This window comes from Schistocerca cancellata, chromosome 9, assembly GCF_023864275.1.
Source record: "Schistocerca cancellata isolate TAMUIC-IGC-003103 chromosome 9, iqSchCanc2.1, whole genome shotgun sequence".
NCBI classification, from domain to species: Eukaryota; Metazoa; Arthropoda; class Insecta; order Orthoptera; family Acrididae; genus Schistocerca; species Schistocerca cancellata.
Genome location: NC_064634.1, coordinates 241,619,813 through 241,908,170, shown reverse-complemented (window position 1 = coordinate 241,908,170; position 288,358 = coordinate 241,619,813). Strand labels below are relative to the sequence as shown.

The 288,358-nt window shown below is 42.1% G+C and overlaps 1 protein-coding gene across 1 annotated transcript; it reads right to left on the bottom strand.

Annotated features, from left to right (window-relative positions):
* Nucleotides 1-88,194: 88,194 nt before the first annotated feature.
* Nucleotides 88,195-281,371, bottom strand: LOC126100980 (sodium channel protein Nach-like). Its single transcript, XM_049911644.1, has 10 exons — nt 281,240-281,371; nt 261,980-262,118; nt 261,758-261,888; nt 261,413-261,497; nt 261,173-261,271; nt 143,398-143,581; nt 143,266-143,319; nt 129,940-130,060; nt 98,558-98,670; nt 88,195-88,458 (listed from the first exon to the last, which is right to left on the bottom strand). Exons 1-10 carry the CDS (start codon nt 281,359-281,361, stop codon nt 88,223-88,225), a joined length of 1,284 nt encoding a protein of 427 aa, XP_049767601.1. The 5' UTR covers nt 281,362-281,371; the 3' UTR covers nt 88,195-88,222.
* Between the last annotated feature and the right edge of the window lie 6,987 nt (nt 281,372-288,358).

Genomic DNA, 288,358 nt, shown 5'->3' with positions numbered 1-288,358 from the left:
AGTTCTGTTAAATGTGGTTGCAATTGCGTCCACTGTTTGACGTGAATTCCTTCTTGCTCGTTGCTTGTTGCAGCGGTCATCTGCTGCTATAGCTGACAGCGCCTCCTTCGGGCAGCAGTGCCTGTGATACGGAACGCTCCCTATGCACGTGAAACAATGCTGCCTTTTCCCGTTTCTTCACTATCTTGTGTTGCTGACTACACGCCATGTGACGTCAGCTTTCTGTGTTCGATTGGGATACCTATGGCAACATGCCCCCGCACATTCATTCATTTCCACCAAGTTGTTAATACGTTGTGTTTATCTATCTCGTTCTTATATCTTGCAGAACACTGTATTTATATGAGTTTCCGTTAATGATAATTTAGTAAATTTTTTATTGTGCAGTGCAAATGTTCTACCCTCTTTTGTACTATCCCTTTCGAATACTGTTTAATTCCGCACAACAAGCGTGAACTAGGGGCAAAAGATAAAGTTTGTATGCACCGACTGCGATAACGAGTGAGCTAGCCGCTCTCTGGATTACGATGGCGCATTATTCTATGAACTTTTACGAAAAAGAAAGGAAATACAAGAACTTTTGTTCTAGACTTGTACGAGAACGGTTGAAGGTACTCTGTATGTGTAACAACTAGCATTGTTTTAGCCGCCACTAAAGGAATTAATCTGAATGTAAAAGCTACATTTGTTGTTGGCAAGATTTCAGTTTCGATTGACATAAAAGATAGGGAAAGCCTACCATCCGAGCTGCAACACCTGAGGAGAGTCCTCCAAAAATAGTTCAAATGGCTCTGAACACTATGGGACTTAACATCTGAGGTCATCAGTCCCCTAGACTTAGAACTACTTAAACCGAACTAACCTCAGAACATCACATACATCCATGCCCGAGGCAGGATTCGAACCTGCAACCGTAGCCGTCGCGCGGTTCCAGACTGAAGCGCCTAGAACCGCTCAACCACACCGACTGGCTCGAAGTCTTCCACCAAAATGGCTACAGTGAAACGCAGATCAACAAGGTGCCTAAAAGGAAGAAGGAAGCAGTGACAACCCCAGAAGAAGAAGAAGAAGAAGAAGACAAACGACTCGCGTTCCTTCCGTACGTGGGTCCGCTCTCGGCCAAAATTGCCCGACTTCTGGGCAAATACAATATCAAAACCGTTCTCCGCCCACCACCGAAGACATCTACATCTACATTTATACTCCGCAAGCCACCCAACGGTGTGTGGCGGAGGGCACTTTACGTGCCACTGTCATTATCTCCCTTTCCTGTTCCAGTCGCGTATGGTTCGCGGGAAGAACGACTGTCTGAAAGCCTCTGTGCGCGCTCTAATCTCTCTAATTTTACATTCGTGATCTCCTCGGGAGGTATAAGTAGGGGGAAGCAATATATTCGATACCTCATCCAGAAACGCACCCTCTCGAAACCTGGCGAGCAAGCTACACCGCGATGCAGAGCGCCTCTCTTGCAGAGTCTGCCACTTGAGTTTGTTAAACATCTCCGTAACGCTATCACGGTTACCAAATAACCCTGTGACGAAACGCGCCGCTCTTCTTTGGATCTTCTCTATCTCCTCCGTCAACCCGATCTGGTACGGATCCCACACTGATGAGCAATACTCAAGTATAGGTCGAACGAGTGTTTTGTAAGCCACCTCCTTTGTTGATGGACTACATTTTCTAAGGACTCTCCCAATGAATCTCAACCTGGTACCCGCCTTACCAACAATTAATTTTATATGATCATTCCACTTCAAATCGTTCCGCACGCATACTCCCAGATATTTTACAGAAGTAACTGCTACCAGTGTTTGTTCCGCTATCATATAATCATACAATAAAGGATCCTTCTTTCTATGTATTCGCAATACATTACATTTGTCTATGTTAAGGGTCAGTTGCCACTCCCTGCACCAAGTGCCTATCCGCTGCAGATCTTCCTGCATTTCGCTACAATTTTCTAATGCTGCAACTTCTCTGTATACTACAGCATCATCCGCGAAAAGCCGCATGGAACTTCCGACACTATCTACTAGGTCATTTATATATATTGTGAAAAGCAATGGTCCCATAACACTCCCCTGTGGCACGCCAGAGGTTACTTTAACGTCTGTAGATGTCTCTCCATTGAGAACAACATGCTGTGTTCTGTTTGCTAAAAACTCTTCAATCCAGCCACACAGCTGGTCTGATATTCCGTAGGCTCTTACTTTGTTTATCAGACGACAGTGCGGAACTGTATCGAACGCCTTCCGGAAGTCAAGGAAAATGGCATCTACCTGGGAGCCTGTATCTAATATTTTCTGGGTTTCATGAACAAATAATGCGAGTTGGGTTTCACACGATCGCTGTTTCCGGAATCCATGTTGATTCCTACATAGTAGATTCTGAGTTTCCAAAAACGACATGATACTCGAGCAAAAGACATGTTCTAAAATTCTACAACAGATCGACGTCAGAGAGATAGGTCTATAGTTTTGCGCATCTGCTCGACGACCCTTCTTGAAGACTGGGACTACCTGTGCTCTTTTCCAATCATTTGGAACCTTCTGTTCCTCTAGAGACTTGCGGTACACGGCTGTTAGAAGGGGGGCAAGTTCTTTCGCGTACTCTGTGTAGAATCGAATTGGTATCCCGTCAGGTCCAGTGGACTTTCCTCTGTTGAGTGATTCCAGTTGCTTTTCTATTCCTTGGACACTTATTTCAATGTCAGCCATTTTTTCGTTGGTGCGAGGATTTAGAGAAGGAACTGCAGCGCGGTCTTCCTCTGTGAAACAGCTTTGGAAAAAGGTGTTTAGTATTTCAGCTTTACGCTTGTCATCCTCTGTTTCAATGCCATCATCATCCCAGAGTGTCTGGACATGATGTTTCGAGCCACTTACTGATTTAACGTAAGACCAGAACTTCCTAGGATTTTCTGTCAAGTCGGTACCTAGTATTTTACTTTCGAATTCACTGAACGCTTCACGCATAGCCCTCCTTACGCTAACTTTGACATCGTTTAGCTTCTGTTTGTCTGAGAGGTTTTGGCTGCGTTTAAACTTGGAGTGAAGCTCTCTTTGCTTTCGCAGTAGTTTCCTAACTTTGTTGTTGTACCACGGTGGGTTTTTCCCGTCCCTCACAGTTTTGCTCGGCACGTACCTGTCTAAAACGCATTTAACGGTTGCCTTGAACTTTTTCCATAAACACTCAACATTGTCAGTGTCGGAACAGAAATTTTCGTTTTGATCTGTTAGGTAGTCTGAAATCTGCCTTCTATTACTCTTGCTAAACAGATAAACCTTCCTCCCTTTTTTTATATTCCTATTAACTTCCATATTCAGGGATGCTGCAACGGCCTTATGATCACTGATTCCCTGTTCTGCACTTACAGAGTCGAGCTCCTAGGTTCTACCAAAGACCTGCTGAAGCTTAACACACCAGGAATACACAGTGTACCACGCGAATGTGGTAAACAATACATCGAACAAACACAGCGCAGTATATCTAAGCGCTGCGAAGACATATCAGATGTGTGCGACTAGGTCGCACAGAAAAATCATCCATAGCAAAACACAGCATAATGAAGAACATATCTTCAACTTCGAAAACACGAAATTGCTGTGCCGAGTATCTGGCGTCTGGGAAAGTATTAGAAATAAGGATTCACCACAACCTGGTCAACAGGGATGAGGGATACCAACTCAGCGCAACATGGAACCCGGCGATAGCGGCAATCCGTCGGTAGCACGCCGCTCAACGTCCTCCACCGCGGACGCAGACAGAATGCTTACACCGAAAACCGAACGCGGCCACTGGGGGCGAGCGCTACCTTCACCAACGCGGGCACACTGCCAGTCCACCGCAGCCTCCCGAGGTCTATTGGACGGGGGTGACCGCGCATATAAACACCCCGCTCTCCGCGAATCTCGACAATTCGCCAGAAGATAGGTAGCATGACACTTCCCGAAACGTCACGCTATATCAACGCTACCACCCGGCTGGAAACCCGAGAAACCTTCATCACCAAGTCAGCCCTTTGTTGTCAGCATTTTGTGCGCAAATAGCTTTCTTTCATAACGTGTGTCACTTCACCAGCAGACTATGGAATTTTCTCCCTCGGTTCTGATGCGACATCAGAATAATAGGTTCTTTCTTCAAAGAATTCTCCTTACCGATGAGGCTACATTCACAAATCGTGGAAAACTGAATGTAAGAAGTACATATTATAGGGCCGCTGAGAAGCCGCACTGCCTGACGCAGGTTGAACATCAGAGGCCGTGGAGTGAGAACGTTTGGTGTGGTATTATCAGAGATTACGTGATTGCACCTTATTTCATTGAAGAAACCTTAAGGGCTAAAAGATGCACACAGTTTTTTTACCAAAGTCTTACCGGCTGTCTAAGAGGTACGACCACTTGAAATACATAGACATGTTAAGTCCCTGTTGTGACTGACTCACACTACTGCTAAATAGATGTGCCCAAGTAGCCAAAAACAATGGAAGTTCATTAATACACCACCTTAAGCAAGTACAATAGAAAGCAGATTCAGTATTAATATAACTAAAAGATCCTCATAATCTGATAAGAGTTTCACACCAAACACAATAACATTTTCTTGAATGTACGAGCACCACTGTTATGCTAACATGGTCACTGAGTTACGTACACTGTCCATCCTAATAGGGTACTACTGACGTAGCTGAAGTCCGTGTTGATGCATTTGCGATGACTTGGAGTTTGGACGCGATGAGTGGTCGTAGGCTTCGACCATTATATGCTGCCGACTCGGCGCTGAGCCCAGAAAACTGTAACTATGAACTCATGCTGTCGAGAGACTGTCGAGCAGCTGGGGGGCGTCCTATAAATCCGACAAACGGAAAAACACCGAGAAATTGTGACAGTGTCACATGGCCAAGCCAGTGCCGGCGATAGTCACCTGATAACCGCAACAGCTGCTGTAGGCATGATGTGTTGCGGCTGAGTTGCCGGCACCTCCGAATGGCGGCAACCCGCAATACACTATTGTGTGGTTGGCAACCGGACCGTAGGCGCCAGCCTTGGCTACAGCAGGATGGCTATGGTACCACCATGTTAGGAGCCCGATTACTACTCGCTTGCGGCTAGGAAAGTGCTCATCCTGCTTTTTTGGGACGCAAGGTATGAGGTGAAGCGTTATCAGTTAGTTGGGATTTTCACCTGTTTTGCCACCACTGGACTTTTTCTTTGATATCAACTAAAATTCTATGCTCAAGTACCGATAATCCAAGAGGATTTAAAACATCATATTGTTGCACCACCTTGATAACCTCGCCGTTGAGCGCCCATACAGTCAGTCAGAATTGCTGCAGCATGTCCAATGATATCGAAGGTACTCGAAGGTATCTGTTCAGTCTGTCCAGAAGTCTTTGTACCAGTGACCACAAAAGTATATTACAGTGGACGGTGGGTGCTTCAAACACTTGATGACATGAATGAAGTTTCAGTTACAGCCACATTCTTTTCTGATGCACTTTCATTGCTGATGTTGATGTAATTTTGCAACATAAGTGAGGTAAAGCTGTAATTTATTAGTTTTTGCACTTACACTTCTTGTCTTACAACTCCATTCAGTTTTTGAGATGCATCTTTCTTGGAAGCGTCTGACAGAAACAAGAGCAGAACTGTTACGGTAGTTAACTGGTGAATCATTCTTAGGTGCGATATAGTTTGCCTTCCGGTTTGTGTGTCAGTCCAGCCTCATGTAGCCAAGTGTGATTTGTAATGGTACAGGCCCAGACATGACCCTAGTGCCATATCCAGGAACAGATTGCAGCCAGTCGTTGCAGCATTTCACCATGCCAACAGATTCCACAACAGTGACCAAATTTTCTGAGCAATGACGAGCTCTCAGGAAGTTTTGACTGCACTGAAGTATGTGACAGTACTTGTCGTCCTCATTAACATGCCCCCCTTCACCATACGTATGTGTCCACACAAACCGAGAGGTCTCTCCGTGGCTGGGCTATGCATCAGCAATTGTCATGTGTTGGTCTCAGACATGGGGTTACTGACACACTTCTGATGTAGCTATTATTATCACAACCAGATGGCGAATCAACGACAGGTGCCTGATGGCCTAGACGTCAGGTCGCTTTCACTCTGTCACTATCTCCATGAAACTACTTCCATCGCCTACTGGTGTGAGGTATAAACTGAGGTCCTCTCAGCTCTATGACATTTGGGTCAGAAGCCGCTAGATGCCCCAGACATCATTCCAGGATTCATCATCTGATGTCACCACCTTCTCCTGCCAGGCCGGCCACTGGTCTGCATCATTCTAGCTTCCACAGATGTTAAATGTCATGCCATCCTGACTCAGTATCAGCCTACTGCTTCAAATGTCCCGGTAGCCAAGGCCATTCGCTACTACTCTGCCTCTTCAGGAAGTGCTAATAGTGGTACGTCCAAATTGGCGTGCCTGGGTGCTGGTTTCTATGGCCATCACCTGTCGCCTGCTTACTGGAGGCACGCTGCACTACATGCGGTTACGGTTGACGATACAGAACATTGCAACTTCTTGGCTGATTAAAATCGTGTGGCGGACCAGGATTCAAACACAGGACCATAGCTTTTCATGGGTACGTGCACTACTGACCGAGCACCCACGCATGACACAAATCCGTCCTCTCAGCTTTACCTCCGCCAGTATCTCACCTCCGACTTCCTAAACTTCACAGTTCACCTGCGAAACTTGCAAGACTAGCACTCCTGGGAGAAAGATCTGGCACACAGATTTAACTTGCCAGGAAGATTTATACCAGCGCACATTCCACTGCAGAGTGAAAATTTCATTCTGGAGACATCCAACAGGCTGTGGATAAGCCATGTCTCTGCAATATTGTTTCTTCCAGGAGTGCTAGACTTACAGGTTTAGCACGAGAACATCTTTGAAGTTTGGCAGGTAGGAGATGAGGCACTAGCGGAAGTAAAGCTGTGAGGAGGGGTTTTGTGTTGTGCTTGGGTAGCCCAGTGGGTAAAGCACTTACCCGTGAAAGGTAAGTCCAAAGTTCGAGTCTCATTCCGGCACATAGTTTTAATCTGCCAGAAAGTTTCATATCAGCTCACATTCCACTGCAAAGCGAGAATATCATTCTGAACAAAGAATATTTACAGCATTTGGCTGCCTCTATCGTCTTCGTCTCCAGTAGGGAAGCATTTGCACGTTCAAATCTCCTCATCAGCATTACAGATTAGCCTCAGTTTTAAATTAAACTCTTCTCCACTGTTGCTCTGTCGTAAGTAGATTATATTAGCAGCGTCAATCTGGGGCACTCCATCAGCCAGAGGCGAGAGTTCCATATAACAACACAAACTTACTCATAAGACAGCGGTCGGTTTTATATTCAAAACAGATGAATCATAAGTCTCAATATTGTGATTTCTCCAATACTAGTAATTTTATTTTGAAGAGTGAAACACCGTTAAATTTGTCTCTCTGATAAATATGATACCAGCAACAAAAATTACTACAATTGATACCGATAACTTTGTAGTTAATCTTTTTTTTATTTTTCCTGGTATTTATCCCATCTGACGAAGGCTCAGATTTTTCAGAATTTGCTAAAATTTATTTGATTATTTAATGTTTCACTTCCAGACACCACAGGCGTCAAGATATTGGAGGAAGTTGTGTGCGACATTTGTCTGTGAATCCTGTAAACTTCGTCCTGTGTGTTATCATACTTCAATCGTTTATGTAGTGTACTGCATGCTCGGAGGCGGAATCTGGGACCAGCCCAGCATATGCCTATCCGAGTATGAGAAACTGCCAAAAAACCACATTGCAGGTGGTCATTGTACTGGCTCACAGTTGTCAATCCACCACGTGGATTCATTGTGGATTCGTCTCACATCCCTGTCTCGCAACCTAGCACGCTGCGCGTTATGCTATAGAAGGAAGCACGATGACTCCGTAATTATTTACCTATGAAAAGAGACTATAAGTCATTTAGTGAGGACGTTCTCACAAATCATTTCAGCAAGAACAGAATACCGATATCTTAAACGGTTCAAAAAGAGATCAGCTTAGTTGTATCACCATATGTATCTGCATTAGAAACTCAATAGTATTGTCAGAGATAATTATATTCTTCGTCACATACAAAGTACCGCAGTATACAGTGTGAAAGGCTGTTCCTCTTTTCAATCAAAAGAGAGCGACCATGTTTGGTCAAATATTTGAGGAAAGTGACACAAAACTCCCTAGAAACTACAGAACGGTTATTTGTCAAATTTTCATAACCCAACCAACAGTGGGAAATGAAAAAAATGTGGTATTTAAAAAACGGTCAAATGTTTTGTGAAAAGATTTGACCAAAAGTAAGAAATAAAATAGCTTAGAGAACATTTGGTGTGCTTCTGAATGGTACTGAAAATCATGCCCAGCAAATCCTCTAGCTCTCTTTAAGATTTAAGACTGAGTTAATCACCGAATTCTAAATTCTCAATCGGCATCTCAATCGCTATACATAATTTTGAGCACCATTCAAAGGTATGGAAAAATTTTCCGTAAACTATTTTAAAAATGTTTGTGAATTCCTAAGGGACCAAACTGCTCAGGTCATCGGTCTCTAGACTGACACACTACTTAAACTAACTTGCACTAAGAACAACACACACACCCATGCCCGAGAGAGGACTCGAACCTCCGACGGGAGGGGCCGCGCAATCCGTGACATGGAGCCTCAAACCGCGTGGCCACTCCGCGTGGTAACTATTTTATTTCTCACTTTTAGACAAATTATTTTACAAAAGATTTGATCATTTTTTCCATTTTTCCTTTTTTTAATTTTATTCCTTCTACCTGTGCACTAGCCAGTAACTCCTGATCTATGCAAGCGATTTGTTTGTGAGGCATACTTACGCTATGAACGGTAGAGCAAACATTAACTGGCAGACACAGATCAACCGGCAGAACTCCTAAAGCCTCACCAGCCACGCTCTGACCCACCAGAGAACACTAATTAATCGTAACTCTCACATTATTTATTTCAGCACTATACAAGGAGTAACCATAATGTTTTAATTGTCAGTAATATAAGGAAAATAGCGATTGCTATTTACTGTAGCTGACACATCAAGTTGCAGACAGGTACAATGAAGAGACACTTACGTATTAGCTTTCGGCCAAAGCCTCCGTCAGAAAGGGAAATACACTCGCTCGCACGCACACACACACACACACACACACACACACACACACACACACACACGCACGCACACACACACACACAGCCTCCGTCAGCAAGGGAAATACACTCGCTCACACGCACACACACACACACACACACACACACACGCACGCACGCACGCACGCACACACACACACACACACACACACAAGCGCGCGCGCGCGCGCGCTCGCGCACACACACACATTCATTCACATAAGGAGGCACACTTCACACACATGACCTCTATCAAAGAAAATGGCTCTGAGCAGTATGGGACTTAACATCTATGGTCATCAGTCCCCTAGAACTTAGAACTACTTAAACCTAACTAACCTAAGGACATCACACAACACCCAGTCATCACGAGGCAGAGAAAATCCCTGACCCCGCCGGGAATATCATGACCTCTATCTCTGGAAACTCAGAACGGGATGCAAATGTCACATAGAATGGAAGCAGCAAACTCGAGGTGGAGGGCAATGAGAAGTGATAGCGAGGTATGGCTGAGGGGATAGAAGAGCGCTGTCTGGCGGAGCATACAGCCCTAGATTGCTAACTGGCACAGCATTGGGAGACTGTAGTGTAGGGCAGGGAGGTGGGAAAGGGGTGGGGGATGGCGAGTGAAAAAGGAGAGCAATGAGGAAGGGAAGAGATGGGAAGGTGCATTGACAGAAGGCGGCAACAAAGAGGGTGAGAGAGAAAACTGGGAGGAGGCAATACAACAGAGGGGGTGGAAACGGCCAGGAGGAAGTGTGGGGACTGTAAGTTGAGACTGGGATGATTTCAAGAGCAGAGAATGTGTTATAAGGATAGCTCCCATCTGCGCAGTTCAGAAACGCTGGTGGTGGAACTGAAGATCCAGATGGCTCAGTTAGTGAAGCAACCATTGAAATCGAGCATGTTATGTTCAGCTGGATGTTGTACCACAGGGTGGTCTGCTTTGCTCTGGGCCACAATTTGACGATTGCTGTTCATCCTAATGGATAGCTGGTGGTAGTCATAGCAGTAAAAAAAAGCCATGCATTCATTTGAGCAGAGCTGGTATGATATGGCTCCTTTCACAGGTGGTCCAGTCACTGAGGAGGTAGTATAAGCCTATGACAGGTCTGGAAAAGGAAATGCTGGGTGCATGAATTGGACAGGGCTTGCACCTGGTCTTCCACAGAGCTATGATCCCTGTGGCAAGGGGTTGGCATACAGATGGATTGGGATGTGGAGATTGGATGGGTGGTGGAACATAACTTCAGCACCGTTAGGAAGGGTCTTGTGTAGGATGTCCCTTATTTCTGGTCAACTGACAATCTACATTTTCCTTATAGTGCCGATATTCCAATCTGGGGTTTCCACTGCTTGTTTTAATTGTCAGCTTGATACAATGAATTTTGTTTGCACGTATAAGTCAACAGCCCTACTATTCACTGGAATTTCCGTGCCAGACTACACTAGCACACTGCAATGTTGCGGCTGTGTCAGTCCAGACTATATAGCTTCTTCAATCCGTCTCGTTTGGCTTGACAGAAGTGCAACTTTATCAGTTTATCAGTCATCTAGTGGCGTGCTATCGTATTGTCGCACGGCGACTGCATAGATAAAGCTGCAAATTAACTAAAATAATTTAACTGTGTGAATGTAGACTCTCCTGGCGTACACTGTGGATGAAAAGATCTCAGGTTTCCAGCCAGTGTCAGTGACAAAATGGCACGATGTTTTGAAGAATGTCATACTCATCATCTTCTGGCGAAGTGTCGAGATATTGCAGATATACTGGCGATGTGCCCTCCTCTCCTAACTTTGGGCGGTAGCGTACTTCCCGTCGGGCGGGCAGAGAGGAGAGTGAGGTTGCTGCGATGGGCGTAGCGGGTGCGCGTTAGCGTCTCTGTCAACAAAATGCAGTCACAATGCGCAAACAGGAAAGCCGAAGGCTTTTCATCAAAAATTTAATTACGTAACTTTCTTGTTTCAATGTGATAATTAAAATCAAACACAACAGTATTTATTTGAGCTGATAATTACATGTTTATGACTACCCCACGTAGCTATCTGAGTATATTCAGGCTTCAAGATCCGGAACCTGGACCAGGAATCAAACATCGCGAACATTTCACTCTGAATCACCTCTTGGTTCCTTGAACTGTCCTCGTTAACTCACAAACGAACACATTCATGATACGAAAGGATTTAACTTTCTCTCAATGATCAGTTTATTAGAGTTGTTCCACAGCCTCGATTTGGACAACCATGGGAAAGGTGACTGGAAATCGGTAGTAGTTTTTTTCAAAGGAACTATCTCTGCACTAATTTCAAGTAATTCAGAGAAACCACAAGAAACCTCTGTCGTATTGAGCGGACAGGAATTTAAACCCCGCTCCTCTCTAACGTCAAGGAAGAAAGGAAGATTACTTTTTACTTCCAGTCAACGATGAGTGGTTAGCGCCTGAACAGAAGCTCGGAATGGGGAAGTTTGAGGTAGGAAACGGACCGTCTTCTTTCAAATGAACCATTCCATCACCTATCGGGCGGTGAGTTTAAATGTCTTCTCCCGGATGCGGATCCAGTTTTTCAACACTGCACCATCACACCCGATTCTCGAATTCGAACTCAGTGTCTTAGCTTCAGGATATTGTTAGTACAAATACGCAAGACTCAAAACAGTCGCCCAAAATTAAATGACTCCGTTTCTACGGAAACAATAAGGTTTATGTAACTTTAACAGACTTCTCCAAGCGTATTCATTCGAGCAGCACCCCATGCAGCTAAGCTATGTCATTAGCATGCTATGCCATTAGAGTTCTGTCATTAGTATGTAACAGATAATGCCTTATTGTTTCATAGTATACCTGCATGCAATCCTTATTATATTACAGAATTGCAATTGGGGGGGGGGGGGGGGGGGATCCCACAAGCAAATCATGAACACAGTCTCTAATCAGTAGAAAAAGATCCCTGGAATACATCTACAGGGTTACTGTGATATTCTCAATTAAGTGCCTGGCAGAGGGTTCATCGAACCTTCAGGCTTTTTCTGTAACGCATCACTCACGAACGGCGCGCGGGAAATGAGCAGTTAAATCTTTCTGTCCGAGCTCTGATTTCTCTTATTTTAGATTGATGATCGTTTCTTCCTATATGGTGGGTGCCAATAGAATATTTACGCGACCGGGGGAGAAAGTTGGTGATTGAAATTTCATGAAAAGGTCCTGCCGCAACGGAAAACGCCTTTGTTTTACCGACTGCCCTCCCCCTCCCCCTTTCGTGTATCATGTCCGTGGTACACTCTTATCTGTTTCACGATAATACATTACGGACTGCACTTCTTTGAGCTGTTTCGATGTCCTCCGTCAATCCCATCTGATGTGGATCCCTCAACGCACAGCAGTACAGAAGAGGACGGACAAGCGTAGTGTAGGCAGTCTCTTTAGTAGAACTGTTGCATCTTCTAAGTGTTCTGCAAATAAGTTGCAGTCTTTGCATTGCATTCCCTGCAACGTTATCTATGTGATAGTTCCATTTTAAGTTATTCTTAATTGTAATTCAAGTATTTAGTTAAATTGCAGCCTTTTGATATGTGCGATTTATTGTGAAACCGAAATTTAGAGGATTTCTTTTAGTACTCATGTGAATGGCTTCAAACTTTTCATTACTTAAGAATAAATTGCTGCTTTCCACCCCATGCAGACATATTGTCTAAATCATTTTGCAATTTTTTTGATCATCTGATGATTTACAAGACGGTAAATGACTGCATCATCTGCAAACAATCTAAGAGAGCTGCTCAGATTGTCTCCTAAATCGTTTATGTAGATCAGAAACAACAGAGGGCCTATAACGCGTTCTTCGGGAACACCAGATATTACTTCTGTTTTACTAGGTTACTTTCCGTCAATTACTATGAATTGTGATCCTTCTGACATGAACTCACTAATCCAATCGCACAACTGAGGCGATACTTCGTAGGCACTGAGTTTGGTTAGAAGCAGCTTATGAGGAACTAGGTCCAAAGCTTTCAGGACATATGAAAATATGGAACCAGTTTGACACCACATGTCGATAGCGCTCATTACTTGGTGAGAATAAAGAATTAGTTCTTATTCACAAGAACGATATTTTCTGATTCGGTGCTATTTGTCAATTGGTCGTTTTCTTAGAGGTAATTCATAATGTTGGAACACACTATACGTTCCAAACTCCTACTGGAACCGACGAAAGTGATATGGGTGTCTAATTCAGTGGATTACTCCTGTTTACCTACTTGTGTATTGGTGAGACTTGTGCAACTATTCTGTCTTTTGGTACAGATCTTTCTACTAGCTAACGGTTGTATATGACTGCTAAGTACGGAGCTATTGTATCAGCATACTCTGAAAGGAACCTGACTGGTGTACAGTCTGGACCGCAGGCCTTGTCTTTATTTCGTGATTTAAGCTGCTTCGCTACACCGAGGGTACTTACATCTAAGTTACTCATATTACCAATTGTTCGAGATTCGAATTTTGGAATATTTACTTCGTCTTATTTGGAGAAGGAGTATCGGAAAATTGTGTTTAGTAACTCTGCTTAGTGGCACTGTCATCGGTAACATCACCATTGCTATCACACAGCGAAGGTATTGATGTCGTCTTTCCGCTGGTGTACTTTACATATGATCAGAATCTCTTTGGGTTTTCTGCTACATTTCGAGACAGAATTTCGTTGTGAAAACTACTAAAAGTATTTCGCATTTAAGTTCTAAATAACTGAAAATAGTAATCGAAGTCACTGTAAAAACCCATTTAAACAGCTGGGGATTCTAGCCGGACCATGCATCTACATATCTTTTATGCACAGCAAGAATAATACCAGCAATTGTCGCACAAACAACAGCATTCACGAACATGAAAGAAGAGCCAGACTAAATGTTGTTCAGCAAGAGTACACAAAAAAAAAAAAAAAATTCAGAGAAATTTTTCCAGTAGTGGCCGCATTAGGGCATTGAAATTAATCAATAATGTGAGCTGAAAATTTGTGGCAGACCTGCACTCGAACTTGGATGCCCCGCCGCTCTACAACGCTGGCCTTGACCGCCTCAGCCATCCGGACGAGCTCTGTGACGGACGTAAATTTCCAACTCATCATACGCCAGTGCAGCGTCCCTGTCCACGTGTCCCTCGATCACTGTACGACTCTGTATTCCCGCGAGAGGAAGCAAAACTAGGCGTATCTGCATTGATGAAATCATGTCTGGTTGCCAAGCCAATAGAGGGTCTAACATTCTGCGTGGTGTCTGCTGTTCTATGTCGTGTCTCCCCACCATTTTCGTGCAACGACGCTCTGAGCTTGTTTTTTAGGGAATTGACTAGTTTGAACCTGGGACCTTTTGCTGGAAAGGAGACGCCAGACCACACATGACATGTAGTGTTCAGAAGAGTTCAGTGAGACTAGCGATGATATAACCAAATACTTAATGATTTCAGCGTCAGCTCCACTGCACTCCCTGTAAAAGAATCTTAATACTAACTAAATTTAGTGGAAGGGGTTCAAGGCTTTCCTATTTTTAGTTAATTGGTAAAATAACGTCGAAAAAGCAGTTAAGTTTACCATTGGAAATTTTATTCTACTCACAAAACATTGTTTATAAATTGCACTATTGATAAAAGGAAATGTTTTAATACAGGATGATAAAAACCAACTGCGTTCAACAAAAATGTGAACGAATATTCCCTGAATGGGTTTCCAAGTTCTACAATGGATCGAAGGATGACCTATGCCATATCACATCTATAATCTAGGTTTAAATTAAGTTTCACAAAAGAGAAAACTATCAAAATGGTCTACAGTGACCCTCAATTATCTTTAATTACTTATCTAACTTGTCGTAAATTACAGTGGCTGACGTGGCTTCTCAATAATTATATAACAGAAAAATCATCGCGTTTCAGATTTTAACTTACGTAGCAAATGTGAATACCATGAGCTTTAATTGACGATCGACACTAGTATTACGCAAAACGGGGGTGTAACAGATGAGACTTCTGCAGTTCTGAGTGAAGCTTTATGCGCTGTTATGCAGCATCGCGTGCGTTCATTACCTTGTTGTTGGTTAGGCAGTGTCAGGGGGCGTCGGTCGGCACAGCTCCACGCACCTCACCGACTCGGAAGCAACTCTCTCCTAACTTCTCCTTACTACAATTTACCGAAGTTGGTTTTAAAAAAACTATCTGGCTGTGTTTTCACCTGACCAATCAGGGTCTCAATGTTAACCTTAAGCTCCGCGTACAAAAATTCTGTCTATTGAATGAGAAACGTTATACTTTTCATGGTGGGGCAATGTTTTTAAAGTTTGCAACGTAACAGAGACGCGAAAAAGTCTCACGCTAAAACTTGCAGCTGGTGTGGCCCTTTTAGTGTTATCGTAAGATCTATACTGTTCTTATGGAGGGCTCTAGCTTTTAACATTGGCTGGGTGGGGGGTCGTCCTGGAGGTTAGCTGGCGACGTGGGTGTCTGTCCTTTATCGTAGGGCCTTCTAGTTTAACACGGTTCTGCTCTCGGCTTCTGTTCTCGTTTCTGCGTCTGTCTCACGGTGGGAAGGTATGACATGCATTTAGGCATTCTTGTGTTAGTCTGTGGCATCCCATTTGCTCACTCGTTACTCGTATTACTTTGGTAAATTTAATGTCACGATTTATTCGGAGCTATGTGACATACTACTGGATTTGCTTATCATGTCAGGGTTTTCATGGAACGTGTTGGATTTGCCTGACACCTTACAAGAGGGTTGGGTAGTTTGGGGGAAGAGACCAAACAGCGAGGTCATCGGTTTAGGGAAGGAAGGGGAAGGAAGTCGGCAGTGCCCTTTCGAAGGAACCATCCCGGCATTTGCCTGGAGCGATTTAGGGAAATCACAGAAAACCTAAATCAGGATGGCCGGACGCGGGATTGAACCGTCGTTCTCCCGAATGCGAGTCCAATATGCTAACCACCGCGCCACCTCGCTCGGTCCCAAACCAGTAGAAATGATATATACAGGATAAAGAAAAATTCGCGCACTCAGACTTCACAGTGCGACTCCTTATATACTAGCAATACGAAAATGACTGTCACAAAATTTCGTCCTGCGCATATTTCCGGCAGTAAATGGACGTTGTTGTTGTTGTTGTTGTGGTCTTCAGTCCTGAGACTGGTTTGATGCAGCTCTCCATGCTACTCTATCCTGTGCCAGCTTCTTCATCTCCCAGTACCTACTGCAACCTACATCCTTCTGAATCTGCTTAGTATATTCATCTCTTGGTCTCCCCCTACGATTTTTACCCTCCACGCTGCCCTCCAATACTAAATTGGTGATCCCTTGATGCCTCAGAACATGTCCTACCAACCGATCCCTTCTTCTGGTCAAGTTGTGCCACAAACTTCTCTTCTCCCCAATCCTATTCAATACCTCCTCATTAGTTATGTGATCCACCCATCTAATTTTCAGCATTCTTCTGTAGCACCACATTTCGAAAGCTTCTATTCTCTTCTTGTCCAAACTATTTACCGTCCATGTTTCACTTCCATACATGGCTACACTCCATACAAATACTTTCAGAAATAACTTCCTGACACTTAAATTTATACTCGATGTTAACAAATTTCTCTTCTTCACAAACGCTTTCCTTGCCATTGCCAGTCTACATTTTATATCCTCTCTACTTCGACCATCATCAGTTATTTTGCTCCCCAAATAGCAAAACTCCTTTACTACTTTAAGTGTCTCATTTCCTAATCTAATACCCTCAACATCACCCGACTTAATTCGACTACATTACATTATCCTCGTTTTGCTTTTGTTGATGTTCATCTTATATCCTCCCTTCAAGACACCATCCATTCCGTTCAACTGCTCTTCCAAGTCCTTTGCTGTCTCTGACAGAATTACAATGTCATCGGCGAACCTCAAAGTTTTTATTTCTTCTCCATGGATTTTAATACCTACTCCGAATTTTTCTTTTGTTTCCTTTACTGCTTGCTCAATATACAGATTGAATAACATCGGGGAGAGGCTACAACCCTGTCTCACTCCCTTCCCAACCACTGCTTCCCTTTCATGTCCCTCGACTCTTATAACTGCCATCTGGTTTCTGTACAAATTGTGAATAGCCTTACGCTCCCTATATTTTACCCCTGCCACCTTTAGAATTTGAAAGAGAGTATTCCAGTCAACATTGTCAAAAGCTTTCTCTAAGTCTACAAATGCTAGAAACGTAGGTTTGCCTTTCCTTAATCTTCCTTCTAAGATAAGTCGTAAGGTCAGTATTGCCTCACGTGTTCCAGTATTTCTACGGAATCCAAACTGATCTTCCCCGAGGTCGGCTTCTACTAGTTTTTCCATTCGTCTGTAAAGAATTCGTGTTAGTATTTTACAGCTGTGGCTTATTAAACTGATTGTTCGGTAATTTTCACATCTGTCAACACCTGCTTTCTTTGGGATTGGAATTATTATATTCTTCTTGAAGTCTGAGGGTATTTCGCCTGTTTCATACATCTTGCTCACCAGATGGTAGAGTTTTGTCAGGACTGGCTCTCCCAAGGCCGTCAGTAGTTCCAATGGAATGTTGTCTACTCCGGGGGCCTTGTTTCGACTCAGGTCTTTCAGTGCTCTGTCAAACTCTTCACGCAGTATCGTATCTCCTATTTCATCTTCATCTACATCCTTTTCCATTTCCATAATATTGTCCTCAAGTACATCGCCCTTATATAGACCCTCTATATACTCCTTCCACCTTTCTGCTTTCCCTTCTTTGCTTAGAACTGGGTTTCCATCTGAGCTCTTGATGTTCATACAAGTGGTTCTCTTATCTCCAAAGGTCTCTTTAATTTTCCTGTATGCAGTATCTATCTTACCCCTAGTGAGATAAGCCTCTACATCCTTACATTTGTCCTCTAGCCATCCCTGCTTAGCCATTTTGCACTTCCTGTCGATCTCATTTTTGAGACGTTTGTATTCATTTTTGCCTGCTTCATTTACTGCATTTTTATATTTTCTCCTTTCATCAATTAAATTCAATATTTCTTCTGTTACCCAAGGATTTCTACTAGCCCTCATCTTTTTACCTACTTGATCCTCTGCTGCCTTCACTACTTCATCCCTCAAAGCTACCCATTCTTCTTCTACTGTATTTCTTTCCCCCATTCCTGTCAATTGTTCCCTTATGCTCTCCCTGAAACTCTGTACAACCTCTGGTTCTTTCAGTTTATCCAGGTCCCATCTCCTTAAATTCCCGCCTTTTTGCAGTTTCTTCAGTTTTAATCTACAGGTCATAACCAATAGATTGTGGTCAGAGTCCACATCTGCCCCTGGAAATGTCTTACAATTTAAAACCTGGTTCCTAAATCTCTGTCTTACCATTATATAATCTATCTGATACCTTTTAATATCTCCAGGGTTCTTCCATGTATACAACCTTCTATCATGATTCTTAAACCAAGTGTCAGCTATGATTAAGTTGTGCTCTGTGCAAAATTCTACCAGGCGGCTTCCTCTTTCATTTCTTAGCCCCAATCCATATTCACCTACTACGTTTCCTTCTCTCCCTTTTCCTACACTCGAATTCCAGTCACCCATGACTATTAAATTTTCGTCTCCCTTCACTATCTGAATAATTTCTTTTATTTCATCATACATTTCTTCAATTTCTTCGTCGTCTGCAGAGCTGGTTGGCATATAAACTTGTACTACTGTAGTAGGTGTGGGCTTCGTATCTATCTTGGCCACAATAATGCGTTCACTATGCTGTTTGTAGTAGCTTACCCGCATTCCTATTTTCCTATTCATTATTAAAGCTACTCCTGCATTACCCCTATTTGACTTTGTGTTTATAACCCTGTAGTCACCTGACCAGAAGTCTTGTTCCTCCTGCCACCGAACTTCACTAATTCCCACTATATCTAACTTTAACCTATCCATTTCCCTTTTTAAATTTTCTAACCTACCTGCCCGATTAAGGGATCTGACATTCCACGCTCCGATCCGCAGAACACCAGTTTTCTTTCTCCTGATAACGACATCCTCTTGAGTAGTCCCCGCCCGGAGATCCGAATGGGGGACTATTTTACCTCCGGAATATTTTACCCAAGAGGACGCCATCATCATTTAATCATACAGTAAAGCTGCATGCCCTCGGGAAAAATTACGGCCGTAGTTTCCCCTTGCTTTCAGCCGTTCGCAGTACCAGCACAGCAAGGCCGTTTTGGTTATTGTTACAAGGCCAGATCAGTCAATCATCCAGACTGTTGCCCTTGCAACTACTGAAAAGGCTGCTGCCCCTCTTCAGGAACCACACGTTTGTCTGGCCTCTCAACAGATACCCCTCCGTTGTGGTTGTACCTACGGTACGGCTATCTGTATCGCTGAGGCACGCAAGCCTCCCCACCAACGGCAAGGTCCATGGTTCATGGAGGGAAATGGACGTTAAAGGGTGGCTATCTGGCAACACTGTAATCACGTGAACGGTAACTACCTCTGTCAGGAGGCAGCAGTAGGGCAGTGCAGTTGAACACTGAGTAGCGTTTTGGGTTATCATGCAGGTGATCGAGGATTCGATTCTGGCTCAAAGCGTATTGTTTTTATTTGCCAGTTTCATTTTGCTATCTAGTACAGTAGTATACCGATCAGCCAGAACATTATGACTACCGACCTACTATCGATATAAACCCGTCCAGGCGATAGTAACGCCACCTGACGAGGAATGACTGCTAGTCACACACACGCATGGTGCATGTAGTATCAGTGAGCGTGCTGTCTGTGTGTGGAATGGGGAAGGGGAGCACTCTACCTGAGTTTGACCGAAGGTAGACTATTGTGGCCCAGAGGCTCGTCACGAGCATTTCAGAAACTGCACGACTTGTCGGGTGTTCAAGGAGTGCTGTGGTGAGTGTCTTCAATACGTGGCGAAGCCAAGGTGAAACAACATCCAGACGTCGTGGGGTTCGGTGGCCAACCCTCATCACAGATGTCAGACGAAGTAGGTTGATCAGACTGCTAAAACAGAACAGGCGGCGAACAGTGGCGGAAATAACATCAGACTTTAATACTGGGCAGAGTACAAGTGTGTCTGAACACATATACATCGAACACTCCTAACAATGGGCCTCCACAGCCGACGATCCATGTATGTGCCAATGTTAACACCACGACATTGGCAACTACAACTGAATTTGGTACATGACCATCGGTACTGGATGTTGTCACGGCGGCAGAGCATTACATGGTCTTATCACCCCGATACCCTCTTCAACATGCCGATGGGATGGCGCGAATCCATCGTCTTTCAAAGGAGCAGTACCTTGACACCTGCTTGTACCACGGGACGGAGACAAGCTCACGGTGGCTCCATTATGCTCTGGAAAACATTCACTTGGGAATCCTTGGGCCCAGTGGAGCTCATGCAAGGCACCGTGACAGTCAAGGAGTATCACAAACTAGTTGCAGACCAAGACCACGTACACCCCTTCATGATGATCATGTCTCCCAACGGCAGTGGAACTTTTCAACAAGCTAATACGTCATACCAAAAGGCCAGGGGTGTGATGGAGTGGCGAGTTTCAATTGATGTGCTGGCACCCCAACTCTACATATCTGGTCCTGATCGAACATATCTGGGATATGACTGAAGATGGCATCAGAGCTGACCACCCCTTCCCCGGAGTTTAGGGAATTTAGTGACTTGTTTGTGCAAATTCAGATGGTTCAAATGACTCTAAGCCCTATGGGAGTTAACATCTGAGGTCATCAGTCCCCTAGACGTAGAACTATTTAAACCTAACTAACCTAAGGACATAACACACATCCATGCCCGCAGCAGGATTCGAACCTGTGACCGTAGCAGCAGCGCGGTTCCGGACTGAAGCGCCTAGAAGCGCTCGGCCACAGCGGCCGGCCTTGTGTGTGCAGACGTGGCCAGAAATCTACCAAGGTTTCATTGCTTTCATGCCACGACGCGTTGCAGCAGTTATCCATGCCAAAGGTGGACATACCGGCCATTAGGTACGTGCCCATAATGTTCTAGCTGATCAGTGTATACATAATTTCTTAAGCCGCACATATACAACATTTACATAATACAGTGTTTTCTAACGATGACCATAGCAAAAACGTGATCAGACAAGTCAGAAAAAACAGTTGAAACAACAGGATGGAAAAACTACATAAACAATATCAATTTCGAGATGCTAAAGATGCCTGTACAGTTAAATACCTCAACATCTGCTAGTCATTTATACTACATGCAGTACAGCTGCTCAGATGTAACACATTAGCAACCAGTGACAATAATAATTTCCATATTAATGACCGCATGATGTTTAGGAAAGCATACATCGTCCTCGGAGCAGATGCTGTATGACCCACAGCAAAAAATCCAAGGGAATTAGGTCAGGTGAATGTGGGGGCTATACAACTGGACCTCCTCATCTGAGCCATTTCCCTGGAAATGTTTTCTCTAAAACCCATCGCACATTAATTCTAAAGTCTGCAAGTGCACAATCATGTTAGAACCATAGTCTTCCAGTGATTCAGGCAAATAGTTTTAGAGGAATGCATGATACCTTCGTGCAGTCACCTGGTCAGGCAACAGGTAAAGACCCAAACACCTGCCTCCTAACGTTTTGTCTCAGACGCTGATGCCAAAGAGAACTTAATATCCACACCCATGGGTGATGTGCAAGTTAACGCCACACCAATGGTGGGCACTGTGAATATTGAAGACACGTTTGCGAGTGAACGCTGCTACAGCAGATTATATTACAGTGTTTATGAAATTGTCGTTGGCTTTCTGTTTTGGAACCATTCACAGAATTTCACTGTAGGTGGCGGGTCTGCGGGATGCAGGTGATGAATTAAAGAATAATGCTAGTGGGCAGACCATGTTCATATAGCACGTCAATGACCGTGCACTGCAAAGACGAGCAGCTGTCTTGCAATGCTGTGCGTACTTTGCTGGGGTTCTTGGTGTATGACCTCCAGAATAGCTTCGTCAGCAGCCAGAGTATGATGAGACTGTGGACGACCTTTGTCATGCGATAGTGGAAGGAGAGAACCTATCTCTCGAAGGTGAAGCTCCAGACGATGAAACACATTTTTATCTGGATGACAAAAAAAAATGGCTCTGAGCATTATGGGACTTAACATCTGAGGTCATCAGTCCCCTAGAACTACTTAAACTTAACTAACCTGAGGACATCACACACACCCATGCCCAAGGCAGGATTCGAACCTGCGACCACAGCGGTCGCGCGGTTCCAGAGTGAAGCGCCTAGAACCGCTGGGTCACAAAGGCCGGCAACTGGATGACGTCGACGAGAATATCTGCAGCATATTCACGAGCAGCAACACCAGCCCGGTTATCAGATGCACCAAGAACCATAAGCATATTCACATATTCATTATTTGTATATGTCATATGTCTGCCACTCTGTTTTATAAAAACACAAGAAGAAAATACGATTTGTTTACGAATGTACATGGGCGCATTGCTCCACTAACAGCTAGTCCCTGTCTGGTAGACAGTGCATACAGTATAAACACATTATTAGTTGCAGTGGGCTGCTCCACGTAATGCGCATCACCTCTCTTACTGCTTTTGTTCTCGTGGTTCATCTCGACGCTGCTGATTGTGAAATGTTTGTAATCTAGTTGATCAATTAGTGCAAAACAATTCGCACCCACAACATTCAAAAGCTTCTTTAAAAGTTGACCAATGAAAACGATTGGGCTTCCATTCCTGTGTTTGTTGTACGTAAGTGAAAATGTTTTGTATAAGACCACCGTAACAGCTGCATGACGATGAAGACAGCAGATATGGTACTACTCAGAATATATCTAATAAATAAAAACAAATAACCCTTAACGTCCTGCTTGCTAACCCGAAATGCTAGCCACTGCAGCAACTTTTTGGCTGGTCAGCGATAACAGAATCAAGGCGCGCACCCTGGAATATTTATCAAAGGATTTTAAGGTAACAATTAGGCAAAAGAATCATGTTTGCATTACTTATTGTATTACATGTGAAGTTCATGATGGTGTGCCCATCATTTCGTTAATGCTCACAGTTATTGTGATATTTACGTAAAAGTAAGACACTGCGCGCAATTCGGAAAAGTGTGCAATGAAAAGTAGAGGTTGCTATGGTTTTGCGTTTGGTGCATATTACAGGATCTGTTATTGTGTATGAACTTTAGCTGACATATTTAAGTTTTCTTTGAAGTTGGGTAGAAGTATCTATCTTTGACCAATCTCAGGAAAAAAGATCTAATGTAGCACACTCATTTGGGTTTGTGCTACGCCAGCGATAAAACCAGAGTGAAATACCGACATTTCCCATATTTCATAAACTTTTTCAGCTATCGAAATGAGATTTTGGCAAATGATAGCACACAAAGAGGAGAGTATTTTACCATATCGTTATTGTGTGAAATTTCATTATCTACCGCTTTATTGCAATAACTACAGACTTTTTCAGTGAAAGAATGTAATTTTTAAGGGCCATCGATAGCTGGTGAAACGAGGAGTGCTACGGGCCTTGGAACACCATATGTGAAGATATTACACGTTTTTTCACCGAGAATGTTCTTTATCATAAGCTACTGACTTTACTTTTCCTCAGTTCTTCACTTAATAAACCATTGTTTCAGAATTCACTCGCAATTGTGTCTGCACAACATGATAGTGAGGTGAGACTGTGTAAACTCCTCTGTGTTTTGGCGAAAGAAGCTAATTTTGACACAGAAACCAGAGAAATATGTAGGTTTTACTCATAATTAGGCATTTATGACACTTCTCTCAAAGTTACAAACAATTAACAAGTCAGGCAAAAATAAATCGTTGCATTTTCGGCGGAATTCTTTTTAGATACTAACGAAAGCAGATGTGACAGTAGTTTTTTTTTTTTTTTTTTTTGAGTGGTCGCCATGCATGTGTGGGTGTGCAGGGGCCCCACTTAATATTTACAAAAAATGAGAGAGTGGGCTTCAGTTTAGAACGGCACCTCCCCTCTAGCACTTGGCATTTCCCCTACAGCGCACTGGGCGATCGCCCACCACTAGTGGTCTCCACGCTTCCCCAGCGGACTGCATATCTAGCGGCCACAGCATTTTGCGCACACTATACACGCTGACAGGGGGAGTTACTGTACATGTGATTGCAGTGTTGCCATATTGTTAATCTTTAATGTCCAATTACTACTGGAAATATGTGCAAGACGAAATTTTGTAAGAGACATTTTTGTATTGCTAGCATGTGATGATTCATGCTGCGAAGTCCAAGCGTGTGAATTTTTCTTCACTCTGTATACAGTACATGTGTGTGGTGTCTGCTCCATCAGACATAGAGTAGACACCACACCAATGCATATGCAACATTTCTGTATGCTTGTCAGCCAAACAAGGGTTTCATTAGTGCAGATGCACACCAGGTTTTGTTTCCTCTTGTGGGACAGGTCGTGCTGCGATCGAGGGGTAAATGGACAGCGACGCTGCACTGGTATATGACGAGTTGAGGCAATTACAGAGCTTGTCCAGATGGCTGAGGTGGTTAAGGCGACCATTCTAGAGAAGTGGAGCATCCAGGTTCGACTCCCAATCTGCCACAATTTTTCAAATCTCATCACTGATTAATTTAAATGGCCTAATGCGACCGTGTTGTTTTATCTTTACGTACTGCGGAAACAGGCCTAATTCATGTGCTGTGTTATATACAGTGGAATAAAACTGTATAGTAAAGAACTGCCCAATTTCAACTATTTTTATAAAATCCTGTAAAGAATTCAGTAGAATGGCGGAGGTATTGTTAAGATGATGATGCCAGTCCTAAGAATGTGCGAGACTCTGTGTGTGTGTGTGTGTGTGTGTGTGTGTGTGTGTGTGTGTGTGTGTGTGCAGTGATTGGTGATGTTATCCAAATGAACAGTGTAAAAAAATATGTGCATTTACTAGTTAATTAAAAAAAAATACTTTCTTTATCAAATAAGATGAAAATCTGATTTCATTCTCTAGATGATCTGTAGATGAATAAGCAACTAACAAGCTCCACCACGTAGCACAAAGCTGCCGCCTAAGCTAAATAGGCCGGTCGGGATGGCCGAGTGGTTCTAGGCGCTACAGTGTGGAACCGCGCGACCGCTACGTTCGCAGGTTCGAATCCCACCTCGGGCATGGATGTGCGTAATGTCCTTAGGTTAGTTAGGTTTAAGTAGTTCTAAGTTCTAGAGGTCTCATGACCTCAGATGTTAAGTCCCATAGTGCTCAGAGAAATTTGAACCATTTTTTAAGCTAAATAATGACCCTCGCCCCAAAAAATCAAAACTAGTCCAAAGCTATGCATCCACGAAAGAAGACACGTCATTGCAATTCCACGCGAAACTTATGTGTTTGAAACGCAGACTTTATCGATCCCTCTGACTACAACTTTCCTATTAAGAAAATGAAAAATTCCGGAAAAGATCGTCTCTACTTTGACACAATCTTTGACCTGTCATGAAGTTTTCCAACATATTTTTCGATTTCATGATTTTAGAACATTGTTTATGACGTTTGGGCCATTTAGACGATCAACAATGTGGTTACAAGTTAATTATCCTTTCTGCCCTCCGCCAGTGGCGATGCTATTGGTTCTGCCGAGGTGAGGATCCAGGGATCGGTATATTGGGAGTCAGTTCGTTTGCGATTTACGACGATTTTCATAACATTTTATCTTTTGCGTTACTATTGCGGGAAAGGGGGATGAGCATGGCCCCCCAATACCCTCCAGTGTTTTCTGCTGTTGTTCAGAACGCACATTACTATCGCTGTAGATTATCTACATCCATCATTTGTGCTCTCTCCATCCGCCCAACCCACTCTTCTCACAGATATAAGTTGGCATAAGCCTAAATTCTAGGTGCTTAGAATGTTAATTATGATACCAATAAAAGTAAAATACACTCCTGGAAATGAAAAGAAGAACACATTGACACCGGTGTGTCAGACCCACCATACTTGCTCCGGACACTGCGAGAGGGCTGTACAAGCAATGATCACACGCACGGCACAGCGGACACACCAGGAACCGCGGTGTTCGCCGTCGAATGGCGCTAGCTGCGCAGCATTTGTGCACCGCCGCCGTCAGTGTCAGCCAGTTTGCCGTGGCATACGGAGCTCCATCGCAGTCTTTAACACTGGTAGCATGCCGTGACAGCGTGGACGTGAACCGTATGTGCAGTTGACGGACTTTGAGCGAGGGCGTATAGTGGGCATGAGGGAGGCCGTGTGGACGTACCGCCGAATTGCTCAACACGTGGGGCGTGAGGTCTCCACAGTACATCGATGTTGTCGCCAGTGGTCGGCGGAAGGTGCACGTGCCCGTCGACCTGGGACCGGACCGCAGCGACGCACGGATGCACGCCAAGACCGTAGGATCCTACGCAGTGCCGTAGGGGACCGCACCGCCACTTCCCAGCAAATTAGGGACACTGTTGCTCCTGGGGTATCGGCGAGGACCATTCGCAACCGTCTCCATGAAGCTGGGCTACGGTCCCGCACACCGTTAGGCCGTCTTCCGCTCACGCCCCAACATCGTGCAGCTCGCCTCCAGTGGTGTCGCGACAGGCGTGAATGGAGGGACGAATGGAGACGTGTCGTCTTCAGCGATGAGAGTCGCTTCTGCCTTGGTGCCAATGATGGTCGTATGCGTGTTTGGCGCCGTGCAGGTGAGCGCCACAATCAGGACTGCATACGACCGAGGCACACAGGGCCAACACCCGGATTCATGGTGTGGGGAGCGATCTCCTACACTGGCCTTACACCACTGGTGATCGTCGAGGGGACACTGAATAGTGCACGGTACATCCAAACCGTCATCGAACCCATCGTTCTACCATTCCTAGACCGGCAAGGGAACTTGCTGTTCCAACAGGACAATGCACGTCCGCATGTATCCCGTGCCACCCAACGTGCTCTATAAGGTGTAAGTCAACTACCCTGGCCAGCAAGATCTCCGGATCTGTCCCCCATTGAGCATGTTTGGGACTGGATGAAGCGTCGTCTCACGCGGTCTGCACGTCCAGCACGAACGCTGGTCCAACTGAGGCGCCAGGTGGAAATGGCATGGCAAGCCGTCCCACAGGACTACATCCAGCATCTCTACGATCGTCTCCATGGGAGAATAGCAGCCTGCATTGCTGCGAAAGGTGGATATACACTGTACTAGTGCCGACATTGTGCATGCTCTGTTGCCTGTGTCTATGTGCCTGTGGTTCTGTCAGTGTGATCATGTGATGTATCTGACCCCAGGAATGTGTCAATAAAGTTTCCCCTTCCTGGGACAATGAATTCACGGTGTTCTTATTTCAATTTCCAGGAGTGTATGTAAAATGTTTTATATAATAATGCATTTCCGTCAGCTTTTAGTAAATCTCTATATCATAGTTTGCAAGAAATTCAAGTCCAGCGAAATACATTATATGAAAAACGTTCCTCACAAAATTTGACGCATTCATACCTCCTGCAACTAATTTAGGGAGTATACTAGCAACAAACTTACATAACTGTGGGTAACTACACGAGTTAATAGCGAAGTGTGCACTCATCATTATCAGTATTTCAATTAGCACTACGATTTTGAATACAGATCTGTAAACAGTGTTTATGCAGACGTGCAGACGTGCAGACGTCCATTTAGGACATGCCAGTCTTTCTGCTGTTAATTTCTCAGTGGAAAGTCTTTCCCTTTCTGTCTTTGTTTACTCATCTTCCTTGGTCCCAGGAACGTGCCGGTCGTTGTGGCCGAGCGGTTCTAGGCGCTTCAGGTCGCAGGTTCGAATCCTGCCTCGGGCATGGATGTGTGTGATGTCCTTAGGTTAGTTAGGTTCGAGTAGTTCTAAGTTCTAGGGGATTGATGTCCTCAGATGTTAAGTCCCATAGTGCTCAGAGCCATTTGAACCATTTGAACCCAGGAAAGTATCAGATATGTTGTCGCAAATGTAGATGTGGCTGATATGTACACGGTCGACTGGCTGGAACGTGTCCTATAGCTAATGGGCCCAGACCGATAGTTGTGGACTAGCCCTCAGGCAAGCAATTAAAGAGCGGAATGCCTTGCCAACATGAAAACACTCAGTTTTCATTCAACATTATTATCCATAAGTTGGCTAAAAAAGTTGGAAAATGGAAAAATAACTAGTCACTTCTTCTTTGGCGGTGACAGGGAGCGCATTCGTACATCATCTATCGCTAACATTACCAAAACCAAAAATTAACATGCCGACCCTGTAAAAATACAGGTAAAGGCTAAGAAAAAAAGAAAAGTTATGGTCCTTTGGAAAGGGTCATGATGCTCTTGAATCTCCCCTTGAATACGCACTTGCTTCTACCTGTTCTCTATTGCTGAGCTTCTCTATTGACTGGTTAAGAGATCTAGTCAGTATTATACGGATAAGAACAATCAAAAAAATTGGCCTGATATCGTGGGAAACATTTTGAAACACACAACCTCAAGCACTCAGCGAACACTGAGAAATTTGCTGAAAACCAACTTCCCTCGGATTAGGCAGACATGCCATGGAGAAGTAGTCGTCAAACTGAGGCCCGAATCTAGTGTTCGTGCAGTCCACGGTTGTAGTGGTTCTAGCAACCAAGAACTGTATCCAAAAAGTCTACTAACATTAAGAGCTTCTTAAAGAGTTTCTTTTTCTTACTCTGTAAGAAACAAAAATACTTACATTGACCGTAAATTTTTAAGATTTGCTTAATTTTAATTGACGTTGGTGAGTTCGACGGTGCGCTAAGTAAAGTTTTCCGATTACCTCTGGGACAGAGTAGTGTGTAGCGCAGCCACTGCCGATTAAGAGTAATGAGAGGCAGAATATTTTATTGTTTGCCGTCTAATGCTGACAACTCAAGAGCGTGCGCAGCTCTCACCGACCAACTGCTATGATGTAAATTTCAAACGGAAGTAACATGGATTCGTGAATGCGCATTATTTTTGCGTAGTTTCTGTCCTGAACGGAATTTGAGGTCACGCTACACTCTAAAGAGCACCCATCACGTCCAGTGGTATTTTAGGCCCAAGATCCACATCTACATCTACATGGATACTCTGCAGATCACATTTAAGTACCTGGCAGAGGGTTCATTGAACCACCTTCACATTTCTCTATTATTCCAATAGCGTATAGCGCGCGGTAAGAACGAACACCTATATCTTTCCGTACGAGCTTTAATTTCGATTATTTTATCGTAATGATCGTTTCTCTCTATGTAGGTCAGTGTCAACAAAATATTTTCGCATTTGGAGGAGAAAGTTGGTGATTGGAATTTCGTGAGAAGATTCCGTCGCAACTAAAAACGCCTTTCTTTTAATGATGTCCAGCCCAAATCCTGTTTCATTTCTGTGACACTCTCTCCCATATTTCGCGATAATATAAAACGTGCTGCCCTTCTTTGAATTTTTTCGATGTACTCCGTCAGCCCCGTCTGGTAAGAATCCCACACCGCGTAGTAGTTTTCTGAAAGAGGGCGGACAAGCGTAGTTTAGGCAGTCTCCTTAGTAGATCTGTTACATTTTCTAAGTGCTCTGCCAATAAAGCGCAGTCTCTGGTTAGCCTTCCCCATAACAATTTCTGTGTGTTCCTTCCAATTTAAGCTGTTCGTAATTTTAATACCTAGGTATTTAATTGAAGTTACGGCTTTTAGATTAGATTCATTTATCGTGTAACCGAAGTTTAACGAATTACTTGTAGCACTCATGTGGATGACCTCACACTTTTCGTTATTTAGGGTCAAATGCCAATTTTCGCACCATTCAGATATGTTTTCTAAATCGTTTTGCAATTTGTTTTGATCTTCTGATGACTTTAATAGTCGATAAACGACAGCGAAAGCAAACGTAATAACATTGTACCTAAAAACTACGCAGTTTGAATGGCACAAACAAGAGTTGATGAGGAAACTTTTCAAAATACGATATCTAGTAAACGACTCGCACTAGAATCGTGCAACAAACATCACTGACACTCCAATCCACTCTCATTGAGTCCGTTAGCGTCAACAGACGTTGTTCCACCTAAAAAAGTATATGTTTGCACAAAAAATTTCGCTCTTTAAGATGTCCTTAGAGAACGGGCTAATCGCTTGGAGGGGGGAGGGGGTCAAAAATGTCGAAGTTTGAGAAGAACGTCGTCCTGTTACTCATCACACTGTGAATCATCATTTTCGTGTGGGAATTGGCGCCTGAAAGAAAGGGGTGATTTCACTGACGCCCTCTACGCCACATCCTGAGGCAAAACTGTTCTTTTCAGAGATTGGATCAGAACTGTTCACTCCCTGAAATGAATTAGCTCTTTTTCATGACTCACCACTCATTTACAATAGAAAATAAATGGAAGGCACATTGCCCTTTAAACTTGGTTTATTCCAGTACTATACCTGTATTTTGATCTTATTTGATCCTATTTTGAAGTAACACAGATAATGAGTAAGAATTTTGTATTGTTTATTGAAATTTCCACGATATGACAAAGTTTTTGATTATTGATTTATTTTGCACTATCGTGGATTTTTGGGTGATCGGAAAATGTTGTAACTTGAGATTTACATTAACAATATATTTGGCTATAATGTATTAAAATTTCATTAACCTCATACAAATACATCGTAAGCCATATATTTTTAAAGTGAACGTTTCCTTCCGAAGACGCCTAAAATCGCAAAATCCGTACCAGAATAAGAAAAAAAAATATAAATTTGACTGTAAAACGAAAGTGCTGCATATAGCCTTACGCAGAATAAAACAAGGAAAATATTGGTGTATCACATTTTGCGATACGTGTATCGGTTCGCTCGTAATTAAAGCGTAAATTCGAGTGTCCATAATAAAAATCCTATAGTAAGAGGAGTCATCAGGAACCTAATCTAATCAGTTTAAACAAATAAAAATAAAATAAAAACAATTGATGTATAGATAACATAATAATGTAATATACATAGCAGTATTACTACGAAGAACAATATCCAGTAGAGACGAACTCCGATGCAGAGGCGCTGAGTCGAGCAGGTCGAGCCACGAGCTGTATTACTGCGTGAGCTGAGACCGCAGAGACCAGAGTGACACCTGAGTCGCTTTGTTCGACGCTCTGGCTAGAGTCGAGAACGGTGGGGCGAGCGTTGAGCGGGCGAGTTCCGAGGGTGGGGGGAGCGGTGAACTCACCCGCTCCGAGACAAATCGTCCGTTCCCTTGCGAGCAGGTTGTTGCAAGTAGTTCCTATGTTATCCGCTAGATGGCTCTCTGTCCTGTTGCTCGCATCAACTGCCCAGAGGGCAGGACGTGCGACTGAAACGATCGCCGACAGAGTGCGATGCGAAGTTAAGCTGCGCCAGACACAGCAGGCGGTAGACGACCCACAGAGACGGCACGGCATATGTGAAACACAAAATCCAATGGGGCACTGCACAATGCAGGCAGCCAAGGTAGAAGCAGGGCAGAGGCCGGCGCTGGCTGTGTTGTGTGGCGTGCACTGTGCTCTGACCAGCAGAGGTGCCGCTGATATGCTCCGTCTCTCTCTCTCTCTCTCTCTCTGCCATGTGGGAAACGTTTGGAGCTACCGTTCTTTTTTTCTGAATCACTGATTGTTCACTCCTTTGAAAGATTGAACTCTATGAATTAGTTCAAGAGCGGATCCCCCATCTCTAGTTCTAACCTCCATCGCAGAGGCGTCAAGAGAAGGTTTGAGAGATGGGTAAGAGGAGGTCTGGCGACCTCCCACCGTGTGACATGTCCACAATGGCGTTGGACAGATGAAATTTGGTGCCAATGTATGACATTAACCCACATTACCTCTCACATGAATTTCTGAGCTCTGCGCTTTTTTTCGCATTTATCGACACCTTGCTCCGCTACTGCTTCTGAAGCCATGCCTCTGTCATGGACATGACCAATCAGAGAGCTGCTAGGCCACCACACATACATACACACATTTTGCTCTGCCAGTACAGCCCTGTATTTTACTGGCATAAAAAACGAAACAGCCAATCAGAGAGCTCCCTACGATGAAGACAGGCAAGTGGCATGATATCACTCTCATCCAGTGGTGATAGTAATTCTCTAACTGCCCACCTTTCAGGTTTAAAAAGGCTCGTAATGAGGCACATAGACAGTCGCTTTTCCCTCGCTCTATTTGCTTGTGGAACGGGAAGGGAAATGACTAATGTTGGTACAAGATATCCTCCGCCATGCGCCATACGATGGCTTGCAGTGTACGTAGGTAAGTACCTTTGAGCGGAATTTCAAATTCTGCGTCGCAATGGGATACAATTACGGGGTTCGAAAAAGGGACGCTTTGATTGTGTTGCGCCATGTGTGTGTGTGTGTGTGTGTGTGTGTGTGTGTGTGCGTTGATGACGCTATAGGTGCTGTCAATACTGACAAAGCACCCTCACACGCTCTCGTCGTCGGGGCTTCTGCCACTACATGTAGATAAGCGTGACATGTGACGTCACACGAAAGGTACTGTAGTAAGGATGAAACAGTGAGCCATAAACCCCAAGGATAAATGCTAACATTATCTTTGGTTGTCTTAATAATGAGAGAAAACAGCAATTACAATTTACAGGAACTTGGATTTATTTAGTAATTATTTACGAACGCAGTTTTCTTTCGAATAAAAAATTCTTGTCTAGAGTTCTATTTGCTTTGAGAGATCGAGGCTCAGTTTGTATATTACAGAGACATTAACCTGTTAGTCTTTTGTTTTATCACACCACGTTACGATGATTGCCACGATTTTTAGTTTCGTGTGTTGGTATCACTTTTTGGCTTTTTGTATTGCTGTCAGTTTTCGGATTTTTCTACTGGCATCGCTGTTTTAATTTGAACTGTGTAATTCTTGCAATTTTTGTCTCTGTGTATCGGTATCACTTTTAGCATTGCTATCGTTTTAAATTTAACTAAAGTGATGTATTCGATAGCGCGTTTGTGAGTTCTTCCGATTTCTCGCCATTTGTATAGGTGTCTCCTTTTGCGTCGGTATCCGTTTTCAGCTTTCTCTATTGCTATGAGCTTTTAATTTAATTACTGTGATGCCTGGCTATCTGTATCGCTTTTAGCTTTCGGTAATGCTATCAGTCTTTTATGTTGAGCTATATCGGTAAAGTTGTGATCGATATCTGTTAAAGTTGGTTAGCGTTAATTTTGCGTGTGGTTTTTTTGTGTCTTTGAAACCAACTATTGTGTCATGTTTGTCTGGTTGGTGCTTTTGCCTGTCTTGCCATTTTCGACTCCCAACACCCCCTCCCCCCCCACCCCCCTCACCATTTCTCGCGGTTGTCCCGTTAGTTTCAATATCTGCTATTAAGAAGCTGTACGATTCTATTTGTTGTTTATATTTCGGTGCCATAGATGCATACAGACCGCACACACATCTCTATACAACGGTAAGGTTTGAAACCAATATCTAAGTCACGTGACGGAGAGCAAAATGTCAAATTTCTGTTACTATGTAACATGTGTAGTCGAGTCGACAGTTACAGCCTTTCTCATTTATCGCTGAAATTAAGCGTTTATTATAGCAACTGAACAACTTGTATTAGTATTTCATGTGTAGCAGTACAGTTAACCTAATTTCGCCGATATTTCCAGTACTGATGCGATGGTTATCATTTTTACTTTGCGCAAGTAAAAGGGTAACTAACAGTTTAAATCACTGTACTGACAGTTCTGTCTTTTTACAAACGACAGAATGACAGCTCATCAGTGCATTCCTGTTTTTATTGCGTGCGGATAATTTAGTGCACTGCTTCCACGGAAGTGGAAGACTAAATAACAGTTCGGCATGTATCATTCAGTGTTCTGACGATTTCTCAAAATACATGTGAACGTTTTATTATGCTTTTTCAAGAAATTAGATTCGATTCTATTCTTAATTTGCAGTTTTTACTCTACATAAGCGTTTATGTTACATGACATTTTCTTAATGCAATAGCCTTAGAGGTACCACAACAACATATTAAAAAGCGCTGATTACACAGAAAAATCTTGTCATGAGATAGATGATAACATTTCACTCATCTCGCTGTGATTTTAACATGGCCAGCGCTGCATCCTACTCCGTGGTGAGTTGGCATCCTGTGTCCCTGTTAAGCATATTAGTCGGGCTGCGTATTTCCACTGCTTCTTTAATAACGCTGTCCCAGCACGAAGACGTCAACGACAGAATTTCGGTGAATCGTCACTCTCGGTGGAAACAGGACTCCTTATCTAGAGATCTACTGGCCGTACATCTGAAGTTTTCATCACGACTCTCAGAAGATTCTTGGGCTGGGCTTGATAGTGCCACGTTGGCGTTCTCGGGTTGGAAGCGACAACACAACACAGCACGCCAGACTGAAAAATTTCATCGCTTTAGCGACCGTTGTACGCGAGAAGAAAAGTTAGGCGACAAATTTCGTAGACGGACCGTGTACAATATTACGGACCCATTTCTGCTTGACGCTGCGGCTTCAACCTCGAGAAGGGGCTGAAGTGCCCCCCCCCCCCCCCCCCGCCCCCCAAGGACACTACCCGTTCTGGATATTATGAGCTCTGTTGAATAGGGAATCCTTAAATTGCTCAGGAATGCTGCCGAGGAAGTCAGACTGGAGATTTGGCGTGCTCTGGCAGGGGCGCCAGCACCCAAGAATAATATCTCGGCTGAAGAGAGAGCAGCGCTTCTATCCCTGTGTGAGGAGCCTAATATTGTAATCTTACCAGTGGATAAAGGTAACGCAACTATTATCCTCTGAAAGAAGCTGTGCTTGCAAGATGAACCAGTTATTGGACAACTCTGCATATCGCCTTTTAAACAAGGACCTGTCGATCAAAATGGAATGGAGACTCTTAGAACTTCTCAAGAAGAGCGCGATCTCTGAGGTTGTTGCCAAGAAACTCCGTACACAGGCTATTGCTCCCCACAGACTATACAGACTGCCTAAGATTCATAAGAATACTGTGCCTCTTCGACTAATAGTTAGCAATAGTGGAGCGCCAATATGCAACATGGCTATACATCTAGCAGAGCAGTAGAGCCCTTTAGTGAGAAAATGTGAGCACCACTATGCAACTCAGAAGATTTTGTCCATCGGCTTAAAAACTTTCGACTTGACCTTCAGATCTTCTCGTTAGTTTCGATGTGGTCTCACTTTTCACTCGAGTGTCATTGCAAGAATCGATGTTGCCCACTGGCGGGAAGAGGAATTTGTTGATTTAAGCACGTGCTCACCTAGACTTATATTTTATTCAGTGACCAATACTTTTAACCGACTGACCGTTTCACCACGGGTAGTTCCTTGTAATCCATTGTGACCAATCTTTTTATGGAAGATTTCGAGGAGAGAGCACTCCACTCAGCACAGTTGGCACCTACATGCTTCTGGCGATCTGTGGATGACACCTTTGTCATCTGGCCCCACAGCATTGCATCGCTTGATTCATTTTTGCAACAAATAAATACTCTTCTTTCTAACCTAAAGTTTACGATGGAGATGGAGAAAAACGTTCCTGGACGCATTGGTGGGGAGAAAGAGGATGGCAACCTAGATCACACTGTGTACTGTAAAACTGCACACATGGGCTTGTACTTACAGGCCTCCAGCTGTCACCATCCTCCACAACGAAGTGGCGTGCTTAGGACTTTGGTCCACAGAGCACAAGCCGTATTGGATTCTGACAGCTTATCTGATGAACAACTTCATGTATGTGCCGTATTTTTAGAGAACGGATATAGTGAACGGGAGATTCGCCATGCCTTACGTCCTGTGCGTGCTGGAGGAAGTTAGGAGCAGGAAAAAAGTGATGAACAAAGAGGAATGGTTGTTTTGCCATACGTCGTTGGTATTTCTTCGACAAAAGGAAGATTATTAGAGAAACATAAAGTTATATGCGTCTTTCGTCCACTAACGAAACTCGGAGCTCTATTAGACTCAGTGAAAGATGATACTGGTTTAAGTAGGTTTAGTGTATATAAGATTCCCTGCAGCTGCGGGATGTCATACACTGGACAAACTTGTCACACAGTGGAGGACAGATGTCTCGAACATCGACGATAGACGTCTGACCAACCAGAGAAATCTATAGTGGCCGATCACTGCCTCACTACAGGACATTGTATGGAATACAACAATGCCGGAATTCTGTCGTCGACGTCTTCGTACTGGGAAAGCGTAGCCGGCCAGTGTGCCCGAGCAGTTCTAGGTGCTTCAGTCTGGAACCGCGCAACTGCTACAGTCGCAGGTTCGAATCCTGCCTCGGGCATGGATGTGTGTGATGTCCTTAGGTTAGTTAGGTTTAAGTAGTTCTAAGTTCTAGAGGACTGATGAACTCAGATGTTAAGTCCCATAGTGCTCAGAGCCATTTGAACCACATTCACGTCCTGAACACTGTCTGCAGACTCAATCGCCCTGACCCCCTGATGTAACCTATCCTCTCTACTCCAGCCCATTGCCATGCCATTACCATTGTATCCCACTCTCTCTCCATCTCTGCACACTCCACCTCCTTTACCAATGCTACTTCCAGCACCTACTCCTCCCGGATGATGATCTTCGCCCTGATATCTACCCTTCCTACCAACTCTAAGCCCACCTTCCCCATCCCCCGCCTCAGGGCTCCCTATCCCCTCCTCTTCCCTTCCCCTCAATGGTTTTTTCCTCCCTCTTTCGCCCCCTCCCTTTCCAGTGCACCCTTTCCACATCTCTGCACTCCCTCCTAACTTGCCTTCCCTCTCCCGCCTCTCTCGTCTCCTGCCCCTTGGTGTGCCCCCTGGCCTCCTTTCTTTTCATCCCATACTCTCCAGGTCTCCCGTCCTTTGGCCTCTGTTCCCTCCTCTAAGGCTTCCCATACCATGGCAAGCCCCTTCTGGCAGTTTTTATTTATCATGTGTGCTCCATCTTGTGCAGTAGTTTTTAAGTGTCGACGTTCTGGTGGGTTTTAATACTGTGGTCAACTTTTAACTTGTGTGTGTGACTTTGGTGTATTTTATGTGCTACGCACATCGCCAACTATGTTTTTTTATCTTTCTGTGGACATTTTTAACTGTTCCACAATGAATGTCTCCATGTAAATGTGTATTTTAACCCCTTGTCTCCCCTTATTATGTTCTTATGTCCCCCTTTATATCACCCTTTATATATATCGTTTCAGCTTTTTATTTTTAATGTCATTCAGCTGATTAGTGGTGGATTGTGCCGCTGCCAGCCCTTCCCTGCCCATATGGAGCAGCCAAATGAAACCACAATAAAGAAAAGAAAAAAAGCACAGCCTGAGTAGTGTGTTCACTGTACCTGGAAGGTGTCAGTCAGTTGCGCCGGCGAAATATTGTGAAATTTTCACAACAGCATCTGACGTCTCGCCCAAGAACCATATTTACAACTAGTCCATCAGAAAGCTTCAAGCAACACATAGAAATATTACTTCTTTCCACATATCTCTCTGTGAAACCAACTACTACACAAGGTTTCACCATTGTAATAAAGAAGTCTAAAAATACTGTTATTAAGATAAAGTGAAATCGCCTGCAAATAGACACTACAATCAGTCAGCTGATCGCGCTGGTTTCAATATAATGATGCCCTTGGTCTATTTCATCTACTGTATGATACGCATGGGTGTAGAAAAAGAAATGACATATCATTATAGACTTACCTCGTACATTGTTTTGAAGCGAGAGTGGGCAAGGCCCGCCACCATGTTGAATAGGCCAAAACATTAGCAGCCTACTCTTTACGATTGTTTATTGTTCATTATTTCTGTCGTGTACACTGTTTTAAATACTAAGCACTACAGTGCTTACATGAGTAACATAGTGTCAGAAAGGCAATTTCCAACGTTTTTTCTGTTCTTGAATGCGTATTTACTCTAGCAGTATGACAAATGTGACCTCATTAACGTAACTTATTTTTTGTTGATATATTTCGAAAAACCAAGAAGAGAAGGAAGTGATGTGAAAAGCATGGTTTCTTAATCCATTTAATTTCACCTCTGTTGATTTTGTGTAGATAGCAAACGAAGCTTGAACTCCGAAACCAATGCTTGTTTGCTCACTGGTACTGATCTTGTTCGTTACCAGCTTTCAACTTGTATGCCCAACATTTTTAATGTTCACATTTGCAAAAAGACATAGTTACATATTCTTTTCAAGCCCATAAATTGCGTGTGCAACGAGGAAATAAGCAACGCATGCTATCGTATCTTGTGCATGTCAACGAAGTGAACGACTGGTGAAATGTCGAAGAAACAGAACTGTATGGAGGTACTCCATGCAGAAGAGAGTTCTTGTTTTATTAGACTGTCATTAGTTTCACTGTAGGTCACGCATCTTCTCACTATGAGATCTTACCTATTCAGTATGTGACCAATAATAGCAATTTATGGAGTAAATAAAGATATAATTTTTTTAATATGTTCAACCAACTCGCTAGTAACTGTCAGTTTTTCAGGAATAGCCAAACATATCACAGCAGGAATGTACACCTACTTTGGTCATCTGCTTCATTTTTAGAGTTTCAAAGTATAAAGTCTGTACCATGCTTTGCCATTTACCAATAGTTATTTAGTTAGTTAGTCAGATTCATGTTCCATGTCTCATTTGCACAATAATTCGTGATGGTGTGGAACGAGTCATTTTAAATTAGCATCAATATCTTTTAAATATACCTCCATGCTGATCATTTACTACTTTTCTTGTTTTTTAATTAAACAGAAACCGACGTTAGTCAGTAATTCCTATCCATCACCATCTGCACACTACAATAATAGACAGTTTTCTGTGGAATAGGAGGAATGGTCAAACAGAAACATTTTCAGTTTCAAATTTTACTTTGCTGTCTTCTAGGCATTTTACATCACTGGGTAAGTGATCAAAACTTTTGGTTGCAGCATTGTGAATCCCTCTTTGTGCTACAGACAATCTTAATATGGCGTAACGAATATCATTTTTTTTCTTGTGGTACTGTAATTCTCTACATCATTGTTCCTGTTGGATTGCAGTGGATTATTTACAATAAACTTCATGAGGGAATAACTATACTGTAAAGCGGATTGATTGCTACTCACACACCGAGCAGCAGGTAGGCATGACTAAAAGTGTGTTCACATACGTTTTCGCCTGAAATCTTCTTCACAAAGGACACAAAGAATATACACACATTGATACAATTGCATACAGAAAACTCACTCACACCAGACCACTGTCTCCTGTTATTTTAGTCAGAATGTTAAAAATACACTCCTGGAAATGGAAAAAAGAACACATTGACACCGGTGTGTCAGACCCACCATACTTGCTCCGGACACTGCGAGAGGGCTGTACAAGCAATGATCACACGCACGGCACAGGGGACACACCAGGAACCGCGGTGTTGGCCGTCGAATGGCGCTAGCTGCGCAGCATTTGTGCACCGCCGCCGTCAGTGTCAGCCAGTTTGCCGTGGCATACGGAGCTCCATCGCAGTCTTTAACACTGGTAGCATGCCGCGACAGCGTGGACGTGAACCGTATGTGCAGTTGACGGACTTTGAGCGAGGGCGTATAGTGGGCATGCGGGAGGCCGGGTGGACGTACCGCCGAATTGCTCAACACGTGGGGCGTGAGGTCTCCACAGTACATCGATGTTGTCGCCAGTGGTCGGCGGAAGGTGCACGTGCCCGTCGATCTGGGACCGGACCGCAGCGACGCACGGATGCACGCCAAGACCGTAGGATCCTACGCAGTGCCGTAGGGGACCGCACCGCCACTTCCCAGCAAATTAGGGACACTGTTGCTCCTGGGGTATCGGCGAGGACCATTCGCAACCGTCTCCATGAAGCTGGGCTACGGTCCCGCACACCGTTAGGCCGTCTTCCGCTCACGCCCCAACATCGTGCAGCCCGCCTCCAGTGGTGTCGCGACAGGCGTGAATGGAGGGACGAATGGAGACGTGTCGTCTTCAGCGATGAGAGTCGCTTCTGCCTTGGTGCCAATGATGGTCGTATGCGTGTTTGGCGCCGTGCAGGTGAGCGCCACAATCAGGACTGCATACGACCGAGGCACACAGGGCCAACACCCGGCATCATGGTGTGGGGAGCGATCTCCTACACTGGCCGTACACCACTGGTGATCGTCGAGGGGACACTGAATAGTGCACGGTACATCCAAACCGTCATCGAACCCATCGTTCTACCATTCCTAGACCGGCAAGGGAACTTGCTGTTCCAACAGGACAATGCACGTCCGCATGTATCCCGTGCCACCCAACGTGCTCTAGAAGGTGTAAGTCAACTACCCTGGCCAGCAAGATCTCCGGATCTGTCCCCCATTGAGCATGTTTGGGACTGGATGAAGCGTCGTCTCACGCGGTCTGCACGTCCAGTACGAACGCTGGTCCAACTGAGGCGCCAGGTGGAAATGGCATGGCAAGCCGTTCCACAGGACTACATCCAGCATCTCTACGATCGTCTCCATGGGAGAATAGCAGCCTGCATTGCTGCGAAAGGTGGATATACACTGTACTAGTGCCGACATTGTGCATGCTCTGTTGCCTGTGTCTATGTGCCTGTGGTTCTGTCAGTGTGATCATGTGATGTATCTGACCCCAGGAATGTGTCAATAAAGTTTCCCCTTCCTGGGACAATGAATTCACGGTGTTCTTATTTCAATTTCCAGGAGTGTAGAAAGAGGAAGGAAATGTGAATAATGAATATTTATCGGCGGGAGGAATTTAAAGTATGATATGCGGCACCAACAATCAGCGCGATCACGTAGCTGTGCATTGTGCGCGGACGAGCTGTGCATTGTGCGCGGAGACCGTTGATACACGACTCGGATGTCGGAGCGTTTGTGGTTTGGGAGGCAATGAAAAACACAGGTAAGAATAAAAGTGAACAGCGCAACCACTAGTCACGTATACAAAAGAAAATATTGCTTGAATGGCTCCACTTACAAGGGAACCTCCCCATCGCACCCCCCTCAGATTTAGTTATAAGTTGGCACAGTGGATAGGCCTTGAAAAACTGAACGCAGACCAATAGAGAAAACAGGAAGAAGTTGTGTGGAACTTTGAAAAAAATAAGCAAAATATACAAACTGAGTAGTCCATGCGCAAGATAGGCAACATCAAGGACAATCTGAGCTAAGGAGCGCCGCGGTCCCGTGGTTAACAAGAGCAGTTGCGGAATGAGAGGTCCTTGGTTCAAGTCTTCCCTCGAGTAAAAAGTTTAATTTTTTATTTTCAGACAATTATCAAAGTTCAGGCACTCACACATAATCAACTTCGCTCTCCAGAATTCCAGGACACGTTCAGATTTGCTTGGACACATGCAGGATTTGACGGTCTACACACAGAAAAATTTGAAAACGTTAAAAACATATTTTTTGACAGAGCGCAGGGAAAACTGTGCGACTGTGAAACTGTTGCATTCATTTGTTGCTGTTTATGTGACAAACTCTTATGTTTTCATCACTTTTTTGTGAGTGATTATCACATCCACAAGAAAACCTAAATCGGGCAAGGTTGAAGAATCTTTTTACCCATTCGCCAAGTGTACAAGTTAGGTGGGTCGACAATATACTCCTGTCATGTGACACACATGCCGTCACCAGTGTCGTATATAATATATCAGACGTGTTGTCCTGTGGAGGGATCGGTTGACCTATGACCTTGCGATCACATGTTTTCGGTTCCCGTTGGAGGGGCACGTCCTTTCATCTACTACTCGCACGGTTTTGCAGTGCGGTCGCAAAACAGACACTAAACTTATTACAGTGAACAGAGACGTCAATGAACGAACGGATGGATCATAACTTTGCGAAAATAAAGAAGGTAAACTTTTCACTCGAGGGGAGACTTGAACCAAGGACCTCTCGTTGCGCAGCTGCTCACGGTACCTACGGGACCACGGCGCTCCTGAGTTCAGATTCTCCTTGATGTTGCCTGTCTTGCGCATGGACTACTCAGTTTGTATATTTTGTTTATTTTTTTTTTCAAAGTCCCACACAACTTCTTCCTGTTTTCTCGATTGATCTGCGTTCAGTTTTTCAAGGCCTACCCACTGTGCCAACTTATAACTAAATCTGAGGGGGATGCGATGGGCAGGTTCCCTTGTTAGGAATGAAATGTGATTCTTTGAAAGTTCAGATTAAGACCTGACGATTAATACACCCATAAACGACACATTCTCACATTTTTGATAAAACAGTTACGTCTCCAATCAATAGAAGCACCAGACGCAGTTTAGGGAACGTCCACAAAAGCTGATAGATATCCCCACGGTCGAAACTGAGCATGGATACGTCAGAGCGACATCGCAGGGAAGTATCACCGTGGTGAACCATGCAAGTATAAATGCGGTGAACCTAATGTTTTGGGCTACATATGATACCGGACGTCGGCTTCAAGTTTGTGATGTATTGACAACTCCCTTCTTTTTTTACCTCCATGCTAATATGTCTATAGTCACCGTTTTGAAATCTTGTCTGGATCGCATTTTGAGGCTTTTTCTGACGTCATTAATCAAAGGCAAAGAATAGTGACCAAGGCTCTGGTTTATCTTCCTATGGACTGAGGTCTCCACTACAGCTGTAGAGATATTTTTGCGATAGTCGATTTATTTTCTTTCCAATAAATAGTTAAAAGTTCTTCTCGCGATAATCTTCTCGATTTACTTCTGGCAAGTACTGCGAATCGCAGCTATGTAATTAAAGTGTATTTTTCGGTACTAGCTTAGATTTATTTACGACAAATACTGTTTTTAGTTTGTAGTGTGTATCGCGGTGGCCACTACTGCTGGTATCGCAACTTGTTCTGTATCGCAAGATACCGAGCTTTCGGCTTTGACCAGTGGCATAGTCATAGACCATAGTTAACATGGACTAATCATGACGTCAGTAAACTAACACCAACAAATCATGTGACTCGGAGCAGAAAGCTGCAGGAAGCAGAGTTTGTGGTTGCATATGAGGTCTACCTGGAATACAGCTCAGTTTATCTTAATTCTAGTATTTTCAGTTACAGTTTCCTAACTACAGTGGTGATATCTCTCGCAACGTGCGGTTCCACCGAAAAATACACGAAAAGAAAGCAATATTTCGTTCTTTTAATAATACAAATTAATTGTAAATACATTTTTTGAGAGTCATTAACAGGCGTAGCTCAGGAATGATGTGGTCACCAAGCAGATGTCCGCCCCTGGTAGCTGAGTGGTCAGCGCGACGTAATGTCATACCTAATGGCCCGGGTTCGATTTCCGACTGGGTCGGAGATTTTCTCCGCTCAGGGACTGAGTGTTGTATTGTTCTAATCATCATCATTTCATCCCCATCGACACGCAAGTCGCCGAAGTGGTGTCAACTCGGAAGACTTGCACCAGGCGAACGGTTTACCCGACGGGAGGCCCTAGCCACACGGCATTTATTTGTTTACCAAGCAGACGCGAATTGTCTTCTGCTTGACAGTATTTATTTGTGTCTAAATATTAAAAAATAAATAATAACGAACATTATCCTGTAGGACTACATCTGTTTTCTAAAATATATGTACAGAAATTTATCAAATATTAATTGCAGTGTCTTCCCTTTTCTTTTCGGTTTCATAACTTGTTTTTACATCATCTCAAATTCGTTTAGGGTTTTCCCAAAGGTGAAGAAAGAAGGAATGTTTGGAGCCCAGCTTTGAAAAGCGAGAATTTCAAACCAAACTACCACACAAAACCATGCAGGAAAAATTTTCGCCTGAATGTTTTGTTACTGAGGCGCTTGGTATCGTCAGGAAACTGAAGCCAGGTGCTCTTCATTCCATCTGTACTAAGGAGAAGTTCTAAAATATAAAAGATTATTTGTGTAAAAGCGAACATTATGGATAGTAACGGATTTCCTTATTATAAAAACGTAATATCATAAACACTTCAACATATTGTTAAGGAATCGTCAGAAAACTAATGCTCCTTGTCAAATTGTTATTTTGTCCTCCACGCCTGTGGAAGGGGTGAATCAGAAGACTGGCAGTGCAACGAAAGCAGGTATTCACTGAAGAACTGTAATTCAGTCGCTTGTAAGTAGAACTGACTATATTTCAAACACTGATCAGCCAAAACATTCTGACCACTGCCCACAGCGATGTTGAATGCCACCTGGTGACATTGCGTGCACATGACGTGGAACCAAAAGTATGTAAGCAGAGCAGACAAGGACGGAGAACCACCCAAGCGAAGATATGGGCTGCAGATGGGGAAGTCCATTGCGATAAGCGATTTTGACAAGGGCAGATTATTATTACGCAGAGACTGTGAACGATTATCTCGAAAACGGAGAAGCTAGTCGAATGTTCAGGTGCTACACTCGTGAGCATCTACAGAAAGAGGTAGGACACTGAAACTACCACTTGGCGCTAAATGGTTGGATTCCGCGACTTTTCGCAGAACTTGGCGTTCAGAGGCTTGTCTGCTCTGTAAATCAGTCAAAGATGGTGATCTCAAGAGCACAATGCTGGTGCATGCACAAGTGTTTCGGAACACACCCTTCATTGTATATTATTGAACATGGAGCTCTGCAGCATACCACACCTACGTGTTCACACGTTGACCCACTGACATGGTCAATTACACTGAAGAACCAAAGAAACTGGTGCACCTGCCTAATATCGTGTGGGGGCCCCGTGAAAACGCATAAGTGCCGCAACACGACGTGACATGGACTCGACTAATGTCTGACATCTGGAGGGAACTGACACCATGAATCCTGCTGGACTGTCCATAAATCCGTAAGAGTACGAGGGGGTGGAGATCTCTTCTGAACAGCACGTTGCAAGGCATCCCAGATATGCTCAATAATCTTCATGTCCGGGGAATTTGGTGGCCAGCGAAAGCGTTTAATCTCAGAAGAGTGTTTCTGGAGCCACTCTGTAGCCATTCTGGGCGTGTGGGGTGTCACATTGTCCTGCTGGAACTGCCCAAATTCAACGGAATGCACAATGGACATGAATGGATACAGGTGGTCAGACAGCAAGCTTACGTGCATATCACCTGTCAGAGTCGCATCTAGACGTATCAGGGATCCCATATCACTCCAACTGCACACGCCCAACACCATTACAGAGCCTCCACCTGCTTGAACGATCATTCCCCTGTTGACATGCAGGGTCCATAGATTCATGAGGTCGTCTCCATACCCATACAAGTCCATCCACTCTGACAATTTGAAATGAGACTCGTCCGAACAGGCAACAATCCAGTCATCAACAGTCCAATGTCGGTACTGACGGGCCCAGGCAAAGCATAAAACTTTGTGACGTGCAGTCATCAAGGGTACACAAAGAGACCTTCGGCTCCGAAAGTCCATGTCGATGATGTTTTATTAAATGGTTCACACGCTGACACTTGTTGATGGTTCAGCATTGAAATCTGCAGCAATTTGCTAGAGGGTGTAGAAAAATATCCGCTCCAGTCACAATAAAAGGTTATTTATTTGTCACACGACCGGTTTCGGGCTTGCGCCCATCCTAAGGTGTTTATACGAGGGCAGTTCAATAAGTAATGCAACACATTTTTTTTTTCTCGGCCAATTTTGGTTGAAAAAACCGGAAATTTCTTGTGGAATATTTTCAAACATTCCCGCTTCGTTTCGTATAGTTTCATTGACTTCCGAAAGGTGGCAGCGCTGTACGGAGCTGTTAAAATGGCGTCTGTAAAGGATGTGCGTTGCAAACAACGGGCAGTGATCGAGTTTCTTTTCGCGGAAAACCAGGGCATCTCAGATATTCATAGGCGCTTGCAGAATGTCTACGGTGATCTGGCAGTGGACAAAAGCACGGTGAGTCGTTGGGCAAAGCGTGTGTCATCATCGCAGCAAGATCAAGCAAGACTGTCTGATCTCCCGCGTGCGGGCCGGCCGTGCACAGCTGTGACTCCTGCAATGGCGGAGCGTGCGAACACACTCGTTCGAGATGATCGACGGATCACCATCAAACAACTCAGTGCTCAACTTGACAACTCTGTTGGTAGTGCTGTCACAATTGTTCACAAAAATCTGAACGAACTTCTCCTTCTTCATGACAACGCAAGACCTCGCACAAGTCTTCGCACCCGAGAGGAGCTCACAAAACTTCAGTGGACTGTTCTTCCTCATGCACCCTACAGCCCCGATCTCGCACCGTCGGATTTCCATATGTTTGGCCCAATGAAGGACGCAATCCGTGGGAGGCACTACGCGGATGATGAAGAAGTTCTTGATGCAGTACGACGTTGGCTCCGACATCGACCAGTGGAATGGTACCGTGCAGGCATACAGGCCCTCATTTCAAGGTGGCGTAAGGCCGTAGCATTGAATGGAGATTACGTTGAAAAATAGTGTTGTGTAGCTAAAAGTTTGGGGAATAACCTGGTGTATTTCAATGCTGAATAAAACAACCCCTGTTTCAGAAAAAAATGTGTTGCATTACTTATTAAACTGCCCTCGTACATTCGTGTACATGTTTAAACTGATGGAGATGTTATTACATGTACATGAATGTATAAACACCTCAGGATGGGCGCAAGCCCGAAACCGCCGTGCGACAAATAAATAACCTTTTATTGTGACTGGTAGCGCATATTTTTCTACACCCTATAAAGGAACAGTCACGGGGTTCGACAGCATCCACTATGGATAAAATTCATTCATTTTGGTAGAGGGTTGCACTTCTGCCACGCTGAACGATTCTCTTCAGTCATCGTTGGTATCATTCTTGCAGGATCTTTTTCTGGGCGCAGCGATGTCGGAGATTTGATGTTTTACCGGATTCCTGTTATTCATGGTACGCTCATGAAATGGTCGACGGGAAAATCTCCACTTCATCACTACCTCGAAGATGCTGTGTCCCATCGCTCGTGCGCCAACTACAACACCATGTTCAAACTCACTTAAATATTGATAACCTGCCATTGTAACAGCAGTAACCGATCTAACAACTACGCCAGACACTTGTTGTCTTATACAGGCGTTGACGACCGCAGCACCGTATTCTGCCTGTTTACATATCTCTGTATTTGAATACGCATGCCTACACCAGTTTCTTTGACGCTTCAGTGTGCAACTGCAGTGAGCACGGGACCATCGCGATTCGACCGTCGATCAATGGAAACGCGGCGGCTCTTCTGGAAAGCCGTCATCGAAGTGAATGGTAGCTCGGAACGTGCAGTGTGCCCACGGACGCAGGCTGGTGAGAGTAGTGTTAGCCTTGGGAGACATTCTACTGTGGTTGCATGGCACCTGTGGTAGCAGTCGGAGATTAGAGGACAGCTGCAAACCACCTGCATCCCTTCATGCTTATGTCTTCCACTACGGCGATGTCTTCTTTCAGCAGTATAATTGGTCTGGTCTTGGAGCCAGAACCGTGCTGTAGTGGTTTGAGGAGCATTACAGTGAACTCGTGTTGATGTCACGGCGACCAAAGTCGCATGATGTAAATCCTAAGGGACGCATCTGGGTGCATATCGAGAGCCATCACCACTTACGCAAACCAGCGGCCCGTTATTTACGCAAATTACATGACCTTTGCGTAGACATCTAACGCCACATACCTCTGCAAATCTACCAACAATCTGTCACATGCCCGATACACAGAATCAATTACCTATTTTGTTGCAAAGACGGGTAGAAAAACTAATAAGCAGATGGTCATAATGTTTTGGCTTGTCAGCGTAATATTACCATCGCAGGTATTAAGCAGATGGTCATACTGTTTTGGCTTGTCAGCGTAATATAACCATCGCAAGAAATGTAAAATACACTCCTGGAAATGGAAAACAGAACACATTGACACCGGTGTGTCAGACCCACCATACTTGCTCCGGAGACTGCGAGAGGGCTGTACAAGCAATGATCACACGCACGGCACAGCGGACACACCAGGAACCGCGGTGTTGGCCGTCGAATGGCGCTAGCTACGCAGCATTTGTGCACCGCCGCCGTCAGTGTCAGCCAGTTTGCCGTGGCATACGGAGCTCCATCGCAGTCTTTAACACTGGTAGCATGCAGCGACAGCGTGGACGTGAACCGTATGTGCAGTTGACGGACTTTGAGCGAGGGCGTATAGTGGGCATGCGGGAGGCCGGGTGGACGTACCGCCGAATTGCTCAACACGTGGGGCGTGAGGTCTCCACAGTACATCGATGTTGTCGCCAGTGGTCGGCGGAAGGTGCACGTGCCCGTCGACCTGGGACCGGACCGCAGCGACGCACGGATGCACGCCAACACCGTAGGATCCTACGCAGTGCCGTAGGGGACCGCACCGCCACTTCCCAGCAAATTAGGGACACTGTTGCTCCTGGGGTATCGGCGAGGACCATTCGCAACCGTCTCCATGAAGCTGGGCTACGGTCCCGCACACCGTTAGGCCGTCTTCCGCTCACGCCCCAACATCGTGCAGCCCGCCTCCAGTGGTGTCGCGACAGGCGTGAATGGAAGGACGAATGGAGACGTGTCGTCTTCAGCGATGAGAGTCGCTTCTGCCTTGGTGCCAATGATGGTCGTATGCGTGTTTGGCGCCGTGCAGGTGAGCGCCACAATCAGGACTGCATACGACCGAGGCACACAGGGCCAACACCCGGCATCATGGTGTGGGGAGCGACCTCCTACACTGGCCGTACACCACTGGTGATCGTCGAGGGGACACTGAATAGTGCACGGTACATCCAAACCGTCATCGAACCCATCGTTCTACCATTCCTAGACCGGCAAGGGAACTTGCTGTTCCAACAGGACAATGCACGTCCGCATGTATCCCGTGCCACCCAACGTGCTCTAGAAGGTGTAAGTCAACTACCCTGGCCAGCAAGATCTCCGGATCTGTCCCCCATTGAGCATGTTTGGGACTGGATGAAGCGTCGTCTCACACGGTCTGCACGTCCAGCACGAACGCTGGTCCAACTGAGGCGCCAGGTGGAAATGGCATGGCAAGCCGTTCCACAGGACTACATCCAGCATCTCTACGATCGTCTCCATGGGAGAATAGCAGCCTGCATTGCTGCGAAAGGTGGATATACACTGTACTAGTGCCGACATTGTGCATGCTCTGTTGCCTGTGTCTATGTGCCTGTGGTTCTGTCAGTGTGATCATGTGATCTATCTGACCCCAGGAATGTGTCAATAAAGTTTCCCCTTCCTGGGACAATGAATTCACGGTGTTCTTATTTCAATTTCCAGGAGTGTAGTAATACTAGAATACGTTCAGTTGTTAAAATAAATGCTTGATTTCATATGTAAATGAGAAAAACTGTAGCTATCACCTGGCTTTCTGCCCCGAGTCACGTGACTCAGATATAGGTTTCAAACTTCAACACAGCAGAGGTAGGAGTGTGCGCCAGTCGGCGGCTTTCCTGTTCATTCTTGCTGTACTCAGCGTCAGCAGCGCTCCAAATAGCCAGCAAGCAACACAGCTGCATACTACACTCCTGGAAATTGAAATAAGATCACCGTGAATTCATTGTCCCAGGAAGGGGAAACTTTATTGACACATTCCTGGGGTCAGATACATCACATGATCACACTGACAGAACCACAGGCACATAGACACAGGCAACAGAGCATGCACAATGTCGGCACTAGTACAGTGTATATCCACCTTTCGCAGCAATGCAGGCTGCTATTCTCCCATGGAGACGATCGTAGAGATGCTGGATGTAGTCCTGTGGAACGGCTTGCCATGTCATTTCCACCTGGCGCCTCAGTTGGACCAGCGTTCGTGCTGGACGTGCAGACCGCGTGAGACGACGCTTCATCCAGTCCCAAACATGCTCAATGGGGGACGGATCCGGAGATCTTGCTGGCCAGGGTAGTTGACTTACACCTTCTAGAGCACGTTGGGTGGCACGGGATACATGCGGACGTGCATTGTCCTGTTGGAACAGCAAGTTCCCTTGCCGGTCTAGGAATGGTAGAACGATGGGTTCGATGACGGTTTGGATGTACCGTGCACTATTCAGTGTCCCCTCGACGATCACCAGTTGTGTACGGCCAGTGTAGGAGATCGCTCCCCACACCATGATGCCGGGTGTTGGCCCTGTGTGCCTCGGTCGTATGCAGTCCTGATTGTGGCGCTCACCTGCACGGCGCCAAACACGCATACGACCATCATTGGCACCAAGGCAGAAGCGACTCTCATCGCTGAAGACGACACGTCTCCATTCGTCCCTCCATTCACGCCTGTCGCGACACCACTGGAGGTGGGCTGCACGATGTTGGGGCGTGAGCGGAAGACGGCCTAACGGTGTGCGGGACCGTAGCCCAGCTTCATGGAGACGGTTGCGAATGGTCCTCGCCGATACCCCAGGAGCAACAGTGTCCCTAATTTGCTGGGAAGTGGCGGTGCGGTCCCCTACGGCACTGCGTAGGATCCTACGGTCTTGGCGTGCATCCGTGCGTCGCTGCGGTCCAGTCCCAGGTCGACGGGCACGTGCACCTTCCGCCGACCACTGGCGACAACATCGATGTACTGTGGAGACCTCACGCCCCACGTGTTGAGCAATTCGGCGGTACGTCCACCCGGCCTCCCGCATGCCCACTATACGCCCTCGCTCAAAGTCCGTCAACTGCACATACGGTTCACGTCCACACTGTCGCGGCATGCTACCAGTGTTAAAGACTGCGATGGAGCTCCGTATGCCACGGCAAACTGGCTGACACTGACGGCGGCGGTGCACAAATGCTGCGCAGCTAGCGCCATTCGACGGCCAACACCGCGGTTCCTGGTGTGTCCGCTGTGCCGTGCGTGTGATCATTGCTTGTACAGCCCTCTCGCAGTGTCCGGAGCAAGTATGGTGGGTCTGACACACCGGTGTCAATGTGTTCTTTTTTCCATTTCCAGGAGTGTAGTTACACTATTTATCTTAGCAAGTAAGCCACCACACCTGTAGCACAAGGGAAACTACAAAACATCAAAAGTAATAAAACTGTTCCCCAACAATGAAAATAATTCTACTATTGTTGCTATATGAACCACAAACGCCAAGAATCTTCAACACTTTCGTTTTTAAATTATAAATAGTCATATTTAGAAAAATATTCTTGGATTTTAAAGTCGGGCGAAGTGTAATAATGTGCGCATCATTAGATTCCACACAAAAGTGTTAGGTATCAAGGAAAGTTATGACGAAGCATGCTAGTATAATTTTTTATAAACAATTGGGAGATGAAACAATAGCATCTTTAATTATTTATTTGGCTGTATTCGAAAATATGTTAGCAAAGCCAGTCCTTAATTAATTCCAAAGTAATTAACAGTTTTGTCAAAAGTACTGTTTGCGTAATGATATTTCCTAATTTCATCATTTAAACAAATAATTCGGCCTAACCATTGTAGTAGAAGAAACTGATAAAGAACGAATTTTTCGATGTATTCAATTAATTAAATGAGTTAAATTTTAATTGTAATTTCTGTAAATTAAACTTCGAACAATAAGTAGTTTCAGCACCTGTTATTGTGAGGATATATAAGGGCCCAATTTTTGGCACCGAGACAGTAAGTCCACAGCCAAGTTTCAGACGGGAAAACTGTGTTGATAGAACAACAACAATGCATCCCTGAAATAAGTGTTACACAATTAGGCCGTGTGTTAAAACAATGTCAGTGTCTGCTCCACATGTAGCTTTCTATTCTTCAAGGACTGTAAACTTTGCGGCTAGGTTTTTACTGCTCGTAGATGGCTCTGAGCACTATGGGACTCAACATCTTAGGTCATAAGTCCCCTAGAACTTAGAACTACTTAAACCTAACTAACCTAAGGACATCACACACATCCATGCCCGAAGCAGGATTCGAACCTGCGACCGTAGCAGTCCCGCGGTTCCGGACTGCAGCGCCAGAACCGCTAGACCACCGCGGCCGGCACTGCTCGTAGATGTTCAATAGTAAACGATTGTAGCAGTATGTGGAGGTTTGCCTGTAAACTGTTAATGAGGCTTATGGAAAGTTAAAACAATAGTGCACTAGCGATATATAACTGTGTATTATTGGGGGGTTGTAAACAGTGAAAGTAAACCACTGTGAAACGCCACTGTACACCTGTCGGCTACATTATTTAAAGCAGTCAGTGTTGTACTTCCACACTAGGGTGACCAAATTATTTTCGGTGAAAACCGGGACACATTCATCCGGGTGCAAAGGGACACCTAATTCCACATGCTCCCAGGTTTCTTAATTTTAAATATTAATGTTTTGTTGATACATTTTGTTAACCCGATTATTATAACTAATAAGAGGGTACAAAAGATTGATATAATCTAGATTATCTGCATAATTACTGGCATTTAATAAACGTATACAGTAATAAAGAAATGTATTACGATTTTACAAAATTTTACAGCCATTCAACTTTTAATCAATTAATATTAACATGAGCTTTAATATTACTGAGCACTTGTACATGGAATTGACTGTCCTTGGAGAAAATGGTATTTTTCACTGCCTCCAGCCTTCTTGATCATGTCTTTGTTCTTTGAGACACAGTGATAAAACTCGGCACAATCCGTTTTGTAGTTGTACAGGATCTGCAGGATTGGCTCAAGAGAGTCCACCTCCATTCTGTTTCTTTCATCAGTCCATTGGATATTCATGAACGAAAATATTCTTTCCACATTGGCATTATGGGCTGGGATTGCAAATAAATACCTTGCAATTATTACCAACTCAGAGTAATGCTGAAGACAGTCACAGCTTTTAAAAAAACTCACCCACTTCTCATGACATACAAATGGTGTTTTTTTTTTTCATCATTCCACTTGCGAAGACTTTCTTCAACAAAATTTGTCAGTATTCCGAACTGATCAAAGAGAATGGAATCATCGATTTCAATCTCTTTACTCTTCAAATAAGAAACTGTCTCTTCAACACTTTCCCATTTTGGCACTCTCTTCAGTAACATCCAATTAAACACCGGCGATGAGGGTAAATACGAGGCACTCCACTTGCTGAGATATTCTATACAAATGTCATAAGACTTGTTAACTTCTTCTCTAAAACTCCTTTCCGCTGCTTCTGATACTTCTGCTCTTTTAAGGGCAGATTTAACATTGAAAGAAATGAACTGCTGTTCTCGCCTCTTAGTAACAATTTCCAGAGCATTTTTCAAAACATCATTTATATCTATTACACTTTTCGTGCTTCTCTCAATTTCCTTTATCCCATACTGCAAAGCGCTAAGCTGACTGTGAATGAACCATAAGTAGGCTTCACTTAAAGGGATACTGAAAAACTGAACCAATATTTTGGGGGCTTTGCCTTCATTTAGGAAAAAATCTTTTAACGGTTCAAACAGGCGGATTACTCTTTCAACTGCTGGAAACAGTGATAACCAACGAGTTTTCGAGTGACACATTACATTCATATATTCAGTTCCCACATAATCACAGAACTCCTTAAGTCTCTGTTCTAACAGTGTATATGTAAAAGTGTGAGTATACCTTCATGACGATAGTTTCAACAACACAGCTTAAACTGTCAGCAGATGTCTGTACGCTATTGTGTAAAACATGTGCAGGGCACCCTATGCCTACAATTTTTTCATGCAATGTTGCATGCAATGTTGGTAAATGCGTTGCATTTGCCTTGTCTTTTTAAACCACCAAAGTTTGTGTTGGTGTTGCGTCCACAAAATGCCACACATTTATTTTTCTCAAGATCAAACATTTCGATAGTATTCATACAAAATCTTGAAATTTCGTCAGATGTTTCATTAGGTAGGGAATTCACCTTCAAAAGTTTGGTCTGAATTCCCTGATTAATATCGAAAAACTGAACAACAAATGGAAATATTTTAGTTGCCTTATGACTGCTGGCATCAGTGGGTATCCCCTAGAAAGAAGACTTTTTGATGTATTCAAGGCTTTCCTTTACACTCTGGGGAGCAATAACTCCTTTCACTAAGGCTGACGCTTTAGTTCTTGCTAAACTAAACTTTTTTGCAATGGAAGAATCATCAAACATAATGCTGTTAAGCTTATTAGTACAATCACTAGATCTATAAGTTTGGTGATGTTTTACCGTGTGGCAGGCTAGTGTAAGCTCGGCTGCTCGAACTTTCGTCTCTTCACTTGACTGATGTTTCACAAAATAATTTTGTAGAGTTTTACTGCAGCTCGGTGCACTGTATCTGTTAATGTGTTTCTTTGTCCTGATGTGATCAACTATGTCGGAACGTCCACCATGACTTATACTAATAAAACAGTTACATACGGAACACTCTGCTTCGTAATCAAAACGACCTTTCTTAACGAAATTCCATTCCATGGAATAACAGTCACTGAACTTGTAGGCACCTTTCGGCAATGCGTTTCACAGTACTGGAGCAATAATACCACTAATATGAGAAAAAACTTGCAGTTTGTCTGACAAAACATCAACTACTACACTGTTCTGGCAATGAGTAAGTGGCGCGACAATCGGCCGGTTTCATAACTCTGTTACAATAATACAACTTACTACTTGTTGGCCAAAGTACCGCTCAAAGTAAATTATTGCCTGAGTGTATCAATACTGATACTGTGGTTACTAGTATGGGACAATGGAGGTTTTAGACAAATAAGCTAAAATATATTTATTTTTGTGTTGTATTTTCTTTAATATAGCGAAATCCCAAACATTTGAAAAAGTTTCACGAAATGTATTTAAAAACTGAATTCCGGGACTTTTGAGCGTCCCGAAATAAATTTTCGGGCCACCGGAACACAGGGATGAAAATCGGGACAATCCCGGTTTTCCGGGACGTTTGGTCACCCTATTCCACACCTCATTTTTCAGCCAGTATCACAACGCAGTACGTCGACACCGACGACAACAAGCGAAGGAATAAAGAAGCAAAACCGTCACAAAGTTCCTATCATAATAACAACAAAAATGTAATAGTATGTTTTTCATGCGTGAAATGTGTGTTTATGTTGTTGATTTCAGCGGTATAAGCTGCAGTTATACACATATTCAAAATTATTTCTTCGTGAATAAGTTGTAAGCTTACGGCACTGAATCACCCAGATTCAGCTGTTTTTACATTTATTTTACAATGATTCACGTCTCTCGATAATTTACTAATGCTTCAAACGCAAAATATAATAAGCTTCAACGCAAAAATATAATACTACGCAAAAATATAATACCTATTTCGATAATTACGTAGGAAAATAATTAAAAATATGTCTGATTTCTCGTCGCTAGGGGTGCTAGTCTCGTTTCACCTATCAGACAGTAACAAGTTTTACAGCAATGAGTGCCGTGACAGTATATGTCAGAGCGTGGAGTGCACGATCTATGGGCGTAGTGAATCAGGCGACAGAACGTAAACATCATAGCAACTACAGCGTTATGTGATTGGTGGCATTCCAAAACATAAATAACATACAGTTAATTACGGGAATACATTACATCGAGAAATAGATAGTTCGCATTGCAACTAATACGATCGATCTCATTAATAAAAGACATATCATATCTTTGAAAGCAAATGTACCGTAAAAAGTGCTCTACAATTGTAGTGAGACCACGATACATAGCACTAACGAAAATAAAATATTTATAGTAAATAAACTGGAACTAGTATCGGAAAATACTCTTCAGATATACAGGATGCATCGAAAACAATCATCCGATTTAAAAAAAGTCTTAAGTATTATGTTATTTGAGATACCATATTTGATATATGTGCTTGAACAACATACTGTTGAAAAGAGCAAACTCTCGAGCTTTACGTGGTTCCCGCTAGGTAGAAGCACTGGTATCAGGAAGTGTAGGAATATTTAAATCAAAGGATTAGTGAACGATGGATCGGTCTCACTGGACCAAATGATTCAGCCTTACATTACTGGCCTCAAAGGTCACCGGAGCTGACTGTATGTGATTATTTCTTGCGGGGGTTTATAAGAGACTCTACTTATGTGCTTCCGTTACCAGCTACAATGAAAGAACTGAGACACAGTATAACAGCAGCTGTGGAAGCTGTAACTCATGAGCTGTAACTCATGACAAGCTTGCTGCAGTGTGGGAGCCATTTGAATACCGCAGTGACATACGCCGTGCATCTCAAAAGGGGACGAATTGAACACCTATGAAAAGGTACGAAAAAAATCTTTTTGAGTTTCCCGTTAATCAAAAAACAAAATTCATTGTATATGTTTATTAGTTTCAGAAATACAGGTGTGCCAAATCTGATGATTATTTTTGTATAATTCAAGCGGAAATCGTAATAAGCAATTAGGAATCTACGTAAGTATCAGAAGTACATCGGAACGGTTATGAAAAGATTGTCGGAAAGAAAACGAATCGCCTGTCGCAAAAAGAGGTCTACAGCTGTAGTGGAGATCACGTTGCACAGTGCGAATAAAAGATTTTTATCGTAAGTAAATGAAAGCTAGTATCGGAAAATATATTCCTGCTTGAACTACATCGCTCAAAGAGTGACTCCGATACGAAGTTGCCTACGGACAGTCTTCCTAACATCTGTTTTAAAAGGAGTAACTGTAGAAGACGAAAACGTTAACCAAAATATATAAATTTCAATACAGGTATCCCAACGACGTCGCTCGAAATACCCACTTTATTTTGTTTAGTGTGAACTGGCAGCGAATACAGTGCCCAATGTGAGGCTCCGAGCCCAAGGAATAACAGAACTGCACACCGCAGGCTTCTCCAGAACAAGCCCAAATTTTCAAAAACTCTACACTTCCATCGAAACAAGACACACCATCACTGAACTTTTCGGCTGTTGTGGTACAACTCAAGCGACACTCTGAAGTGACGGAGCATTTGCTGCGGCAGCGTTAATGTGTTAACGCATTCCTAACGTGTACGGTACTCACATCGTTAGACCCACAGTGCCGACGGCGAGCGCAGCAGGCACCATCCAGCCAAGGCACATCTTCCGAGTGGTGAGTAGTCAAGCAACGACAGGTCCCAGGTGAACGGCAAAACAGCCACACCACGTCACCTGCCTCTTCTTGTCTGGATCTCCAAAGCGCTGTCGCTTACTTAGTCTTGAAAAACGGCAAGTCTCGCAGTGTGTCATATAAGAACAATCAGTCTCATTGATACAGTCCCATGGAACACACTGGACTTGAAGCACAGCACGCAAATCAAACTCCGAACAAACATAAGAATAAAGAATAGCAAACGTCATTAATAAACTTCTTTGCAAAGTTCTTGAAAGCGATGCATTAACTAACGATTGTAACGATAAATGCTAACTATCTGAAATAATAAATGTACGAGTTGTTGTTGTTGTCGTCTTCAGTCCTGAGACTGGTTTGATGCAGCTCTCCATGCTACTCTATCCTGTGCAAGCCTCTTCATCTCCCAGTACCTACCGCAACCTACATCCTTCTGAATCTGCTTAGTGTATTCATCTCTTGGTCTCCCTCTACGATTTTTACCCTCCACGCTGAAGTCCAATACTAAATTGGTGATCGCTTGATGCCTCAGAACATGTCCTACCAACTGATCCCTTCTTCTAGCCAAGTTGTACCACAAACTTCTCTTCTCCCCAATCCCATTCAACACTTCCTAATTAGTTATGTGATCTACTCATCTAATCTTCAGCATTCTTCTGTAGCACCACATTTCAAAAGCTTCTATTCTCTTCTTGTCCAAACTATTTATCGTCCATGTGTCACTTCCATACATGGCTACACTCCACACAAAGACTTTCAGAAATGACTTCCTGACACTTGAATCTATACACGATGTTAACAAATTCTTCTTCTTCAGAAACGCTTTTCTTGCCATTGCCAGTCTTCATTTTATATCCTCTCTACTTCGACCATCATCAGTTATTTTGCTCCCCAAATATCAAAACTCCTTTAATACTTTAAGTGTCTCTTTTCCTAATCTAATTCCCTCAGCATCACCCGACTTAATTCGACTACATTCCATTATCCTCGTTTTGCTTTTGTTGATGTCCATCTTATATCCTCCTTTCAAGACACTATCCATTCCGTTAAACTGCTCTTCCAAGTCCTTTGCTGTCTCTGACAGAATTACAATGTCATCGACGAGCCTCAAAGTTTTTATTTCTTCTCCATGGATTTTAATACCTACTCCGAATTTTTGTTTTGTTTCCTTCACTGCTTGCTCAATATACAGATTGAATAACATCGGGGAGAGGCTACAAACCTCTCTCACTCCCTTCCCAACCACTGCTTCCCTTTCATGCCCCTCGATTCTTATGTACGAGTATCATTCACTTAAACAGACGAATAGCTATAGGGCAAAAACAATATAATTTTTGGTTTAATTTTCCGTATAATCCCCACAAGCTTCTACCCTCCTGTCCTACCTTTTTAGGAGTCTCCTTTTCGTCTCAACGAAAAACTGCGCTACCTAGATTTCGATATTGCATCTTCGTTCTCTTTGAACTTGACGGCACGCAAAGCTTCTTTAACCCTTTTGAGCCTCAACAATGTGAATAAATACATTTTAAAAATTTTCACGAAATTAACCTTTCTCATCGTAAATAACGGATACAACAAGAAATTGTCAAAAAGTACACAATCGATTGAATTATGAAGGTGATTGCACTTTGGAGCCACTGGTACATACAATTATCAACCACCATTATTTCCTGTGGAAACAAGCTCAGAAAACATTTCCACTGGAGAGTCTCAGGTTACATTAACATTTGGTCCGATCTCTTCAGTGGAGTCCTGCACAGCTTCTAATTTGTACGATGTAAACCATCTTAACTGTGAGTTTATCATGGAAGGCTCATCTTTACTGTCATCAACATCACACCATGAACTGCATTTTCAAGAAGTAGGTCAGAACCTGAAAAAGTAGTTGAAGTTCCTGATGTACTCGCGTGGTGGAGAACATTAGCATAAGCATCCTTGTGCTCACTTTCTGCCACAGATATCTCTGCATCTAAATCACTCTGAATTTCTTCTTTTAAAATACGGCCTTTTAGATCACGGGTGACTGCTCGAAACTTCATGAATACATAATGCCTAATACATATTATAGTCTTAAATAACAAGCAAAAAAGGGCCTAAAATGTAATAAATTTATATTCAATTACAAAAAATAAAAATACACGCAGCCCCAGCCGTTTCCTGTAGAAACAACGCAAAAAAGATGTAGAACAAACTCAAACTGGCTTTACGGTGACTTTAAATTTACGAGGGCAAATCAGAAAGTCTTTGCCTCCATTTTTTATTAGCCGAAGTAAAGTACATTCAGTAATGACAAATATTCATCCTATTCTACGTACCTCACACTATTTTTGCACATAATCCCCACACTGGTTCACAGATTTGCCCCATCGCAGCAGTAAATTTGAGATGTTCCTGTGGTAGAACTCGTCCGGCTGACTATGGAACCACCGTCGGACTGCTGTCTTGGTTTCATTGTTACTTGTGAATCTTTGTACTGCCAGAAACTTCTTCAGAAGTCCAGCAACGTGGAAATCAGTAGAGGCGAGATCTTGACTGTATGGTGGATGGTCCAGAATCTCCCAGTGAAATGCCCAGAGCTTTTCGGCAGTTCTGATTGCCACGTGAGGTCTCATATTGTCGTGGAGCAGAATCACGTTGTCTACACTGAGAATCCCTCAGCACCTTCTCCTCATGGCAGCTTTCAGAGGTGCCAGTGTGAAAGAATAACTGTCGGCATTGACGGCTGCACCTTGTGGCATGAAATCCAGCAGGAGCAGTCCACAGCTATCCCAGAAGGCCGTTTAACATCACTTTCCCAACAAATGGCGCTGAGCAGAATTTTTTTGTCACAGGTGAATCCAGATGTTTCCACTCCATACTCTGCTGCTTGGTTTCCGGCATGAAATGCAGTATCCATGTTTCATCGCCAGCGACAGTGTAGTCCAGGAAACCTTCACCCTCCTTGGAGTACCATTCCAGATGATTCAGTGAAGACACTACTCACTTGCCTTTCACCATGTTATCCAACATGCTTAGGCACCCGCCGACGTGAAACCTATTTCCCTAAGGACCCATGATCGATGTCGTAAGCACTACCAAACGATGTGACAAGCTCCCGGGAAATGGCCGTGATGTGCACACACCTATCTGCTATCACCATTCCAGCCACGCGGAAAATTATGTTGCCAGTCAACGACGAAAGCGGCATCCCCGACCGCTCACTGTCATGTAGGACTCACGGCCTTTGTCAAACTCACAACACCACCACCACCACCACCAGTTCTCAAAGCCATAGGTGGGCTGCATTTCCCTGTAGATCTCGATGAGCGCTTGTCCCTTACTCTATAGAGAACGAATCACACTTCGTCGCTCTAACGCCGTGGACGTGTGAAGAACAACCGCCATCTTTAACAACTGAAAGCCACGTCGTGCGGCGGAGCTACCGCCAGATAAGGCTGACACGAACCAAGAAAGATCCAACATTGGGAATACATATGTTGACTTGTCATTTGCAGTCGTAATTTGGCTAAAAGAAAAGGGGCAAAGACTTTTTGATTTGCCTACTTTAACTTTCACTGTCAGTGCTCTTCTCAGTAAGATCACCATGTGAAAACCACACGTCAAGTAAATTATGTAACAAAAATTTGCAAACACAAATCTCCTACAATCACACAGCAAAAACTCCTCGCAACAAAAGACAATTAATAAAATGGTAGTCTGAGGCAGACACAATTAGGGCCCAAAGAGTTAGCCAACCTAAACAGAAAAAATTCAAGAAGGGGAAAAGTCTGGGTTGTAATGAGGATGAGGTAGGAGCTTCAAACCCGCTTCGCCAACAGTTTCCAGTGTCGTTTGTGCCATACGAGGTAGAGTGTTGTCTTGAAGAAGAAAAATGCCTTTCCTCTTATCACACCAGACGTTTCCTCTTCAGTGTGGGCTTGACTTCGTTCTCAATGTAAATGTCGCGTGACTAGCGCCTCCCGTCGGGTAGACCGTTTGCCGGGTGCAAGTCTTTCGATTTGACGCCACTTCGGCGACTTGCGCCTCGATGGGGATGAAATGATGATGATTAGGACAACACAACACCCAGTCCCTGAGCGGAGAAAATCTCCAACCCAGCCGGGAATCGAACCCGGGCCCTTACGATTGACATTCTGTCGCGCTGACCACTCTGATAAAGTCTGAGTAGTTTAGGCTGTTGACAGTGAGTTGCTCCTCCAAAAATCACAGAAAATAGGTCCATGTGCACTCCGAAAGATGGTTAACATAACCTAACCAGCCGATGGTCGCGTTTTGAATTTCTTACAAACAGGTGAGTTAGAGTGTCTCCAGTACATGCTTTGATACTTGGACTTTGGCGCAAAATGATGTATCCAAGTTTCATCACACGTTAAAATGTCCAAAAATGTGTCACCTTCGCTACTGAAATGATGTTTTAGCTCAGTTCAAGTGCGAAATTTCTGTCATCTGTGATTAACAGTAAGCTCTCTGTGAACTCACCTTGCTCAAGTCTTACAGTTGTTTAGTTTGTTTTGAAAGGTGGATGAGTTTTGCCAACGGTTACTGACTTTTTTCGGCAATTTTTTTAACTGTAAGTCGTCGCAATACGAGTTTGTAACACGGGGGTCTGTATTACAGTAGGACACCTGGGGCGTTGCTTGTCGGTTATGGATTTATCGTCACTCTTATGCCTATAAACTCACAAGTTTCATGTAACTACTGTTGTATTATTTGTTCAAATGAGAGAATATTTCTGATGTTTGTAAACTTTCCAACAGAAAAATCGCAGTGCAGTACACTGCTCTTCAAATGTACTTTCTACGAGCAGGTACAATCTTAGACGTTATGTTTGTATTGTATTGTATTGTATGGAACTGAGGACCTAGAAACGATGGAGAGACTTCGTTCTCGCCGTAGCCCTCAGTGGTTTACAACCACACAACAGGCTACAGCAGTCCACTCACCCCACCGCCGCCCACACCGAACCCAGGGTTATTGTGTGGTTCGGCCCCCAGTGCCCCCCCCCCCCCATCCCGGGAACGTCTCACATCAGACAAGTGTAACCCCATTGTTTGCGTGGTAGAGTAATTATGGTGTATGCGGCGTATGTGGAGAAAGCGTTTGCACAGCAATCGCAGACACAGTGTAACTGAGATGGAACATGGGGAACCAACCCGCATTCGCCGAGGCAGCTGAAAAACCGCCTTATCAACCATCCACAGACTGGCTGGCATGCCTGACCTCGACACTAATCCGCCAGGCGGATTTTTGCCGGGCACCGGCATGCTTTCTCGCCCGGAAAACACTGCATTAGACCGCACGGCTAACCGGGCGGCCAACGTTATGTTTACGTAAATATTAGTCGAATCAATGACTAAGGGTCTTCGTGAGGTTGACAACTAAATTTCGTCTCTTTAATTATTGAACAAGGTTACTGATAAAGCCTATTATTAAAACCAAACGTCAAAACTTTACACCTCGAACCGCAACCATTCAGTATAAAACGAATTAAAAAAAAGTGAAATGCGACTTCTGAAGTTTTCCCGGCGTATTTCTTCTTCTAATAATTTCCGGGTATGCAGCCGGATCCCGTCGACATTCTGCCACGATATTTCGGCCCAGAGACGTCCGGCCATCATCAGGTGAGTACACAACTACTGAAGAGCCCAGGTGCAGTCGCGGGATCCGGCTGCATACCCGGAAATTATTAGAAAAAGTGAAATGCAATGAAATTAATAGCTGAATGGCAAGAAATCGGTGAAGATGCAATAATTTATGATAATAGGTATAATGTAAAGTGTTATGGTACACTGAACTTTCAATTCAATGAATACGTCGTGGCAGCTAAGAATTTACGCCAGACCCTGGGCCAGTTCCAGAAAAATTTTTCCCCACATGCGACATATAATTTGGTGCCACTCCCTCTTCCGCAGACGTTACTTGCGTTTTCTTGGGCTCTAGATCTAGTGATCATGATTTTTTTCTTATAAAACATGTACTTCCTCCATAACAGAAACAAATTTTTGAATCTTATTTCAATACAAAATATTAAAAGGAGAAAAAAATCATATATTGAAGGTATTTCCTGAGATCTTTAGAAGCTATTAGTGAAAGCAGAAAAAATGTTATCTATCGTATTGCTCCAGCGCAAATAAGAAAAGTAGCTGTTAAACTGAGTGGAAAGAATGAAAATATAAGATTTCTGTTGTTTTTGTGCTTAATAATGGATCTTTCCAGTTCTGTAACTTACAAATTATTTGCCTTTCCATCGGAAAAACAGGTAAATAAACACATAAAAATCATCCAATTTGATATTGACGCTGTAAACCTCTGACACTGCGCAAGTTCTACTGGGTGAAAAGTATTTAAACCGACAAACTCTGGGAGGTTCTAGGGGACACCAAAACAAATATTTTTCCCCAATGTCATTTTTTCCTATGAGGATTATTTAAACCGGTGGAGGCCCTATTACGCTCTTCAGTTTTTAGAGGTGGTATTACGATCTTCAGTTGTTAAGAGGGCGTATTACGCTCTTCAGTTGTAGGCAACTGCTGTCCACCAGTGTAGTAGTGCATTGTTTCTGTTTACTAGTGGAGCGATACACTTGGAGTGAGTACAATGATATGGTTGGTGCGTACTACGTAGCGCACCACAACGGACGAGCTGCACAGCGGCTTTATCAACAACAATATCCTAATCGCCGTATCCCGCATCATACGACCTTTGCTGCTGTGTACCAACGTCTGTGTGAGACCGGGTCATTTAGCAGATTACCTGGACAGAGACGCCGTCGCACGGTAAGAACGCTGCAATTTGAGGAAGCTGCCTTGCAACATGTGGAGCGGGAGCCTTCAATCAGCATTCGTAAAATTGCACGTAACATGGGGACGAATCAGAGGAATGTAAGAACAGTCCTTCGAGAGCAATTGTTACGTCCATTTCACTTACAGCGTGCCTACAACCTGGAACCAGTTGATTATCCACCCAGAGCACAGTTTTCGCAGTGGTACCTGGGACAGTGTGAAATGCATCCTACATTTCCATCCTCTGTGTTGTTTACCGATGAAGCAACGTTCGGGCGTGATGGAGTCTTCAACATTCACAATTCGCATGTTTGGAGTGGGGATAACCCTCATGCCACTGTTACTAGCGCTCATCAAGTGCGGTTCTTCGTTAATGTGTGGGTTGGTGTTGCTGGGGACTGTTTAATTGGGCCGTATCTGCTACCTAGGCCATTAAATGGCAGGCACTATTACAATTTTCTCGCCAAAGCATTGCCAGAATGTCTGGAAGACGTCCCGGTCCCTTCAAGACAACGCATGTGGTTCCAACATGACGGGGTGCCGGCACATTTCAGCCGTCGCGTGCGTCGATTGCTGGACCGATGGTTCCCAGACACGTGGGTTGGCAGAGGTGGTCCTGTACCACGGCCTGCTCGATCCCCAGATATGTCCCCTCTGGACTTTTTTGTGTGGGAGAGATGCTCAACCTTGTTTGTGCAACTCATGTTGCATCAGAAGAGGATATGGTTGCCCGGATAGTAGCAGCAGCAGGAACAATTCAGGATACCCCTGGGGTTTTTGCCCGTGTCAGACAGAACATGATCCGACGGTGTAACCTTTGTTTACGTGTTAGTGGAGACATTTTTGAAAATCTACTGTAATTGAAACTGGGTTGTGTTAATCTGTTGCCTCTTGGTCATAAAAAAATGGAAAAGTGTTTGTTGGTTTAATTGATTTGCCGCCAGAGAAATCTTCCTCTACTGGTTTAAATACTCGTCATAGGAAAAAATGACATTAGGGAAAAATATTTGTTTTGATGTCCTCTACAACCTCCCAGAGTTTGTCAGTTTAAATACTTTTCACCCTGTATGTTACATGTGACAAAAACTCAACAGAACTGTATTTCATAATGTGCTGAAGCAAAATTGTATTTCTTGTTTAGCTACATAAAATTAGAGTCCAATTAGAAGTGGATTTAATCGCAAAGCTTACATTTGTCACATTTACACTAATTAGGATTATACACTGCTCAGCCGACTACCGACCCACTATCGATATAAACCCATCCAGACGGGAACAGCGTCACCTGGCGAGGAATAACTGCTAGTTGGACATATGTATGGAGCATGTAGTATCAGTGGACGTGATGTCCATGTGTAGAAGGAAGCGCACGCCGGCCGGAGTGGCCAGGCGGTTCTAGGTGCTACAGTCTGGAACCGCGCGACCGCTACGGTCTCAGGTTCGAATCCTCGGGCATGGATGTGTGTGATGTCCTTAAGTTAGTTAGGTTTAAGTAGTTCTAAGTTCTAGGGAACTAATGACCTCAGAAGTTGAGTCCTATAGTGCTCAGAGCCATTTTGGAAGCGCACGATGTATCTGTCTTTGACCGAGCGCAGATTTTGTGACACAGAGTCCTGGCACTAGCATTTCAGAAACTACATGACTTGTTGGGTGCTTGAGAAGAGTTGTAGTGAAAATCTTCAACACGTAGCGAAAATAGCATGAAACCACGTCCAGACGTCTTGGCTGGCCGTCTCTGTTTACAGATGTGCGTCGTAGGCTGGGCCGACTGGTAAAACAGGACAGGCGGCTAACTGTGGCAGAACTAACATCAGACTTCAATTCTGGGGAGAGTACAAGTGCATCTAAACACATTGTGCACCGAACACTCCTAATAATGGGCCACCACAGCCGATGACCCATGCGAGGTGTCAATGTTAACATGACGACATCGGCAGCTACAACTTAAATGGGCATGTGACCATCGCCACTGAACGTTGGCGCATTGGCAGAGCGTTGCATGGTCTGATGAATCCCAGGACTCTCGTCATCATGCCGAAAGGAGGGCACGTATCCATCGTTTTCCACGGGAACAGCTGTTTGACACCTGTACTGTGGGCGGAGACAGGTTGGCGAGGCTACATTATGCTTTGGGGAACATTCGCGTGAGCATCCATGGGTCCAGTGTAGCTCGTGCAAGGCACCATGGTGGTCAAGGAGTATCGTACACTGGTTGCAGATCACGTATACCCCTTCATGATGATCATGTTTCCCAACAGCAGCGGCATTTTTCAACAACATTATGCACCGTGTCACAAGGTCAGAAGTGTGATGGCGTGGTTCATGGAACACAGGAACAGTGGCGAGTTCCAATTGATGTGTTGCCCCCCCCCCCCCTTACCCATCGCCCCATCTCGCCAAATCTGAACCTGATGGAACATACCTGGAAGGTGACTGAACGTGGTGCAGAGCTCATTACCCCCCTGCTCGGAATTTACGGGAATTAGGTGACTCGCGTGTGCAGGTGTGGTGCTGACTCCCTACCAAGGCCTCATTGCTTCCACGCCATGCATGACACATCGCCGCTGTCATGCATGGCAAAAGGGGGGGGGGCATTGGTTATTAGGTAGGTGGTCATAATGTTCTGGCTGATCAGTGTGTACTGAAGTCTGTTGTGTCCCATAATCACAGATTCACAATTATCTCGCAAACAGCTTATTTGTCTACCCATGTTTACAAAAAAAAAATTATGATTCTATTATCGTGTACCACCACACATGTCAATTTCCGCTACCAATTAAGATAAATGTTGCATATAGACTTTTCATTTAGGTGGCCCTGGCGTCTGTCTAAGTCTGGCGCTCCAAGCAGATGCTTATGTCGCTTTCCTTGGTTCTTAAATCAGCCCTGATCATTTCATTAATATTTACTCTTGTTCCTGTAGTTCAATACGAACCGTTACCGTCTATTTGTGACATATGCCTATGGTTATATAGGTCAAGCCATTCATTGAACTTATTCAAATACTCTGCTGTAGATTTCTAGCTGCTAGTTACGAATTCTTCTTTGCCATAGTACACGGTCCAATCACATTAACGTGTCCACCATCTATGTTGGACGTCAACGTGCAGTAACAACCCACAGACGGCAGGAGCCAGCACTAGCAGTGAAGTGTATAAAATTTGGAAATTTGTGGTAATTTCTTATGGGACCAAACGGCTGAGGCCATCAGTCCCTAAGCTTACACACTACTTAATCTAGGTGCTGCAGTCTGGAACCGCGCGACCGCTACGGTCGCAGGTTCGAATCCTGCCTTGGACATGGATGTGTGTGAAGTCCTTAGGTTAGTTAGGTTTAACTAGTTCTAAGTTCTAGGCGACTGATGACCTCAGAAGTTAAGTCCCATAGTGCTCAGAGCCATTTGAGCCACTTAATTTAACTTACTTACGCCAAGAACGACACACACACACATCCATGCCTGAGGGAGGACTCGATCCTCCAACGGGAGGAGCCACGTGTACCGTGACAAGACACCCGAGGCCACGCTGCTATCCCGCTTAGCGGAGGTTGTATAAATCATGTCGGGAAAGGCATAAAACAGTTTAGTCACTGTCGCAAGGTGGAAAAGAAGTGATTTATCTGATGGACAAAAGGGCATGGTCAGTGGCTTTCGGACCAGAGGTGGAAGCATTTCCGAATCAGCTAAGTTTGCAAATCATGGTTAAAGATACTGCCCATGGCAATATGGCACTATCTAAAACCGATGCTGAGCAACTGTGGTACACCGTGGGCCACAGGAGTGAATGACAGCTGCAGAGATGTGTACGGCCAAATAGAGGTGCAGCTGTTAACTGACAGCTCAGATGAACCAAGGAGCTACCAACAATTCAGAGACTGTTGCTGCACATGGGCCTGCACAGCAGGTGGCTGGTTCATTCATATATGCTGATTGGTGTTCATCAGCGACAAAGGCTGGAATTTACACGCCAATACCGCAACTGCACGTCTGCTGAGTGCAACAGGTGGCTTTTCCAGACATTTTAGGCTCCATCTGACGAATCGCCGTTGGCGTGTACCATGTGAAACAACTGAAACACCCTGCAAAAACTGTCGGAAGTATGCATCTATCAATGGGGATCACGTCCATCCCTACAAGCGGTTTGTTTTTCCTCGGCACAATAATATCTAATAGCAGGACAATGTAATATGTCACACAGCTCACACTGTACTTGTGTGGCTGGAAGAGTATCAGGATGAGTTTACCATACTCCCTGGCTACCAAACTCAAGGGGTTTAAATTCAGTTGTGAATCTGTAGGACCACATCGATCGGACTGTGCGTATCATTGATCCTCAATCAAGAAACCTTGAGCAGCTGGGCCAAGACCCTGGGGTCCCCATGACTCAATATCATTGTCAGCACCTTCCAGAATCTCACTGACTCTCTTCCTGCATATCTCGCAGCAGTTCACAGTTCAAAAGCTGCAGTTGCTGGTTATATATGTAAGTAATCATTATTCACCCAAACTCTTTACTTCATCCAAGCAAAACCAAAGAAATTTGTGTTAAAGAAATGTGTTTGTCAAGGACATTAACCCTAAAAAGCAAAATTCGTTATCTCTGACTTACATTGACAACATACTTTTTACAGAGGAACTGCTACTGATGTGTAAGTGGGGTCCAGATCGTGATATATTTTTAGCATACTCTTAGCAATGTCAACACACTTTCAATAACCTGTACTATTAATGAAGTTGTACTTTATTACAATCACAAAAATATTAAAAATACAAGTTTTGTAAGGTGTTCTTGACTACCACTCAGAACATGCTTTTTAAAGAGATGATGACATGTAAATATGGTCCATTACTGAAAATATTGAACTGACACATTTTGACTAGTTACTTCTACTACTGAGACTTAAAAGTTGGTAACTGAAAAATTTAAAATACTTATGGAATCCAGTAGAAGACCTCATTAAAAACAATATTTTTTTCAAAATTTTAAAATATAAATTATCTGACTAATTATCTGACTGTTATGACGTGATACCCCCCCTCCCCCATGAACCATAGACCTTGGCATTGGTGGGGAGGCTTGCGTGCCTCAGCGATACAGATAGCTGTACCGTAGGTGCATCCACAATGGATGGGTATCTGTTGAGAGGCCAGAAAAACGTGTGGTTCCTGAAGAGGGGCAGCAGCATTTTAGTAGCTGCAGGGGCAACAGTCTGGATGATTGACTGGTCTGGCCTTGTAACATTAACTAAAATGGCCTTACTGTGCTGGTTACTGCGAATGGTTGAAAGCAAGGGGAAACTACAGCCGTAATTTTTCCTGAGGGCATGCAGCTTTATTGTAGCCATGTATTGAAGTGAAACATGGACGATAAATAGTTTGGACAAGAAGAGAATAGAAGCTTTTGAAATGTGGTGCTACAGAAGAATGCTAAAGATTAGATGGGTAGATCACATAACCAATGAGGAGGTATTGAATAGAATTGGGGAGAAGAGGAGTTTGTGGCACAACTTAACTAGAAGAAGGGATCGGTTGGTAGGACATGTTCTGAGGCATCAAGGGATCACCAATTTAGTATTGGAGGGCAGTGTATAGGGTAAAAATCGTAGAGGGAGACCAAGAGTTGAATACACTAAGCAGATTCGGAAGGATGTAGGCTGCATTATGTACTGGGAGACGAAGCAGCTTGCACAGGATAGAGCAGCATGGAGAGCTGCATCAAACTAGTCTCAGGACTGAAGACCACAACAGCAACAACATGATGTGATAGCCAGTTGACAGTTTTGTCTGCCGACTCACAATCAAGACGGTGACAAAATTTACTGTGCCACTAGGTTTTGATAACTGCATGCACAGGGGTCAGAATTGTCATTCTTGTGCATTTTCTGCTCCTCTTTTGCTTACCAACTATCAACCCAGTCATTATGTTTACATGCGACACATCTTCCAAAAGCCAAAATCCGAATTTGGAAATCGTTTTTCACTGTCATATTTACATTTTAAGGTCTGAAGTGGATTTGCTTGCCCACTTAAATATGAGGCCTGTAAAACAGCTGATACAGTTAATGAGTTAGTCAGCACAATCTCTATTTCTCTTCAGTTAGACCAGGTGTAAACAGCTCCAGTCTAATATTTTTACTTATCCTTCAATGTTTGACAAACCACTCTGTCCATATTAGCCGAAAATTTGTAAAAACAAGACAAAACCTGACAGCCCAAGCACGTTTCAAAATCGGGTGCATTTAAATGGGAGCAAAAGTCGATTGTGGTATTGGAAAACCGGCAACCAATACCGAATTACCAGCATTGAAAATTTTTACCCTCCCTAATTTATTCATCTATGAATCAGTATGCTTTCTCAAGTTAAATCAAGAATTCTCTTCTCTAACCAGTGAAATACTCAACTATCAAACCAGAAACAGGCATGATTTCCATAGAAATATACGTTCAAAAGCCTGTACCACAATGTGTGATGTATCTACCCAAAATAATGTTCAATGTCTTACCAAAAGAACTAAGAAACTTACAAAACTTATATATATTTCAAAAAGAATTAAAGAGACTACTATTAGGTCAAAGTTTCTATAATGATCATGAATTTCTTTGCTATCTAAACAGATTGTGCTCATCTTTTGATTTTTTTGTATAAATCTTTGTTTTTTTTTTCAACTTGCATGTAAAAAGAGAACAAAATATTTAAAACATAATTAAGGAAATGTTAAAGTGTAATTAAGAAAATGTTATTTCCCTTAATTTTCAAAAAGATCTCTCTCTCTCTCTCTCTCTCTCTCTCTCTCTCTCTCTCTCTCTCTCTCTCTCTCTTTCCGTATGACCTTTCCTATATCATGTATATGACAAAATGGATGATAGTAAATGGAACTGAATTAGAAGTGGAAGAAAGACCAACATTTTCGACATAAATTTGTAGAATTTTATTGTTCAGACATAAATAAGAAAATTAAAGGAGAAAGCAGTCGAATAGTGTTTTCAAGTGCTTGGGACGTCATGTGTTCATCTGGAACAATCTCAAGTTTCTATTTTTGAAAGTAAAACTCTTCAAAGCTGTTAACATTTGTTCAAAAATACTGAAAAAAAATTATTTTGATGTTATCAAAGTTAGGAACTATTGTGTAAACCATTCTCCATTATTAGCCTGTCACTCGAAAGAGTGTGTACACATTATTCTTATTTATGATATTTTATTTTACTAGGTCTCATAAGTTCGCAAAAAATCACTATTTCTTCGAAATCCATATCAAGAACTGATGCTTAGATTCCAAAAACGTTTAGTGATTACCATTAATCGTGAGCACAGTCCTCTTTGATGAGGTGACATGGCAATGTCAGAAACGTTTTTGACACATTAACAACAATCACCCATGCACGCTAGTCCTTACTGTGCACATATCGCAAAAAATACTCACATGAGAGACAGTGCGTAGTTGGCTTGTGCATAATGTCATGTACAGTGAGAGGTAAATTCATTTCTTTCCCCCCATGGTATTGTCTATAGTAGTATATACCACTGTGTAATACATACCGTTATAAATTCTACCTCAATTCAATGTAATGGAACATGAGGTTGACAGCGACCGCTGCAATGCTTAACGCTGCAGTATAGTTTGGACCCGAGGGCCAGCAAACTCACAAAAATGAACTCAGTCAGCCCAAGTATACCAATAGTTTGCATATAGAATGAAGGAGCAGAAGAGAAATGGTTCAAATGGCTCTGAGCACTATGGGACTTAACATCTATGGTCATCAGTCCCCTAGAACTTAGAACTACTCAAACCTAACTAATCTAAGGACATCACACAACACTCAGTCATCACGAGGCAGAGAAAATCCCTGACCCCACCGCGAATCGAACCCGGGAACCCGGTGAGCAGAAGAGCAAAGATAAAATCCATGCAAGGCAATGGGTTATGGCACTAGGTGATGCCATGAGCTTCAGCATAGTAGGCCTATTGGTAGTGGAATAATGTGCATTTAACTATACAAGCTCCAGTCCAGATTGTCAGTCAGTAAAGAGAGCATTCAAATAAGTAAAATGTACTACCCAATGGGAAACAAGCATATTTAATGTGGCTTGAAAGCTGCAAGAAATGTCTTAATAATACCTGCTGATATATGTGTGACTAGCATCTAAAACATATGTCTGGTAAAAGTGGTATAGTTAAAGCACAATAGTTGAAAGAAGCATCTACTCCCGACAAGCTGACACTCAGCATGGTAGTTGATAAGAGGTAATGCAAGAGGTAATGTCCTTCTGTTGTTCCCTTGAGTCACTGTGCCGTATGTCTGCTTGGTGTGCACAATAAATGGGTTGACCAGCAAAGGCTATTCACAGTTACTGACATGCACCAGCTGGTTGGAACTAAAGCTTACAGCACACAGTTAAGGCCCTTGAAACTCACCTTGTCAGTTTGAGTACAAAGCATGATTTACCTTTTGGGCAACTGAAAATTTACTGAAATTCATCCAGGTAGTATGTCCTGTTACACATATTCGTTGCAGCAGGATGATACTGTGCTGTAACTTTCCCTTAATGTTCATTATTAGTTATTGGTATATGGAGACAGCAATGTCATTCTTTTATTACATCGATACAGAATTTTGCCCTATATTGTGTGAAATCATTTAGCTCAGTATTCCAGACAACAAATTTTGTACCTAGGAACAGTGTTTATGCAGTGTGGTAGCCACAACATTAGTATACTGTAGACTGAATGTTCCCACATATTGATACACTGCCTCTGCCATCAGCATCACATTCAACAGCTCCACAGCCTTTATCCTATTTTTAATTGCTGTAGTTTCATCCATCAGAAAGTTGGGATTTGTGCATTCATTAATTGCAGCAAAGTTGTAACCTGTTACTAGTATGTAGCTAGCTCACATATGAACCTCTCTACCTACACCTATACTCTACAGACCACCGTGAGGTGCATGGCACAGGGTATGTTCCTTTGTACCATTATTAGGGTTTCTTCTTGTTCCATTCACATATGGAGCACAGGAAGAATGATTGTTTGAACACCTCTGTGCATGCAGTAATTATTCTAATCTTATCCTCTTGATCCCTGTGTGGGCATTACTTAGGGGTTGTAGTATATCCCTAGAGTAATCATTCAAAGCTGGTTCTTGAAATTTTGTTAATGGACTTTCTTGGGATAGTTTACATATGTCGTCAGGAGTCTGCCAGTTCAGTTCCTTAAGTATCTCTGTAACACTCACCTATGAATTAAACATATCTGTGACCATTTGTGCTGCCCTTCTATGTATACATTCAATATTCCCTGTTAGGCCTATTTGGTATGGGTTGCACACCCTTGCGTAATATTCTAGTAATGGTCACATTAGTGATTTGTAAGCAATCTCTTTTGTAGAGTGATTGCATTTCCCCTGTATTCTACCAATAATCTGAAGTCTATCTCCTGCTTTACCCACAACTGAACCTTTGTGGCCATTCCGCTTCATACCCCACAAAGTTTTATACCTGGGTATATGTATGAGTTGGCCAATTCTAACAGTGACTCACTGGTAGTTTCATTGTAGGATACTATACTTTTTCATTTTGTGAGGTGCAAAATTTTACACTTTTGAACGTTTAGAGCAAGTTGACAATCTCTTTCAGATTCAGATATTACCAAGGTCTGACAATATTTATGCAGTTCCTCTCACATAGTACTTCATTATAGATAATGGCATCATCTTCAAAAAGCCTGATGTTACTGTTAATATTGTCTGCAAGGTCATTAATGTACAACATGAACAACAAGGGTCCCAATACACTTCCCTGGAGCACATCTGATGTTACTTATACATCTGACAATAATTCTTCACCCAAGATAACATGCTGTGTCCTCACTACCAAAAAGTCCTCAATCCAGTCACAAATTTCACTTGATACCACATATAATCACACTTTTGACAATAAGTGTAGATGTGGTACTGAGTCAAATGCACTTTGTAAACCAAGAAATAGTGCACCTACCTAGTTGCCTTAGTCCACAGCTTTCAGTAAGTCATGTGAGAAAAGTACGAGTTGGGTTTCAAATGATCGATGCTTTTGAAATCTATGCTGCTTGTCATTGAGATGATCATTCTGTTAAAGATACCACATTATGTTTGAGCTCAGAATACATTTTAAGATTCTACAACAAATCGATATCAAGGATATTTCACAGTAGTTTTGTGGATCACTTCTACTATCACTCCTGAAGAAAGGTGTAACCTGTGCCTTTTTCCAAGAACTGGGCATGGTTTTTTGTTTGAGGGATCTATGATAGATTATGGTTAGAAGATGGACTAAATCAGCTGCAAATTCAGTTTAGAATCTGACAGGTATTCCATCAAGACCTGGAGCTTTATTCCATTTTTAATGATTTCAGCTGCTTCTCAACACCACTGACACAAACACTTATTTCATTCATCTTTTAAGTGGTATGAGGATTAAATTGGGGAAATTCTCTTGGGTTTCCCTTTGTAAATGAATTGCTGAAAATGAAGTTAAGCATTTCAACTTTTCCTTTGCTGTCCTCAATTTCAGGTTCTGTCTCATTTGCTAGGGGCATCAGAATTTCTTTGGATTTTGTGACATGTCATTTGACAATATTATGCTACAGTAGTCATTGAAGGTATCACATATTGCTCCCTTGACAGCCAAATGCATTTCATTCAGCATCTCTATATATATATATATATCCCTAAGCATTGTTTTACACCTACTATGCAGTTCTTTAGAAGTTTCTTTACAGTAACTGAATGCCATGGAGGTTCGCTCCCATTACAAACTGTTCTACTGGGTACATATCTATCCAGTGTTTGGTCTTTTAAACATGAGCCACAGTTCCTCTACATGTTCATGACCTGTACTGAATGTTTTAACTTCTTTACTGAGATATGACACTACTGATTTTTATCTAGTTTACTGGACATATGTATCTTTCTGCTTGCTTTAATTGCCCTTTGTACTTTAGTAAAGTTGTCACAACTGTGTCATGGTCACTGATACCTTGGTCAAACACAGATATTTATCATTCGCTACACAAATTTTCTTCTTTGGTAGACCCCTTTTTGGTATAAGTGTGACATTTTAGCACATATTGTCACAGCCAAGCTTAATGTCACTTCTAACTGAATTTTTTTCTGTTGCAGTGTACTCAGTCGTATTGTTTGCAGGTCACAGATCTTTCCAGATAAACACAACTGTAATTTCATATGACATGCATACAACTAATGTTACATGTTAGTACTTATATATAGGGCCACATTTAAAATATAGGGCCACATTTAAGCGTAGTCTATATAGGATGCAGCCTATGGGCTTTTTCAACAAAGGGATGCACACCATAAAAATTTAAAATAAAAAAGTATTTGTTTTAAGACTATGATGGGGGCCCTCATGAAATCATAAAACATGTAGATGTAATTATTTTGCATAGCCTTATTCAGCTGTATTTTTCTATGGACAGCCAACATGAATAAAGTCAACGTTCGTTTCTCAAACTCTGCACTCCCTCGCATCAAATTTCTAGTGGCACCCAGTCAAACAGTGGTACTAGGCAAAACCAGTAAGCCTTTGAAACAGAATAGTTTGTGGAAAATTGATTTCTTCTATACTTCATTTCATGTAAAATGTCAAAGGTTGTTTTCCTAATATTGAGGCTGCTCTAAGAATATACTTGTCACTTGCGATCACAAATAACAGGGGTAAAAGGTCATTTTCAAAATTTAAATTCATCAAAAACAGGCTTCAGAACGTCTCTTTAGGAGACAGACTCAACATTTTCATTTCATTCAACATCGAAAGTGATATTTTAAGACAACTCAGTTATGAGTATATTGTAAATAGCTTCATTAGTGTGTAGAGTAGGTGCAAACCAATATTCAATAATATTATTTAAAACTCTCATTATGAGGCTGATCATTTGAGAAGATACTGTATTTTAATATTGGTAAAATCTGTTTTATTCATACATTCCTTTTGTTATCTTGCATACACTTAATAAACATATGTGCTTATAGTTGTAACATATTATTTTTCAAGCTGAAATAATGATATTCACATGTACAAGAATCTGAGTTTTTTTTATATTTCAGGAAGTATAATTGTTCATAGTGATGTTAATGAATCATGTTGGATACCTTAATGATTTCAGTTCTTTTTATTCTTTAGGCTCATCAGTTCAATAAACAGTAAGTGGTAAAGTAAAATTTTGTGTAACCAAACAACACTTCACCAGAAGATGATGGGTACGAAACTCATTGAAACGTTGCGACAAGATGACGCCACCACTCGGCTGATAACCCTAGAAGAATTCATCAGTGGAATACACCAAGAAAGACTGCAATTGCATACAAACAACAAACTTTAAATGCTGTGTATAGGCTTTAATTCAAAAGTTGCTCTAAAATGTTGTTTGTGTTGGCAAATCGTGACAAAGTTTATAATGGTGCAGATAACATTACAGGTTCAGCGTAGTGGTCTAAATATGGCACTGATTATAGGTCACATGTGTACATCTTAATCCACAACATTGTTGAACAGTGTACTTTAAATCAGGAAACATGGCAGGAACAGTACTTGTGGAGTATCAAGTGCCAATATTAAGTGAAGAATCTAGAAATATATTTCAGTCCCCAATACACTGCTCTTGAGAGGCCACAAATACAATTTGAAGAATTGCATGTTTGTCATCAACTGCTCAAATTTATTATTTATTTTCTCCTAGTTTCAGTCACAGCAACTATCTTCACAGGAAGAAAAACAAGCTGTAGGACTGAAACTGCTCGCAAATAAATAATAAATTTGTACATATGATAGCAAACATGCACTTCTTCAAATTTCTGACAGATGTATTGAGTCAGCTCATTAAAATGTTAAATGTTACACTAATTACAATTCGCACAGAGGGATGCATTTAAGCATTCTTCTTTCTGCTCTCTATACGTGACTGGAAGAAGGCAAAGCTCTAATGTGTGGCAGAATGCTAAGTACCATCTACCATTCAGTTCATAGTGGTTTGTAGAGTGTAAATATAGATGTAGAATTAGAGGTGCTAAAGGTATCAGACCTATCTAGAGATGAAGTATTTTAGATTGATCAAGTACTTGCTAAGGCACAATATTCCACAGCATCACCCAGCAAGTTCTTCATGAGACATTTTGAAACAAGACAGCATTGTGTACTGTGACATGAGACCCATACAGTAAGCAGATAACTCAGTGTCTACCTATCTCAGAGTATCAACCTAAATACTAGTCTAATTGAAGTTTTAGTTTCCTCCATGCGATAACTTCAATAGACCACAGTGTCCAACACACTTGGTTCTCACCTTGGGCTTAATATTTTCAGGAACATACCAAGAATGTGAGCTTAGTTTCACAGCGAGTGGCAAAATAGTTGCCAGATATTGTGACAGATGGTTCCCAATACACTAATATTGATTACATGTTCTGGTCTTCTTCAAAGCAATTCTGAATCAATAAATTTGTCTGTTGGGGCAGGATGTGAATTCAGTTTTTTGTGATTTTCTGAGTTGCATTTGTGTGTGTGTGTGTGTGTGTGTGTGTGTGTGTGTGTGTGTGTGTGTATGATGTCTTGTTTTTGAGAAAGGCCTTGTTGGTTGAAAGCTCTTGTTCTGACAATCTTTTTGTTGTGCCTATCTAAGACTCAGCATCTCTGCTATATGGTGAGTAGCAGCTACAGGGTGTTTAAAAAATGACCGGTATATTTGAAACGGCAATAAAAACTAAACGAGCAGCGATAGAAATACACCGTTTGTTGCACTATGCTTGGGACAACAGTACATTTTCAGGCGGACAAACTTTTGAAATTACAGTAGTTACAATTTTCAACAACAGATGGCGCTGCAAGTGATGTGAAAGATGTAGAAGACAAAGCAATCTGTGGGTGCACCATTCTGTACGTCGTCTTTCTGCTGTAAGCGTGTGCTGTTCACAACGTGCAAGTGTGCTACAGACAACATGGTTTATTCCTTAGAACAGAGGATTTTTCTGGTGTTGGAATTCCACCGCCTAGAACACAGTGTTGTTGCAACAAGACGAAGTTTTCAATGGAGGTTTAATGTATCCAAAGGACCGAAAAGCGATACAATAAAGGATCTGTTTGAAAAATTTCAACGGACTGGGAACATGACGGATGAACGTGCTGGAAAGGTAGGGCGACTGCGTACGGCAACCACAGAGGGCAACGCGCAGCTAGTGCAGCAGGTGATCCAACAGCGGCCTCAGGTTTCCGTTCGCCGTGTTGCAGCTGTGGTCCAAATGACGCCAACGTCCACATATCGTCTCATGCGCCAGAGTTTACACCTCTATCCATACAAAATTCAAACGCGGCAACCCCTCAGCGCTGCTACCATTGCTGCATGAGAAACATTCGCTAACGATATAGTGCACAGGATTGATGACGGCGATATGCATGTGGGCAGCATTTGGTTTACTGACGAAGCTTATTTTTACCTGGATGGCTTTGTCAATAAACAGAACTGGCGCATATGGGGAACCGAAAAGCCCCATGTTGCAGTCCCATCGTCCCTGCATCCTCAAAAAATACTGGTCTGGACCGCCATTTCTTCCAAAGGAATCATTGGCCCATTTTTCAGATCCGAAACGATTACTGCATCACGCTATCTGGACATTCTTCGTGAATTTGTGGTGGTACAAACTGCCTTAGACGACACTGCGAACACCTCGTGGTTTATGCAAGATGGTGCCCAGCCACATCGCACGACCAACGTCTTTAATTTCCTGAATGAATATTTCGATGATAGTGTGATTGCTTTGGGCTATCCGAAACATACAGGAGGCGGCGTGGATTGGCCTCCCTATTCGCCAGACATGAACCCCTGTGACTTCTTTCTGTGGGGACACTTGAAAGACCAGGTGTACCGCCAGAATCCAGAAACAATTGAACAGCTGAAGCAGTACATCTCATCTGCATGTGAAGCCATTCCGCCAGACACGTTGTCAAAGGTTTCGGGTAATTTCATTCAGAGACTACGCCATATTATTGCTACGCATGGTGGATATGTAGAAAATATCGTACTATTGAGTTTCCCAGACCGCAGCACCATCTGTTGTTGAAAATTGTAACTACTGTAATTTCGAAAGTTTGTCTGCCTGAAAATGTACTGTTGTCCCAAGCATATTGCAACAAACGGTGTATTTCTATCGCTGCTCGTTTAGTTTTTATTGCCGTTTCAAATATACCAGTCATTTTTGAAACACCCTGTACCTCTTTCATATTATTGAAACATAATACAAGAATGACTAAATAAATGAGCTGCTCAAAAAAGATTTTTTTCCTACTGGACTTGCAAGACCAGTTGGATGATAGTACTGAAATAATGAGAAATGAGGCTTTGTACAAAAAATGATAATAGAAAACAGAAAGAAACAGATGTTTATTTGAACTTCAAGCATATTCTTACACCTTCATCTAAAATAGACAACGTACCCACACAGAAAAACACATTCAAATGCAACTTACACACACATGATCACAGTCTCTGTGGTCATTTATGTGTGAATTGTGTTTGCGTGCATGTGTGTGTGTGTGTGTGTGTGTGTGTGTGTGTATGTGTGTGTGTGTGTGTGTGTGTGTGTTGTCTATTTTCGACAAAGTCCTTATTGGCCAAAAGCTCACACTTCCCGACAGTCCTTTTGTTGTGCTTATCTGTGAGTTAGCATCTCTGCTATATAGTGGGTAGCAACTATCCTTTTGATAAGATTGTTACATTCCATTGTATTATGTTTTATATGCCAAAATAAAGAAGAACATTCAAGGATGTGACATAAAAGGTGTAAATTAATAGAGACACACAGCTGCCAGAATATATTTATGTTGGCTTCATCTCAGTTAATTACATAAATTCACTATACACTCCAGGTCTTCATATTAACGGGAGTGCAATAACTGTCACAGAATAACAATTATTAACTATTGTCCAAATGGAGGTAGTTTTAGATCAAGTGTTTTAGAAGTTTTCAGTCCTCAATTCATAATAACCACATAGTTATTAAAAGAAGTGTTTAATAAAAATACAGTTATTGATGCAAAAAGTGAAGTAGAAAGACAATAAAAAATAAAATGGCTGAAAGCTCACTTTCTGACAATCATTTTGTTGTGCCTATCTGTGACTCAGTTGATTATAGTATCGAGTTAAATTTACAAAGAAATTGGCAGTAATAACCCAATTATTAGTAGGACATTGCATCCACTCTGGCCAGGATGCATGCTTGGATTCAGTTAGGAGAGTCATAAAACTGTTGAAACCTGTGCCACAACTATTGTAACTGGTCCTCAAAAATCCTGGAAACTGGGATTAGGATGGAGTTGACAACCAAGTTTGTCCCACACATGTTGTGTTCCACCAGGGATAGATCTGGGAATCTTGCTGGCATCAGGAATATCTCAAAATCAACAGTTTATAGAGATACATGTCATGTGTGAGCAAGCATTATAATGTTGGAAAATGACACCACAATACTGTCAAATGAGAGGTAAGACATGAGGGTGCCAGATGTCACTTACAACTGTTGTGCCATCTGAGTTCCCTCAATCACTACCAGTTGTGATCTTAAGTCATACCTGATAGCTCCCCACACCACGGTGCCAGCAATAACATTACTGTGCTTCTCCATAACATTTGAAGAATGGGACCTCTCTCCAGGTCGCCAACCTACTTGCTGATGATTGTCAACCAGGGTAGCACAGAACTCTGAGTCATCACTGAACACAATGTGATGCCATTCATCAGCAGTACATGCTTCCTGGTCACAGCACTACTCCAAAAGCAGCTGTTTGTGTTGTGGTATTAATGACAGCCTACACATGGGATAGTAAATCTCCACTCCAGCTGCTGCTAGTGTCTGACCAATGGTGTGGGATGACAAACAGTGTTGTAGGAAGTCTATTACTTGTTCCTGGATGGCAGACAAACATGTGAAGTGATTATCATGTGCTTAGTGCATAATATGCATGTCTTCCTTGTGGCAGTGAGATGTTGTCAACTAGAACCTTGACAACAAGTATACCACCCTTCACATTCCCATGAAGTCCAACAATGGGACGCAGTCAGTCCCAATTGCCCCACACATCTATAATGGATGATTAGACCAGCTGGCCAAATGGAGATTCATAATAAGGCCTCTTTCAAACTCCCTCACGTGCTGGTAACACCGTATGACATGAGTACACAGCACTTCCATATTTTCACAGTGATCGCTCAACATGTTGTGCTCTTCATGTTCCTTATATACCCTGCCTGCCTTGTATACCCTTTAAATTATGGGCTGGTCGTTTGTAGGTGTGGAGCTGGCACCCAATAGTGTTTTACAAATGTTCCATCAGCTTCAAATCAGGTGAATTTGGTGGGTAAGACATCAAAATGAGTTCACTATCATTCCCATCAAATCACTGTAGCATGTTTCTGCATTTGTTATGTGGACAACAGACAGTTATCCTGCTAGAAGATCCCATCACCATCAAGAAGGCATCAAGCATGAAAGGATACACAATGATATACAATAACATTCTTACATTTCATAGCTGCGAAGCTGTCTTCAAATACTACCACAGGTGAATGTCCCCCATAACATAATACTACTCTCAGTGGGATGGGTCAATGGCACAGTGTACATTTCAAGCAATAATTTGACTGGATGATGCCATACCCAGACACAACTATTGACCTGGTTTAACAGGAAATGTGATTCATGGTCCAGTCTTGGTGATCCTGTGCCCAGTGCAATTGTAATTGATGATATCATTGGATCAACAATGGGAACATGGAAAGGTTGTATGCTGTGGACCTCATTTTCATCAGCGTTGTTGAATAGTAAGCTCTGAAACAATTGTATCTGCACAGCATTGTACTCTGTTGTGGGATCTGCTACGTGTCAGTGCCTGTCTTGCTTTACAGAGCAGGCAAGTGTCTGACCACATTCTGCAATGAGTTGTCGACATCCCACCCCTTGTCGCCTACTCATTGTTTCACCACCCTTCAACCAATTTCCATAGATATTCACAACATTAGTACACAAACAGCCAGCTGGACTGCCAGTTCAAATATGCTCATTACAAGGTGCCAGGTCATAACAATCTGCCCTTTGTCAAAGTCGCTTATGTAAGTGGATTTCCTTATTTGCAGCCCGTATCATCATTGGAATGATTCCTTATTCATCTCTGCTCAATTTATATACTTTCCTTACCATGTCACAACACCGCCAAGCAGCATCCAAACTCATGGGGTGTAATGGTCATAATGTTTTGGCTGATCAGTGTGACTCCACAATTTCGACCCCAAAAAGGATGCAAAGCATACATGAAAAATAATTACTGTTTTACATTGCAGTTGTGTAGATTTCAGTCATCAGTGACCTTTAAGTTAAGACATAAATAACTTTATGGAGTTCATGTAATCAGAAACAGTGTATAATTTCCAAGCATGAATTAATAATTTGCCATTGTTAGACATATGTAGATATATCATGACAGTAGACTGACACATCATCAGAATAATCAAGTATGTGATGGCGATTAACAACCCTTCTAGAAATGTTATCATGCAATTTTGTACTACATATAAGTTGCAAAAACATTAAGGTGTTTGTTATCCAGTGGTAGATCAAGGAATCTGATTGGCTGATGTTTCATCAGTCATAATGTGGTTCACCAAATGGATTTGAATGTAAATAGTGGATTTAGTGTCAGGAGGACACTGAGAAACATTGTGGTCCATAGCTGCATGACCATGAAGATGAAGAATGTTGGTGTACAGGGACTTAGAAACCATGGTGACAGGCAAGGTGTCTGGGAGTAATGTACATCATTGACTTGCTCCGCATCCCTGAAGATACTCCTTGACAATGAAATACCAAACTCTTTATTCTGCTCATTGTAAAGATTCTTGATTTAATTCATTATATAAGTCTCCTAAATGGTAACAAGATAAGGCCATGGGGATGGTATATGTTGGTATACAGGGATATAGCAACCACCATGTATATATTGACATGCATCAGCTCCCTGAAGATTCTGCTTGATGATGCATTCTACAGGACAGGATGAATCAGAGAGGACTGTAGGGACAGCATGCCACAGCCAAGCTTAGCACAAGGAATAAGCTGCAATGTTATATAAGTGATATCAGCCACTGCTTGTAATTAAATTGAAGGTTGTGCTATTTCATTGTGGAAGAAAATGTGAAAATCAAGAACAGATATACCTAGTTAATTACACAATCACTCTTATTTATTGTCATTCTGTAGGAAAATATGTTAATTAGGCATAATACAAGACTTTTCAACTAGATGAACTTAATATACCAGATTTTTTAGAAATCATGAACAATAAATTCCTATTATCCATTTTTAAGAGACAGGGTATATCTGTTTATTATGTTGTCACAGAAGATCCATTATCCTCTTTATAAGAAAGACAAATATTTAGAAAATTTAATGTCAGTTGATCCTCACAGTAAATAGAGTGCGACAACATTTCCTCCATGAAATGGGAATGGATTTATTGATAACCACAGATATCCATAACATTTTATTCTTCAGGTAACTTTTCTACTAATACACAAACTTACTCCCCATAATTTAAATATTTTCTGTATAACAGTGAGTCTTAATTTCATGTAACAGTGCAAGTTTTCATTCATGTGTCCCTTATGACATCACTTTGGAATCATAACAATGTTCCATCAATATTCCCTTACAACTATTGTTATGTGCAATCAATGCAATCAATGCATGATCAAACAATGGCGGTGAAAAAAGGTACGCGAAATTCGAGTTCCGTGAAAATCATGAAACAAAATGAGTTTATATGCAACCAGTGCAGAAAAACTAGTTTAATCCAACTAGGGAAATGTTATTGCTGTAAGTTAAAAGTAAAAAACGTACATGAAACCATCACAAGATCGAAAGCAAGTGAAAAGACGGAAGCAAGTTCAGTGCACAACAAGTGTAAACATTGTGACGACTTTCGTATTGTGATATCCGCAAGAAATAGTGAAATAGAAGAACTAAAAAGGACTGTAATCCAACTAGAGAAACAGTTGGAAAATCGGGACTGTAGTAATCAAGAAGAACATTATCAACACAAGCTCCAAACAACATCGGACACCAGTGAAGTAAACGAAAAACGTTCACCAGCCACAAGCCAAAACTTGGACATATCAAAGTAACTGCTTCAAACAAAACTCCAAACAAGTCTGGAAACAGCGTAGCTGAAAAACAAGTGACTCCAGAAACTATTAAAAAACGGCAGGAGTCACGTTCCATGAAATCTACTAGTGTTTCAAAACATGACCAATGCAAAAAAGACAAAAAAGTACTAATTTTTGCCAATAGTCACGGTTGTCAACTGGTGGAAAAAGTGACAGACAAACAGTCAAACCTAAGCGTAAAAGCCTTTATAAAGCCAGGGGCAGGAATGGAAGAAGTTACGAAGTCTCATGCAAAATCATGTGAAAACCTTGACTTCAATGACTGTGTCGTGATATGTGCAGGCGCATACGACGTTGGCAGAGATAAAGGTAAAATACTCATCACAGTTCTCGACAGTGTACTGCCCAAATTAAACAAAACAAATGTAACTGTGGTAAATCAACCCCATAGGTATGACTTACTGCCCTGGTCATGTGTAAACAAACTGATAGAAAGAGTGAACATTGAGATAAATGAACTGTGCAAAAAATATCCTTATGTGAATCTAATAGATGTCAGTACATTAAACAGAGACATGCATACCAGTCACGGCCTACATTTGAATTACTATGGTAAACAGTTCTTGGGTGAAGAAATCTGCCGTCTTGTAAACAAGAGTGACAAGAAGCACAAGAAGATTGCAGGTCAGAGTACCTTGGAGAAATGGGTCACTAGGGAAGCCTCATCTCGCCCAACTAGAAGAAACATCAGGCAGCCTCCTCATCTGAATGATTTTTTACTGCCAAAAGCAGTAGCTACAAATTGCACAAACAAGAAACATTTAAACTAAAGGTAGGTGGTACTGTAGATTTTCCCACAAATTCTGTAATAAAGATCTTTCACCAAAATGTTCAGTCCCTAAGCAATAAAGTAGAAGAACTAAATATTTTATTAATGCATGAAATAGAGGATATTTCTGTAATGTGTCTTTCAGAACACTGGCTTGACGAGAACTTAATTAAATCTGTCTGCCTACACAATTTCACTCTGACTGAGTACTATTGTAGACCTAGTGGTCACTATGGAGGTGTAGCCATATATGTAAAAGATAATATAGAGTTTACTAAAATAGATAATGTCACCTCCCTAAGTTGTGAAAAAGACTTTGAGATGACAGTGATAAAAATTCCGAAATTAGGTTTGATAATAGCTACAGCGTACCGCTCTCCAACGGGAAAGTTTGAGGTATTTTTAGAAAAAATGGAATTTTTTAAAAATAAGCTGCATAAAACAAGGTGTTATGTTGTAGTATGTGGTGACTTTAACATAGATTTTCTTAGTAAATGTAAACAGAAAACCGCCCTTGGAAATCTCATTAAAACACATAACCTTACGGCCACAGTTAAAGTTGCAACGAGAATAACACCAACCAGGTTTAGATCAAATCCTGATTGATAAAGAGAAATTGGAGTGGTCAGTGAAAGTGTTTAACACAGGATACAGTGACCACAAAGATCAAATACTTACCACCACAAAGGAAGGAAGATCTGTTAAGAATAACTTACTAAAGTTCAAGAGAAGGATCTACAGGCAGAAAAGCATTGACCACTTTAACTCACTATTGCATACTGAAGACTGGTCTGATGTCTATGAAAAGCAAAATCTGAATTCAAAATTCAATATTTTTTTAGAAAAAATGGTAAAGCATTTTGATACAGCCTTCCCTCAAAAAATGGTAAATATAAGAGAGAAGACAAGAGGAAAGGGTTGGATTACTAAGGGAATCAGAACTTCTTGCCAGAAAAAAAGGGAGCCCCACAAAATGTGAAAAGAAAATAATGCCACTGAGGAAATGCATACTCACTACAAAACATACACTAAAATCTTACAAAAGGTCATTAAACAGGCAAAAAGAATGTACAATGATTACTACATAAATAATTCTACAAATAAAGTGAAAGCTATGTGGGACATCATTAAAAAAGAAACTGGCAAAAATAAGAGAATTGAGGAGAACATTGTCTTGATACACAAAAATAAAAAGATTTTACAGCCTACAGAAACAGCAAACATATTCAACAAATACTTCACTGGGATAGCTCAAAATTTAATAAAAACTAATTTTAGTTCAACTCAAAATCAAGTGGTAAATAAGTGCAACAGTAATAAATTTTCAATGTTTGTGGACCAAGTAAGCAGGGAGGAGACATTGAAGGCTGTCAGAGAACTAAAGACAACATACTCAGCAGGAATTGATGGTATACCGAAAAGAATCTTAAAACTCTGTATACAAAATATAATTGGCCCCCTTACTCACTTATGCAACTGTTCTCTAGAGTCAGGCATCTTTCCAGATCAACTAAAAACATCAAAAGTCATCCCTATTTTCAAAGCTAGTGACAAAGATGAAGTAATAAACTATCGTCCCATTACATTAACATCCTGTTTCTCAAAAGTAATAGAAAAAATTATGTGTAGTAAGTTGTTAAAATTTATAAACAAAAATAGTGTGCTATCTAATACTCAACTCGGCTTTAGAAGCAAGAAATCAACAGAGACAGCAATCTATGAATGCATATCTACTGTATTAAAAACAATAGATGAAAAACAACAAACAACAGGTATATTTTTGGACCTAACCAAAGCCTTTGATATGGTAAACCACAAAACCCTATTGAAGAAGCTAGAGCACTATGGAATTAGGGGGTTGGCAAATGATTGGATTCGTTCATTTCTCAGTGACCGTAAACAAAAAGCATCCATCAGACATATAGATGATAAAGCACGAATAATCACAGAATATGTATCATCAGAAAGCCCAGTCACTTACGGGGTACCACAAGGGTCGGTAATGGGACCCCTACTTTTCTTGTTATATATCAATGATTTGGATATACATATTGATTCCCACAAAGTAATACTGTTTGCTGACGACACAACAATACTGATAAAAGCAGCAAGAAATGAAGATATACAAGTAGAAGTAAACACAGTTACAAAACATCTAAGTAACTGGACAGCAGAAAATCAGTTGATAATAAACTACAACAAAACAGTAGCCTTAAATTTCCATAACCACCAAAACACCACATTGATATATCCAGAAATAAAAATCAATCAACACCCTATTGCAAATGATGAAGCTACAAAGAGACTTCAATGCCCATCTCAAGTATGGACTCGTATTCTGGGGAAATTCCCCAGCAGCTCCAGGGACTTTCAGAATACAAAAAAGAGCCATTAGGATTATGACAGGGAGTGGTGCTCGACAGTCCTGCAAACCAATATTTAAAGCACTGAATATACTACCTCTACCGTGTATGTTTATTGTTGACACACTAATGTATGTAAAAAAGTATATGATTGGAAATGATGATAATACTTTAAAAAACAAAGATATACATGATTATAATACTCGAATAAAATATAACTTGCATGTACCCCCAGCCAATACCAGTTTGTATCAAAAAAGTTACATGATATCTGGGTATTAAACTCTATAATAGACTATCAAGTAGTATAAAATGCATACAAAATATTAATGCTTTTGAAAGATCTGTCAGAGAATATCTACAGTACCACTGTTTCTACTCAGTAAAAGAATACTTGGACCAGAATAACAGTTAAGAATTAAAGCTACTGTAATTTTTAACATTGTATCATTGTAAGAACTACAACTATTGAAATTGGTAGCATGTTGAAAAATGATTATTTAAATATGTATCATTTTGCACTTAGTAATAAGTCCAATGTCATCCTGTACACTGTACTACATATGATCAAATGACTCAATAAATAAATAAAATAAATAAACTACAGATCCTCAATACAGATTTGTGCAACATCTAATAGAATAATGTAAATAAGCAGCAAGATTTATGTTTCAATTTAAGTACAGTACTAAATCATATGGCACCTGCTTAGAAAATATCTTGCACATTATATTATGAAAATTAACACTAATCAAGCAAATATGGGATTAATTGTACAAGTAACAAGATATCAATGATATTGTTATCTCTACTGCCAATGTGACATTATATAACATATAGCATGTATAGCATTGTAATAACATGGAGTTGCTTATTACATATTAATAAAAGTTGATAAAGTATATTATTTCATGAGCAACATAGATTCTAGTTGATAATATTGCTAAACCACATGAAATGAGAATTACTTCTGAAAATCCCATGGAGAAGGGTATCTGATTTGCTGCTTAAAATTATTGCTGAAAGGCTTGGCAAACTCTGTTTCATGTGAGATTACCTTCATTCTATGATTTTTGTTTGCATTAGAGTCATTTATATTTACACAATGGTAAATACTTCTCACAAAAAAATACATTACAAATTCAACAACACTGAGCAAACTTGCTCCAAGGAAAAATCCAGCAGTCCCTCCTATTGATACTGAAAAGAAAATCAGAAGTTTTATTCATTCATTAAGTTGTATATTTAAAGGTATTCTTAAGGTATAGGCAAACAAGAACGTAAATTCACAAGACTGAAGTCCATAAAGAAAAATTGACTTCTGTGACTAAGCTAATTAGAGCACTTCTTTATTATGATATTAGTCATAATGTAATTTCATGAAACAATCAAGTGAAACTTACAAGGGATTGTCATTATACTTATCAGTAAGATGTTGCACCCCCTCTAGTCTGGAAGCATACACTGACTTGTTTGAGAAGGGTGTCATAAAGCCATTGTATCCTCTCATGAGATGAGCTTTTCTGCAGCTGTTGTAAGTCTCCTCAATACACCAGATACTGACACTGGGATGGAGTTGACATCCATGCTGGTCTCACACATGTTCTACCAGTTGCTGCAAATCTTGCTGGCCATGGAGTATGTGAACATCAAGCAGAGTGTTCATAGAGACAAATATCTCATGTAGATGAGTGCTATCCTGTAAAAACAGTGCCCTGATACTGTCACATGGGACTTAACTTGTGAGGGCACAGGATGTATGTGGTGTACTGTTGTGCGGTCAGAATTCCCTCAGTCGCTACCAGCCATCGCCTGAATGAGGTCACATACAATGGCTCTCCACACCACAATACCATGCGTAACATCACTATGCCTCTCCAAAATATTGGAAGAATAGGATCTCTCTCCATGTTGCCAGCATAATCACCAATGGTGGCCATCCAGGTTAGTGCCATCCATCTGCAGTCCATGAGTCCATGCTTGCCAGTCATGGCACAACTCCAAAAGCAGTGATTTGTGTTAAAGTGTTAAAGACATCCTACGCAAGTGAAAGTAGTTCCCTAACTGGGCTGCAGCTAGTCTCCACCAATCGTGCGGGAAGACACAGAATGTTGCAGGGAAATCATTACTTGTTCTCAGGTGACGGGTACAGATGTGCAGGGGTTACAGTGTGTGAACATTTCTTGTGGTGAACTGGTGATCAGACATGCTTGACTAGAACCTTGACGATTTGTATGCCTGCCCAAATATTCCCATGCAGCCCAATATCAGGCCACTGTCACATCTGAATGCCCCACAAAACTGGATATTGCACAGTTAGAAAAGCTGGCCAAATGGAGACCCATCTTGAGGCCCCTTTCAAACTCTGTTGGGTGCTAATAATGTTGTCACATTGTCCTTCAAGATGATCACTCAGCATTTAATGGTGTTCATGTCCCTTATATACTCTACCAGGCCTAGTAACAACACTCAACATGAACAACTCCAGTGCACTCTAGTGACCATTCTAACTGTCACAGAGAATTGCAACTATCATCTTTTACATGCAGAATCATGGTGGGTATATGCATGAAGTTCCATTAACATCTGTCCATGTTTTCTGGGTACTTCACTTTTTCATCAGGCAATCAGTGTTCTTATGTTATGACTGTTTCCCCTACATTTAAATGTACACACATAACTGTTAAGTAAAATTCAATGTTTAATGTTTATTTATATGTTTTACAGGTCATAGCACAATTATGTATAGCATCTTCCAACCATTAAGGAAAAATTCTTAATATTGTGAGGGATAATTAAATAAAGAAAGAAAACTGTACTCCAAACAAAATTCCTTTATGATTGACAGACTGCAGTTGTGTGGGACAGTGTGGCCAGCATAAAGCCAGCCACGCTAGCCTAGGTTCTGCATGTACCAACAAAATTGGCAACACAGTAAGCATGTGATGCTTGAGAAAGAACTGAGATTGGGTGGCAGCTGGCCCCTACCACTCAACTTGCTGAAATGTCATTACTGATCAATATTTATCTTCAGGTGGCTAAATGTGTAGCACCATTGATAGGCACATACAAAAGTAAAAGGGACGCACCAGCTAGCTCTTGAAATGAAGAGTTCTCCCCTCAGCTCCTCTGGAAGGAGAGAGGGATAGGTTAAGGGAGATTAAAAAGTAAGAGCAGGTGACTCAGACTCCAGTATGAGAGTGACCCAACTGTAATAAGGACATGGTTGGACAAAGGTGGAAGGGGAGGAGCAGAGAGGGCAGGTTGTGGTGATACATGGGTAAGCATTATGCCAGATTCAATCCAGAGGTGATAAGAGACAGAAAAAGGTAAAGATGCAATAGGGGAACAAGAGATGAGAAGTCATAAGTATAGGAGTGTGTTGGAATGAAAAAATGTGCTGAAGAGAAGTTCTGATTTCCAGAGTTGTAGGAAAATAGCAACATTTGGGAGAATCTGAATAGCTCTTGTCATGTAGAAGCACTCAGGCTACTGAAGTCATGCTGTAGAGCATGTCTTGCAACTAGCTACTGGGTCCCCAGAACAGTTTTTCTATGCCTATTCATGTGCTTAGCCAGTTTAGATGTGGCATGCTCACATGAAACACTGTGCAGAGAACATAAGTTAAATGACAAACAATGTATGTGTTTACACCAGTTGCTCTGCCTTCCACACTGTAGGATTTATCAGTCTGTGGATGGAATAGGTGGTAGTGGGTAGGTGCACAGTACAGGTTTTTACTGTGTGGATGACTGCATGGGTAGGAACCTTGGGGTAGGGATAATGGTTTGGGAAACTTTATCCCTTCCCTGTGGGACCATCCCCACAGTAAAAACTTACACCATACATCCACCGACTACTATCTACTCCAGTTCCTAATCCAGGTGATGGTAAAGGACTGATGAGGTTTAGGAAATTGGTAGAGTTTGGAAAAGTCACCCAAAACCCAGGGTCAGAGGAGACTTACTGATTTTTGAGGACTGCATCAGATAAGATTTGAAAACCTGAGAGCTTAAAGATGGAAGATTACTGCTAAAACATCATGCATGAGTTAGTAAGAATGAAAAGCTAAGTGCATCGTATGCGATAGAGGCAGGAGGGGGATGGCGAAAAACGAACAAATCAGAAAATGAAAGATATAGAAAACTAAAAGGGAATGAAGAAAGGAATAGTTTCTGTGAAGAAATGCTGAAGCCAAAGAAATTAACATAAATTAAGGCTAGGTGGGTGGTGAGAACCAAGGACATGTTGTAGTACCAGTTCCCACCTGTGGAATTCTGAGAAACAGGTATCTGGAGGAATAATCCAGACAGCATGTGCGGTGAAATAGGCACCAAGGTCATATTGTAGAACACGCTCTGCAACAGGATATTTTGTGTTGCTAGCATACACCCTCTGCTTATATCCATTCATCCTAACTGATAACTTGGTAGTTGTCGAGTTAAGTAAAATGCTGAATAGTGTTCGCATAACAGCTGATATATGACATGTGCTTTTCACAGTTGATGCTCCCTTCAACAGTATATGTTTTATCCATTACAGGGCTGATATAGGTGGTGGTGGAAAGGTGCATAGCACAAGTCTTGCAGCAGGAGCAGTCACAGGCTTAGGAGCTATAGGGCAGAGAAATGGTTGCAGAAGGAGCATAGGGGCTGATGAGGATATTGCAGAGATTAGAAGGATGAAGAAAAGCTATTACAGTTGTGGTGGGCGAAATGTCACACAGAATGGACCTCATTTCAGGGAATAATTTTAGGAAGTCATAGTCTTGTCATAGTAGCTGATTAATACATTCAAGACCAGGATAATACTGAGTGGCAAGTGGTGTATTCCTAATTTTTTTTTATTTTTTTTGGTTCAGCAGTGCCAGGATTGGATGTGATGGCCTGGGAAATCTGCTGCTGAACAATGATGGTGAGGTAATTACACCCACTGAAGGCTGAGTTGAGGATAGTGCTGTACTGCTGTAAAGAGTCTGTGTCTGAACAAATATGATTGTCTCAAATGATAAGACTGCATGGGAGGGAATGTTTGACATGGAAAGAATGGCAACTATCAAAATGTAAGAACTGTTGTTTGTTAGTAGGTTCAATGTGAACAGAACTGCTTAGCTGACCTTTGTGCAAGATGAGATCAACACCAAGGAAATTGCTAGGGATTCAGAATAGGACCATGTGAAATTTAATTGGGAGAATGTACTTAGAGATCCAGGAATTTTGACAGGTCACCATGAGTCCATATGGTAAAGATGTCTTCAATGTATCTAACCAAACCAGGGGCTGAATGCTTATGGATCCCAGGAAAACCCTCTCCAAGCTACCTATGAACAGACTGGCATAGGAAGGAGCCATCCTGGTTCCCATGGCTGTACCACTGACATGTTTATACATCTGTTCCTCAAATGTGAAGTAGTTGTTGGTAAGTATAAAGTTGAGTAAGACGAGCAGGAAATGTGTCATAGGTTAGGAATCATGTGGGCACTGACTGAGGAAATGTTCAGAGGTAGACAGACCTTGTTCATGGGGGATTTTGGTGTAGAGGGAGGTGTCATCAATGGTGACTAACAGGGTGTGTGGTGGGAGTAAGATGGGCACAGATTTAGGGTGTGCTCCTCCTGTCTACGGACGCAGAAGGAGCTGGCCACTGTTCGCCAACAGCTGAGCGTGTTGATGGCTGCGGTCAGCCGTCTTCAGGCCGCTGCCTCGGAGTGTAGCAGCAGTGGGGAGTCTGGTGCATCGCATGGTACACCTCAGGTGTTACATGCTTCACCCACTGTCCCTGCTGTCGAGACATCTTCGTGGGTACCGGGCGCGGTTGGGCCACCTTCTCCCCAAGGGAAGTGGCAGGTTCAGCGGCATTCGCGGCGCACAAGGCGGAGGGTAAATGTGGAGGCTGGCCGTGTGGCATCGCCCGCTCTGCCTGTGGGTGGACAAGTGGCTGCTCCTTCAGCAAGGTCCGACCAGGCAAAAGGGGGGTGGGGGGGGGGGGGTTATTAGTTATCGGGAGCTCCAATGTTAGGCGGGTGATGGAGCCCCTTAGGGAAATAGCAGAAAGGTCGGGGAAGAAGGCCAGTGTTTACTCTGTCTGCTTGCCGGGGGGTCTCATCCAAGATGTGGAGGAGGCCCTGCCGGCAGTGATAGAGAGCACTGGGTGCACCCGACTGCAAATTGTTGCTCATGTCGGCATCAATGACTCCTGCCGTTTGGGTTCAGAGGTCATCTTCAGTTCGTACAGGCGGTTGGTGGAATTGGTGAAGGCGGAAAGCCTAGCTTGCAGGGTGGAATCAGAGCTAACTATTTGTAGTATCGTTCCCAGAGCCAATCGCGGTCCTCTGGTTTGGAGGCGAGTGGAAGGGTTAAACCAGAGGCTCAGACGATTCTGCGGAGATCTGGGGTGCAAATTTCTTGACCTCCGCTATCGGGTGGAGAAATGTAGGGTCCCTCTGAATAGGTCAGGCGTGCACTACATGCCGGAAGCTGCTACAAGGGTAGCGGAGTACGTGTGGAGTGCACATGGAAGTTTTTTAGGTTAGAGAATTCCCTCCCTAGGCCCTACAAAATGCCTCTTGAGGCGCAGCAAGGTAGGAGTAGGCAAAATGCAACAGGGAATAACAATATTAATGTGCTAATAGTAAACTGCAGGAGCATCTATAGAAAGGTCCCAGAACTACTCTCATTAATAAACGGTCACAATGCCCATATAGTACTAGGGACAGAAAGTTGGCTGAAACCAGACGTAAACAGTAATGAAATCCTAAACTCAGATTGGAATGTACACCGCAGAGACAGGCTGCACAGTGAAGGGGGAGGCATGTTTATAGCGATAAGAAGTGCAATAGTATCGAAGGAAATTGACGGAGATCCGAAATGTGAAATAATTTGGGTGAAGGTCACTGTTAAAGCAGGCTCAGACATGGTAATTGGATGTCTCTATAGGCCCCCTGGCTCAGCAGCTGTTATGGCTGAACACCTGAAGGATAATTTGGAAAATATTTCGAGTAGATTTCCCCACCATGTTATAGTTCTGGGTGGAGATTTTAATTTGCCAGATATAGACTGGGAGACTCAAACGTTCATAACGGGTGGCAGGGACAAAGAATCCAGTGAAATTTTTTTAAGTGCTTTATCTGAAAACTACCTTGAGCAGTTAAACAGAGAACCGACTCGTGGCAATAACATATTAGACCTTCTGGTGACAAACAGCCCCGAACTATTTGAAACAGTTAATGCAGAACAGGGAATCAGCGATCATAAAGCGGTTACTGCATTGATGATTTCAGCCGTAAATAGAAATATTAAAAAAGGTAGGAAGATTTTTCTGTTTAGCAAAAGTGACAAAAAGCAGATTACAGAGTACCTGATGGCTCAACACAAAAGTTTTGTCTCAAGTACAGATAGTGTTGAGGATCAGTGGACAAAGTTCAAAACCATCGTACAATATGCGTTAGATGAGTATGTGCCAAGCAAGATCGTAAGAGATGGAAAAGAGCCGCTGTGGTACAACAACCAAGTTAGAAAACTGCTGCGGAAGCAAAGGGAACTTTACAGCAAACATAAACATAGCCAAAGCCTTGCAGACAAACAAAAATTACGCGAAGCGAAATGTAGTGTGAGGAGGGCTATGCGAGAGGCATTCAATGAATTCGAAAGTAAAGTTCTATGTACCAACTTGGCAGAAAATCCTAAGAAATTTTCATCTTATGTCAAAGCGGTAGGTGGATCAAAACAAAATGTCCAGACACTCTGTGACCAAAATGGTACTGAAACAGAGGATGACAGACTAAAGGCCGAAATACTAAATTTCTTTTTCCAAAGCTGTTTCACAGAGGAAGACTGCACTGTAGTTCCTTCTCTAGATTGTTGCACAGATGACAAAATGGTAGATATCAAAATAGACAACAGAGGGATAGAGAAACAATTAAAATCGCTCAAAACAGGAAAGGCTGCTGGACCTGATGGGATACCAGTTCAATTTTACACAAAGTACGCGAAGGAACTTGCCCCCCTTCTTGCAGCGGTGTACCGTAGGTCTCTAGAAGAGTGTAGCATTCCAAAGGATTGGAAAAGGGCACAGGTCATCCCTGATTTCAAGAAGGGACGTCGGACAGATGTGCAGAACTATAGACCTATATCTCTAACGTCGATCAGTTGTAGAATTTTGGAATGCATATTATGTTCAAGTATAATGACTTTTCTGGAGACTAGAAATCTACTCTGTAGGAATCAGCATGGGTTTCGAAAAAGACGGTCGTGTGAAACCCATCTTGCACTATTTGTCCACGAGACTCAGAGGGCCATAGAGATGGGTTCACAGGTAGATGCCGTGTTTCTTGACTTCTGCAAGGTGTTCGATACAGTTCCCCACAGTCGTTTAATGAACAAAGTAAGAGCATATGGACTATCAGACCAATTGTGTGATTGGATTGAAGAGTTCCTAGATAACAGAATGCAGCATGTCATTCTCAATGGAGAGAAGTCTTCTGAAGTAAGAGTGATTTCAGGTGTGCCGCAGGGGAGTGTCATAGGACCGTTGCTATTCACAATATACATAAATGACCTTGTGGATGACATCAGAAGTTCACTGAGGCTTTTTGCAGATGATGCTGTGGTGTATCGAGAGGTTGTAACAATGAAAAATTATACTGAAATGCAGGAGGATCTGCAGCAAATTGACGCATGGTGCAGGGAATGGCAATTCAATCTCAATGTAGAAAAGTGTAATGTGTTGTGAATACATAGAAAAATAGATCCCTTATCATTTAGCTACAAAATAGCAGGTCAGCAACTGGAAGCAGTTAATTCCATAAATTATCTGGGAGTACGCATTAGGAGTGATTTAAAATGGAATGATCATATAAAGTTGATCATCGGTAAAGCAGATGCCAGACTGAGATTCATTGGAAGAATCCTAAGGAAATGCAATCTGAAAACAAAGGAAGTAGGTTACAGTACGCTTGTTTGCCCACTGCTTGAATACTGCTCACCAGTGTGGGATCCGTACCAGATAGGGTACCAGAGAGGATCCAACGGAGAGCAGCATGCTTCTTTACAGGATCATTTAGTAATCACGAAAGCGTTACGGAGATGATAGATAAACTCCAGTGGAAGACTCTGCAGGAGAGATGCTCAGTAGCTCGGTACAGGCTTTTGTTAAAGTTTTGAGAACATACCTTCACTGAAGAATCAAGCAGTATATTGCTCCCTCCTACGTATATCTCACGAAGAGACCATGAGGATAAAATCAGAGAGATTAGAGCCCACACAGAAGCGTACCGACAATCCTTCTTTCCATGAACAATATGAGACTGGAATAGAAGGGAGAACCGATAGAGGTACTCAGGGTACCCTCCGCCACACACCATCTGATGGCTTGGGGAGTATGGATGTGGATGTAGATGTAGATGTAGGGTGAAGATCCAGTATTCAAAATTTCAAACTTCATTACCATCACTGTTGTCGAAATCCACACTATGCCCTTAATTAATATGATAAATCATACAGCTTCTCCTGCAATAAATGCAAAGTAAACATCTCATATCAGAATAATTTTTTCCTTCCATATTATCAAGAATCCCTCTGTACGCAGCACATTTATTTAAAAATGATCTGAAATGTTCAGCATGTACATCTCAGTGACATATTTACATCTTTTGTCTTGTGTATATTATCTAAGTATGATCTTCCCCTCCAATAAGTCATTGCTTCGTCTCAAGATAAGTCTCCTTCCAGATAATACATTTCATTTGTCTGGTTCCAGGTGCCCTAGCTGAGGATTTTTAGCAAAGTGTAATGAATATATCAAACAATGGAAAATCCAGGATGTAATGTAACAATACAAGAGAAGGAAAGTTGCTACTCACCATATAGCGGAGATGCTAAGTTGTGATAGGCACAATAAAATGATTCACACAATTAAAGCTTTTGGCCATTAAGGCCTTTGTCAGCAGTAGACACACACACACACACACACACACAACTTGCACACACATCTGCAGTCTCAGGGAGCTGAGATCACACAGCTCTCTGAGACTGCAGATGTGTGTGCAAGTTGCTTTTATGTAATTATGTAATGAATATATGATATTTGTAAATCTGTCTGCACACGCTCATTGCTGATCCTCTATTTTCAAGCAGCAGATCTTCTTTTCAGTAGGCTTGTAATCAGATGAATTTTATGTTACTCATGTATAATAAAAATTCAAAGAAGACACATAATTCTTCTATACTTTATTATGTTTAAGGAGTGCAACTGGTCCTCATTTTCTGCCACATACGATATTTCATAAGGGCACCTGCCAGACATATTGAGGTGAGCATTCAAAGGCTGACACTGGCTCCCTGTGTTGCACAATTTGTTAATCTGATATATGTGTTTTGCATATGTACCATTTTTGTAACTGCAACACAAATCACACCACCAACAGGCAGCATGCTCGATGGCAGAAATGCAAACTTCAAGAGTATTCAGTATACTGGGAAAATTTCTGTTCTTCTATACTTGCAGGTTCCCAGTTACAGATCCTAGATCCATCCCTCATATTGCTCAGAAATGCAGTCAATGCATTGTCATTTGTATCATCAATTATAATCTGTAAGCAGTAGACTAAAGAAGTACATTGGTGTATTGTTTGTAGGATGAATAAACAGTCTTTTCTCATAAATGCATGACATTGCATGCCATGTGGATTTCTAAGTTACTTTACTGTGACCATTGCAGGTTCTTGATCATTATAAGTTCCATCACAATTGTTACATTACATATATCTTCAAATTCTGCAGTGTCTCAAAACATATTTGAAAGTTCCACTCCCATACTATCATCACTATGCTAGGCTTCTGCATTCTTGAGATTCCAGCCATTCTCCTCTGAGTTGTTGTCTTTGAACTCATAATCACTATTTTCTAATAGATTCAAAAACTGATTTTCCCCCACCTACTCTACTTCATGGCAGAAGGTCAGTTTGCCATTTGGTTAGCTACCATTTCAAACTATGCATACCACAGACAACTAAAGGCAAGAAAACAGTATAGTAGGTAGGGAAATATTTCCAGACACTTCATCTGGTTCTTGTACCAATATGTCTGAACAGATGCTAAACCAGACTAAATAAGATCCATGTGGATGCACCCACTTGTATGTGTAATCTGTGCTGGCTTAAACGTCAGCTAAACTGCATTCATGCCCCATTCTGAATCCTATAAACAGCAGCTGCAATAAACATGGTAAATGATTATTCCACTATTTTAATGGTCATATAAGATTAACATTTATAATAAATTGACTAATCCATAGCACTCACCAACCAAATCCAGTTTGGTCCTTACAACATTTCGTTTGAACCTTTCCACAGGCAGAGAGTGCATTTTAAGTGAAATTTCTGACACAAAGCTCTCATAATTAGTGCTCCCACCACTGAAAAGGAGATAATCACATCATAGAAAGCTTATAGAGCAGTGGTAGTCAACCTTATTCCTTCTGCCCACTAGTTGGTGTTCAAGCTTTCATGCTGGGTGATAGGCAGTTGGGAGTTAAGGATATTTTCGTAAGGTTTTCATAAAATTTTGACATAAACTGTTCTGTAAGTAATTATTATCATATGCTTTAACTTTCGGCTTTATAAATTTTAGAAGATAATATTACTTTCTTACTTTGTACATCACCATTACTGTAGAACTTGTGGAAGTTAAAAAAATCTTACTATGTGAACAGAGATGCAAAAGTAGGTGGTAGGTAAAAAAGGTTGACTACCCCTATTTTAGAGGAACAAGTAGCATTGTTTAAGATAGTGAGATGTACACTGTATTAATTCAGTCTGTAAGCTTGATGTGACCTACCTGACAAATGTCTTTTGTATATACAGGTCCGCATCCACTGTGAATTTCTTGAGGGAAATCATTTTCCTGCATAGACTCTTCTGTTTTGAAATAATCACTTCATTTAGTGATTAGCTAATTTTGTCCCTTTGGGCATTATCAAGCTAAATCAAAGCAAAAAAGTTTGATGTATATAGCATAATAAAGTCCATACATATGTATGGAAGAAGCCACATGTGATGGTGTCCCTAATAATGGTTTTGGACAACCATAGTAGTTCATCTATCCCAGATATGAAATACATACTCATTTTTTATCCTTTTTACAACTGTATTTCATGTCTGAGATAGCTGTTCCTGTAACTACTATGGTTGTATGAAGCCCTTATTTCGGACATCATAATAGGTCTCTTTCAACATGTCGACTATCTGATGCTAGATGCATTGCAGTTTTTGACAGCAATGATGTAGCTCGATAGTGCCAAAGGGCCCAAAATTACCTAATTGTTGAATTATGAAAAAGATGTTATTTGAAAACAAAACAGCCAATACAGGAAAATGTCTTCCCTCAATAAATACATGACAAAACAGTACAGTGACACAGTTCACAGTGATAAAGTTAACAAGAGAGTTGATATTGGAACTGCAGGATAATATCTAAATCAATGGAGTTAAGGGTGTTTTATAAACTGCAAACTAGTGAAGTCTACAGAACTACTGCCAAGAGTCAGAGCAGATAATGTGAGTTATTTATTTATTTATTTAAGTCTGTGAACCATTCTGTATAATTGTATTGGACACATCATGTTTACATGAAGTTTGAAATATGTATCTACATGCATATATCACTAAAAGGACTGATTTCATCAAAACAAGCCTCCAAAATAAAAATACAAAGGACACTGACACACATACATAATTAGCTTTCTGGAAGTTTTACGTATTTGCACAGTTACACATGGTACGTTACATTAATTTTTTGCTATATGGACAAATTTTAATCAAGTGAGATTTTAATATCTTTTTGAAAACAGACACAATTTCTATCATATTTATATAGTTCGGCAAATTGTTGTATAGAAGGCATCCTGCTTTGACAGGCTCTTTGTCAGTTAATTTGAGCCAATTTCCTTCAACATGATAATCATTATTATTTCTTGTGTTATAGCTATGACTGTTTAAAAATGCAATTGGTTACTTTTTACATAAATAATTTTTTTCATATGTGTGTCGTGATACTACTGCTAGTATATTTAGTTCCCTGAGCTTATCTCTGCACGAATCTCTAGGACATAATTTTGCTATGCATCTTACAGACTTCTTTTGTAGTTTTAGTACACTTTGTATATGCACATTTGCAGAATCTCCCCATACCAGGATACCATGTGAAATTTTTCAGCAAACTGGCCCATAGTACATTGTTAGCAGTGTTTGTGCACTTATAGTCCTTGACATTTTTCTCATTAGAGATATGCTTGAACTCACTTTATGACAAATATTATTTATTTATCTCTCCCATATCAAGTATCTATCCCCTGTCGTACCCAGGAATTTATAAGTTTCTGTTTCTTTTAGATTCAAAAATCCAAACTTGACAGTAATATTGCTGACGTCACCAGTAGATGTTTTCAGAAGGTAGGAGATGAGATACTGGCAGAAGTAAAGCTGTGAGGATGGGGCATGAGTCGTGCTTGGGTAGCTCAGTTGGTAGAGCACTTGCCCGTGAAAGGCGAAGGTCCCGAGTTCGAGTCTCGGTCCGGCACACAGTTTTAATCTGCCAGGAAGTTTCAGTAGATGTTTTGTTTGCATCTATTTGCAAATATGTGGTTTTATCTACATTTATAAAAATATTATTTGCTCCAAAATAATTACTCCCATAGTCCATGTTTGGAGAAGATTGCTTTTTTAAGTTATCTATGGAAACATTCCCCCCATGAACCATGGACCTTGCCGTTGGTGGGGAGGCTTGCGTGCCTCAGCGATACAGATGGCCGTACCACAGGTGCAACCACAATGGAGGGGTATCTGTTGAGAGGATAGACAAATGTGTGGTTCCTGAAGAGGGGCAGCAGCCTTTTCAGTAGTTGCAGGAGCAACAGTCTGGATGATTGACTGATCTGGCCTTGTAACACTAACCAAAATGACCTTGCTGTGCTGGTACTGCAAACGGCTGAAAGCAAGGGGAAACTACAGCCGTAATTTCTCACGAGGGCATGGAACTTTACTTTCCAGTGAAATGATGATGGCGTCCTCTTGGGTAAAATATTCCGGAGGTAAAATAGTCCCCCATTTGGTTCTCAAGGGCGGGGACTACTCAGAAGCACGTCGTTATCAGGAAAAAGAAAACTGGTGTTCTACAGGTCGGAGCGTGGAATGTCAGATCCCTTAACCGGGCAGGTAGATTAGAAAATTTGAAAAGGGAAATGGATAGGTTAAAGTTAGATATAGTGGGAATTAGTGAAGTTTGGTGGCAGGAGAAACAAGACTTTTGGTCAGGTGAATACAGGGTTATAAACACAAAATCAAATAGGGGTAATGCAGGAGTAGGTTTAATAATGAATAAAAAAAATAGGAGTGTGGGTAAGCTACCACAAACAGCATAGTGAATGCATTATTGCGGCCAAGGTACAGATGAAGCCCACGCCTACTACAGTAGTCAAGTTTATATGCCAACTAGCTCTGCAAATGATGAAGAAATTGATGAAATGTATGATGAGATAAAAGAAATTATTCAGGTACTGAAGGGAGGTGAAAATTTAATAGTCATGGGTGACTGGAATTCAAGAGTAGGAAAAGGGAGAGAAGAAAACATAGTAGATGAATATGGATTGGGGGTAAGAAATGAAAGAGGAAGCCATCTGATAGAATTTTGCACAGAGCATAACTTAATCATAGCTAACACTTGGTTCAAGAATCATAAAAGAACGTTGTATACATGGAAGAAGCCTGCAGATACTAGAAGTTTTCAGATAGATTATATAATGGTAAGACAGAGATTTAGAAACCAGGTTTTAAATTGTAAGACATTTCCAGGGGCAGATGTGGACTCTGACCACAATCTGTTGGTTATGAACTGTAGATTAAAACTGAAGAAACTGCAAAAAAGTGGGAATTTAAGGAGATGGGACCTGGATAAACTGACTAAACCAGATGAAGTAGAGAGTTTCAGGGAGAGCATAAGGGAACAATTGACAAGAATGGGGGAAAGAAATACAGTATAAGAAGAATGGGCAGCTTTGAGGGATGAAGTAGTGAAGGCAGCAGATGAACAAGTAGGTAAAAAGACGAGGGCTAGTAGAAATCCTTGGGTAACAGAAGAAATATTGAATTAAACTGATGAAAGAAGAAAATATAAAAATGCAGTAAATGAAGCAGGCGAAAAGGAATACAAACGTCTCAAAAATGAGATCGACAGTAAGTTCAAAATGGCTAAGCAGGGATGGCTAGAGGACAAATGTAAGGATGTAGAGGCTTATCTCATGAGGGGTAAGATAGATACTGCCTACAGGAAAATTAAAGAGACCTTTGGAGAAAAGAGAACCACTTGTATGAATATCAAGAGCTCAGATGGAAACCCAGTTTTAAGCAAATAAGGGAAAGCAGAAAGGTGGAAGGAGTATATAGAGGGTCTATACAAGGGCGATGTACTTGAGGACAATATTATGGAAATGGAAGAGGATGTAGATGAAGATGAAATGGGAGATACGATACTGCGTGAAGAGTTTGACAGAGCACTGAAAGACCTGGATCGAAACAAGGCCATGGGAGTAGACAACATTCGTTTAGAACTACTGACAGCCTTGGGAGAGCCAGTCCTGACAAAACTCTACCATCTGGTGAGCAAAATGTATTAGACAGGCGAAATATCCTCAGACTTCAAGATGAATATAATAATTCCAATCTCAAAGAAAGCAGGTCTTGACAGATGTGAAAATTACCGAACTATCAGTTTAATAAGTCACAGCTGCAAAATACTAACACGAATTCTTTACAGATGAATGGAAAAACTGGTAGAAGCTGACCTCAGAGAAGATCAGTTTGGATTCTGTAGAAATATTGGAACACCTGAGGCAATACTGACCTTATGACGTATCTTAGAAGAAAGATTAAAGAAAGGCAAACCTACATTTCTAGCATTTGTAGACTTAGAGAAAGCTTTTGACAATGTTGACTGGAATACTCTCTTTCAAATTCTAAAGGTGGCAGGGGTAAAATACAGGGAGTGAAAGGCTATTTACAATTTGTACATAAATCAGATGGCAGTTATAAGAGTCGAGGGGCATGAAAGGGAAGCAGTGGTTGGAAAGGGAGCAAGACAGGTTTGTAGCCTCTCCCCGATGTTATTCAATCTGTATATTGAGAAAGCAGGAAAGGAAACAAGAGAAAAATTTGGAGTAGGTATTAAAATCCATGGAGAAGAAATAAAAATTTTGAGGTTTGCCAATGACATTGTAATTCTGTCAGAGACATCAAAGGACTTGGAAGAGCAGTTGAACAGAATGGACAGTGTCTTGAAAGGAGGATGTAAGATGAACATCAACAAAAGCAAAACGAGGATAATGGAATGTAGTCAAATTAAGTCAGGTGATGCTGAGGGAATTAGATTACGAAATGAGTCACTTAAAGTAGTAAAGGAGTTTTGATATTTGGGGAGCAAAATAACTGACGATGGCCAAAGTAGAGGGGATATAAAATGTAGACTGGCAATGGCAAGGAAAGCGTTTCTGAAGAAGAGAAATTTGTTAACATTGAGTATAGATTTAAGTGTCAGGAAGTCATTTCTGAAAGTCTTTGTATGGAGTGTAGCCAGGTATAGAAGTGAAACATGGACGATAAATAGTTTGGACAAGAAGAGAATAGCAGCTTTCAAAATGTGGTGCTACAGAAGAATGCTGAAGATTAGATTGGTAGATCACATAGCTAATGAGGATGTATTGAATAGAATTGGGGAGAAGAGGAGTTTGTGGCACAACTTGACAGAAGAAGGGACTGGTTGGTAGGCCATGTTCTGAAGTATCAAGGGATCACAAATTTAGCATTGGAGTGCAGCGTGGAGGGTAAAAATCGTAGAGGGAGACCAAGAGATGAATACACTAAGCAGATTCAGAAGGATGTAGGTTGCAGTAAGTACTGGGAGATGAAGAATTTTGCACAGGATAGGGTAGCATGGAGAGCTGCATCAAACCAGTCTCAGGACTGAAGACCACAACAACAACAACATGGAAACATTGCTTAGAACAAATGAAATGTCATCTGCATACATGACAGCATTTCCCCCTACTATTTTGAGCATATTATTTAGTTATAAAACAAAAAGTTGTGTGCCAACACTGATCCTTGAAGCACTCTGTATTTAATATATCCAGGATTAACATTTTATTTCTACACACTGTTATCTATTTTCGATTGATGATTATAATTGGCTGCTTTCCCTTCTATACCATAACACTTAAGCTTTTTTAATAATACGTTGTGGCATACACAATCGAAAAACTTTTGAAAAGTCAAGAAATATGCCATAAACTTTCTATTGTTGGTCTAATGTCTTAGTTACACTTGCTATAAATTCAGCTGATGCTGTATTGGTGGATCTACCTTCCTAAACTCACACTGGACATCATTCAAGGTATTGCATTTTTCTATAAAATTTACTGTTCTATCTTTAATTCCAAATTCTATTATTTTATAAAAGACAGGTGTAATAGTTACTGGTCAGTAATTTCCTGGATCTTCCTTGTTGCCTCCTTTGGAAATAGGGCTCACTTTACCCTTTCTTAAACATATCAGGAATATTCCTTTTCCAATGGTTGAGTTTATGAGAAAAGTCAGAGGCCTCACCACCCACTGCAGGCAGCAGCTAATTAGTCTAGTATGTATACCAGCTAGTCCCTCAGTAATGGTTCAAATGGCTCTGAGCACAATGGGACTTAACATCTGAGGTCATCAGTTCCCTAGAACTACTTAAACCTAACTAAACTAAGGACATCACACACATCCATGCCTGAGGCAGGATTCGAACTTGCAATCGTAGTGGTTTTGTTTTTCCGGAGGGAAGTGCCTAGAACTGCTTGGCCACTGCAGACCCTCAGTATATCTTGTTTTTAACTGGTGTATTATTTTTATTAATTCAGGTTCATTTGTTGGGAGGAGGAACAAACTTTTTGTCTTGTGAGGAGTACTTTGTATGTATTTTGTGTTAGGAGAGTTTTGCTCCATTAATTTGTCCATTACTTCAATGTAGTGTTGATTTAAAATATTACTGACTTCTTTAGGGTCCCTAATTTCCTTCCTATTTTTCTTTATAGTTATGTCTTCAATTTTTTTATGTCTATATGTTCTCTCTCTTCCTTTGTGTGTGACCATATGGTCTTTGTGATATTATTAGAAGCTGTAATTTTGTTTATATAGTAACTTGATTTGGTTTCTTTTATCAATTTCTTACATGATCTCTTATTTCCCCTATAGGCATCAACAGTTCACTCATGTTGGGCTTATCTGAGATTGTTCATACATAGTTTTAGCTCTTCCCTCTTTCATTTTACATCTGCTGTGGCCCAATTTTTGTTGCCCTTAACATTTGTATTCCTACATTCTAATGGATATGCAAGATCCATGTAATAGGATAATATTTTGGAGAATGACTGCCATCCCTCATTTACATTTGCTGTTTGGTATATATCACTCCAGTATTCAGATTGCATTAATATTTGTAGCCTTCGCAGGTTTGCTTCCTTTGTTTGTCAGAACTCTCTAAAGATTTTTCTGACATTGCTATGTTATCTGATATGTCTATTAATATCCCATGGTGGTCATGAAAGGCTGTGTTTATGACCTGTACTTTTTGTCAGTATATGGTAATTATTTGATCTACTAATGTCTCTATGTCTTTACTGCATCTTGTGGAACTATTTACTACTAGGGTTAGATTATAAGTGTTGATTAGACCACTGAAACTTCCAGTATGACAGCTTTCCTTCAGTGTGTTAATACTTAGATCACTTGCTACTGTTATGTGTGTGAATCACCTAACAGCATTGTCTAACAGAACTTCTAGCTCCTTTAGAAAGCCTTTTACATGATTGTTTGGTGGTTTGTATGTCCCTAATATCAAATACTTTTCCCCTTTGAGCATTGCCTGTATTGCTGCTGATTCAAAAAGTTCCTGTACAGTTGTCCACTGTCCATGGTATGTAATCCCTCATTTCATTTTGTACATATACTGCAACTCTTCCAGATTTATGTTGACATCTGCAGAAATAACCCACTTTTTCACAGTCCTGTATGTTGTAAACCTTAATTTCATTTTCTTTTAATCCATGCTCTGTCATAATAAATTTAGGTGGTATTTCTGCTGCTACAATTACTTCTATCTGTTATAATTTGTCACATACTTAACATTTTGGTGTAGAATTCTTATAGTAGGTGGGTTTGCAGGTTTTGCTTAATAGGTCAGGAGTCCACTACACACATGAGGCGGCTACACAGGTAGCAGGGGCTGTGTGGAAGGGACTGGGTGGTTTTTTAGGTTAGAGGGTCTCAGGGGCATCAGTCTAAAAGTGGGCAGGTAAAACACAGTAAGATAGTTGTAGAAACGATTGGTATTGTAGTTGTAAATTGTTGTAGCTGTGTTGGGAAAGAACCAGAGCTCCAAGCCCTAATAGAAAGCACTGAAACTCAAACAGTTGTAGGTACAGAGAGCTGGCTAAAGCCAGAAATAAGGTCAGCTGAAATTTTTTCAAACAATCTAACAGTGATCAGAAAGGATAGATTAAATACAGTTGGTGGTGGAGTATTTATTGCTGTCAGAGGTAGTTTGCCTTGTAGTGAAATTGAAGTAGATAGTTCATGTGAAATAGTGTAGGTAGAGGTTATACCTGACAATCGGACTAAACTATTAATTGGGTCGTTTTAGTGACCCCCTGACTCAGAAGAGATAGTTGCTGAACAGTTCAAAGAAAACTTGAGTCTCATTTCAAATAAGTAACCCGCTCATACAATTATAGTCGGTGGTGACTTCAATCTACCCTTGATATGCCGCAAAAATTATATGTTTAAAGCCGACAGCAGGCATAAAACATCATCCAAAATTATACTGAATGCTTTCTCAGAAAATTATTTTGAACAATTAGTTCATGGTCCCACTTGAAGCGTAAATGGTTGTGAAAGCATACTTGACCTTTTAGCAACAAATAATTCTGGACAAATAGTGAGTGCTGTGATGAATACATGGATTAGCGACCACAAAGCAGTTGCTGCTAGGCTGAATACTGTAACACCTACAACCATCAAAAAGAAACGGAAAGTATATCTATTTTAAAGAAGCTGATAAAAATGCTCTTAATGCTTTTTTTAAGAGACAGTCTTCACTCCTTCTGATCTGATCATGTAAGTGTAGAAAAGTTGTGGAATGTTTTCAAAGAGATAGTATCAACAGCAATTGAGAGATATATACCACATAACTTAATAAGTGATGGTACTGATCCCCCATGGTACACAAAACGGGTCAGGTCATTCTTGCAGAAACAATGAAAAAAGCATGCCAAATTTAAAAGAACGCAAAATCCCCAAGATTGGTAAAGTTTTACAGAAGTTCAAAATATAGTGCGGACTTCAATGCGAGATGCTTTTAATAATTTCCACAATCAAACTCTGTCTCAAAATCTGGCATAAAACCCAAAGAGATTCTGGTCATACATAAAGCACACCAGTGGCAAGACGCAGTCAATACCTTCATTGCGTGATAACAATGGTGAAGTCACTGATGACAGTGCCACTAGAGCAGAGCTATTAAACACAGTTTTCCGAAACTCCTTCACCAAAGAATACAGAGTAAATATTCCTGAAATCCAATCAAGAACAACTGTCAAGATGAAAAACGTAGAAGTAGATATCCTTGGTATAACAAAACAGCTTAAATCACTTAATAAAGGCAAGGTCTCCAGTCCAGATTGTACACCTGACAGGTTCCTGCCAGTGTATGCTGATAAAATAGCTCCATATTTAGCAATTATATACAACCACTCGCTCACAGAAAGATCCATACCTGTTGTTGTTGTGGTCTTCAGTCCTGAGACTGGTTTGGTGCAGCTATCCAGGCTACTCTATCCTGTGCAAGCTGCTTCATTTCCCAGTATGTACTGCAGCCTACATCCTTCTGAATCTGCTTAGTGTATCCATACCTAAAGACTGGAAAATTGCTCAAGTCACACCAATTCCCAAAAAGGGAAGTAGGAGTAATGCGCTGAATTACAGGCCCATATCACTAATGTCGATTTGCAGTAGGGTTTTAGAACATATACTGTATTCGAACATTATGAAGTACCTTGAAGAAAACGATTTATTGACATATAGTCAGCACGGATTCAAAAAATATCGTTCTTGTGAAACAGAACTAGCTCTTTATACTCATGAAGTAATAAGTGCTATCAACAGGGGCTGTCAAATTGATTCCATATTTTTAGATTTCCAGAAGGCTTTCAACACTGTTCCTCACAAGTGTCTTCTAACCAAACTCCATGTCTATGGAGTATCGCCTCAGTTGTGTGACTGGATTTGTGATTTCCTGTCAGAAAGGTCACAGTTCGTAGTAATAGATGGAAAGTCATTGAGTAAAATGGAAGTAATATCCGGCATTCCCCAAGGAAGTGTTATAGGCCCTCTATTGTTTCTGATCTATATTAATGACATAGGAGACAATCTGAGTAGCCATCTTAGATTGTTTGCAGATGATGCTGCCATTTACCATCTTGTAAAGTCATCAGATGATCAAAATTACTTGCAAAATGATTTAGATAAGATATCTGTGCGGTGCAAAAAGTGGTAATTGACCCCGAATAAAGAAAAGTGTGAAGTTATTCACATGATTACTAAAAGAAATCAGCTAAATTTTGATCACGCGATATGTCACACAAATCTGAGGGCTGTAAATTCAACTAAAATCTTAGGGATTACAATTACAAATAACCTAAATTGGAATGATCACATAGATAATATTGTGGGTAGAGCAACCAAAGACTGTCATTCATTGGCAGAACACTTAGAAGGTGTAACAGGTCTACCAAAGAGACTGCTTACACTACACTTGTCCACCCTATTCTGGAGTATTGCTGTGCAGTGTGGGATCCACATCAGGTGAGACTGACGGATAACATCAAAATGCCTGCTTTACAATCTTTTGAAGAATGATAATTTCTAACATTTCGCCAATTTTCATGTCTTTGTCCATTATTAGTATTGTGCTCAACTTCTTTGTTATTGATCACAATTTATGTTCCCACACTACTACAGTTTTCTTGACACTTTTGGTCTCCTATTTCTTTCTTCAGTAAACATATCTCACTTTTCAGAATATCTGTAAATGGATAGATAAAGAATCTACTCACCGAGTGGGGAAGTTAGACAAGGTGTCAGAACCAGTGGCGCCTTCTTCAGACATAAGAGTTGAAGGGGGAGGAAGAAGGGTGAATGAAAAGGACTGGAGAGGGCTAGAAAAAGGAGTAGATTTTGGAAAAGTTACCCTGATTGCTGGAGGCTGCATCAGATGAGATTTCAAAACCTGAAAGCTTAAAGATAGAATGCACCACAGAGGTTGCTGCTAAAACATCGTGTACAACTTAATGAGAGTGAAAAGCTGAGTGCATTGTACTTAACAGAGGAGGGAGGGGGACCGCGAAGAAAGACAGGCAAGAAAATGATAGACGTAAAAAACTAAAATGGAGTGGTTACTGTGAAGAAATGATGAGACAGAAGAAATTAACATAAATTAAGACCAGGAGGATGGTGAGAACCAAGGGCATGTTGTAATGTTAGTTCTCACCTGTGGAGCTCTGAGAAACTGGTGTTTGAGGGAAGAATCGACATGGCACATGTGGTCAAGCAGACACTGAGGTCACAACTGTCATGTCGTATAACATGCTCTGCAACAGGATATTGTGTGTTGCCAATATACACCCTCTGCCTATGCCCATTCGTCCTAACTGTCAAAAATTAATGGTTTTCATTGTTATTTTCAGAATGTCTGTATTGCTTAACAACACTTTTATAATTTCATCTTTTGAATGCACTCCTGATGCTAAATATACGTTTCCTTTTTCTAAGCAGGTGGAACATCACCACTGTAAATTGCACAACATGTACCTTGGCGCACTTTTCACGCAACAAAAAGTTGCATTTAACACAGTGAATTCCTTTGACTACTCATTTTTGACATTTCTTACATGATGCACTGTTTAATTTATTCTTTTTGTGGAGTTATGCGAATTAATACTCTGCACCTGGTGTGATCTTGAATCTTGGATGCAGCCAGGCAGTGGGTGGGGCCTGCTGTTAATGCAAGGCATTGTTTGGCTGTAGCAGCAGACAGTGTGTTCATCTCCACATCCAGAAGATATGGCAGCTGGAGCCAGGAAGTGTTTGCAGGAGAAAATTTTCCATTACAATAATTTGAAGACTGTGCATAAGAATGACTTGTGCCAGTTTGTTCTGCTTTGAGGCTATAGTCTCATTCATTTATTTCCAAGTTTTGAACCAATGAAACACAATGGGGTCACTGTTGGGCCTGTAATTTGGGGAGGAGTGCCTCGCATAAGTGGAGTGTATTTGGATGAAACACAGAAACACAGTGATGTCATGTAGCACATGAATATTGTAAAGCAGTGTGTTACCTGAGGAATTGTATTTTAATGACAAGGTTTTAATGATTCGAGTTGGATACCTGTGTTCCTTGATGACTGATTTATGTTTGCTTATTATGTCACTGCATATTTTGTATTTTGTCCATCTTGTTGTCTTACCAAAGTTGCTGGTGATGACAAGGTAGCATATGCTGTTGAAGATTTCATTAAGTGGCTGTTTTGTTGACTTAAAATTATTGAATGGTATATGTATGCTAGATAAGGTTTCATGACTGTATATTCATTAGTGCCTCCTCAAGGCTTTTATGCACTACTGGCCATTAAAATTGCTACACCAAGAAGAAATGCAGATGATAAACGGGTATTCATTGGACAAATATATTATACTAGAACTTACATGTGATTACATTTTCACACAATTTGGGTGCATAGATCCTGAGAAATCAGTACCCAGAACAACCACCTCTGGCCGAAATAACGGCCTTGATATGCCTGGGCATTCAGTAAAGCAGAGCTTGGATGGTGTGTACAGGTACAGCTGCCCATGCAGCTTCAACACAATACCACAGTTCATCAAGAGTAGTGACTGGCGTATTGTAGCGAGCCAGTTGCTCGGCCACCATTGACCAGACATTTTTAATTGGTGAGAGATCTGGAGAATGTGCTGGCCAGGGCAGCAGTCGAACATTTTCAATATCCAGAAAGGCCTGTACAGGACCTGCAACATGCGGTCCTTGCATTATCCTGCTGAAATGTAGGGTTTCGCAGAGATCGAATAAAGGGTAGAGCCACAGGTCGTAACACATCTGAAATGTAATGTCCACTATTCAAAGTGCCGTCAATGTGAATGAGAGGTGACTGAGATGTGTAACCAGTGGCACCCCATACCATCACGTCAGGTGATATGTCGGTATGGCGATCGCAAATACACGCTTCCGATGTGCGTTCACCGTGATGTCACCAAACATGGATGGGCACATCATGATGCTGTAAACAGAAGCTGGATTCATCTGAAAAAATGACGTTTTGCCATTCGTGCAACCAGATTCGTCGTTGAGTACACCATCACAGGCACTCCTATCTGTGATGCAGCGTCGAGGGTAACCACAGCCATGGTCTCTGAGCTGATAGTCCATGCTGCTGCAAATGTCATTGAACTGTTCATGCAGATGGTTTTTGTCTTGCAAACGTCCCCATCTGTTGACTCAGGGATCAAGACATGGCTGCACGATCCATTACAGCCATGCGGATAAGATGCCTGTCATCTCGACTGCTAGTAATACGAGGCCATTGGAATCCAGCAAGGCATTCTGTATTACCCTCCTGAACCCACCAATTTCATATTCTGCTAACAGTCATTGGATCTCGACCAACGCGAGCAGCAATGTCGCGATACGATAAACTACAATCACGATAGGCTACAATCCAACGTTTATCAAAGTTAGAAATGTGATGGTACGCATTTCTCCTCCTTACATGAGGCATCACAACAACATTTCACCAGGCAACACTGGTCAACTGCTGTTTGAGTATGAGAAATCGGTTGGAAACTTTCCTCATGTCAGCATGTTGTAGGTGTCGCCATCGGCGCCAACATTGTGTGAATGCTCTGAATAGCTAATCATTTGCATATCAAAGCATCTTCTTCCCGTCATTTAAATTTCACATCTGTAGCATGTCACCTTCATGGTGTAGCAATTTTGATGGCCAGTAGTGTATTATAGTTGGGTGACATTTTATTTTCCTGAATTTCTATATTATTAAATAAAAACAAACAATGGAAAATCCAGGATGGAATTAGGACAATTCGCAGGAGAGCTTCTGTAAAGTTTGGAAAGTAGGAGACAAGATACTGGCAGAAGTAAAGCTGTGAGGACCAGGCGTGAGTCGTGCTTCGGTAGCTCAGATGGTAGAGCACTTGCCCGCGACAGGCAAAGGTCCCGAGTTCGAGTCTCGGTCAGGCACACAGTTTTAATCTGCTAGGAAGTTTCATATCAGCGCACACTCCACTGCAGAGTGAAAACCTCATTCTGGAAACATCCCCCAGGCTATGGCTAAGCCATGTCTCTGCAGTATCCTTTCTTTCAGGAGTGCTAGTTCTGCAAGGTTCGCAGGAAAGCTTCTGTAAAGTTTGGAAGGTAGGAGATGAGATACTGGCAGAAGTAAAGCTGTGAGGACCAGGCATGAGTCGTGCTTCAGTAGCTCAGATGGTAGAGCACTTGCCCGCAAAAGGCAAAGGTCCCGAGTTCGAGTCTCAGTCAGGCACACAGTTTTAATCTGCCAGGAAGTTTCGTATCAGCGCACACTCCATTGCAGAGTGAAAATCTCATTCTGTATGACAGATAATCATGAGGAAGTGGAGAGGATGCTGCAAGACATCATTGAACATACAGAGTTTAGTTGGTCCCCTCCTGCAGTCCTTTTGAAGAAGGGCAACACCTAGTGGTGTTTCTGCATCAGCAACCAAAGACTGAACAAATCATGAAAAAAATTTCTGTCCATTGCTGCACACTTGTGACAACCTAGACTGCTTGAAAGGAGCAAAGTGTCTCTCAACTGTGGGAATGCAGATGGGCTACTGGCGGATCAAGGTTGATGAGATGATTCAGAAAAAGAGTGCATTCATAAATCCTGATTGGTTCTATGAGTTCAAAGTTATGCAGTTTGGATTGTGGAACATCTCAGCCACCTTGGACATATAACAGACAACCTACTTCAGCACCTTAAATGAATAAAGTGTCTTTGCTATCTGGATGACAGTGTCACATTTTGAAGACATTTGAAGAACATCTAAACTGACTGAGAACTGCACTCAAGAGTGTTCAGCTAGCAGGACCCCGCATGAAAAAATGCTACTTTACTACCCGAGAAAAAAATTGGGGAGTGTCTAGTAAATGGAAATTGTAATGGAACTGACAAATAGACCTCATTTTGTTATATTATATACTAATTAAAGTTGTGTTAAAAAGCATTTGCTTAATATGATATTAGGATAAGTTATGATCAATAATCAGTATTGAAATTGTATGTTCTTTGCCACTGTGACTATGATATTTGGCGAGCAACATGGTTTTTGGCCACGTGAGTTCTGGCTGCAGTCGAGTGTAGTCTTATTCAAGTTCTGGCAATAAATATATGTTTCTTTTAAACAAACTGTAGAAGCCTGTGTCATGATTTGGTTTGTCCAGTGATGATCAAAAACTCACACCTTTTCTTGCACCCAGAGCTGCAAAGGAATCATCGCCTGGACAACAAGAAGCCACAGGGACAATGCAGACTCAGCAGCATCAACAAGGAGACATCATGGCCAGCTCTACAGAGTACTAGACAGCCATTAGCCGTACTGTAACAGTGTCATGGAGATAACTTTTGCAGTGTAGTAGAGAGGGTTTATGATAACTGGGGGCTCTGTGCCCAAATTAAGACATTTATATGTACATGGATTGACAAAATCTGTTTTGCAGGAGTCTAAGGAAAAAAAATTTTTTTTTGTGTCTAATAACCACGTGGTACAAAGAAGTGCAATACATGGAAGTCAAGGGAGACAAAACGAAACAGTAAAGTTGACTGACCACATGAGTGAAGACTCCGACTGAAAAGATAAGTACATTTGTCTGGTGCTTTTTATTCCTTTTATTATTTTGTTTATGAAATTTTGTGAAAATGACCATTGTAAAAGAGAAAAGTGGTGCTGAATCTGAGCAGGATTGTGAAAATTTGTTACTGTCTGGGGACTTAGATATGTCAAAAATAAAAACAGATGAGTCATTCAAAGAAGCAGATGAAAGTCTTAATTCATCAGAATGGGAGATGTCACACATACAATCAATGTTACAAAGCATGGAACAATCGTTAGCTTTAAATCAAGCAGTTGCAGCATGCTTACAGGCTAATGAGGAACAGTTACAAAACATGAATCAGATGGTCGCAGACAGTTTTCAGGTCATAAATCAGAAAGTATCACAACTCAAGGGAGCGATGAACAAAAAAATTAACAATGTCTTACTTTGGGGGAAGGGGGGGGGGGGGGAGTAATAAACTTTGCAATGACATATCCAAGATAGACAAGAAACTTAGCAGGGCAGAAACAAAGATTTTGGTTGTAGAATCTTAAGTGGGAGAAGTAAAATCTAGTTTGAGTAACAAAATTCAGTCTGTAAAAAATGAACTGGTCACAGACAAGGAGAAAAATACAAAGTGTTTTGTTAATGTTAATGGACAAACAGATACACTTTGTGTAAATGTAAAAGCTATGGCTGTAGCTTTTAAAAACAGAGTAGATTCAGAACTAACTGTTGTGAATGATCAAGTGTTAACAGTCAATAACACTGTAAAACTCCATGAGGTTGAAACTAAGACAAACATTCGTGAACTAAAAAGTGCAATATCAGAGTTAAACCATAAGTTTCAAATACTTAGCAATGATGTAGCTAGGAAAAAGTTTTTTTTATAAACACATGTATCTAATTAACCAATATTCCAGTTAAAAGCTTTTCTAATGAGTGTAGTTAGCATCCTGTTTACTTTCTGCAGAGTTGTAGGGACCACTTTTTGCCTAATATGAGTGAAAGTTTGAAAATTACATTTGTGAAAAAATTTTTGGAGGGGGAATATTTGTCATGGGCCAATCAAAATTTTTCTATGGACAATTCTTATGCAGAATTTGAAATAGGGTTCTTAAAACGGTTCTGGTCTGAAACTGAACAACCCAGGATAAAGAGCGAGTTCCTGAATGGACCAAATTATAGGGAAACACAGGGGACTATGAAACAGTTTTGTAAAAATCAATTGAAGAAACTTGTCATTTGAGTAAACTCTTTGATGAGCTCACACAGATTGATGCTTTGAAGAGAACATTGCCAGCTGATGTGCAATGGGACCTAGTTTATGGAGCAGATGACAACACTGAACAATTTCTAAACTATGTGGACAAACTAGACAGAATTGTAGACAAAGTGGGGAAACTAACAAACTATTTCAGTCACACACAGAGAGGTGGGGATCATAGTTGAGGAAATACTGATTTTTACAGAAGGAAAACACTAGCTCTAACAACCATAGTTTTCAGCATAGGGAACAAAACAGTCACAATAATAATAATTTACATTCAAGGGAAAACTATAATTTCCATTCAAGAAGACAATCTGGGAACAATTGGAACAGAAGTAGTAACAGGGAGTTTGAAAATAGGAATTGGTGTGAACATAGTGACACCAGGAGTCAAAATGCTATGGGAAGTCATGAAGTAAAAAACTAGCATGTGCTCCATTGTCGGTCCACAAGGTAGGGGCGAAAAGCACAGATAATAGATGGACTGATAACAGTGACTATGCTGTACCAAAAGATACATCTGAAGTAATGTGTAGTTATCTTATGAATGTCTAAACACAGTATCTGTTAATAATGAACATAATGGTTGTAATAAAGAGCCAGAGGAAGTAACTGACTTGGTTGAATTTTATGAGTGGGCAGAAACTTGTTGTTTGTCAGAGGACCAGCAGGTTAGCGATTTACATGATTTAGGAATTGAAGCACTGATGAGGGAACCAGGTAAGCAAATTGTTGACACTGATTTAATAAGCAAAGAATTAAATACACTTGGTGTGAAAGCAATGTTGTAAGTTTTCAGGAGAGAGAGATTGAGGATTGTAGTATTTGAGAAAATGAAGATTTAATGGTATATGATGATGGTGAGAAATATTTTGTTTGTTTGAAAGAGGAAATGGAAGCATTAGGTGTTGTGGGAGAAACTGATATGCATGTTTTAGATATACCCAAGGACATTGTTAACAATTTAAGTGGTGTTAATGTCAGTGTCACAACCAATAGGTACTGTAATCCAACATCTTATGAAGGAACACATGAAGATCATAAAGATTCTCTGAACAATAAAACTGACTGTGCAAGTAGGCTACCATTTCCAATTAACAAAGGTGAATTATTTCTTTATAATATGTGGCTAAATAGTGATGCAATTAGAAATGATAGTAATTTTAGAAAAATAATTCTTAATATATCTCAGATTTTATATCCTGATTGATGGCAAAATACTAAACATACTGTTGTTGAGTGACTGGATGATAAATACCTCAGTGACAAACAATGTTATATTGATGAAAATGTTTGGATTAATGAAATTACCAGTGCAAGTGACAGCATTCATGATGTGTATGTTAATGTAATGACAGTAAGTAATGAAGGTGACAGTAATACAGGTAATTGTAATTCAGGAAGTCATTGTTTTAGTGAAATTGAAAGTGATTTGTTGTATGAATATGTTCAGTCTGAAAAAGGTGATGACATATGTAGTCCATTCATTAGAGTAAAAGTTGGTACCTGGGAAGGCGAGTGCCTTTATAGACACAGGGAGTCAAGTGTCAGAAATATCTGAAATACTAAGCAAAAAAGCTGAAATGTGAGAAAGACTACATTGAAATGCCAGTCGTTGGGGTAAAAATAAATTTAACACTATAAATCTTGTAAAGGAGGAAAGATATGTTGACAAAGACATAACAGAGCTAGACTTAAGTGAAGTAGATTTCAAAACACATGTAAACACTAAGGTTTCAGAAGCTAGTGGTCTAAACAATGGACAAAAACAAGAACTAGAGTCTTTTTATGGGAATACAGTGATGTCTTTAGCAACATTCCAGGTAAAGTTAGGGGTTACCAATGTACTTTGCTTGTGAGATGCCATTATCCATTTTTCATAAAACCGTATGGTGTCCCCATTGCAAAACATACATGTCACCCACTATTTGAAAAACAACAGTAATTAACATTCCCCTCCTTATACATCTATGATATTATCATCATTTTACACAGCAATTTAGAGTTATTTGAGAAAAACTGTTTCAATCACACATCAACACAAGAAACAAAGACAATTTTATGCTTTTTTGCTTAAACCTATATGCACAGTCTCCTCAGTATATGGCAATGAAAATTCATAACAAGCTAAAAGGAAAGCATGTTCTGAGTATGAACCTAGACACCAAAAACAAAGCTATATGATATACTTGCCAAATGCTGCTACTACACTGTTGAGGAGTTCATGAAGGATGAATTGAACATTTGAGCAGGATAAATTGTGTAAATGTTGTGTGTAAATGTAGCTATCCTTCACAAAAGGGAGGAAAGGAAAATAAAAGTTTATATTAATGTTAAAATTCTTTGTACCAATTAGGCCTAAGCTGTGTTATCATTTTTTTTTGACATGTCTCCTGTACACTAATCATATGATTAGAAATTGTATGTTATGAGACGAATAAAACACTATTCACTATTCACTATACAGCGGTTGAGAAATAATTACATAAGATGGAAGTGTGTGGCATTATTGAAAGGAGTATCAGTGCTTATAATAACCCACTGGTAGTTGTGTCAAAGAGAGATGGGGGAGTAAGAACAGTTCTAGACTCCAGGCCTTCAAACATGATCTTATACAGGGAAACAGACCAACCTGAAAACATTGATGAGCTGTTGCACAAGTTCAAGGATATAAAATTAATGTCAAGTCTAGACTTAACCTCAGGCTTTCACCAAGTATGTCTGGCACCAAACTCTAGGAAATATACCACTTTTCTATACAATGGTCATTGCTATCAGTATTGTGTAGTCCCTTTTGGCTTGAACTCGTCAGTAGCGGACTTCATTAGAGCTTTAGACTATGTGCTTGGGCAGGAACTTGTATCCAAATTAGTGATTTATGTAGATGACATTTTAGTACCTGGACAAGACTGGAATAAGCATGTTGGGCTTTTAAGACAGGCAATTGAGAAACTTAGAAGAGGGGGAATGACACTAAAACTACATAAGTGCAAATTTGCAGTACCTGAGTTAAAATTTTTGGGACATGTCATAACAGAAAAAGGAATTTTGGTGGATCCAGGCAAAACTAAAGCTATTTCAGAGTTTCCTATACCCCTGTAAAAGAAAACAACTGAAATGATTTTATGGGCTATGTGTGTTCTACAGAAAATTTGTAAGTAAACAAAGCTTAAATGCACCCTGTCTAGTAACTTATTAAAGAAGGACACTGTTTGGATATGGAGTAAAGATTGTCAAGAGGCTTTCAACAATAAAAAAGAACTGAATAACCAGAACCTGCTACACAGACCAGATTTCAGTTTACCTTTCTGTTTAGATAATGACAGTAGTGATTATGGGTTAGGTGCTGAATTATTTCAAGAAAAATAAGTCAATAGGAAGACAGTTTATTCTACATTTGCATTTCCAAGCAGAATGTTATTGAAACATGAAAAAAACTATACAGTCACAGAAAAAGAAATATTAGCCATACAGCGGTAATTTAAAAATTTAGTATCTATTTACTTGGACATAAAGTAATAGTGTACTCTGATCATAAAGCCTTAAACTATTTACACGAATGTAAGCTCTATCATGATAGGCTTACAAGGTGCACATTGTCTTTGCAAGAATTCAACTTTGAAATTAAGTATATTAAGGGCTCTGACAACATAGTTACAGATGCTCTATCAAGGCTATCAGTAGGAGGGGAAACAGAATTTTTTTATCAGAAGGAAGAAAAACATTTAAAATGAGGTATGTTAAAGGGGTCACAGATGAAAAAGTTGTTAGATCATTGTGTGATAAAATCAGGAGGAGCCAGCACTGTGATACAAATTGGACATTAATAAAGAGCTGTTTATGGAAGAAGAACTATGAAAAATTAGACAAGTACTACAAGGTGTTTAAGGGTACTCTATTTAGGAGAACTGATGAAGAGTCAGACAATTGGAAACTATGCTGGCCTGAAGATGAAGCTGAGAGGTTAACTAGGTATACACATCAGAGCTATGGTCATTGTGGCATTCAGAAATGTATGCAGAAATTACAAGAAAATATATACTTCTGCAATATGGTCAAGAGAGTTAGAAAATAATTGTCAACTTGTGATAAGTCCCAATGAGTCAAAGTAAGTAACAGAAAACGTCAAGATAAAATGAAAACATTACTCCTGCACAACCTCTAGACTTAGTCACTGTTGATTTCTATGGGCCTCTTGCAAGGAGTAGGTGTCGCCACTGCTGCATTTTTGTCATGGTGGGTGTATTTTCTAAACTAATCAAGTTGTGTCCTGTCAGAAAAGCCACAGGTAAAGAGATAGTTACAAAAGTTGAAAAAGTCTATTTCCTAAATGTAAGGAAACAAAAAGTGATCTTGTCGGATGGGGGTTCAAAATTTTTGTCAAAAGCTTGAAAAGCCTGTGTTGATAAATTGGTACTCAAACATTTTCAAATATATGTATATAATCCCTCGTCAAACCCAGCTGTGAGGTATATGCACGAGATTGGTCGTTTATGCCGTACATATTGCAGTCATAAACATCCTACATGGTATGACCATGTACAACACTTTGAAGATGTCGTGAACAGCTTGCAACATACTTCCACAGGATTTTCACCTTATGAAATTATGTTTCATCTAAAACTAGACAACATTATCACTGAACTCGTAGAATTTCCATCAAGCACAATAACAACTAGGTATGCGTGAACGTGAAGCCATAGTCAAAGAAACCATGATAAAACAGGGGGGAATTAGAAAAAGATGACATGATAGCAAGATCAAAGCAACCAGGTTTAAAGTTGGAGATTATGTTTTAGTAAAATCATCTGAAAAATCAAAAATGTTAACTTCTGAAATAAAGAAATTCTTTGATATCTACATAGGTCCATTCGAGATTGTGGAGAATCCACACCCTAATGCATATAGGTTGGTGTATCCTAAATCCAAGAAAGTTCTTGGCTAAGGAATATTGTTTCATTGAAATTGTATAAACAAAAGGGGTAAGACTATGCTGAGAATGTTAAAAGGTGACTCGACAAAAGTTTTTCACTGGAAATTATGAAATATTATGTATAAAAATTGACTAATTCTGATACTATTGTGTGTCCTAGAAAGTGTTTATTATTTGTTTAAAATGTATTTGCTGAATCAAGTGTTTGCAATGAATTTTCTTTGTGTAATATGTTTATCATGTTAGTTCTTGATTTTTCTATATGTTTATGCTATTTGAATGATATTTGATAATGTGTGTAATTTTAGCTTGTGTAACCTTCTCACAACACAATCGGTGAGACATCATTTAAAATTCAAACCACTAATCAGTGCTAAATCTGTTTTGCAACAATTAACAGTTTTTAAAAAATTTTTTAGTCTTAAAGGCAGAATCCTAATTACTACACACCTAAGTTGTTGAAATGTCCAACTAAACAAGGGGGAGAATCGTTTTAAGCAAACAACATGAATTACTGTATATTTGTTTCTCAACCACTGCAAAGCATAGGAAGTAATATTTTTCTAATTTTGATACATACATATCATCCTAAAACTTTCAAACAACCATAGCACCTTTACTGTGAATATGAACTCTTGTAACAGACTGACTGTAGCTTTATTTTTGAAAACAATTTAATTTTTTGTTTATCCTTGGTGTAAGTGTATAGTTTGCGATAAGACATTTTACACCCAATATGTTAATGCATTTGTATTACAAATGTATTGAATTTATTGTTAGTTAAAGGATCCTTTTTGGACCAGTCCATGTCTGTGTAGTATCACTCAGACAGGTCCTGTAAACTTCTCCCACTAGATAAACATTACCAGAAGGATAAATATGTATCATAACCATGTACTTACATATAAACATTATGTAACCAAAGGTGATTTCTGTATTTGATTTTTAGATAACATGGTATTATAATCAATGAAGTGATACAAACAGCTAAGCTGAGGAAATGGACTTGCTTCAGTACAAGCAGAAATCATACCTATTAAGGGAGGTCAGCTAAGCGCAGATGGACAATGTGAGATATTACTTTGAGTAGCAAGTAAAGTGGTGAACAAAAGAAGGTAGAACAAATAAGAAATCATACCTATTAAGGGAGGTCAGCTAAGTGCAGATGGACAATGTGGGACATTACTATGCGTAGGGAGTAAAGTGGTAAACAAAAGAAGGCAAAAGAAACCTGTAGTCAAAAGTTACAACCTTTTAATGGTTTAATATGAAGTGCTATGACATTATACACTCATCTAAGTGAAAATTATAAATCTTCTTTTGTATTTCATTTACCTTAAAATTAACAATTGTATGTTTTCCTTTACTTTGTGTAACACAATTTCAGTGTTAAACCTACTGCCATGCCCATTGCTATGGATGGAAAGTTAGCAAAATTCAAACAAAGCAATCCTACTAAAAATTTTAATTTATTTAAAATCATATTCTTGGCAGTTCCATTATTCTGGTGTCAGAATTTTGTTTGCATGTTTGTACTTATAAAATTCTTGGGGGGAAATTGTAATGGAACTGACAAATAGACCTCATTTTGTTATATTATACACTAATTAAAGTTGTGTTAAAAAAGCATTTGCTTAATGTGATATTGGGATAGGTGTTACGATCAATAATCAATATTGAAATTTTATGTTCTTTGTCACTACAACTGTGATCTTTCGTGAGCAATGGGTTTTTGGTCACTTGAGTTCTGGCCATGTTCGAGTGTAGTTGTATTCAAGTTCTGGCAATAAATATTTGTTTCTTTTAAACAAACTGTGGAATCTTGCATCATGATTTGGTTATTCCAGTGATAATCAAAAACCTGCAACTTTTCTTGCACCCAGAACAGCAAAGGAATCATCGCCTAGACAACGAGAAGCCACAGGGACAATGCAGACTCAGCAGCATCAACAAAGGAGACATCATGGCCAGCTCTACAAAGTACTATAGAGCCATTAGCCACACTGTAATGGTGTCCTTATGGAGATAACTTTTGCAGTGTAGTAGATTTTTCCACTCATTAACACATTTTTAAAGTGAGAAGCTTTCATGGAATGTGCTCATACAACCAATGATTTGTAAAGAACTTTTGTAGCAAGGCATGTCCCTTGTAAGATCTACTACAGGAAGACACAAAATTTTCCTGGAAGGAGGTGCAAGGCAGATTTTTCCTCTTCCTTAAGGAGCACTGATAACTTAGCCAGTCCTAGAATTTAATGACAAGACAGAACTTCACACTGAAGCTAGCAGGTATGGGATAGTCACAGTTCTAGTGCAAATTCAGTGATAACTTATGTTTTCAGAATACTCCCCAAGCCCAAGATCAAGTACTCTACAACAGACAAGGAGTGCCTTGCAGTTGGTTGAATCATCAACAGGCCCCAGCCATATTTATTTGGCAAACCATTCACTGTTGTGATGGACTATCAATTGCTATGCTGGCTGACTGACCTGCAGAAATGAATGGGTCAACTACTGAGATGGACACTGAGGCTTCAAGCGTAAGATGTCACTGTAGTACACTAAAGCAGACACAAGCATAAGGACACCAACTTTTACTCAAGGAATCCCTTGGCAGCACACAGCAATGTGGTTGAAGTCTCGTCATTGCTGTGTTAAATGACATTGCTGCTGAACAGAAGGAACATCTGACACGGCTGAAAACCACAGAAGTCTTTTAGAAGGAGGATCTGACTAAAGTGTACTTCCACTTAATAAACAGGGCTTGTATAAGAGGAACTACAGTCCACTGGGTTGGAAATGTTTTCTTGTCATACCAGCTGATTAACAGCCAATCGTCCTCAAGTATTTCCGTGATGCTGTAACATCAGGTCACCTAGAATTTGTGATGACTATAGACAGAATCTCACACATGTATAACTGCCCAGTCTGTTAGGCACTATGTGAGCCACTGCAAGGAATGCCAGCAGTAGAAACACATGCCACAGTTACCTCTAGGCCATCACGTAACAGTTCCACCTGCAGCCATGCCATTCACCTGAATTGGAATCAACCTCCTGGGGAGGTTCCCAAAGTCAATAAATGGGAATTAATTGATGATAGCCTACACTTTCTACTTCACCCTCTATGCTGTCACCAAATATGTATCAGCTACCAAAGCTCAAGAAATTGCAAAATTCCTTGTAGAAGACATAATTTTGTAGCATGGAACACTCTTATGATGGTCTCTGATCATGGAATTTTTTTCTAGTCATGCTTAGTATCAGAGGTAATTCCACATTATGACATGCACAGGATGAAAACTGCCTATGACACACAGATAAAGGAGATCACAGAGTGCTGTAATAAAATATTGGCAGATATGCACATGTACATTTATGTCAGACAGGGAGAATTGGATATGATACTGCCTATTGTGGCATTTGCTTACAACACAGTGAAACAAGACACTACAAGACTACACCATTCTTCATGCTCCTTGTCAAGAGGTCAAGCTGAAAATGAATATACTGTTCCTGTTTCAACTGCATAATACTTAGAATGACTGCATGGAACACCTCACCACCAGTATCAAAGAAGCAAGACATTTGGCTCTTATACAGATCCTGGATGTCCAGTAGAAACACCAAGAGTCTTATAACACAAAGCAGGGTCAGTGAAATACAGCCCAAGAAACATGGTATGTAGTTTTAGACCCGTGTGAAAAGTGGGGCTATCGGGAAAGTTTATAAAGTGCTATTTTGGGCCTTACTTTATCCTTCATTGCTTACTTGACATCAGAAATGAATTCAAAGATTATGACCCTTCATTAAGAAGACAAAAATGCAGAGATTTCATCCATGTCCTCCATATGAATCCCTACTGCACTCCTGAGGTGCAGATTGACTTGAGGGTTTCTCATTGAAAGAATCTGAAAACCTGCTCAGTGATTACGAAGCTTTGGTAGGAGTCGTTACATATGCTGTTTATGACAGTGAAGAGGCTGTGGTAACATGACCAGGATGTGAGGATCTATCAGTGATGCCACGTAGAGGACCACTGACAAGAACTAGATCCAGCATGCTGTTGTTGGTTCCAGTGAGAGCTTCTGAAACAGTGCATCACTGTTTCTCCAGGAGAGGGATCAGCACCACAAACTGTGCTGCAAGAATGTGATGTAGCACTTAGTGTTACTGGATGGCTTTTTGTGGATTGCCAGTTGAAATCCAATCACCAGCTATTATTTTTTATTTAATATTTATCATTTCTGGAAATTTCTCAAAATATCTTTTGTTTGTAATGCTTGTATATTTTGGGACATTTGATGTTTGTATAAACAGCAGCATGGAGTATCCAGGAGTTCAGTTCCATTCTGGCTGTAGGTTGGTTTTCATAATAAATGTGCTTTCATTGTTAAGTATTATATTCAATCCATGACCCTGCCTTTAGATTTGAATTTTAATGTGGTTATGATGAGGTAATATGGAAGCTCTAGAAATGCTATAGGAGCAATAGACAAAAATATTTCAAAAATTAAATACAGACCAGTCTTTTTTGTAATTGAGATTAATGTTAGAGTCATGTATTCAGCCTAAAGTGGTGTTGTGAGGCTAGATAATTACCTTTATTGCAATGTAAAAACTAAACTGTAACTCATATGACTCTGTTAAATAGCACATTCAACAACAGAGTAAAACATATACTAAAGAAAAGAAAAACATAAGTCAGTGACTACACCAAAAATAATAGTTAAAAATAGTTATCACTTGTGTGCAGCATTACATAGCACAAAACACTGTGCTTCACCATGCCCCTCTTAGTGTCAGTGATATTTTCTGTCAAATAGGATATGTTATCCAGACTGCATTGTGCACTGGTTGCTGATGGCACATTAGAGGTTGCCTTTGAAGTCTGTTGCAGCTGATAAGTAATGGGTGGAGGAGAGGCTGGAGCATTGTCGAGTCCATGGTGTGTGTAGATGAGTCCATACCCATGTAGGATGCATGGTGTAACGTGCACTAAGCCCTCTGGACCATGTATATTTGCAAATTTACTATATTATCTTTTTTCAAACTTATTTGTAATATTTTAAAACTCCAACTGTATATTAGTATATGTAGTGCTAGCACAATTAACCCCTGTGATTAAAAAACAAATTTCATAAAATTACTGTACAACAAAAAGATAAATTTTTGTTTATGTGAATATAAATTTTTTCATAATTGTTCTATTGTGCTGTTGAGTGAATTTCATTTTCTGTAAATTATTTTCAGTTTAATGTTCTATGTTTTGAGCTTAGTATGATTGTCTCTTTACTGATGTACTTTGGAATAATGTTAACTGTGCCAGGTGGTTGTCGTATGTTGTCTGGCAGGAAGGAAGGAAGACCTACAAGAGAAGCTGGCTTCCAGATAGAAGAAATTCAAGCAAGGATTTGAAGGAGATCCTTAAAAAACAAGATAAGTATTTATTCTTTAAAACTACCACTAGACCCAGCCTACAATATTTTAACTCCATGAACATTTATTACAATTAATGGTCTTCCAATTCTGCGTAACAAAGAACATTGTTAAAATGGAACCATTGTGACCAGGATACTTGTACTTTCAGATTTTTTACAGTGTTTATGTTTCAGTTGGCCAAAAAGCATACAATTGTGTGGAATGATTTTAAACCAAATATAGTTTGACATAGTAAATGTGGAGAAGTTTTGGAATGATGCAACACTATGGACATACATGATTGTAAAAGGTTGAAGTATTATTATCAAAGTTGACACCACCTACGTAATCCAGGACAATAATAAGCTAAGTACCAATTAAAACATTTATTTTTGTATTTCCTCAGTGCAGTGTTTTGTGAACAGTTTGATTGGTTTTTTCTTGCATTGATAATTTACAAACAAATTTACAAAAAATGGATCATGATCAGAACAATGATATAAATATGCTGAACCTACCAGCTTCAACTAGTGTCTTTAACAGGACATAGGTGATAAAGGCATGTTTCAGGATGTATTACACAATAGTCAACCAGAACAGTTAAACAAAATCAGTGCAGACTTGGGATTTTTGGACAGTAGTATGTTAGATTCGAATCCAGACCATGAGAAACAAGTACAGTTGTACATAACTGAAACAATGTTGAGTGAAAAGCACAAACAGTTAAATTTACAAGACATGTTTACTGCATTAATGTCATCAATGAAAAAAATAGTGAAAAACTTGAGAAAAATAGTGAAACATTTAAAAAAAACTGTCATCAATGGAAAAAATTTGTGAAAAACTATTAAAAGGCAATAGTCTCAGAATGTAATCTAATTAGAACAGAGCTTAATGTGCAAATTTCAAATGTTACAAAAGACTTAGTTGGTGTGTGTTCTCAAGTGAAAACTATAGATGAAAGTGTGAAAAAAGTAGAGGGGAGGGTAGAGTCCAAAATACGATCTTTAGAGACAAAAACAGGGGAAGTGGACAAAGATCTCAAGTCCGAGATAGGTGCTGTTGAAGTTAGATGTAAAGATGCTGTTGGAGATACTAGTAAACAAGCTGTAATCTTTACAAATAAGTTAAATGAAAAAATAGACAGTGTTGCCTTAGATGTAAATGAAAAGTTCAGAAGATAGCTGAGATAACAGAGTCAAATGTGTCAGACTTACCTACAGATTTCACTATTATTAAAAAAACAAGTACAATAATTAAAAGAAGGGACTTACCTAAAAAGTCCTGTAATGTAGGACATCCAAGCTTCCCTACTATGCCACTAAAGTGTTTCCCCGGTGACAAGCATTTTCACCCAGTTGATTTATACAACATTGTCATGATAGTTTTCTGCCTGGTTTGAATGATGAATTAAAAATTAAGTTTATTAAAAGATTATTAGAAAGGGAAGCCTTGTCATGGCCCAACCAACTTGACTGTAGCAATTTATCCATAGATGAATTTGAAAAGTGTTTCTTCAAAACGTTTTGGTCTGACACTGAACAGGCAAGGATAAAGAGTGAGTTTTTTACTGGTCTGCTGTACAGGGAGCAGTGAGGGGGTTTGAAAGAGTTTTGTAAAGACCAGATCATGAAACTTGCACACTCAGACCAACCTCTTGATGAATTAATGCAAATAGATGCACTTAAAAAAAGGCTACCAGAAAGAATTCAAATGAGGTTAGTTTATGGGCCAGATGATTCTGCAGACCAGTTCGTAAAATATGTAGAAAAGTTGGACAGGGCACATAACGGGTTTGGTCGATACAGTACTGATTTCAGGAGGCCAAACTGGAGTAATCACAATCATAATAGAAACACTAATAATAATGACAATTTTAACCAAGGACATAACAACACTCTAGGGAGGAAAGACAGGAATCCAAATAATTTTAGAAATTATTAGGATGTAGGACCACCAACAGTTTTATGAGAATAGAAATTCCGGGAACAGAAATGGTGATAGGAATTTTGAAAATAGAGGTGGACAGTGGATAAATAATAACCAGTCCCCCCACATGTGACAGATAATGATAGTAGAGGTGACAGGTTAAATTGAAACCTTCTCAGTTGGCAGAAACACGGCCCTGATTTTCTGCTTCTCAGAGTATCAACTTTTACTAAAAGAATTTGTTAGTGTGCTAATTATTCGATTTGGAAAATTTAATTTTTTACTTACTTTTGATGGTCTCTGGAAATCCCCATGGAAGTAGAAATTATTTATATGGAATAGTACCTATCATTTTTCCCCTGCTAATAGAGACCATGTTTGAAGCAAATTGCTATTTTGTTTATTAAACTTTTGTGTTATCTTGTTGTGCTCGTCTTGATATTATTAATTAATATGTAAAATCAGATTATTGTTTTCATTCTTATGCTTGTCTGTAACTAAATGTGCAGAACAGTGCTTCAGATGGTCCACATGTCACATTCATTTCATCAACTTCATGTAACTGGCAATAAAATCAGTCCTTGGTTGGCCATCAGTCTGTGGTTAACTGTTGAAATGTACATTTCTTTGTGAATCAGTCAAAAGTTCACAAGAACTTGTACTTAGTCAGTGGGCATCACACATTATGTTAACAGAATGTATTTATGAAACAGTGTGTGGGAGAAATACATTTGTGTCAGATTCAAGTATCACTGACCCAGTCTGTCACCAATGAAATGTGAGATTTTGTTAATGAGTGTAGATTACCTCCTGACTATTAAAAAGCTGATCATTATAAAAGTAAATCTGAGGTTCAATAAATATGAAGGAATTGAATCCTGATCACATATATCTTAAAAGAGCAACAGTTTAGACAAAGGTTCTGACATTAATGATTACATAAAACCCCTAATATACAGATTTAATTCATTAGGTTATCTTTACCAGTGTAATATTTCTTTTCCATCAGAGAGTTTTTGATCTTTGCAAAGTTACTGTGATGTGTGCATCATTCAATAGCTTTAGGTTCAGACTTTTTATGAATGTGATGCATGAGAACTGAGATCATATTTTAAGGATTCTATGTTTGTGGGGTATGCTTCTGAACTGATTCCTCCTTTGTGTGTTGTGGGTGTGAACACTTATGCTTTCTGTCCTTTCCAACCTGTTTTCTGTGATGAATATTATTACAATGAAATGAAAAACCTTAGCTGCTTACAGGCATTGACATATGTCAACAGGGACAGACGAAAATGTGTGTCCCAACCGGGACTCGAACCCGGGATCTCCTGCTTACATGGCAGACGCTCTATCCATCTTTTTTTTTTTTTTTTTTAAAATCTCATTTTGTTCGCTTTTGTTCATTGAATCTGCTCGGGGCGGACGTCGTAAGACATCCGTTTAAGTTCGTTGTTGATCGATTAACTCAGTTTTTTGTTACAGAGGGCTGCTAACCCTCTGACCGAACAAGCTGAGCTACCGTGCCGGCAAATGGTTCAAATGGCTCTGAGCACCATGGGACTTAACATCTGTGGCCATCAGTCCCCTAGAACTTAGAACTACTTAACTAAGGACATCACACACATCCATGCCCGAGGCAGGATTCAAACCTGCGACCATAGCAGCCGCGCGGTTCCGGACTGAGTGCCTAGAACCGCTAGACCACCGAGGCCGGCATCCATCTGAGCCACTGAGGACACAGAGGATAGTGCGACTGCAGGGATTTATCTCAACGTATTGTCCTATTGTTTTCCAGATGTGAAGTGATATTAAGGTTAAAATGACTGGACCATTGAAGCAATATCTGTATGCTTTATGTGGCCTTTTCCTTAAAATGATTATAATTGATTTTCTTTGATGTGTGAACACTCTCTTTGATCACTGAATATTTGAGTATACCCATACTGAAGATGTGGTTTAAAAAGAGTCTATGACATACTATACACAGAAGTTGCTTGTCTGCTCGCCATATAACTAGACTACAGTCCAGTTTCAGGAAAAATATCTAAACAATTATAGAAAAGAATATTAGTTGCCATTTTTTAGCATGTTTCCAAATGAATTGCAGAGAATAATATTACTTACCGTTTTGTTGTAGCATGTTTCCATACCACATTGTATTCTTGGTCCTCACATGATGTTCTGCAGTCACAGACTATACCAAGCTTCTTGGTTTCCCAAGCAGCTTTCAATATTCCTAGACGTTCTGTAATAAATAAGTAAATATACCCATTGGACCTATCATATTGAATAAAATTCATTAAGAATACTGATTTTTTGAATTATTATTACAGGTAATTTTAATTATGCTACAAGAATTTAAAATCAAGTTATGAATATTAATAAATGAAAAACAAAATTGAGCATCTAAAGGAAGAGGTATCAGTTCTAAAGAAGAAAACAAGTCATGGGAAGGAACTATGCATATGAAGAAAATTAAAAGGAAATGACAAAGACATACTCTCCTTCTCCCAATCCCTGAAATGGAAACACTTCTTCATCACCAATCCCTCCAAACCAAGGCCAACCTAATTCCAACACTGAAACCTGCCTCTCCCAGTTTATATCACCATCAAACCATGAGGATCCCCCCTCCCCACCTAATTACATGCTCGTCACCTTCCACAGATTCCCTACCTCGACAGTTTGGCCTCACCATACTCTCCCAGGCCCCTTCCTCAAAATGCCAACCTTCCAGCAGAAGGAAGAATAGCCACACAAAACCTCAGAACTAATAATGACCTAATCCTCCTATCTGCAGACAAAATCTGCACCACAGTTGTTATGAATTTCAGTGACTTCTTAGTGGAAGACCTCTGCCAATTATCTGATTCCTCCACCTATAAACTCTGCCAGAATTATCCCATCCAGAAGTCCGACACAGTCAGCAATCCCTGCTTAAAGCCTTAGGTCCTTCTCAAACCTCTCCCCTAAATCTGTTTCTCTCTTCGCCCCTATGACACCCACTCACACACATCTTGTACACACTCTTCAAAATCCACAAACTCAACAATCCTGGATACCCTATTGTGGCTGGTTATTGTGCACCCACTGAAAGAAATTGGGCCCTCACTGTCAAGCACCTCCAACTAGTTGCCCATAATCTAGCCTCCCATGTCAAAGATACCAACCACATCCTTCACTGACTCTCCACCATCTCCATCCCCTTACCTTCTGGATCCCTACCCTAACTGTTGATGCCACTTCCCCACACACTGACATCCCTCACGCCCATGGTCTTATCACAAGTGAGCACTACCTTCCCCAATGTTATTCAAACTCCAAATCCACTACGTCATTGCTCACACAACTTACTAACTATACCCTAACTCACAGTTACTACTTTGGAGGGAAGGTGTACAAGAAAATCTATGGCACAGCCCTGGGCATTAGCACGGCTGCCTGCTATGACAACCTGTTTGTGAGCCATCTATAGGAGATCTTCCTAGCCTCCCAAAATGCCAAACCCCCAGCCTGGTTCAGGTTTATTGAAGATGATATGGACTCAGGGCAAAGATACCCTATCCTCATTCCCTCAACACCTGCTCTCCCATCTGCTTCACCTGGTACTTCTCAATACAGTGTGCCACCTTCCTAGATGTTGACCTCCTCCTCTCTGGTGCCTCCATCCACACTTCTGCCCACATTAAATCCACAATCCATCAACAGTACCTGCATTTCAACAGCTGTCACCTCTTTCACACCAAAAAATCACTCCCATACAGTCTGATCACCCACTGATGGTGTATTTGCAGTGACAAGAACTCCCTTTGCCCAGTACAATGAGGGTTTCATTAAGGCCTTCACTGAGAGGCACTGTTCCCCAGACCTAGTCCACAAACAAATCTCTCATGTCATTTTTTTCTCAGATCCCCATTCATCCTACCAACCCCAAGAACCAGCAACAAAGAAGTGCTCCCTTTGTCACCCAATACCAACCCAGACTGGAACAACTGAACAATATCCCTCACCAGGGCTTTGATTGTCCATTATCATGCCCTGAAATTAGGAACATCCTACCCGAGATCCTCCCCACCCTCCTAAAGTAGTGTTCTGTCACGCACCCAACCTCCACAACGTCCTAGTCCACCCCCATGCCACTCCCAGTCTCAACCCATTGCCACAAAGGCCATATCCCTATGGAATACACAGGTACAAGACCCGCCCAATACATCTATCCACCACTTCCTACTCCAGTCCTGTCACTGGCTTATCCTACCCCATCAGAGGCCACGCCACCTGTGAAAGCAGCCATGTTATACACCACCTCTGCTGCATACATTGCACAGATTTTTATATTGGTATGACTACCAACCAGCTGACCACCAGGATAAATAGCCACCACCAAATTATGGCCAAGAGCAAAACAGACCATCCTGCAGTCCAACTGAGCAGATTCTTCACTCCCATAATTATCCTGGCCTCAATCTATGGTAACATGTCACCACATCCTCTACCTAACAGTTCCCACCCTCTCTGTCCTATCACCTTCTCCCCATTCTTGTCTCCAATCCCCTTTGTGTGCTGCCCTCTGCCAATGCAACCCTCCATCTTTCCCCCCCCCCCCCGCCTTTTTTTCCCCTCTATCTCTCTCTCTCTCTCTCTCTCTCTCTCTCTCTCTCTCTCTCTCTCTCTCCCTTTCTCTCTCCCTGTGTCTCTGTTTTCATCATCTTCCTGCCCCACAACCTCCTGACACTGAGCCTGCTGGCAGACAGCACTCCTCTCTCCACCAATCCATACATTGCTATCCCTTCCCCTTCCCCACCCCCTCCAGACTGCTGCTTCCATACTACATGACATTTGCATTCCGCTATGAGCCGCCATAGTTGGTGGTGATGTGTGCGTGACATGTGCTTGGTTGTGTGAATGAGAAAAGTGTGTGCTTCTCTTTCTTTTTCTGATAAAGGCTGTGGCTGAACGCTTATGTGTAACTGTCTTTTAATTGTGCCTGTCTGCAACTTCATCTGTTGTCTTTGCAGTAAGTAGCAATCTATCTTTACATACATTTTATTTTACTATTAATATTTTAGTCTGTCCTAATTCTTGTTTGCACTATTCATTTCTCTTCTGTCTAATCTATCTTTATTTCTTACTCTGTCCTTATCATCTCTGGGCTGTAGTTAGTACAGTACTAACCAATGTAGCATCTCCGACATAATCTCTCTCTCATTTTCCCCTTCATTCCTACCTATCCTTTTCCTCTCTGCTGGTAGGTCCCTGTCATCCTTGTGTCTGAGTGATATGCCTTTCCCTTTAATTTTCCCTAACCTATCACTTTCTCCTCCTTGAGCAATGAACTATTTGTTGCAAAAGTTAGGAACTCTATCACTTTTATATGAAAATCCTGGCAGATTAAAACTGTGCACCAGACCGAAACTTGAACTCAAAATCTTTGCCTCTTGCTGGGAGGTGCTCTGCTGACAGCTATCCAGGCATGACTCACAACCTCTCCTAACAACTTTACTTCTGCTAGTACCTTATCTGCCTTCCAATTCTAGACATTTTTATATGCTTGTATTGGCAATACTATACATTTTGCCTCCTATAGGTAACTTCTACCCAGCAGTTCTGTCATCTAATTTATTAATTTTTTACGCTCATTCCCAACATCATGTATTAAGGTTAATACAAAACATTTCAGTAGTGAAGTAGTCACATGGTGCTTCTTAGAGGAAATTTTTGTAGAAGTTTTTTTGACAAGCTTTCTGTAAGTTCTTGAGGCTGAATTCTGCAAAGTCCCACCAAAATTTCGGCCCATAAATAGTTTAAAAAAATGAAAAAAGCTACAAAAATATTGCACTTTTTTGGTTTTTTGCTTATAAATTGAAAAGTACAATATTGTCAACAGAGTTGAATATTTATGAAAAGAAAGAGGATAAAATTTCCCACAAAATAGGTCTGAATGTCATTTTTCATCAGATCAAACATATGGCATGTAGCAGGTGTTGAACTTAGCATAATTTTGAGGGTATCATCAAAAACCCTGTCCCTTATCCCTCATTATGCTATGACATTCAGTCAGATGGTAAAACAATAGCTTTAATCACTTCTACAGTTAAAAACTGTTTAAATAACTTATACAAATGACATAATAATTATACTTTATTTGACATTTGATAATAATGAGTATCATAATATTATATTATTAACATAACAATTTTCATGAAATTTCAAAGAAGTTTCAACCACTTCATGCTTCATGAACCACTGCCCTTGTCTTTACTTGATTCATCTGGAAAATGAGCACATATGTGGGTATGCTACAGCTAAATAAGATAATAGATGACTAATTTCGGCCCATACCAAATAATAACTACATAATCATTTACCTATTATAATTATAATAAATTAGAGTAGAAACCAATATACAATGTTTGTTACAATAATGAGGTCATGAGATTTCACAATGGCAAATTATAATAACAGCAATTTGAAATGTGGCTTTTCTTCTGTAGCAGTCCTTGCTTCACTCTCCTGTTCCTCCTCTACTTCCAACACACCTCCTTCTAAGTCTTGCAAACCAGGGTGACTGATATTCTTGCAAACTGTATCACAGTTGATGCAGAGCTTCAAGTTGTGAAGGCCTCTATTTTCACAGCTACAAGAGTTTTGACAACACACAAATTTGCGTTTGCATCCAATGTAGGTCAGAATAACATTGGGTGCTGTTTGCTGAAGCATAGTGGTTGCAACTAGGTGTTCCTTGGACCTCTATCAAACCTATTCTTTGGGATTTTTATTTTTTCCCAGCCACTGTTGCACCAGTAGGCACACATGGAGAATATGCTGGCAAGCAGCATCCTCAGTTGGTGGAAAAGTTGACAGTTGTTCTGAAGTTGGTTTGACTAAGCTTCCATATGGGATGTGACTCAGGGACTCCCTGCTTATACCACCATACAACTTGGTGATGGATTGTTTACCACACTCCACTAAAGCCTCCTTATCTGCATTTCAATCTTCAAATACTTGTATGTCCTGTTTCGATTCACGGTTTTTCTTCAGTGCAGTTATGCATTTCACTTTGCCCTGATTGTAGAGCAGAAACAGTGTCACAACCACTGCCTGGATGCAAAAACTGGATATTCTCTGTAGCAGGGTAGCCAGTTCCCTGAGGAGAGTAAAACTGCTGTGGGACTTTTCCTTTCCCTAGTTTTATCTATAATACATTGTTTTGTTGATAGAGGCCTGTTAGAATGACAAGAAGCTCCAAGTCTTCCACAACAACACGGTTGAATGTGTGAGGTTCAAAGATAGTACATTGTTGATAATCAAGGTATCAGCATCTTCAACAGCTTTCTTGGAAACTAAGCCTGATTTGGTCAGCTTGTCCATTAAAATGTTAAGCAGTCCTTGTTCTTTGGATTAGAGAGAAATTTTTCCTGAGTGACACCATCATTTAGCTGAAGATTATTTCTACAGATGTGTTGTTTGTGGGACCTTCTCACTTACTTGTTCTCCTCAATGTTCTGTTAGTGTACTTTTTTCAACACAGTTCATGAACCTTAACCACAGTTTTGCTCTTCAAAAAGGCATCCATCCCATACATCCTCTACTTACTTGCTTCAAGAACATCCTTCAAGCCCACTTAGGGGCAAAGTGATGACACGTTTCTCCAGTCATTCAGTATATTATCACATATCATTATGTACGACTACTTAATCTTAATTTACCAATCACAAATAGTTTCTAAGCAACCATCAGAGGATGAACTCATATGCAACTGCCACTGTAGGAGACCAACACACAGGATCAGTCTTCCCAGTGCCAGGAGAGGAAAGTCATCTCACAAACATCTTACACCTGCACCACAGCAAGTATCAGTTAGCAACCACTGCAATAAAATTGTGAGTGAAGGTTGTAGATCAAAAATGGATGTGCAACAAAGTACAGTAGAAGCACAGGAAAGGGGGGAGGTTGGGGGAGTGTAGGTTATGAGATGACATGTCTCCTCAGCTTCAAAATCACACTAACTTCAAGACATGCCATCTGCCATATAGTAGGTCTGGCAAAACAAGTCAGTGAGGTCTATTTTGTAATTTTATTCTCTTTACTTTCATAAACAGTCAGCTTTGCCAAAAATTGTGCTTTCTCTGAGTTATAAGTGAAAGACCCAAATAAATCCCATTTTTTGCATTTTTACCCACTTTTCATGCCAAAATTTTGGTAGGATTTAAAAAATTTGTATTCTGTGCCCTTGAAAACATATAGAAAGCCTGTCAAAAAAAATTCTCCAAAACTTTCTGCTATTTGGCCTTTCTAAGCACCAGTTGGCTTGACTAGCTGCAGTTGTATCACAAATTCTGAGACAAAAATTTACAATTTTTCAAGTAATTTTTGTGGAAGTTTGATGCAACATTTGAAGATGAGACAATATAAGATTACCTTAAATGGAGAATATAGATTCATTCCATAATTTGAATAACAATCTGGGCCTCCTGCCAACCTAGGACAACATGCCACTTTCAGCAGCTAAGTACTTTCATAAGTTCCATATATTCCTCCTGTTCTAACATTATATGGTAATGTAATTATCTTAAATTAATAGCACTATTGCAACAGCATATTTTAACTGTAGATAGTATGGTGTACCATTGTATGGGTTCTCTTGCTGGGACTTTTACATACTAGATTTGAAATACTAATCTACTAAAACTACAATTGATCGACTGGGCTTGAAGAATGCAAATGTTCGATCATATTGTAGAAGTGATTGACACTGGAGTCATGAAGCAATGAAATTTAGTTTAAATAATGTACTCAGTACAAATACCAGGAAAAGTGAGAAATACAATGCAGATATGAAGTCTGAGTCTTTTTCAGCTTGTTACAAACATAACTATGAACCTGCATTTCCTCTATAGAAAATTAAAGTAAAAACCAGACTAACACTTGGATAATACAGGGTATAAGAAAATCTTCAGAGAAACTTAGAAAGTTAATTAAATCATCTAGGCAAAATCCGACTCTGAAACATACGTAAACCACTACAGAAAAATGTAAAAGAAAGCCATTATAGCAGCAAAAAAATTAAACAATGATTCATACATCAACAGAAAAAGGGTAGCAAAAAATTAAATCAGTTTGGAATGTAATGAATACAGACTTAGGCAGAATCAAAAAAATTGTTCTTAAAAGTGAAGGTAAAACTATAAATGACCCTTTACAAATTGCCACCATATTCAATAGCCACTAAACAAGTTAAGTACAAAATCTTATAAAAATGAAAGTCACATAAAGACCAATCATAACAGCTCTGTAAATCCTATAACTGTATTTTTGTATCCTGTAACAGTACAAGAGACAGAGAATGCAATCAGCAAACTAAAAAATAAATTTTCATTTATTTTATTGTGAGTACCATTGATCCTGATAGCAATGGAGTTGCAAGGATATGGAATGAGTCAGTTTTTTTACAATGTTAACAGTACAGCAGCATACAATATGGTTAATTCATGACAAGACTCATAGTAACAACATGGAACACTAGAAGAAATAAAAACATATTACATACATCAGAATTAAAACTTACATGTACACATTCAAATTAACAATATCAAAGTATTTGAGCAACAATATAACACTACAGCAACAAATAATTTACATTTATACTTACATTGAATGGCTAACTCAGTTGTATAATAAAAATTTGCTCCTATGCACTAAAAAAATTCACTAATTGAATAGAATGACTTTTGTATTAGGTATTCCTGCAGTTTTCTCTTGAACTTTGGTGTTTCAGGAGCAAGACTTTTGATGACACTGGGTAAAGCATTGTAAATTTTGATGCCTGTATAATTTACTCCTTTCTGTACAGTTTGACTGGTTACTGTGAAAGTCCTCATTTGACCTTTTGTCATGACCATGATATTCACTATTGGTTTTGGTTTTTATTAATGAAACATACAAGGGAGTATATGTATTGAGATATCATTGTAAATACCTGCAGTTTCCTAAACTGCATGAGTGCCTTAGTTGCACACCACTCATGATGAATATAGCTCTTTTCTGAGCAAAAAAAACTTGTTTTGCCAAGGGCTGGTTGCCCCAAAAGATAATTCCGTAAGACAAAAGTGCATGGAAATATCTAAAGTAAGCAGCTCTTATGGCATCCTTATGTGTGGTTGATGTAATTATGTGTAAGTAAAACGCTGCATGTAACCTTCTTTTTAGATCTAGGCTATGGTTGGACCAATGTAGTTTGCAATCTATGTTCACACCCAGGAATTTAGCTGAGTCGACTTGTTCTATTTGTTGTCCATTACATTATATAGTTATATCCCCCAGTTCTTTATGTGCCATATGAAACTGTACATAATGAGATTTTTTTATATTCAGAGAGAGTCCATTACAGTTAAACCATTTCAGAATATCATTAAATGCTTTGTTCACAGATGTTTCCCAGTTGTTCCCTGTTGCTTTATCAACTAGAAGAGAAGTATCGCCAGTGAATAGGGTGAACTTGCTCACTGATGTAGTGCAGTAGGGGAGGTCATTATACATATAAGAAACAGTAAGGATTCCAACACCGAGCCTCAAGGCACTCCAGTGTTGACTGTGCCCCACTTGGATAAAGCTGGAATTCCTTTACGGTCAGTAATTATTACCCTTGTTTCCTATCTGTAGGGTAGGTTTTAATCCATGTCCCTATTATTCCACTTGACCCATAGTAGTTTGCTTAATTTAGCAGAATTTCATGGTTGACACAGTCGAAAGCTTTGGATAGGTCACATAGGATTCCAATTCATGCCAATTTTTTGTTAAGAGATTCAAGAATTTGAATGGTGAAAGAGAAAATAGCATCATCAATTGATAGGCCTTGCCGGAAACCAAACTGACATTGATAACATTGACTGAGAATGTTGTGGCTGTTCAGGTGATTAACAGTGATCTTGTATACCACTTTCTCAAGGACCTTTGAAAAACATGTTAGCAGGGATATTGGGCAGCAGTTTGTTACATCAGTTTTTTCACCTTTCTTGAAAAGTGTTTTCACACAGGCATAGTTTAATCTAAATGGAACAATACCTTGTTTTAGAGATTCATTAAAAATGTGACACAAAACTGCATTTATATAGCAATGACAGTGCTTAAGTATCTTAGTTGAAATATTATCAACCCCACAAGTGTTTTCTGGCTTCATCTCTCTGATTGTCTTAGTGATCTCACTAATTGTTATGGGGGTTATCTGCATCTGGCAAGCTCTGGCATTGTTAGCTTTATGCAACTGTTAAAAAATGTTTATTGAAGATATTAGCAACTTCCTCAGTATTTTTTACAATGTTTCCATCCTGAATTAATTCTATGTCATTCGTGTACACTACTTTTTTACCATTCTCCATTTTTATAACTTGCCAGATGGTTTTTGATTTGTTGTTTGACTTATCAATTTCATATTGTTATGTACATAGTTTTCGATTTTTTTATTACCCTTTATAAATATTAAAATACAATCTATAGTCCTCCTTTTCGATGGGATCATTAGATATCCGTAGGGATTCATAAAAATTTCTTTTTGTTCAACAGGAAATTCTGATTCCTTTAGTAATGCAGGGTTTCCATTTTGCGGCCTGAGGATTGTTTCTCAAGATTATTTTTGGGAATACAGCTTCAAATCATGACACAAATTCATTAGAGAACAGATTAAATTTTTCATTAATATTCCTCTCCATAAATACAGGGGTCCAGTCAATCTGCTGTAAGAAAAGACTGAAGATTTCTAAGGTACCATTATTGACTGGCCTCAGAGTTTTAAAGGAGTGTTTCAGTATATCACACAGCTTGATATCTTTTTACTGTAAGCAGCTGACCATCATGACCTGACAGACCATTGAGAATTTGACTTACAATAATACTGCTGCTTCTGTATCTGTCCAGGAATTAGGCTCTTACAAGTACTAGTTACTCTAGTGGGAAAGTTAACTATTGCAATTAGATTAAATGCTTCCATCAGGCGCCCTAGATCTCTTCTGCTGCTATTTGCAGTTAAAAAGTTAATATTAAAATCACCCATGATAATTAAATCCTTATGTTTTGAGTGTTGGTTCAAAAGTTGTTCAATGTGGTTTAGAAAGATACATATTTTCCCTATAGGGGCCTCATAAACTGCCAAAATTATAACTGATTTATTACTTGTAGTAATTTCTGTTTCACTGGCTTCAAAATGAGAATCTGCACCAAAAGTACTTATGTCTAGGGATTTATATTTTACATTAGTTTTAACATAGATTGTAATCCCTCCTTTCACGTTTTTATGAGGGTGGTTTGAAAAGTTCTGCGAATCACCATGAGAGGTCAGTGCTAGCAAAAAAAAAAAATGGTTCAAATGGCTCTCAGCACTATGGGACTTAACATCTGTGGTCATCAGTCCCCTAGAACTTAGAACTACTTAAACCTAACTAACCTAAGGACATCACACACATCCATGCCCGAGGCAGGATTCGAACCTGCGACCGTAGAAGTCGCGTGGTTCTGGACTGAGCGCCTAGAACCGCTAGACCACCGCGGCCGGCATGCGCTAGCACAACGAGTTGTTCATATGATATGTATTGGACTGTTGCCTGTAAACATGTGCCACATCAATGCTCTTGGAAGACAGCTGTGGCAGTCACATGGCTCTGTTGTTGTTCCTGCATAGTTATTTGCGAAGATGGAAAAAATCGAGATTCGAGCAGTGATTAAGTACTTCATAAAGAAAGGTATGAAAGCAAAGGACATTCATGCTGATTTCCAGAATACGCTGTGGGACTCTGCTCCTTCATATTCAATGGTTTCCAAGTGAACAAAAGAATTTAAATTTGGTTGGGAGAGCTTAGACAATGATCCATGCAGTGGTTGGCCAAGATGTGTCACTACTCCAGAAATCATTGCAAAAGTGCACAAAATGGTCATGGAGGATCAGCAGTTGAAAGTGCGTGAAACTTCTCATGCTTGCCAGATGTCATCTAAAAGGGTATATCACATTTTAACCGAAAAATTAGAAATGATAAAAATTATCTGCAAGATAGTTGCTGCAACTATTGACGCTGGATCAAAAATGCATGAGAATGGGCATATCAGAACAATGTTTGGGGCATTTTAGGAGAAACAAACAAGATTTTTTGCACAGGTTTGTGACCACACATGAAACTTGGGTGCACTACTATACCACAGAGACAAGACAACCATCAAAGCAGTGGAAACATGATGGTTTCCCAATACCAAAGAAAGCCAAGACAATTCCTTCGGCAGGAAAGGTCATGGCATCAGTGTTCTGGGATGCAAAGGGGATTCTGTTGATAGATTATCTCCCCACTGGGCAAACAATTACTGAAGAATACTATGCTAACATTTTGGACAAATTGCAACAAAGGATACATGAAAAAAGGCCAGGTTTAGCAAGGAAGAAATTTACACAAATTAAGGTTTGAATTGTTGCAACACGCACCTTATTCATCTGATATGGCTTCCTCAGACTTCCATCTCTTCCCAAAACTAAAAATTTTTCTTGGTAGACGAAAATTCACTTCAAACAAAGAATTGATAGCCATAGTTGACAATTATTTTGCAGGTGTGGAGGAAACTCATTTTCGAGATGGGATCAAGTCACTGGAACATCGTTGGACCAAGTGCATTAATCTACAAGGAGACTTCATTGAAAAATAAAAAAAGCTTCAGTGATGTATGTACTTTTTTTCCATTCCATTCTGAGAACTTTTTAAACCAACCTCATATTAATGATATCAGTTTGTTTAAAGTGTTTGATTTGTTGAAAAAAATTCTCAGTTTGCATCTCTCAAGCAATGGAAATTCCAGATAGGAATAAAAGCATTGTAGGAAAAGGCAGAATGCTACTCAGCATAAGAGGACACGTTAAGTTGCAGACAGGCACAATTAAAAGACACTCAACAATAGCTTTTGGCCACAGCCTCCATCAGTAAAGGAGGAGAGACACATAAAATGTTCACACACACACACAATAACTACGCGATATTTTATGAATAAAACTTGGTGGTACAAAAATTTTACTTTCTTTAAATCTTTATTTTGCCAGTGTATAAGCAAATGACAGCCTTCCATGTAATGTTACATAAATGCTAGTTTTAAGTATTAGATACAAGCAGCAGCTGAGCAGTTTAAAAGAGGAAAAGTGGATTTCTTCATAGTAGTTGATTATATATTTATAAAATATTGTACCAATCCCCCTAACCAACAAGTCTGAGGTGCTGTCTTTCACTGAAACTGAAACTGAGCCAGTGGGACTCACTTCAGCTGTTTTGGCAAAACCTGTTTTGCCTTGTTTCAGGAGGAGGCAAATGCAAAAGCGTAGAGGTCCATTAATCATTGTCAGTTCAAATGTGCATTGAATGATGGTACCCCTTAGGGAAATGGCACCAGGTGCACTAAGTGTGTATACGTGGGGGCCTCATTCAACATATGCACATAAAATAATATAGACATAGTTACCATCAGAGTTAGTAAATTATCAGTGATCACAAAGCACTGTCAGTACAATTTACTGAAGCAGTTTACATTGACTACTTCTATGTGTTAATATATAACTTGACTCTATTCACACTCCTGAAAGCTTTCCTGTATGGTAGCACTAGTAGAACACTATGTGTGAATTAGTTAATCAAATAATTAATTAATTGACACACTGCTAAAAATTTTCCTATCTCTATGTATGCCATTACATCTCTGTTGAACCAGAAGGTCATGCACTAGTGGAAGGAAGAGTGCTGAAAATAATGGACAATAATCTGGGGTTGACAAAATTGTCTATTCAGTTGTGGTTTTCCTTTCTCCAGTCCAGAGACATTGATCTATCTCCTTATAGGACTTTGTTCTCTAGGGCATTGTTATCTACTCTGGTGGGAGAACCTACTTGTTTATGGCACAGATAGCATACACACTTCAGTTTGTCACATTTTAACATGTTCTGATATGAGTATATGTGTACATATAAATTTAGATCTATGTATTTCAAAATGAGTTGAGTGTAATATATGCTCTACAATGTTTGTGAATTGTCTGCACTTCTTAATCACCTTAACTTTAGTCTAAACTCTTAAGCTCAACTTTTTAATGTGACTACAGAGTGTCCAGTACATCAACTTTCAATTTACGTATCAGTTTTTACCCATTGCTTTGCGCCATCTGCTGTGGTACTTTAGTATAATCTTTATCAACAATTCTCTTCATTTTCCACCAAAGTTTTAAGACTGGATCCAGTTCCAGTTTTCTTGTTTGCTTTTTGGTTGATATTGATTCATAAAATTAATGTGTAGAACATTTGAAGCATAGTCATGTGAAATAACATTTCTGTCCAATAAAGCTAACACAAAGTCTCAAAAAGTCAAGATTATTCACATTAAACTTACAAACATGCCCATTCTCCCCAAAATTAAATTTCAAAATAAATGTGTAACATACCGTTATAACCATTAAGGCAGGTTAGTCCCTCAATGCCACAGACCTCATCAGCAGCTGAAAAATCCAAGATCCAAATGAAATTACAGTCTGCCTTAAAATATGACCCTCCTTATGAAGGAAAAAAATACTTACAATTTGGCATCATATGATGGGTACAATTGCAGAACTTCAAATGGTGTTGTTTGTGGCACTGAACCAGACATGTTGTGAAGCTATAATATGGGTACACACCTGTGGGAACTTCATTACGAAACAGACAATCTCTTCCACTGGGTTCTACCTCATACAGCATTGGATCATTGACTACTTCCTTCACCTGTTAGGAAATCCATGTGATGATAAAAGTAGTTTCAAACAAAATCATAAATGATTCTAGAAATTGTCTGGTGATATATATAAACTTTTAATTATAATAGGAGAAATTCTATGGCTACTGTGAGCAATCTGTATATTCGCATTCCTCATATGATTAAATAGGAAAGTTTGCAAAGAAACTGGATGTTTGTATCTGTAACCACACTAATATTATAAATTCAAAAGTAACTCTGTGTGTTATGTTTTATGATTAAACCGTTGAACCAAGTTTGATAAAATTTGGTCTGTAGAGTACTTAAAAACTGAGGAAGAACATAGGCTACTTTAGAAAGTGTGTAGTAAGACATATTTGTTGACTGAAGAAGATAATACTTACTCTTTGAAAAAACTATTTACTCTTTCACTTTCCAACTTGATCATCTTTGGAAAAATACTTTTATTGGTTTATACATTCTATGTGATATGATTCATTGTAATCAATAAAATGCATATTTAATTCTCAATATGTTTAGTCCATACTTACATACTAATACAAGTATTATTATTGGTTTATACGTTCTATGTGATATGATTCATTGTAATCAATAAAATGCATATTTAATTCTCAATATGTTTAGTCCATACTTCTTTACTAATACAAGTATTATTAATTGTGGAAGTAACTCACTCTGTCACATTTTCATTACAATATTGCTGAACTGACTCTTATGGTATTTGGTATGAAGGTAGCTTGAACCCTGAGGAAGACCATAGGCTGCCTTAGAAATCTGTAGCTTTTTGAGTGTTAATAAAATTTTAAAATATAGTATACTTGAGTGGCATGCAGATGACAGTGGTATAATGATCGACAACTTTTAGTGTCTATAGACTATTCTGTGGAGGTGCAAATACAATGTTATTGTGTACATGATTTATTATTTTGAGTTGTTACACCACCTAGCATAGCTGGAGAGTTTTGGTGGGGATACAACAATAAACTCAGACAGTAAGAGCAAGAACCAAATTTAAAACTACAACTATAAGCATCACAAATGTAAGTCTCATTTAGCACACAGTTCTAAGAAAGCTCAAGATATGAAAGTTACTGAAATCCAACAAATCTCAGAGCAATCTCACGTCCATTGGAACTTGAATGCAGAATGTCAGGTGGCCTTAAGAACTACAGAGACATTAGAACAGCCACAAGCTCATCACATTTTAGGTGCTGAGCTTCATTTATCTCATATAGCTTCCAAGACACTTGAGGACTCACAGCGACGGTGACATTTAAAGGCCGTATGACAAACAGAGAGTCATATCTTCACATGTGGAATGTTGGGAGCTTTTGCTAAGGCTACATTTGATTATGATGTATTAACTGACTATCTTAATCATACATCAGTCATCTTAGGGAGACAGATGCAAAGTGTAGGCACCATATGCTATTGAATAGGAGGGAGAAAAGTTGCTCTGGTGATAAAATATCACATACAGTACTAGATGAACCAGAGAAATGCCTAAAAACTCTACTTCTGCATAGATGTAAGGAATTGAGGCATTTTTAAGCATAATTAGAAAATATAATTTCCGATATGAGATGCAGAAAAATAATAGAAACACATTCATCATGTACCTACATGCTCCCACTGCTTACATTTTTATACAAACGTCTCTCCATCACTATATCCACAGACATCTCATAATATTACTAGCTTACTTACTCACCATCACACATCATAACAAAACTACCAATATGTGAGCAAAGCAGTGTGTAATAGAGAGTTACTATAAAAAAAAGAAATGATGTTTAACATTGTTCCCAAGAATCTCCAAAAATTTTTGACTGATTTACTTCAAATTTTTACACAACTAATATACAGGATGGTCCATTGATAGTGACTGGGCCAAATATCTCACAAAATAAGCATCAAATGAAAAAACTACAAAGAACAAAACTCGTTTAGCGTGAAGGGGGAAACCAGATGGCGCTATGGTTGGCCCACTAGATGGGGCTGCCATAGGTCAAACGGATATCAACTGCATTTTTTAAAATAGGAACCCCCATTTTTATTACATATTCATGTAGTACATAAATATATATGAATGTTTTAGTTGGATCACCTTTTTCGCTTTGTGATAGATGGTGCTGTAATAGTCACAAACGTATAAGTTTGTGGTATCACGTAACATTCCACCATTGCGGACGCTATTTGCTTCGTGATACATTGTCCACGTTAAAATTGACCATTTGCCAATTGTGGAAAAGGTCGATATCATGTTGTATGGCTATTGCGATCAAAATGTCCAACCGACGTGTGCTATGTATGCTGCTCGGTATCCTGGACAACATCATCCAACTGTTCAGACAGTTCACCAGATAGTTACGTTATTTGAGGAAACAAGAAGTGCTCAGCCACATGTGAAATGTCAACCACAATCTGCAACAAATGATGATGCTCAAGTAGGTCTTTCAGTTGCTGTCGCGGCTAATCCGCACATCAGTAGCAGACAAATTGCATGAGAATCGGGAATCTCAAAAACATCGGTGTTGAGAATGCTACATCAACATCGATTGCACCCATACCATACATTTCTATGCACCAGGAATTGAATGGTGACGATTTTGAACATTGTGCACAATTTTGCCACTGGGCACAAGAGAAATTACAGGACGACAACAGATTTTTTGCATGCGTTCTATTTAGTGATGAAGCATCATTCCCCAACAGCAGTAATGTAAACTGGCATAATATGCACTAATGGGCAACAGAAAATCTACCACCATATTGACCATCTAGGCAGACAACACGAGCCGTTTACCTCCTTCCTGGTGGAATGACTGGAATTGATCGGCTGTCAGACCCCCTCCGTCTAATAGGTGCTGCTCATGCATGGTTGTTTACATCGTTTGGGCGGGTTTGACTTCTCTGAACAGTCAAAGGGACTGTGTCTGTGATACAACATCCACAGTCAATATCTAGCTTCAGAAATTCTGGGAACGGGGGTGATATTACACACGTTACAGGCCTTTTATCAGATCGCGCGAAACATTCATGACTACTTGTTCTTCTTGTACTCCTTCATTCATTCACTAAAGGCTCTGTTCCTTTCTTCCATCCACTTTGGCTATTGGACTTTTGATACTGTTTTCTCTGACATCACTTCCCACTTGTACACCTTGTGTCTTTAGACGCCTTTGTCCATGACATCTGCTGAATCTATCTGAGCTCTTTCCCGATGAATTTTGACTTGTGTCATCCAGGGTGTAGTGGTCTTGAGTCTCTGGATGTACCTGAGGATTCTGTTAGTGAGTCTGATCTGTGGGAGTCTGCATATGCATCCATAAAATTTTAGTCGCCTCGTTCTAATGTCCACTGCATTGTTGGATAACTTCTCTGTAGTGTCCCTGGAGTGAGCCCACATCCATCGTCTGTGAGTTTTGGCCCAATAATTTTCCTAATGATTTTTCTTTCCTGTGTGAGAATGTTCTCAAGATCAGCCTTTGTGTGTAACATCAGTGTCTCACTGGCATATAGCACCTCAGGTATGATTACAGTGTTGTAGTGACGAATTTTGGTGCAGGTGGACAGATGTTTCTTGTTGTATATAGCCTGTGATTTGTATAGGGCTCTCTTCATTTTCAATAATCTAGTGATCTGGGCAATTTTCTCCTTTCCTGTTGGTTTGAGCACTTCACTGAGCTACTTAAAGTGTGTGACCCTGTTGATCTTGCCATACTTTTTGTTCAAATTTGGAATGTTTAATTTCATGCAGAATCCAGTTTCCTGAAAGGAAATCTGTAGCCCTACTTTTTCTGTGCACTCTTTGAGTACTTCTATCTGTCTGATTGCTGTAGTTTCATTATCTGTGAGTAGTGCCAGATCATCTGCGAAGGCTAGACAGCTGACCTCCAGGTTGTCCTTGGGGTCGTCCAAGTCACACTGGCTTCCAATGGCCTTGTATTTTCAGCTCTTTCTCCCATTCCTTGATGACCTTACCCAGCACTAGGTTGAAGAGGAGTGGTGAGAGTCTGTCACCTTGGCAAACACCTGTCTTGATCTCAAAGGGTTTGGAGATTTCCCCCTTGAACTTCACTTTAGATGTCGTGTCTGTGAGTGTCTGTTTGATCAATCGCAGTGTCTTGCCATCCAAATCTTGTTCACATATAATGTTGAACAATGACTGGCAGTTGGTGGAGTCATATGCCTTCTTGAAGTCAATGAAGGTGCATATGACTGGACTGTTCCTGAGGGCTTTGATTTTCAGGGTAGTCTTGAGATTGAAGATTTTTTCTGCACAGGAGCGACCAGGGCAGAAGCCCACCTGGTACTTGCCGATCTTATGTTCCAGTTGGTTCTGTGTTATTTGGAGTAGGCACACTGAGAGTACCTTGTATGAGAATTGTATTAGTGAGATGCCCCTGTAATTGATCACATCTGTGGGGTCACCCTTTTTGTGCAGAGGGCAGATCAGTGCACATTTCCAGTCTCTGGCAACTTTTCTGACGTCCATATGTCTATAATGATCTGCATGAGTTCTCTGACAGAGTTTGGTCCAAGGTTTTTTAGTAGTTTGGCCACTGTGCCATCCGCACCAGATGTCCTGTTGTTTTGAGGCTGAAGATGTGCCTGTGGACTTCCTCTTGTGTTGGGGGTAGTGAGTCTGTATGACTGTCTGTAGGTTCTTCGTCTGGGGATTTCTCTGTGGGTTCTGGGCAATTGGGAAGTTCTGAGGAGTACTGTGCCAGCACCTTACAATTCTCCTTATATGTCAGTGCCAATTTTCTGTCACTATTTCTAAAGCAGAGTGTTGGTGGTGTGTATTCTCGGATGTGCCCTGCAAACGTCCTGTAGAAGTCACTTGACAGACAAGGATAGATAGATATTTTTTAAACAAAAATATACAGTTTTTCTGTTAAAACCGACCATGAGAAAGAAAATGCTGTGCTGTGCTCTGCTGATAAAATCTGCAGTTTTGTTTTCTTTCTCGAAATCCTTTCTAACTATGGTAGCAGGGCATTTGAGCTAAACTGTTTCTCCATACATATATTTTCTAACTGTATATGTTTTTAAAGAAAAATTGTATACATGACAATGTGCTGTTTTGTTTACTTCCTTGCAATCTGTTTTCACCGAAAACGGGAAAGTTGTATTGATGACTTGTTGCCTTATAATTAAAATGGAATCTGAATTTGCAATAACAAGAAACAAGGCTCAAGGTTATGGAGAGGGAGAAAGAGGTACTGGAAAAGAGGGTGGTGGGGGTGGTGGGGAGGGTATCGGACAAAGAGGGGGTGGAGAGGAAATGGACATAGAGGGGGCAAGGAGGAAATGGATAGAGAGAGTGGGGGAGGAGAGGGACTGAGAGAGTGGGTAGAAAGAGATAATATACAAAGAGGAAATATTGTATCCTAAATCCTAAAATTCTTGACTGATTTACCTGAGATTTTCACACATTACTCTAATTAACATTCTGAAGAATGTAGGCTACATAATTTGTTTTTATATCTGAACTACCATTCAACATTGTTGCCAAAAATATCAAAAAGTTCTTGACTGATTTCCTTGAAATTTTTATACAATATTCTGAGAAACATTTATCAGGACATGGGCTACACTTATTTCAATGTATATCATTTATAAATATATGTATGTATTGTATAATGGGGAGACATTATTAGCAAAAATCTCAAAAAGTTCTTAACTGATCTAGTTCAAATTTTTACACAAGACTCCAGTGAACATTTAGACAGGCTTACGCTGTATATTTTTTTAGTAACAATGTACAGGTTTTCTGTTAAAACCAACTGCAAAAAAGAATATGCTGTTTTAACTATGGTAGCAGTGCATTTAAACTGTTAGACAAATTGTTTCTCCCATATAAGTTCAACAGATGAAATATTAGTCACCTCCCTTAAAAGAACACACTGGCCACTTAGGAGTGCTGTAGGTGGTATAGAGCCAGTATCAGGAGGTCATATGACTGTCCACTACTGATGTAAGTCATGGCAATGATGTAGTAGAAGACAGCATGAAAAAATGGCCATAAAAAGATCCTAACTGACAGTGACCAGAGAGGAGTGTCACACCTAGTCAAATTGCCATACATATTTACAAATTGCAATTTAATGCCAGGTTCAGTAGTAATATCCAAATACAAAAAGTTATGCAAAAGTGCAACTAATTGGATAAATTTTAGATGTGTAGAGTATGTTTTCAGTAAAGCACATTTGTCTGGTTTGATGACTTGAATTATAATCTAGGAAAAAATGTGTAAAATATATTTTCCTCTGGCTCCTTTAGTGCAGTTTTTTTTCCATAAGCAATTTTTTTTCACAAATAAATTTAAAATATGATATGCTTTTCCAGCAATTTAAACTTTCTTATTTTTGAGTGTCCCCCTGGTCACATTGTAAATTCTCCACAATATTTCAACAAACAGTTTCATTGCCATCTTCAGGTGGTTTCTGATGACTGTTGATCTGCTTGTGTTGGTGTCCTATATATGTTGGCTGTTAACCCCGCCCCCACATCACTTTGCTCCTGTCACAGTTCAGCCACCGAGGCTTCGTGGTGGGAATAGTGACACCTGGCTGCAAACATTGTCTCCAGTGTTCAAGCAAATAGGCAGAACAGCTTAAGTAAGTACTCTATCACCTAAACTCGATTCATCCCAACATCCTCACTGTGGAGGGACAAGATACTATCTGCCTGTTTCTTGAAGTATTGGTGAAACAGAAACCAGATGGTAAGCTGGGACACAGCACATACAGAGAGTCTACACACACTGATCTGTATCTACATTTCTACAGTGGTCACCACAACTCTCAGCATGAAGGTATTTTACACATATTTGTTCTTGGTATGTGATTTATCTGTGACCAAGAAAATCTTCCACCTGAATTCTAGCACTCGGAGACAACATGCCAAAGGAAAGGGTACAGCAGCAAACACACAAGGTACACATTTAGGGAAGTTGCATCTAGACAACAGCTGGAAGAAAATGAGGAGCACAAATCGCTACCATGCATCCTTTTTATTAGCAACACCTCCAGAAAAGTTAGCAGTATCTCAGAGCAACACAATGACAGTTGCATATTTTGCCCACCTCCTAAGACCTTGACACTACTATGTTCAATAAAGAATTATCTAGGCCATCGCAAACCAGGGGTCTATCAAATCCCCCGCTAATGCAGCAAGGCACACAATAGGGACACTGAAGCAATAGTAGAAGAGAGGTGCCATTAACATGGACACCATACTGAATTACACTAGACCATCAAGTCAGTTGTGGACAACCACAGTATAAAAATTGGCCACACTATAGATTATGACAAAATAAGTACTTAGGAAATCTTCCTCCTTCTGGGACTTTGTGAATACAAGCCAATGGATGGGCTATTTAACAGAGAGAGCAGGTGGTGACTGAGTCAGGCATGGAACCATAGGCTGAGCTGAGAAAAAGCAAGGTGTTTCTGTACATTGAGATCTGCATCCAACAGCAACAGTGTGGACACTGGAGACCACAGTTCACAGCCAGGTGTCACTACACTTAAGAATGGCAACGAGTTGTGTTAGCCAGATGTCATGGAGAAATTACAACGTGAGCTGGGCAGACACCTAAGAATTCTATGAATAAGGACATTGATAATAAAACTTCCAATAGAGGATGGAATCCAATAAATTAACTGACAAATTTGTTTAAAATATAATGAATAGTACATACATAGTACAGTGACTGGTTTGTGGATGATGCTCTCCTGTCAGAAATAGTGTTCCTTATGAGCAGATTAGCACATTTTCATAGTCAGTAAAAGTGGACATATCTGACCAGACATGGGCAAAATAACAGCTAATAATTAATGTAAAAATGATCTTCATTGAGCTTGTAAGGCAAGGGAGTTGACCCACCAAAGGCTTTAAGTTTGCCTCTCTTTAAACTTTATCTTGCTTATTTCTTACAGCATCAACTGCCAACTTGCAGCTGACCCCTCTTTCATTGCAACTGGTGGTGAACTTTGTTTCACAAATTGTAACGTGCAGATCTGATGATGATGTTGCCTGAAACATATCACTAATTTAATGAATTAAAAATATTCCATGCATGATCTCTATGATGTTGTTGTTGTTGTGGTCTTCAGTCCTGAGACTGGTTTGATGCAGCTCTCCATGCTATTCTATCCTGTGCAAGCTGCTTCATCTCCCAGTACCTACTGCAGCCTACATCCTTCTGAATCTGCTTAGTGTATTCATCTCTTGGTCTCCCTCTACAATTTTTACCCTCCACGCTGCCCTCCAATGCTAAATTTGTGATCCCATGATGCCTCAGAACATGCCCTACCAACTGGTCCCTTCTTCTTGTCAAGTTGTGCCACAAACTCCTCTTCTCACCAATTCTATTCAATACCTCCTCATTAGTTATGTGATCTACCCATTGAATCGTCAGCATTCTTCTGTAGCACCACATTTTGAAAGCTTCTATTCTCTTCTTGTCCAAACTATTTATTGTCCATTTTTCACTTCCATACATGGCTACATTCCATACAAATACTTTCAGAAACGACTTCCTGACACTTAAATCTATACTCGATGTTAACAAATTTCTCTTCTTCAGAAACGCTATCCTTGCCATTGCCAGTCTACATTTTATATCCTCTCTACTTTGACCATCATCAGTTATTTTGCTCCCCAAATAGCAAAACGCCTTTGCTACTTTAAGTGTCTCATTTCCTAATCTAATTCCCTCAACATCACCCGACTTAATTTGACTACATTTCATTATCCTCATTTTGCTTTTGTTGATGTTTATCTTATACCCTCCTTTCAAGACACTGTCCATTCCGTTCAACTGCTCTTCCAAGTCCTTTGCTGTCTCTGACAGAATTACAATGTCATCGACAAACCTTAAAGTTTTTATTTCTTCTCCATGGATTTTAATACCTACTTCAAACTTTTCTTTTGTTTCCTTTACTGCTTGCTCAATATACAGATTGAATAGCATCAGGGAGAGGCTACAATCCTGTCTCACTCCCTTCCCAACCACTGCTTCCCTTTCATGTCCCTCGACTCTTATAACTGCCATCTGGTTTCAGTACAGATTGTAAATAGCCTTTCGCTCCCTGTATTTTACCCCTGCCACCTTCAGAATTTGAAAGAGAGTATTCCAGTCAACATTGCCAAAAGCTTTCTCTAAGTCTACAAATGCTAGAAACATAGGTTTGCCTTTCCTTAATCTCTCTTCTAAGATAAGTCATAGGGTCAGTATTGCCTCACGTGTTCCAACATTTCTACGGAATCCAAACTGATCTTCCCCAAGGTCGGCTTCTACCAGTTTTTCCATTCGTGCGTAAAGAATTCACGTTAGTATTTGGCAGCTGTGACTTATTAAACTGATAGTTCGGTAATTTTCACATCTATCAACACCTGCTTTCTTTGGGATTGGAATTATTATATTCTTCTTGAAGTCTGCGGGAATTTCGCCTGTCTCATACATCTTGCTCACCAGATGGTAGAGTTTTGTCAGGCTCTCCAAAGGCTGTCAGTAGTTCTAATGGAATGTTGTCTACTCCCAGGGCCTTGTTTCGACTTAGGTCTTTCAGTGCTCTGTCAAACTCTTCTGCAGTATCATATCTCCCATTTCATCTTCATCTATCTACTCTTCCACTTCCATAGTATTGTCCTCAAGAACATCGCCCCTGTATAGACCCTCTATACACTCCTTCCACCTTTCTCCTTTCCCTTCTTTGCTTCAAACTGGGTTTCCATCTGAGCTCTTGATATTTATGCAAGTGGTTCTCTTTTCTCCAAAGGTCTCTTTAATTTTCCTGTAGGCAGTATCTATCTTACCCCTCATGAGATATGCCTCTACATCCTTACATTTGTCCTCTAGCCATCCCTGCTTAGCCATTTTGCACTTCCTGTTGATCTCATTTTTGAGACGTTTGTATTCCTTTTTGCCTGCTTCACTTACTGCATTTTTGTATTTTCTCCTTTCATCAATTAAATTCAGTATCTCTTCTGTTACCCAAGGATTTCTACTAGCCCTCATCTTTTTACCTACTTGATCGTCTGCTGCCTTCACTATTTCATTCCTCAAAGCTACCCATCCTTCTTCTACTGTATTTCTTTCCCCCATTCCTGTCAATTGTTCCCATATGCTCTCCCTGAAACTCTGTACAACCTCTGGTTTAGTCAGTTTATCCAGGTCCCATCTCCTTAAATTCCCACCTTTTTGCAGTTTCTTCAGTTTTAATCTACAGTTCATAACCAATAGATTGTGGTCAGAGTTCACATCTGCCCCACCTACTACGTTTCCACCGCTTCCGTTTCCTACTGTCGAATTCCAGTCACCCATGACTATTAAATTTTTGTCTCCCTTCACTACCTGAATAATTTCTTTTATCTCATCATACATTTCATCAATTTCTTCATCATCTGCAGAGCTAGTTGGCATATAAACTTGTACTACTGTAGTAGGCGTTGGCTTCATGTCTATCTTGGCCACAATAATGCGTTCACTATGCTGTTTGTAGTAGCTTACCTGCACTCCTATTTTTTTTATTCATTATTAAACCTACTCCTGCATTACCCCTATTTGATTTTGTATTTATAACCCTGTATTCACCTGACCAAAAGTCTTCTTCCTCCTGCCACTGAACTTCACTAATTCCCACTGTATCTAACTTTAACCTATTCATTTCCCTTTTTTAAATTTTCTAACCTACCTACCCGGTTAAGGGATCTGACATTCCACGCACCGACCTGTAGAACACCAGTTTTCTTTCTCCTGATAACAACATCCTCTTGAGTAGTCCCCGCCCAGAGATCTGAATGGGGGACTATTTTACCTCCGAAGCTGCATGCCCTCAGGAAAAATTACGGCTGTAGTTTCCCCTTGCTTTCAGCCGTTCACAGTACCACAACAACAAGGCTGTTTTGGTTAGTGCTACAGGGCCAGATCAGTCAATCATCCAGACTGTTGCCCCTGCAACTACTGAAAAGGCTGCTGCCCCTCTTCAGGAACCACACATTTGTCTGGCCTCTCAACAGATACCCCTCCATTGTGGTTGCACCTACAGTATGACTATCTGTATCGCTGAGGCACGCAAGCCTCCCCACCAACAGCAAGGTCCATGGTTCATGGGGAGGGATCTGTATGATATTATTTATAAACATTGTAGGATTATATTATTTATAAACATTGTAGGAAATGTCTGGTAGACTGTAAATACTTTTGGATTAGAGGGGACCACTCATCAAAAAACAGAAGTGTTGAGTTGTTGGTAGTCACACAAAAGAAACAAACTTGATAGCTTTCAGAGTAATCCTTTTTTTACCTAGAGTAAAATTTGCACACATGCATATGCCTGTATGCCCCCACAAAGTGATGGATGGATGAACAGTGCCCCCTGTTGGCGCTGGAGTGTGGGGGCAGTGAGTTACTGGCACTTTAAGCCAGGACAATCACTGAAGTGAAGAAAGTGTTGCAAAGGATGACTTCCATCTGCATAGTTCAGAGAAGATGGTGCTGGAGCAAAGGATCCAAATGGCCCAGGTTGTGAAGCAAGTATTGAAACTGAGCATATTGTGCTCAGCTGCGTGTTTGCCACCAAGTGGTCAACTTTGTTCTTGCTGACATTTTGGTGGTAGCCATTCATCCTGGTTGACAGCTGCTTGGTTGTCATATCAACATAAAATGCTGTGCAGGGTTTACAGCAGTGTTGGCACATAACATGGCTGCTTTCACAAGTGGTCCAGTCTCTGATGGGGTAGGGTAAGCCTGTGATAGGCCTGGAGGAGAAAGTTCTGGATAGGTCAATTGGACAGGTGTTGCACATTGATCTACCAGCAGGATATGATCCTTGTGGCAATGGGTTGGAAGCTGGAATGGATTGGGGAAGGACAAGGTTGTTGTGTATGTTGAGTGGCTGATGGGACACCACTTTAGGAAGGGCAGGAATAATCTTGGGTAGAAGTCCCTCAGTTTAGGGCATCATGAGAAATAATCAAAGGCCTGATGCAGAATGTGGTTCAGTTGTTCAAGTCCAGAGAAATATTAGGTGACAATGGTAGCATCCCTTTATAGCTGTTTCTTGAAGGTGTTGAGAGTATTGTGTGCATGTGAGGATATGGCATTGTAAATCTGTTTGTGGATTAGGTTTGAGTGACAGTCTCTGTCTGTGAAGGCCTTTGTAAGACCTTCAGCACAATGGGCTAGGAAGTTCTTATCACTGAATATATGTGGTCCACAGGTGGGTATGCTGGATACCCCATTGTAGCTGACTCCCACTGAAAAGATTTCTGCTCTTGTTGGCCAAACATCCGACCAGCTGTCCAAAACATAACCTCCCACTTCAAAGATAATAACCAGCTCTCTCCCATCCCCAACTGTTACCTCCTGGATCCCTGGTCATCACTGTTGATGCCTTTGTCCTATACACCAACTACCCCCATGCCCATGTCCTTGCCATTATCAAATACCATCTCTCCAAACATCCTTCAGACTCCATACTCACCATCTCATTCCCTATGACCCTACCAATTATATTCTGAATCACAACTACTTATCCTTTGAAGGAAAGATATACAAACTTATCAATGGCACAGCCATACATACCCCTGAATGGCACCCTCCTATGTCAACCTTTTTTTGTGTTATGGTTTTAAGGTGCAAAACTGCTACAGCCATAAGTACCCATTCTGTGGCTTAGGGAAGGTTAAACCAGCAGCAATGTGAGCAAAACTTAAAAAGGAGGGAAACTAAAAATGGAAGGAGATCTTAGAAAGCTACTATTGGGGGTTGTTGTTCCCAAAAATGAGCTTCAAATGACCAATGTCATCTCACTAATACTGATAAACTCAAGGACGCAATCGGCTGAGTGGGTGTCATCTGCTAAAAGGGAAGATATATTAGGCTACAACTCTAACCAGGTGTATAGGAGATTAAAATAGGGGCACTGAAGTAAAAGGTGTCTCACCATCCACAGTTGGGAGCAGTGGGGACAAAGCGGGGGGAGGATTGCCACTTAAAAGGTGTCGACGGCTAAAAAGACAGTGCCCTATCCAGAGTCTAGTTAAAGTTACCTCCTCCTGATAACAAGGCTGGGAAGAAGAGGTCAAAGCATAGAGAAGAGATTTTACATCCCATAACTTATTATTGGGAAGTGTAGACCAATGTGTGTGCTGTAAAAGAGCAACACAAAGACATAAAATGTTCTGTAGATTGGCTAAGGGACCCATGTGAACAGTGAGCTGAGGAAGAGGGACTGCAGCCTTGGCCGCTATATTGGCTGCCTCATTTCCATGGATTCCAATGTGCCCTGGGATCCAGAGGAATGCCACAGACCACCACCCCCCTTCCCTTCCCCCCAAGTGGAGCAAGTGGAGGCAGTCCTGAATCTGCTGGACCAGAGGGTGGGTGGGATAAAGAGCTTGGAGGTTAAGGAGAGAGCTGAGCGAATCTGAGCATATAATATACTGTAGCCGTTTATGGTGACGGATGTATTGCACAGCCTGGAGAACAGTGTAAAACTCCGCAGTAAAAACCGAACACTGGTTGGGAAGCTCAAATCTATTAGGGGTGTCACCAACAACATAGGCACTCCCAACACCAAATATGGTTTTTGAGCCTTCAGTGTAAATAAATTTGTCATCCTCCAATTGTGCGCATAGAGCAACAAATGCCTGATGATAAACTATAGGGGAGGTACTATCCTTGGGAAGCTGACAAAGATCTCAGAGCAGACAGGTCCAAGGATGAAGCCAAGGTGGGGCCGTACCCCCATTTGTCAAGAAAGTGCCAACCTTTTTATGGACCATTTAGATGAAACCTTTCTAGCCTCTGAAAACTCCCAGTCCCTAGCTTGATACAGATTCATTGATGGTATCTTCATGATCTGGACTCAGGCCCAAGAAAAACTATCCTTGTTCCTCACAACCTCAACACCTTCTCTCCCATCCACCTCACCTGGTCTTTCCTGGACATTGACCACCACCTCTCTGATGGCTCCATAAACACATCTGCCCACATTAAACCAACCAACTACCAAAGATACCTACATTTCATCAGCTGCCTTGCCTTCTGCATCAAGAAAAGCCCTCCCATACATCCTAGCCACCCATGGATGACACATATGCAGTGACCAAAACTCCCTTGCCAGTATACTGAAATTCTCTTGATGCCCTTCACAGATAGGTACTACCCTCCAAATCTAATCCACAAACAGATTTCCCATGCCCTATCTTCACACACTCACAATCTTCCCATCACTCCCAAGGATTAGCTGCAAAGAAGCTCCCTCCTCATCTTCCAATGCCACCCTGGACTGGAACAGCTCAATCATATCCTTCATCAGGGCTTTGAATTTCGTATCTCTGCGGTAGATAGAGGTGCAAGACTTGCCCAATCCTTCCACCCAGCACATCCTATTCCAGTCCTGTCACAGGCTTATCCTACCATATCAGAGGCTGGGCTGCCTTGGAAATCAATGCTATCATATATCAACTCTGCTACAAACACTGAACAATTATTTGCATTGGTATGGCTACCAGCCAGCTGTCCACCATAATGAATGGCCATTGCCAAACTGTTTTCAAGAACAAAGTTGATCACCTGGTGACACAACATGCAGCTGAGCACAACATGCTCAATTTCAATGGCTGCTTAGTAACCTTGGCCATCTGGATCCTTCCCTCCACCATCAGCTTCTCTGTTTTATGCAGATGGGAGTTATGCTTGCAACACATTCTTTGCCTGTCCCCACACCCTCCCCCCAACAGGTTACCCTTGCTCCATCCTGTCACCCCCTCACTTTTCACACCCCATGTCACCCTCAGCATGCACCACTCCCCACAGGCCCAGCCAACTGTGCAGCACGTACCTAGTCCATGTACCTGCCACCCATTCCAGTCACAATCCTAGACAGCAAACTGACTGCCCTCCTCTGAGTTTCTAGCCACCCACCTGCAATCTCTCTCCCTTGCTCCTGTGTCTATCTCCCTCCACCCACCCCATCAGACACAACCCCCACAACAACCTGTTCCACCCGCCAAAATGCAGCACTGGCACTGCTGATCCAGCCAGCATCATGTAGGATCGTAGAAATGTGTATACATACATTATAATGTAGCCAGTTTCTTTGGCTGAAAAACTGTTTATTTATTTTCTTGAGTTTCAGTTATGTTGAAATGGGGTGAATATCTTTCACTGCATTAATCTCAATCTCTAAGAAAGTTTGGGCTGTTTGTATGTCAGAAGCTACTCATCAAGTTAATCAGATCAAAACTGCACAGTCAAAGCACTTAAATTCTTTTTTTTTTAATAAAAACAAAAAAAACTTGTTCATTCCACCACAAAAATGATGTAACATTGACCCTAAAAATCTGAGAAAATACTAGTCATGCTGTTGCTACAGCGCTGGCCCTTATATGTGTTTTAACAATTGAATTGTGAGAAGATACATGGCTTTAAGCAGAGTTTTTAAAGTTTATTATTAAAATTAGTATATTTTTCCTATTAGTTTACAGAATTTGACTGTACTATTTGTTCCAAAATGTTAAAATTTTGACTATTATGGTCATATTGCACAAAATACCATTCTACAATAATATTGAATTATATACTTTCATAACATATTAGGTACATATTCCATTCTGATAATAATCTTTATGATTAGCTGGAAAAAAATTATATCACTTTTCTACATACTAACTTCTAAGTACTAGTTTCAACATTTGTTTATAGTGATTTTTAAATATTTTCAGTTACTTATTAGATATCATGATATATTAACTACATTTCATCTTAAATACATTAAAGATTACTGGACTTAATCAATACAGTCAACAAATATCATCACAGTGTATGTTCATTTAATTATGTGGCTTCAGATTAAGTTCAAAAGATGGTATCACATAATTAAGCTGGCTAAGAATTGAAGTTTTTGGTAAGTTCTCTCCTATTCTGCTATTTTATACACACACACACATGCCCACACTATTGTGCATAAGAATTCAGAGCAAAACTTTGTCATAGTATACATGTAGCAGTATAGGTATATGTTAAACAATAATTTTGGTGTCTGTAGCTGTCTGTGTAGCAAAGTGGTGATAATGACAGTTAATTGATCATATTACACAGACATCTGAGTACAGAATATCCTTACATAAAACATTACCACATAAAGTATTAAAGACTGCTCCCCTTTTTTAACAAATATCTTTTTGTGTGTCCTTTCTCTTCTGTATGGGTCCATAAATAGAGTTAAAATTCAAGTTTGAAACAGGATGACATAGTGTGTCATTTCATCTCCAATATATGCAGGTTGGTTGATCTTCCCTAAAATGATATATAGTCTCACAGGTCAGTCACCAACAGGTCAGTTAGATAACAACTATGTAAGATTTATACAGTATCAAATGAACAATGCATGAATAAAGCTTTACAGTTTTGAATGTCATACATTACAATTCAAATAACTTAGTTAAATTATTATCAATTAGTATGAAGTATATGGCAAAATTTTACCATATGTATAAGTTCATAGTAAATATAGTATTTTGTTCTGACTGTGGGATGCATGTGGATCATGTGGAGCCAAAGTTTACAAGATAACTTGGTAACTAAATTTATTGGTAATCCATTTCAAAGTGAAGCTAGTATTTTGTGTATGGTACAATTTTTATGTTCAATATATGACAGGTGAATATCTTCCACTTACAAGCTACCATCAAGAAAATAATGTTTTCACAATTATATCAATAATTTTGTCATCAAAACTGAAATGAGTTGTAGTTTCTCTTCATAAGGTATAAACAGTTTCATCCTTACAAATATTCTTGAGAAGTGGTCAGTGTAGCCAGTGTACTACTTGCATTATTTGTAAGTTCTATAGCTTATTCAAGAATGGTCTTTTTATATAGCCTTCATTTCATCATGTTGCACTGAATTTGATCTTCAACAGTTAGGATACAAATTATATCAGGTATGTGGTCAAACATGTGTACACAAAAATTAAAGTATTAATCAGTTCTGTTTCATTTGTTACAAGCTTATGTGAGTGCTGCTTTCATGAAGATATAGATCAATAATTATGACAATAATCTCTTACTTCTCTCGTATAACTTCACAAATGTAATAAAGCTGTTGTCACCAAATTCAAAGTGTTTCACATTTCTTTCGCTTGTCTTTAGTTTAATTAGTTTGTGTTGATGGGAAGTAATAGGGGGAAATTTTCACACTCTCTTTGATACATACTTATGTGTTAATTATTAACTTGCATATTGATGTATTTCAATTCAAGATTGACATACTTCATTTCATAAAGTAAGTTTGACAATAAGTAGTAGCATGAGTATGTGTGTAGCTTTGTGATGATATAGTCAATGTATTTTGTAAAATAAGTAAATCATTGTTTGCACTGAGACAGGAGCAGTTAGGGGGATCAGAAGTAACAAAGCTGATCCCCTTCCAAACAGAACTGTCACCCAAGATGATGAACCACCATGTGTATAAAGTAAATTCATGTAAGTTCTTGTTCTTACTTTGTGCTGTGATTAACTTAACAATGCTTCTTCATTCACAATAAATACACTATCATATGAATTGGAATTCAGTAAGGTAGTAGTTAATTTTCTCAGTGTATCAGAGGTATAATAGTTTCATAGTGTGTTCATAGCATAACATTTACAGCATGAGCAATAACTGCATTGACAATCAGAGTATTCACATATATCAATAAAAATAATCAATTTTTGAAAATATAAGTTATGGAATAGATAAAAAATCTGTTCACTAAGTGACAGCAGCTGAACACACATATACAAGGTATTAAAGCCTGCAGGCTTTTAGTGGCTCCTTCTTTCGGTAGATGGGGTGAAGCAGAAGGAAGAGGGATGAAGGAAAAGGACTGTTGAGATTTAGGAAAAGGGGTGGCGTTCAGAAAAATTGCTTGAATAGTGGGTCAGAGGAGACCTACTGGACAATCAGTCTTTCCTTCTCATCTCATCCGTCTCCTCTGATCCTGGATTCTAGGTGACTTTTATGAAGTCTACTAGTTTTACTAAACCTCACTAGTCCTTTTCCCTCACTCCTCTTCCTTTTTCTTCAGCCTATAAGCCAAAAGGAGGAGACACTGGCTCCAAAAGCTTGAAAACTGTAATACCTACCTTTTATATGTGTGTTCTCCTATTGCTACTTGGTGGGTAGATTTTTTATCTATCTAATTCACCATTTGGTTACTGTCCTGATGCAAGCACACTGGTGGTGTTATAGAAGTTGGAGACAGTGTCAATCTACAGCAGAAATATATGAGATTGCTACTGATCACATAGAGGAGACATTGAGTCACAGATAGAGACAATAAAAAGACTGCCATACATGTTGAAGATAACACACACACACACACACACACACACACACACACACACACACACACACACACACACACATGTATTTAAAATGAGAAATTGGGTTATGTATCATAATAATATAACTGAGTTATATGAGTAACATCCCTTCTCCTATTAATGGTCTGTACATAAAGACCTAAATCCAGCATGATATAGTGTATCATGACAGTATGAAGATAGTAAGAAATATGTATTTTATAGGACAAAATAAAGAATAGTGTGACTCTGGATATAGAAAATTTTGAGGTAAGAATCACTTGGCTAGTGGCCTAGTGCATCTCACATAGCATCATTTTATTATTCGCTTGTAATGACAGAACTTGTTTACCAGCTTTAGTTGTATATTTGTATGGCTTCAGTTGTGCAGTAATCCTTAACCCGAATAATTTTATTGACTTAGAATAAATTAACCTATAAACATTTGGATAAGGAATCTCTATTATTTCAAATGGTCCACTGTAAATGTCAAAAATTTCTTAATTTCTCCACTAAGTGCCCGAGATTTTCATTGTTTTGCACAAGAACCAGATTTCCTCCCATAAATTGTGTTACTTTTATGCTCCTGTCATATCTCTGCAACCTGATATTACACTGCTCCTCTGTATTTTTCTTGATTATCTCTTCCCTTTCCTGTGCAGTTATACCCCTGCATGCAGGGAATTCTATCATTTCGTTATTACATTTGCAGGTGTATTGTCATACATTATCTCATGTAGTGAAAATCCAGTGAATGAGTGCTGTAAACTATTTAGCATATCCTCAAAACTACTTATATGTTCAATCTAGTCTGAGTGCTCTTTACTGCAATAGGACCTACATATTCTACCAGTCTCTCTCAGGCATCTTTCAGTGGGGTTGCTTGATGGGTTATATGCTGATATTAATATGTGCTTTATACTTTCTTCCTCTATAAAACTTTTCCACATTTTAGAAGTAAACTGAGCTCCTTTATCAGACAGAATAGCTTTTGGGATTCCTACCTGTCCAAAATAATACTTTTTTAATTTTTTGTTTTATGCTTTTACTGGTTGCTTCCTTTATAGGATATAATTTTATGAATTTTGAAAATAGTTCTCTCATAATAAAGAGCCAATTGTACCCCAGATTTGCTTTTGGTAATTCTCCAAACAAATCTGTTCTTACCAGTACCGTCTGCTTCTTGGACTAATGTTCCACACGTGTCATCTACCCATCTGATTGTAGATTTTTACACATTGGCATGGGTCACAAGAGGCTAAAATAGTTTGACTTTCCAGTTAAATTATAAAAATGTAAATTTTCTTGCATCTGTGATGACATCAACCACTAGTATCATTGCTGGCCAACTTATTAACTGCAGAAACTATACACACTGTTTATTTGTAGCCTCAGTTTACATTCTTTGATCACCAGATCCCACTTGTCTCTCAGACTGTGGATTTCACAATAGCATTTCTTGTATATGTTCAGTTTATGTTCACAGCAAAACTTCAACTAGGTGTCTGGACATCATTCTACTCACCCCAAGTAACCTGTTATTCCCACATTGGTGACCCCAGACCACTGCACATTTGCTGTGTACTCAACAGACATGCAGACTGCTACTAGGACAATGGCTATCAGTGACCAACAACGAATTTTGAGACCTTTTGTTGGGATCAACAGTGTTTTTCATGGACTACATGGTACAACAAATGATCCAGGACACATCAAACAAGAAAGTGTGAGCAAATGTGACTTCTTCCAAACTCCCACATGTGCATTCAAAACCCTCATACCCACGTGGCACCAGCTGCCACCTCATGCTGCAACAAATCAGATTTGCTCAGCCCCCTCCCCCCCCCCCCCCCCCCACACACACATACGCACCAATACTTGTGATACCACATCAGGCTCTCAGGTGATGAATCCATTCCTGCCTAGTAGTGGAGCTAGGCTGCCTGAGGCATGCCAGAACATGCCCGGTCTCCCTATCATGCCACATATGAGCAATGAGGTTCCGCACACAGCTATTCCCAGATCTAATCAAATATTAATCTACGGACACCTTCCTTGCTACTACTTGAGAGTGCCACATACACCTTCTAAACTGCCTCCAATCTTAGCAGATCAACATCATACCTGGTTCGATACCATTGAATCAATATTCATCACACACAATACATTTGCTGATGCATCAAAGTATTTGACTTTATTGCATTATTTAGGCAAATGTTCCACCACAATCAGTGACATCATACTGCCTCCAGCAAGGTGGAGCAGTGGTTAGCACTCTGGTCTCACATTGTGGAGGGTGACGGTTCAAACCCGCGTCCAGCCATCCTGATTTATGTTTTCTGTGATTTCCTTAAGTCCCTTCGGGCAAGTGCTAGGATGGTTCCTTTCAAAGGGCATGGCCAACTTCCTTCCCCAACATTCCCTAACCCAATGTGACTGATGACCTCACTGTTTGATCCTCTCCCCCAAACCAACCAACCAATCATACTGTCTACACCTAAATTTAACAAGTTTGAAGCAGCTAAAACAGCATTCCTCCTGAAACTACACAAGTTCCCCAAACAACAAGTACTTCAAGCCATCCACAAGGCATAATTAAATGGATGATCAACTTCACAGCCATGGCATCTTTCACAGACCATGGTGGATCCCTCACTAATGCCCTACATTTCACTGTGGGCCTTATGGTTGGGCAAATTGCCACACTAAATCCAATCTGTGATAATATGCAATGAAGGATTCCCATTGGACCATAAATTACAGTTATCAGATCACATATACACTTTGCAAAAACGCCACCCACACTTCCCAGCACCCACCAGCACTACGTGTTGCAGGCAGCTTGTTGCACACTGAATTGGTATATGGCTTCTGAATGGCATTGACTTCTTCTGAGGTTACCTGAAATCCCAAGCATAGGGCAGTGGTAGCGACTACTCCCGGTCTAGGACACCACCACCAAACAGTACTGATTCCACCTGTGGTCCCCTTACAAGTCATGGGCAGAGCAGTGGTGGCCATCTTACCTCCCTATGCAAAATGCCATGATCGACTGCTACCAGACCTTCCCAATGACACCTGATGGCACCACAGCTGGTCATCAACCCCAGCCAGCTGCACCGTGGCTCCCACAGCTGATGACAACAGATGGCTTGGTACCAATCACATTACAGGACACGGACAACAAACAACAGACTATGCATGGTGCTGGTTTCAGTCCTCTGCTTTGGCACTACTGCATGCAAGTGTTCCCAACTCTACCAATACGCAAATGTCTCCCATGACCTTCACTAGGTGTCAGAGGCTGCTGCATCAGCAAATGGCACACACTGTACCCAGTGGACCTAACCAGTTAGTCTCATCCACCCATCGGGAACAACTCCAGGTTCTACATGCAAGGTCATCAAACCTAACAGCATGTTTCAGTGGACTCAGGATTGGAAATCAGTACAGTCCCAAATGTTACCCTAACCCTTCACATCCCCAACTCTGCACCTACAGTATAAGCAACAAACAGATGAATCATTGCCACTAATGGAGCTGTCACCTGCGACACTGATCGCAGCAGCAGCCAACACTTCGCTTGGTCATTTACTTGCACCAATGTCAATGAACCAGCAATTGGCCAAATTTGTGAGAAGGACTACTGCTCTGCAGACCAACTAACGTCACCATCAAGGGCACCTTCAGAAGACCACAAGAACATCTACCTTTCAGTGGTGTGGAGGCTTAACTGCTATGATCCTCCATCGAGAATCAACTGACAGCAATCAATCAACAGCACATTGACACAAGGAAAGCAAGTCTTGTACTACAGGAGGAAAACTTATTCCTTCAGAGGCTACAGCATGAGTGTCAAAATCAGCTACTAGAGGCAGACTTACATGTTAGGGTCCTTCAGACTGCACCTACCATCATCGTGGAACAAGTATCACCTCAGGACACAAACCCTTCAGACATATGGCACACAATGAAGATCTCCATACTTCAGTGCATGCAGAAATTCTCCACCGACTCTGCTGATGACAACAAATACTGCCAACTTGATGAACCATTGACCCAATGCTGCTCATCTTGGACTCCACAGACACTACCAGCAAAACTCACACACACACACACACACACACACACACACACACACACACACACACACACCACCTCCACCACAGACAAGTAGTGGATATCACCCAACATTGCATCAATCTGCTTAACCCGTGATCACTCATGTTGTTAGAAAAAATCTAACATTTATGATTTTAGTTAAATGTTCCAGCACATTTCAAAGCTAATAAACTGATGATCTAGAAATGCTTTCTTTCAAATCCCATGCTTCAATTAATCTGTGACTCGATAACCAAATTTCAACAATAGTTTGCTAGTTGTGCCATTATTTGAAGTGGTGCGCAGTATTAGATTTTTCTATCTCTGGAGTCTTCACATAACAATTACTTCTCCTTTCATGGAATACCACCTTGCTTCACTTTTAGTCTGTTTCTTGTACTTGTAACATGTGGCTGTGTTTGTTTGTTTTCTCCTGAAAGTGTTCAGCGTATGTTACTTCTTTTATACGAAAGGTAAGTATTCTTATTGGGTTTTACGAATTGAATGAAGCAATTGTTTATACAGAATACATGACAATCTCTGTTGCATGTGAAAATATATAAAACTTTTCAGGAAAGAAATCATGTAAAAATAACAGATATTGATGTGACTAGATGAACCACTAGAAGAGGATATTTACATAGAGGGTTTGTCACCAGATACTGATGCATCCTCTGAGCGTGAAGAGATCAATACCACAACAGATCAGTCAGACAGCAAATCTGATAGTTCTACTACAGCTGTTTCTCAATATACAGATCATGAAACCTTCCTTGGTAAAGATGGAATAACAGAATGGTTGAAGCAACATGTTCCTCCAGCAAAAACTGCCCATCAGAATATTGTAACACAGATTCCAGGTGTGAAGGGTGTTGCAAAAAATGCGAAAACAATTTTGGAATGCTGAAAATTATTTTTTCCAGATAGTGTAATTGGTCACATTGTGGAATACACAAACCAAGAACTTGACAGAGTGGCACCATCTTATTCGCAGAGTGCTCAAGACTGCCTATGGACAGATTTTGAAGTGTTATCTGCTTTCTTTGGTGTAGTATATCTTGCAGGAGTGAAAAAGGCACAACACTTCTATATTGATGAGCTATGGGCCACTGATGGGACTGCACCAGAGTTCTTTATTGAATCAATGAGCAAACGAAGGTTCCACACACTTATCCAAGCTATATGTTTTGAAGACAAATCTAGGAGAGCTCAGAGAAAGGAAATAGATAATCTGGCACCTATTAGAGAAATATTTGATGAATTTGTGGATGTTTGCAAGAAGAGTTAGAGCGCCAGTGCAATGTCAATGATAGATAAGGTGTTAGAACCATTCCGTGGATGTTGCAAATTTAGGTAGTGTATAGCAAACAAGCCTGCAAAATATGGCACCAAAATATATATGCTCTGTGATGCTAGGACATTTTATATGCTACATATGGAAGTATATGCAGGCAAACAGCCTACTGCGCTATATCAAGTAACCAATGAAGCAGAGAATGTGGTGTTATAATTGATTCGAATGATTGACAAAACAGGCAGAAACGTGACGATAGACAATTATTTTACATCTGTACCATTGGCTAACAAATGTACACCAATCATCAACTTTCAGTAGTAGGTACTCTACAGAAGAATAAAAGGGAAATTGCACTGGAACTTCTGGACATAAAGTGTAGGCAACTAAAGAGCAGCATATTCGCATTTGGAGAAAAACCAAGCAACAACTGCTTGGAGAATGAGATTTTCACTCTGCAGCGGAGTGTGCACTGATATGAAACTTCCTGGCAGATTAAAACTGTGTGCCCCAACGAGACTCGAACTCGGGACCTTTGCCTTTCACGAGCAAGTGCTCTACCATCTGAGCTACCAAAACACGACTCATGCCCGGTACTCACAGCTTTACTTCTGCCAGTAACTTGTCTCCTACCTTCCAAACTTTACAGAAGCTCTCCTGCGAACCTTGCAGAACTAGCACTCCTGAAAGAAAGGATATAGCGGAGACATGGCTTAGCCACAGCCTGGGGGATGTTTCCAGAATGAGATTTTCACTCTGCAGCGGAGTGTGCACTGATATGAAACTTCCTGGCAGATTAAAACTGTGTGCCCGACCGAGACTCGAACTCGGGACACTTGCCTTTCGTGGGCAAGTGCTCTAACATCTGAGCTACCAAAGAACAACTGACGCCTGGTACTCACAGCTTTACTTCTGCCAGTACCTCGTCTCCTACCTTCCAAACTTTACAGAAGCTCTCCTGCGAACCTTGCAGAACTAGCACTCCTGAAACAAAGGATATTGCAGAGACATGGCTTAGCCACAGCCTGGGGGATGTTTCCAGAATGAGATTTTCACTCTGCAGCGGAGTGTGCGCTGATATGAAACTTCCTGGCAGATTAAAACTGTGTGCCCGACTGAGACTCGAACTCGGGACCTTTGCCTTTCGTGGGCAAGTGCTCTACCATCTGAGCTACCGAAGCACGACTCACGCCCGGTACTCACAGCTTTACTTCTGCCAGTACCTCGTCCCCTACCTTCCAAACATTACAGAAGCTCTTCTGCAAACCTTGCAGAACATGTTCAATGACCCGAAAGTTCCTAAATGCAATATAACATAGACCGTACAGTTAAAAGGAAGTCACACTTGATTGAGGTCTGCATCACTGTCCATTATTGACCAGACATAGCGTCTGAGAATAGAAAGAAATAATAATAATAATAATCTCATCATACTATAACTCATTGGTTAAGAACTAAAGATTAAAACTGAAGAAATTGTGTAGTGGTAGGAAATTAAGGACATGAGGCCTGGATAAATTGAGAAAACCACATTTCGAAATCTTCTGTTCTTTCCGTGCATTGAACCATTTACACTGCCACATAAAGGAACCCTTAAGACTAATACCTTCAAAGCTTTCTAAAACTCTTTTTTAGGAACAAGGTTCGCAGGAGAGCTTCTGTAAAGTTTGGAAGGTAGGAGATGAGGTTCTGGCAGAAGTAAAGCTGTGAGTACCAGGCCTGAGTCGTGCTTCGGTGGCTCAGATGGTAGAGCACTTGCCCGAGAAAGGCATGGGTCCCGAGTTCGAGTCTCGGTTGGGCACACAGTTTTAATCTGCCAGGAAGTTTCATATCAACGCATACTCCGCTGCAGAACGAAAATCTCATTCTGGAAACATCCCCCAGGCTGTGGCTAAGCCATGTCTCCGCAATATCCTTTCTTTCAGGAGTGCTAGTTCTGCAAGGTTCGCAGGAGAGCTTCTGTAAAGTTTGGAAGGTAGGAGACGAGGTACTGGCAGAAGTAAAGCTGTGAGTACCGGGCGCGAGTCGTGCTTCGATAGCTCAGATGGTAGAGCACTTGCCCGCGAAAGGCAAAGGTCCCGAGTTCGAGTCTCGGTCGGGCCCACAGTTTTAATCTGCCAGGAAGTTTCATATCAGCGCACACTCCGCTGCAGAGTGAAAATCTCATTCTGGAAACTTCCCCCAGGCTGTGGCTAAGCCAAGTCTCCGCAATATCCTTTCTTTAAGGAGTGCCAGTTATGCAACGTTCGCAGGAGAGCTTCTGTAAAGTTTGGAAGGTAGGAGACGAGGTACTGGCAGAAGTAAAGCTGTTACTACCGGGTGTGAGTCGTGCTTCGGTAGCTCAGATGGTAGAACACTTGCCCACGAAAGGCAAAGGTCCCGAGTTCGAGTCTCGGTCAGGCACACAGTTTTAATCTGCCAGGAAGTTTCATATCAGTGCACACTCCTCTGCAGAGTGAAAATGTCATTCTGGAAACATACCCCAGGCTGTGGCTAAGCCATGTCTCCGCAATATCCTTTCTTTCAGGAGTGCTAGTTCTGCAAGGATCACAGGAGAGCTTTTAAAAAGTTTGGTAGGTAGGAGACGAGGTACTGGCAGAAGTAAAGCTGTGAGTACGGAGCGTGAGTCATGCTTTGGTAGCTCAGTTGTTAGAGCACTTGCCCGCAAAAGGCAAAGGTCTCGAGTTCGAGTCTCGGTCGGGCACACAGTTTTAAACTGCCACGAAGTTTCATATCAGCGCACACTCCACTGCAGAGTGAAAATCTCAGTCTGGAAATATCCCCCAGGTTGTGGCTAAGCCATGTCTCCGCAATATCCTTTCTTTCAGGAATGCTAGTTCTGCAAGGTTCACAGGAGAGCTTCTGTAAAGTTCGGAAGGAAGGAGACGAGGTACTGGCAGAAGTAAAGCTGTGACTACCGGGTGTGGGTATTGCTTCGGTAGCTCAAATGGTAGAGCACTTGCCCACGAAAGGCAAAGGTCCCGAGTTCGAGTCTCAGTCGGGAACACACTTTTAATCTGCCAGGAAATTTCATATCAGTGCACACTCCTGTGCAGAGTGAAAGTCTCATTCTGGAAACATCCCCCAGGCTGTGGCTAAGCCATGTCTCCGCAATATCCTTTCTTTCAGGAGTGCTAGTTCTGCAAGGTTCGCAGGAGAGCTTCTGTAAAGTTTGGAAGGTAGGAGACGAGGTACTGGCAGAAGTAAAGCTGTGAGTACCGGGCGCGATTCGTGCTTCGATAGCTCAGATGGTAGAGCACTTGCCCAAGAAAGGCAAAGGTCCCGAGTTCGACTCTCGTTCGGGCACACAGTTTTAATCTGCCAGGAAGTTTCATATCAGCGCACACTCCGCTGCAGAGTGAAAATCTCAATCTGGAAACATCCCCCAGGCTGTGGCTAAGCCAAGTGTCCGCAATATCCTTTCTTTTAGGAGTGCCAGTTCCGCAAGGTTCGCAGGAGAGCTTCTGTAAAGTTTGGAAGGTAGGTGACGAGGTACTGGCAGAAGTAAAGCTCGGAGTACCAGGCGCGAGTCGTGCTTCGGTAGCTCAGATGGTAGAGCACTTGCCCGCGAAAGGCAAAGGTCCTGAGTTCGAGTCTCGGTCGGGCACACAGTTTTAATCTGCCAAGACGTTTCATATCAGTGCACACTCCGCTGCAGAGTGAAAATCTCAGTCTGGAAACATCCCCCAGGCTGTGGCTAAGCCATGTCTCCGCAATATCCTTTCTTTCAGGAGTGCTAGTTCTGCAAGGTTCACAGGAGCGCTTCTGTAAAGTTTGGAAGGTAGGAGACGAGGTACTGGCAGAAGTAAAGCTGTGAGTACCGGGCGTGAGTCATGCTTCGGTAGCTCAGATGTTAGAGCACTTCCCCGCAAAAGGCAAAGGTCTCGAGTTAGAGTCTCGGTCGGGCACACAGTTTTATTGCCAGGAAGATTCATATCAGCGCACACTCCGCTGCAGAGTGAAAATCTCAGTCTGGAAACATCCCCCAAGCTGTGGCTAAGCCATGTCTCCGCAATATCCTTTCTTTCAGGAGTGCTAGTTCTGCAAGTTTCACAGGAGAGCTTCTGTAAAGTTTGGAAGGTAGGAGACGAGATACTGGCAGAAGTAAAGCTGTGAGTACCAGGCCTGAGTCGTGCTTCGGTGGCTCAGATGGTAGAGCACTTGCCCGGGAAAGGCATGGGTCCCGAGTTCGAGTCTCGGTTGGGCACACAGTTTTAATCTGCCAGGAAGTTTCATATCAACGCATACTCCGCTGCAGAACGAAAATCTCATTCTGGAAACATCCCCCAGGCAGTGGCTAAGCCATGTCTCCGCAATATCCTTTCTTTCAGGAGTGCTAGTTCTGCAAGGTTCGCAGGAGAGCTTCTGTAAAGTTTGGAAGGTAGGAGACGAGGTACTGGCAGAAGTAAAGCTGTGAGTACCGGGCGCGAGTCGTGCTTCGATAGCTCAGATGGTAGAGCACTTGCCCGCGAAAGGCAAAGGTCCCGAGTTCGAGTCTCGGTCAGGCACACAGTTTTAATCTGCCAGGAAGTTTCATATCAGCGCACACTCCGCTGCAGAGTGAAAATCTCATTCTGGAAACTTCCCCCAGGCTGTGGCTAAGCCAAGTCTCCGCAATATCCTTTCTTTAAGGAGTGCCAGTTATGCAACGTTCGCAGGAGAGCTTCTGTAAAGTTTGGAAGGTAGGAGACGAGGTACTGGCAGAAGTAAAGCTGTTACTACCGGGTGTGAGTCGTGCTTCGGTAGCTCAGATGGTAGAACACTTGCCCACGAAAGGCAAAGGTCCCGAGTTCGAGTCTCGGTCAGGCACACAGTTTTAATCTGCCAGGAAGTTTCATATCAGTGCACACTCCTCTGCAGAGTGAAAATGTCATTCTGGAAACATACCCCAGGCTGTGGCTAAGCCATGTCTCCGCAATATCCTTTCTTTCAGGAGTGCTAGTTCTGCAAGGATCACAGGAGAGCTTTTAAAAAGTTTGGTAGGTACGAGACGAGGTACTGGCAGAAGTAAAGCTGTGAGTACGGAGCGTGAGTCATGCTTTGGTAGCTCAGTTGTTAGAGCACTTGCCCGCAAAAGGCAAAGGTCTCGAGTTCGAGTCTCGGTCGGGCACACAGTTTTAAACTGCCACGAAGTTTCATATCAGCGCACACTCCACTGCAGAGTGAAAATCTCAGTCTGGAAATATCCCCCAGGTTGTGGCTAAGCCATGTCTCCGCAATATCCTTTCTTTCAGGAATGCTAGTTCTGCAAGGTTCACAGGAGAGCTTCTGTAAAGTTCGGAAGGAAGGAGACGAGGTACTGGCAGAAGTAAAGCTGTGACTACCGGGTGTGGGTATTGCTTCGGTAGCTCAAATGGTAGAGCACTTGCCCACGAAAGGCAAAGGTCCCGAGTTCGAGTCTCAGTCGGGAACACACTTTTAATCTGCCAGGAAGTTTCATATCAGTGCACACTCCTGTGCAGAGTGAAAATCTCATTCTGGAAACATCCCCCAGGCTGTGGCTAAGCCATGTCTCCGCAATATCCTTTCTTTCAGGAGTGCTAGTTCTGCAAGGTTCGCAGGAGAGCTTCTGTAAAGTTTGGAAGGTAGGAGACGAGGTACTGGCAGAAGTAAAGCTGTGAGTACCGGGCGCGATTCGTGCTTCGATAGCTCAGATGGTAGAGCACTTGCCCAAGAAAGGCAAAGGTCCCGAGTTCGACTCTCGTTCGGGCACACAGTTTTAATCTGCCAGGAAGTTTCATATCAGCGCACACTCCGCTGCAGAGTGAAAATCTCAATCTGGAAACATCCCCCAGGCTGTGGCTAAGCCAAGTGTCCGCAATATCCTTTCTTTTAGGAGTGCCAGTTCCGCAAGGTTCGCAGGAGAGCTTCTGTAAAGTTCGGAAGGTAGGAGACGAGGTACTGGCAGAAGTAAAGATCGGAGTACCAGGCGCGAGTCGTGCTTCGGTAGCTCAGATGGTAGAGCACTTGCCCGCGAAAGGCAAAGGTCCTGAGTTCGAGTCTCGGTCGGGCACACAGTTTTAATCTGCCAAGACGTTTCATATCAGTGCACACTCCGCTGCAGAGTGAAAATCTCAGTCTGGAAACATCCCCCAGGCTGTGGCTAAGCCATGTCTCCGCAATATCCTTTCTTTCAGGAGTGCTAGTTCTGCAAGGTTCACAGGAGCGCTTCTGTAAAGTTTGGAAGGTAGGAGACGAGGTACTGGCAGAAGTAAAGCTGTGAGTACCGGGCGTGAGTCATGCTTCGGTAGCTCAGATGTTAGAGCACTTCCCCGCAAAAGGCAAAGGTCTCGAGTTCGAGTCTCGGTCGGGCACACAGTTTTATTGCCAGGAAGATTCATATCAGCGCACACTCCGCTGCAGAGTGAAAATCTCAGTCTGGAAACATCCCCCAAGCTGTGGCTAAGCCATGTCTCCGCAATATCCTTTCTTTCAGGAGTGCTAGTTCTGCAAGTTTCACAGGAGAGCTTCTGTAAAGTTTGGAAGGTAGGAGACGAGATACTGGCAGAAGTAAAGCTGTGAGTACCGGGTGTGAGTCGTGCTTCGGTAGCTCAGATGGTAGAGCACTTGCCCACGAAAGGCAAAAGTCCCGAGTTCGAGTCACGTTCGGGCACACAGTTTTAATCTGCCAGAAAGTTTCATATCAGTGCACACTCCGCTGCAGAGTGAAAATCTCATTCTGGAAACATCCCCCAGGCTGTGGCTAAGCCATGTCTCCGCAATATCCTTTCTTTCAGGAGTGCTAGTTCTGCACGGTTCGCAGGAGAGCTTCCGTAAAGTTCGGAAGGTAGGAGACGAGGTACTGGCAGAAGTAAAGCTGTGAGTACCGGGCGCGAGTCGTGCTTCGATAGCTCAGATGGTACAGCACTTGCCCACGAAAGGCAAAGGTCCCGAGTTCGAGTCTCGATCGGGCACACAGTTTTAATCTGCCAGGAAGTTTCATGTCAGCGCACACTCCTCTGCAGAGTGAAAATCTCATTCTGGAAAAATCCCCCAGGCTGTGGCTAAGTCATGTCTCCGCAATATCCTTTCTTTCAGTAGTGCTAGTTCTGCAAGGTTCACAGGAGAGCTTCTGTATAGTTTGGAAGGTAGGAGACGAGGTACTCACAGAAGTAAAGCTGTGAGTACCGGGCGTGAGTCATGCATCGGTAGCTCAGATGTTAGAGCACTTGCCCGCAAAAGGCAAAGGTCTCGAGTCTGAGTCTCGGTCGGGCACACAGTTTTAATCTGCCCGGAAGTTTCATATCAGCACACACTCCGCTGCAGGGTGAAAATCTCAGTCTGGAAACATCCCCCAGGCTGTGGCTAAGCCATGTCTCCGCAATATCCTTTCTTTCAGGAGTGCTAGTTCTGCAAGGTTCACAGGAGAGCTTCTGTAAAGTTTGGAAGGTAGGAGACGAGGTACTGGCAGAAGTAAAGCTGTGAGTACCGGGCGCGAGTCGTGCTTCGATAGCTCAGATGGTAGAGCACTTGCCCGCGAAAGGCAAAGTTCCCGAGTTCGAGTCTCAGTCGGGCACACAGTTTTAATCTGCCAGGAAGTTTAATATCAGCGCACACTCCACATCAGAGTGAAAATGTCATTCTGGAAACATCCCCCAGGCTGTCACTAAGCCAAGTGTCCGCAATATCCTTTCTTTCAGGAGTGACAGTTCTGCAAGGTTCGCAGGAGAGCTTCTGTAATGTTCGGAAGGTAGGAGACGAGGTACTGCCAGAAGTAAAGCTGTGAGTACCAGGCGTGAATCGTGCTTCGGTAGCTCAGATGGTAGAGCACTTGCCCGCGAAAGGAAAAAGGTCCCGAGTTCGAGTCTCGGTCGGGCACACAGTTTTAATCTGCCAGGAAGTTTCATATCAGCGCACACTCCTCTGCAGAGTGAAAATCTCATTCTGGAAACATCCCCCAGGCTGTGGCTAAGCCATGTCTCCGCAATATCCTTTCTTTCAGGAGTGCTAGTTCTGCAAGATTCGCAGGAGAGCTTCTGTAAAGTTTGGAAGGTAGGAGACGAGGTACTGGCAGAAGTAAAGCTGTGAGTACCGGGCGTGAGTCATGCTTTGGTAGCCCAGATGTTTGAGCACTTGCCCGCAAAAGGCAAAGGTCTCGAGTTTGAGTCTCGGTCGGGCACACAGCTTTATTCTGCCAGGAAGTTTCATATCAGCGCACACTCCGCTGCAGAGTGAAAATCTCAGTCTGGAAACATCCCTCAGGCTGTGGCTAAGCCATGTCTCCGCAATATCCTTTCTTTCAGGAGTGCTAGTTCTGAGAGGTACACAGCAGAGCTTCTGTAAAGTTTGGAAGGTAGGAGACGAGGTACTGGCAGAAGTAAAGCTGTGAGTACCGGTCGTGAGTCATGCCATGGTAGCTCAGATGTTAGAGCACTTGCCCGCAAAAGGCAAAGGTCTCGAGTTCGAGTCTCGGTCGGCCACACAGTTTTAATCTGCCAGGAACTTTCATATCAGCGCACACTCCGCTGAAGAGTGAAAATCTCAGTCTGGAAACATCCCCCAGGCTGTGGCTAAGCCATGTCTCCGCAATATCCTTTCTTTCAGGAGTGCTAGTTCTGCAAGTTTCACAGGAGAGCTTCTGTAAAGTTTGGAAGGTAGGAGACGAGGTACTGGCAGAAGTAAAGCTGTGAGTACCGGGTGTGAGTTGTGCTTCGGTAGCTCAGATGGTAGAGCACTTGCCCACGAAAGGCAAAGGTCCCGAGTTCGAGTCTCAGTCGGGCACACAGTTTTAATCTGCCATGAAGTTTCATATCAGTGCACACTCCGCTGCAGAGTGAAAATCTCATTCTGGAAACATCCCCCAGGCTGTGGCTAAGCCATGTCTGCGCAATATCCTTTCTTTCAGGAGTGCTAGTTCTGCATTGTTCGCAGGAGAGCTTCTGTAAAGTTCGGAAGGTAGGAGACGAGGTACTGGCGGAAGTAAAGCTGTGAGTACCGGGCGCGAGTCGTGCTTCGGTAGCTCAGATGGTAGAGCACTTGCCCGCAAAAGTCAAAGGTCCCGAGTTCGAGTCTCGTAGGGGCACACAGTTTTAATCTGCCAGGAAGTTTCATATCAGTGCACACTCCGCTGCAGAGTGAAAATCTCATTCTGGAAACATCCCCCAGGCTGTGGCTAAGCCATGTCTCCGCAATATCCTTTCTGTCAGGAGTGCCAGTTCTGCAAGGTTCGCAGGAGAGCTTCTGTAAAGTTTGGAAGGTAGGAGACGAGGTACTGGCAGAAGTAAAGCTGTGAGTACCAGGCGCGAGTCGTGCTTAGGTAGCTCAGATGGTAGAGCACTTGCCCGCGAAAGGCAAAGATCCCGAATTCGAGTCTCGGTCGGGCACACAGTTTTAATCTGCCAGGAAGTTTCATATCAGCGCACACTCCTCTGCAGAGTGAAAATCTCATTTTGGAAACATCCCCCAGGCTGTGGCTAAGCCATGTCTCCGCAATATCCTTTCTTTCAGGAGTGCCAGTTCTGCAAGGTTCGCAGGAGAGCTTCTGTAAAGTTTGGAAGGTAGGAGACGAGGTACTGGCAGAAGTAAAGCTGTGAGTACCGGGCGTGGGTCATGCTTTGGTAGCTCAGATGTTAGAGTACTTGCCCGCGAAAGGCAAAGGTCTCGAGTTCGAGTCTCGGTCGGGCACACAGTTTTTATCTGCCACGAAGTTTCATATCAGCGCACACTCCGCTGCAGAGTGAAAATCTCAGTCTGGAAACATCCCCCAGGCTGTGGCTAAGTCATGTCTCCGCAATATCCTTTCTTTCAGGAGTGCTAGTTCTGCAAGGTTCACAGGAGAGCTTCTGTAAAGTTTGGAAGGTAGGAGACGAGGTACTGGCAGAAGTAAAGCTGTGAGTACCGGGCGCGAGTCGTGCTTCGATAGCTCAGATGGTAGAGCACTTGCCCGCGAAAGGCAAAGTTCCCGAGTTCGAGTCTCGGTCGGGCACACAGTTTTAATCTGCCAGGAAGTTTCATATCAGCGCACACTCCACTGCAGAGTGAAAATCTCATTCTGGAAACATCCCCCAGGCTGTCACTAAGCCAAGTGTCCGCAATATCCTTTCTTTCAGGAGTGCCAGTTCTGCAAGGTTCGCAGGAGAGCTTCTGTAAAGTTCGGAAGGTAGGAGACGAGGTACTGCCAGAAGTAAAGCTGTGAGTACCAGGCGTGAATCGTGCTTCGGTAGCTCAGATGGTAGAGCACTTGCCCGCGAAAGGAAAAAGGTCCCGAGTTCGAGTCTCGGTCGGGCACACAGTTTTAATCTGCCAGGAAGTTTCATATCAGCGCACACTCCTCTGCAGAGTGAAAATCTCATTCTGGAAACATCCCCCAGGCTGTGGCTAAGCCATGTCTCCGCAATATCCTTTCTTTCAGGAGTGCTAGTTCTGCAAGATTCGCAGGAGAGCTTCTGTAAAGTTTGGAAGGTAGGAGACGAGGTACTGGCAGAAGTAAAGCTGTGAGTACCGGGCGTGAGCCATGCTTTGGTAGCTCAGATGTTTGAGCACTTGCCCGCAAAAGGCAAAGGTCTCGAGTTTGAGTCTCGGTCGGGCACACAGCTTTATTCTGCCAGGAAGTTTCATATCAGCGCACACTCCGCTGCAGAGTGAAAATCTCAGTCTGGAAACATCCCCCAGGCTGTGGCTAAGCAATGTCTCCGCAATATCCTTTCTTTCAGGAGTGCTAGTTCTGAGAGGTACACAGGAGAGCTTCTGTAAAGTTTGGAAGGTAGGAGACGAGGTACTGGCAGAAGTAAAGCTGTGAGTACCGGTCGTGAGTCATTCTTTGGTAGCTCAGATGTTAGAGCACTTGCCCGCAAAAGGCAAAGGTCTCGAGTTCGAGTCTCAGTCGGCCACACAGTTTTAATCTGCCAGGAACTTTCATATCAGCGCACACACCGCTGCAGAGTGAAAATCTCAGTCTGGAAACATCCCCCAGGCTGTGGCTAAGCTATGTCTCCGCAATATCCTTTCTTTCAGGAGTGCTAGTTCTGCAAGGTTCACAGGAGAGCTTCTGTAAAGTTTGGAAGGTAGGAGACGAGGTACTGGCAGAAGTAAAGCTGTGAGTACCGGGTGTGAGTTGTGCTTCGGTAGCTCAGATGGTAGAGCACTTGCCCACGAAAGGCAAAGGTCCCGAGTTCGAGTCTCAGTCGGGCACATAGTTTTAATCTGCCATGAAGTTTCATATCAGTGCACACTCCGCTGCAGAGTGAAAATCTCATTCTGGAAACATCCCCCAGGCTGTGGCTAAGCCATGTCTCCGCAATATCCTTTCTTTCAGGAGTGCTAGTTCTGCAAGGTTCACAGGAGAGCTTCTGTAAAGTTTGGAAGGTAGGAGACGAGGTACTGGCAGAAGTAAAGCTGTGAGTACCGGGCGTGAGTCGTGCTTCGGTAGCTCAGATGGTAGAGCTCTTGGCCGCGAAAGGCAAAGGTCTCGATTTCGAGTCTCGGTCGGGCACACAGTTTTAATCTGCCAAGACGTTTCATATCAGTGCACACTCCGCTGCAGAGTGAAAATCTCATTCTGGCAACATCCCCCAGGCTGTGGCTAAGCCATGTCTCCGCAATATCCTTTCTTTCAGGAGTGCCAGTTCTGCAAGGTTCGCAGGAGAGCTTCTGTAAAGTTTGGAAGGTAGGAGACGAGGTACTGGCAGAAGTAAAGCTGTGAGTACCGGGCGTGGGTCATGCTTTGGTAGCTCAGATGTTAGAGTACTTGCCCGGAAAGGCAAAGGTCCCGAGTTGGGGTCTCGTTCGGGCACACAGTTTTAATCTGCCGGGAAGTTTCATATCAGCGCACACTCCGCTGCAGAGTGAAAATCTCATTCTGGAAACATCCCCCAGGCTGTGGCTAAGCCATGTCTCCGCAATATCCTTTCTTTCAGGAGTGCCAGTTCTGCAAGGTTCGCAGGAGAGCTTCTGTAAAGTTTGGAAGGTAGGAGACGAGGTACTGGCAGAAGTAAAGCTGTGAGTACCGGGCGTGGGTCATGCTTTGGTAGCTCAGATGTTAGAGTACTTGCCCGCGAAAGGCAAAGGTCTCGAGTTCGAGTCTCGGTCGGGCACACAGTTTTTATCTGCCACGAAGTTTCATATCAGCGCACACTCCGCTGCAGAGTGAAAATCTCAGTCTGGAAACATCCCCCAGGCTGTGGCTAAGTCATGTCTCCGCAATATCCTTTCTTTCAGGAGTGCTAGTTCTGCAAGGTTCACAGGAGAGCTTCTGTAAAGTTTGGAAGGTAGGAGACGAGGTACTGGCAGAAGTAAAGCTGTGAGTACCGGGCGCGAGTCGTGCTTCGATAGCTCAGATGGTAGAGCACTTGCCCGCGAAAGGCAAAGTTCCCGAGTTCGAGTCTCGGTCGGGCACACAGTTTTAATCTGCCAGGAAGTTTCATATCAGCGCACACTCCTCTGCAGAGTGAAAATCTCATTCTGGAAACATCCCCCAGGCTGTGGCTAAGCCATGTCTCCGCAATATCCTTTCTTTCAGGAGTGCTAGTTCTGCAAGATTCGCAGGAGAGCTTCTGTAAAGTTTGGAAGGTAGGAGACGAGGTACTGGCAGAAGTAAAGCTGTGAGTACCGGGCGTGAGTCATGCTTTGGTAGCTCAGATGTTTGAGCACTTGCCCGCAAAAGGCAAAGGTCTCGAGTTTGAGTCTCGGTCGGGCACACAGCTTTATTCTGCCAGGAAGTTTCATATCAGCGCACACTCCGCTGCAGAGTGAAAATCTCAGTCTGGAAACATCCCTCAGGCTGTGGCTAAGCCATGTCTCCGCAATATCCTTTCTTTCAGGAGTGCTAGTTCTGAGAGGTACACAGGAGAGCTTCTGTAAAGATTGGAAGGTAGGAGACGAGGTACTGGCAGAAGTAAAGCTCTGAGTACCGGTCGTGAGTCATGCTTTGGTAGCTCAGATGTTAGAGCACTTGCCCGCAAAAGGCAAAGGTCTCGAGTTCGAGTCTCGGTCGGCCACACAGTTTTAATCTGCCAGGAACTTTCATATCAGCGCACACACCGCTGCAGAGTGAAAATCTCAGTCTGGAAACATCCCCCAGGCTGTGGCTAAGCCATGTCTCCGCAATATCCTTTCTTTCAGGAGTGCTAGTTCTGCAAGGTTCACAGGAGAGCTTCTGTAAAGTTTGGAAGGTAGGAGACGAGGTACTGGCAGAAGTAAAGCTGTGAGTACCGGGTGTGAGTTGTGCTTCGGTAGCTCAGATGGTAGAGCACTTGCCCACGAAAGGCAAAGGTCCCGAGTTCGAGTCTCAGTCGGGCACATAGTTTTAATCTGCCATGAAGTTTCATATCAGTGCACACACCGCTGCAGAGTGAAAATCTCATTCTGGAAACATCCCCCAGGCTGTGGCTAAGCCATGTCTCCGCAATATCCTTTCTTTCAGGAGTGCTAGTTCTGCATGGTTCGCAGGAGAGCTTCTGTAAAGTTCGGAAGGTAGGAGACGAGGTACTGGCGGAAGTAAAGCTGTGAGTACCGGGCGCGAGTCGTGCTTCGGTAGCTCAGATGGTAGAGCACTTGCCCGCAAAAGGCAAAGGTCCCGAGTTCGAGTCTCGTTGGGGCACACAGTTTTAATCTGCCAGGAAGTTTCATATCAGTGCACACTCCGCTGCAGAGTGAAAATCTCATTCTGGAAACATCCCCCAGGCTGTGGCTAAGCCATGTCTCCGCAATATCCTTTCTTTCAGGAGTGCTAGTTCTGCAAGGTTCACAGAAGAGCTTCTGTAAAGTTTGGATGGTAGGAGACGAGGTACTGGCAGAAGTAAAGCTGTGAGTACCGGGCGTGAGTCGTGCTTCGGTAGCTCAGATGGTAGAGCTCTTGGCCGCGAAAGGCAAAGGTCTCGATTTCGAGTCTCGGTCGGGCACACAGTTTTAATCTGCCAAGACGTTTCATATCAAGTGCACACTCCGCTGCAGAGTGAAAATCTCATTCTGGCAACATCCCCCAGGCTGTGGCTAAGCCAAGTGTCCGCATTATCCTTTCTTTCCGGAGTGCCAGTTCTGCAAGGTTCGCAGGAGAGCTTCTGTAAAGTTTGGAAGGTAGGAGACGAGGTACTGGCAGAAGTAAAGCTGTGAGTTCCGGGCGTGAGTCATGCTTTGGTAGCTCAGATGTTAGAGCACTTGCCCGCATAAGGCAAAGGTCTCGAGTTCTAGTCTCGGTCGGGCACACAGTTTTAATCTGCCAGGAACTTTCATATCAGCGCACACTCCGCTGCAGAGTGAAAATCTCAGTCTGGAACATCCCCCAGGCTGTGGCTAAGCCATGTCTCCGCAATATCCTTTCTTTCAGGAGTGCTAGTTCTGCATGGTTCGCAGGAGAGCTTCTGTAAAGTTCGGAAGGTAGGAGACGAGGTACTGGCAGAAGTAAAGCTGTGAGTACCGGGCGCGAGTCGTGCTTCGGTAGCTCAGATGGTAGAGCACTTGCCCGCGAAAGGCAAATGTCCCGAGTTGGAGTCTCGTTCGGGCACACAGTTTTAATCTGCCGGGAAGTTTCATATCAGCGCACACTCCGCTGCAGAGTGAAAATCTCATTCTGGAAACATCCCCCAGTCTGTGGCTAAGCCATGTCTCCGCAATATCCTTTCTTTCAGGAGTGCCAGTTCTGCAAGGTTTGCAGGAGAGCTTCTGTAAAGTTTGGAAGGTAGGAGACGAGGTACTCGCAGAAGTAAAGCTGTGAGTACCGGGCGTGGGTCATGCTTTGGTAGCTCAGATGTTAGAGTACTTGCCCGCGAAAGGCAAAGATCTCGAGTTCGAGTCTCGGTCGGGCACACAGTTTTTATCTGCCACGAAGTTTCATATCAGCGCACACTCCGCTGCAGAGTGAAAATCTCAGTCTGGAAACATCCCCCAGGCTGTGGCTAAGTCATGTCTCCGCAATATCCTTTCTTTCAGGAGTGCTAGTTCTGCAAGGTTCACAGGAGAGCTTCTGTAAAGTTTGGAAGGTAGGAGACGAGGTACTGGCAGAAGTAAAGCTGTGAGTACCGGGCGCGAGTCGTTCTTCGATAGCTCAGATGTTAGAGCACTTGCCCGCGAAAGGCAAAGTTCCCGAGTTCGAGTCTCGGTCGGGCACACAGTTTTAATCTGCCAGGAAGTTTCATATCAGCGCACACTCCACTGCAGAGTGAAAATCTCATTCTGGAAACATCCCCCAGGCTGTCACTAAGCCAAGTGTCCGCAATATCCTTTCTTTCAGGAGTGCCAGTTCTGCAAGGTTCGCAGGAGAGCTTCTGTAAAGTTCGGAAGGTAGGAGACGAGGTACTGCCAGAAGTAAAGCTGTGAGTACCAGGCGTGAATCGTGCTTCGGTAGCTCAGATGGTAGAGCACTTGCCCGCGAAAGGAAAAAGGTCCCGAGTTCGAGTCTTGGTCGGGCACACAGTTTTAATCTGCCAGGAAGTTTCATATCAGCGCACACTCCTCTGCAGAGTGAAAATCTCATTCTGGAAACATCCCCCAGGCTGTGGCTAAGCCATGTCTCCGCAATATCCTTTCTTTCAGGAGTGCTAGTTCTGCAAGATTCGCAGGAGAGCTTCTGTAAAGTTTGGAAGGTAGGAGACGAGGTACTGGCAGAAGTAAAGCTGTGAGTACCGGGCGTGAGTCATGCTTTGGTAGCTCAGATGTTTGAGCACTTGCCCGCAAAAGGCAAAGGTCTCGAGTTTGAGTCTCGGTCGGGCACACAGCTTTATTCTGCCAGGAAGTTTCATATCAGCGCACACTCCGCTGCAGAGTGAAAATCTCAGTCTGGAAACATCCCTCAGGCTGTGGCTAAGCCATGTCTCCGCAATATCCTTTCTTTCAGGAGTGCTAGTTCTGAGAGGTACACAGGAGAGCTTCTGTAAAGTTTGGAAGGTAGGAGACGAGGTACTGGCAGAAGTAAAGCTGTGAGTACCGGTCGTGAGTCATGCTTTGGTAGCTCAGATGTTAGAGCACTTGCCCGCAAAAGGCAAAGGTCTCGAGTTCGAGTCTCGGTCGGCCACACAGTTTTAATCCGCCAGGAACTTTCATATCAGCGCACACACCGCTGCAGAGTGAAAATCTCAGTCTGGAAACATCCCCCAGGCTGTGGCTAAGCCATGTCTCCGCAATATCCTTTCTTTCAGGAGTGCTAGTTCTGCAAGGTTCACAGGAGAGCTTCTGTAAAGTTTGGAAGGTAGGAGACGAGGTACTGGCAGAAGTAAAGCTGTGAGTACCGGGTGTGAGTTGTGCTTCGGTAGCTCAGATTGTAGAGCACTTGCCCACGAAAGGGAAAGGTCCCGAGTTCGAGTCTCAGTCGGGCACACAGTTTTAATCTGCCATGAAGTTTCATATCAGTGCACACTCAGCTGCAGAGTGAAAATCTCATTCTGGAAACATCCCCCAGGCTGTGGCTAAGCCATGTCTCCGCAATATCCTTTCTTTCAGGAGTGCTAGTTCTGCATGGTTCGCAGGAGAGCTTCTGTAAAGTTCGGAAGGTAGGAGACGAGGTACTGGCGGAAGTACAGCTGTGAGTACCGGGCGCGAGTCGTGCTTCGGTAGCTCAGATGGTAGAGCACTTGCCCGCAAAAGGCAAAGGTCCCGAGTTCGAGTCTCGTTGGGGCACACAGTTTTAATCTGCCAGGAAGTTTCATATCAGTGCACACTCCGCTGCAGAGTGAAAATCTCATTCTGGAAACATCCCCCAGGCTGTGGCTAAGCCATGTCTCCGCAATATCCTTTCTGTCAGGTGTGCCAGTTCTGCTAGGTTCGCAGGAGAGCTTCTGTAAAGTTCGGAAGGTAGGAGACGAGGTACTGGCAGAAGTAAAGCTGTGAGTACCAGGCGCGAGTCGTGCTTAGGTAGCTCAGATGGTAGAGCAGTTGCCCGCGAAAGGCAAAGATCCCGAATTCGAGTCTCGGTCGGGCACACAGTTTTAAACTGCCAGGAAGTTTCATATCAGCGCACACTCCTCTGCAGAGTGAAAATCTCATTTTGGATACATCCCCCAGGCTGTGGCTGAGCCATGTCTCCGCAATATCCTTTCTTTCAGGAGTGCTAGTTCTGCAAGGTTCACAGGAGAGCTTCTGTAAAGTTTGGAAGGTAGGAGACGAGGTACTGGCAGAAGTAAAGCTGTGAGTACCGGGCGTGAGTCGTGCTTCGGTAGCTCAGATGGTAGAGCTCTTGGCCGCGAAAGGCAAAGGTCTCGATTTCGAGTCTCGGTCGGGCACACAGTTTTAATCTGCCAAGACGTTTCATATCAGTGCCCACTCCGCTGCAGAGTGAAAATCTCATTCTGGCAACATCCCCCAGGCTGTGGCTAAGCCAAGTGTCCGCAATATCCTTTCTTTCCGGAGTGCCAGTTCTGCAAGGTTCGCAGGAGAGCTTCTGAAAAGTTTGGAAGGTAGGAGACGAGGTACTGGCAGAAGTAAAGCTGTGAGTACCGGGCGTGAGTCATGCTTTGGTAGCTCAGATGTTTGAGCACTTGCCCGCAAAAGGCAATGGTCTCGAGTTTGAGTCTCGGTCGGGCACACAGCTTTATTCTGCCAGGAAGTTTCATATCAGCGCACACTCCGCAGCAGAGTGAAAATCTCAGTCTGGAAACATCCCTCAGGCTGTGGCTAAGCCATGTCTCCGCAATATCCTTTCTTTCAGGAGTGCTAGTTCTGAGAGGTACACAGGAGAGCTTCTGTAAAGATTGGAAGGTAGGAGACGAGGTACTGGCAGAAGTAAAGCTCTGAGTACCGGTCGTGAGTCATGCTTTGGTAGCTCAGATGTTAGAGCACTTGCCCGCAAAAGGCAATGGTCTCGAGTTCGAGTCTCGGTCGGCCACACAGTTTTAATCTGCCAGGAACTTTCATATCAGCGCACACACCGCTGCAGAGTGAAAATCTCAGTCTGGAAACATCCCCCAGGCTGTGGCTAAGCCATGTCTCCGCAATATCCTTTCTTTCAGGAGTGCTAGTTCTGCAAGGTTCACAGGAGAGCTTCTGTAAAGTTTGGAAGGTAGGAGACGAGGTACTGGCAGAAGTAAAGCTGTGAGTACCGGGTGTGAGTTGTGCTTCGGTAGCTCAGATGGTAGAGCACTTGCCCACGAAAGGCAAAGGTCCCGAGTTCGAGTCTCAGTCGGGCACATAGTTTTAATCTGCCATGAAGTTTCATATCAGTGCACACACCGCTGCAGAGTGAAAATCTCATTCTGGAAACATCCCCCAGGCTGTGGCTAAGCCATGTCTCCGCAATATCCTTTCTTTCAGGAGTGCTAGTTCTGCATGGTTCGCAGGAGAGCTTCTGTAAAGTTCGGAAGGTAGGAGACGAGGTACTGGCGGAAGTAAAGCTGTGAGTACCGGGCGCGAGTCGTGCTTCGGTAGCTCAGATGGTAGAGCACTTGCCCGCAAAAGGCAAAGGTCCCGAGTTCGAGTCTCGTTGGGGCACACAGTTTTAATCTGCCAGGAAGTTTCATATCAGTGCACACTCCGCTGCAGAGTGAAAATCTCATTCTGGAAACATCCCCCAGGCTGTGGCTAAGCCATGTCTCCGCAATATCCTTTCTTTCAGGAGTGCTAGTTCTGCAAGGTTCACAGGAGAGCTTCTGTAAAGTTTGGAAGGTAGGAGACGAGGTACTGGCAGAAGTAAAGCTGTGAGTACCGGGCGTGAGTCGTGCTTCGGTAGCTCAGATGGTAGAGCTCTTGGCCGCGAACGGCAAAGGTCTCGATTTCGAGTCTCGGTCGGGCACACAGTTTTAATCTGCCAAGACGTTTCATATCAAGTGCACACTCCGCTGCAGAGTGAAAATCTCATTCTGGCAACATCCCCCAGGCTGTGGCTAAGCCAAGTGTCCGCATTATCCTTTCTTTCCGGAGTGCCAGTTCTGCAAGGTTCGCAGGAGAGCTTCTGTAAAGTTTGGAAGGTAGGAGACGAGGTACTGGCAGAAGTAAAGCTGTGAGTTCCGGGCGTGAGTCATGCTTTGGTAGCTCAGATGTTAGAGCACTTGCCCGCATAAGGCAAAGGTCTCGAGTTCTAGTCTCGGTCGGGCACACAGTTTTAATCTGCCAGGAACTTTCATATCAGCGCACACTCCGCTGCAGAGTGAAAATCTCAGTCTGGAACATCCCCCAGGCTGTGGCTAAGCCATGTCTCCGCAATATCCTTTCTTTCAGGAGTGCTAGTTCTGCATGGTTCGCAGGAGAGCTTCTGTAAAGTTCGGAAGGTAGGAGACGAGGTACTGGCAGAAGTAAAGCTGTGAGTACCGGGCGCGAGTCGTGCTTCGGTAGCTCAGATGGTAGAGCACTTGCCCGCGAAAGGCAAATGTCCCGAGTTGGAGTCTCGTTCGGGCACACAGTTTTAATCTGCCGGGAAGTTTCATATCAGCGCACACTCCGCTGCAGAGTGAAAATCTCATTCTGGAAACATCCCCCAGGCTGTGGCTAAGCCATGTCTCCGCAATATCCTTTCTTTCAGGAGTGCCAGTTCTGCAAGGTTTGCAGGAGAGCTTCTGTAAAGTTTGGAAGGTAGGAGACGAGGTACTCGCAGAAGTAAAGCTGTGAGTACCGGGCGTGGGTCATGCTTTGGTAGCTCAGATGTTAGAGTACTTGCCCGCGAAAGGCAAAGATCTCGAGTTCGAGTCTCGGTCGGGCACACAGTTTTTATCTGCCACGAAGTTTCATATCAGCGCACACTCCACTGCAGAGTGAAAATCTCATTCTGGAAACATCCCCCAGGCTGTCACTAAGCCAAGTGTCCGCAATATCCTTTCTTTCAGGAGTGCCAGTTCTGCAAGGTTCGCAGGAGAGCTTCTGTAAAGTTCGGAAGGTAGGAGACGAGGTACTGCCAGAAGTAAAGCTGTGAGTACCAGGCGTGAATCGTGCTTCGGTAGCTCAGATGGTAGAGCACTTGCCCGCGAAAGGAAAAAGGTCCCGAGTTCGAGTCTTGGTCGGGCACACAGTTTTAATCTGCCAGGAAGTTTCATGTCAGCGCACACTCCTCTGCAGAGTGAAAATCTCATTCTGGAAAAATCCCCCAGGCTGTGGCTAAGTCATGTCTCCGCAATATCCTTTCTTTCAGTAGTGCTAGTTCTGCAAGGTTCACAGGAGAGCTTCTGTATAGTTTGGAAGGTAGGAGACGAGGTACTCACAGAAGTAAAGCTGTGAGTACCGGGCGTGAGTCATGCATCGGTAGCTCAGATGTTAGAGCACTTGCCCGCAAAAGGCAAAGGTCTCGAGTCTGAGTCTCGGTCGGGCACACAGTTTTAATCTGCCCGGAAGTTTCATATCAGCACACACTCCGCTGCAGGGTGAAAATCTCAGTCTGGAAACATCCCCCAGGCTGTGGCTAAGCCATGTCTCCGCAATATCCTTTCTTTCAGGAGTGCTAGTTCTGCAAGGTTCACAGGAGAGCTTCTGTAAAGTTTGGAAGGTAGGAGACGAGGTACTGGCAGAAGTAAAGCTGTGAGTACCGGGCGCGAGTCGTGCTTCGATAGCTCAGATGGTAGAGCACTTGCCCGCGAAAGGCAAAGTTCCCGAGTTCGAGTCTCAGTCGGGCACACAGTTTTAATCTGCCAGGAAGTTTAATATCAGCGCACACTCCACATCAGAGTGAAAATGTCATTCTGGAAACATCCCCCAGGCTGTCACTAAGCCAAGTGTCCGCAATATCCTTTCTTTCAGGAGTGACAGTTCTGCAAGGTTCGCAGGAGAGCTTCTGTAATGTTCGGAAGGTAGGAGACGAGGTACTGCCAGAAGTAAAGCTGTGAGTACCAGGCGTGAATCGTGCTTCGGTAGCTCAGATGGTAGAGCACTTGCCCGCGAAAGGAAAAAGGTCCCGAGTTCGAGTCTCGGTCGGGCACACAGTTTTAATCTGCCAGGAAGTTTCATATCAGCGCACACTCCTCTGCAGAGTGAAAATCTCATTCTGGAAACATCCCCCAGGCTGTGGCTAAGCCATGTCTCCGCAATATCCTTTCTTTCAGGAGTGCTAGTTCTGCAAGATTCGCAGGAGAGCTTCTGTAAAGTTTGGAAGGTAGGAGACGAGGTACTGGCAGAAGTAAAGCTGTGAGTACCGGGCGTGAGTCATGCTTTGGTAGCTCAGATGTTTGAGCACTTGCCCGCAAAAGGCAAAGGTCTCGAGTTTGAGTCTCGGTCGGGCACACAGCTTTATTCTGCCAGGAAGTTTCATATCAGCGCACACTCCGCTGCAGAGTGAAAATCTCAGTCTGGAAACATCCCTCAGGCTGTGGCTAAGCCATGTCTCCGCAATATCCTTTCTTTCAGGAGTGCTAGTTCAGAGAGGTACACAGCAGAGCTTCTGTAAAGTTTGGAAGGTAGGAGACGAGGTACTGGCAGAAGTAAAGCTGTGAGTACCGGTCGTGAGTCATGCCATGGTAGCTCAGATGTTAGAGCACTTGCCCGCAAAAGGCAAAGGTCTCGAGTTCGAGTCTCGGTCGGCCACACAGTTTTAATCTGCCAGGAACTTTCATATCAGCGCACACTCCGCTGAAGAGTGAAAATCTCAGTCTGGAAACATCCCCCAGGCTGTGGCTAAGCCATGTCTCCGCAATATCCTTTCTTTCAGGAGTGCTAGTTCTGCAAGTTTCACAGGAGAGCTTCTGTAAAGTTTGGAAGGTAGGAGACGAGGTACTGGCAGAAGTAAAGCTGTGAGTACCGGGTGTGAGTTGTGCTTCGGTAGCTCAGATGGTAGAGCACTTGCCCACGAAAGGCAAAGGTCCCGAGTTCGAGTCTCAGTCGGGCACACAGTTTTAATCTGCCATGAAGTTTCATATCAGTGCACACTCCGCTGCAGAGTGAAAATCTCATTCTGGAAACATCCCCCAGGCTGTGGCTAAGCCATGTCTGCGCAATATCCTTTCTTTCAGGAGTGCTAGTTCTGCATTGTTCGCAGGAGAGCTTCTGTAAAGTTCGGAAGGTAGGAGACGAGGTACTGGCGGAAGTAAAGCTGTGAGTACCGGGCGCGAGTCGTGCTTCGGTAGCTCAGATGGTAGAGCACTTGCCCGCAAAAGTCAAAGGTCCCGAGTTCGAGTCTCGTAGGGGCACACAGTTTTAATCTGCCAGGAAGTTTCATATCAGTGCACACTCCGCTGCAGAGTGAAAATCTCATTCTGGAAACATCCCCCAGGCTGTGGCTAAGCCATGTCTCCGCAATATCCTTTCTGTCAGGAGTGCCAGTTCTGCAAGGTTCGCAGGAGAGCTTCTGTAAAGTTTGGAAGGTAGGAGACGAGGTACTGGCAGAAGTAAAGCTGTGAGTACCAGGCGCGAGTCGTGCTTAGGTAGCTCAGATGGTAGAGCACTTGCCCGCGAAAGGCAAAGATCCCGAATTCGAGTCTCGGTCGGGCACACAGTTTTAATCTGCCAGGAAGTTTCATATCAGCGCACACTCCTCTGCAGAGTGAAAATCTCATTTTGGAAACATCCCCCAGGCTGTGGCTAAGCCATGTCTCCGCAATATCCTTTCTTTCAGGAGTGCCAGTTCTGCAAGGTTCGCAGGAGAGCTTCTGTAAAGTTTGGAAGGTAGGAGACGAGGTACTGGCAGAAGTAAAGCTGTGAGTACCGGGCGTGGGTCATGCTTTGGTAGCTCAGATGTTAGAGTACTTGCCCGCGAAAGGCAAAGGTCTCGAGTTCGAGTCTCGGTCGGGCACACAGTTTTTATCTGCCACGAAGTTTCATATCAGCGCACACTCCGCTGCAGAGTGAAAATCTCAGTCTGGAAACATCCCCCAGGCTGTGGCTAAGTCATGTCTCCGCAATATCCTTTCTTTCAGGAGTGCTAGTTCTGCAAGGTTCACAGGAGAGCTTCTGTAAAGTTTGGAAGGTAGGAGACGAGGTACTGGCAGAAGTAAAGCTGTGAGTACCGGGCGCGAGTCGTGCTTCGATAGCTCAGATGGTAGAGCACTTGCCCGCGAAAGGCAAAGTTCCCGAGTTCGAGTCTCGGTCGGGCACACAGTTTTAATCTGCCAGGAAGTTTCATATCAGCGCACACTCCACTGCAGAGTGAAAATCTCATTCTGGAAACATCCCCCAGGCTGTCACTAAGCCAAGTGTCCGCAATATCCTTTCTTTCAGGAGTGCCAGTTCTGCAAGGTTCGCAGGAGAGCTTCTGTAAAGTTCGGAAGGTAGGAGACGAGGTACTGCCAGAAGTAAAGCTGTGAGTACCAGGCGTGAATCGTGCTTCGGTAGCTCAGATGGTAGAGCACTTGCCCGCGAAAGGAAAAAGGTCCCGAGTTCGAGTCTCGGTCGGGCACACAGTTTTAATCTGCCAGGAAGTTTCATATCAGCGCACACTCCTCTGCAGAGTGAAAATCTCATTCTGGAAACATCCCCCAGGCTGTGGCTAAGCCATGTCTCCGCAATATCCTTTCTTTCAGGAGTGCTAGTTCTGCAAGATTCGCAGGAGAGCTTCTGTAAAGTTTGGAAGGTAGGAGACGAGGTACTGGCAGAAGTAAAGCTGTGAGTACCGGGCGTGAGCCATGCTTTGGTAGCTCAGATGTTTGAGCACTTGCCCGCAAAAGGCAAAGGTCTCGAGTTTGAGTCTCGGTCGGGCACACAGCTTTATTCTGCCAGGAAGTTTCATATCAGCGCACACTCCGCTGCAGAGTGAAAATCTCAGTCTGGAAACATCCCCCAGGCTGTGGCTAAGCAATGTCTCCGCAATATCCTTTCTTTCAGGAGTGCTAGTTCTGAGAGGTACACAGGAGAGCTTCTGTAAAGTTTGGAAGGTAGGAGACGAGGTACTGGCAGAAGTAAAGCTGTGAGTACCGGTCGTGAGTCATTCTTTGGTAGCTCAGATGTTAGAGCACTTGCCCGCAAAAGGCAAAGGTCTCGAGTTCGAGTCTCAGTCGGCCACACAGTTTTAATCTGCCAGGAACTTTCATATCAGCGCACACACCGCTGCAGAGTGAAAATCTCAGTCTGGAAACATCCCCCAGGCTGTGGCTAAGCTATGTCTCCGCAATATCCTTTCTTTCAGGAGTGCTAGTTCTGCAAGGTTCACAGGAGAGCTTCTGTAAAGTTTGGAAGGTAGGAGACGAGGTACTGGCAGAAGTAAAGCTGTGAGTACCGGGTGTGAGTTGTGCTTCGGTAGCTCAGATGGTAGAGCACTTGCCCACGAAAGGCAAAGGTCCCGAGTTCGAGTCTCAGTCGGGCACATAGTTTTAATCTGCCATGAAGTTTCATATCAGTGCACACTCCGCTGCAGAGTGAAAATCTCATTCTGGAAACATCCCCCAGGCTGTGGCTAAGCCATGTCTCCGCAATATCCTTTCTTTCAGGAGTGCTAGTTCTGCAAGGTTCACAGGAGAGCTTCTGTAAAGTTTGGAAGGTAGGAGACGAGGTACTGGCAGAAGTAAAGCTGTGAGTACCGGGCGTGAGTCGTGCTTCGGTAGCTCAGATGGTAGAGCTCTTGGCCGCGAAAGGCAAAGGTCTCGATTTCGAGTCTCGGTCGGGCACACAGTTTTAATCTGCCAAGACGTTTCATATCAGTGCACACTCCGCTGCAGAGTGAAAATCTCATTCTGGCAACATCCCCCAGGCTGTGGCTAAGCCATGTCTCCGCAATATCCTTTCTTTCAGGAGTGCCAGTTCTGCAAGGTTCGCAGGAGAGCTTCTGTAAAGTTTGGAAGGTAGGAGACGAGGTACTGGCAGAAGTAAAGCTGTGAGTACCGGGCGTGGGTCATGCTTTGGTAGCTCAGATGTTAGAGTACTTGCCCGCGAAAGGCAAAGGTCCCGAGTTGGGGTCTCGTTCGGGCACACAGTTTTAATCTGCCGGGAAGTTTCATATCAGCGCACACTCCGCTGCAGAGTGAAAATCTCATTCTGGAAACATCCCCCAGGCTGTGGCTAAGCCATGTCTCCGCAATATCCTTTCTTTCAGGAGTGCCAGTTCTGCAAGGTTCGCAGGAGAGCTTCTGTAAAGTTTGGAAGGTAGGAGACGAGGTACTGGCAGAAGTAAAGCTGTGAGTACCGGGCGTGGGTCATGCTTTGGTAGCTCAGATGTTAGAGTACTTGCCCGCGAAAGGCAAAGGTCTCGAGTTCGAGTCTCGGTCGGGCACACAGTTTTTATCTGCCACGAAGTTTCATATCAGCGCACACTCCGCTGCAGAGTGAAAATCTCAGTCTGGAAACATCCCCCAGGCTGTGGCTAAGTCATGTCTCCGCAATATCCTTTCTTTCAGGAGTGCTAGTTCTGCAAGGTTCACAGGAGAGCTTCTGTAAAGTTTGGAAGGTAGGAGACGAGGTACTGGCAGAAGTAAAGCTGTGAGTACCGGGCGCGAGTCGTGCTTCGATAGCTCAGATGGTAGAGCACTTGCCCGCGAAAGGCAAAGTTCCCGAGTTCGAGTCTCGGTCGGGCACACAGTTTTAATCTGCCAGGAAGTTTCATATCAGCGCACACTCCTCTGCAGAGTGAAAATCTCATTCTGGAAACATCCCCCAGGCTGTGGCTAAGCCATGTCTCCGCAATATCCTTTCTTTCAGGAGTGCTAGTTCTGCAAGATTCGCAGGAGAGCTTCTGTAAAGTTTGGAAGGTAGGAGACGAGGTACTGGCAGAAGTAAAGCTGTGAGTACCGGGCGTGAGTCATGCTTTGGTAGCTCAGATGTTTGAGCACTTGCCCGCAAAAGGCAAAGGTCTCGAGTTTGAGTCTCGGTCGGGCACACAGCTTTATTCTGCCAGGAAGTTTCATATCAGCGCACACTCCGCTGCAGAGTGAAAATCTCAGTCTGGAAACATCCCTCAGGCTGTGGCTAAGCCATGTCTCCGCAATATCCTTTCTTTCAGGAGTGCTAGTTCTGAGAGGTACACAGGAGAGCTTCTGTAAAGATTGGAAGGTAGGAGACGAGGTACTGGCAGAAGTAAAGCTCTGAGTACCGGTCGTGAGTCATGCTTTGGTAGCTCAGATGTTAGAGCACTTGCCCGCAAAAGGCAAAGGTCTCGAGTTCGAGTCTCGGTAGGCCACACAGTTTTAATCTGCCAGGAACTTTCATATCAGCGCACACACCGCTGCAGAGTGAAAATCTCAGTCTGGAAACATCCCCCAGGCTGTGGCTAAGCCATGTCTCCGCAATATCCTTTCTTTCAGGAGTGCTAGTTCTGCAAGGTTCACAGGAGAGCTTCTGTAAAGTTTGGAAGGTAGGAGACGAGGTACTGGCAGAAGTAAAGCTGTGAGTACCGGGTGTGAGTTGTGCTTCGGTAGCTCAGATGGTAGAGCACTTGCCCACGAAAGGCAAAGGTCCCGAGTTCGAGTCTCAGTCGGGCACATAGTTTTAATCTGCCATGAAGTTTCATATCAGTGCACACACCGCTGCAGAGTGAAAATCTCATTCTGGAAACATCCCCCAGGCTGTGGCTAAGCCATGTCTCCGCAATATCCTTTCTTTCAGGAGTGCTAGTTCTGCATGGTTCGCAGGAGAGCTTCTGTAAAGTTCGGAAGGTAGGAGACGAGGTACTGGCGGAAGTAAAGCTGTGAGTACCGGGCGCGAGTCGTGCTTCGGTAGCTCAGATGGTAGAGCACTTGCCCGCAAAAGGCAAAGGTCCCGAGTTCGAGTCTCGTTGGGGCACACAGTTTTAATCTGCCAGGAAGTTTCATATCAGTGCACACTCCGCTGCAGAGTGAAAATCTCATTCTGGAAACATCCCCCAGGCTGTGGCTAAGCCATGTCTCCGCAATATCCTTTCTTTCAGGAGTGCTAGTTCTGCAAGGTTCACAGGAGAGCTTCTGTAAAGTTTGGATGGTAGGAGACGAGGTACTGGCAGAAGTAAAGCTGTGAGTACCGGGCGTGAGTCGTGCTTCGGTAGCTCAGATGGTAGAGCTCTTGGCCGCGAAAGGCAAAGGTCTCGATTTCGAGTCTCGGTCGGGCACACAGTTTTAATCTGCCAAGACGTTTCATATCAAGTGCACACTCCGCTGCAGAGTGAAAATCTCATTCTGGCAACATCCCCCAGGCTGTGGCTAAGCCAAGTGTCCGCATTATCCTTTCTTTCCGGAGTGCCAGTTCTGCAAGGTTCGCAGGAGAGCTTCTGTAAAGTTTGGAAGGTAGGAGACGAGGTACTGGCAGAAGTAAAGCTGTGAGTTCCGGGCGTGAGTCATGCTTTGGTAGCTCAGATGTTAGAGCACTTGCCCGCATAAGGCAAAGGTCTCGAGTTCTAGTCTCGGTCGGGCACACAGTTTTAATCTGCCAGGAACTTTCATATCAGCGCACACTCCGCTGCAGAGTGAAAATCTCAGTCTGGAACATCCCCCAGGCTGTGGCTAAGCCATGTCTCCGCAATATCCTTTCTTTCAGGAGTGCTAGTTCTGCATGGTTCGCAGGAGAGCTTCTGTAAAGTTCGGAAGGTAGGAGACGAGGTACTGGCAGAAGTAAAGCTGTGAGTACCGGGCGCGAGTCGTGCTTCGGTAGCTCAGATGGTAGAGCACTTGCCCGCGAAAGGCAAATGTCCCGAGTTGGAGTCTCGTTCGGGCACACAGTTTTAATCTGCCGGGAAGTTTCATATCAGCGCACACTCCGCTGCAGAGTGAAAATCTCATTCTGGAAACATCCCCCAGTCTGTGGCTAAGCCATGTCTCCGCAATATCCTTTCTTTCAGGAGTGCCAGTTCTGCAAGGTTTGCAGGAGAGCTTCTGTAAAGTTTGGAAGGTAGGAGACGAGGTACTCGCAGAAGTAAAGCTGTGAGTACCGGGCGTGGGTCATGCTTTGGTAGCTCAGATGTTAGAGTACTTGCCCGCGAAAGGCAAAGATCTCGAGTTCGAGTCTCGGTCGGGCACACAGTTTTTATCTGCCACGAAGTTTCATATCAGCGCACACTCCGCTGCAGAGTGAAAATCTCAGTCTGGAAACATCCCCCAGGCTGTGGCTAAGTCATGTCTCCGCAATATCCTTTCTTTCAGGAGTGCTAGTTCTGCAAGGTTCACAGGAGAGCTTCTGTAAAGTTTGGAAGGTAGGAGACGAGGTACTGGCAGAAGTAAAGCTGTGAGTACCGGGCGCGAGTCGTTCTTCGATAGCTCAGATGTTAGAGCACTTGCCCGCGAAAGGCAAAGTTCCCGAGTTCGAGTCTCGGTCGGGCACACAGTTTTAATCTGCCAGGAAGTTTCATATCAGCGCACACTCCACTGCAGAGTGAAAATCTCATTCTGGAAACATCCCCCAGGCTGTCACTAAGCCAAGTGTCCGCAATATCCTTTCTTTCAGGAGTGCCAGTTCTGCAAGGTTCGCAGGAGAGCTTCTGTAAAGTTCGGAAGGTAGGAGACGAGGTACTGCCAGAAGTAAAGCTGTGAGTACCAGGCGTGAATCGTGCTTCGGTAGCTCAGATGGTAGAGCACTTGCCCGCGAAAGGAAAAAGGTCCCGAGTTCGAGTCTTGGTCGGGCACACAGTTTTAATCTGCCAGGAAGTTTCATATCAGCGCACACTCCTCTGCAGAGTGAAAATCTCATTCTGGAAACATCCCCCAGGCTGTGGCTAAGCCATGTCTCCGCAATATCCTTTCTTTCAGGAGTGCTAGTTCTGCAAGATTCGCAGGAGAGCTTCTGTAAAGTTTGGAAGGTAGGAGACGAGGTACTGGCAGAAGTAAAGCTGTGAGTACCGGGCGTGAGTCATGCTTTGGTAGCTCAGATGTTTGAGCACTTGCCCGCAAAAGGCAAAGGTCTCGAGTTTGAGTCTCGGTCGGGCACACAGCTTTATTCTGCCAGGAAGTTTCATATCAGCGCACACTCCGCTGCAGAGTGAAAATCTCAGTCTGGAAACATCCCTCAGGCTGTGGCTAAGCCATGTCTCCGCAATATCCTTTCTTTCAGGAGTGCTAGTTCTGAGAGGTACACAGGAGAGCTTCTGTAAAGTTTGGAAGGTAGGAGACGAGGTACTGGCAGAAGTAAAGCTGTGAGTACCGGTCGTGAGTCATGCTTTGGTAGCTCAGATGTTAGAGCACTTGCCCGCAAAAGGCAAAGGTCTCGAGTTCGAGTCTCGGTCGGCCACACAGTTTTAATCCGCCAGGAACTTTCATATCAGCGCACACACCGCTGCAGAGTGAAAATCTCAGTCTGGAAACATCCCCCAGGCTGTGGCTAAGCCATGTCTCCGCAATATCCTTTCTTTCAGGAGTGCTAGTTCTGCAAGGTTCACAGGAGAGCTTCTGTAAAGTTTGGAAGGTAGGAGACGAGGTACTGGCAGAAGTAAAGCTGTGAGTACCGGGTGTGAGTTGTGCTTCGGTAGCTCAGATTGTAGAGCACTTGCCCACGAAAGGGAAAGGTCCCGAGTTCGAGTCTCAGTCGGGCACACAGTTTTAATCTGCCATGAAGTTTCATATCAGTGCACACTCCGCTGCAGAGTGAAAATCTCATTCTGGAAACATCCCCCAGGCTGTGGCTAAGCCATGTCTCCGCAATATCCTTTCTTTCAGGAGTGCTAGTTCTGCATGGTTCGCAGGAGAGCTTCTGTAAAGTTCGGAAGGTAGGAGACGAGGTACTGGCGGAAGTAAAGCTGTGAGTACCGGGCGCGAGTCGTGCTTCGGTAGCTCAGATGGTAGAGCACTTGCCCGCAAAAGGCAAAGGTCCCGAGTTCGAGTCTCGTTGGGGCACACAGTTTTAATCTGCCAGGAAGTTTCATATCAGTGCACACTCCGCTGCAGAGTGAAAATCTCATTCTGGAAACATCCCCCAGGCTGTGGCTAAGCCATGTCTCCGCAATATCCTTTCTGTCAGGTGTGCCAGTTCTGCTAGGTTCGCAGGAGAGCTTCTGTAAAGTTCGGAAGGTAGGAGACGAGGTACTGGCAGAAGTAAAGCTGTGAGTACCAGGCGCGAGTCGTGCTTAGGTAGCTCAGATGGTAGAGCAGTTGCCCGCGAAAGGCAAAGATCCCGAATTCGAGTCTCGGTCGGGCACACAGTTTTAAACTGCCAGGAAGTTTCATATCAGCGCACACTCCTCTGCAGAGTGAAAATCTCATTTTGGATACATCCCCCAGGCTGTGGCTGAGCCATGTCTCCGCAATATCCTTTCTTTCAGGAGTGCTAGTTCTGCAAGGTTCACAGGAGAGCTTCTGTAAAGTTTGGAAGGTAGGAGACGAGGTACTGGCAGAAGTAAAGCTGTGAGTACCGGGCGTGAGTCGTGCTTCGGTAGCTCAGATGGTAGAGCTCTTGGCCGCGAAAGGCAAAGGTCTCGATTTCGAGTCTCGGTCGGGCACACAGTTTTAATCTGCCAAGACGTTTCATATCAGTGCCCACTCCGCTGCAGAGTGAAAATCTCATTCTGGCAACATCCCCCAGGCTGTGGCTAAGCCAAGTGTCCGCAATATCCTTTCTTTCCGGAGTGCCAGTTCTGCAAGGTTCGCAGGAGAGCTTCTGAAAAGTTTGGAAGGTAGGAGACGAGGTACTGGCAGAAGTAAAGCTGTGAGTACCGGGCGTGAGTCATGCTTTGGTAGCTCAGATGTTTGAGCACTTGCCCGCAAAAGGCAAAGGTCTCGAGTTTGAGTCTCGGTCGGGCACACAGCTTTATTCTGCCAGGAAGTTTCATATCAGCGCACACTCCGCAGCAGAGTGAAAATCTCAGTCTGGAAACATCCCTCAGGCTGTGGCTAAGCCATGTCTCCGCAATATCCTTTCTTTCAGGAGTGCTAGTTCTGAGAGGTACACAGGAGAGCTTCTGTAAAGATTGGAAGGTAGGAGACGAGGTACTGGCAGAAGTAAAGCTCTGAGTACCGGTCGTGAGTCATGCTTTGGTAGCTCAGATGTTAGAGCACTTGCCCGCAAAAGGCAATGGTCTCGAGTTCGAGTCTCGGTCGGCCACACAGTTTTAATCTGCCAGGAACTTTCATATCAGCGCACACACCGCTGCAGAGTGAAAATCTCAGTCTGGAAACATCCCCCAGGCTGTGGCTAAGCCATGTCTCCGCAATATCCTTTCTTTCAGGAGTGCTAGTTCTGCAAGGTTCACAGGAGAGCTTCTGTAAAGTTTGGAAGGTAGGAGACGAGGTACTGGCAGAAGTAAAGCTGTGAGTACCGGGTGTGAGTTGTGCTTCGGTAGCTCAGATGGTAGAGCACTTGCCCACGAAAGGCAAAGGTCCCGAGTTCGAGTCTCAGTCGGGCACATAGTTTTAATCTGCCATGAAGTTTCATATCAGTGCACACACCGCTGCAGAGTGAAAATCTCATTCTGGAAACATCCCCCAGGCTGTGGCTAAGCCATGTCTCCGCAATATCCTTTCTTTCAGGAGTGCTAGTTCTGCATGGTTCGCAGGAGAGCTTCTGTAAAGTTCGGAAGGTAGGAGACGAGGTACTGGCGGAAGTAAAGCTGTGAGTACCGGGCGCGAGTCGTGCTTCGGTAGCTCAGATGGTAGAGCACTTGCCCGCAAAAGGCAAAGGTCCCGAGTTCGAGTCTCGTTGGGGCACACAGTTTTAATCTGCCAGGAAGTTTCATATCAGTGCACACTCCGCTGCAGAGTGAAAATCTCATTCTGGAAACATCCCCCAGGCTGTGGCTAAGCCATGTCTCCGCAATATCCTTTCTTTCAGGAGTGCTAGTTCTGCAAGGTTCACAGGAGAGCTTCTGTAAAGTTTGGAAGGTAGGAGACGAGGTACTGGCAGAAGTAAAGCTGTGAGTACCGGGCGTGAGTCGTGCTTCGGTAGCTCAGATGGTAGAGCTCTTGGCCGCGAACGGCAAAGGTCTCGATTTCGAGTCTCGGTCGGGCACACAGTTTTAATCTGCCAAGACGTTTCATATCAAGTGCACACTCCGCTGCAGAGTGAAAATCTCATTCTGGCAACATCCCCCAGGCTGTGGCTAAGCCAAGTGTCCGCATTATCCTTTCTTTCCGGAGTGCCAGTTCTGCAAGGTTCGCAGGAGAGCTTCTGTAAAGTTTGGAAGGTAGGAGACGAGGTACTGGCAGAAGTAAAGCTGTGAGTTCCGGGCGTGAGTCATGCTTTGGTAGCTCAGATGTTAGAGCACTTGCCCGCATAAGGCAAAGGTCTCGAGTTCTAGTCTCGGTCGGGCACACAGTTTTAATCTGCCAGGAACTTTCATATCAGCGCACACTCCGCTGCAGAGTGAAAATCTCAGTCTGGAACATCCCCCAGGCTGTGGCTAAGCCATGTCTCCGCAATATCCTTTCTTTCAGGAGTGCTAGTTCTGCATGGTTCGCAGGAGAGCTTCTGTAAAGTTCGGAAGGTAGGAGACGAGGTACTGGCAGAAGTAAAGCTGTGAGTACCGGGCGCGAGTCGTGCTTCGGTAGCTCAGATGGTAGAGCACTTGCCCGCGAAAGGCAAATGTCCCGAGTTGGAGTCTCGTTCGGGCACACAGTTTTAATCTGCCGGGAAGTTTCATATCAGCGCACACTCCGCTGCAGAGTGAAAATCTCATTCTGGAAACATCCCCCAGGCTGTGGCTAAGCCATGTCTCCGCAATATCCTTTCTTTCAGGAGTGCCAGTTCTGCAAGGTTTGCAGGAGAGCTTCTGTAAAGTTTGGAAGGTAGGAGACGAGGTACTCGCAGAAGTAAAGCTGTGAGTACCGGGCGTGGGTCATGCTTTGGTAGCTCAGATGTTAGAGTACTTGCCCGCGAAAGGCAAAGATCTCGAGTTCGAGTCTCGGTCGGGCACACAGTTTTTATCTGCCACGAAGTTTCATATCAGCGCACACTCCACTGCAGAGTGAAAATCTCATTCTGGAAACATCCCCCAGGCTGTCACTAAGCCAAGTGTCCGCAATATCCTTTCTTTCAGGAGTGCCAGTTCTGCAAGGTTCGCAGGAGAGCTTCTGTAAAGTTCGGAAGGTAGGAGACGAGGTACTGCCAGAAGTAAAGCTGTGAGTACCAGGCGTGAATCGTGCTTCGGTAGCTCAGATGGTAGAGCACTTGCCCGCGAAAGGAAAAAGGTCCCGAGTTCGAGTCTTGGTCGGGCACACAGTTTTAATCTGCCAGGAAGTTTCATATCAGCGCACACTCCTCTGCAGAGTGAAAATCTCATTCTGGAAACATCCCCCAGGCTGTGGCTAAGCCATGTCTCCGCAATATCCTTTCTTTCAGGAGTGCTAGTTCTGCAAGATTCGCAGGAGAGCTTCTGTAAAGTTTGGAAGGTAGGAGACGAGGTACTGGCAGAAGTAAAGCTGTGAGTACCGGGCGTGAGTCATGCTTTGGTAGCTCAGATGTTTGAGCACTTGCCCGCAAAAGGCAAAGGTCTCGAGTTTGAGTCTCGGTCGGGCACACAGCTTTATTCTGCCAGGAAGTTTCATATCAGCGCACACTCCGCTGCAGAGTGAAAATCTCAGTCTGGAAACATCCCTCAGGCTGTGGCTAAGCCATGTCTCCGCAATATCCTTTCTTTCAGGAGTGGTAGTTCTGAGAGGTACACAGGAGAGCTTCTGTAAAGTTTGGAAGGTAGGAGACGAGGTACTGGCAGAAGTAAAGCTGTGAGTACCGGTCGTGAGTCATGCTTTGGTAGCTCAGATGTTAGAGCACTTGCCCGCAAAAGGCAAAGGTCTCGAGTTCGAGTCTCGGTCGGCCACACAGTTTTAATCCGCCAGGAACTTTCATATCAGCGCACACACCGCTGCAGAGTGAAAATCTCAGTCTGGAAACATCCCCCAGGCTGTGGCTAAGCCATGTCTCCGCAATATCCTTTCTTTCAGGAGTGCTAGTTCTGCAAGGTTCACAGGAGAGCTTCTGTAAAGTTTGGAAGGTAGGAGACGAGGTACTGGCAGAAGTAAAGCTGTGAGTACCGGGTGTGAGTTGTGCTTCGGTAGCTCAGATGGTAGAGCACTTGCCCACGAAAGGGAAAGGTCCCGAGTTCGAGTCTCAGTCGGGCTCACAGTTTTAATCTGCCATGAAGTTTCATATCAGTGCACACTCCGCTGCAGAGTGAAAATCTCATTCTGGAAACATCCCCCAGGCTGTGGCTAAGCCATGTCTCCGCAATATCCTTTCTTTCAGGAGTGCTAGTTCTGCATGGTTCGCAGGAGAGCTTCTGTAAAGTTCGGAAGGTAGGAGACGAGGTACTGGCGGAAGTAAAGCTGTGAGTACCGGGCGCGAGTCGTGCTTCGGTAGCTCAGATGGTAGAGCACTTGCCCGCAAAAGGCAAAGGTCCCGAGTTCGAGTCTCGTTGGGGCACACAGTTTTAATCTGCCAGGAAGTTTCATATCAGTGCACACTCCGCTGCAGAGTGAAAATCTCATTCTGGAAACATCCCCCAGGCTGTGGCTAAGCCATGTCTCCGCAATATCCTTTCTGTCAGGTGTGCCAGTTCTGCTAGGTTCGCAGGAGAGCTTCTGTAAAGTTCGGAAGGTAGGAGACGAGGTACTGGCAGAAGTAAAGCTGTGAGTACCAGGCGCGAGTCGTGCTTAGGTAGCTCAGGTGGTAGAGCAGTTGCCCGCGAAAGGCAAAGATCCCGAATTCGAGTCTCGGTCGGGCACACAGTTTTAAACTGCCAGGAAGTTTCATATCAGCGCACACTCCTCTGCAGAGTGAAAATCTCATTTTGGATACATCCCCCAGGCTGTGGCTGAGCCATGTCTCCGCAATATCCTTTCTTTCAGGAGTGCTAGTTCTGCAAGGTTCACAGGAGAGCTTCTGTAAAGTTTGGAAGGTAGGAGACGAGGTACTGGCAGAAGTAAAGCTGTGAGTACCGGGCGTGAGTCGTGCTTCGGTAGCTCAGATGGTAGAGCTCTTGGCCGCGAATGGCAAAGGTCTCGATTTCGAGTCTCGGTCGGGCACACAGTTTTAATCTGCCAAGACGTTTCATATCAGTGCCCACTCCGCTGCAGAGTGAAAATCTCATTCTGGCAACATCCCCCAGGCTGTGGCTAAGCCAAGTGTCCGCAATATCCTTTCTTTCCGGAGTGCCAGTTCTGCAAGGTTCGCAGGAGAGCTTCTGAAAAGTTTGGAAGGTAGGAGACGAGGTACTGGCAGAAGTAAAGCTGTGAGTTCCGGGCGTGAGTCATGCTTTGGTAGCTCAGATGTTAGAGCACTTGCCCGCATAAGGCAAAGGTCTCGAGTTCTAGTCTCGGTCGGGCACACAGTTTTAATCTGCCAGGAACTTTCATATCAGCGCACACTCCGCTGCAGAGTGAAAATCTCAGTCTGGAACATCCCCCAGGCTGTGGCTAAGCCATGTCTCCGCAATATCCTTTCTTTCAGGAGTGCTAGTTCTGCATGGTTCGCAGGAGAGCTTCTGTAAAGTTCGGAAGGTAGTAGACGAGGTACTGGCAGAAGTAAAGCTGTGAGTACCGGGCGCGAGTCGTGCATCGGTAGCTCAGATGGTAGAGCACTTGCCTGCGAAAGGCAAAGGTCCCGAGTTGGAGTCTCGTTCGGGCACACAGTTTTAATCTGCCGGGAAGTTTCATATCAGCGCACACTACGCTGCAGAGTGAAAATCTCATTCTGGAAACAACCCTCAGGCTGTGGCTAAGCCATGTCTCCGCAATATCCTTTCTTTCAGGAGTGCTAGTTCTGAGAGGTACACAGGAGAGCTTCTGTAAAGTTTGGAAGGTAGGAGACGAGGTACTGGCAGAAGTAAAGCTCTGAGTACCGGTCGTGAGTCATGCTTTGGTAGCTCAGATGTTAGAGCACTTGCCCGCAAAAAGCAAAGGTCTCGAGTTCGAGTCTCGGTCGGCCACACAGTTTTAATCTGCCAGCAACTTTCATATCAGCGCACACACCGCTGCAGAGTGAAAATCTCAGTCTGGAAACATCCCCCAGGCTGTGGCTAAGCCATGTCTCCGCAATATCCTTTCTATCAGGAGTGCTAGTTCTGCAAGGTTCACAGGAGAGCTTCTGTAAAGTTTGGAAGGTAGGAGACGAGGTACTGGCAGAAGTAAAGCTGTGAGTACCGGGTGTGAGTTGTGCTTCGGTAGCTCAGATGGTAGAGCACTTGCCCACGAAAGGCAAAGGTCCCGAGTTCGAGTCTCAGTCGGGCACATAGTTTTAATCTGCCATGAAGTTTCATATCAGTGCACACACCGCTGCAGAGTGAAAATCTCATTCTGGAAACATCCCCCAGGCTGTGGCTAAGCCATGTCTCCGCAATATCCTTTCTTTCAGGAGTGCTAGTTCTGCATGGTTCGCAGGAGAGCTTCTGTAAAGTTCGGAAGGTAGGAGATGAGGTACTGGCGGAAGTAAAGCTGTGAGTACCGGGCGCGAGTCGTGCCTCGGTAGCTCAGATGGTAGAGCACTTGCCCGCAAAAGGCAAAGGTCCCGAGTTCGAGTCTCGTTGGGGCACACAGTTTTAATCTGCCAGGAAGTTTCATATCAGTGCACACTCCGCTGCAGAGTGAAAATCTCATTCGGGAAACATCCCCCAGGCTGTGGCTAAGCCATGTCTCCGCAATATCCTTTCTTTCAGGAGTGCTAGTTCTGCAAGGTTCACAGGAGAGCTTCTGTAAAGTTTGGAAGGTAGGAGACGAGGTACTGGCAGAAGTAAAGCTGTGAGTACCGGGCGTGAGTCGTGCTTCGGTAGCTCAGATGGTAGAGCTCTTGGCCGCGAAAGGCAAAGGTCTCGATTTCGAGTCTCGGTCGGGCACACAGTTTTAATCTGCCAAGACGTTTCATATCAAGTGCACACTCCGCTGCAGAGTGAAAATCTCATTCTGGCAACATCCCCCAGGCTGTGGCTAAGCCAAGTGTCCGCATTATCCTTTCTTTCCGGAGTGCCAGTTCTGCAAGGTTCGCAGGAGAGCTTCTGTAAAGTTTGGAAGGTAGGAGACGAGGTACTGGCAGAAGTAAAGCTGTGAGTTCCGGGCGTGAGTCATGCTTTGGTAGCTCAGATGTTAGAGCACTTGCCCGCATAAGGCAAAGGTCTCGAGTTCTAGTCTCGGTCGGGCACACAGTTTTAATCTGCCAGGAACTTTCATATCAGCGCACACTCCGCTGCAGAGTGAAAATCTCAGTCTGGAACATCCCCCAGGCTGTGGCTAAGCCATGTCTCCGCAATATCCTTTCTTTCAGGAGTGCTAGTTCTGCATGGTTCGCAGGAGAGCTTCTGTAAAGTTCGGAAGGTAGGAGACGAGGTACTGGCAGAAGTAAAGCTGTGAGTACCGGGCGCGAGTCGTGCTTCGGTAGCTCAGATGGTAGAGCACTTGCCCAAGAAAGGCAAAGGTCCCGAGTTGGAGTCTCGTTCGGGCACACAGTTTTAATCTGCCGGGAAGTTTCATATCAGCGCACACTCCGCTGCAGAGTGAAAATCTCATTCTGGAAACATCCCCCAGGCTGTGGCTAAGCCATGTCTCCGCAATATCCTTTCTTTCAGGAGTGCCAGTTCTGCAAGGTTTGCAGGAGAGCTTCTGTAAAGTTTGGAAGGTAGGAGACGAGGTACTCGCAGAAGTAAAGCTGTGAGTACCGGGCGTGGGTCATGCTTTGGTAGCTCAGATGTTAGAGTACTTGCCCGCGAAAGGCAAAGATCTCGAGTTCGAGTCTCGGTCGGGCACACAGTTTTTATCTGCCACGAAGTTTCATATCAGCGCACACTCCGCTGCAGAGTGAAAATCTCAGTCTGGAAACATCCCCCAGGCTGTGGCTAAGCCAAGTGTCCGCAATATCCTTTCTTTCCGGAGTGCCAGTTCTGCAAGGTTCGCAGGAGAGCTTCTGTAAAGTTTGGAAGGTAGGAGACGAGGTACTGGCAGAAGTAAAGCTGTGAGTTCCGGGCGTGAGTCATGCTTTGGTAGCTCAGATGTTAGAGTACTTGCCCGCGAAAGGAAAAAGGTCCCGAGTTCGAGTCTCGGTCGGGCACACAGTTTTAATCTGCCAGGAAGTTTCATATCAGCGCACACTCCTCTGCAGAGTGAAAATCTCATTCTGGAAACATCCCCCAGGCTGTGGCTAAGCCATGTCTCCGCAATATCCTTTCTTTCAGGAGTGCTAGTTCTGCAAGATTCGCAGGAGAGCTTCTGTAAAGTTTGGAAGGTAGGAGACGAGGTACTGGCGGAAGTAAAGCTGTGAGTACCGGGCGTGAGTCGTGCTTCGGTAGCTCAGATGGTAGAGCTCTTGGCCGCGAAAGGCAAAGGTCTCGATTTCGAGTCTCGGTCGGGCACACAGTTTTAATCTGCCAAGACGTTTCATATCAATGCACACTCCGCTGCAGAGTGAAAATCTCATTCTGGCAACATCCCCCAGGCTGTGGCTAAGCCAAGTGTCCTCAATATCCTTTCTTTCCGGAGTGCCAGTTCTGCAAGGTTCGCAGGAGAGCTTCTGTAAAGTTTGGAAGGTAGGAGACGAGGTACTGGCAGAAGTAAAGCTGTGAGTTCCGGGCGTGAGTCATGCTTTGGTAGCTCAGATGTTAGAGCACTTGCCCGCATAAGGCAAAGGTCACGAGTTCTAGTCTCGGTCGGGCACACAGTTTTAATCTGCCAGGAAGTTTCATATCAGCGCACACTCCGCTGGAGAGTGAAAATCTCAGTCTGGAACATCCCCCAGGCTGTGGCTAAGCCATGTCTCCGCAATATCCTTTCCTTCAGGAGTGCTAGTTCTGCATGGTTCGCAGGAGACCTTCTGTAAAGTTCGGAAGTTAGGAGACGAGGTACTGGCAGAAGTAAAGCTGTGAGTACCGGGCGCGAGTCGTGCTTCGGTAGCTCAGATGGTAGAGCACTTGCCCGCGAAAGGCAAAGGTCCCGAGTTGGAGTCTCGTTCGGGCACACAGTTTTAATCTGCCGGGAAGTTTCATATCAGCGCACACTCCGCTGCAGAGTGAAAATCTCGTTCTGGAAACATCCCCCAGGCTGTGGCTAAGCCATGTCTCCGCAATATCCTTTCTTTCAGGAGTGCCAGTTCTGCAAGGTTCGCAGGAGAGCTTCTGTAAAGTTTGGAAGGTAGGAGACGAGGTACTGGCAGAAGTTAAGCTGTGAGTACCGGGCGTGGGTCATGCTTTGGTAGCTCAGATGTTAGAGTACTTGCCCGCGAAAGGCAAAGGTCTCGAGTTCGAGTCTCAGTCGGGCACACAGTTTTTATCTGCCACGAAGTTTCATATCAGCGCACACTCCGCTGCAGAGTGAAAATCTCAGTCTGGAAACATCCCCCAGGCTGTGGCTAAGTCATGTCTCCGCAATATCCTTTCTTTCAGGAGTGCTAGTTCTGCAAGGTTCACAGGAGAGCTTCTGTAAAGTTTGGAAGGTAGGAGACGAGGTACTGGCAGAAGTAAAGCTGTGAGTACCGGGCGCGAGTCGTGCTTCGATAGCTCAGATGGTAGAGCACTTGCCCGCGAAAGGCAAAGTTCCCGAGTTCGAGTCTCGGTCGGGCACACAGTTTTAATCTGCCAGGAAGTTTCATATCAGCGCACACTCCACTGCAGAGTGAAAATCTCATTCTGGAAACATTCCCCAGGCTGTCACTAAGCCAAGTGTCCGCAATATCCTTTCTTTCAGGAGTGCCAGTTCTGCAAGGTTCGCAGGAGAGCTTCTGTAAAGTTCGGAAGGTAGGAGACGAGGTACTGCCAGAAGTAAAGCTGTGAGTACCAGGCGTGAATCGTGCTTCGGTAGCTCAGATGTTTGAGCACTTGCCCGCAAAAGGCAAAGGTCTCGAGTTTGAGTCTCGGTCGGGCACACAGCTTTATTCTGCCAGGAACTTTCATATCAGCGCACACTCCGCTGCAGAGTGAAAATCTCAGTCTGGAAACATCCCTCAGGCTGTGGCTAAGCCATGTCTCCGCAATATCCTTTCTTTCAGGAGGGCTAGTTCTGAGAGGTACACAGGAGAGCTTCTGTTAAGTTTGGAAAGTAGGAGACGAGGTACTGGCAGAAGTAAAGCTGTGAGTACCGGTCGTGAGTCATGCTTTGGTAGCTCAGATGTTAGAGCACTTGCCCGCAAAAGGCAAAGGTCTCGAGTTCGAGTCTCGGTCGGCCACACAGTTTTAATCTGCCAGGAAGTTTCATATCAGCGCACACTCCGCTGCAGAGTGAAAATCTCAGTCTGGAAACATCCCCCAGGCTGTGGCTAACCCATGTCTCCGCAATATCCTTTCTTTCAGGAGTGCTAGTTCTGCAAGGTTCACAGGAGAGCTTCTGTAAAGTTTGGAAGGTAGGAGACGAGGTACTGGCAGAAGTAAAGCTGTGAGTACCGGGTGTGAGTTGTGCTTCGGTAGCTCAGATGGTAGAGCACTTGCCCACGAAAGGCAAAGGTCCCGAGTTCGAGTCTCAGTCGGGCACACAGTTTTAATCTGCCATGAAGTTTCATATCAGTGCACACTCCGCTGCAGAGTGAAAATCTCATTCTGGAAACATCCCCCAGGCTGTGGCTAAGCCATGTCTCCGCAATATCCGTTCCTTCAGGAGTGCTAGTTCTGCATGGTTCGCAGGAGAGCTTCTGTAAAGTTCGGAAGGTAGGAGACGAGGTACTGGCGGAAGTAAAGCTGTGAGTACCGGGCGCGAGTCGTGCTTCGGTAGCTCAGATGGTAGAGCTATTGGCCGCGAAAGGCAATGGTCTCGATTTCGAGTCTCGGTCGGGCACACAGTTTTAATCTGCCAAGACGTTTCATATCAGTGCACACTCCGCTGCAGAGTGAAAATCTCATTCTGGCAACATCCCCCAGCCTGTGGCTAAGCCAAGTGTCCGCAATATCCTTTCTTTCCGGAGTGCCAGTTCTGCAAGATTCGCAGGAGAGCTTCTGTAAAGTTTGGAAGGTAGGAGACGAGGTACTGGCAGAAGTAAAGCTGTGAGTTCCGGGCGTGAGTCATGCTTTGGTAGCTCAGATGTTAGAGCACTTGCCCGCATAAGGCAAAGGTCTCGAGTTCTAGTCTCGGTCGGGCACACAGTTTTAATCTGCCAGGAACTTTTATATCAGCGCACACTCCGCTGCAGAGTGAAAATCTCAGTCTGGAAACATCCCCCAGGCTGTGGCTAAGCCGTGTCTCCGCAATATCCTTTCTTTCAGGAGTGCTAGTTCTGCAAGGTTCACAGGAGAGCTTCTGTAAAGTTTGGAAGGTAGGAGACGAGGTACTGGCAGAAGTAAAGCTGTGAGTACCGGGCGTGAGTCGTGCTTCGGTAGCTCAGATGGTAGAGCACTTGCCCGCAAAAGGCAAAGGTCTCGATTTCGAGTCTCGGTCGGGCACACAGTTTTAATCTGCCAGGACGTTTCATATCAGTGCACACTCCGCTGCAGAGTGAAAATCTCATTCTGGCAACATCCCCCAGGCTGTGGCTAACCCAAGTGTCCGCAATATCCTTTCTTTCCGGAGTGCCAGTTCTGCAAGGTTCGCAGGAGAGCTTCTGTAAAGTTTGGAAGGGAGGAGACGAGGTACTGGCAGAAGTAAAGCTGTGAGTTCCGGGTGTGAGTCATGCTTTGGTAGCTCAGATGTTAGAACACTTGCCCGAAAAAGGCAAAGGTCTCGAGTTCTAGTCTCGGTCTGGCACACAGTTTTAATCTGCCAGGAAGTTTCGTATCAGCGCACACTCCGCTGCAGAGTGATAATCTCATTCTGGAAACATCCCCCAGGCTGTGGCTAAGCCATGTCTCCGCAATATCCTTTCTTTCAGGAGTGCTAGTTCTGCATGGTTCGCAGGAGAGCTTCTGTAAAGTTTGGAAGGTAGGAGACGAGGTACTGGCAGAAGTAAAGCTGTGACTACCGGGTGTGAGTCGTGCTTCGGTAGCTCAGATGGTAGAGCACTTGCCCACGAAAGGCAAAAGTCACGAGTTCGATTCTCAGTCGGTCACACAGTTTTAATCTGCCAGGAAGTTTCATATCAGTGCACACTCCTCTGCAGAGTGAAAATCTCATTCTGGAAACATCCCCCAGGCTGTGGCTAAGCCATGTCTCCGCAATATCCTTTCTTTCAGGAGTGCTAGTTCTGCAAGGTTCGCAGGAGAGCTTCTGTAAAGTTTGGAAGGTAGGAGACGAGGTACTGGCACAAGTAAAGCTGTGAGTACCAGGCGCGAGTCGTGCTTCAGTAGCTCAGATGGTAGAGCACTTGCCCGCGAAAGACAAAGGTCCCGAGTTCGAGTTTCGGCCGGGCACACAGTTTTAATCTGCCAGGAAGTTTCATATCAGTGCACACTCTGCTGCAGAGTGAAAATCTTAGTCTGGAAACATCCCCCAGGCTGCGGCTAAGCCATGTCTCCGCAATATCCTTTCTTTCAGGAGTGCTGGTTGTGCAAGTTTCGCAGGAGAGCTTCTGTAAAGTTCGGAAGGTAGGAGACGAGGTACTGGCAGAAGTAAAGCTATGAGTACCGGGCGCGTGTCATGCTTCGGTAGCTCAGATGGTAGAGCACTTGCCCACGAAAGGCAAAGATCCCGAGTTCGAGTCTCGGTCGGGCACACAGTTTTAATCTGCCAGGAAGTTTCATATCAGCGCACACTCCACTGCAGAGTGAAAATCTCATTCTGGCAACATCCCCCAGGCTGTGGCTAAGCCAAGTGTCCGCAATATCCTTTCTTTCAGGAGTGCCAGTTCTGCAAGGTTCGCAGGAGGGCTTCTGTAAAGTTTGGAAGGTAGAAGACGAGGTACTGGCAGAAGTAAAGCTGTGAGTACCAGGCGCAAGTCGTGCTTCGGTAGCTCAGATGGTAGAGCACTTGCCCGCGAAAGACAAATTCCCGAGTTCGAGTCTCGGCCGGGCACACAGTTTTAATCTGCCAGGAAGTTTCATATCAGTGCACACTCCGCTGCAGAGTGATAATCTCATTCTGGAAACATCCCCCAGGCTGTGGCTAAGCCATGTCTCCGCAATATCCTTTCTTTCAGGAGTGCTAGTTCTGCATGGTTCGCAGGAGAGCTTCTGTAAAGTTTGGAAGGTAGGAGACGAGGTACTGGCAGAAGTAAAGCTGTGAGTACCGGGTGTGAGTTGTGCTTCGGTAGCTCAGATGGTAGAGCACTTGCCCACGAAATGCAAAGGTCCCGAGTTCGAGTCTCGGTCGGGGACACAGTTTTAATCTGCCAGGAATTTTAATATCAGCGCACACTCCGCTGCAGAGTGAAAATCTCATTCTGGAAACATCCTCCAGGCTGTGGCTAAGCCAAGTGTCCGCAATATCCTTTCTTTCAGGAGTGCCAGTTCTGCAAGATTCGCAGGAGAGCTTCTGTAAAGTTCGGAAGGTAGGAGACGAGGTACTGGCAGAAGTAAAGCTGTGAGTACCAGGCGCGAGTCGTGCTTCGGTAGCTCAGATGGTAGAGCACTTGCCCGCGAAAGACAAAGGTCTCGATTTCGAGTCTCGGCCGGGCACACAGTTTTAATCTGCCAGGTAGTTTCATATCAGTGCACACTCTGCTGCAGAGTGAAAATCTTATTCTGGAAACATCCCCCAGGCTGTGGCTAAGCCATGTCTCCGCAATATCCTTTCTTTCAGGAGTGCTAGTTCTGCAAGGTTCGCAGGAGAGCTTCTGTAAAGTTTGGAAGGTAGGAGACGAGGTACTGGCAGAAGTAAAGCTCTGAGTACCAGGTGTGAGTCGTGCTTCGGTAGCTCAGATGGTAGAGAAGTTGCCCGCGAAAGGCAAAGGTCCCGAGTTCGAGTCTCGGTCGGGCACACAGTTTTAATCTGCCAGGAAGTTTCATATCAGCACACACTCCGCTGCAGAGTGAAATTCTCATTCTGGAAACATCCCCCAGGCTGTGGCTAAGCCAAGTGTCCGCAATATCGTTTTTTTCAGGAGTGCCAGTTCTGCAAGATTCGCAGGAGAGCTTCTGTAAAGTTCGGAAGGTAGGAGACGAGGTACTGACAGAAGTAAAGCTGTGAGTACCAGGCGCGAGTCGTGCTTCGGTAGCTCAGATGGTAGAGCACTTGCCCGCGAAAAGCAAAGGTCCCGATTTCGAGTCTCGGTCGGGCACACAGTTTTAACCTGCCAGGAAGTTTCATATCAGCGCACACTCCTCTGCAGAGTGAAAATCTCATTCTGGAAACATCCCCCAGGCTGTGGCTAAGCCATGTCTCCACAATATCTTTTCTTTCAGGAGTGCTAGTTCTGCGAGGTTCACAGGAGAGCTTCTGTAAAGTTTGGAAGGTAGGAGACGAGGTACTGGCAGAAGTAAAGCTGTGAGTACCGGGCGTGAATCGTGCTTCGGTAGCTCAGATGGTAGAGCACTTGCCCGCGAAAGGCAAAGGTCTCGATTTCGAGTCTTGGTCGGGCACACAGTTTTAATCTGCCAAGAAGTTTCATATCAGCACACACTCCGCTGCAGAGTGAAAATCTCATTCTGGCAACATCCCCCAGGCTGTGGCTAAGCCAAGTGTCCGCAATATCCTTTCTTTCAGGAGTGCCTGTTCTGCAAGGTTCGCAGGAGAGCTTCTGTATAGTTCGGAAGGTGGGAGACGAGGTACTGGCAGAAGTAAAGCTGTGAGTACCGGGCGCGAGTCGTGCTTCGGTAGCTCAGATGGTAGAGCACTTGCCTGCGAAAGGCAAAGGTCCCGAGTTCGAGTCTCGTTCGGGCACACAGTTTTAATCTGCCAGGAAATTTCATATCAGTGCACACTCCGCTGCAGAGTGAAAATCTCATTCTGGAAACATTCCCCAGGCTGTGGCTAAGCCATGTCTCCGCAATATCCTTTCTTTCAGGAGTGCTAGTTCTGCAAGTTTTGCAGGAGAGCTTCTGTAAAGTTTGGAAGGTAGGAGACGAGTTACTGGCAGAAGTAAAGCTCTGAGTACCGGGCGCGAGTCGACCTTCGATAGCTCAGATGGTAGAGCACTTGCCCGCGAAAGGCAATGGTCCCGAGTTCGAGTCTCGGCCGTGCACACAGTTTTAATCTGCCAGGAAGTTTCATATCAGCACACACTCCGCTGCAGAGTGAAAATCTCATTCTGGAAACATCCCCCGGGCTGTGGCTAAGGCAAGTGTCCGCAATATCCTCTCTTTCAGGAGTGCCAGTTCTGCAAGTTTCGCAGGAGAGCTTCTGTAAAGTTCGGAAGGTAGGAGACGAGGTACTGGCAGAAGTAAAGCTCCGAGTACCAGGCGCGAGTCGTGCTTTGGTAGCTCAGATGGTAGAGCATTTGCCCGCGAATGGCAAAGGTCCCGAGTTCTAGTCTTGTTCGGGCACACAGTTTTAATCTGCCAGGTAGTTTCATATCAGCGCACACTCCTCTGCAGAGTGAAAATCTCTGTCTGGAAACATCCACCAGGCTGTGGCTAAGCCATGTCTCCGCAATATCCTTTCTTTCAGGAGTGCTAGTTCTGCAAGGTTCACAGGAGAGCTTCTGTAAAGTTTGGAAGGTAGGAGACGAGGTACTGGCAGAAGTAAAGCTGTGAGTACCGGGTGTGAGTTGTGCTTCAGTAGCTCAGATGGTAGAGCACTTGCCCGCGAAATGCAAAGGTCCCGAGTTCGAGTCTCGGTCGGGGACACAGTTTTAACCCTGCTGTTCTGTTCGGGTCTATATGACCCGAAACGAATATGAACGTTATTTTACATTATGTAAATACCAATATATATTTATGAAACTTTGTGACTTTGTCTGAAAATGGATGAGCAGCATGTGTTTTAAAAGGTTTTAAAAAAGTTTAAGAAGTTTGGGCTTCAACTGTAATAGTTGCATATGTAATGTTCGGGTCATAATGACCCGACACAAATATGTTTAGTGTAACTCGTATTTATTTCTAAAATCTGGAAATGGCGAAAATTATTTTTGTTGTGTTGTGTGGGAATAGTGACTGCATCATTCCAACTTACTCTCAACAATCACCTAAAGCTCCATGCGTTCACAACAATGGGCTTGTTTGTTGCTTTCCCCAGGAAATAATAATTGGCAGTTCTCAATAATTGGAATGCTTTGTTTCTGCCCAGTTTGACTTGTGACACCATGGCGATGAGACCATTGAATGATCGTGAGTTGGAAGAAATAGTAAATGCCTCACCAGATGAAGGATCACTTTCTGAGTTTGAAGATCACATCAGCAATGCATCTGAAAGCGAGTGTTCCGATGACAGTTACGACAGTCCACAGCCCATACAAAATAGTGTAGAGACTTTTCTTTCTAAAAATGGGAATATAGAATGGCAGTTGCATCCACCAGCACAACATGGTCGCCTACCAGCTTCGAACATCATCAAGAGTACCCCAGGAGTTACCAGGTATGCAGTCAGCAGAATATCTGATGTAAAATGTTCATTTGAAGCAGTATTTCACACAGCGCTTCAAAATGAAATAATAGAGATGACAAATATTGAAGGGCAGCGAGTTTATGGTGAACAGTGGACAGATATTGATGGTTCTGTTTTCCATGCATACTTAGGACTCTTACTCCTAGCGGGTGTATATCGATCTCATGGGGAGTCTACAAACAGTTTGTGGGATAAAGATACTGGGCGAAACATATTTCGAGCAACCATGTCTCATGAAACATTCTGTAAGATATCACGTGTCCTGCGATTTGACAAGAAATCTACTAGAGAGGAAAGACGACGTACTGACAAACTTGCCGCAATTCGTAGTATTTGGGAGAAGTGGGTAGAGGTCCTTCCTAAACTGTATAATCCAGGAGAAAATGTTACTGTTGACGAGCAGTTAGTAGCATTTAGAGGTCGCTGTCCATTCAAGCAGTATATCCCAAGTAAACCGGCAAAATATGGGATCAAAATATGGACCATGTGTGACAGCAAAACTTCATACGTACTGAAAGCCCAAATTTATACAGGAAAGGTGAGTGGAGCGGCACCAGAAAGAAATCAGGGAATGAGGGTGGTATCTGATCTCACTTCTGAGTTACGTGGTCAGAATATCACGTGTGACAACTTTTTTACGTCGTACAATTTGGGGCAGCTGCTTCTGAAAAGGAAATTGACTATGTTGGGAACTATACGGAAAAATAAGCCGGAGCTTCCACACAAAATGACCAACAAGGAGGTACACAGCTCTTCATTTTACTTCACAAATGACACTACTGTGGTTAATTATATTCCTAAGAGACACAAGAATGTTGTACTTATGAGCACTCTCCACCATGATGCGGAAATCAGTGACAGGGCTGATAAGAAGCCAAAAATGATTTTGGACTATAATTCAACCAAAGGTGCTGTAGACACGCTTGATCAGTTATTAGGTACATATACATGCAAACGAAAAAGTAATAGGTGGCCAATGATAGTTTTCTACAATATTCTTGATGTTTCTGCTTATAATGCATACGTTTTGTGGATTTCGGTTGACCCTAATTGGAATGCAAGCAAATTGACTAGAAGGAGAATATTCTTGGAGGAACTTGGAAAGTCACTGATAAAAGAACATATTGCATCAAGAACGCATTTCCCAAGAACAGAAGATTCTTTGAGAATGGTCACAAGCATCCAAAACCCGAATGATGTGGGTGGTGTGTCAGAATCGGTAACAACAAGAAAATCTACAAAACGTGCACGCTGTAAGTTCTGTCCATCAAGTAATGACAATAAAACAAACATGGTGTGTGGAAAATGTAGTAAACATATTTGCAAGAAACATGTAACCTACTTGTGTCCACAGTGCAAGCAGTAAGAAAAGAACTGTAGTATTTTATAAGATGATTGTATTGAAAATTCTGTTGTTTCAAATTTATGTGAATACTTGTGCCTAAACTACAATCAGTAAGAAGAGAGGATTCTAAAGTTGTAGTGCTTTCTATGTTGGAATGTAATAAAAAAACTGTAGTGTGTTCTGTACTGTAGTGTGCTCTAAGATGAATATCTGTAATGACAACTGTCTGTTGTTAGAAAATGTCAATACTTACGTCTAAACTGTCAACAATAAGAATAGAAGTATGGAAAAACTGTAGTGCTTTCTAAGTTGAATGCCTGTAATGGAAACTGTCTGTTGTTTCAAATTTATGTGCATATTTAAATGAAAAATATCCCTCAATAAAGTTGTATGCATTGTTATTATTATTATTATTACCATTATTATTATTATTATTATTATTATTATTATTACTAACAAGGTACTGGAATAGAACAACAATGTCGATAGCTAAAACTGTACCAAAATTTATGTTTCTAAAGCATTTTGATATGTCGGGTCATATTGACCCGAACAGTATATATGTCAAGTAAAAGTGAACAGAACAGCAGGGTTAATCTGCCAGGAATTTTAATATCAGCGCACACTCCGCTGCAGAGTGAAAATCTCATTCTGGAAACATCCTCCAGGCTGTGGCTAAGCCAAGTGTCCGCAATATCCTTTCTTTCAGGAGTGCCAGTTCTGCAAGATTCGCAGGAGAGCTTCTGTAAAGTTCGGAAGGTAGGAGACGAGGTACTGGCAGAAGTAAAGCTGTGAGTACCAGGCGCGAGTCGTGCTTCGGTAGCTCAGATGGTAGAGCACTTGCCCGCGAAAGACAAAGGTCCCGATTTCGAGTCTCGGCCGGGCACACAGTTTTAATCTGCCAGGAAGTTTCATATCAGTGCACACTCTGCTGCAGAGTGAAAATCTTATTCTGGAAACATCCCCCAGGCTGTGGCTATGCCATGTCTCCGCAATATCCTTTCTTTCAGGAGTGCTAGTTCTGCAAGGTTCGCAGGAGAGCTTCTGTAAAGTTTGGAAGGTAGGAGACGAGTTACTGGCAGAAGTAAAGCTCTGAGTACCGGGCGCGAGTCGACCTTCGATAGCTCAGATGGTAGAGCACTTGCCCGCGAAAGGCAATGGTCCCGAGTTCGAGTCTCGGCCGTGCACACAGTTTTAATCTGCCAGGAAGTTTCATATCAGCACACACTCCGCTGCAGAGTGAAAATCTCATTCTGGAAACATCCCCCGGGCTGTGGCTAAGCCAAGTGTCCGCAATATCCTCTCTTTCAGGAGTGCCAGTTCTGCAAGTTTCGCAGGAGAGCTTCTGTAAAGTACCGCGAATGGCGAAGGTCCCGAGTTCGAGTCTCGTTCGGGCACACAGTTTTAATCTGCCAGGTAGTTTCATATCAGCGCACACTCCTCTGCAGAGTGAAAATCTCATTCTGGAAACATCCACCAGGCTGTGGCTAAGCCATGTCTCCGCAATATCCTTTCTTTCAGGAGTGCTAGTTCTGCAAGGTTCACAGGAGAGCTTCTGTAAAGTTTGGAAGGTAGGAGACGAGGTACTGGCAGAAGTAAAGCTGTGAGTACCGGGCGTGAGTCATGCTTTGGTAGCTCAGATGTTAGAGTACTTACCCGCGTAAGGTAAAGGTCCCGAGTTTGAGTCTCGGTCGGGCACACAGTTTTAATCTGCCGGGAAGTTTCATATCAGTGCACACTCTGCTGCAGAGTGAAAATCTCAGTCTGGAAACATCCCCCAGGCTGTGGCTAAGCCATGTCTCCGCAATATCCTTTCTTTCAGGAGTGCTATTTCTGCAAGGTTCACAGGAGAGCTTCTGTAAAGTTTGGAAGGTAGGAGATGAGGTACTGGCAGAAGTAAAGCTGTGAGTACTGGGCGTGAGTCGTGCTTCGGTAGCTCAGATGGTAGAGCAGTTGCCCGCGAAAGGCAAAGGTCTCGATTTCTAGTCTCGGTCAGGCACATAGTTTTAATCTGCCTGGAAGTTTCATATCAGCACACACTCCGCTACAGAGTGAAAATCTCATTCTGGAAACATCCCTTAGGCTGTGGCTAAGCCATGTCTCCGCAATATCCTTTCTTTCAGGAGTGCCAGTTCTGCAAGTTTCGCAGGAGAGCTTCTGTAAAGTTTGGAAGGTAGGAGACGAGGTTCTGGCAGAAGTAAAGCTGTGAGGACTGGGCGTGAGTCGTGCTTCAATAGCTCAGATGGTAGAGCACTTGCCCGCGAAACGCAAAGGTCCCGAGTTCGAGTCTCGTTCGGGCACATTTTTAATGTGCCAGGAAGTTTCACAACAACTGCTTGATATGCTCAAACGTCCCAAAAGAGAAACAGAAAAAGAATGTTCTAATGTTACAATGCACAGTGACAATGCTATAGGTGCTGACAGTGGTGAAGTGAACAAATCTGAACTTGTTACATTTTACAATTTCACAAAAGGAGGTGACAATGTTGTCGACCAATTGAAATCAGACTATTCTGTTTCAGGAATAAGCAATTGCTGGCCTCTTACACTGTTTGTCAGCTTGTTGAACATTGGAGCAATAAATGCTCAAATAAGATGTATGGTAACTACAAACGACTTAATTACATGAAGAAAATTCATCACAGAATTGAGTGTGATGCTTACAAAAGCCCATATGATCCATTGCAACGATATCACTTCACTTGAAGGAGAAAATAAAAGATGTTGTGCACATATGCAAACTTCCAACAGCTAAGGAAGAAAATGAATCAAGAGAAAACTAGGTGTCACTGTTTCCATAAAAGGAAAAACAGATTCACACAGCACTGCTGACATTATTGTTCCAGCCCTATATGTAGAGAACATACAGCATCGCGTGTTCTTATTTGCAAGGAGGGTGTGTCACAGGAAGCCATATCTGAATCTGATGAGTAAAAAGGAATGTGGTTAACCTTAGTTCATCACTTGCTATAAATATTATGAACTGCTGTTCACACGTGTGTTGTAGTAGCAACAAAAAAGTTTGTGAAATCTTTGCATGTTGAAATATTTTTAAGTTTAGCAAATTACGTGTTCCATACAATGTTTATACTGATTTATAATGCTTTGGTAATAATAAAGAAATGATTTATTGTATAAATATGTCTTTGTCTGGCATAAAGAGATAAAAAAGGTGGAAGATCTCATTGTTGGAAAAAATCTAATATGGGAAGTATCACGTAACAGCAATATACGTTAGTGACCATTGGTTAAGTCTTTATGAATGTCATCTCTCACCAGTGCAAAAGAACCACCTTCAATAAACACTATGAATAAAAAGGTCAATGCTGGTGAAACAAGAGACAGTGCAGTCAGTGTTTGTATAACAAGTGACTATGACAGACTTGTCCACCTCCACCTCATATCCCCCAACCTCTTCCCTGCTATGGCATTACTAGGGGCACAGAATCATAACAACAGAGGAACTGCCCGTCTCTTGCAAAGTGTGCCACCTCTCCCCCAAGAAATGGCAAATTTCCAAAGGTGCTGTATATGAGTTGCTTAACTCAGGTATCATCCACCCTTCAAATGGACCTTGGGAACCACCTTTACATATGGCTTGCAAAAAATATAGTACAGTTCAAATGTGTGGGGACTACAGAATCTTCAATAGTTAGACAATTCCAATTGTTACACAGTACCCAACATCCAGGACTTTTCACATGCATTATCAGGTGTATTGATCTTCAGCATCATTGACCGCCAAAAGGCATATCTGAAAATACCAATGGCAAATGAAGACATTGGTAAAACTGCCTTTCACCCTGTGACAGTGTCCCTTGCTTTTATTTCTTCATTTGTTGTCCTCAGTGTCGACATACTGCCTGAAAAAATAGGGGCTGGAAGTGCAGTACTGCCTACTGTAAATGATGAAGCTGACAGGTGCACATTTGCGTTTCACAGTTATTTACTTTCACTTTTCACAACCCCCTATATACACATTTAATATGGCCAGCACACTACTGTTTTAACTTTCCATAAGCCTCATTACTAGTTTGCAGGCAAACCTCCACATATTGCTACATATTGTTTCCTGTTGAACATCTACGAGCAGTAAAAACCTAACCACGAAGTTGACAGTTCTTGAAGAATAGAAAGGCATGTATGGAGCAGACACTGTCATTGTTTTAACAAACGGCCCTATTGTAGAACACTTATTTAACAGTTAACTCGGCCGTGGACTGACTGTCTCATGACCAAAAACCGGGCCCTTATATATCCCCACAATAATAGGTACTGAACTTACACATTGTTCAAAGTTAAATTTACATAAATTACAATTAAAACTTATTAAATTAACTGAATACATCAAAAAATTTGTTCTTTTTAACAGTTTCTTCTACTAGAAAAGTTAAGCAAAATTATTTGCTTAAATCATGAAATTAACATATATATATATATATATTATAAACAAAGATTCCATGACTTACCAAATGGGAAAGTGCTGGTAGATAGGCACAATAAAAAAACACAAACACACACACAAGATTTCAAGCTTTCGCAACCAACGGTTGCTTCGTCAGGAAAGAGGGAAGGAGAGGGAAAGATGAAAGGATGTGGGTTTTAAGGGAGAGTGTAAGGAGTCATTCCAATCCTGGGAGTGGAAAGACTTACCTTAGCGGGAAAAAAAGACACTCGCGTACACACACACACACACACACACATATATCCATCCACCTATGTGTGTGTGTGTGTGTGTGTGTGTGTGTGTGTGTGTGCGTGCGAGTGTCCTTTTTTCCCCCTAGAGTAAGTCTTTCCGCTCCCTTAAAACCCACATCCTTTCATCTTTCCCTCTCCTTCCCTCTTTCCTGACGAAGCAACCGTTGGTTGCGAAAGCTTGAAATCTTGTGTGTGTGTTTTTTTATTGTGCCTATCTACCAGCGCTTTCCCATTTGGTAAGTCATGGAATCTTTGTTTTTAATATATTTTTCCCATGTGGAATGTCTCTTTCTATTTTATTTATATCATTTATTAACATATATAGTTATGCAAACATTACTTTTGACACAACTGTTAATTATTTTGGAATTAATTAAGGCCTGGCATTGCTAACATGTTTTCGAATAGAGCCAAATAGATACTTAAAGAATACTAGCATTTTGTAATTATTACAGAATTTATATTTGTTTTTATGTCAACAATGGAATTTACATTAGAAACAATTACTGATTTCCAGAATGAAATTTTCACTCTGCAGCGGAGTGTGCACTGATATGAAACTTACTGGCAGATTAAACTGTGTGCCAAACTGAGACTCAAACTTGGGACCTTCACTGATTTCATCCTATAACAAAAGATACTAACTAGGAATAGTCAAAATAAATTAGAAAATCAATTACATACATAAAATTAAGCACAAAATTAGATCTGGTGATATATTCTTTAGAAGTGAGGGACAAGCTTTCTCTTTTATGAAAATGCATATTATATTCACGTATGTTAATGGTAATTAGTTAAAACTGAAAAAATGAATTTATGTAGGCAGGTGGCAAAACAAGAGGGGAAGTAAAAATATCACAGCTCGCTTCGCCACAACCCCGTTGAGGTTATCTGATTACTTATTCATGCCTTTCAGACTAAAAAACATGAGTTAAATACAATATGATTCATTGATTCTGCCCTGTGAAAATTCTCATTCTGTTTCCCTTATCTTGAAGACATATTGATGTACTCTACTCTGTGGAAAGAGCATAAAGACCACATATGAGAGGTTTTTCATGCCCTAGAATAGCTAGGTGTAGTCATCAACATCAAAAAGTGCCACTTGTGTCAGCTTAGATTAACATTTCTAGGATATTCTGTTTCATCAGTAGAGATCAGGCCAACAGAAGAAAGGAAGGAATTTGTACAGCTCACTTCCAGATCTCTACCTTCAAGGATCTATGCAGATTTCTGGGAATGGTAAATTTCTAATGGTGTCACATTCCACAGGTGGTCAAAATCCAGGCACCCCTCATGAATGTCCTACTGGAACCAACACCAAAGGTAACTGAACTGTTTTGTGGTTGGAAGAAATTTCATGGGCTTGCAAAGCAATCAAACAGTCACTACAGAGAGCTGTGACCCTGGCCCACCTCTCACCAAAGGCCCATATGCCAATTGCTGCTCTCACTACTGACACCACCATTGGCACTGTCTTACAGCAAACATACACCAACCTTTGCAACTCTTCTCATGCAAATTGAAGGAATTGCAAACTTTGTGGTCTGCTTACAATTGTGAACTACTCACCCTCTATGAGGCAGTAAAGTATTTCAGAGAGTACATTGAGGGCTGTCCTCTCACACTTTTCACCAAACACCACCCTTACATGCCATTTGTGATCCTAATTTGGATGTGTCACTCTGCTGCTCCTGGCACCTCGACCTGATAGCTCAGTTCTTGACAGTCATCCAGCACATGAAAGAGATGTAAAATGTGATGGCAGACAACTTGTTCTGTATCCATATCATCAGTGCTCCAATCAACAATGAGGACCCAGTGATCAGACAAGAACACAACAAACACTCCAACAAACTCTTAGATAAACCCAACACAGGTCTGCAACCTGAAAAAATAAAGCTTTCCAACTCTTACGTCAACATTTTGTGCAACACATCGCAGGGAAGATACCAATCCCATTCACGAAATCAGTTTTTGACAACCTTCATAACCTGTCTCACCCTGAGGTTTGTCCCACTACTAGGCTCATTACAGAATGTTTTGTTCGGCCATGGGTTAAAGCAGACTGCAGGAAAAGGGTGAGGGCATGTGTTCTGTGCCAGCACAGCAAGCCCTGATGGCATTCATCCCCTCCACATGGCATCTTCACTCCACAGGGCATCTTCATGGTACCTATAGGATGCTTCCCGTACTTACACTTGGACTTGGCCCACTCCCTGAGTCCAAAGATGTAGTACATGTTATCATCCAGGATCACACAGGCTCTGCATAAACTGAACTCATTACATGATCCATTTTGGTTGCCCCCTATCAGTCACAACCATTCAGGGCCAACAATTTGAATCCACCCTCTTCAATGAGCTGTGCAAACTATGCAGCATACAATGGTTCTATATGACAGCCAACTACTCAAGGAGCAATGGGTTATTGGAAAGATAGCACTTGACTTTGGAGGCCTTCTTAATGTGCCACAACACCCAATGGACAGATGCTCCACCCTGTGTTCTGCTAGAAACCTGAGCAGCATACAAGGACAATTTCAGGTCATTGCTTGCGGAGGTGTTGTATGGTGAATGCCTTACTCTTCTGTCAGTATTTCTTTTGTTAGCCCCACCACTAACAACTGCAGAGCTACCTGCATTAGTACAGAACATCCTATGCCACATCAACAACTTTCTCATACCCCCGGCACACACCCACACATTACAACCAATCTTCATCCCCAAGGGGCCGAACTAGAGCTCTCAAATGATGCTACGCAGTGACATGGTTGCACGGCACTTCAGCAACTGTACACCAGCCTGAGCAAAGTACTCTTACAGAGGAGGCAAACTTCCTCAGTACTGCAGAAGGACAAACCCACAACTTTGTTCATCCACTGCCTTAAACTGGCTTGGTTGCTAACAGCAGAGGGGCACATTGATCTATCCAGCTCTCGTGGCTCAACGTCCCCCACTTCCAGTAGTTCCACAATTCAGAAACATTGCTGGTGGTGACACTACCCATCCCCACTGTGGCAGACCCATACTCCGCCACTGTGCCCATAGGCAGGACTACGAATCTACAAATGGTAGTGAACCACCACCTGCCTACCCATTACACGTGCTCCACACTAGAAAAGGGGGAGGGGGGGGGGGGAGTTCTGTGGTGACTCTGACCACCAGTGTTGATGCCAGCTAACTTCTCAACTACAGCAACTACAGACATGGTTTTTCAGTAACCTAAGTTCACAATCTTTGATCAGCAGTTTCCACTTGTCTCTCGAACCCTATGTGTCGTAACAGCATTTTTTGTATATGTTCAGTTTACGTTCACAGTAATAAAATGTAGAATACGTCACCAAGGTGTCTGTCCTTCAGAGGGTGTCCTCTATCACTACTAGTCATTTCCTTTCCTGTTCCACTCACAAATAAATCAACGGAAAAATAACTATCTATAAGCATATGAACCTAAGATTTTTGAATTTATCTTTTTGGTCTTTATACAGATTGTATGTTTGCAGCAGTAGAATGGTTTGGCAATCAGCCTCAAATGCCAGTTCTCTAAATTTTCTCAATAGTGTTTCTTGAAAAGAATGTTACCTTCCCTCCAATCATTCCCATCTGAGTTCCCAAAGCATTTCCGTAACACTTGCATATTGTTCAAAGTTGCCGGTAACAAATCTAGCAGCCCACCTCTGAATTGCTTTGATGTCTTCTTTCAGTTTGACATGGTATGGATCCCAAACATTCAAACAGTACTCAAGAATAGGTCACACCACCATCCTACATGTGATCTCCTTCACAGGTAAACCACTCTTTCTTAAAATTCTCAGAATAAACTGAAAGTTGGCCATCCGCTTTCCCTACAACAGTTCTCAAATGCTTGTTCCATTTCATATCACTTTGTAATATTATGCACAGATATTTAAACAACTTGACTGTGTCAAATAGGACATTAGTAATACTGTAATCGGACATTACATTTTTATTGTTCCTACTCATCCAAATTAACTCACATTTAGAGTTAGCTCCCATTCATCACACCAACTAGAAATTGTGTCTAAGTTGTCTTGTATCTTCCTACAGTCACTCAACTTCAACACCTTACCATACACCACCGTATCATCAGCAAACAACAACAGATTGCTGCCCAACCTGTCCACCATACCATTTATGTATTAAGAGAACAACAGTGGTCCTATCACAGTTCCCTGGCACTCCCCAGATGATAACCTTGTCTCTATAAATATTTGCCATCGAGGACAGTATACTGAGTTCCATCACTTGAGAAGTCTTTGAGCCACTCACGTATATGTGAATTTATTCCATATGCAACAGACTGCAATGGGCAAAAGGCAACATGTCAAATGTTTTCTGGAAATCTAGAAATATGGAATCTGCCTGTTGCCTTTCCAGGGTGTATACGTGGACGAGGAAGAAAAATTCCCAGATTTTTCCCGGAATTCCCGGTAAAAAGTACACTTCCTCCCAGGTGAAAATACACTTTTTCCATGTTAAGCGACGGGAACAGGGAACAAAACACATTTTGCGAAGATGTCTGGCTTGCAGCAAGTTAAAAAAGTCACCAGAGAGTTAAAAAAAATCACAGTTGGCGATTCTTAAAACACAAAGAAAACACTGAGTGCACATGCACTTGTTAAAAGTCGGTCACAGTATTAAAAACACTCCAGAACAACACATTTAAAACCCACTTGGATCACACAAAATGAAGAATAAAACTGCCAGGTGGGACCTTCCGAGGGAGAGGTCAGAGAGGATGGAAAAGGAGGGGAGAGCAAGGGGCAGCAGGGGAGGCAGTGGGATGAAGAGAGTAGGGGAATCAGTGGGTACACTAAGAGCCAGGAGACTTGTGGGTCAGGAGATGAAGAGGGAAGACAAGGTAGGAGGGAGTGCAGAGAACTGAAAAGGAGCACAAGGGAGGGAAGGGGAATAGGAAGGGGAAGCTGCTCAGGAGAAGGGAGGGGGAGGAGAGGGAGCCCTGAGGAGGAGGCAGGAAGATGGGGTTAGAGTTGGTAGGAAGGGTAGATGTCAGGACAAAGCTCACCATCCGGGAGGGGTAGATGGTAGAAGTTGCGTTGGGAAAGGAGGCGGAAGGTGGGGAGATGGAGAGAGGGTGGGACACAATGGTAAAGGTGCGGCAACGGGTTGGGGGTGGAGAGGAAGGGAGACACCAGGGGGTGAGGGGGATCAATGCAGCAGACAATATATAGTGTGTGGATGTGTTGAAGGAAAAGGAGAGGTGGGGGAAGGAAATGAGGTTGTAGAGGATGTGCATGGGGGACGGAAGGTGGATGCAGAAGGCGAGGTGGAGTGCATGGCGTTCGAGCATTTGGAGGGCTTTATAGAATTGGGGAGGGGTGGAAATCCAAGCTACACTGGCATAACAGAGGATGAGGTGCATCAAGGATTTGTAGGTGTGAAGGATGGTGGAAGGAGATTGAAATTGAGACTGTGATGTGCTTTTGTAAGCCAGTCATAGCTCACGTCACGTGATCTCACCAGCTGGCAACAGCAGATATTCACAACATAGGACATGTGATGTAGTCAGTCAATAGCAACATCACTGTTAAGTAGTGCGAACACGCAAATAGGAAAAGTTAATGGTTTAAATAAATATACGTAGTGTTGCTACAGGAAAAGAAAAGCTTTCACATATAATGTTGCCCCTTTTGGCACGTGTTACACTTTAAGATACATCACACAAATGGACCAGTAAAATTTTTAAGAACAACATAAATGTCAGATCTTCTGGGCTCGAAATTATTCTAAATCATTGTACTCAAAAAGCTGATTTTTAAATGAGAGTCAATCACTCTGTGATTTAAGAAATTCGTCATACATTCTCACACATGGTTCATCTTGCGTAAAAGGAAATTTACTTAGAAAATTTTCAAACCACCATTCCGAATATTTTCCCATGACCTATTAAAAATAGGTTCATTTCAGCAGCTGCCAGAGAGCGCCAGATAACAAGTGTCACCTCGCTTGCACAGCTATGATGATGCCTGTTATGTTCATATGTGTAAAACATTAAAAGATCTTACGTAATGGCATAAAAGAAACAAGACATTAGAGGATACTCCATGAGCATGGGAATTTTGTGAACCATACTAAAATGCATAATTCAGCTGAAAGTGCACATTCGTATGTCCAGATTCAGATGCAAATTTTCTGGGAGTACCAGTACTGTATTATCTCATGTTTGGTTCTTTATTGTGGCATAATGCCACACACGCTAGAAGATGAAAAGGTGCACTTGAAATGCAGCGAACAGTTGAAACTAGCCAACAGTGTGGAATGAAACACTCCCTTTCAAATAAATTGACTTGCTCAGTGGAAAAGGTTATTTAAAGCCACATTTCTTTATCAAATCGACAAAAATAACTTCATTGTTCTGCAAGGCGATTAATACTTGACTGTCAGAAAGGGAACATAAAATAAAATCTGAAACTAATAACATCTTTTAGCCTTCTGTGATTATGTAAATGTATTTTAATTGACTTGATAGCTCCTGGCCAAAGAAATCTGTTTTGTTTTCATTTGATGTTAGAGCAATAAACAAAAAGGAAACAGCAAACTCACTAAACGTAAATACGAGTCTCGTAAGACTATCCACATCCCCATTACAACTTAATATTGCTCTGTGGATCAGGCCCGGATCTACGATATTTCTGAACCGGGGGTAATACTAGATAGTGGCACCCCTCCTCCCTCGAGCGTTTGAGGTAGGATGCCAAAAATTTTAAAAATTGACTTTTCAAAAATATGTCCATTTTGTATTATACATCTTTCTAAAGATTTTGATACATAAAAGTACGTGTTTGAGGAAATGGTTGCTGCAACAAGAGACATATATTTTAGGACAGCTACAAAAGACAGAGATATAAAGAAACATGAAATAAAAGGTAATGGTTTCACAGATAACAAGAGGAACCTTTTGTATGAGGCAGAAAATAAAGATGATAATAGCATACAAGGTAGGTCATATATTCCTACTGAAACTGACAAAAGTGAAGGTTACAATATTATGGAAAGGAAAGTTGCTACTCTTTATATAGTGGAGATGCTGAGTCACAGATAGGCACAACAAAGAGACTCTCACAATTAAAGCTTTTGGCCGTAAAGGTCTTCATCAACAATAGATCACACACACACACACACACACATACGACTGCAGTGTCAGGCAACTGAAACCACACTCTAGCTGATGTTGTGTGTGTGTGTGTGTGTGTGTGTGTGTGTGTGTGTGTGTGTGTGTGTCATCTATTGTTGATGAAGGCCTTAATGGCCAAAAGCTTTAATTGTGAGAGTCTCTTTGTTGTGCCTATCTGCAACTCAGCATCTCCAGTATATGGTGAGTAGCAACTTTCCTTTTCGTAATATTGTTACATTCCATCCTGGATTTTCTGTTGTTTAAAATTGAAGGTTAGCTGTTTAACATCTACAGGGAATCCACTTCAGTGTTTGTCTGAAGAGTTAAGGGACAGATTAAACTACTCCAGATTTTGTTGAGTTGCCAGTGATAAGCATTAAATTTGGAGGAGCTACAGAGAGATATAGTAAAGTTGTGAGCAAACAAATACTGCTGTCATTTAGAATCAGTAATACACCATTTATCTACAGATGCTTTGTGATATGACTGAGGAAATTATTTTAGGTATGAACTGGATGGTGTTTGCTTGGACAACCAAAAAAATTAAGTGTTACTGAACGAAGAAGTGGTATTTCTTTCTCCAACCAAATTATCATTGTAAAGGGGAATAGCATTAAGAAAATTAAAGAGGTAAATTATGTAGATATTACAGGATACATTGAAGAGGAGGAAGATAGTTTAAATGAGAGGGAAGATTAAGAATATTATCACAATCTCACTGAAACCAAAGAAGAGGATTCTGAGAAACTTAATGAGAGTGAAAAGGAGGATTTAAGAATTTTTTATGGAACTATGAAGATGTTTATAATGGGAAACCAGGAAAAGTAAAGAATTACCAGTGTCAGCCTAAACTGAGACCACTTGAACCATTTTTCATTAAATCTTATGGAATATCAGTGTACAGAAGAGAGGTTGTAGAAAGGGAATTACAAATGATGGAAAGTGGAGGACTTATAAATAAGTGTTGTAGTGAATACAATAACCCACTCATTGTAGTATGCAAACAAAATATAGAGATGGGCTTATATCAGACTCCAGACACTTAAATAAAGTATTACAGAGAGATGATCTATTGTATAAATTTAAAGATGTAACTTATATGACTAATCTTGATCTGTCCTTGAGTTTTCACCAGTTATCATCAGAACCCACTTCTAGAAAGTACACTGCTATTCTGTATAGTGCCAGATTTTATCAAAGCTATGTTGTACCATTTGAGTTAAATATTTTTGTAGCTGAGTTCATATGAGGTTCAGATTTTGTTCTAAAAAAGGAATTACTTACTAAATTGATAATTTATGTATATGATATTTTAGTTACAAGTAAAAGTTGGTAGACAGTTATGTGAATGCATCATTCTAAGCAGACAATATTTGATATTACCTTATTGTTTAATGACTGTCAGTAGTGATAGTGGAGTGGGAGCTCACTTATTTCAAGATAAAGTAGTAAATGGGAAGAGAGCAACATCAGCATTTGTGGTCCACAGTTCAGCCAAAGCACGTATCACTCCTGAATTTCATTGTATATCAACACAAAGAAATGCGCATTTCTGAGAATTTTGGAAGCAACCATAGTCCTTTGCATAATCTATGAGAAATTTGTAACAAACTGGCATTTTCTAACTAACATATTGTGTTACATCTAGTTTTCCCTTAAAAAGAAGCAACCCTATAAATTATCTGCATTTATCACAAATTAACTCTTTTTTCGAGTTTGCTAACAACCATGGTTAACATCAAAATGTTTTAAGACACTAGTAATTTTTGCAACAGATTTTTGTGTTGCCTTAATAGAAATCTTGTTTTGTGAATCAGCTTCAATTCTTATAGGGAATTAGCAAATTTTTAGCTTAACAAATTAAAAGATAATTAGCATATAAAATTAAAAGTTATTTGCTCACTGCCTTGTAACACATTGCGCCAGCCAAAATGCTGCCCCACTGTGAGTGCTGTTCTCAAACACAGGATGAGTTTGGTTGACATTTATAAGCAGCTGGAAATCACCCTCACTACTGTCAAATGATTGGCAGCTGCTGCAAATCAGTGCGTTGGAAGCACTCCTGAGAGTCATGTACCTGTGATACCTGTAACATTGATACCTCAGACAGTGTCCTTTCCTGTGGATTCTGTCTCCTCTGCAGAAAGTACAGGATCTATCACTACCCATCCACTTGACTGCAAGTGATATGTCAGTAGTAGATCTATGCAGCCTGTGCAGGGTGAAAGGGCCAGGGAGGACTCAGCACTGAAACTGAAACTGAGCCAGTGGGACTCACTTCAGCTGTTTTGGCAAAACCTGTTTTGCCTGGTTTCAGGAGGAGGCAAATGCAAAAGAGTAGAGGTCCATTAATCATTGGCAGTTCAAATGTACAGTGAATGATGGTACCCATTAGGGTGCACCCAGGTGCACTAAGTGTGTATATCTGAGTGCCTCATTCAACATGTTGAAGAGGCTGTTCCAGCAGCCATTGACGGAACTGGGTACAACCAGCTGCAGATTGTGGCACATACTGGAACAAATTATGCCTGTCATCTGGGCTCCAAAGTCTTTCTTGGGTCATTCCAGCGACTGGGATAGAAAGTTGAGAAGACCAGCCTTGCATGTGGTGTTTCAAAAAAGCTCACAATTTGCAGCATTGCCCCCAGAACTGATCATGACTCTGTGGTCAAGTGGAAGGACTGAAACAGAGACTTTGAAGGTTTTGTGACAAGCTAGTCTGTGACTTCCTGAACTTGTGCTGTAGGGTTGAGAGCTAAATAGGTTAGGTGGGCACTACACATCAGAGGCTGCTACTCAAGTAGATGACTGTGTGTGGGATGCACACAAGGGTTTTTTCAATTAGGCAATTCTCAGCCAATTAAGATAATGATAGCTGCAGGAAACCTAGAAGTATCAGTGTAAGATTAAAAGAAATGCCTCCCACAGGTGAGAGAACTAAAATCCTAATGGTAAACTGCCATATCATTCACAACTTAGTGCCAGAGTCTGAAGTGCTCATGAAAAGCAGTGAAGCTCACATAATACTAGATGCAGAAAACTGGTTGAAACCTGAAATTGATAGCAGTGAGATTTTTGGTGAAAATTAAAGTGTATATCAAAAGGATAAGCAAATGAGGAATGGAGATGGTGTATTTGTTGCAGTAGATTAGAAACTCAGATCCACTGAGATAGAAATTGTAGTTGCAGGTGAGATTGTTTGGGCAATACTTATTATCATGGGTGGGCATAAAATGATAATTGGGTTCTTCTATTGAGCAGACTCATCTCCTGATATAACCAAAAACGTTAGAGAAAACCTCAGTTCACCTGCACATAAGTTACCCAATCGTACTGTAATCATTGATGGAGACTTAAATCATCCACCAATTAATTGGGAAAATTAGAGTTTTGTTAGTGGTGGGTGTGATAAGACAGCCTGTGAAACTTTACTAAATGTGTACTCTGAAAACTACCTAGAACAGACAGTTAGGGAGCTCACTCATGATGGAAATATATTGAACCTAATCTCAACAAATAGACCTGATGTCTTTGAGGATGTCCTCATCAAAACTGGTATCAGTGACCATGATACAGTTGTGGCAATAATGATTACAGACAGAAAGAAATACAACTAATTGTTTTGCCCTTAAAGAGTGCAGTTAGACTAAACTACAAGGCCAATTCCTTTTGCTGCCTTCCTTGCTACCCAAACTTCCCTCATTTGCTCACTATGTTTCTGTTTCCGGTCCTCTGTCCATGCTTCTTGTCAGCTCATGTCTTCAGTTTCATCTTGGTTGCCCTTTTGGTTACCCATATTTCTTTCATCTTCCAGCTGTGATCTTGTTTGCATTCTTCAGTCCATTTTATGCCTGTTCATTTGTCACAGTGTATCTCATTTAGTTTACTTTTCTTAATTATGTTTCTGAATTTTGTTCTGTCATTTATTGTGTCCGGTTTGATGTTGAGTTGGTGCAGGTTGGTTTTATCTGTGCCACCCATTTGTTGTTTCTGGTCTTTACCCAGTCAAAGATCTGTTAGGTCCATCTGTGTGATGGCACTCTGTATAGGTTTCCATAGAATTGTAGTCTGTGTTTTCTAATCTTTTCTGTGATTATCCCCGTATGTTTGAATAGTTCCTCTGTAGGTTGCTTGACCCGTATTCTATTGTTGTTAAAGTGCATATCAAAAGGATAAGCAAATGAGGAATGGAGATGGTTTATTTGTTGCAGCAGATTAGAAACTCAGATCCACTGAGTATTTTCTGTTCTACTTTCTCTAGTTGTCTGGTACATGTATACCCTAGGATTAGTGTGGTCTCTGCTGCATACAGTGCTTCGGGGAGCACCACCGTGTCGTAGTGGCGTAATATGGATTTTTGTGAGATAGACTTCTTGTTGTAATGATACCACACTGCTTTGTATGCCTTGTCCAAACACACACACACACACACACACACACACACACACACACACATACACACACACACAAATGGATACAAAATCACTAGCATCATATTTCAGTGAGGAACTTGAAACTTTAAGCACAGGTCAGAAACATGTAGAAGATCTCTAGCTCAAGTTTAAAAGAATAATTGATCATGCACTGGATAGATATGTGCCCAGTAGAACAGTTCATAATGGGAGGGTACCTCCTTGATATACACTCACTGTAAAGAATCTTCTAAAGAATAAGAGATTACTGCATAATAGCTGTAAAACAAAGTCTAGAGCTATAGACAGAGAGATGCTGAATGAAACACATTTGGCTGTCAAGAGAGCAATGTGTGACATCATCAGTGACACAATAGAAGAATACTGTCAAATAAAATTTCACAAATTCCGGTTGTACATAAAGACTGTTAGTGGCAACAAAGTTAGTGTCCAGTCCATAATGAATGAGACAGGAACTGAAATTGAGGTTAGCAAAGCAAAAGCTGAAACAGCTGAAATCATTAAAACTGAACAAAGATCGAGGCCCTGTGGATTCCTGTCAGATTGTATACTGATTTTGCAGCTGAATTAGCCCCTCTTCTAATGAAAATCTTTCATAGATCCCGCAAACAAAAAACTGTTCTCACTTCTTGGAAAAGGCACAGGTCACACCTGTCTACAAGAAAGGTGGTAGAAGTGATCCACAAAACTACAGTGTAATATCCTTCACATTGATTCATTGTAGAATCTTAAAACATATTCTGAGCTCAAACATAACAAGTTATCTTCAACAGAATGGCCTCCTCAGTGCCAACCTGCATGGATTTCAAAAACATCACATGAAACCCAACTTGCACTTTTGTCACATGATGTACTGAAAGCTTTGGGTCAAGGCAACCAGGCAGATAAAGTGTTTTTGTATTTCTGAAAAGCATTTGACACAGTACAGCATCTGTGCTTCTTGTCAAAAGCATAGTCATACAGGCATGAAGTGAAATTTGTGACTGGATTGAGGACTTTTTGGTAGTGAGGACACAGCATCTTATTTTGGATAGAGAGTTATCATCAGATGTAGAAATAAGGTCAGATGTACCCCAGGGGAGTTTGTTGGATCCTTGCTGTTCATATTGTATATTAATGACCTTGCAGACAATGTTAACAGTAAAATTAGGCTTCTTATAGATGATGCAGTTATCTATAATGATTTAATATCTGAGAGAAGCTGCATCAATATTCAGTCAGCTCTTTATAAAATTTCAACATGGTATAGAGATTGGCAACTTGCTCTAAATGTTCAGAAATGTCAAAAGACACTCAACATCACAGCAGTATGCTGCCGTCCTGGCTAGATGAAGTACTCTACAGATAGAGAGAAGATGACTGAGGTCAGTGAGCACTGAATGGAATTAATTTTTCAAGACTCTAGATTGCATTGGTGCTAGTGATCAAAGAAGTGTTAATTCTAAGACATTACCATGAAACATGGAATCATTTGTGAAGTGGAAACATTGCTGATTTGCTGCCCTATACCCAAGGAAACCAGCAGACAATGGCTGTTGTTTGGGCAGTATGAAGGCAGATGCAACAGTGGAAACACATGCAAACAGTTTAGATGCACCCTGATAAATGAACATAAACAGGAAACAGGACAGAATGTGTAGCACTAAATCAGTATTAATATTTTGGTAAATGGTTAAAAAAATTTTAGTTGTTGTTTTGTAGCAGTAGAGAATAATTGTTGTAATATCATATGCATAGAATTAAAATGTTTTCTTTTAAAATAAAAAATACATATATCTATTACTATTTGCAAAAATGTGACTGTATGGGCTATGTTACTTCCTAGATAACAGGCTATAATGCAAAGAATAAATAAATAAAAAAGTTCAATATACAAAAGGTATTCTACGTGTCTTCAACACCCCAGTTTTGCACTTTCACTCAGGGCTTCACAGTTATGCAGTAAAGTCTGATGCTGGATACCCTATTAACCTACTTGTTTCATCACTGCATTATTAAGTGAGTGTAGTGGTCACCAGTTGAATGTAGGTACAAGCAAGTACAAGACACGCCACATGTCTATTTTATCTATTTGATGCATAGATTTTTTGGACCCATTTTACCAAGAAGTGTGTGCAGAAAAAAATTGCTTTCCAACAGAGGTAGCTTCCTTCACTGCCAGATGAGTCTATTTTACTTCATAATTTAAATAGTTCCTCTTCTTATTGTCCACATTTTTTTCTTTGCTGTCAGGTGCAAGATACGAATGCTACCTAGTGAGCTTTTAATCCACCCTAACATAACATGCTTCCTATACTGTGATTTCAATTTAATATTCCTTAGTGTTTGTATTTGTAACTATAAGATATGAATATTGTCACAATAATATCCTTTGTGATTGTTTCATTCAGCCTCTATTGATGTATGTTGCACTAGTATGAGGCACAAAGTGCCAGACATTGTCTCATCAAGCATTGTAATTTACCTTGTTTCTGAACTACAGTGCCTTGAGGCAAGACTCCATTTAGTTCTGTAAATTAAATTTATTATTTAATTCCATAAGTTAAATTCATTATTCTCCTAAACTTGCTGTTTCATTGTGTAGCAAGATCTCTGGAATAAAGCTGAGATTACTTTAATTAAAATCAAGCCAAAGTTTCATTTCTGGCCTGTGAGATCATGCCAACCAGCTTATGTGTTCCTTTAAGGCTATTTTGTTATTATGTAATTTATTTACTTGTATAAATTTGTGTATGCATAGAAATGTGATTGTAGTGCTAGTATAGGGCCATGATTTCTATTACTGCTAGTCAATATTAAAAAAGGAAACTAAGTTGGTCATATAATGTAAAAGTGAAACTATGTACATAGGGAGCACTCTTATTGCTGACAGCATTTTACATCTATTTAAAGCTCAAAATTGACCTTTCAGTACTTGATGCATCTGTTTGGAAAGTGAGGATGATGATTGCATGCCAGGGGTAAAGGCTACCTAACATTTTAAGGTTACACTATATACCATACATCTGTTGTCACAGAGAAAAAATATTTTTAATTGCTTCTTTTATTGTTGTTCTAAATATGTATGGGAACTTTTTGGTCATAGGGTGGACTGACGATGGTACTTTGTACCAAAATTGGTAGCCCAGTAGGCAAAATAATAAATAAAAACTTGCAACTTGTAAAGTAACAGAATGGGCTAACTTTTACCAAAAAACCATGATCCCTGGCCAGTTGAGCCATTCAAAACCACTTCATGATGTATACTTTAAGTAGCAAACCTATGAGCATGTGGCACCTCTAAATTCCAAATTTCGAGATCCCCATAGTGGCCCAAGCAGACATCTCTATCTGTGCAGCTGCACCTGGACTTTCTCCAGAGAGCCCGTATGTGATAAACAAGTGCCGACAGGAGAGTCTTTTCACCTACCACCATCTGTGAACGTGGACACTTCCACTGGATTTTCCCTAGCTGGAGATGACACCATTCTCATGTGTGTGCATGTGCTGAGCAGTAGTAACAGTAGCTACAAGTGGGTGTCAATTGTTAATTTAGTGAATGTTCAATGTTTTCTAATAAGGACCCAGGCACTGTATGAACACTTATAACTGCTGCAGCCTGGTGGCTTCCCAACGGTAGTACATGGACATATTTTGGTGAGGCTTATCACATTTTGCAAATAACTTGCAGTCACCCTGTTTACCAAATAGGACAAGTGGCATACCCACTGGCATGGCTTGAATGTAAACAGTAAATTCCACTTATTGTGATGTAATTTTGCTCCACAAATTATCAACTGATTCTCACCTGTGTCTAGCAACCACATGTGCCCCACTTCAATGATTCCCAGACACACTGGATTTTTATTTTGCCCTTCACATACATTAGTGCCTAGTTGTAGTACTCTCTCAGATTAAGACTGTATTTCATGTGCCACACAGGTCACAAGTTAAAAAGTGTAAATGGTTTCCACCCATCTCCCCACATTTGACACCAATGACCAATGCTTATGGTTTGCCTCCACTGAGGTGATCTTCACTGGATCTGGAATTATGAGCGACACAACAATGTTCACCCTTACCCTAGCTCAGCTTGGAATTATGAACCACACAACAATGTTCACCCTTACCCTAGCTCAGCTTGGAATTATGAACCACACAACACTGTTCGTCCTTACCCTAGCTCAGCTTGGACCCTTGGCTCCGGCAGAAACTCATGACAGCCCCACACTATCTGGCAGCTATGACAAGCTGAAAAAGCACCTAATCACATGCTTAGCACCATCAGAAGTACAGCACTCCCAGGGCTTGTTTTCATCAGATGAATGTTCTGACATGAGACCCATCCAGTTCCTGCAGCACCTTCATGCTTTAGCCCAGTCCCATGTCTTGCTGGACACACTCCTCTTCCACAACTGGAGTTCCTGCTTGTCTGTGACCATCTGTACCATGCTCATGGTGCAGTATCATACAGGCATTGACACGGCCTTCAGGATAGCAGAGCAGGTATTCTAATCTCTCAACCTCTCATCAGCGGTAGTCACAACCTGTTCTCCTTACCTGCCTCCTCTTACCCTGACCACCCCCCACCACCATTGCAACAAGTTTCCCAGCCACTCCGAAGCACAGCTGGAGAGGATACCACCACCTGTGTCTCAGGACATGTAGTCTGATTTAGCGCACATCATGGCGTGCTTGAACAGTGAGATGGCTGTCTTAACCACTGCCCTCTGGGCTCACATCCACCTGTCTCCTCTCCATCCATGCCCTGCCCCCACCCTTACAGCCCAAGGGCACTATCAATGTGTTCATGCAACTGCCAGTGCACACAGCTCCACAGGTGAGACAACCCTCACCCCTTCCCTCACCATCCCATGTGCAGTAGGAGCCACGTGATGTTGACCCTGTGTGCTGGTACCACAAGCCCTTTGGCAGTGAAGCAGCAAACTGCTGCCTGCCATGCTTGTGGCATCAGTCATGGTCGGAAACCAGTGGTAGCCGCACTGGTTGCTCTGCAATTTTACAGTGCCTGTTTGTATCAGACTACCATTACTCCACCTTCCACAAATCCTGTCTAATTGACGCCTGTTCAGACTTGTCAATCTTTCTCTGCACAGGCTCCTACCCTTGTTCGGTGACAACCCCCCTCCCCTTTCCTGCTCACTAATGCAAATGGTTCCTTCATCACCACCTACAGCCCTTACACACATTGTGTTGACCTTGGCCTCAGTGAGGAATTTCCTTGACTTTCACTGTGGCCAACGTCACCAACCTAATTCTCAGCACAGATTTTCTTTCCCACATCAATCTCCTCCCCAACCTCTCACAGTGTCACTTGATTGACAGTGCATCACTTCACTCTGTACCCTGCACCACCCGCCCCACCTCCCACTTTCCGGTTCCTTCACTAATCTCCTCTCCAAATTTCTGCTCCTCACCTGCTCCCCAGATGCCCCTCATGAGATGCTCCATGACAAACACACTATATTGCAAACACACCGGGCCCACCGGTACACTGCCATGCCAAGCAAGCTTGCGTGAGCAGAAATTGGAGCCACCATTGTCACTGGAATCCTACAACTTTCAAAAAGCAAGCAATCCTCTGCATTCCATTTAGCTCCCAAGAAGGATGGCACCTGGTGCTCTGGAGATGATTATCGATGTTTGAATAAACTAAAAACTCCCAACCATTATCTCATCACCCTTTTGCACAGTTATAGGAATGATATTTTGTGCTCTACAATACTCAGGAAGATAGATTGTCCAAGAGCTTTTATGCAGATCCTGGTCACACAGGAGGACATTGAGAAGACAGCTATTATGGGCACCCTTCAGTCTCTTTGAAAGCCCCTTTATGCCTTTCAGCCTGCATAAAGCGACACAAACATGACAGAATTTCCTAGACAATATCTTCTGTGCTGCATTGGGATGTTTTGCCTATCTGGATGATGTCCTTATTTACTCCTGGAACTTGGTCAAACATTACAAACATCAAAATGAGGTTTTTACCTGCCTGGGATGAGTGGGAATCATTGTTAATGTGGATAAATGCATGTTTGGGGTAGCTAGCTTGAGTTCCTAGGACACATCATTTCCACATCTGGCTCACACCTCCTACTTGAGAGAGTCTGCACAGTCACCAAATTTCCATGGCCTACAGCGTACAAGGAACTACACAGGTTTTTAGAGATGGCAGATTTTTTCACTGTTTCCTAAAAGATGCAGCCTTCATTCAGTAACCCCTCACTGCTGCATTCCAAGGGAGCCAAAGAAAAGGTATCAGACCCATACCATGCACCCCAAGTATGATAGTCAGTTCTGAGCACACCAAACAAGACCTTGCTAAGGTGGACCTTCTGCTGCACCTCCACCTCTTGGCCCCCCTCACTATCATCACTGATTCAAGTCAGACCACAGTTAGCACAGTCCAGCAGCAGCATATTGGGGGCACTTGGTAGCCAATCAGAAGCTGCTTGTAATGTATGAGGCAGTGAAGTACGTCTGCTTCTCTGTTGAGGGCTGCCATTTCACCATTTTTATAGACCACCAGCCACTGACAACAGGTTTTTATCAGAAGACAATGATCAGATTTCGTCTTGGCAGTTCAGCTAGGAGGAGTACTCCACAAAGCTGGCATTCACAACATTGCCACTGATTGCCTCAGTCACTCCTGTACCCTCGGCCCTTCACTAGATCATGAGGCCCTCACAAAAGGCCAGACCATTGATCCCACAGTAGGCTGTCTACATCAGGATCTGAATTCACACGTCATGCTCCAACTCCAGCCAGTTCCTGGTACTGACCTGCAGGTTCAGTGTGATCACCTGTCTGATGCCATGCACACCATGAGCTCCAAAGACTGTATCTGTCCTTAATTTTCTTGGGCCTTCTGCAAATCAGTTTTTGACTGCTTGCCTGGGCTAGCACATCCTGACAGCCACATGTCTGCTACTGTCATCCAGGAACAGTTTTTCTGGCCTAGTGTCCAAAGGTACTGCTGGCCAGAGGCCATGCCCATCCCAGTCATTTCAGCTGCCACATTTATCGACACGTGGGTTTTGTGTTTTGGTTCACTCCACCACATAACATCTGACTGCAGGCACCAGTTCACTTCCCGTTTGTTCGAAACACTAACTGAGACCTGCGGTACCCTTGTCCATACTATCACTAGCTATCATCCTGCAGCAAACAGTATGGAGGAGCGTTTACATCACACATTGAAATCTACTCTTTCCTACTGTGACAGAAAATGGTCTGCTGCTTTGATCTACATCTACATCTACATCTACATTTATACTCCGCAAGCCACCCAACGGTGTGTGGCGGAGGGCACTTTACGTGCCACTGTCATTATCTCCCTTTCCTGTTCCAGTCGCGTATGGTTCGCGGGAAGAACGACTGTCTGAAAGCCTCTGTGCGCGCTCTAATCTCTCTAATTTTACATTCGTGATCTCTTCGGGAGGTATAAGTAGGGGGAAGCAATATATTCGATACCTCATCCAGAAACGCACCCTCTCGAAACCTGGCGAGCAAGCTACACCGCGATGCAGAGCGCCTCTCTTGCAGAGTCTGCCACTTGAGTTTGTTAAACATCTCCGTAACGCTATCACGGTTACCAAATAACCCTGTGACGAAACGCGCCGCTCTTCTTTGGATCTTCTCTATCTCCTCCGTCAACCCGATCTGGTACGGATCCCACACTGATGAGCAATACTCAAGTATAGGTCGAACGAGTGTTTTGTAAGCCACCTCCTTTGTTGATGGACTACATTTTCTAAGGACTCTCCCAATGAATCTCAACCTGGTACCCGCCTTACCAACAATTAATTTTATATGATCATTCCACTTCAAATCGTTCCGCACGCATACTCCCAGATATTTTACAGAAGTAACTGCTACCAGTGTTTGTTCCGCTATCATATAATCATACAATAAAGGATCCTTCTTTCTATGTATTCGCAATACATTACATTTGTCTATGTTAAGGGTCAGTTGCCACTCCCTGCACCAAGTGCCTATCCGCTGCAGATCTTCCTGCATTTCGCTACAATTTTCTAATGCTGCAACTTCTCTGTATACTACAGCATCATCCGCGAAAAGCCGCATGGAACTTCCGACACTATCTACTAGGTCATTTATATATATTGTGAAAAGCAATGGTCCCATAACACTCCCCTGTGGCACGCCAGAGGTTACTTTAACGTCTGTAGATGTCTCTCCATTGAGAACAACATGCTGTGTTCTGTTTGCTAAAAACTCTTCAATCCAGCCACACAGCTGGTCTGATATTCCGTAGGCTCTTACTTTGTTTATCAGACGACAGTGCGGAACTGTATCGAACGCCTTCCGGAAGTCAAGGAAAATGGCATCTACCTGGGAGCCTGTATCTAATATTTTCTGGGTTTCATGAACAAATAATGCGAGTTGGGTTTCACACGATCGCTGTTTCCGGAATCCATGTTGATTCCTACATAGTAGATTCTGAGTTTCCAAAAACGACATGATACTCGAGCAAAAGACATGTTCTAAAATTCTACAACAGATCGACGTCAGAGAGATAGGTCTATAGTTTTGCGCATCTGCTCGACGACCCTTCTTGAAGACTGGGACTACCTGTGCTCTTTTCCAATCATTTGGAACCTTCTGTTCCTCTAGAGACTTGCGGTACACGGCTGTTAGAAGGGGGGCAAGTTCTTTCGCGTGATACTGGTCTTGTTACATTTTCAGGTGGCCCATAAGGCCAACTTGTAGGCAGCTCCCACTGACTTGGTATAAGCATGGCCCCTGGTTATGCCAGGTGACTGAGCTGCAGCCTTTCCCCACTACATTGTGTATTCCAGCTTACTTTCAGCAACTACAAGACTACATGGTCCAGCTGTGTCTGATGCCTCTGCAATTCCATGGTGAACCAAAAACCTTCAAGCCCCACGACCTCGTGTCATGCACCCATGTGATGCTATGAATTGATACCTGTCAGCCCTCACTCCCACACAGTACTTGGATCCTCACCTCATTTTAAAGCAAAGTGACAAAATATTCACTGTGTGCCTCCACAGTGCCCTGTCAGTTTACGTGTTCACCATTAACAATGCTGATGCTCTGCTGTCAGTTGAGATATTCCTACCAATCACCAATGCCATAGACACCACTGCCCTGACACAGCCAGCACCTGGAATCCAGATGCAGCTACATTACACCCATTTGCTATTCCTCCCACTGCCATTCCCAAGCATGCAGAATCCGATGCTGAAGGCACAACCCTTGACACCAAACTTGATTCTTCCCCAGCTGACAGAGCTTCAGGTACCAGTCCTCTGTCAGCCCAGTGGCCCTCGCCACAGCTCAGAACGTGGCCTCCAGCACCCAACAAGTGATACCTTCCCCCACCACTGTGCCACCACCCCATGACGGCATCTAGCAGATGTCAGAGACAGCGGCAGTACTCACCAATGCCCATGCACAACAGCATGCATTACAGCACGTGTACTGGTTGTATCGTGCATGGCTGCTGATGGCCTGCCTGCCCTAGATCCCCACTGCTGCCCCTGCATCCAGTGAGACTGCACTATGGTGCAGCTTCTCAAGCTGCCCGCTGTACCTCCCACATCTGTCACCACATCACAGAACATCTTCATCCCTGACTTACAGGTCCAGTTGTTTGTCTCATGCTCAGGTCCACTGCCCACCATTACACACAGCACACAGCTTGGACTCTCAATCCTGCCCACCTGCCGTAGACATATACCACTGCCACCACAGCGCCATTCTGGCCCACAGTAATGGCCACCAGCCTTCCCCCCACCACACCCTGCTTGCTGTGTTAGCAGACCTGGGCATCAATGTAGTGACTGCCAAGATCGTGAACCAACCATGACCACCCACCTGCTCAATGGTGCAGCCTCACCAGCATGGCTGCTGGCTATGGGCCAGCTGCTTCTCCCCACAGCATGCTTGCAATGCCTTGCCCCTCTGCCAACATGGTCTTACAACCCACTGCCAGACAGCTTCTCTGGACACCTCTACCACCAATGTTTGCATCATCAGTGACTGACATTCTGGTGTCTGCCTCTTGCAAGGGGAGAATTGTTCAGTGCCTCTAAATTCCAAATTTTGAGAGCCTCCCAGTCCGCTCTAGCAGCTGACTCTATTCGTTCAGCCACATGTGGACCTTTTCCATGCATGATGGGCAATTTCCCACAGGAGTGTGTTTTCCCCCACCACCACATGTGAAAATGGACACTTCAACTGGGTTTTTCCTAGCTGGAGATGATGCCAATCTCACGTGTGTGCATGCACTGAGTAGTACTAGTAACAGCAGCTATAGGTGGGTGTCGATTGCTAATTCAGTAAATGTGCATTGTTTTCTGATGAGGACCTGGGCATTGTATGAAGACTTATAATTGCTGCAATCCAATGGCTTCTCGACAGCAGTTCATGGACATATTTTGATGAGTGGGCCTTTCATCACATTTTGCAAATAACTTGCAGGTACCTCATTTATCAAACAGGACCAGTGGTGTACCCACTGTCATGGATAGAATGCACAGGTACCTATATTAATGCAAGCATCTTGTCGTTGCAGGCCCCCCTTTAATTCCACATGTGGCAATATAATTTTGTTCTGCAAATTATCAGCTGATTCTTGCCTATGCATAGCAACCACATGTGCCCACCTTCCTCGCTTTCCAGATGCACAGGGTTTTGATTTCACCACCCACATACATTGGCATCTGGTCATAGTACTCTCTCAGATCAAGACTGTGTGTCTCACATCATACACATGTTGAAAGTTAAAATGTGTGTAAATGGTTTAAATAAGGCTATGGAACTTAATTTTATACCATGACTGAAGAAACTAGGAACTCTGCCAGCATGGATCTGAACTGTAGTAGACAGACTGTTAAACAATTTTATAAGTAATTTTTAATAGTGTGTAGTTTGTAAATAAATAAATAATCATGTAACTGCAATTTAATCTAGTGAAATTTTATAAAATAAGCCCTCTGTTGCACTGAAATCCAGCCTGCTTTCCCTTCTAAATTTAGTGGTAATGTGTCTGTGCAGTGAGCACTGACAGCACAGCCCACGTACCCACAAGTATATAGTGTAATCATACTGAATTTCTGATGAAACTTTGTGTGCATGCCTTAAGTATTGTTGCAATGATCTATTATGAAAATGTGGTAGAATAGAGATTCTTTTCAAAAGAATGCATGTAAAGTGTAAGAAAACCACAGAATTCACATTTATAAAATTTTTCCATTGAAACCAAAATATTATTACAGTTCAATTTAGTGAAAAGACCTTTCAAAACATTATTTCAATTTCTAAACTCAGAATTACTGTAATACAATATTTTATGTATTTTGGAAATGCCAGCCATGTTATTTTGATTTCATTATTATTCTGAGATGATTCTAACAATTTATAAATTCAAATTTGGTATTTTTTCTGGAAAACTTTGCAACTTTTAATTGAAATCCTCTAAATTACTGTGCTAAACAATGTAAATATTAACACTTCCATGACTGGAAGTTATGCAATAGTGGCTACAAGAGTTTAAAAGGCTCGGTTTTATCACAGATTTTGTAAGAATCAGTGTAATTTCAACTTTCAAACATAAAACCTGTGTAGCTTTGTGGTGTAATAAATCAGTTGTAAAGAAAATTAGTAGAACAAAAACAGTGAAGTAGTTATTCAACTTCAAATTATCTGTTTTGGCCACATTTTTCTTTAAAAGTTCATTAATCAAGACATATATTGCCTGATAATACAGCAAAATCGGGATCTATTTTCAGGTGGAGCAAACAGCAACAAACAGATACTTTGAATCTTCAACATCAAGTGCAAACACTAATTACCAACATAAGTAGCCCAACAAAGTGGATACATTTCAAACCATAGACTAAGACATATATTAATTCTAAAGTGTTTCAACTGACAGTATGTCAAGAATATGTATTATACACATTAGTTGGCTCTACTATGAAATGCATCAATGTAGTAGAAGCAGCTTGCTAACAATAAATGCTTTAGGATGCTCTTAAGCTGAACTAGCAAAACTTTTTATGGCTGCTGGTGTATCACTGAAAAATATGTGTTCTGAATACTGGACAACTTTCTGGACTAAAGTAAGTCACTGTAAATCTTTTCCTTCTTTTGGTTCCTTAATTCAGGAATAAATATGTTGGGAAGCATTACTAAGTATCCTTAGTTCCCTATAGAGGCCTCTCCACATGACAAATAATTTTTATTGCACATTTTTGGACTCAAGACTTAAGTGTGGCTTGTGAGCTATCTCAAAAAAATAATTCTACATGACATTATGGAATGAAAGTAAGTGTAGTATGCTAGCTTATATATGACTGCAGACTGCTGAAGTGCCTGAAAAAATCTGTTTGCAATGTAAATGTTCTCTCTCTCACCCTCTCTCTCTCTCTCTCTCTCTCTCTCTCTCTCTCTCTCTCTCTGTGTGTGTGTGTGTGTGTGTGTGTGTGTGTGTGTGTGACATCTTCAGGAGGTTCAAGCTCGCTGGTGGCTAGGTATGACTGATGGTATCCACAGGTCAATGCCCCATTTCTAGAACATGAGCACAAAGAATGTGCAGGCATGGAAATCATGCATGCACCTTGATTTGCAGTTAGATGGTGCCATATTCAAATTTCCTCTGCCGAAAATCCCAGAGCGGCTCTGCTGCGAGTGCACTGTATGTTGCATTTGCCAACAGTGCGGCCAGCGTTACTTGCCAACAGCCGTACTAGACCAATGTTATGATGGGCCTGTTATCAAAGAACATTGATTTAACATGTTGTGATTTAATAGCAGCCAATGCAGGGTTCCAGGTTGTGCTTAGTTGAAATTGCGTATCCTTGTTGATGAGATTATCAGCTGTATGGATATGTTTTGCTTCCTTAATGATGCTATCTCAGAAAGATGATGCTGGGGATAAAACTTCCATTCTCCTCAAACTTGTTGCTAATGAGCTCCAAAATAGTACTGCAAAGGCAACTTTGTAAATAAAGACACAACATTGAAACTTAGTAAGAGATCCAATGATTGCACTCTAAGAGTTTTCAGGTGACCTATGAAATTTTCAGAATTTTGAATGTGATGGTCACACTTGCCTAAGAGATGTCCTAATAGCAATGTCAGGTATTTGGCAACAAAATAAGTATGTGCTCCTATGTTACTTACAATGGGACGAAGAGGCACCCCATTCTTATGGATCTTGGGTAGGCTGTAGACTCAAGGAGGAACTGCAGCATTATTTAAACATGTGCTTACTCCCACATGCTTCTTATTTCATTACCAATACTTTGAACAATTGGATGACATTTCCATGGGAAGCCCTCTGTCTCCTCTGGTGGCCAATTATTTTATGGAGGACTTTGAAGAAAAAGCACTACAGTCAGCCACTCTCAAACCCTCTTGTTTTCTGCCATATGTGGATGATACATTTGTGGTGTGGTCATATGGAATTGACACTCTACCTAAGTTTCTTCAGCATCTGTATTCACTCCAACCAAATATAAACTTCACAATGGAAGTGGAAAAAGATGGTACTTTACCTTTTCTTGATGTTTTGGTATGAAGGAAAGCAGATATAACCTTGGGACACAGCGTCTACCACAAGCCAACGCATACAGATCTATATCTGCAGACCACAAGCTGCCATCATCCTGCACAATGCAATAGTGCATTACGTACATCAGTTCATAAAGCACTGTGGTACCTGATCCTGAAAGCCTGTCGAGTGAAATACAACATTTGATGGCAGTGCTCCAACAAAACAGTTATTCTGAGAGACAGATACGTAATGCATTCAGGCCCAGGCGAGTTCAATCTAGTGAGCAGAATGAAGATACAAAGACACCCACCACTTTGGCCTTTTTGCCATATTTTGGTGCCATGTCATCAAGAATCAGAAGAGTCCTCAGCAGACATGGAATTAAGTGTGTTTTTCAACCATCTGCAAAACTGAGAACCTTATTGGGTTCGGTTGAGGATGACCTCGGCCTGAGGAAATGTGATGTGTACAAGATTCCCTGTAAATGTGGGGGAGTGTATATAGGCCAGACATGCCACACAGTACAAGAACACAGTGATGAACATCAGTGTCCTACACATCTTCGTCAACTGGAAAAGTTGGCAATTGCAGAACACCGTCTGAATACAGGACATCAAATAATTTATGAAAAGACGGAAGTTTTATCCCCAACATCACCTTTCTGGGAGTGCATCATTAAGGAAGCAATACATATCTGTACAGCCGATAATCTCTTCAACAATAATACAAGATTTCAACTGAGCAGAGCCTGGAACCATGCATTGGCTGCTATTAAATCACGAAGCGAATTCAATATTCTTCGATAACAGGCCCATCATAACACTGGTCTAGTACAGCCATTGGTGAGTAATGTCTGGCCACACTGGTGGCAAATGCAGCATACAGTGCATGTGCAGGAGAGCTGCTCTGTGATTTTCAGCAGAGGGAGTTTGAATATGGCACCATCTAACTGCAAATCATTGCGCATGCGCTATTTCTGTGCCTGCGCATTCTTCGCACATATGTTCTAGAAATGGGGCATCAGTGTATGGATACCATCAGTTTTATCTAGCCACCAGCAAGGTTGAACCACCTGAAGATGTCCGACACTCGCTCCGAGGAAATATTGTGGAATTTGCACGTGATCCAGCAGCAAATCCATGAAGACTATTTACAACACATCCACTGGGAAAGCCTGAAGATCATAAGATTCACATTGCCAACTGCAAACAGAGATTTGTTCAGGAACTTCAGCCATCTGTGGTTTGCTCTTCCTAGTTTAATTTACTAAGAAGCTGCGATCCCAGGAGTTTAATGCTGTTGGCTCCTCTAGTCATTATTTTACAATCATATACTGGCTGAAAACATTTTACAAGTTTAAACTGCATAAGGTGTGCTTCTTTTTTCAAATGTTAGTGACAGAGAACTGGCTAGGAGACATTTATTAATGTCCTTGAAGATTTCTTTAACCAGTCTCTCTATAACCTACTTGATTTGTTATTTATTTTAATGTTTGTATCATATGCAAACAAAAAAATCTTGGCATCTAGTAACATTGCAGATGAGAGGTCACTAATACACATAAGAAAATATCTGGGATACCCCATGTAATTAGCTCCCAGCAAGTTGATACCTTATGTTTAATATACATCTATTTCTTATTGACACTCTTTGTTTCCTGTCAGAGATATAAGATTTTTTAACCATTTTGAGCATTTGAAGTTACGCCATAATATTCTAATTTACTGAAAAAAATTTGAGTTTAAACAGTCAAATGCCTTTGCTAGATAACAAAATATACCAATAGCCTATTATGTACTGCCAAATGAATTAAATACATTCACTGTATGTGTAGATAGCCTTGTCAATATCAAAACCCTATAGCAATCCAAACTGTGATGATGGCAATATATTATTTGATGTCAGAAGCCTATTACATAATTCCTTTGGTAAAATTTTCAAGAATGCTGGTAGGAGGAAAATTGGATAGAGGTTTCACTGTATTTCTTTATCTCCCTTGTTAAATAAAAGCATAACATCATCATACTTCAAACATTCAGAATATGTTCCACTGATAAATGGTAACTTAATATGTTACTAAAGTCACAAGCCACTCTTTAATTAACTTTGTTGATATTTTATTATGACCTCTAGTATTTTTTTATTTTGAATTTTTTATGGTGGACATAAGTTCTACTGGTATAATAAGGGTCATATTCATATTACTGAAGTTGTTTGTAGTGACAGGTCTGAAATATTCCATGACAGCATCTACTGAATCTAACAATCCCATCTTTTCAGTAACAGTAATAAAATGCTTGTTAAAAGGTTTTGCAAACTGCACACATCTGTAACCAATGTATTGTTTACTCTTAATGCTGTCTGCTACTCTTCATGTTTGGTTCTACCAATCTCCTCCTTCAGTAGCCCATACTGTCGTATTTTGCTATTTGAAGTGATTATCCTTTTTTCATAATGTATTTGTTTTTTATGTCCATATTGCTATCTGCAAAATTTTGTAATATGTTTTGTAAAGAGCTACAGCATCAACATCAGAGATGTTTCTGAATGATGAACACAGTTTCCTCTTTGTTTTACAAGATACCTTTATTCCTTAAGTACTCAAGACTTCTTTGTAGACTTTGGTCTAATCTGGGTTAGTTTTCATGGAAAACAGTATTCAGATGAGATAAGGACTTAACTAATAAGAGTGTTGCATTTTTCATTAACACTAAAAGCACTATATACATCACTCCAGTTCATATCTTTTGTGAGCGCCCCAGAATAATAAATTTTTTGTTTACTGGCTGCCATCTTGAACTCAAATTTAGTATATATTATACCCCATTACCTCTTAACATTTAACAAAAGGAATTGCATATCATGGTCTGAGAGGCCATTGGCTGTTGCTTTTATAATATAATTTACATCTTCCTATAAAGATATTATCAGTGGTGATTTGTGAGCAATTAGCTGTCATAATTAGAAAGTTTACTGTAGTAATTAATTTAAATAATAGTGTTACTGACAGTAATAAATTCTTACTGGAAAAGCAACAAATTTGACTGAACAGATAATAGTCTGCATTGGCAAACTTATTGCTATGTTATCATCAAAGCTGTGCCAACTGCCAAAGCTCTGGAAATCGCAAAATTCTTTGCAGAAGACATTATTTTTAAGCAACCCTTGTGATGATCTTGTGGAAAAGTTTTCCAGATAAGACTAGTATCAGAGGTAATTTCATGTCATGACATCACCCACAGGATAACAACTGCCTACCATCCACAGATGAATGGTCTCACAGAATGCTTTAATAAGATATTGTCAGATGTGCTCTTGATTTATAATGATGTCAAACAGAGATATTGGAATACAATACCGACTGCCATGTCATTTGTATACAACACAGTAAAGCAAAACACTAAGGCTTCAGACCATTTTTTCTGCTCCATGGTTGCAAGGCTGATGCAACAATGAACACAGTGTTCCTGTGTCAACAAGATAATACTCAGAATGACTACATGAAGAACATCATCATCAGGACTGAAGAAGCAAAGTAGCTGGCTCATATAAGGACTCTGGATGCCTAATAGAAAGATTGAGAGCACTATAAAGTCAAGAACTGGCCAGTGAGATACAGCCCGGGAAACATGATGTGGTCTTTTACACCTGTGAGAAAAGTGGAACTATCAGAAAAATTACTAAAGCATTACTTTGGGTTGTATCATATCCCTATGCTGCTTGTCAGATTTCACATATCAAGTTGAGTGTTATGGTCATTCACCAAGAAGACAAAAACACAGAGACATCAACCTTGTTCTCTGTATCAAGCCCTATTACGGTCCAGAGATGCAAATCAGTAATGCGAGGTTCAAGAAAACTGACAACCTGCTCAGTGATTCTGAAGCTTTGACAGGAGGGCTACCTTTGATGCTCATCATAGTGAAAAGGATGTAACAAAATGACCAGAATGTGAGGAACTATTAGCTCCTCCACACAGGGGATCACTAACAAGCTCTAGATCCAGGTTTTTTCAGTTGGCTTCAGTGATAACTTCTGAAACTGCATGTTGCTATTTCCCCAGGAAGCATTGTTGTGAGCTGAGGTACACTCCCTGTAGTGTAGTGGCTAGTAACACTACCTGGGGTGCGATGAGTCACCAGTTCAAATCTGCCCATTATCAATTATTTGTTAATTAGTATTTGTCATGTCTGAAAGTTTCTTGAAATATCTTATGTTTGTATATTTTGGAATAGTTTTTTATGTATAAATTCCTGGAATATCTGAAGTTTGTACAAGTAACTGCACTCTCCATACATGAGGTCAGTTCTGTTCTAGCTGTATGTTGGTGTTCTTAATAAACACGCTTTTAGTAATATGTGTTGCATTTCATTTATGAGACCACTTCCAAATTTGGATTTGATTGTGGTGGTGGTGTGACAATAAAGACACTTTTTATAATAAATAGCAGTATCTCACTTCATTACCTATAGTTGAAGCTAAATAAAAGACTCAAACCACTATCTGTATAGTGGGTGTACCAAAAGCACCTGGCAGTTTTTTCATTTACAAGAAATCTACAATCTGGTGCTGTAATACTAGATGCCATGATCACTATGCAGCCATGTTGCAACATTTCTGTATCCTGGAGTCAATCCCCATCATCACCTATGGTTCCAGCAAGATCGAGCAACAGTCAATACTACACATATTTTCATGGGAACTCTTAATTAAATGTTTTAAGGCATTTCTCACTTTATGGACATCAACTCAATTGCTTTTTGCATTACTGACAGCACAAAATCGTTTTTTGTGAGGATAACAATGCTCCACCAACATCAACAAACTAAAAGAATGAATCTGTGAATACATTCAGGGGATTCCAAATGATATGTGTAGCGAGTTATGATATTCCTTCAAAACAAAATAAATGGAAGCATTATTCAGTATGGTGGAGACTTACTAAATTTTAGTCTCCATAAAACAGACTGAACTGTTATAAAAAAATAAAAAAAATACACTTTCCCCTGAATTATTGTATTGTTTTCAAAGCTGTCGAGTTTTTTTGGTGCATCCTGTATATTTTGTTGCAACTTGAAATCCAAACAAACTTCAAGTTTCATGTTCTTTTTTGAAAAAAAAAACTGGGAACATGTCCTCACCAAAGGGGCAGCATTTAATACTTAGAAATTAACTTGAAATCTTTCCACTTTCATTGATACCAGAAACGTTCTGATGATCAGCTTTTTTTTATGAATTTATATATTTCATGTATCACAGGTCAGCATATCACTTTCACTACAACTTCACTGTATTTACTGTGCACATTAACTACTAAGATCTTTTTTATTTCTAGCATGAAATTTACAATTTGCTAAGTAGCTAAAAATTGAATCAAAACAGAATTGTCCATTTTGGCTAATAATGGCTTAGAGGCGTTGCCAAGTTGGCTATTTAACACAGACTTTTTTAATAGTAACATATAGATGTTAATATTATGAATAGTACTGCCTACTGACAGAAGTATTGTGACTTCGTATGCTTTCCCAGCATAATAAGTCATGAAAGTCTCTTCGCCTCTGCTGCCAGATCCTAAAATCAACTCAATTCAATATTTTGGCTATCCGACTGTTTGCCATCTTCAAGAGAATGCTGCTTCTGCTGATGAGTCTTGTTGAGAACACAAAACTCCTCAGCAGAAGCCGCATTCTCCTGAAGATAGTGAACAGCTGGATCAGTGAGTGAAGTATTGTTCTGCACAGCTACTTCTAGATGCACACAAGAATAAAATTCATAATCTGTTTTGTGTTTTTAATATGAAAACATCAGAGAACAAAATCAGAGCACACAAAATTAGAGTAAAGAAAAAAGCACACCTGTTTAACTATGAACTCGATGGTTAGAAAAAGGCAAATTATAAGTATTACTTTATACACATTATTTCTACTTCTGCAGGGATTTAAATGGCCACCACAATGGCCACAAAAAGAATTTTTCAGCATCTAATAATTGGCAAATTATTAAGTTCTCCGAGTGAAAACAGACATATTTGGAATCAGAAAAATCTGAACTACAAAACTAAGATACTAAATTTTGTAAATAACAATTACTGAAGATTCAAATACTTTGGACCACAAGAATTTTGATAATGAACATTTTTTTTTTAATTCAAAATTTTTGGGAAAGAATAAAATGTTTACAGAAAAGAGAAGAAAGGGGGCTTTGAAAATGAGCTATATTGCTTTAGCAAGAAATACCTATTTGCTCACTAAGAATTTCAACTCCAACATTCCCTACAACTGTTAAATTATGAATATATCTTTAAAAATTACTTCCAAACTGTGGCCAAGAGCAGAGTGGACCATCCTGTGGCACAAAATGCAGCTAAACATAACATGCTCGATTTCAATGCCTTCTTCACAACCCAGGCTGTCTGGATCCTGCCTCCCACCACCAGCTTTTCTGAACTGCACAGATAGGAGTTATTCTTACAACACATTCTCCACTCACAATATTATCCTGACCTCAACCTACAATAACCTACTGTCCCTGCATCTTCCACCCAACAATTTCTGTCCTATCATCTCCTTCCACTTCACATCCCCTCACTGTCATTGTGGAGCACACTCTGCCAATGGCTGCTCTTCTTCTTTTTTGCTACACATCTCCCCTTCCTACAGCCTCTCAATGCTGTACTCAGCAGGCTTTTCCTGTTGATTTCTAGTCCCTGCATGCACCACCAGACAGTACTCTTCTCTCCCCCCACCCATACCCTGCTATCCCTTCCCCTTCCATGCCCCAGTCAGGACTGCTGCTTTAGTTCAATGCAATAGTTATAGTCTGGCCAGAGGGGCCAGAGTTAATGGTCATGTGACCAGCAGGTGTGGCTGCTTGTGTGAATTTGTGTGTGTGTGTGTGTGTGTGTGTGTGTGTGTGTGTGTGTGTGTGTGTGTGTGAGTGTGTGTTTTCCTTTCTTTTCTGAAGAAGTCTTTGGCCAGAAGCTCAGTGTGTAACAGGCTATAGCAACGTCATGTGTCAGTCGAAACAGATGTCAGTTAATCAGCTGATTGGCCAGCGCATGTCAACAGGGTTTGCGCACTGACCGCCAAGAGCACTGTGAGATGCTTTACCCTTGCTGCAGCGTGTGCTCGATGCATTTAACAATTTGATTTGACTTTTTAGTATTCCTGTTACTGTTGCTGTTTTCCTCACTTAGGTACCAAAAAGCTGGTGACATTTGTTGCATTGGAAATGCTTCATAATGTTCTTCCTGCTGTTGTGTGAGCTTACAATAAACTTCTCATCTAAATAAAGTGTTGAACAGAATTATACATCACACATATCTTATTCTTGTTGCAGACAAGACCATGATAACAAGATCACAAGTACAACACACACAATCTGTGACAGTGGTGACCCCAACATTATCACAGCTAGAGAGAAAGATAAATCAGCAGCGCAAATCGTTAGCAGTGAACTTCAAGAATCAGAAATTGGTGCGGGATGAACCCGTCAACCATTTCAAGACTGGCCATGTGGGTACTGTCATTTTGGCACCACAACCCACCCTTATGGTTTGCACAGGTGAAAGTGGGTTTCCTCTGCACTGGATTGACCACTGACTCCACTAAGTTCACACTGGTGGTCAGTCAGATGGACCACCGCTACACAGCTGAGGTTCAAGATTTTGTAACTTCGCCTCTGAACACGGAATCATGCACAAAATTAAAGACTGAATTAATACAAATAGTGTCCACTTCACAAGAAAAACGAGTGTGGCAGGTTCTCACATAAGACTACGTCAGTGAGAGAAAAGCGATGCTGTACCTCCGTCATTTAAGAAGTGCCTGACACATTACTATGCACATTGTGGAGCAGTCATCTGCTGACAGAGATGAATGCCACTATAGCATCACAAATGAACATGTCACTAGATGCTGTTGCAGGCCTGGCAGACTGAATTCAAGATGCGATCGCACTGACATCCTGCCCTGAAATTACAACGGCGTATAATAGCACCTTGGTGGTAATGAGGGCGGATTATGACTGTCTCGTGAGCAAGATCAACACGCTGAGTGAGCACATGGGCAAACTACTCTCTGACAGGTATATTAGATGATGATTCCACAGAAGATCTGTAAGTTGTTCCTCAACAAACTCTGCCATGGCCAAAGATTTAACCTGGGCAGACATGTGTTAGTACCACAGGAAATTCGGACAACAGGCGCACAAGTGAACTTTGCTGTGTAACTTTCTTAGTTGTAAGCAACAGGCAAAAGTAATCACTCTGGACTGTTGGTCACTGTCCTTGTGTCACTTTATGATAGATCACAAGACAGGGCACAAGTTTTTGATGGTCATGGGTTCCGATTTAAGTACTTTGCCATGAACCCAGTTACACAAGTATTGGCCAGCCACCTCATTTTGCCTTTCTGTGGCCAATAATTCAACAGTCATGATGTATGGAATGCAGCACATTGAGTTGGACCTGGGATTACATCATACCTTGAAGTGTAATTTCATCATGGTGGACATAACAGAGCCGATTTCTTAGCGCATTGTCAACTGCTGCTGGATGTCGCAAATGCCCACCTAATAGACAACGTCATGAAACTATCTACCGATGGATTCTGACGTAATGCATCAGTATATGATGCCAAATTGATCCAGTCAAAGAGGGACGAGTATACCATGATTCTAGAACAATTCAAACAACCCCAGCTATCACAAGGCCTCCTGGGGCCCCACAAAAGGTATGAAGGTATGTCACAACACTGCACTACGTCTACATCTACATCTACATGGTTACTCTGCAATTCACACTTAAGTGGCTGGCAGAGGGTTCATCAAACCATTTTCATACTACTTCTCTACCATTCCACTCTTGAATGATACGTGGGAAAAAGGAACACATAAATCTTTCCGTTCGAGCTCTGAATTCTCTTGTTTTATCATTATGATAATTTCTCCCTACGTAGGTGGGTGTCAACAAAATATTTTTGCATTTGGAAGAGAAAGTTGGTGATTGAAATTTTGTAAATAGATTTCATTACAAAGAAAACTGCCTTTGTTTCAGTGACTGCCACCCCAACTCACATATCATATCAGTGACACTCTCACCCCTATTGCATGATAGCATGAAACAAGCTGCCCTTCTTTGCACTTTTTTGATGTCCTCTTCAATCCTACCTGGTAAGGATCCCACACTGTGCAGCAGTATTCCAGCAGAGGATGGACAAGTGTAATGTAGGCTGTCTCTTTAGTGGGTTTTTCGCATCTCCTAAGGGTTCTGCCAACAGAGCAGTCTTTGTTTCGCATTCCCCACAATATTATCTATGTGGTCTTTCCGATTTAAGTTACTCATAATTGTAATTCCTAGGTATCTAGTTGAATTGACAGCCCTTAGATATGTGTGATTTATCTTATACCCGAAATTTATCAGATTTCTTTTAGTACCCATGTGGATGACCTTGCACTTTTCTTTGTTTAGTGTTAATTGCCACTTTTCACACTATACAGAAATTCTCTCTAGATCATTTTGTAATTGGAACTGATTGTCTGATGATTTTACTAGATGGTAAATTATAGCATCATCTGCAAACAGTCTAAGGGGGCTGCTCAGACTATCATCTAGATCATTTATGTAAATCAGGAACAGCAGAGGGCCTATGACACTATCTTGCAGAATGCCAGATATCACTTCTGTTCTACTTGATGATTTACTATCTATCACTATGAACTGTGAACTCTCTGAGAGGAAATAATGAATCCAGTCACACAACTGAGATGACACTCCATACGCACGTAATTTGATTAATAGTCATTTGTGAGGAACAGTATCAAAAGCCTTCTGGAAATCTAAGAGTATGGAATCAATCTAAGATCCCTTGTCGACATCACTCATTACTTCATCAGAATAAAGAGCTAGCTGTGTTGCACAAGAATGATATTTTCTGAATCTGTGTTGGTTATGTATCAATAAGTCATTTTCTTCAAGGTGATTTATAATGTTCAAATACAGTATATGCTCCAAAATCCTACTGCAAATTGAGGTCAGGGATATGGGTCTGTAATTCAATGGGTTACTTCTATTTCCTTCACTGAATATTGTTGTGACCTGTGCTGCTTTCCAGTCTTTAGGAACAGACCTTCCATCAAGTGAGCAGTTGTATAGGATTGCTAAGAAAGGCACTATTGAGTCTGCATACTCTGAAAGGAACCTGACTGGTGTACCATCTGGACTGGAAGAATTGCCTTTCTTAAGTGATTTGAGTTGTTTCGCAATACCTAAAATATCTACTGTTATGTCACTCATGCTAACAGCTGTTCTGGTTTCAAATTCTGGAATATTTACTTTGTCTTCTGTCATGAAGGAATTATGGAAAACTGTATTTAGTAACTATGCTTTAGTGGCACCATCATCAGTAACATTTCCATTGCTATCGTGCAGTGACGGTATTGACTGTTTTTTGCCACTGGTGTACTTTACATATGACCAGAATCTGTCTGGTTTTTCTACCATATTTAGAGACAGGGTTTCATTGTAGAAACTATTAAAAGCATCTTGCATTGATGTCCGCACTAAATTCTGACCTTCTGTGAAACTTAGCCAGTCTTGGGGATTTTGCATTCTCCTTTGCCTTGCTTTTTTTTTTTGTTGCATCTGTAACAGTGTTCTGACATGCATTGTGTACCATGGTGGATCAGTCCTGTCTCTTATTAACTTATGTGGTATGAATCTATCTATTGCTACCAATATTGTATCTTTGAATTTGAACCATATCTGGTCTACACTTACATAATTAGCTAGGTAGGAAAGGAGACTCTCTTAGGAAGGAATCAAGTGAATTTTTATGTGCTGTTTTAAATAGATATATTTTGCGTGGTTTTGGTTGATATGGTTTCGAGCCTCGCTACAATGACTTCATGTTCACTAATCCCTGTATCCATCATGATGCTCTCTATTAGATCAGGATTATCTGTGGCTAAGAGGCCATCAACAAAGGAGGTGGCTTACAAAACACTTGTTCGACCTAAACTTAAGTATTGCTCATCAGTGTGGGATCCGTACCAGGTTGGGTTGACGAGGAGATAGAGAAGATCCAAAGAATAGTGGCGGGTTTTGTCACAGGGTTAATTGGTAAGCATGATAGCGTTACGGAGATGTTTAGCAAACTCAAGTGGCAGACTCTGCAAGAGAGGCGCTCTGCATCACGGTGTAGCTTGCTGTCCAGGTTTCGAGAGGGTGCTTTCTGGATGAGGTATCGAATATATTGCTTCCCCCTACTTATACCTCCCGAGGAGATCACGAATGTAAAATTAGAGAGATTCGAGCGCACACGGAGTCTTTCCAGCAGTCGTTCTTCCCGCGAACCATACGCGACTGGAACAGGAAAGGGAAGTACTGACAGTGGCACGTAAAGTGCCCTCCGCCACACACCGTTGGGTGGCTTGCAGAGTATAAATGTAGATGTAGATGTAGAAGTGTGTTTTTGCAACAATTTACAATTCATGTGGCCTCATGAACTAACTGTTCAAAGTAATTCTCAGAGAAAGCATTTAGTACAATTTTGGAAGATGTTTTCTGTCTACCATTGGCTTTGGACATGTATTTTCACCAACAAATCGAGGGTAGATTGAAGTCTCCACCAATTATAACTGTATAAGTGGGGTATTTATTTGTAATGAGATTCAAGTTTTCTTTGAACCATTCAGCTATTATATCATCTGAGTCGGGGGAGATGGTAGAAGGAGCCAATTATTATTTTGGTATGGTTGTTGAGTATGACTTCTGCCCATAGTAGTTTGCAGGAACTATCTATTTCAACTTCACTAAAAGATAAACTACTACCAACAGTCACAAACACACCACCAACTACTTTATTTAATCTATCCTTTCTGAACACGGTTTGCGCCTCCGTAAAAATTTTGGCAGAATTTATCTCTGTTCCTATAACCATTCCAGCTTCAGTGCTTTCTATAAGCACTTGAAGCTCTGGTACTTTTCCAACACAGCTACAACAATTTACAACTGCAATACCGACTGTTGCTTGGTCGATTCTTTATCTTTCCCGAGACTGTCTAACCTAAAAAACCTCCCATTCCACAGCCCCTGCTACCCAGGTAGCCACCTCCTGTGTGTAGTGGACACCTGACCTATTCAGTGGAACCTGAAACCCCACCACCCTACGGCGCAAGTTGAGGAATCTGCAGCCTACATGGTCGCAGAACCATCTGAGCCTCTGATTCAGACCCTCCACTTGGCTCTGAACCAAAGGTCCGCAATCAGTCCTGTCAACAATGCTTCAGATGATGAGCTCTGCCTTCATCTCGCTAGCAAGACTGGCAGTCTTCACCAACTCAGATAGCTGCCGGAAACCAGAGCGAATCTCTTCCGATCCATAGCGACACATGTCATTATTGCTGACATGACCCACCACCTGTAGTTGGCTGCATCCTGTACCCCTCATAGCATCCAGAAGAGACCTTTCCACATCTTGGATGACTCCCCCCATATGCACACGGAGTGCACATTGGCTTTCTTCCCATCCTTAGCTGCCATATCCCTAAGGGGCTCCATCACCTGCCTAACATTGGTGCTCCCAATGACAAGCGATCCCAACCTCTGCACTTGTCCGGACCTCTCAGGAAGACCAGCCACTGCCGCAACAGGCAAGGCCACCCTTGCTGACTCAGAAGAACTCTCAGCAGTGGGCAGTACCTCAAACCTGTTATGGAGGTGTAAGGGTACATCCTTGTGGCCAGCACCAACTTTCGTCTTCCGCCCAGGTGTTCACAATACCGCCATGGATCGCCAAACACTGTCAGGCAAGTGTCGACTGGCAGGGACGTATGAATCTGAGGGCACAGTGGCATCAGAGAACCCAGGCAATGCTATAGGTTCCAGAGGCGCAAAAGCACTCACTTATGGTTTCTCAATGTCAGCGCGGCCTAGGGCAACAGCTGGGAGCCTATCGACCACGGCCAACACAGCTTCCAGCTGTTTACGGACGATGGTCAATTCCCCCTGAATCTGTACACAACAGGCGCAGTCCTTATCCATCCCTAACAATTTTTTTTCTTCTCTTTTATCTCACAAGCCATTCAAAACAAGCAGATGACTGACAACTACACAAATTTACACTGTACGGGTACTAAAATGCGATGCTACAACTCTCAAATACTATAATACACCTGAAATTTGTGAATTTAACTATTCAAGTATCCAAAAACAGACAAAGAAATTATGAAACAAATAAGTGAGCTAAGAGTGTGACTTGCTGCTGGCTGCTGCTTATCCAACAGTGGCAGAGAGCTCACTGGCTGAGACCAACCAACACTGGCCATTACTGTGCATTATATCAATACTACCACAGGCCCTCCAATTTTGTGTAGACCCAGGCTTCTTGCTCCTGACCAATACATTGTTGCCTAGGAGAAATTTAATACAATGTTGAAGGAAGGCCTCATTCGCCCGTCTAGTGGGCCTTCGTCATCATTCCTCCATTTAATGCCAAAAAAGAACAGTGCATGGCATCCTTGTGGTGATTACTGAGCCTTGAATGCTAGGACAATACTGGATCGTTACCCTGTTCCTCTCCTGAAAGATTATAATTACACATTAAATGTGGAATAAAGGTGTTTAGCATATTAGATTGTGCAAAGGCATCTACACAGATTCCCGTTTCCAAAAGAGACATCCCAAAAACAGCCATTATAATGCCGTTTTGTCTGCTCAAAAGCCTGTTTATGACATTCAGACTCGGATATGCTGCCCAGACATGGAAGAAAAAATTTGTAAATTCCATTTTGCAAGGCTTGCAGTGTTGTTTTGCTTATCTTGATGATATACTCAACTTTTCAGCAACCCCAGAAGAACACAAACAGAACCTGAGTGAGGTACTTAAAAGCCTTAATGAATATGGAATAGTGTTGAACACCTCAAAGTGCATTTTTGGCCAGACAGAAGTTACCTTTCTAGGCCACTGGTTTCCATCAGAAGGGTCATTGCCATTACTGGAGAAATTAGAGGCTGTATTGAGTATTCTAAGGCCAGAAACTGCTAAAGAACTGTAATGATTCTTGGGAGTCCTTAATTTCTACCAACATCACCTACCTCATGTGGTAGAACTCCAAGAGTTTATTACCAATGCTTTAGCTGGTCCTAAGGTTAAAGGCAAAACGCCAGTATTGTGGATAGAGCTGATGAAAAATGCGTTCAAAGTGGCCAAAAAAAGTATAGCAGACACAGTCCTTCTTGCACATCTGGATTTGGAAGCACCTCTCATGCTGGTAGTAGATGCTAGCCAGATATGTAGACGGAGCTTCACAGCCTCTCACATTCTTTTCATGAAAGCTATCTCCTGCGCAGCAACAATGGAGCACATACGACCACAAACTGTTGGAGATTTATGAGTTTCCAGAATGAGATTTTCACTCTGCAGCTGAGTGTACGCTGATATGAAAGTTCCTGGCAGATTAAAACTGTGTGCCGGATTGAGACTTGAGCGTGGGACCTTTGCCCTCGAAACGCAAAGGTCCCAAGTTCGAGGCTCAGTCTGGCACACAATTTTAATCTGTCAGGAAGTTTCATTTATGAGTTTATTAAATATTTCTATACACAGTGGGAAGCTAGTGTTTTTGTCATTTTTACAGACGATAAACCCCTCACTTATACCTTTCAGCAAAATAATGACAAATGTTCTCTGAGAGAATGTAATCAACTAGAGTTCATCGCACAGTTCACTACTGATGTACAGAATATATCAGGAATAAAACAATGTTGTTGCAAACTGTCTATCCTGGCTGAGCAGTATCACAAAAACTGTATATTTAGTGCAGCTAGCCCTAGAACAGGAGTCTGACCTGGAACTTCAAGATTGTTTACAGGATGCCACGTCTGGCCTTCAACTTCAGCCAGTTGACATTCCAGCTACAAATGCGAAGGTATCTTGTGAGGTTTAAACTGGGAAAACTTGTCCGTTCATTCCTATGGCACTACAGTACAAGCAAGCCTTCAAAAGTCTACACGATTTATGTCATCCCAGCGTGAAGGCAACAATTAAACTATTTGGTATGCATTTTGTATGGCCTGGAATAAAAAAAGACTGTTGCACATGGGCTCAAGCATGTGTACAGTGTCAGCACAGCAAGATTACTCACCATGTTTCTGCACTGGTGGGCAAATTTTCAGACACAACAACATGGTTTGCCCAAATTCATATTGATGTAGTACGTCTTCTGTCCCCTTTAGAAGGACAATATTGACTACTGACAGTAACAGACTGATTCACGCACTGGCCTGAAGCCATTACAGTTGATGACATATCTACTGAGATGCTAGTCACTATTTTTGTATTACGTTGGATCACTCATTTTGGTTGTCCACACAGGCAGAGGATGGCAGTTCGAATCTGACCTATTTGCCCAACCAAGTAACTTTTGTGGTGCATTGCATCACACAACAACAAGTTATCATCCTGCCCGTAAAGCATGATTGAACACTGGCACTGATTTCCTAAAGCCACCTTTATGTGCCATGAATAACAATGGACCTCTGCCTTACCACTAGTTTTGCTCAGCCTATGTAACATATATAAACCTGATCTAGACACCTCTCCAGGTGAGTTCGGGGACCCACATGCAATTTCGTTGGACAATGTTAATGCACCAGTATTTGTCACCCACCTCAGAGAAAGGCTGACACAGATCTGACTGCGACAAGCATCATGCCATTGTACATCACAAACATTCGTATCCTGAGAGTTATGATCCTGTACACTCATAATGTTGCGAGTAAATGTGTCAAACCACAACTCACATTGCCATATACTGGTCCGCATCGCGTCACCATTAGAGGCGACAAAACATTTGATATTATCATCAACGGCAAGATGAATACTGTTTCCACTGATAGAGTGAAGCCAGCATTCATACTACTAGACTCTTCAAATTCACATCTGCAATGTAATCAGGTGCAACCTCTGCCTGTCAGGCAGCAACCCCCACTGGCACCATCACCAGCTCCAATTGAATGGTAAATGCATTCCGGACGATGGGTACACTTCCCAGCACATTTCAGGGATGTCACTTCTAGCATCATCCAAGGATGGTGCTTGGCTTTCACAAAGGGGGCTAGTGTGGCAACACTGGGCGCCAGCGAAAACAGATGTCAGTTAATGAGCTGATCAGCCGGCCCATGTCAACAGGGTTCGTGCACTGACTGCCAGGAGCACTGTGAGATGCTTTCTCCTTGCTGCAGAATGTGCTCCATGAATTTAATAATTTGCTTTGATTTTTTTAGTATTCCTGTAATTGTTACTGTTACTGTTGCTATTACTGTTTTCCTCACTTAGTTACCAAAAAACTAGTAATATTCATGGCACTGCAAATGTTCCATAATATTTTTTCTGTTGTCATGTGAGCTTAAAATAAACTTCTCGTCAAAATAAAGTGTTGAACAGAATTATAGGCCGTGCATAATTTTCTCTTGCTGCACACAGCAGCGCACTAGTGAGATTGCAAGTACAACACACACATCTTGCAACAAGTCTTTTCATTGTGCCTGCTTGCAATTCAGTGTGTTATCTTTACAGTGAGCAGAAATTTATCCTTTTCATAATTGTTGATATTCCAGCCTGAACTTTCAATTGTTTGATCTAACCTACTTTAATTAACTAATCTGAGTAGCATTTCAATAAAAAGAAATCTGTTCTAATGTAACAACTGCCAGCAACAAATATCACTCAACTAACATAAAGAATGAAATTACCGTAAACAACACTTCAAGGTACTGAGGATAGAATACTTTGAACATTTCATCCAGTGAGTGACTGTTGGTTGGCACATTTCCTTCTGAGTGCATGTAAACCTGAAATATGAAACAGGTTTTAATCTGTAAGTGAATCTATGCTCAGAAAGGTGAAATGTTGTATTTAGATATTATTGATAAACATATAGTAATTACTTCATAGGAATTCACATATTTTGTTTTTATCACCATCTTCCTTACCTTTACAGCAGCTCTTACTCTGAAATAGAGTGAACCAGGTCCAGTTGTATAGTTAGAAACTGTCTTCAGTAATCCATTCTTCTTTCTGCAATAACCAGATGTTACAAATAATGTGAAACACACATATTAGTTGCTATTTTTCAACCTGAGTAACTACCCCCTATATAGATTGGCATATATTCTGAGAAAAATGATGAAACTGTTTTCACTTAATGATTAACAGTGCTAATGCTGACATTGAAAAAGTGAAGAAAAAATGATCATAAAAGCATTTAAAATTAAAATACACTTTACCATAGAAAACTGGCACATTTAAAATGTTATACAAAATTTAATAAGTGTTACCTGGTATTTTCAGAATTAATGGAGAAACATGGACCCACTTCTGTTTGTAGAGGCAGGAAATTTTGACAGCAGTCAAATGGTTTACCATTCCAGTGACAGTCATAAAGTAATTTGTTACATCTGTATCTAAACTGGAAAAACAAAAATAAAATTGAGTGAGAGACAAGCAGCTATGAGTTTGGTGGATGTTCCCCTGCTTCCTCCAGACTAAAGTGTATATACCTCCCAAATTATTTCTTCATAATTTGTAGAGCAGTTAACATCACCAGAACACTTCTTGTGTTCAATAATCGATCCCTGGTAAAAGGCTATATTTTCCCAGTAATCAATCTGGTTGTAATCAATTTTGCCTGTAAATTTTCTGTAAAATAATTCATTGTCTCAGTTAAAAACAGCACACAGGAACGTTGTTTTGCTTTAATATCTAGTACGAAACATGACAAAACCTTTTTTTTTTTTTTTTTTGCTTTGATATTCAATAAAATGATTAAGTAATGTTAGTAATGCTAGAAATTACCAGGTATTTAGAGATGTAATAACAATTGCAACTACAATTACAATTACAACTGTAATACAACCATGAAGACAAGGTACAGACAGAAGAAAAACCACAGAGGAAAGAACATATAGAAAACAAAGAGATAATAAGTCAAAGCACAATTATTAATTTGTCATTACTGCAACACACTTCGTCAATTTGATAATTTCATTACGTGTCTGCAAATTTCAATATGCTCATCTTTGTACACAGTCTATTGAATTGTACACACATAGTTGCTTTTGTTGAAATATCTACCACTTGTTCCTCAGAGCTAATGTATTGAACATTCAGATGTCCTTCATTATACAGCTGACATATGAAATTAAATTTAACATTCACATGCTTCAATCGTCTATGTTCCCATTTCTGTAATAGATGTGACTGATTATCTTTGTAAACTGTTGGAGTTTTCACATATATTTTTAATTCTTCAAGAAGATTCTTAGCCACAGACTGTCTGTTGTAGCTGTTGCCAAATCAATATAAACTGATGAGCCAAAACGTTATGACCACCTGTTTAATAGCTTGTTTGTGCATCTTTAGAATGAAATACATCACTGACTCAGCATATCAGGGATCTGACAGTTTGTTGGCAGGTTTGTGGAGGTAAACAGCATTAGATGTCTATGTACAAATCATGTAATTCTCTTAAACAATGGGCTGCTGATTTGCATAAGCAGTTATGGCTCCCAAAAGTGACCCAGATGGTTTCCACAAGATTCACATCAGATGAATTTGATTTTCAAGACATCTGTGCAGGGAGGAGACCCCCAAGATGGATCATTACTGATAAAATTTTATTAAATAATTTTTCCATTCATAATGTACGGTCGTAGCTGGTTTGGGCATACTGTGGTGGAAGGTGCTGGCCGGAAGACCGTGGGCGGCACATTTCTGCCACGTGCTCCTTGGTCAGACTCTAGTCCCACGGGTTGGTTGCACTGACGAGGGTACACTACTAGCAAGGCGTGTTGGCCGAATCAATCCTCCAATCAGAGACTAATCGTGTGATCATGTGGGGATGCGGCCGGGATCGGTGAGGGCAGCTTAGAAACAGCTCCGCCTCTCTCCTCAAACCTCCTGATGAGCAGACGGCAACCCCTCTTGGAGCTGCTCAGCCCTACGTAGGCACCCATGAACCATCATTACCGGAATAAATTGGGTCCATTCCAACTTCTTTACTTTTCAATTTACAATGCCCACCGCTCCTGACCTCTATCCTGATGAACAAGTGGTGTCAGAAGTGGGATATGAGCCACCTTACGGTTGTAAAATAAACTCATCAATTGAGTGTGAGTACGACGAAGGGGCCGAGGCTGAGCGGGTAAAGGAAACTAGACTGAACGTGGTGAGGCTGCAGCATGCCATGCGCGTGCCAGCTGGTCACCCGCATTGCAGAATGTGCATGGCCATGCACTAGCGTGCCACAAGCGTGACGCAGTTCGCCACCGGATGCGACCCAGGGAGGGTCCACAATGTAGTCACACTCGCCGCCACCGCCGCCACTGTCTGTAGTTGCCATGGGTCACCGCCTTCGCCAGGGTCTAGGGTGCGGCCCTCGCATCGTCCCGCTGTCGCAGCTGTCCGTGCCATTGCCCGCCGCCTGCTGCCCCCGCTCGTGATCAACGCGCTTGCCGCCGCTCGTCGACACCACCACTGTCTGTCATCTGCACGCCACCAAATAATGTAAGTCGCTAGTGACACTACGGTGGTGTAGGTGCCAACACTATTGTAACATGCCGACCACCAGGCAGCAATTGGAGGCAGGAGCAGCCAGAGAGGATAAAGATCCCCTCTCGGTACTGCAGACCCAGATAAATCAATTAATTTTAACTAACGTGGAGCTTAAGCAACAGATAGATGATCTTCATATGGCTTCTCTGCAATCTAATGTTGCCAAGCAAGTGTTAGTGGAGGAACAGCCGAAGCAGGTAACTCCACCACTCACTAGTGCAGAATCACCTGTGCCAGTAGCCACCTCTACTTTGGTGCAGAGCTTTCCAGCAGTAGTGTTTATTCCGGCGTTCACTGGAAAGCCGCACGAGAATATTCAAATGCTTGTCCAGAATATCCAGGACATAGGAAAGCTTTGCGGTTGGCCAGATGAATTTCTCTTAAATGTGATGAAAATGAAACTCACCGGCGAAACGCGGAACTATGTACAGTCGGTAGAGAGCTTGAAAAATGCCCCTACCTTCCAGTCCCTTGCAACAGGGTTGATTGAAAGGTATACAGACAAATGTGGTAGTAGTTGCTAACATGACTTGCTTTCCACCCTTAAGCAAAAAACGGGTGAGGATTTAGAAGCATTCGCCGACAGGATTATAGGCATCACATGCCACACATACACACTAAGAGCCAATTCTGCTCGTAACAAGGTTCTGTTGGAAGAATCAGAATGTCGTGTGATAGACGTGTTTATTCGTGGCATAAACCCTCAAATAGGGGGTCGAAATCAAGGTAGCTTCCCCCCACACCTTACACGAAGCCGTGCGATTAGCACTCTTGAGAGAGGAGGCGAACCGATTTGTGGCCCTCTCTGCATGGCAAAGCGAGCCCCGACATGTCTTTTCGAATGACACTAAGTGTGGGCCCCGTAATAGACAAGGACATGTGGCAGAGCAATTCCGCATGCCATATTGTCATCGGTGCAGGAACATGTGTTACCAAAGCGTGCATTGTCCAAATAGTAGGCCACAACTGCCTGCAAATTCCAGGCGAAATGCAAATCAACCACACAATTTGGGAAACGGCCACGGGGCAGGAAGTGCCACCCCTCCCGGCCCCCATTAAAAGTAGTGACCCCACTAGCTTATAAGGATATCATGCAGGTGGCAAGCATGGTTGTCGATGGTGTTAGAGGCCACAAACCAATACGCGTGCTAAATGACACAGGTGCACAGATCAGCTTGGAATTTTTACCGAAGAGAGATAAAAAAACATTGTAACCGCCACAGTACCATATCAGTGCTATTGTTCCCAGCATAGTGAAACCTGATGGCAGCTGTGGCATTGAGTTCATGTTGGACTCCACAGAATATGCTTTTACAATGGACGTTGTACGGAACAAGCGCATGGATTACGACATCATCCTGGGAAGTGACTTTCTGCGCCATTTCCAGGGGGTTATTGACTATAGGTTAAATACCATCCAATTTGGCGACAACGTGCACCATTTTGGACATGACTGCACATTGTGGGTGTCCAAAGCTGGAAAAAGGGATCTGTTTCCCAAGTTTCGGAGTCTTCCGTAATGATGTTAAAAGCCGATAATCCTGTGGAGATACCAGAAAGCACAGGAAAGATCCTTTGGCTGCCTGTCGGGATACATGAATCTGAAGAGGTTCATTTCTTGGTAGACCCACTCTGCCAGAATTAAACTCTTGACCAGATGCAGGTCCACATAAAACATAGCCCGTGCAAAGCGCATCAAGTACAGAAAGAAAACTGTGTACCCGTGTGGTTAGACAATTTTAGTCACAAGCAAGCTTTAATACCGCGTGGTACAGTATTAGCCAACTTGCAGGTTATCACAGAAGATGAGTTGCCAATGAAAACCCCTTCGATGAAAAAGAAAAAGACTGCTGCTGCCTCTCAACACCTTTTGACAATCACGTCACATCTGGCAGATAAGTTTAAAGCTAAGCTTAGTCACCTACCACTGCATGAACAAAAGCTAATAAATGAAGTATTGAATGAGTATTCATGGTTGTTTGAATACAGGAAATATTTACCAGCAACAGATCTAATCCAACATGAGATTCCTACCAGAAATGCTAGGCCAATAGCTCAAAAAGGGTACCGAATTCCCTACCACCTTCAGTCAGTGGTAGAGGAAACTATACAACAGCAACTAGAAGCAGGAATAATACGACCCTCTTCTAGTGCATGGTCTAGCCCAATTGTAGTCATTCCAAAGAAAGCGATAGATGGAGAAAAATCCTATCGCCTCTGTGTAGACATGCGAGCAGTAAGCAAGGTTACTACCCCAGATCATTATCCATTACCCCGGATCCAAGACACACTCGATCGTCTGGGCAATTGCCGGTACTTTACAACATTAGAAATGCACACAGGCTATCACCAAATTCCAATTGCTCCTCAAGATCGAACTAAGACAGCTTTTGTAGTTCCTGGTGGCTTATATGAATTCTTAAGGATGCGTTTTGGGCTTCACAACGCACCAGCAACCTTTCAGTGATTTGCAGATCTGCTATTACATGGGTTGAAACCTACTATGTGCCTTGTGTATCTTGATGATATAATTATATTTTCAAAATCCATTTCTGAACGTGCTGAACATCTACACAGTGTACTGCTGTGATTGCAAAATGCTAATTTAAGCTTAAAATTAGAAAAATGTTCTTTTGCTCAATCACAAGTGCAGTATTTAGGTCATGTCATCAGTTCCAGTGGAGTCAAGCCAGATCCGCGATTAACTGAAGCAGTACACACTTTTCCTATTCCAACAAATTTTAAGGAATTACAATCCTTCCTTGGTCTTGCAAATTATTACCACCGTTTTGTTAAAGGTTATGCTATTATTACCAAACCTGTTGCTACATTGTTGAAAAAGGATACTCCTTTTGTGTGGATGGACGAATGTTCGACCGCCTTTCAAACAGTGAAAACTATTTTAACTAGTTCACCTCTACTTGTTTACCCAGACTTCGCTGAACCTTTTATTTTATCTTGTGATGCATCTGATTTTGCTGTAGGATGTGTCCTAAGCCAAGTGCAAGATGGTGAGGAAAAACACATTGGGTATGCCTCTCATCAACTGAATAAAGCAGAAACTAATTACAGTACTACAGAAAAGGAATTGCTTGCCCTTCTTTTTGGAATTAATTATTTTAGATGTTACCTTTATGGTCACAAGTTTACAGTTCTTACCAATCACTGTGCTCTGCAGTGGTTATTGAATCTTAAGGACCCTAGCAGCAAACTTATGGCTGGGTTATGAAATTGTCAGAATATGATTTTGAAGCTCGGCACAAGCCTGATCGGTTGCATCAAAATGCTGATCCGTTAAGCAGAAAAGTGCATGTCATTCAATCAGATGAGGTATCAATTGAATAGTTAAAAGAAGCACAGCAGGTGGATGTTCAGTGTCAAAGATACGCCACCTTGCCAGAATTTGAAGTTACAGACGACCTTTTGTACCAAAAAACTCCCCATGGAAATTGTTTGGTAATACCGGAATGCTTGCAGCTCTCTTCAGCGCTGTCTCCTCCTTGCACCACATTTCCCCTCTCCTCGCCAAGAACTGGCCAGCGGCCATCATTTTTTCTCAGCCAGTAACAGCACTCCGCGCGATGACGTATCTTATCACCAAGTGCACTGCCGCCTCCAGCGTCTCAACATACGGCGCGTATGAGTAGTTACAAAAACAAACCCCAAATTACTGCCCTATCCTTGGCATATGACAGACTACAATGCATTTAACATCATTTTGTATAACTAACACTTTTTTTAAAAAAAAATTTCTTATTCTAGATGATTAGCAATTTCTAATTCATTGTTGTTTCTTGTACACACTAAGCGCGTGATATTTGTCGCTACAGTAGTGGCCGGTCTCTTGAGGCTATACGTCATCTCACATAACCGCTGATGTCCTACTCCGCACCTACGCATGCGCTGCATATCCGCTAACAACCCCAAGCTGGTCTCTTTCATGCCACCAGAAGACACGGCAAACAAAATTCATTCAAACATCCCAATAAATCTTAACATAAATATTAAGTAGATGTGATTCATTGTTTAATTTCTTTTCCTTGTTTTGTTTCACATTAGCTGGATAATTTACACAATGTTCTTGATGATTTACATTATTCTGCATACCTTAGTCTGCAAATCTTATAAGAGAAGTTTCATTATTGCTTTGATTCATTGTATAAGCTACAAACTCCAGCCCTAACCCTCTTACACATCTAACTATGAGGACATTTAACGTTATCTTCCTTGGACATGGCCAGATATGGGCAAACCAATGCAATGCCATGGGCTTTTCACGCTATTGATGAGGCGCAAATGACCAATCGTTTGGGATGCCGTATATCAGTGGGCGATTGTTCCTTGGTTGCTATGCACTTATTTTTTGCCCTCCCCTTTTATTTTACTCTACCGTCATGGTCATTGTTCTATCCTGTTTTCCTTCTTCTGTCAATGAGGAGGCCCCTACAACATGGTAGGTACCCTCTTCTGACAGTACCGGTCTTTTAATCTTACCACCCATTTACACCAAGATATCGCTTCTCCCTTGTTGCAGTCTTGCCCCCCAACACATCGGCCAATGATCCATTGTGAGATACGTACTTTGAATCTTATTAGCCGGTGATGTAAGCGCTATGGGAACTGTGCCTAGTTGTCCTTTCAGTTCAATTTGTTATCGTCAGTTTTAAAACTAACACACACACAGCCTAGCAGCCAGCCCCAGATGGGCAGTGTTACATGTTAACGTTGAGCGTTCCAACTACTTACAGCATTGTTATTATACATCATTGCGTTTTTATTTTCCTGTCAATATATGTCATTGTGTTTAATTATGTCATTATGCTAGTGCTAGTGATTTATAGTTCATGATTTTCATTTTACGTATTGTTATGTACTGCACGCACAAAAAGTGATGCTATTTATACATGCATGCTATTCTAGCTTCAGAGCTATTTTTATTACTTGAACAGTCAACGTTTTCCCAGTACAGCAGGTCGCTAATAACACCACTGATACCTTTATTCCATGTGTCATGGGAGACCAATGTGCCTGCACTAATTCCTTATTAAGTCAGACGGACACCCTTAGGCCCGCTGAACCACGTTATTGCAGATAGCTTCAATGCACTGCCTACCCATCAATTATTAGACAGGTTGCCTTAGCACTGTCCTCAGGTTGCTCCATTGCCCTGCAAATTATGTAATCATCAATTCAAGTCTGCAGATTGCACTAATGCACTGCTGAACTTATTAGTCGAGTCACTTGCAGGTACCTCATTTGCACCGCGAACTTGTACTTACACGTCACCAAATCCTAGGCTCCTCGGTTGACCACAAAACAATTCATACATCAATTACAGTGAGACAATTCTCGCTCACACTACACCTTGGGCACTCAACCAGAAATGAACTGAGCCCCAGACGCTCTTTTATTACATTTTATACAACGCCACTGTTGTTATACACACACACTCTGTCGGATTCTACTGATGTAGTCCCTTATGCAATTCATCAACCGACTAAAAAACAACATCCCCTGACAGATTTTGTATCCGATTCGGAAGTTATGTTCAGGAAATATTCCCTTTATTTTATTTCTTGTCAATTACTATTACTTCAGTGTCATGTTTTGTTATTATCAATTTATAGTTATGATTCATGTTTAATACACTTTATGGTAATGGTCATTTTTGTGTCATATTTGGTATTCCCTTTTAATTTTCATTATTTTCTTGACTGGAAGTATCTCTGATAGCACCTATTGGCCTTCAATTCATATCCGCCATCAGCTACCATTAGTCACACATTTACACAACACTTCATACTCACAATAACACATTTACAACACACTCACACTGTTCATATTTACACTACCTTGGTGTAACTTGTTGATGTTACCAGACCTGTATTGTCGTATACTAAGTACATGAACAAGGCTTTTATCATTTATGCCCTCCACTCTTCGGAAGGGGAAAGGGAAGTACGTATGTATGTACGTTATGTTCAGTAGCAGTTTCTTTTAAACAACTTTAACCTGAACCTATATGCGAGGGTTAACCCCTCTGATAAAGACATCAATTGATGGTACTCCACTTCCTCTAAGATCACTTCATTCCACGTAGTATCCATGCCAAGGTGATACGTCTTGCATGATATTTTGCGAGAGAGATACACTGCATTCAGTAGCAGTTTCTTTTAATGAACAACGTTGAATATTCAATATCAATTTACCTGTTGAGCACTTAAGTTGTTCTGTTAACATGGAATCAAACGTCTTTGTAACATCAGCTATTCGTTTATTATTGCTTTGCAATAAACTGTTACTTTTAAGTTGCACTTATAATGTCTTAGTCTCGGACAGAGAGCCTCTAGCACTCTCCGACACTGCTATCTGAGCTCAGCACTCTGCCTGCTCAGTGCTGATAAAGCTGTGCTGTGCCACCTCCACGGCTTCACACTCAGCCTCTGTATTCACGAGCAACAGACTCGCTCTCACTAACATTCATTTTTGACTTCAGTACAGTTAATCTCTCTATTGACCACTTCTGTAAGTAAAGATCCTAGGATTATTGAGTTAACTTGAGGTGTCCTACCCTCATTCAGATTTTATACAGCTGAAAAACCACTCATTATTATTTCTGAAATTTATGAATTACTTCACCTGTCTCACCGTGTCGAACCTTAGCGGGGTGGGTGCCCCTGCGTAGTGGCCAATGCGTGGGAGCTGCCTAGGCCGTGGGGGTTTACACCACAATCACATGATTCCTTCTCATTTTTATTCATTAAACAAAAAAAAATAAAAATAAAAATAAAAATAAAAAATAAAAAAATAATAAATTAAAAAAAAAAACTTTCTTCGTACGAAATCTCAAATTAATTAACCACACTTGGTCTTCGTGCCATAGCAGGTTGGAAAATTTTTTCCAGTGAGTTACGCTTTGTCTGCACTGCGTAGTACTGCCTCCGCACTCAGCGTCTTTTTTGCTGATGCACGATTGATCAGCGGATACTCAGTATTGAATTACACCATTGTCTTGCCGCCTTGCTGCCCCATGGCTGCCAAATTGTTGGTTGCCTGCCGTGATTCTACTTCATGGCCTTCTTCATCAGTAAGCATGACTGAACTGGTCCATCGTCGCTACTTATCAGGTAACTATTGCTACAACGTTGTACCCCCTCTGTCATTTCTGAATTACTCATCAAGTAAGCCAAGAAATTTTTACTTGTAGGATCACTACTACTTTCTCTCACAGTCGACCATTATCTACATTGGAAGCTGAAAGCAACCTCCCCTTTTACTATGCTGCGTTGGAGGTCTGACTTCCCCCGTAATTTGGATAGTATTCGGATGCGAATGAGATTGCCAATCACGTGCGCAAATTGCTATCAAATATACACTTTTCCAGTCTCTTGGGCCACCCTTCACCACCATGTTGTTTGGCAGACTCAAGAATTTTTAATAGTTAGTTGGGATCAACAAACCCACGCCACTCTCTCTCATGCTGAACTATCCAAATGCACCCATACAACATATTACTTATGTTCCATGCTCAAACTACTACACCTCCATGTCCTCATGTTCTAGTCTCACTTCGTCAACCAATAATTCAACCTGTTGGCAACAGTTTTCTATTCGCTGTTCCACAGACTGTCACCGCCACCCTGGTGTGCCACCGTTCAATGTCAGAAACTCAATCGTACTGGGTAGCACTGAATAATGTGGCCTAGTGTATAGTAGTTCAAGACATGGTTATAATAGAAGGAAACATTCCACGAAGGAAAAATATACCTAAAAACAAAGATGATGTGACTTACCAAATGAAAGTGCTGGCAGGTCGACAGACACACAAACTAATACAAACATACACACAAAATTCTAGCTTTCGCAACCAACGGTTGCCTCGTCAGGAAAGAGGGAAGGAGAGGGAAAGACAAAAGGATTTGGGTTTTAAGGGAGAGGGTAAGGAGTCATTCCAATCCCGGGAGCGGAAAGACTTATCTTAGGGGGAAAAAAGGACAGGTATACACTCGCACACACACACATATCCATCCGCATATACACAGACACAAGACACAGACACAAGCAGACTCTTTGCCTTTACAAATGTCTGCTTGTGTCTGTGTATATGCGGATGGATATGTGTGTGTGTGCGAGTGTATACCTGTCCTTTTTTCCCCCTAAGATAAGTCTTTCCGCTCCCGGGATTGGAATGACTCCTTACCCTCTCCCTTAAAACCCAAATCCTTTTGTCTTTCCCTCTCCTTCCCTCTTTCCTGACGAGGCAACCATTGGTTGCGAAAGCTAGAATTTTGTGTGTATGTTTGTGTTAGTTTGTGTGTCTTTCGACCTGCCAGCACTTTCATTTGGTAGTTCAAGACATGACGTATACACTGCTTCTATGAGGATATTAGCTCAATTGCACTCCACCTTTCATGTCACCATTACCACATTTACCTTATACCTTCCTGAACTCTCTTTTAAACTCCATTACCATGAGAAGCTAAAGAATTTACCGAATACCAATGATTTAGATCTACTCCAATCGATCAATCATCTCCTTACCCAGGAACATAACCAAGTTGCTCTTGACCGAGTGGCCTCACATATTGCTGATTGGCACCAAACCAAGCAATTAACCAGCGTTGCATTACCCAGTGCTGGTTCGGTAATCATCACTGTAATGATTCTGATTATAGTATCCTGGATACTCTGTAAAAGAGGGTTTTGCAAATGTTTCACTTCCTTCCGAGAAGTAGTACCATCCCCACAACCTGAAGGTGAATATCACACCTGAACCTACCTGCCAACCTTGGTGCATGTGATCAGGCGTAATCCCCCCCTCCCCCTCCCCATAGAATTAAGTTGTAGTCTAGGTGTCAGGCAATAACTAATTCTGTAATGAATTTGTATTTCCATGTAAAGTCTATAGAATCCCAATTTAATTGTCGAGTCTTAACACTCATTTAAGTCATTTTGTTTTCCCTTTAAATTATTGTCATTTTGTAATGTCCTCATTCACCCACTTGGGTAATTACCATTGTAATCCTAGATTTAAGAACTCAAGTAATATTGCAGGGCAAAAGCCCCCTTGTGACTGTTATGCCTGGGAGCATTCTCTCACCCCCACAAGGGTGGAGTGTTTCAGTGTGTTGTGCTCTGGTGTCCCTCATCATCGCCTGGGTACCCACTACCACTGATACCGCCGACACACACTCACACCATGGCGCCGCCCCTACTGCCGTCGCCCCAACTGCACAAGTTTGTTATTCAAGAGCCTTCCTTCAGGCCCTTCAGGCCACTTTGTAACTTTTGCACATATTGATATCACTATGTTATGAATGTTAATTTCTGTGACCCTTCATAATGATCATATATTTTTTTAAATGAAATAATCAATTAGAATAAGCTCATTCATTTTCACCCAGAGAGCCTTCTTCAGAAGGGGAAAGGATGTGCAGGGAGGAGACCCCCCAAGAGGGATCATTGCCAATAAAATTTTATTAAATAATTTTTCGATTCATAATGTACGGCTGTAGCCAGCTTGGGCATACGGTGGTGGAAGGTGCTGGCTGGAAGACCATGGTCGGCACATTCCTGCCACATGCTCCTCGGTCACACTCTAGTCCCACGGGTTGGTTGTGCTGACGAGGGTACGCTACTAGCAAGGCACGTTGGCGGAATCAATCCTCCAGTCAGAGACTAACTGTGTGATCTTGTGGGGACGTGGCCGGGAGCGACTAGGGCGGCTTGGAAACAGCTCCGCACTCTCTCAGCTTCAGACCTCAGCCCCGAGTAGTCGCTCCTCTAGCCTCTGCCTCTCTCCTCAAACCTTCTGATGAGGAGACGGCAACCCCTCTTGGGGCTACTCAGCCGTACGTAGGCACCCATGTACCATCGTTACAGGAATAAATTGGGTCCATTCCAACTTCTTTACTTTTCATTTTACAACGCCCATCGCTCCTGACCTCTATCCTGACGAACATCAACATGAGTTCACTGTAATGCTCCTCAGTCTACTATAACACTGCTGAAAGATGGCATTGCCATCAGGGAAGACATCAATCATGAAGGAATGCATGTGGTTCACAGATGTCAGTATTTCTTTGGTTATTACCATAGGTCCGACGCAAGTGCAGGACAATGTCTCCCGTAGCATAATACTGTTCCCAGCAGTCTGTGTCTGTGGTGCACTGCACGTTTTGAGCCACCATTCACCTCAATGATGATGTTTGTGAAGGCAACCATCTTCCTAGTGTAGCAAAAAGAGTCAACATGTTTCCATTGATCGACAGTCGAACCACAAATCTCAATGGTGCCATGCCCATTGCAATCATAACTGATAATGTCATTGGTCAACACGTGAACATGTAGGGATGGTCTGCTGTGGAGCTCCATGTTCAACAATGTATGATGAGTGGCGTACTCCAAACCACTTTTGCATCCACACAGATGCCACAGATCACCATCTATCCTACTTCATACAGCATACAAGTCTTCAAGCCCCACATTTTGTGAATGGTCATAGATGTCTAATCATTTAACATCTGGTGGTAGTTTGCCTGCTCTTCTACCTCTTTCTTCTGTACATGCTCACAATAGCAGCACATGAATTTGACCAGCTTCGCCATTTTTGACATGCTCATTTACATGCTCTGTGTTGATAATCTTTCCTTTGTCAAAGTTGCTTATCTCAATGGATTTGCCCATTTGCAGCCCATATCTTCGCTAGGGTGATCCATCACCCGTGTCTGCCCTGCTTTCATATTTTTGTTACTGCATCATGTGCCTCCAACACTGTGAAGCAGCATCCATCATTGTGGTGAGCAGTGGTCATAATGTTTTGGCTTATCAGAGATTCTGCTTCTATTAAAGATAGTGAAACATATATCTGTCTCCTTGTAGCCCAACAAAAAGTATTTCGAAAAACCTGGAGTACGTATCCTGTTATAGATATTCTGTCTTCTTCACTTCCCCAGTCAGAATCAACACAGCAGAGAAGAACATTTGAATTTCCCTTTTTGTAACATAGACCAACTTGAAGTGCTCTTTAATAAATGGAAGAATTCATCTCAAACCTTCTGTTTGTTTATTTTGATGTGTACTAAAATAGTTAATTGATGAACTTATGTTTGGTCTTGTAGCTGTCATTACACACAGCACACAACCTACTAATTCTTGTATAGTTTATTATCTGACCTTGTCACAACAAGCATCTTCACTGGATTTGACTTTCATTGGTGTTTCATAGGGTTACAGTCTTTCATTTTGAATCTTTTCAATGAGTTTTTGAGATAAACATGTTGACTAATACACATTTGTCATTGGTCCTCTGTATATTTATTCCAAGGAATGATTTTGGTTCTCCGAGTTCCCACATTCAAAATTCAAAATTTAACTTCTTCATCTTAATATTGGTGATTTAGCTTTTATGATTCCAGCAATTAGGAAATCATCTACATACAGCAACAAATAAGTATTATAATCATCAGTGCTTTCAACATACATCAACTTTGGATTGTCAAAACCAGATTTCCTTCAGAAAATTGTCAAATATGAAGTTGGAAGTTCTTGGTGCCTGCTTCATTTCATATATAAACCATTATTGAGTTTTCATACAAGTCTATGGTGGCATAACATCCATGACTCTGTAAATAAGGATCGTTGCCTTGTGAGGTAGTAGAAATTAGTATGCTCTGTATGCTCAAATGCTTACATGTGTTATGGATGTGATTGTGAAAATTGTATCTATATGCTGTGCCAGTCTTCCACTATCACACTGCCAGTACCCTATTTCCCAAAGATATGACTCCAATTTTCTATATCGCACCATGTTTTTCCTGTTAAGTCAAAATCTGCCATGCGAGTTATGCCATCGAGAATTAAACTGCACCTTCCTACTACAATGGGATGGCCAGCAATTGATCCATGGTGCGGTCAACATACACTACCTGCTGGTACTGCAACACCCTTGGTCACACTGTCACCCCTTGACACACCACTTGACCTGAAGCTACAAAGTAAAGAACTTATCACGTGCTATGCTTAAAAGCAGTTAAGTACTCATCATTACATTGTGACAATGATGTCACACACCTCAGCAATTAACTACTATGGAGATGAATTGTGTATGCCACTGCATCACTACATGCAGCTCAATAGCATCTCAATTACCATCATCATCTTGACACCAATCACTACTGCGGTGCAGCTTCTCAGGTTAGTGAAGTGTCACAACCCCCACTTGAGTGCGCTCCTGAGACAGTGCCATGTGACATTAACAAAAATGGTGAGCCACATCGCGTCCTGCTTTCTGGACTCACTCCATGCTCCCCGATTAGCCTACTTACAATCTGTGACAAAGGGGATGGTACAGTCCACCACATTACAACCACACCAGGTTCCCCTGTCTGTCAGTGCCCCCATCGTTTATCTCCCCATAAACTTAAATTGCCTAAATCTGCAGTGCATGAATTTCTGTGAGCTGACATAGTCTGGCTATCAGACAGTGTTTGAGCTTTCCCAATTAAACTAGTTCTTAAGAAGAATGACACTTGGCACCTACATGGCAACTACCGCTACCTCAACACTTTAACAATTGTTGACAGAACCCCATTCTGAACTTGTGCTATTTTTCCCATGTCATGACCGGGGTAAAAATTTAGTGTCATTGATTGCAAAGCAGCATACCTACAAATTCTGATGGCAGATGAAGAGACACCAAAACCTGCAATAATCACGCCATTCTGTCTCTTTGTGTTCCACTACATGCTGTACGTACTGAAAAATGTGTCACAGACATGGCAAAAATTTATTAATAGTGTACTGTTCAATTTGTCTTGTTGTTATGACTATCTTGATGACATCATAATCTTTTTGATAAACAAGCAAGACCATGATGATCACCTGCATATCATCCTCGATAAGCTGGCCTCTCACAGGATCCTGATAAATGACAAGTGCCAACTTTGGCAACCCCATGCGACCTTTGTCGGACATCACAGCAGTGCATCTGGAGTGCATCCTACTCCTGAGAAAACTGACCATATAAACCTGCTCCCATCTCCCAACAACTACCAAGAGCTGTGTAGGGTTTTGGAGGTCATAAATTTCTACAGAAACCAATTCCCAACAAAGCTTTTCTACCACTGACCCAAGCACTGCATGGCAAGAAAACATCTGGTTAATGATGTCTTGATTGATTGGACACTGCAAATGTAGGTGGCCTTTTACAAAATAAAAGAATACCTATTACAAGCTACAACCCTTGCTCACACATCAACAGACACACATCTAATAATTGCATCCAATGCTAGAGATCATACTATCAGAGCTGCTTTACAGTAAGAGATTGCTGGACTCATGTAGCCGCTCAGGTTTTTCCTGTGGAAACATACCAACACCCAGAATAAATGGTTCACATTTGAGCATGAATTGCTAGCCATATACAAAGCTGTCCATCACTTTCAAGATGATGTTGAGGGAAGACCTTTTCCCATATATACAGACCGCCACCCACTGGCAGACGCATTCTGCAACCCGTCGACAGATTCTGCACACAGGAGATTCAACCACCTAGATTTCATAGCACAGTTCACTACCCTCACGCAGCTGCCTATGTCACTTCTGACAGATGATGCCCCACTGCAGCCTCTCCTCACGTGCTCTCCACTATGGGTAGGGGGGGGGGGGGAGGGGGGGAGTGGAGGGGGGGGGGGACTCTGTGGCAGCATAGCATCCCTGACTCTGAAAATGAGCATTGCTGCCCTGTGAGACAGTAGGAGTTAGTTTGCTCTGCATGCTCATTTACATGTGTCATGTATATAAGCTTACTAATAAATAGTGGGGAAATCGTATCTCTATGTTGTGTCACTATTTGGCTATCACACTGCTGCTGCCCCATTTCCCACAAGCCTTTTCTGAGTATTTTACATCTTGAGAAACTTTCATAAATATTTCTTCAGTCAGTTCTCCAAACAGAAGCACATTATGTACACCTATTTCTTATGTAAACAAATCATATTCATTCACTACACTCAGTTAAGTTCTCAATGATGTGAGTCAAACAACAAGTGCATATGTCTGTTCATAGTCATATCATTTTACCTAAGCACAACCTTCAGTAATTAAACTTGCCTTACACTCTTGTGCAGAAAAGTGTACAATATTCTGCTGCATCCTTGTTCAATCAGCTGCCACAGAAATTCAAAAATCTTAGCAGTAATCCATACACTTTCAAGTCTGAACTGAAGAGTTTCCTCATGACTCACTCCTTTTGTAATGTTGAGGAACTACTGGAAAAATTTAAAAAATTAAGCTAATTCCTGGGTTATATTTTTGATTATGTTTATTTAATCTTATGGGTTGTTGTGTCTGCTTACAATTCATATATGTTTCATTTTATCTAACATTACCCTTCTGTTATAATTTCATGTACTGTCTCATTCCATGATCAAGGAAAATGGCACATATATAAAGAGCCTTTCAGTATTTCCACATGCATCTCTTTTTACTTTGAGCACCCACTTACTGTCAATGACTCTTATTTGCTGGAAGTCATGTATAAGTCCAAATTCCATTAGATGACAGAGTCAAATTCTTCTTTTATTACATTTTTGTTGTTATTCTATTGCTTTTCTGCAGAGGTTTTGGTTCTTCACTTCTTCTAAAGTCATGGCCACTGACATCTTCAACAGTTTGTTCAGTTTCCTCAAAGTTAGTTTCATTCTGATATTCTTGATCTTCTGTTATGTTCTGCAATATACTGTCTATTTGAACAGTCTCCTTCAAGATGCAATCATCACTACTTTCAATGTTACGAAAAGGATACTTGGTAGCCAGCATATAGCAGAGATGCTGAGTCACAGATAGGCACAACAAAATGACTGTCAGAAAGTGAGCTTTTTGCCAACAAGGCCTTCATCAGAAATACACAACATAAATGCATATCCTTATGCAAACACAACTCACACACACATAACCATAGTTTCTGGCTGCTGAGGCCAGCAGCCTCTGAGAGGAATTGTTGTCTTTCTTAAAGAATATTTATTCATTCATCAGCATCAACTTTGTTCCCTTCACAGTAATTCCCTTCAGATATTATACACTTGCGTCAGTGCTTTTTTCAATCTTGGAAGCAATTCTGGAACTCACTCTTAATTATGGTGTTCACCTCCTTCAGCGATTTGGTTTTTATCTCATCAATGGTGGCAAAATGACATCCTTTCATGTCTCTGTTCAGCCTTGGGAATAAAAGGAAGTTGCATGGTGACACATCAAATGAATACAATGGCTGAGACAACATAATGGTTTTGTTTTTTGCTAAAAAGTATCATGAACAGGCATTAAGATGTGAGCAGAAGCATTATCATGATGTAATTTTTCACAAGTGGTTTTGCCACAGTTCTGGCCATCTTCTTTGGATTGCTGCATAAAAATAGTACATAACTTCCAGGTAGGACTCCTTATTGACTGTACAGCCATGAGGCAGGAACTCATGCTGCACTATTCCATTGTAATAAAAGAAAACAGTGAGAAGAACCTTAACATTAATTTTTTTTCTTGGCTCTTAAGGCAGTTTCCATTGAGATGGTTGAGCCTTGGTTTTGGCTGTATCCCCATATATCTGTGTTTTGTCACCTGGTATAACCTTTTTAGAAGTCCTTGATCACTGTTGACTTCATTCAGTAATTACTGAGTGATGCTGACATGATACCATTTTTGTTCAAAATTCAACCACTTTTGCCAGCCACTCAAAAACATGTATAATGTTTTTGACTGTCAACAATAAACTGAATATTCAAAACAGCTGAAAATGCAAATATACATCAGGAACATGTGTACCAACAAGATTTTGAAAAATTAAAAAATACAATGTATATCAAGCCCACAAAATCAAAAAATTCCCATTACTTTTTAATCACACCTCATACACCCTAAAAAGCAACAGACACAGGACAGAACCTTCTAGCACCTCCCACTTTACATTTCAGTCAGGTTCAGACTCTTTTCTCTTTTCTACTTTCTACATACAAAGTGAAACATATGATGATTTTTTCCTAATTCCATAATATTCCAACTTACGCAAAAGTCATATACATGACAATTTCTTCCTCACTTCTCCCAAGAATGACTGTGACAAACTGAGAGGCTATTAACAATGCATTTTCTCATATATGGGTGTATATTTTAACACTTGCTTCTTGTTCAAGAGTTTCTGAAAACCCTAAAAAGTAGATGTGTCTATAATTAGGGAAGCAGTTCCCATCTCAAAAGCTGATTTGAATATCACAGTGCTTGTCCTGCTTATGATAATACTACAGATGATATGTTCTTGGCCTCTGCCAGCTCTTGCACTGGCTCTCACAACTAATCATGCCGCAACTTGCAATTATTCACTACACAAAATCTTGTCAAAGACTGAAATAACAAAAAAGTGGCAAAAGTGCCAGCAAATGACTTCCAATCTGAACCATGGACAAATGGCTTTGTCAGACAGATAACTACCACACCAACATCATACCCACACACAGCTACTCACTCGCTCAGTACTGCAGCTGAAATGGTATGACTTTACTTACAAAAATTAGAGTTAATAACATTAACCTGCTAATGGAAAATTCAGTCTGTGTTAAAATGAGAATTACATAATAGAGTGCAAATTTTGAATCTTTTCTTTCTTGAGTGCGCCTACCCTGTATTATGCAAATGTAGAATATAACTAAGCAGACTAAAACAACCCATGATTACTTATAAGTATATTTTACAATACAAGCTTCTCAGCAACATTGCATTAATTTATCTTCTAACATTCTTCCACATTCCTGAGCCTCTCCATTAAAATGTAAACTATAAAAAATATTAAGAGAGTGAGACTGAAACATTGTTTTGAAAAAGCAAGAATGATATAGTCAATTAAGGAAATGCTTGAATACATCAATACCATATCTAACGAGTTTTATATAGATTTTTAATCTATTGTTTTCTTAGTTTTCTATCTCTACTTCTCAATATAACATAGAAAAAATGAAACAATGAGTGTCTTACATCTCCGCCTTCCACAGAATTAAGCAATTCCCCAGAATTGTAGGTGTAAATCCTCAGGTCCCTAATTATATTTTCCCACTCAACACCACAGAGTGTTATTTTCTGTATACCTGTGCACTATTTAAATAATGCTAAGTAACATTATTCCCAGATAGCCAATAACAAAAATAAATACAAATTCTTACTTTGATGCCAGTGCACCGAATTTAACATCGTTTACACCAGTAACTTCACATACACTAAATGCTGGAAATTTTGTGTTCCAATGAAGATAATCTGTTTCAGTAGTGAAACTGACAGCATGCATCTTGTATGCATGGAATGATGCCAGTGTAAATATGACAGTATAATAGCATGAAACAGTCACAGCAATGAACCAAAAAACCCTGTGGGAAGATTAATTAATAAACAGCTTACATTCTTTTAAAATAACAGCACATAAATTCCATAAATCAATCAATACAAATCATTAGTTAACCATTATTTGTGAAAGTATTTAAACACATTTTTACATAAAATTTTATTGATTAAGTACCTTCAGATACAGTAATACTTAAAGTTCTGTTTTACCTTTCTGTCCAGTGATAGTGTCCTCCTGACAAATACCTCAGGCCATTTATAGAACTGTTTGCTAAATACTCCTTCAACCAAGGGATGGAAATGTCTGATACCCGGAGAATCATCTCTTGCAATAAGACTAGCTAGTGTGAGAGTTATTTAATTTTATAAGAATGAACTTCAACAATACATAGAAAATTTCTGTCTTAAGCTACATACAGTAGGCATTTGCATATTAACAGCTAGCTTTTATATAGACCACTGAACAGTTAATGGATTTTTTATCTCACAACTAAGAGCATTTAAGGCTTGCATGATGTTTCATTTGAGCACTAATGTGATGCAACATGATAAGCATGCGATCCTGCAAGGTACACTAAAGAAATCAATGAGCCAAATGTAAAGTTCTTTTGAGGAATAAAACACAATTATATGCCATCCTGATACATTTTCAATTGAGTACACTTGAAAAAGCATAGAGAATCAATAAATTGGCAAATGAAATAATAAAGTTTTGTTTTATAATCAACATAGTGGCATACAGACTTTAAGTAGTGTTAAATGCATCTCGTAAACATCTTTGTCAATAATTTATGTCACAGATAAATGATTAGTGAAATGTAATTAATCATTGGCAAAAACAAAACATCCTTTAGGAATGCTAAAAAGTATATAACAATAAGAAGGACATGTCAAAAATTTCTAAATTCTAATAACTGAAGAAACAACATATCAAATTTAATAGGCATACAGTGATGTCCATAGGATAATTTCAGTAAGAAAGAGCTCAATGTAGAATGAATCCCTTCTTTCTGCATTAAATTTAACATTTTATTTGACTAAGCAAAGTCATTTATCATTTGTCAGGTTATGAACTTGATAAAATTTATATTTCCTAGGCACAACCTGAACCTAAACTAAATTTGGTTATGTTTAATATTAAAACATACCAATTGATCATGTCAACAGCTATTTTCAATGTGAATCTTAGCATCTATGCAACTCTTTGAATGCTGTGTCATTTTAGTGGTTCTATAGACAGGCTAGTAGTACTGGCAGTGTACAAGCTCAATACTATTTACTATTTTCAGATTAAAAAATTAATTACAAAGGTTTATTAACAATGACATGAAGACATTGATGTAATGTCATTTTTTGGAGATTTCTTTGATTTAGTGACTTTCTGTGAAACAATACTGATCAAGGACACATTAAGTTGTTGATGTCTAACTTTAGGTGATCCAAAATAAAATTCTCAATAGTCTTTGAAAAACATAGTAAAACAGCCAGTGAAATTTTGTTTTTAGACCAAAATAGCTTCAAAGGTTTAGTTGTAAAAACAAAGAGTTATTACTTTGTCTTAAAGGGAAGGACAAATATTGACAATAAGCATGCCAGTCAGAAATGTTTTTATATTAATCCAAAAATACTGCACAACAGATATATTGTGAATCACGGTTAGAGATAACTTACAAGAACACTAGAAATATATTTCCCTCTAACATACATTTACACAAATCCGAATTTGTCTAGATGTAAGGTTGATATGATTAAAATGATATAGAATCAGGAGGAAAGCATAGTTAATCCCTTGTGCCTTGAGAGAGAACCAGCCTACTTCAGAAGACAGGTAAAAACCAAGAAATGAAATTATATTACTTTTTACTATGACTGTGTTTCTAGTAGACTGTTAAAATGTTGTGTTGATGTGATAGATTACCTTAACCACTGATTCAAGATGTATTTCAAAACTGCTTACATATTCTTTAACTATATCCATGGGAATAAAAAAATCATATATAATTACTGTCCATTTTTGTTAGCCCTAGTCTTTACAGATTTCTTAGCCTACAATAAAATATTTAGCAGAACTTGTTAAACAGTTTCACACTCTTCTAAAGGACTGTATTAAGGCACCCATATATTATCTCATAAGTGATGTCCTGTCAGGGCTAAATATGAAAAATTATGCTGTGATCTTTGCCAAATATCATAAGATTCTATAAGGGAAACTTTAATACTTTAGTGAGATCCCTCTTTGATGGAAGTAATCTCACCTTCATGACAAAGTGGATTCACATTGATAACAGGAATACAGGAAAGGAACTCAACTCAGAATTAGTAAAACTATTTCTTTATGTTTTAATGCTCAATCCAATCTTTTTCTTAATCTATATATAAAGCTTTCTAAACACTCTGAAGAGCTATATAAGAATGTAATTTTTGTTGATGACACAGCCAAATAAAACAAGGATTGAAACTAGAGTACACCACACACAGTCCATTCTATAGCCGAAAAGATCTATAACTAGTTTACAGCAAACCAGCTTAAGATTTAATATGATATTGGAAAGTCAGAAGTGGAGTATAAATGATGGAACAGTAAAGGTAAGCACTTACCATATAACTGAGGCACTGAGTTGTCAACAGGCACAAACAGGAATGAAATATTGCAAAGTTTTGAAAGAATGTTGATCCTCATAGCTAAATAACTAAAGTAGTTGTTGTTCTTATTGTGGTCTTCAGTCCGAAGACTGGTTGGATGCAGATCTCTGTGTTAGTCTATCCTGCATAAGCCTCTTCTTTTCCTAATAACTGTTGCAACCTACATACTTCTGAATCTTCTTATTGCGTTCACCTCTTAGTCTCTACAATTTTTACCCACACACATCTCCCCAATAATAAGCTGGTGATCCCTTACTGTCCCAGAATGTGTCCTATCAACTGATGACTTCTTTTATCAAGTTGTGCCACAGATTTCTTGTCTCCCCATTTCTATTCAGTACCTCCTCATTAGTTACATGATCTACCCATCTAACCTTCAGCATTCTTCTGTAGCACTAAGTTGCAAAAGCCTCTATTCTCTTCTTGTCTAAACCATTTATCATCCACCTTTTAGTTCCACAGATGGCTACACTCCAGAAAAATATCTTCAGAAAAGACAATCTAAAACTTAAATTTATATTCAATATTAACAAATTTCTCTTCTTCATAAACAATTTCTTGCTGTTGTCCTTCTACACTTCATATCCTCTCTACTTTGGCCATCACATGTTTGCCCAAAATAGCTAAACTCACCTACTACTTTTAGTGTTCATTTCCTTATCCAGTTCCCTTAGCACTATCTGATTTAATTCGACTGTTTCATTATTGTTGTTTTGTTTTTGATGATGTTCATCCTATAAGCTCCTCTCCAGATGCTGTCCATTCTATTCAACTGCTCTTCCATGGACTTTGCTGTCTCTGATGGAGTTACAGTGTCATTAGTAAATTCAAAGTTTTTATTTCTTCTCCCTGAACTTTAATCCTGTTTCACATTTTTCTTTGGTTTCCTTTCCTGCTTACTCAGTGTACAGATTGAACAACATTAGCAACTGGCTACAGCCCTATCTCACACCCTTCTCAACCTCTGCTTCCCTTTCATGGCCCCTCAACTCTTATAACCGTTGTCTGGATTCTGTAAAGTTGTAAATAGCCTTTAATTCCCTGTATTTCACCCCTGTCACCTTCAGAATTTCAATGAGAGTGAACCAATCAACAGTGTTAAAGGTTTCCACTGAGTCTACAAACTTTGGTTTGCCTTTCTTTAAGCTATCTTCTAAGAGAAGTTGTAAGGTCTATACTACCTTGCACATTCTTACATTTCTCTGGATCTGAACTGATCTTCCCCAAGGTTGGCTTCTGTCAGTTTTTCCGTTCTTCTGTATGGAGTTCATGTTAGTACTTTGCAACTATGACTTATTAAACAGATAACCCAGTGATATTGACCCCTGACATCCTGCTTCCTTTGGAATTGGAATTATCATATTCTTCTTTATGTCTGAGGGCGTTTTGCTTGCCTCATACATCTTGCACACAAGATGGAGCAGTTTTGTTATGGCAGATTCTCCCACAACTATCAGTAGTTCTGACAGAGAATTGTCTATTCCAAGGACCTTGTTTTGACCTAGGTCTTTCAGCACTCTGTCAAATTTTTCTTGCAGTATCAAACACCTGGCTGAAAATAACTTACAAGTCCCTGGTGCCCTCCATCGGTAATGCTGGAATGCAATATGGTGTTGGCCCACCCTTAGCCTTGATGGCAGATTCCATTCTCACAGGAATATGTTCAATCAGATGCTGGAAGGTTTCTTGGGGAATGGCAGCCCATTCCTCATGGAATGCTGCACTGAGGAGAGGTACCAATGTCAGTCAGTAAGACCTGGCAAGAAGTTGGCATTCCAAAACATCCAAAAGGTGTTCTATAGGATTCAGATCAGGAGTCTGTGCAGGCCAGTCCATTACAGGAATGTTATTGTTGTGTAACCACTCCATCACAGACCATGTATTATGAACAGGTGCTCGATCATGTTGAAAGATGCAGTCACCATCCCCAATTTGCTCTTCAACATTGGGAAGCAAGAAGTCGCTTAAAACATCAATATAGGCCTGTGCTGTGATAGTGCCACACACAACAGGGGGTGCAAGCCCACTCCACAAAAAACATGACCACACCATAACACCACCGCCTCCAAATTTTACTGTTGGCACTACACACACTGGCAGACGACATTCACCGGGCATTCTCCTTACCCACAGCCTGCCATCGGATCACCACATTGTGAACCATGATTCATCACACCACACAATGTTCTTCTACTCTTCAATCATCCAATGTTATATGTTCCTTAAACCAAGCAAGGCATCATTTGGCATTTCCCAGCTTGATGTGTGGCTTATAAGCAGCCACTCAATCATGAAATCCAAGTTTTCTCATCTCCCACATAACTGTCATAGTACTTGCAGTAGCTACTGATGCAGTTCGGAATTCCTATGTGATGGTCTGGATAGATGTCTGCCTATTACACATTATGACCTCCTTCAACTGTCGGCCAGTCAACAGACGAGGTCGGCCTGTATGCTTTTGTGCTGTATGTGTCCCTTCCCATTTCCACTTCACTATCACACTGGAAACAGTGGACCTAGGGATGTTTAGGAGTGTTGAAATCTCATGTACAGATGTATGACACAAGTGACACCCAATCACCTGACCTCATTCGAAGACCAGAGTGCCCCGTTCTGGTCTCTCACAATGTCTAATTACTACTGAGGTCATTGATATGATGTACCTAGCACTAGATGGCAGCAAAATGCACCTAATATGAAAAATGTATGGTTTTGGGGGTGTCCGGATACTTTTGATCACCTAGTGTATATCCCATCTCATCTTCATCTACATACTCTTCCCTTTTATAATATAGCCTTCAGATTCATTTCCCTTGTATAGACCTTCTATATACTACTTCCAACTTTCATCTTTCCCTTCTTTGCTTACTACTGGTTTTAAATCTTTTCTCTTGATGTTCATATAGCTGCTTCTGTTTACTTCAAAGGCCACTTTAATTTTCATGTATGTGGTATCTATATTTCTCCTACTGAAATATTCTTCCAAATTCTTACACTTGCTCTAGGCATTCCTGCTTAATCATTCTGCACTTCATGTCAGTTTCATTTTTTAGATGTTTGTTTTCCCCTTTGCCTGCTTCATTTGCTGCATTTTTATATTTTCTGCTTTCAGTAATTAAATTCAATATTTCACACGATATAGTAGTTAGAGCCTTCAGTAGTTAGAATCTCTTATTTAGTTGGCATTATTGGCACTTGTATCGCTGTACTTCGTTTCTTGAAAATTTTCTTTGAGATAAGTGACTTACGATATGTATGGGTTATTGTTAGGTTTTCTTCTAATTCAGGGCTATTCTTTTGTATTAATTATTTGAAGTCAGGTTATCACTTTTGAGCAGTAAGATTGCATTGCGATAGGATACTGTGGGTCAGTGCTGAAATGATAAGAATGAGTAAAGAGAAAGCAGGCTCAGTACATTCAGTTTCGCTCAGTAGTTGAAATAAAAACATAGAAGTTTCACCTGTCAATCCTTAACCAAGGATACCTCACTGGAATCTTCTGATTTTCTCCTAGTTTGAATGATTATTGCATGATTAAAAATTAGTTATTGTTTACTGCTAGTGCGTAACTGTATGAATTTCCTTAGTAGTTGTAGCTTTTCATTGTTGTACAGTAATGAGCAAAGCAATTGTGGCATGCATGTGGATTCGCATCAAGTATCTCGCAGTTGCATTTGCAACTAATTACATACTGATTATTTTCAGTGCTATTTTAGTGTGCCTTCTTATTTTTGCTTTTCAAATTGTTTTTTATGTGTTATTGTGTAAAATAATGTGATAATCATGGGGTCTGGAAAGCGTAACACTAGGCTGCAAAGTAAATTGAGAAATGACAGTGAAGAAGAGTGTAGTGTATTAGTACCACCTTGTAATGAAGTGACAAATATGCAAGACAGTAATTTAGTAATAGTGCATAGGTACATAGACCAGGCAGTAAATAATGGTGTAGACAGTGAAACAATTAGTGAACAGGAAAAGATCGCCTCAGGAATCTGAAATGACAGAACCAAATCTTGCATATACCATATAATCATGTTTTGTGTCATCATTTTTTTCAAAATACAAATATTGCTGATGCAAATGCACTGCCAAAAAGCACAAAGGAACATGTTCCAGACACTAGTATATTGTTATTACAATTAATGCAACAAATGGGACAAAAGCTTCAAAAGTTAGACACAATGTAACTAATAAGGCAACAAATGGAACAGAATCAGAAACAAACACAGCAACAAATGGAACGAACACACCAACAGCTTCAAAAGTTAGCCACAATGGAACAAAATCTTCAAAAGTTAGAC

Excerpts from the sequence above, each read along its gene's own strand:
- LOC126100980 (XM_049911644.1), bottom strand. The coding sequence starts at position 281,361 with ATGCATGCTGTCAGTTTCACTACTGAAACAGATTATCTTCATTGGAAC. Across the intron at positions 261,889-261,979 it reads ATGAAGAAATAATTTGGGAG|TTTAGATACAGATGTAACAA; the intron begins GTATATACACTT and ends TTGTTTTTCCAG. Across the intron at positions 143,320-143,397 it reads CCATCATATGATGCCAAATT|CTGCTGATGAGGTCTGTGGC; the intron begins GTAAGTATTTTT and ends TGGATTTTTCAG.